Genomic DNA, 272,812 nt, shown 5'->3' with positions numbered 1-272,812 from the left:
GTTTCTGGAAATCTTAAAATGTCCTGTCTGATTTCTTGAATGGTCCCCAACTGTTCATTCAACAACGCATCCTTCAGCCTCCAAGTATTTTTGTGGTTTGGGTCATTTCTCTCATTGTTGATTTCTAGTTTTATTTCATTGTGGTCTGATAAGATGTAAGGAATTATCTTAGTTTTGTTGTTTGTTCTCTGCTTTGTTGAGGCTTGTTTACTTTGGGAGAAGGTTATGTGTGCTGCTGAGAAATATGTGTATTTCTTATCTGTTGGGGGAATATTCTGAATGTCTCCTAAGTTCAGCTCATTAATTTTGCTACAAAGTTTACTTTTCCTTCTAGAAAGATAACAACATCTGCTTGTTTATATTTTTAATTTGCTTGGTATATTGGTCAGGGTTCTCTAAAGGAACAGACTGATAGAATGAACGTGTGTGTGTGTGTGTGTGTGTGTGTGTGTGTGTGTGTGTGTAAATTATTAGAGTGGCTTCCACACTATGGTCTAAGTAGTTACATAAGAAACTGATAGTTCTTCAATCCATAGACTGGATGTCTCATCAATCCCAATTGCAGATGGAATCCCCAGGAAGTCCTAGAGAGCTGCTTAGTCTTCAATCTATGCTGGAATTCTGAAGAAGTAATACCAGCAAAGGAAAGCCTCAACAACAGGACAGATGAGCTTGCCAGTAAGAATGAGGGCAAGCAGGCAAAAAGCAAAAGCTTCCAACTTCCATTTCCTATTCTATGGGCCTATTCAGAAGATATGGCCCAGATTTAGGGTAGTCCTTCTGACCTCAAAAGGTCCAGATTTAGGGCAGGTGTTCCCACCTCTATTCAGAGAAACGCCTTGCATGTGTGCCCAGATTCTTGGGTTTTAGTTGATTCCAGATGTAGTTAAGTTGACAACCAAGATTAGCCATCACACTTGGTAGTTTGTTTTCCATCATTTGACATTGTGGATTTGGTTTCTTTGCTGGCTAAGTGTGTTTCTTGGAGATAATGTATAGTTGGTTCTTGCTTTTTAATCCAGTCCATCAGTCTGTATCTTTTTAGTGGTAAAATGGGGTCATTTATTGCTATGGAATAATCCTCTACACTGTGAAAATGTATTGCTCTCATTGTTAATGAAAAGCTCCTTGGCAGATAGCTAGGCAGAAAGAGATTGGGTGAGACAGCCTAAGACAGGAAGAATGCTGGGGTGGGAGTGGGAAGAAGGGCAGAGTCAGAGAGTTACTGGTGACACAGAGAAGCAAGACGGACATGCTGGACTGAGAAAAAGGTATCAGGCCATGTGGCAAGGCATAGTTAAGAAATATGGGTTAGCCAGGCGGTGGTGGTACACGCCTTTAATCCCAGCACTCGGGAGGCAGAGCCAAGTGGATCTCTGTGAGTTCAAGGCCAGCCTGGTCTACAGAGGAAGATCCAGGACAGGCACCAAAACTACACAGAGAAACCCTGTCTTGAAAAACCAAAAAAAAAAAAAAAAAAAAAAAAGAAAGAAAGAAAGAAAAAAAGAAAGAAAGAAAGAAATATGGGTTAATTTAAGTGTAAGAGTTAGCTAGTAACAAGCCTGAGATATCAACTGAGCATTTATAATTCATATCCAATCTCTAAGTCTGTTATTTAGAAACTGACAGGCAGGAAAGAAATGACCATGTACAATTTACATTTAAGGTTACTATAAGAAGGGACTTGGGCTGGAGAGATGGCTCAGCGGTTAAGAGCACTGGCAGTTCTTCCAGAGGTCCTGAGTTCAATTCCCAGCAACCACATGGTGGCTCACAACTATCTGTAATGAGATCTGGTGCCCTCTTCTGGCCTGCAAGCATACATGCAGGCAGAACACTGTATACATAATAAATAAAAAAATTTTAAAAAAAGAAGAGACTTGCTATTTTCTCTAAATTTGTGAGGTGATGTTCTTCTGTTTTGCTGGATTATTGATATTTCTTTTCTTCTCCCATGTATGCTCATGCATCACACGAAGACAGCTGTCTTCCATTCTTCCTGTGAGGTATTCCATTATAAACCTTCTTCAGTATCTGGCTTGGTTGTTGTGAATGGCCTTAATTTGTGTTTGTCTTGAAAGACCTTTATTTCTCCATCAATGTTGAAAGAGAGCTTTGCTGAATACAGAATTCTTGGGTCACAGTTTGCTTTCAGAGCTTGAAGTAACTCTTTTCATGTACTTCTGGCCTTTATGAAGGCAGATGAAAAGTCTGGGGTGATTCTGATCTTTCTGCCTTTGCCTGTGAGTTGTTGTCTTTTTTTTTTTAAAACTGTATTTTTCTTTTTTTTTTTTTTAAGATGTATTTATTATGTATACAGTGTTCTGTCTGCACATATCCCTGCAGGCCAGAAGAGGGCGCCAGATCTCATTACAGATGGTTGTGAGCCACCATGTGGTTGCTGGGAATTGAACTCAGGACCTTTGGAAGAGCAAGCAGTGCTCTTAACCTCTGAACCACCTCTCCCGCCTGAGTTGTCGTCTTTTTTCAAGCTGCTTTTACAATTATTTTTTCACTTGCATTTTTGACATCCTGACTGCTTTTTGATGTAAAGAGTTTCTTCTCTGTTTGTCTTTGGGGAGTTCTATACACCAATTTCTTTCTCTAATTTGAGGCCTTTCTATTTTCTTTCTTTTTTTTTTCTATAATTTCATTAGTTTTTCTTTTTTGGAAAAAAATTTTTTTGAAAAAAATCTTTTTTCTACTTAACTTCTTTATTGACTCTTTGGGAGTTTCACATCATGCACCCCACCTCCCGGTCCCCCCATATCCTCCCCTCATCCCTGCCACAATCCTACCACAAAAGAAAACAAAACACAGTAATCAAGAACATTAAAAAAAAAAACAACCCATAAAATTCCCTTTGCTTCTCCTTCTTTCCTCCCTCTCCATCACTCTTCCCTCATCCCAGTGGCATTGGAGGCCTTGGTATGCCATAGAGTATGACACTTTGTCCCATCAGCTTGACTGGCAAATGTTCATTGCAGTGAGTCACTGGTCTAGTTTAAGGCCTCTGGTTTCTGGTATATCATCCTCACTGGATCCTCACCAGAACTCCTCTGGGATATCCTGTGGCCTCCTGAGGCTTGGAGAGCTTGCCAGTATTGCTCTATAGAACCAGTCCCTTCACAAGTTCCAGCAGGTCCTAGATGGGGTAGATGCTAGGGTGGGTCAACCCAAGGCCCAGCTGTGTCATTCTGGACCACTGGGGCCATCCTTTTTGGACAAGGTGGTGGAGGCAGCTCCCCTACATGCCTGCCCTCAGGGTCAGTTCACCCTCCCTGTGGTGAGGGGAGGGGCCAGCTCTCCCGTGAGGTGTGGGCCAGCTCTCTTGCTGCAGGGTCTGGCAAGAGGCAAGGCCAGCTTTCTCAGGGCAGTGAAGGGTGGGGCTAGTTCAGCATGTCACTCTGATTTCATCTCCCATGGTTCCTAAGGCCTCCTGAGGTGACACAGGCCACAGACATCAACACAGACCCCAGCTGCAGCTGGACCACGGACCCAGACATGGCCATTGGCAGCAGCTTCAGCTCTGATGACATCCTGGCTATGGGTGGAAGGAATGGCCACTCAGGTGGGAATGGTTCTAGCAGACATACGGCCATCGGACACCACCAAGGCCTCAGGTTGCAGCCCCAGCCCTGGGCCTCTATGTGACCTTTGGTGGCAATATAGGGCCCGGACTTCAGCACAGACCCCAGCTGATGTAGGACCATGGACCCAACATGGTTCTCAACAACAGCTGAGTCTGGGTGTCACCACTGCCCCAGTGGCAGTATGGCTCTGAGACACCAACATGGGCCTCGATCTCAAGTGTCGGCATGGCCTTCGATGGTAAGAGGAGCATCGGACATCAGCACAGAGCCTGGCTGCAGTAGGGCCACAGACCCTGACATGGCCCTCAGCTGCAGTTTTTCCTCTGTAGTTTGCACTTTGACCCTCAATTTACAGTAATATGAATTCACTTTGGAGACTGTCTTCTCAAGATCTTGGGTACTTTCCTTAATTCTTACATTTGTTTGCCTTTTCTAGATAATCATTGGTTCTTTTCAAAAGCAAAACTCTGAGTTCTTCCTCAGACATTCAGGTAACTCTGTAGTTTTAGATTCTCTTTTATGGCAGCTGGTTATGGGTAATGGTTGTGTCATATTCTTTCTGTTCCCTTGCTGTGTTTCGTGAATCTGTTGGAGTAGGTTTGTTCTAACTTCCCTTTCCCCCAAGCCTATTGGGATATTTTGTTTTCTTTGTCTCTTTCTAGAGGAATACCTGCATGAAGCTCAGCTAGGGGGACTGGTGAAACCAACCTACCCTTCCCCAGTGTGGACATTTGTATTCACTGTAGTCATCAACACTGCAGTTGTCTAACTTCTGTCCTGCTAACCAGTATGAAGCGTGATCTGCTTGCCTTTTATTTGATAATTTTTCACACCACCACAGAAAGGAAAGGGAGATGAAAGGCTCTGAGAAAACAACCCTTAGCTGATTGGAAATCGCTTCCTTCTGCAGCCATAGGAAGGGAATCCTTTGTTCTTTTGGAGGAAAGCATTGCTAAACGTTATATTTCATATTGATGAATATATTCACCATCAAACTACTGTGGCCATCAATAAAATAATACACAAAATGGTACTTTTAACCTACCTAAAGGATAGCTGGATGCAGGTTGCACTGTTTGGGTCTGCCAAAACATATTGTTTCCATGTTTTATCCAAATGCACAAATTCATATGTGTTGTTTGGAAGCAGCTCAGAAGTACAGTGATTCTGTGAAGATCTAAGCTTCCCTGCCTTAAGTTCCCAGAAACTTCCCATACCTGTGCAACACACAGAAATGGAGGAGGAAATAGTCTAATGCACAAACAAGTCTAAATTAATGCTTCTCGAAGACACAGTGTTGTGGGGTATCTACCAGAGAAGACTGCTTGGACATGGGTTTAAGCCAATCAAAAACCTATATTGTCAGCCTGGGTGTTTGGGATCCCTTTGTAGCTCTGAGCCTTTCTCGGGTGACCTTTTAAAACCACATCCTGGGTGGACACACTTCAGCTAGCAAGAACAGTTAGCCAGAAGCAGAAGTACAGGAGCCAAAAAGCAAGGTTAGTCCATTTAGAACTTTCCCAGAACTATGGACTACGATGGATTAGATGGTGCTGGCTACATTCTGAGTTTTACGGCCTGAATGGTACTTCCATCACAGAGTCAGGTGAGCTGAGGTCTCAGAGCCTGTTACAATTCCTCAGGATGAACTTTGGTGGGATGGGACTTTGGTTTGTCATAGAAAACCTATGAAGGAGGAGTGGACATTGTTTATCCCATGTCTCCCCTAGGGATGTCAGGCCTGATCTGATGGTTAAGTACAGGGAGCCCTACTTGGGCCTCCTAGCAGATCTGGCCTATTCCTTCAAGAGAGAGACTTAGAAAAATGGAGGCATGTTTTGTGTCACGGTCCACAGCAGAATCCACGGTGTTTCCTTCTACCTAACTCTAGTATTAAACTGCCCATTTCAGTGTTGGAAACATTACAAGGCCAACATGGATTTACCAACCCCTGGCCTTCCTGTCCACTCAGGTCCAGTCCTTGTCATCAGAAAGATAAGGAACAGCCCCTGTGTAGGCCTGTGTCCTGGTGGCCTTCCTAGATTTTGGAATTCTGCCCAAAAAGCACACCCAGAAACAGCACCCCACAAGCTCCTCCTCCCTAACCCATTAGATCCCTGTCAAGCCCACTTTTGGTGGGTGACTGCAAATTGCCAGGCTACAAAGGGGCTTGGATGTTCCACCCTCCACAAGCCTTTGAGGCAGTGGTTGTCAACCTGTGGGTCATGATCCCTTTGGGGGATTGAACAACCTTTTCACAGGGGTCACATAAGATATCCTGCATATCAGATATTTATATTACAATTTGTTGGAGAACCCTGCATTTAGGGTTGCAGTTTACCATGTCCGGATAGCTCTCTGAGCTCGGCGCAATATGGAGGACTCCCTTTGCAGCAGGACTCCCTCTCTACATCATTTGGATAGTGTCTCTAGGCATGGGTGCCTGACTTATTTGGAAGCTGTCCCTGAGCTTGGATGCCTGACTTAAGTGTGACCTTTGACACAGTTCCCTGCAAATGCTCTCCCCCTGCCCCCCATATGAAAACTAGGTGTTGTGCTCCAGCTGTATGATAGGACCCTGCTGCCAAACACAAATTAGGTGATGCCCCAGCTGCTGTCCCCATCCTACATATTCCCCTCACCCTGAAATAAAGTTGAGCTGAAGCTGAGTCCCGGGAGCTGACTCCGTCACACTCACAGGCCACACGAAGCCCTGCAGGACACCTCTGCTCCCTCTGTCCTCGCAGACTGGTGGCCAATGGACCATGAGAAAAATGGAGACCCCACAATGATTCATAACAGTAGCAAAATTACAGTTATGAAATAGCAATGAAAATAATTTTATGGTTGGGATCACAACATGAGGAACTGCATTAAAAATTTAATGTTGCAACATTAAAAAAGTTGATATAAATATATATGTGTGTGTGTATATACTTCTGTAACTTCTGTTCCTCCAGAGAACACTATATTAGATTATACACCCTAATACACTGATCCTACTCAACCTCCCTCATGTTGGAATTACAGGCTTGAGCCACAACGCTAAGTCATTATTTATTTTCATTTATATATTTGATTGAGAGAGAGAGGGTCTCACTAACCGTGACCTAGAACTAGAACCTCCTGCTTCAGTCTCCTAGGTACGGATTACACACCAGCTACAACATCTCTGTGCTAGTCCTCTGCATATATGTTACGGTGTTAGCTTGGTGTTTTGTGGGACCCCCCTAACAGTGGGAGTGGGGCTGTCTCTCACTCTTTCACCTGCCCTTGGGACCCTTTTCTTCCTACTGGGTTGCCTCACCCAGCCTTGATATGAAGGTTTGTGACTAGTCTTCTTGTAACTTGTTATGCCATATGGATATGCCTGGGAGGCCTGCTCTTTTCTGAAGGAAAATGGAGGAATGGATCTACAGGAGAAGGGATGGGGATGGCATTAATAGCAGGAGTAGAAGGAGGGGAAACTGTGGTTGGGATATATGGAAAATTTTTAACTAAAAAAGAAAATGCCTTTAAAAACTTTTTTCCCATTTCATGTGTGGGTGTGTGTACATGAGTAGGAGTGGAGATGAGCATGGACAGCAAAGGCCAGCAGCACTGGATCCCTCTGGCTGGTGTTACAGCTGGTGAGCCACCTGATGTGGGTGCTGGAAGCTGACCTCAAATCCTCTGGAAGAACAGTCTGTGCTTTCAATCAGGGCCATTTCTCCAGCCCCAACATCTACTTAACAGACAGCAGAACACACTAAAATCCCAGAGAGCACTAGGCTCTGCCTCAGAAGGATTAGCTAGGGGCCCCACAAGTTGAGAAGAGGAAGAATGTCACGGGGGAGGAATGATGTCTCCCCCTACCAGTGAGGAGTCTAAGACTGGCACCTGCTTCTGTCCCACCTCCTTCTCCAGAACCTCCCAGATTGCTTGCCTAGATCTGACCCAAAGGCCAGATTAGAAAGACCCAGGGTAGAGCTGGTTTTCTGATGCTGTGTCCTGCACAGGCCTATCCTCAGTGCTTGTTGAGACAGCTGTGTGGGGGCCTGTGTGGACAAAGGATCGAAGTGGGAGGAGAGGGAAAAAATGATGAGTGAGATGGGGAGAGAACATGTTGGTGTGGCGATTCCAATGGGGAGGTAACCTCCAGACGGCCTGGGGTCAGGGCTGAGTGAGAGTCAGCTGATCTCCCTAGATCTGACACTCTAAGTCCCTCCTCAAAAATAATGCACAGTCACTGGGTGATCTGAGTCTTAGTAGAAGCCTTTTAATGATGTCTGTGAGTGGTTACAGCAAGGGAAGGGGAGAGATCAGCCCCTCCTCCTGGCAGGCCTGAGTTCTTGCCATTGAACCCTGGCCACGAAGGTACGTATTTCCATAGGCTGCAGTGTGACTGAGGTAGGATCCAACTTGGAAGGAGCAGGGTAGTGGATGGGACCTGGTGATCAGCAGAAGAGAACTCAGGCCTGGACACAGCCATACACACCCACCTCTCAACTCTGCCCCAGGGCCTCACATCCAGACCTTTAAACCACTTCCCTATACCTGAACACCAGATTCCCCAAATCCTCCAACTCCATAGTGTTCATATCCCAAAGGTGACAGACACCATCCTAGAATTAGACACTGACGGAGATCAACACATCCTTGGGTTAAAATTCCATACTCCAAACTCCAGGCGCATTGCTGGTTTGCTGAACTGCTCACTCTTAAGGCCCTGTCCTCAAGTTCTACATTGGCTCCTAGCCAACAACCCTCACACTCCACCCTCAGCTGCCAGGCCCAGGCAGGAATCCTGCCAGGTCTTCACCAGTATTTGTTATCCACTTCAGCCTGGAAGCCCTGGACAGGGGCTGGTTGGCTGCCAATGTGATCTCCATCAGGTGGGTGATAGTGAAGGCCTGGAACAGGTTCTGCAGGGAATAGATGGGTCCAGGTCAGCCCCAAAGCCCAGTTTTTGCCTGTCTCTCTCTCATCCTGTCTCCTTCTCAGCTCAACCCTCCTCACCTGCAAGTTCAAGGTTACAGGGGAGCTCAGGTTGCCTCGTGAATCTTCTTTCACAGCGAACTGGTGCTCCAAGCGTAACAGCACCATCTTTGGTCCCCAGCGGGCCAGTGTAAGCAGATGTACCTGCGGAGGTAGGTCCTGGCGAAGTCCCGAGAACTGCAGAAAGAAGGGCTAAGTCTAAGGGGATTGGTCGGAGCCTGGCTGGCAATCAGCACTGACTTGCAGGAAACGAAGCTGAATGGGAAGGGGCATTGATGAGGTTGAACTCAATACTGAAGCATATTGCTTACAACAGGGAGGAGCTCACTCCTAAGGGGTCAGACTTAAACTGAGGGTGAACTCAGTCCTCAAAAGAGGGGCTTAGAAGGCGTCATTTGGGATCTGCCTTTCTGCTCTTCTCGCTGTCCCTCACCTGCATCCTTGGTGCTGCCCTGGAGTAATAGGGACAGCCATCACCCTGAGCCAGCACCACCTGAGGGGACAGGACCTCCTTCTCCACAAGCAGACCAGCAGGCGGTGCCTTTCAGCTGCATCAGTAACAGAACTCAAAAGCACAAGGTGGCGCCCTCTCACAATTTTCCCGGTCCCTGAGTCCATGAGGGGCTCCAGGAGTCCACGCTCATCATCTACCAACAGCCTTCTGTGCACCTGCGAGGAGTGGCCAGGAAAGAGTGAGGAAATAGCAAGTGATCCCAGTTCAGAAACTGGGTACAGCCTTGCAGGAATTCCAACAGAAACTAAAGACCAAGATGGGAGTCTGCTGGTAGGGGACCCCAGCAGAAGTGAGGCCCAACTTTGTCCTGAGTCCAGGACAAAGAAAGTAAGTGCTTAACAAGAGGATCATCACAAGACAAGTCAAGGCCTGAGCAGGGACTGGATAAGAGGAGGGAAAGTGGAACTTAGAAATACAATTCCAAAGCCAGGCACAGTGATGCAGGCCTGTCATCCCAGCACAAGAAAGGGAGAAGTGGGAAGAGGATGAAACCAGGGCCACAGGCAGGACATGGGTACCAACAACAGCCTCCACACTTGGCTGGGTCTGGGTGGGCCTCATGGGAGAGACCCAGATTGGATGGGGCTCCCCTCTCACCATGAGCTCCAGTGAGCCATCCTTCAGACTGCTGCCCCCCTGGGAGCGGTCGGTCACCACGGTCAGCTGCATGTGCCCATCCTAGGTGTAAGGGTGACTGAACATGTGGGTCCCTGGTGAGAGCCCACCCTGCCCCAGGTATCTGGGAGGTGCTTCCATGTCTGAGGCAGTGGCAGGACAGGTACCGAGATGTAGATTCGAGTGTTGACAGGATAGTAATTTCCAGCTACCGGTTCAGTCTGATTTAATCTCCAAGTGGGTCGATGATCACGTCTGGGAAGAGGTGTGATATGAAGAGGTGTGATATGATCAGATTTGGAGTCCTGTTTCCTCTTCATTGTCCCACCCTCATATCATCACCAAATCCCCATGGCCCTGAAATCCAAAACACCACAGACTCTCCCATGATACCCTTCCCCACCTCCTCTTCAGGATTTCCCTGCCGTTGCTGTCCGTGTAGAACTGTCCATTCGTTTACATCAGGGGTGTTAAAGCGGCTGATGACCTCCTTCCCCAAGTTATCTCTGTGCTCAATGGAAAAGGACCCTTGTGAGTTTCCTATACGCCACTGTGTCTGCTCCCCACTCCAGAAAATATGCCACTTACCTCACTGGGATTGGTCCCACCGTCCACTCCAGCTCCAAGTGACACTGTCCTGGGTACAGGCAAACCACTTGAGAACACCAGGCTGAAAAATTCTGGTGTACCTCCTGCACCAAGGCTGTCTACAAGCACATTTGGAGGGCTGGTGTGAGCCACGTTCAAATCGCTAAGAATCCCCAAAAGGGTATCTCATTAATATCCACCTCACAGACTAACTCAGTATGATGTTCTCACTGCTTCTTTGGTTTTATTGTGTGGAAGATACATGTGGAGATCAAAGCATAACTTACAGGAACAGGTTCTCCCTTTCCACCATGTGGGTTTCAGGGACTGAACACAGGTAGGCTTGGTGGAAAGCACCTGTACCCTCTGAACCTTCTCACCAGCTCCACCCTCCCACCCCCACTCCCCACCTCTACCCCTTGCTGATGGAATCCAGAGACTGGCCATGGCCAGCTCACCTCTTTTTTTCGTTCTGACACAGAGTCTCAAGTACTTCAGGCTAACCTCAAACTCTGCAGGAGTCAAAACTGAAAACTGGCCCTGAACTCCCGATCCTGCTGCCTCTGTCTCCCCAGTGCTGGCATTACAGGTGTGTGTTACCACGCCCAACAGGCCACACAGCCCTTGACGGAATCCACATCTACCTGCTATCCACTATTGCCCCATCTTCCCTCCTTAGAACAGGATTCCAGCTTTGCATGTCTAGTCATCTGTGTGCTATCAGGACCTGTGTGGCCACAATCTGCCCCACGGAAAATGATCAAGGTAGTACGAACAGTGAATGACCCTTTCCCTCTCTCTGGCTCAAATACAGACGTGGTAGCCAGAGCCTGAGTGTCTGTTTGGACCATGAGGGGAAGTTGAACATTAAAGAAGTTTGAGGGACAAGAACCAGACAGAGAAATGTTGGCAAATGTGAGACCTCCACCTCCCTGGATGTCCAGCCAGACATTCTGTTAGAAGAATGTTTCTATTGTTGTTGTTGTTTTGAGATAGGGCCTCAGTATGCAGACCAGGCTGACCTCAAACTCACAGAGATCCACCTACTTCTGCCTCTCAGTGCTGGGATCAAAGGCATGCACCACCATGCATGCCCAGAAGGAAAGAACCTTTTTGTTTGTTTGTTTGTTTTGAGACAGGGTTTCCCTGTGTATCCCTTGCGATCCTTGGGCTCACTCTAGAGACCAGGCTGTCCTCAAATTTGGAGACCTGCCTGCCTCTGCCTCCCGAGCGCTGGGATTTAAGGTACGCGCCACCACCACCTGGCCTCTAAACCATATTTTAATATAGGTATGTAGAAATTTGCTTAAGGGGGAATCACATCAAATATGAGCCTAAGAAGCCTGCATCTACTCCTTTCTCACCCCAGAAGGAAACATCAGAAAATCATTAGGGGCCACTTGAGACTCTCAAGAAAAATTAAGAGTGAATTATCAAATATATACCCACATATAAATGTTTTTGCTGCAAACATGTTTTTGTTGCAAGCTTGTATGTGTGTGTCTGTGTGTGTGTGTGTGTGTGTGTGTGGAGAGAGAGAAATTCACATTACATAGCCTAGGCTGGCCTTGAACCTGCGACTCTCCTGCCTCAGCCACCCCTGTGCTCTTATCACAGCCCCTCCCTGTCATGGTGGTATGGAGCTAGAACTCAGGCCTTTACTCATATGCAAGTGATCTAAACTACATTCCAAGACATAAACTCACTTCATAGACCTTGGTGAACTCTAAGCAATTATATGCTGCCACCCCCTTCATCTCCAATTTCCAAAGCGAGGAATGGACGTGAACATGTTGACAGAGATCTTTATCAAAGCAGGTTTTCTCCATCAGCAGTGAAGCCTGGGTCTTTACTCCACATGTAAAGGAGAAGTAAAGCCAGGCATCGTGACTCACTTCCACAATCCTAGCACGCCAGAGGCTGAGACAAGATCAAGAGCTTTGAGGCCAGGCTGGGCTACACAGGAAAACCTTTCTTGGGGAGCAGAGAGATGGTTCAGCAGGTACAGATGCTTGCTGCCAAGCCGATGAACCACATTCTATCCTAGGGACCCATGTGGTAGACTCCCACAAATTGTCCTCTAACACATGTGCACACAGAAACACACACACACACACACACACACACACACACACACACACACACACACAAATAATAATAATATTTAAAATAATAATAAAATAAAGAAGATGAAATAGTTCCCACCAACACCCTACATGTGGCACATCCTGTTCCCACATTCCATATTCCCACCCCTACCCCTCAAACCCACTCATAGTTTCTGGCTACAGACCTTCACCTGATGGATCCGAGCCCAGCGGCTTACAGGCAGTGGTTTAGGATGGCTGGGTCTGAAGATGTAGGCACCAGAGGCCTGAGTGCTCTCCTCATCACCAGTGCTGGCATTGTACCTGGGACCAGAGTAAATGAGCATCAGGGAGGGGCCTCAGCTCTCACCCGCCCCAGCTCTGTGCACCAACCAGCCCTGACATAGCAGCCCTTCCTCACCAAAAGAAGCCTTGGCTCACAGGGAGTGAGAGGTTCTGTTCCGTGTTTTCAATCTTCATCAATAACCCCGTTTCAGAGTCAAATGTAGCCCGGATGTACTGGGTGAGGAAATGGAGCACACATGTGAACAAGGTTCTCCTCGGCAGCGAAAGCTCCAGCCCTCCCTGGAATCACTTCCTTCATCTCGTCCACTGTTGTGCCTGATCCAATAAGCAAACACTATTGTAACCACTGCGCCCGTCAACTTTAACCTCTGGCCACTTCTCTACACACCATGGTCCTCTAGGACTAACTCAGCCCTTTGCAGAGACCCTCAATTCTATACTGATCCAGTCTGTACACCCCATAGCAGCAGAGCCAACTATGGTAGCCTAAAGTGACCCCAGTCCTCACCTGCTCAAGAGCTTGACCAGTGTATCATCTGACCCATGAGCTGAATGCCAGAACCCATAAGGCTTTCAGTGACTCACAGAAATATTTTTATGTTGTAATAGTGATCATAGCTCAGTTGGCAGAGTGCTTGCCCTCGGCACCATATAAATATGACATGTGGTACATGCCTATAATCCAGGACTCAGGAGGTGGAGGCGGAAGATTAAAAGTTCAATGTCATTTTGAGCTATGTATCAAGTTCAGGGTCAGTCTGGGCTCTATGAAACCCTGTCCCCAAAAATTGAAGAACATTTCCATTTCCTTTAAAATCTAAAGAAAAGTTGAGTAGTAACAATGAACATGTCATAATGAGACTTGCATGGACATTACTTATCTTCACAGAAGTCTCATCCTATAACATTTTGTGTGGTATGTCTGCCTGTGTACATGTTTGTGTGTGTACATTCATGTGATGCATAGGAAGGCAAGGGGCTGAAGTTGGCTGGGTGTCAATGGTTCTCTACCATAATTTTTATTTTTTTAATCTTTTTCAATGATCTATTTATTTTTATTTTATGTGCACTGGTGTGAGGGTGTCAGATCCCCGGAACTGGAATTACAGACAGTTGTGAGCTGCCAGGTGGGTGCTGGGAACTGAACCCAGGTCCTCTGGAAGAGCAGCTGGTGCTCTCGACCACTGAGCCATCTCTCCAGCCCCTTTTATTTTTATTGTTTGAATGAGGTTTTCACTATGTGCCTCTGGCTAGCCTCAACTCACTACGTAGACTAGGCTGTTCACCTTGTTTTTTGAGACAGAGTTTCTCACTAAACCTGGAGTTCACCAACTCAACAACACTGGCTGGCCAGCAAGCCCCACCAATGCTAACTGTGCCCACAAAGTGTCAGGACTACAGACACACCGCACCACACCAAGGTCCACACCATCCTGATACAACTTTTAGTATGTTTTATGAAAGACGGAGCGCAAGAAGCAAATATGCCAGGTCTCAAATCAGCTTTTCTTTCTTTCACTTACCTGGGGGTTTTTTTTGTTTGGTTTGGTTTAGTTTTGGGTTTTTTCTTTGTTTTGTTTTGGTTTTGAGACAGGGTCTCACTATGTAGCTCTGGCTGTCCTAGAATTCACTCTGTAGACCAGATTGACCTTGAACTCACAGAGATCCACTTGCCTCTGCCTCTCAAGTGCTAAGATTAAAGGCATTAACCACTACACCTGGCCAGGGCATTCTTTTTAAGACTAATTATTATTATTTTTAATTATGTGTATAGGTGGGTGTGTGGACATGGTTGCAGATGCCTACAAGGCCAGAGGCATTGTGTCCCCCTAGACCTGGACTTACAGGCAGTTGGTTATGAGCTGCTACACTTGGGTACTGGGAACCAAACTTGGGTTCTCTGCAAGAACAGTGCATGCTCTTAACCTGCTGAGCCATTTCCCAGCTGTGCTGGGTACTTTTATGTCAACCTGACACAAACCTTGGGTCATCTGAGAAGAGGGAACCTCAATTGAGAAAATACCTCTATAAGATATAACAGCAAGCCTGTAGAACATTTTCTAAATTAGTGAATGATGGGACAAGGCCCAGCCCATGGTAGGTGGAGAAACTTCTGGGCTTGCGGTCCTGGATGCTATAAGAAAGCAGGCTGAGCAAGCCATGAAGAGCAAGCCAGTAAGCAGCACCCTCCATGGCCTCTGCATCAGCTCCTGCCTCCAGGTTCCTGCCCTGCTTGAGTTCCTGTCCTGACTTCCTTCAGTGATGGACTGTTACCTGGAAGTGTAAGCAAAATAAACCCTTTCCTCCCAACTGGATTTGGTCATGGTATTTCATCACAGCAGTAAAAACTCTAAGATACTAGCTCTTCATTTATAACTATTTCTGAGGTGCTGGGGATGGAGCCCAGGGCTTCACAGATGCTAGGCAAGTGTCTGTCACTGAGTCCAGTCTGAGCCTTCAGCTGTCTCCTTATCAAAGAAGCCTTCCTGAAGCATGATCCTAATTATCATAAAAACCTGGAGTCAGATATTGAGGGTGAAAGCTAAATTATCAGAGAAGCAGAGCAGCCAGCCACCACAAACTTCTTACCTCTGCAAATCCTCAGACTGAATGGGGGCAAGATGCTGTCTCCACCCACCTTATAATCCTGTCTCCACCCCTCTAGTGCTGGGATTAAAAACTTGCACCACCGATGCCTGGCTCTGTTTCTCTTTAGACTGGCTCAACCTCGTGAAGCCCAGGGTGGCCTTGAACTCCTGATCTTCCTGCTTCCTCCTCCCAAGTGCTAGAATTAAAGGTGTGCGCCAACACTGCCTGGCCTCTATGGTTAACTAGTGGCTAGCTCCACCCTCTGATCTCCAGGCAAGCTTTATTTGTCAGAACACAAACAAAATATCACACATCACCTTCCATGTCCCCTGAACACCTACCTGCCATGGGCCCTGACACAGCTATAGCAATCTCATGGTTACACTAGGTTTACACAGCTGCTCCAGAAAGGAAAGTGAGGCTCAAAGGGCACTTTCCTCACTAAAGAACACACAATCAGGAGAGACAAGTATAAACCAAAGACTGACCCAGAACCCAAGGACCCAGAATCCAAGCAGTTTTTATAACTCTTTAAATTTGTCACAGAGGCAAGAAAGGAGATTCAAATAGAGTCTCACCTCATTTTCAATGGCCAAGACATAGGACCTGGGTCTCCTGGGGCTGGCCTGAAGGCTCTGGGCCTGGGAGTTATGGACAGTCACCTTGACCACAGAGTAGATGCTGAAGCCCAGGGCAGGCACTGAGGCGGAGAACACCAGCTCCCATCGGCACTTCTTACTGTAGGAGCTGGGAAGCATCACCACCTTGAGTGAGAGAGGAAGCTAGTCAAGAGTCAAGAAGACACTTCTAAAGCCAGTCATGGGTGCAAGCATCAACCTCAGAGGGTAAGGAATAGACAGAAGAAGAAACCTAGGTGTGACTGGGAGAGGAAGAAGAGCATTTGCCTAGCACATTCTATACCTAGTTCACTGCAGAAGAAATAGGAAGGAAAGGGAGAAGAGGAAGGAGGGAAGAGAGAAGGGGAGGAGGGTGGAGGTATATACAGAGAGAGACTAGGAGTCTGGGAGGAAATAGGAAGCAGAGAGAGACAGGAGGGGGCTGAGAGGTTCAGGAAAGGAGACCTCCTGGAGTGAAGAGGCTGTCCATAAACAGAAAATCTGCTGAGGAAACAGTGAGGTGACCAAAACCCTCAGTCCTAACATCTAAGAGCTTAAGGCAGGAAGATCACAAGTTGGAGGCTAGCCTGGGCTACACAGTGAACGCCTGTTGGAAGGAAGAAAGAGGAGGGGGTCAGAAAGGGAGGGCAAATTCCAAGGGGGACATTTAGAAGGGCTGTCACTTGTGGGAGAGAGTTGTTCATGATGTAGAGACACACAGAAGAGGAAGAAACTCACGGAGATATTACAAGATCTGGGGGAAATGCATTGGGAAAGCAGGGGGTGGGGGGTGTTAGGGTTGGGGGGCTCTCATTGTGCAGACTCACATTACTGGGCACAGTCTTTCCATTAGGGTCCTCCACAAAGAAGATGCCTTCACTGACTGGCAGTCGGACCATCTGATGCACCTTCCGGCCCAGGGGGTTGTAAACAGTTACCTGGAACTATGGCAGGAAGGGCAGAGTCACAACAGGCCTCCAAACCCATCTAGTGGAGCATCTTCCCACACAGTCCTGGCCTTCCGGGACAAGCCATGCCCCTTGTGATGAACTATGCTGTCCCAGTTTCCCTGTACCCAAAATGGCCCTCCAAACATAATTTATATAAGCGCTCCATCCCCTTCACTGCAGGCTTCACCTTCTGGAGCCCTCTCTGTCCCACCTGCCTCCCAGCCCTACTCACTTGGTCAGAGTTCTGGCTGACTGGGCAGATGCTGATGTTGAGCTCGCGGCAGAATGAGAAGTTCTGTTTGTAGTAGCTGAGCCGCGCCAGAGCGTTGCTCACCAAAACCTGGTGAGGATCACCAAAAGACCTGCATCCAAGGTCTGCACCCCAGGAAGCCTGGTCGTGCCCTTACCAAGACCCAGTCTCTCCTACCTAGACCCAGCCCCATTTCCTGTAAGCTCCACCCCTTCTCTCCCAAGCACAAATCCCTCCTCCTCCCAAAACCCCACCCCTAAGAGTACTCTAGGGCCCGCCCATCACCCAGGATCATGCCCTTCTTAGTTCCTTCAAGGTCCTGCCCCTCACACCTCACAGGGTCTCCAGCCTGCTGCCAGCTGCCTTGCATAGTCATTTACAACATTCTGCCGTGCAGTACCAGTGACCGCATCGTGGTGCTGGAGCACAGCCATTGCCTCCTCTGCCAACAGAACATCAGTCGGATGCCATCTCCCACAGAACTCTGAGCCCCACAACCAAGTACACACACACAAAAGCTCGGGTGCAGGTTAACAGGGTTCTTAGGAGATTTAAGAATGGTCTGGAAGGCTGGAGCCATCGATGGCCCACTGGCTAAGAGCACTGACTGACCTTTCAAAGGACTGGGGTTTGACTCCCAATATCATATGTGTCTATATGTCTATAACTTCAGCTCTAGGGAATGTGACACTCCTTTAGGCCTACAAAGTCACCAGATATGCATGTGGTACACTAATACACATGCAGGAAAAACACATAAAAATAAATTTAAAAGAAAGAATCTCGAAGTCTAGGGATGTAGCTCAGCGCTCGGTGAAACAGTGCTGTCTGGCATTCAAGAGGTCCAGGGTTCGATCCCCAGCACCACCAAAAGTAAAGTGCCCTAGGGATGGTTTTGGTTTCTAGCTTCAACGCTTCTCTGTCACCCCACTCAATCCCACGGTCCACAGATGACACTCACTAAGGGGTGCACTGTCTCCTGTGCCATAGGGTCCCACGTTGGCTGCGGGACCGGCCAGTGCCTCCAGCTGGTTGCACACCTGAGGAGAAAGGGCTATATTAGGCAGCAGCTTCTCTGGGCCTCCTGGATCCCCACATGCTCACTCACCTGAAGGAAGTTGTAGCTGAGGCGCTCATAGCGTTTGAGGGCCGGTCTGCTAGAAAAATAGCCGGTCCAGAACATGTGGGGGCCGTCAGCATAAGGAAAGAAGTCATCTTCCTTCACAGACCTGCACAAGGGCATTGAGAGCAATCACAGCCCACGGAGCACGCCAACCCCGCCCCAAGCTCCCCAGTCCCCTGCCCCAAATACCAGGTTAGATTGGCCTTGTTCAGCTCCCAGAGGTAACACGTAGGGGTGGAGTAGAGAACATGGACCTTGCTCCCCTCTGCCTGCTGCTGGGGAAAGGCGTGTGTGAGCCTCAGGATCTGTACCTTCCCGGGCCCCACAGGCATCCAATAGGTTGAGTTCTCCACATTTTTTGTTGTTGTTCTTTTTATTTCTCTATTTAATGTTTATATTTAATGTTTATATTTAATGTTTTGCCTGCATGAGTGTCCATGCACCACCTGCCTGCCTGGTGCCCTTGAAAGTCTGAAATTCCCTGGGGCTGGAATTGCAGATGGCTGTGAGCCACTATATGGGTCCTCTGGAAGGGCAGCCAATGCTCTTAGCCTCTGAGCCATCTCTCCAGCCCCTAAACACCCTTTCTGAGTACAAAATGGTAGTCAAATGTGGGCATATGTCTTGGCCAAGACCAAACACTGTCCGTCACTCTTAAAAGATTTCAGGGATAATCCTATAATTTTACACAATTTTTCTTTTCTTTTTTATTTGTTTTGTTTGAGGCAATCTCCCCATGTTATCCAGCTGCCCTGGCTAACCTAGAATTTTTGAGTTCAAGTGACCCTCCTGCCTCAGCCTCCCTGGTAGCTAGGACAACAAGCATGGGCAGCTGCACCTAGCTGGTTTACAAAACTTTTTAAATAATTCCAACAGGGAATTATTTAAAACAGGGAGAGGTTGGGCGTGTGCAGCTCAGTTGGTACGGTGCTTGCCTAGCTCCTACAAAGCTGAGTTTAACCCCCAGGACACCTGTAACCCTAACCCTCCAGAGGTACAGGCCTAGCAAAAGTTCAAAGTCATTCTTAGCTACACAGCAAGCAGAGGCCAGCCTGGGCTGCAGGAGATCCTGTCTCAAAAACAATTAATTAATTAATTAATTAATTAATTAATTATGGGAAAATTAAGTATGCCATTATAGGTAGAAATCATGGTTTGTTGTTTTTTGTTTGTTTGTTTGTTTGTTTAGCACTGTCAGACTACCAAAAGATATATCCACTTGTCTCTGCTCCCAAGTGCTAAAATGAAAAGCATGCACCACCATGCCTGGATATAAAATAATATTTTTTTTTTTAATTTTAAGGGAATTGGAATTTCTGTCAGCTAACCTTAAACTAGAGATTACCTGGGATGCCCACAATAATCACAAGGGTCTTTAAAACTGGAAGAGGGAGCTAGAGTGTCAAGCCCTTGCCAAGCATATATGAAACTCATACATGAATCCCAACAGGAACAAGAGGAGGAGGAGGAGAAGGTAGAGGAAGAGGAGGAGCAGAAGAAGAAGGAAGAGGAAGAGGAGGAGGAGGAGAAGGAGGAGGAGGTGGGACTTTAACTCCAGCACTCAAGGGTACAGGCAGGTGGATCTCTGTGACTTCAAGACCAACCAGGGATATATAGTGAGATTCTTTCTGTCTCTTAACAGAGAAGGAGAAGTGGTTCAGTGGTTAAGGCCACCAGCTGCTGTTCCAGAGAACCCAAATTCAATTTCCAACAGCACACGGCAGCTTACAATTATCTGGAACTCCAGGTCAGGGAATCCAATGGCCTCTTCTGGACTCTGTACCAGACATGTACAAGGTACACAGATACATATGCACACAAAATACCATACACATAAAATAACTAAACTTTCTTAAAAGAAGAAAGAGGAGGAACAGGAAAAGGACCATGTAGAAGAGAAGTGGGCAGGGTTGGACAGGAAGAGGAGAAAAGAAAAACTAGGAACAGAGAAGCAGAAATAACGAGACTGATCATGGTGGCGTGCACCTTTAATCCCAGCACTTGGGAGGCAGAGGCAGGAAGGTTATCCTCAGGTGTACAATGAGTTTGAGGCCCAACCTAATCCACAGGAAAGTTTGTCTCAAAAAACCTAAAGTGGCTGGGAAATGACTCAGCAGGTAAGAACGCCTGCATATAAGTGCGATGGCCTGAGTTCAATCTGCAGAACTCACAGACAAAACTAGGAACAGCCACCTATGAGCCTGGACTCCAGCACTAGAGGCGGCCCAGATACGAGTACAGTACAGGTTGGCTGACTGCCAGCCTAGCTCCAGGTTCAATTCCCAGGGGATGAGACAGACACCAATAAAGCAGGACACTAAACATCTTCCTCTGGCTTCCAAGAACAAACACGGTCATGTGCACCTGCACACACACAATTTTACAAAACTAAAACTATGCTGAGTGGGTGGAGCATGCCTTTAGTCCCAGCACTCAAGAGCCAGAGGCAGGCAGATATCTGTGAGTTCGAGGCCAGCCTGGTGTACAGAGTGAGTTCCAGGACAGCCAGGGCTACACTGGAAAACTTGTCTCAAAGAAAAAGGAAAACTAAAGTTAAAGTAACTTTCTCTATTTTAGTTTTGTGTATGATTTTGTTTTTGAAACAGGGTCTGTGTGTGTGTGTATATCTGTGTGTGTGTGTGTGTGTGTGTGTGTGTGTGTGTGTCTGTGTGTCTGTGTGTGTGTGTGTGTGTGTCCCAAGCTGGCCTCCAACTCTAAGCAATCCTCAGTGGCCCTAGAACTGGGGTGTACCACTATGCCTGGCTCTTTTTCCTTTATCACTTGACTATTTCAGGCGTTTGATTATAGTGAAAGAAAGCTCGTTAACACACACACACAGAGGCACACTGACCTGCTTGTTGACCAGGCGGATAAGCTTGTCCATGTTCTTGAACCACATGTTGGCATTCTCATATTGGAAGTCTGAACCCATGGTCATCACAGTGTGGTTGGTTCGGTAATACTGTTGCTATAGGTGAGAAAGCAATCCTCAGGCCAGGGTGTCCTGGACTGTCCCTATACCTAAGTGTGCAAAAGAACACCTGGGGGCCTAGGGGTGTAGTTGAGTGTGAAAGTACTAGCCTAGCATGCTCAAGACCCCAGGTTGGATCCCCAGTACCAAAACAAAACAAAACCCACACTCAAGAATACATGGGGACTATGGCATGTAGAAGCAGAGGGAAACACAAAAATAACCAGTGAGGGGCTGGGGATGTGGCTCAGTCTGTAGAGTGTTGAATCTCCAGCACTGCAGAAATCAGACATGGTGGTGCACATCTATGTTCTCAGCACCCAGGAAATGGTGGCAGGAGGATCAGAAGCTCAAAGCCAGCCTCACCTACATAGCAAGTTCAAGGCCAGCTTGGGCTACAGGAGACCGTATCTGAAAATAACAACAAAAACAGCCAGTAGTTGTGAGGGACTCTAGGGTCCACTACTCAGATGAGGCTACAGGGCACTGAGCCATACTCTCTCATGCATCCTCCTCCTCTTCCTCCTCCTCCTCCTCTTCCTACTTCATGTTTATTTATGGAGTGAGAGACACATACTATGGTGTGCATGTTACAGCACCAGCTTGGAGACTGAAGAACAATGTACAGGAGTCACTTCCCTCCTTCCACCAAGTGGGTTCTGGAAATGAACTCAGGGTGTCAAGCTTGGCAGCAAGCACCTTTATCCACTGAGCAGTCACACTGCTCCACTTCTTCGGTTCATTTACTTGTTTTGTCTGGAGACAGGGTCTCCCCATGTAGTCCTAGGCTGGCTTCGAGCTCACAGAGATCTGACTACCTCTGCCTACCCCCAGTACTGGGATTAAGGTGTGCACCACCACAGCTGGCCCACATCTGGTTTTCTTTTTTAAATAAGGTGTGTGTGTGTGTGTGTGTGTGTGTGTGTGTGTGTGTGTGTGTGTGTTTACACATGTTTGTGAGGGATGCATTTGCCTCCACACACCTGCACAAATCAGAAGAGAGTGTCAGATGTCCCCCTACCCTTCTCCACCTACTCCTTTGAGGCAGAGTCTCTCCCTGAACCTGGAACTTGCATTTTCTTCGCTAGGGTGAAATTCAGAAGCCCCAGTGAGCCTTCTGTCTCTACACCCCTTGGAGCTAGGGCTCCAAATAACTCCCATACAGGAATTTGCAGTCAGGATGACTAGCTTATAATGTGGGTGCTGGGATCTGAACTCTGGTCCTCATAATTGAGCAGCAAGTGCTCTTAAGTGCAGAGCTATCTCTCCAGCTTCTTGTGTATCCTTCTAAGGAAGAATAAATCCCAAAGGGAAACCCCTTGAAGGCATTCCCTTGGGCTTTGGGAAAGGTTAGGTGCCTGTGCCTGCATGCTATGGCCCATGGTCTAGATACCTGTGTTACCTGTAAAGAGGCCAGCTGCAGGAAGTCACTGACCAAAGTATCTGCACTGTACTCAGGACTTTCAGGATCCTCCATTATGGGACGGTCTTCACATAGCACATCCCAGCACAGGTTCTTCGGAGGGTCGTAATTATTGGGGAGCACACCTTTAAACCAAATTGGACTCAGCACCCAGACCTGCCCTGGGGTCAGAGCCTGCCATGTCCTACCCAGAATAGAGTTCTGAATTAGAAAGGGCTAGTACCAAAAGAACACACAGAGCCCAGCTCAAAAAATTAATAAAAATTCTAGGGTAATCACAGCTTATCACAAAATCACACCTGGACCCTTCTAGCTTGATGTCTTGTGTGACTCCCCTACCCTCCCACATCCTCACCAGTAAAGAGGTCAGCAATTGGGGGCTTCAAGCTGGCACTGGTCCTCCACACCTCCTCCATCTTCAGTTTCTCCTTCCGAAGAAATTTATCTTGATAGTCAACGCGCCCAAGGAAGAAGCCATCAAAACCCATCTGGAGTGCAGAACAGGGGATGGAGTGAATGAGTGCAGTCCTTCTTGCCCAGTTGGGAAAGAGCACAGAGGAAGTGCTCAACTAAAACTAGGTTTTGCCAGGGCTGGAAAGATGACTTAGTGGTTAAGAGTTCTATCTGCTCTTCCAGAAGACCAGGGTTCAATACCACAGCATCTATATGGCAGCTCCCAACCATCCATTACTCTAGTTCCAGGAGATTCTACAACCCTCCAACCCTCCTCTGTAGGCACTGCACACACATGGTGCACAGACATGCATGCAGGCAAAACACTCATATATAAATACATGGCATGACAGGATCTCCATCTGAGGCCATGCTGACCTCAAGCTCACAGTCCTCCTGTGTAGGGCCCTGGTCTCCTCCCATATTGAGTAAAGCCGTTGCCTGCTTGCTGACCTTGACCAGATGTCCTCCCTATGCTAATTCCCTGCCGGTATCCACCCTCCTGAATGCTTTAGGGAAGTTCCTTGTTTGTGTATCCTGCATATTGGGCGTTAACAGCTTAGATGCAAGAATGTAGAACATTCAGTAGCAAACTTCTGCCCTCCGGGGATCCGCCATCGTGCTGTAAGCCTGTATTTAAGGTTTCCTCCCTCTTTCAATAAACGGCATTTGGCATTCCACATTCAGCTGAGGCAAATGACCCGCTGTCTCTTGTCCCTTATTTTTTAATCCACAGCCCCTCGCTCGGACATGGTGAATAGGTGGTGGTAGCGCAGGCGTTATCCCTACAAATGGAGGTTCCTACCGAGATCCGAGAAAGAAGGGACGAGCTGATGGACACCCGAAAGGTAAGGCTGGCCAGCAATTTAAAGAAAACTGAAAAGATGAGGGTGAATTGAAACGGGTGCAGCTAGCTCAGTCCGTTAACTGGACTGCTGAGGCAGGAGAGCACCGAAGTTAAGATAGGGCAAGACAGCTAAAGATTTTAAAAAGGAAATCTTCCCAATAGAAAAGAGGGAAGGAAAGGAAATTTTCTGTTAGAAAAGAGAAAATTTTAATCAAGAAAAAAGGATTTTCCTGGTAAAAAAGGGGAAAAATTTTTTGAAACTAGTCCTAAAGATTAGGGCCCTGTAGAGGAAGGATAAAGGAAAGAAAGAAGCCTCTTCCCAGTGGTAATGGAGGAAGAAAAGGCTCTTTCCAATTATAGAATTTTCAGGATAGCTAAAACTCTGAGCTCTTTCTGCCTGCCAGCACAGAGCGGCAGCATCTGAATTACAAAAAATCAACAGGTGGGCCTCATTGCTGCTGGATGAACAAGCAAGCAAGCCCTGAGCTTAAAGTTTTGTTGTCTGTTTGCTTAATTTTGGTTCAAATGTTTTTTATTTCTTTCCCTCAGAGTGGGAATAATTCAATATTTAGGATCCCTTCGTGGGAAATGTTTTTCTGTTTTTCCCTTATGGCGGGAATAACTCATTAGGTAGTCCCTTCACGGAAGTAAGAGAAAGTTTAAACGTGAGTGCACGTGTGCGGGGCAAGCACCCAGCATGGTGGCGAAGGTGTGTGTGAGATAGCCCGGAGCAGCAGACAGGAGGCTTAGCCACAAGGCCGATGAGGGGAACAGACTCAAGGGCGGGCAAGCAAGCAAAGGCCAGGAGAGGGTCTAGCACTAAAAGTTTAAACGGGCCTAACTTCTGGTGAAAAATAGTTTTGGTCAGGACATAGAATGCTAAGTCAATGCTGTATGAATAAAGGATGTTCTGTTCTTTTGATAGTCTTAATAAATGTTTGGATGAATGTTTGATTCTCATGGTAGGTAAACTAAAGGAACAGGATTCAAAATTTTGAACTATATATTAGGTGTGCTCCTGTCTGTTGATCATTACTGAAAATTTGGCTCTACTCTTTAAGTTGCTTTCTAGAAATTCTTGGTTTAATTCTATAGAAATATAACACCTGAAATGTATTGGGTTGTTAGCTTATTAAATAATGTTGCTAAGATAAACCCATAAATAATAATCTCTTACTGATAAAGAGGTTACAAAATTATTTTTCCAGTAAATAAAATACAAGTAAATTGTTTGGTCCACATTGTTAATATTTGGCAATTTACATTAATGTTACTTGGAATCTATAAAAAAAGATCCTATACTTACCTGGCAGGGGAGATACCATGATCACGAAGGTGGTTTTCCCAGGGCGAGGCTTATCCATTGCACTCCGGATATGCTGACCCCTGCGATTTCCCCAAATGCGGGAAACTCGACTGCATAATTTGTGGTAGTGGGGGACTGCATTCGCGCTCTCCCCTAAGAATAAATAAAAAAAAAAAAAAAAAAAAAAAAAAAAAGATCCTCTTTTTAAGATTTTATAAAAATACTCAGAAGTATTACCTAAAGTTACCTCTTAATCCTGTAGAGATAGTATTTAATGCTTTTATAATTGGTATATGTAAAAAGGACCATGAAAATAGAAGCTGGTGATAAAATTGCTCGATTAATATTGCTTTCATATTTTAATTGCAAAATGGCACCTATATGTAGAACTGGAGGCTTTGAAAGTATAGGAAAAAGGTGTTTTGACAAACAGTTATCAATGATAAACAGCCTAAATTAAAAATAAAATTATATGGGATTGAGATTAAAAGATTACTGGATTCTGGTGCTGGACATATCTATAACTTCACAAGAATCCTGAGATCCCAACTGGCCTCTACAAGAAGTCAGGAAAATGGCGGCTATTACAAGATCTTAGAGCTATAAATGCTTCTCATGGGAGCAACACAGCCTGGTTTGCCTGCCCCATGGCAATTCCTAAACATTGGCATTTAATTGTGATTGACTCATATGGATGATATTTTATTGGCTGCTAAAGATATAAAACTTGTTTTTGATGCCTTTTCTAAATTAAAAGAGGTTCTTAGCCTGGCTAATTTACAGATTGCCCCAGAAAAGGTACAGGTATCTTTTCCCTATCATTATTTAGGTCATGAATATTTTGTTTTTCTCATTCACCTACTGGAGCATTTTGACAAACAGGTTCTATTCTATGGGTTCATTCCCCAGCTTCTCCAGCAAAAAACATCACTCCTTATCCACAGGCTATTACTCAGATTATATTTAAGGGAATCAAGATCAATGTTCAAACTTTTGGTAAGGAGCCAGATATTGTGGTGACCCCATACACCCAGTCTCAAATAGTATGGTTGCAAGCTAATGATAATGATTGGACCTTATTGACATGCTCCATGCAGGGTCGGTTTGATACTCACTACCCCTCCAATGATGTGTGTCATTTTTTTTTAAATTGCATCCTGTTATATTTCCCAAGATAGTACAGATGACTCCTATTCCTCAGGCCCGTGTAGTATTTACTGATGGCACTTCACGTGGTTTTGCTGTGGTGGTTTCTGGTAACATAGTAAAGAGAATAAAAGTCCAGGGCACTTCTGCCCAAATGGCAGAGGTACAGGCGCTGTTGCTTGCTTTACAGATGTTTTCTGATGAGAGTGTAAATATTTATACTGATAGTCAATATGTGGCACATGCCATTATGCCTTTGGAGACAACAGCCTACATACCATCCATTTCTTCCATTCATGAATATTTATTGCAAGTGCAAGGACTTATATGGTCCCGCTCACATAACCTTTATGTGGGCCATATTAGAGCTCACACTCAATTGCCTGGACCTCTAAGTGAAGGTAATCAGAGGGCTGATGCCATTACTCATATGGCTGTCACATTAGTTTGTTCTGCCTTTGATAAGGCTACTCAGTTGCATCGTTATCATCTTAATGCTGGATCTCTTCCTCATCATACAGGCATAACCCGGGAACAAGCCATCCAGATAGTTAAATCATGTCCTATTTGTGTTGAATTTTTACCTACTCCTCATTTGGGAGTTAATCCCCAAGGACTTTTACTTAATCATGTGTGACAAATGGACGTCACACACGTGCCTTCCTTTGGAAAATTACAATATGTCCATGTGTCTATTGATACATATTCTTCTCTAATTTTTGCTTCTGCTCATTCAGAGGAAAAGATTAAGGATGTAAACAATCATTGTCACGCCGGGCGGTGGTGGCACACGCCTTTAATCCCAGCACTCGGGAGGCAGAGCCAGGCGGATTTCTGTGAGTTCGAGGCCAGCCTGGTCTCCAAAGCGAGTTCCAGGAAAGGCGCAAAGCTACACAGAGAAACCCTGTCTTGAAAAACCAAAAAAAAAAAAAAAAAAGAATCATTGTCTTCATGCTTTTCCTTACATGGGAGTGCCAAAATGCATAAAGACTGATAATGGTCCTGCCTACAGCAGTACGGGATTTTCAAAATTCTGCCAAGACTTTTCTATTGTTAATAAGACTGGTATTCCTTGTAATCCTCAAGGACAGGCTATAGTAGAACACTGCCATCTTACCTTAAAAACATATATTGCTAAAGTAAAAAGGGGGGAGCTAGGGGCTCATCTCTCCTCTCCACATTCTATTCTTTCCCTTGTTTTATATATTTTAAATTTTTTATCGGTGGATTCTGCTGGAGTATCAGCTGCAGATAAGCACTGGAGGGCTCCTGTTGCGAATCATCCTCTGGTGCGATGGAAGGATCTTTCTACTGGCACTTAGAGGGGACCCGATCCGGTGTTGGTGTGGGCCCGGGGATCTGTTTGTGTCTTTTCGAAGGACAATGAAGTTCCTCTTTGGGTTCCTGAATGCTGTGTGCACCCTGTGGCTGCTGCTGAATCCCGACATGGCAGAGACCTATTGGGCCTTCGTAAAAAAACTCTCCCCTTCTGATGTCAATGGGGATTGAGAGCCCAATACTGCCAGCCTTGGCAAACATTATTGTAAGCCTAGGAACTGTAGCCATGTGGTTGGATTCTTCAGAAGGTAATGTATGGTAACTTTTTTCAAAAATGTTGAGAATGTGTCACACCTTGGAGATTAAGGATAACTCTGAAGGTCACTGACCTCCATTTATTATCAGTAGCATGCCAGCTAAGCCTTTTCACATTTTGCAACCCTCTTCAAGCTGGTGTAGTACCTACTTTTCAGGAATGGCTCTATGCAACATCTATTGGCCTCCTGAAATTCATCTAGCCTCTTTTGAAGACACCTTAAAATTTGTGAGCCTGAATGTAGCCATTTATGAGACCATTAGTTCTGCTCCTTGTTTGCTGTTTTTGTTTTTGTTTATGGTTCTTAGTTGTTCTTTTGCAGACCTGCCAGCCTAAGTAGTGCTGGGATCAAGAAAAATGGGCCTTGGTGGTTCGTGTTCCTGGAGCTGCGTACATGCCAGTGGACCGGGGCAGTTAGACACAGATGATGCTCACACGCTCCAGAAGACTCTGACATCGCTGTTGCCATTGTTGCTGTTATAACAGTGGTGGCCACTGCTGCTACTATTTCTGGGATGGCTATTTCATAATTAAGTTCTACAGCTAGCATAATGGAGACCCTACCCTGGCAGCATAAGTAGCTACCACAGTTAGTTAATCTTTTATTATATTGGGCATGATAAATTTAATTCTACATTTATACATTTTAATTGGCTTTGAAAGTTGTAAAAATTATTAAAACTCAAGTTCCATTTGCGTATGGGATACCACCTTACAAGGACTCCAATTTGCAGTAAGGCTCGTTTAAGAAGGGAATGGCTCAATCGCCTTTAGCCTCCTGGCTATGGGTGGGTTAGGACTACTGTTGGTCTTTTCTGGGTCGCACAGATTGCAAGCCCAGCGCCACTTTGAGATCTTTGGCAACAGTTTACTCTACAGCTCACGTGGTTGAGCCTGTATGATAATGAGTATTCAGAGACAGGTAATGCTTGGGGGGTGCTCACCAACCTAAAGACAGAGCACTTGCGGGGCCTGGGCAGGTGTCTCCATGACGGGTAAGGTGACCTGCTGACGTCCCACACAACCTAAGTCAGAAGCTCATTTTTTAGTAAAAAGGGGGGACCTGTAGGGCCCTGGTCTCCTCCCATATTGAGTAAAGCTGTTGCCTGCTTGCTGACCTTGACCAGATGTCCTCTCTATGCTAATTCCCTGCCGGTATCCACCCTCCTGAATGCTTTAGGGAAGTTCCTTGTTTGTGTATCCTGCATATTGGGCGTTAACAGCTTAGATGCAAGAATGTAGAACATTCAGTAGCAAACTTCTGCCCTCTGGGGATCCGCCATTGTGCTGTAAGCCTGTATTTAAGGTTTCCTCCCTCTTTCAATAAACGGCATTTGGCATTCCACATTCAGCTGAGGCAAATGACCCGCTGTCTCTTGTCCCTTATTTTTTAATCCACAGCCCCTCGCTCGGACATGGTGAATAGGTGGTGGTAGCGCAGGCGTTATCGCTACATTCCTGTACCAGCCCCCCAAGTGCTGACATTGCAGGCATGGGTCCCACAAAGCCTGGATGTGTTCTTCTAAGCTTGAGAAGGGTCAGCAAAGAAGAGGCAGCTTTAGAGGCAAACCCTCTTCCACCTCCCTGGTTATGTCAAGGCACAAAGGAGGCTTTTCCACTCTGCAGTCTGAGGTGAGAATAGGTCAGCACAGACATGAAGCTGGTTTTAAAGCAGGGTGGCGACACTGGTCACTGTTCAGTGGTGGCCTCAACCCTAGCAGGCTCAAGGGAAGGGACCAAACCAGCTGGAGAGAGGCAAAGCAGTTTAAACCTGTGGTGCCCTAGGACACAGACCACTCAACTCACAGGAGTCAAATTCACCCACGAGGTGGGGTCTCAGCAAGCCAGGTGGGGTCTAGTCCCCGAAATTGCTAGAGAAGGGCAGGGCTTGAGGAGCTAATTGAACAGTTGAAGTTAAGCTAAGGGGCAGGTCCAAAAGAAAATAGGGTGGCTGGCACCTGGGCAAACAGAGAGGCCTGTTCTCGAGAGTGGCCGAAAGGGTCAATATGCCAGGCTACACGTGGACGGCCATTGCTACCGAACGTGTCTTGCAGGAAGCGTAGCCCAAGTGTCATCTGGTCCACAATAGCACCATAGTGAGTGGCTCCCTCATCATTCATCACCCAGCCACCATTGACAAACTCCAGACGCCCTGTGCAAGGAATGCAAGGGGGGGAAGGGTATCTGTTAGGAACAGGGCCATCATGGGCAAGTCTAGGAAAACAGACAACACTGTTACTGAAGCTGGAGAGGAGGGGAGTTTCCAAGCCAGTCTGCTTAGATATGCATGACTGGCTTCCTGGGAAGCCACTGTAGATGGGGCCTTGTGAGATACAGGTCTCCACATGAAGAGAGATTCTAAGCAGATAGAACTATAGGTACAGTGTGAACACACTATGATATGACAAAAATCCCAGAGATGCTTGGTTGCCCAGGCCTTCCATTCCAGCATTAGGGAAGCATGAGAATTTCCACAAGTTCAAGGCCAGCCTGATGTACACATCAAGTTCCAGGCCAGGAAGGGCTATGTAATAAGACACTGTCCCAATAAATAATAGTAGTAAATAAATAAATAATCTCAGAGATCAAGCTGGACTGAGCTTCCTCCTTTCACTTCTTGAGGTATGCTCACCCTGGCGCACCAGTTTCCGTACGATATCCTGTTTTGCATTTGTCTGCTGCTTCCACCAACGGGAAAAGAAAGCCATCTCCACGTAGATGAAGCGTCGGGTGGGATCCTCCAGTAGAGAGGGGATTACCGAGTCTAGGATATACTGAACAGATGCATGCTGAATATCATTTAGGCCTGTGGACATGAAGGTCAGGCAGTGAGGGACCACTAGGAGACATACCTTGATACAAAAGTCCAGATGACTCATTGTTCTCACCTCAATGTCCAGGTCCCTGAAAAACTGAGAAAGGGCCCCCGACTCTGTACTCACTGCCATAATAGTACTGGTCCACTGTCTTCAGCCAGCCTACATCATCACGTGTATGAGGCAACAGGTGCACATTGAGCATGCCTGGCTTCACTGTGGGACATGTCTGCACAGAGACCCCAGAACATACACATTCCCTGTCAGTAACCGAGAGTTGAGAAGCCAGCAGGTTGAGGGCTCTAAGGTAGAATCTTTGCCTAGCATGTTCAAGACAGTAGTCTTGACGGCCACCATTACAAAGCAGGCAGGGAGGTGGTAAAAGCACAGGTCTTGAGTCTGGAGTGACAGAGAGAGAGGTCAAAGAGCATAATCTGTCCCAGGCTGCCTCAGGTAGGACACACAGAGTATTGTGCTCATAGACACAATTCCCACTTTGCACAAACCCCATAGAGCAGATTTCATAAAGTAACAACTTTAGTAGTAGCTGAGGTGAGCTAAGCATTCCAGACATCAGGCAACCAGCCTGAGATGTGGGGCAATATTAGCTCTAGTTGACAGACTGGCACACCACACCGAGGCATGGTGTAGAGAGGTGACTTGAACCCGGAGCCAGGAAGCTGAGAGGCCAAACTGGGACTCCAGGCAACCTGAAGGGAGATGAAGCTGGGGATGAGCGGCCCCGCTCACATAACTCTAGAAAGGGAAGAGGGGAAGCGCTTCCAGGTGATATAGTAGGATTTGCAAGGCAGGCTTTCCAGCAGAGCTGCCCCAAGCCGGCTTTGGGGAATGTACTGTCACCAAAAAGCGAGTCCATGCAAGTGGAACCATAGCAAGCACAACCTGTGCACAGCTTAGAGCCCTGTCTCAAGTGACTGCTCATCCGTCGCCACATTAATCACATTTAAGTGCATGCAAAGTCCTAGCACGCCAGCTGGAGTCACAGGAAGTGGATACAATCACATGCAGCCCTGTTCTCAGACGCACGCCAGACCTTTCCAGAGACCCAATGCACGCACTTAGACCACACCATCAGATCAGCAGCAGTCACCATAGATCAGTGCTACCCACACCTCTGCTTCAACTCTAGCCCAAGGACATTTCCGCCCTCAGGCCCCAGCTCACCTCGTAGCCTGCGGCCCAAGAGCCAGGTGTGGCCAATAACAACCAAAAGAGAAAGGAAACAGGCAGGCCAGGCGAACCGAGGGTGCAGGAGCCCATCCAGAGCCACCCAGCACTCCCGCCACCAGCACAGACACCAGAGGCCAGCCTTGGTACGCCCATAGTCCTGGCGGCCGCTTCCGCGGGCTTCCCTAGCCTAGCTAAGTACCCGCGAACGCTCCGCCCCCAGAACCCGAGCCAGCCAATCAGCGCGGAAGGGGGCAGGGCCTCGGCCATCTACAAACAGAGGCTGTGGAGTTTTGTACTGAGGAATTGGAGCACAGGGAAGGACTGGGTCTGAATCCCACACCTATTCCACTTAGGGCTCTTTTGGCTGAAGACTTTAGCTGTAAGGCTTTGATAATGAGTGTGAGCAAAGGATTCAACTTTTCCAGTAGACAGCAGTGTTTCCTAAGGAATGGAAAGCGTAGATGGGATTCTAGGATATCACACTCTCTTTAGGGATGGGTCCTGTAAGGGCCTAGCTTGGCTGGAAGCTGGAGTAGAAAACAGTTCTGGTTTGCCTTGTGGGGATTGGGACTTTAACAAACTGCCAGAGATGAGGCACGTAGCTGGGTCTGGACAGAAGCTGATCCTCTTATGAGCTGAAAGGGCCTTGTAGGGGAGGAAGAACCCTGAATCTTCCATACCCTTCCCAACCCCAACCAGTCTATTCACTAATCTGTTGCTCTAATAAGAAAACCCAGGGCCAGAGTTTGGTGTGTAGGTGTATAGGTGTAATCTCAGCATGCTGAAGGCTGGGGCACGAATATCGCCATCCTAGGATATATGATTGATTACCAGGCCTGCTAGAGCTTTATAGGAATACACAAATAAATAAAACCTAGAAATATAGCTCTACAGTATTGCACCTGTGTAAAATGTATAAAGCCCTGCATTTCATACCCAGCACCTCAAAATAAACAAGTAGGTTAATAAATAAACAAACAAACAAACAAACAAAAACGAAAACCAAAGCCAAGATTAGTCAGTTTGGCTGGGACAACAGTCATCCAAGTGTGGAAATAACTGTCTCACCCCTGATGTAAGACATGAGCCTTAAGAAATATGAACATTAACTCGTTAAAAAAAAAAATCTCAAGGGGGGGAGGGACACACAGGCCGGTCTTCACTGGGCAGAGCACCCCATGAACAAAAGAGAAGTGATACATGTCATCCAGAGTGGAAAATTTTTTATCAACTGGTTTCAACAAGAAAACAAGCGAATACTTAGAAACATGAACAGTGTTTCTCATAACAGTAGCCAGGGGAGGGAGATAAAAGGGAAGTCTGCGGGTTTACCCCTTTGTCAAAGCAGAAGCAGGACCCCAAGGAAAGGGCCATCCTCCCTCATTCAGCTGGGAGACCAGAGACAACACTCAGGTGAGTTTACAGACAGCAGCCAAGGGCAGGTTGGAGGCAGTCAAAGGCTAGGCCAGAGAGAAGGTGGACAGGAGTCCAGGATCCAAGCCTTCTAGTAGACATCACCACGGGGGCGTCATGGGCTGAGGATTCTGCAGATAGGACATCACCACGGCAGAGATTGAGAGCCTGAGACAGAAAAGAGGTGTCAGTCCTAGAGAGCAGGCATGGGACCCCATCCCCTTACTCAGGATCCTCACATGAAGCTACTCATCATCTGCTTAGTGTCCTCCGAGCTCCGGGAATTGGCAAAGCTGATAAAGGAACAGTAGACGGCAACCCAAGCACACCACTTCAGCTGAAGAAAGGTGGGTGGGAAGATTGGATCAGTGAGAAGTATGCCAGGAAGCCCCCACAACCCAGATCCTCAGATATCAGGTTCCACCTGCAGCTTGGACCTTGGCCCAGGAAGTACCAACCCTTCAGTACCAAGCCTACTCCAAGCTTCTGATCCCGATGTGTGTGTATCTTGTATCTCTGACCCCACCACATTCCCAAACGCTAAGGACCCTGCCCTTCTTCCAAGAGTCCTCTGTAAATTGCTTCAAAGTCAGGCCCTACCCTCAGACCCGCTCAGTTATGTGCTCATCAACTGCAATCCCAACTTCCCTAAATTGGAAACCTCACCATAGCTCGGCTCCCCGCTGACCTCAACCCCCTTCCCCACCTTCAGCACAGCCAGAGGACTCGCCTCTTTCTGAACCCGCCCCCAGGCCTCATTCTCAGGAGGAGCCACAGAAGCCTAGGGAAATTCAACCCCGCCCACCTTAAGCATGAGCCCGCACATGCTGAAGATCATGCCGAGAAGATTCATGTAGTCCGGAGTCGGGTCGTCCAAAGCTGGGTTGCACTCGCTCGGCGGAGGCTTATACCTGCGACATGTTCAAGGGTCAGAAGCGATCAAGTCCCACCTGGGCTGACAACTTGGCGTGGACCACGGCCACGACCAGAGACGCCTTGCCATGACTTGCTGGACTGCTCACCTCAGCACTTTGTTGGGTCTCCGTGGGTCGGACATATTGTTGGTGGACATAACGAACCAAAGACCACGCCGGACCTCTTTCACTGCTAGAACAGCAGCTTCCGTTGTGGGAATGAAGGGTGGCTTTTAAGAGTAACACGAGCAGTCTAGGGCTTTTGCTTCCGGGACTAGGACTGCTCTCAGCCAAAGAACCTTGGACCTTGGAGAATAAGAAAAGGCCAGAATAGCTCCTGGAAAGTAGGCAATGTGGAAAAAACTGAAAGGGACCTTTAGTATTTCTAACACTGTCATTAACGCGATGAAAATTTGAACACGGAAGTGCCAAGCAGGAAATAAATCCTGGGGGACAATAATAAGGTTACACCCGAGCAAAGGTTTTGAAACCCTGGAAGCAAGGCAGTCGATACAGACCTCAGCATTGCGGGTAGCGGACTAATACTTTTGAAATATGGCTTTTCCTGAGCCAAAACCGCGGGCCCCGGAGCTGCCGCAGAAACGGTTGAAGACGGTGGACTGCGGCCAGGGCGCGGTGCGAGCCGTGCGATTTAATGGTAAGCGTCCTCGTCTTCATCCCGGGCCTCCCGCCTCCTGAGGCCGGAGGTCCCCTAACCCCCACCTGCTCTTCCCCAGTGGATGGCAACTACTGTCTGACGTGTGGCAGCGATAAAACCCTAAAACTGTGGAACCCGTTGCGTGGGACGCTGCTGCGGACGTACAGTGGCCACGGCTACGAAGTGCTGGATGCAGCCGGGTGAGCCGGGGGCCAGGATGGGGTAAGGAGCGCAGAGGCTTGGATCATGCATTGATATTGACCTTCCCTTTCCTGCCCGCCAGCTCCTTTGACAACAGCCATCTCTGCTCTGGTGGTGGGGACAAAACGGTGGTGCTGTGGGATGTGGCAACTGGGCAGGTCGTGCGCAAATTTCGGGGCCACGCTGGAGTGAGTACAGTCCAGATGATTCTCATTAACGCGTGCATTATGGAGATCCATATTAGTGCGTAGGTGGTACGAGGAAGATCCTTCCATTGCAGTCTTCCGCCTGAGCCCATCTCTTACACCCAGGCAGTCACCAAGCACTGTCTTCCAGTTTCTCCAGAACCTTTCACCTTCCCTACCAGTAGTATGTGCTCTTGCTCTTAACTTGCACTAGGAGTCTCTCCTTTATCCCAATCTTCCAAAACTCCCCTCCTCTAAATTAGTAATTCCCGTTTCTCAGAAGGTGAACACAGTTCAATTTAACGAAGAGGCCACAATCATCCTGTCTGGTGAGTCTAAGGCCTGGACAGCGAGAAACTGGTTGGTGCTCAGAGACCCAAACCTGGCCTCACCTTCCTGTTGGCCTTACAGGTTCTATCGATTCCAGTATCCGATGCTGGGACTGCCGTTCTCGGAAGCCTGAGCCCGTGCAGACGCTAGATGAAGCCAGAGATGGCATATCCAGTGTAAAGGTGTCAGACGATGAGATCCTGGCAGGGTGAGTAGGTCCAGACGATTACTCCTGTCCTGGTTGGTACCACTGGAGAACATAGTGGCCATGGTTTGTTTTTTTGAGACAGGAACTTATGTAACCCAGGGTGGCCTTCAATTCCTAACCGTGCCTTTAGCTCCCAAGTGCTGAAATTTTAAGAGTGAACCATGACATTCATGGTGCACATCTTTAATCCCTGCACTGAGGAGGCAGAGGCATTTGGATCTCTGAGTTTGAGGCCAGCCTGGTCTACATAGTTGAGTTCTAGGATGCCCAAGGCTATGTAGGGAAACCTTGTCTTTAAAAAAAGAAAGAAGAACAAAGAAGAAAAGAAGAAGCAGCAGCAGCAGCAGCAGCACCACCACCACCACCACCACCACCACTATGCTGAACCCTAGCCTAGATCTCTTTTGTTTTTGACACAGGGACTCACTCTGTCCTGGAACTCACTATACAGAACAGGCTGGCCTTGTGCAATGCTCCCAGCTCTGCCTCCGGAGTGCTGCACCTCAAAGCCTGGCCCAGCTCAGATAATTAGGCAACATTTCATTCTGAAAGTCAAAATAAATATCCCAAAAAGCCGAGCACAGAGGTTAGTTTTGTTTTGCTTTTTAAGATTTATTTTTGTTAACTATGGGGGATGGAGAAATTGGTCAGTGGTTAAAAGTACTGGCTGCTCTTCCAAAGAAACCAAGGTTCAATTCCCAGCACCTATATGATGACTTAAAGTTGTCTTTAAGTTCAGTTCCAGAGATCTGATGACCCTTTCCTAGCCTCTGTAGGCACCAGGCATGCACATGGTACACAAACATACATGCAGGCAAAACACAAGTACACAGAAGACATTTGAAAAATAAATAGGGTATGTGTGTCTGCATGGGGGTGGGCAGAATATCAACAGAGGTCAAGGGTCCCCTAGAGCTGGAGTTACAGGTAGTTGTGAGCTACCTGATGTGCCCAGCTTTTGGGGGGTTTCTTTTGTTGCTGTTGTTGGTTTGGTTTGGTTTTTGATCTTTCAAGACAGGGTTTCTGTGTAGCCCTGGCTGCCCTGGAATTCACTCGGTAAACCAAGCTGACCTCTTGCCTCCCAAGTACTGGGATTAAAGGCGTGTACCACTACTGCCTGTTTTGTTTTTTAATTTTACTTAATATTGTGTGTGTGCAGGCATATGTGTAGAGATCAAAGGACAGAGTCAGTTCTCTCCTTTAGTATGTTGAGGCAGGTCTTTCTTGCTGTTTCTCCATGCTATATACTCCAGGCTAGCCGGCACTTAACTTTCCAAGAAATTCTTGTCTCCACCTCCCATTTCCCCAATAGGAGTGCTGGAATTTTAGATGCCTGCTCCTTCATACAGTTATTATGTGGGCTCCAGAGGTCAAACCTGGATCATCAGTCTTGCTCTGTCCCCTGATGAGCCGTCTCTCTGACCTAAAGATAGCACTTAATTTCAGTTTGGTGATAGGGACCTTTATTGTGGTTGACTCCATGTTGTGGCCCAGCTCAAGAACTTAGGCAAAGAAATGGCCTCCTGTGCCAGTCCACACTTTACACCTCTCCTTGGCCTACACCTGGTTGCCTTCTCTCATCTTCAGGTCCCTCTTTTGGTTTTTTTGTTTTTTGGGTTTTTTTTTTGTTTTTTTTTGTTTTTGTTTTTGTTTTTGTTTTTCCGAGACAGGGTTTCTCTGTGTAGCTTTGCGCCTTTCCTGGAACTCACTTGGTAGCCCAGGCTGGCCTCGAACTCACAGAGATCCGCCTGGCTCTGCCTCCCGAGTGCTGGGATTAAACAGGTCCCTCTTCTGATGTTGCCTACTTGGACCTCTCTGGATCTCCCTTGCTCAGCACAGGCTCCTCCCTCAATGGTAGCTGTGCAGGCTCTTCCACGGAAAGAGCTGCAGTTCCCAGTCCTGTCTCACAGGACAGTACTAAATGTACCACAGGGCTGGAAACATTGTTCAGTGGTTTAGAGCACTTGTTGCTCTTGCAGAGAACAGGGGGTTTAATTCCCAGTATCTACATAGTGGCTCACAATCATCTCTAACTCCAGTTCTAGGGAATCCAACATCCTCTTTTGGAGGTCCCCAGCCTCCCCAGGGAACCAGACACACACATGGTGCACATACATACATAATGCAGACAAAATAGTCATATATGAGATAAAAATAAATCCAAAAAATTAATAAAACTTTATATAAATAAATGCAACCATGAGCCAGACATGGTGGCACACGCCTTTAACCCTAGTGCTTGGGAGGCAGAGATGGAGATCTCTTGAGTTCCAGGCCAGTGTGTTCTACATACCAGCCAGGGCTTCATAGAGAGACCCTGTCTCAAAAAATTACTAAGTGCCAACTATGGTAAGCGTGGTAACACACACCTCCCCAGCATCGAAAAAGCAGGGCAGGGGACCAAGAGTTAAAAGCCAGCCTGTCTAGAGCTGGGCAGTGGTGGTACACACCTCTGACTTCAGCACTCAGGTGGAAGAGGCAGGCTGACCTCTGACACCAGCCTGGTCTACAGAGCAAATTCCAGGACAGCCAGGGCTGCACAGAGAAACCCTGTCTTAAAAAACTAAATAAATAGGGGCTGGAGAGATGGCTCAGCGGTTAAGAGCACTGACTGCTCTTCCAGAGGTCCTGAGTTCAATCCCAGCAACCACATGGTGGCTCACAACCATCTGTAATGAGATCTGGTGCCCTCTTAAACAAACAAGTCAATGAAAGTAGAAGTGTAACTCATCTGATGGCAGCAGGAACAAGACAGTAGCTTTAGGTGGCAGACACGATAGGGTTGTTGGCAGTGAGAGGCCGGGTGAGGTAACAACCTTGGTGGAGAAGAGCCACCCACTGGTGAGTTGGAGAGTGAACAGACCAGGGGAGAGAGGCTGAAGGGATGGCAGGAACAGCGTCCAAAGGGCTGCAGGAGGCATTTGAACATGTCTTTTTCGGAGAGCAGTGAAAAGCTGCATTTCTTTGAGGGAAAGACTGGCATGGAGTGGTTGTGCTCTGAAAGTTTCCTGGTGAGTCAGGTGTGAGAGTACACTGGTAATCCCAGCACATGAGAGGAGTCACATAGTAAAAGGAGACCAGCCAGGACTCCAGGAGATCCTGTCTCAAAAAAGGGTGGAAGCTGTTGGTGGGCTTGGGCGTTAAGGATTGGAGGTCACAGGCAAAACCCTCACAGATATAAGATGGTAGTGGTGCTGGGGGTGGGGAAGGAGTCACAGCCCGAGAACACCGCTGCTTTGGTATCTGTAGTAGGCTGCTTTCAGGGCCAACTAGGGAGAGCACATTTTAGGCTGCTCCAGTCCTCTATAAAATAGAATAGTACAGGTTCTATGCAAGCTATTGTTTTGGTTTGCTTGCTGTGCTAAGGATAGAACTCAGGGCCTTGGGTATGCTAACAGGCCAGCATGGTTTACAGAGCGAGTTCCAGGACATCCAGGACTATACAGAGAACCCTGTCTTGAAAGATAAATAAATAGATAGATAGATACATAGATACAGATAATAATAACCTTAAAATATATTCATGAGCTGGAGTTGGTCAAATGTGCAGATATAGAACCCAGAGACAGGGTTGACTATTGTGCCAGTCAGGATGTAAAGAGCTCTGGGGGTTTGGAAAAGAGGGCAATGGTCTTTGAGTGGGACCAAGGTGTCCCCTGGACCTGAGTCACAAAGCAGAAGAGCATCTTTTCCTTGCTCACTTTTCTAGATGACCAGGATTGCATAGGGACACAGGCTGCCCCTGGAGCAAAAGGTTGCAATGCTTTAGGCTGGATCTCCTCTTTCTTGCAGCTCTGTGGACGGCCGCGTGAGGCGCTATGACCTAAGGATGGGGCAGGTCTTCTCGGACTACGTGGGCAGTGAGTGTGGCCCCAGGCCCAGCGAGACAGTCAAGGCAGGTGATGAGGCAGGCAAGAGATTCACCTGCCTGCCTGCTGTGCTCTCTCCCAGGCCCCATCACCTGCACCTGCTTCAGCCGGGATGGGCAGTGCACGCTGATATCCAGCCTGGACTCAACTCTGAGGCTTCTAGATAAAGACACAGGGGAGCTGCTGGGCAAGTGAGTCTCCATAGTTGGCCTTTCCCCCTCACCCCACTTCTGAGGCTAGGAGGAACAAGCCCCCCTGATTCTACCCACCCCCACTGCTAGGTATGTTGGCCATAAGAACCAGAAGTACAAGCTGGACTGCTGCCTGAGTGAGCGTGACACACACGTGGTCAGCTGCTCTGAGGATGGGAAGGTGTTCTTCTGGGACCTGGTAGAGGTGAGTCTTCACCTTTCACTCCTTGCCAGGGCATCAGCTATGTGTTCACCTCAGCCACTCCTAGGTCTGAAAAGAGCAGTGGTGTTGGGTATTTGAGCTGGGACCTCTGGCGGGGGGTGGGGGGTGGGGGTGGGGGGGTGTAAGGGTAGGGGTAGGGGTGAATTCCTCCTGCCTCAGCCTCGAAAGCTGAAGGAGGAAGGAAGGAAGGAAAGCGGGAAGGGTATTTCAAGAAAGGACACAGCATATGCTAAAGGACTTGGAGAAGGTGGTGGCTAAAGCTGGTTCCGAGTCAGACAGGGCTGTAAATGCCAGACTGAGCTACTGAAACAAACCCGAGTGAGAGGAGCCAGTGCCAGCTACCAAGCCTGCATCACTGAGGAAATCTGATCTGCATGTAGGTTTCATATGGCTTTAACCCCCAGATCCTGACATGCCTCAGGTGAGAGACAGACCACTGGCTTAGTGAGGTCAGGGTTCTAGGGCCTCCAGGAAGGAGACATCAGTGCTGGAGCCTAGTCAGCAGAATTAAGCTTGGTAAGAGGATTGGGGAAACTAGGGGACCCTGGAGACCAGCTCTTGCTTTGGGAACTAAGGTAGCAGGAATGGTCTGTCAACTTCTGAGGCTCCTGACTAAATTCACCTTGAAGAGCACACGAAAGGATATTGCTGAGTACAAAGAACTAGGTTAGGAACTATAGTGTCGTAACTGTGGGCTGACAAGTAGTGCTCAGAATGTCAGAAACAGTGAAACTTGGAATGAGACGTGTCTGGAGCAGGTGCCTCTAGAGTCTAAAGACAGTGTCGGGGTCCCGAGAGCAGTGAAGGTTAGGCATGTAGTACATGCATGTAGTCCCGGCAACTGGGGAGGCTATGGAGGAAGACACTAATTCCAAGCCAGCCTGTAATCCCAACACTATATTGCAAATAAAGAAGGATTTGCTGAGCCAGGCAGTGGTGGCGCACACCTTTAATCCCAGCACTTGGGAAGCAGAGGCAGATGATCTCTGTGAGTTCAAGGCCAGCCTGGACTACAGAGCCCTTTGTAAAAAAGAGGGCGGTATAAGAAACTCCCAAGATTCTTAGCACCTGGAAGTAGAGCTCCAGAGGGGTGCAGTCTGGCCAGGTGATGTCTGTAGTGTCTTAGAAGCCGTTACGGGCCAGTAATGGAACAGTGTTAAACACTTGCCTAGCATGTAAGAGCCTGGAGTTCCATCCCTAGTACCCCCAAAAAGGAAACATTCAGGTGGGGTCACAAGGAAGACTGGGCCAGGGCCTTTTTTCTCTTTTTTTGTTTTGTTTTGTTTTTGTTTTTTTCGAGACAGGGTTTCTCTGTGTAGTTTTGGTGCCTGTCCTAGAGCTCACTCTATAGACCAGGCTGGCCTTGAACTCACAGAGATCCATCTGGCTCTGCCTCCGGAGTGCTGGGATTAAGGATGTTTGCCACCACTGCCTGGCTTGGCCAGGGCCTTTCTATGTCCAACGCTGGGAGTCTTTGGGCTGAGGGTGTGGCTCAGTGGCAAGATTTGCCTAACATTCTCAGCACCACCAAAAGAAGTCAGAAAAGAGGTGACTGAGGACTTCAGGCTGGATCTCAAGGAGACAGCCTGATCACTAGTAATTGCTCCCCACTATTCATTCCTTAGGGTGCCCTGGCACTGGCCCTGCCCGTGGGTTCTAGTGTGGTACAGTCACTGGCTTACCATCCCACGGAACCCTGCCTGCTGACAGCCATGGGGGGCAGCATCCAGTACTGGCGAGAAGAGACCTATGAGGCAGAGGGTGGGGCAAGCTGAGGCTTAGGGATCTGACACCAAGCTAAAGGACCCAGACCAACTCAGAAGACCCAACAAAGACCGTTTATTCTAGAGACGCTGCTGACTAAGGAGTGGGCGGGCCCAAGGAGGGGCTGGTGTGTAAAGTTAATAAATAAAGGCATGGCAAGAACCCCAGTCTTTACCAGTCTTCTAGTTTAGTCCTCATTCTTCTCAACTGTGAAGGCATCTGCCTTTTGGGCGAATGTCTTAGCCACCAGCAGGGGGAAGACCAGAGAAGCATCAGCATAGACCTGTAGAGAACCTGGGTGAGCGATGGGACCCACGGCCACAGCCCATGGACTCACCCTAGGCAGCAGCTTCTACCTTTACTGGCTGTGCATCCATCCGGATCTTGCCCCAAGAGACAGCCTCATCTGGCCGGGCTCCTGAGTCTGAACCATCAAACTCCTGGGCTGTGTTGATATAGACAGCGTAGTCAGCCCCATTCCGCTGTGGGCAGAGGAGAGCCTAGTCAGAAGCCATAGACAGATACCAGAGCCAAGGAACCTGGGGTATGACACAGTGGAAGGCCGTGAGAGCTTCTAGGAAGGGCCCATCAGTGCCTGAAGTTAGTGGGCAGGTGAGATGGTCCATGTTTCCAACACAACCACCTCTGGGTACAAGCTATCCCTCCATAAGCCAAAATGTACCACCTTCTAAGCACCCGTGTGACAAGTCAGTTAAACCACAGGCAAAGTGAGAATAGTGTATATAGGGCTGAAGAGACGGCTCTCCTGTCGGAGTATTTCATGCTCTGACAGAGGACCTGAATTCAATTCCCACATTCACGTCAAGTGGCTCACAATCATGTGTAACTCCAGCTCCAGATGATCCAATGTCCTCTTTTGGACTCTCATGGACACCTGTACTTCACTCACAAGTGCACACAGGCACACATATATACTCATAATTAAAAATAAAATTTTAAAGTGTATGAAATTACCTTCAAGCTATATGCCATTCACATTTAAATCCTGGACATGTTTTTCCTTCTAGGTTTCTGACCCAAAATGTGTATGTAAATCTAAAATTTTAAATATAAAACAACAAAACACCAATCCAATACACTGATGTTACCAAGCATTTTGGTTAAAGGACATTTGAGCCAGCTGTGCTGACACAGGCTTGTGGTTCCAGCTACTGGGCACGGCAAGGCAAGAAGATCCTTAATCCAAGGGAGTCAAGACCAGCCTGCGCAACAAAGAGGCCAGTCTCACATGAAAAAGGGTAGCTGAGCTATAGTCAACACCCTGTGCTCAGCAGTGGCTGCAACCAACCATCTGCAGAGCAAACCTCCTGTTCCCAGGGCCCCATCACTCGCACCCACAGCCAGCAGAGGCCTCTGCAAGCCCCCAGAGTCCTGTCCTCACTTTCTTCTTCTGTTCCACAGGCCCAGCTAGCTCTGCAGCCTAACCTCTGGGACTTCACTCCACTCCACACTGTTCCTTGGCTACTTCAGGTGCCTCGGGGCCTCTGTACTGGCTGTTCACTCACTGGGAAGGCTCTTCCCATAACATAACCATAAGGCCTGTGGGAGGAACCTCTTGAAAATGTCTGTGCAAGGTCACATTTCTCAGAAGCTTTTTCCAACACTCCCTTTATTCAACAGCATTCCTTTCACATTATAGCATTCCAGATTGGCCTTGAGCTATGTACAAGCCATCCTCCTGCCTCAGTCTCCCAAGTAGCTGGGACTATAGTCCCCTGCCTGACTGACATGACTTACTTATGTCCTTAGAGTCACTGCCACACAGCGTGCATGTCACTGCTGGCTGACCGCCTCACACCAACGTCACTCCAAAGAGGACAGAGATTCTGGCCCATCTAGTCCACTGTTGTAGTCCATGCCTAGCATGCCATGTCTGCAATGGAGACACTTGCCAGGGGCCACCCCACTCACCATAAGGTTAGCGTTGGCGATGTGGTGCTTGACCATACCTCCACCCAGGATGATCATGCCAGAGCGCTTGGCAAAAATGGCCTGCATGTTGATGAGTCTCAGGTCTGAGAGAGAGGGCTGAGGTCAGGCACTGGTCTCAGTGGGCCCTTCTCCCTCTTCTCCCAAGGTCTTAGCACCTCACCTTCAACAATGTCCAGAACTAAGCCTGGGTTTTTGTAGGAATGGAAGAAGATCATGTCACCCAGTGAGCCATCTGTGAGTGCAGGGCTCAGCACAGGAATGTGGTTCTGGTGTGGAGACAGGACCAGTTAGCAGCTACAGCTCATAGCCCAGAAAAACTCTGATTCCCAACCCAGTGATATCCCTCCCTCTCTACCTGAACAGGCTGCTTATTTCTCTTGTGGACATGAGGCTGATGAGAGGAGAACCATACACACCTCTAAGAAGGTGTCTGGCACACTGAGCTCATTATTTCCCAGACTCACACTCCACTGTCTCTGGGAGCATGATACCCTGGGTCAGGCCCCAAGGGGTTCTTAAGCACTACACCTAAGTGGTCCCAATAGTGTAGGGGCATAGCTAGGATATTAGAGCCCTTCATTCAACAGATAGATTGCCTAGCCTCTCTGTGTTTGACACTCCTCATCTAAGTCTAGGAAGACTAAGAATAATTATAGAGACTCCCAGGTGGCTGCAAAGACAAAACAAGTCAGCACATGCCAAAGCCTAAGAACGTCGTCCCCACCAACCCACCTTATGGGCCCAATAATACACAGACTCGGGGTTGTTAATCTCCTTGCCGAGCCGGGAGATCATCTTGGAAGGTGTCCACTTCACACCCTACAAGGAAGAGAACATCAGCATTAGCCTGTATGTCTTCTGACTCCAGCCACTGTGCAGGTCCTCCAGAACCCTTCCAGCCCTACCTCTGTGTTCTGCTCCAGCACCATCTGGTCCAAAATGGGCATGAGCCAGTCCTCAAACTTGCAGTAATTATCGTTCGGAACCAGCAGGTTCCCAATCCTGGAGATGGGAGGCTCCTGGGCATCAGTCACCAAGACTCTCAGCCCAGCTCCCCTGCCCCCACTGCTCAGGGCCCCACCTGTTGATCCCATTCTCTCGGAGCTCCTTCCCACTGAGGCTGAACTCGCCAAGATATGTGGGTGCCAGACACTTGATGAGGTCTTCTTCCACGCCTCCAGCAGTAGTCACCAGTACATCCACCTGTAATCACAGGCAACAACACTAACCCTCATTCTAAGCAGCACTCCTAACATCAGCCTGAGCTCATTTAGACCCAAAGCATGCAACAAAACTAACTCAAGCCTGTTCCTCTGCTTAAAGCAGACCCGTAGCCAGAAAAGGTGCACACTCCTGTGATCTCAGCATTCAGGAGGCTAAGGCATAAGGCATGTCCAAAAACAAAAATCCATCTCCTCACATCCTTTTCTAAAATTACTTTTTTTTTTTTTTTTTAAATGTGTACCGGTGTTTTGCCTACATCCCTGGAAATGGAGTTACAGACATTTGTAAGGCACCACATGGGTGCTGGGAACCAAACCCAGGTCTTCCACAAGAGCAACAAATACTCTTAACCTCTAAGCCTCTTCAGACCCCTCTTCATTTCTCTTAAATGAAGAGTGGCTTTACCATCCACTAGCCCAAGGAGGTGGAAGCCAGACGTAATGTGGACCCACCATGTTGTGCTGCACGAGATAGCGAATGGTCTCACGGATGCCCGAACTGATTAGGTTGGATGTGTAGCCTAAGAAAATGGTGCAGCCTGTGAGTGGGCGGCGGCTCTGCGTCAGGTCTTCGTGATGGTCTTCATCTGGTGCTAGCGGCTCCAGCTTCTTCTCAATCTGCGCATGAGGGCACAGGAAAGTCACACTGACTCCAAACCTCAGTCGAGGAACCCCAGACGGATTGGATTCCAGAGTCTGATTGTACTCAGGGATACAGGTCTACTTCAAAAACAAAGCACAACCCCTGTGCAGGTCCTAGCCTCCCTTTCCGGGTTCAGGTCTGTCACTTAGGATTTGTTCCCTTTTAGGAACCAACCACATAGCGTCTTCAAGTCTCCTTCCACTGGGAAAAGTGAACCCAGGGCTCTCCCGGCGTTAAGCTCCTCCTACAATGCCCTTCTAACCCCAAGCACCGCCGTCCCAGAACGCGAACTTACCAGGACTCCGCCCCGTCCAGACACTCACACGCGCATCTGCGCGGCGGTCCCGCCCTCCCGTCCCGCTCCTGGGCAGCCCTGCGCCTCACCATGGCGTTGACTTGCTGCACCGCGCGTCCAAAGTTGGTAGCCTGGAAGCCGGTGGTGCCGAAGGCCTCCAGAAGTGCATGGTAATCTACGCCGCGGTTGAAGTCGTACCCTTGAACCTGGGCGCTCTCGGGTGGCAGCGCCGAGCTGTGCTTGAGCACGGCGGCCAGCGCCGCGGCGGGCGCCGCCCCCTGCAGGGTCCCCTCCATGCGCCCGTGGCCGCTCTCAGATCGCAGCCACCTCGGTGCCTCAGGACCCGCTGAATCTCTCTCAGCGTGGTCGGCCCAGCCCAGGAAATGGGACTCGAGAGCTGGGGAGGGGGGAAGGGGAGAGGACCGGAAGTTATTAAGTCACATGACCCTGCATAAACCCTACAGTCCTGGTAGCGGCCATTTTACTCCTGTGTTCCGTACATTGGCTCCTATGAGCGAGATGATTGTTCCTAAGACGGAGCCTTTGGACAGCATTAGGACATCAGGCAAAATGAGTTAGTTGCAGCATCTTGTCAAGTGGAATAGTGATTCCTTTTTGTGCCTCCCAGAGTCTCCGCAAACTTCTTTGCCTCTTCTGACACTCCAGCCACAGTTGTCACCTCCCACTGGATCACGGGCCTCTTGTGGGAGGCAGGGATGACTGCCATCATTTACCCCAAGAAGCCACAGGAGCACTTATTAATTCTACAGTTTGTGTGGTCTACACTAAATAGTGCTCTCTGCTGGGCACTAAGATTCAGCAGTGAACAAGACCTCTGCCCTCCTGATGTCCATAGTCTGAACGATGAAACAGAAAACTGTGGTTAAGCCAGGCTCGGGGCACACACCAGACAGCAGTCAGGAGGTGCAGACACTAGCCGGCAGTCAGATGGAGGCAGAAGAATCTCAAGTTCCAGGCCAGCCTGAACTACAGAGTGAGACCCGTGCAGGCTAGGGAAATAACTGTCAGTAAAGCCCTTGCTTTGCAAGAGTGTGGGTTGGATGTTCAATTCCCAGAATTTAAAAAAAAGAAAAAAAGGGTGTGAGGGCGGCGCCAGTAATTCCAGCTCTGGAGAAGTAGAGACAAGCAGGTCCCTGGGGGTAGGGCTTGCAAGAGTGCTGAGTGGCCAGAGGCACATGGTAAAAGGAAAGAGCCTTAGACTCCCATAAATCATCTTCTGACCCCCACAAGCATGCCATGCATGCACATGCTCATACATGCACAAAATAAAAGGTCTGGGGACCAGGCAGATGTCTCCTGAGGAATGACATCTGAGGTTGTCCCCTGGCCTACACACACACATACACACACAAAGGTGGATGGAGGAGTTGGTAACCTTAGCTGAAGGAAAAAGTGACTGGAGAAAAATGCCAAACACATGGCATTTTGGCCAAGGCCAGAAGACCTAGATTTCAGAGACACTACTCCTCCAGAGACGCATAGATAGAGATTACCTGATATGCTAGGACTGCCCGATACCATGTGTGGCCGGAGAACTGCATACATGTGGGAGTGGCATGTAGAAGGGCAAAGTGGCTGGATTCCGAGGGGAGAGTCTGATGACCCTCACCCCCTTCTTCTGTGAGGGAACAGGTTCAATCTTGAGGGCTGATTGTAGGTAGCCAGAGCTGCTCTGATTAAGATGGGAATGGCTGTTATGATCAGATAGACACTCGGGGAAGGTGACATGCATGCAGAGAGAAGAGCGGCTGAGGACACAGCAGGCAGACGACCTCTGTGCTGGGGAGATCATAACTCACCGGGTAAAGGCCACTGTCAGGAGGCCTGGCTACCTGAGTTCAATCCCCAAGACCCACATGGTAGAAGGAGAAAACGGACTCCACATTCACCTCCCCTCCCCCCAACACACACAAAATAAATACTTTTGTGACAGTCTCACCATGTGATTCTTGTTAGGATTTGGTCCTTATTTACGTCCTTTAATTACGTCATCAGCCTTCGCGGGCTTCCTAGCCTAAAAAAGTGGTTGAGCCCTCTGTGGGCTCTCTCTCTCTGTCTGTTCCCTCTCCTTTCCGTTCCTTCCCCACGTCGGTCCCCCTCTCTCCCTCTCCCCCCATGTCTCTCTCTCTCTCTCTCTCTCTCTCTCTCTCTCTCTCTCTCTCTCTCTCTCTCTCTCTTTCTGTCTCCCCCCCCCCCAATAAAGCTCTAAAAAGGTAACCATGGCTATGATTCTTTTAATCAGCACGCTCTTCCACTGGCATGGCCGCCGCGGGCGGTGACCAACCACGAGGGGCAGCACCGCTGGCATAACCAACATTGGTGCCGTTCAGACTCGGATACACCACCAAACACCAAGGACCTGCTGACTGCTGCTGCTTGCCGCCTCTTCCCCCATCCAGCGAGACCGCGAGACCGCGAGCACACGCACGCGCGTCTCTCGCTGCCTCCGCTGGACCCCCACACCGCTACCGCCATGATTCTTCACCACAGTAAGTCCACGGTTCTCGCGGCGTAGTCCGAGTTATATTCTTTGCGACGGACACCCTGGGGGTTGTCCTCGAGTTGCACCAACAAGGGCACATTTTCGTTTCTGAAGAGAAAGTAAATGGTGTCTTGGTCTACCGGGTGGATCAAATGTGGTGCAGCTGCAGCCCTTCGCATCCCTTGACGAAGAGGATGGCGAACTTGAGCTGATTCATGGATCTCTCTCCACTCTTTGGGGACGCCCAAGATTGTAGTCTGATCCCGGTTTGTTATTTTAATATTTTATTTTTTCTCTCGGCTACAGCCATGGGACAAAAGGGCGGATACATTGGCGGATAGGGGCGGGCACTGGTAAACCTGGCCTCATAACAGCGTAAACCTGGCCACATAACAGAGTCGCGGGAACTCCTGCCAAAAACGGGCAAATAAGAGTTACTTTATCTCCAAGCTTTCTGCTAAAGCTCTAAACCCTTCTCCTTCCCCACTTTTGCGTCTCCACGTGCAACCTTTTTTGTCTGACCTCCGCCGGCGGTGGGCGGGCTCAAATGGGCGGGCTTAGGCGGCTTCTAACTCGCCCTAACTCACCTTAACTCCACCCACTCATTCTCAAACTGCCTTGAGAAGCACAGACAGGTCTGGAAGCGGCTAAGATCCATACAAATAAGTTTACAGTAGTCAGGATGGCTCAGCCAAAAATATTCAGCTTATAGCCTCAGACAAGTCTTCCGGAAAGTATCGGTTTATAGTCTGCCTCCTGGCAGATCTTCCAAAAGCTGTCCTTAAGCCATCGATCAGCAGGGGAAAAAAAAAAAAAAAAAAAAAAAAAAAATTCAGGACATAGAGTAAAATCCGTCTCTTGTTCCCCAGACCTCCCCGACTAAAACTTAAACATCTGGAGAGCAAGGCTCCTGACCCCACAGGCAAAAGAGTTATCTGTGGCATTTAAGGTGTGCCAGGGAAGAGATAAAGTCCGAAAACAAAATTGCCAAGTGCTGGCACTCACTGACTCCCAAAAGCTGTTGGGTCCCTGTTTTAAGTGAGGAAAAGGCCACAGGCTAGCGAATGCCCTGCCAGGCCATTGACAGCCTTGTTCAAAATGCCACCTAGAAAGACAAAGAGTCAGCTGACTGCCCCCAGGCACCAAGATGCATGAGAACATCAAGCTAAGACCTCCAGCAGACCTAGGCTTGGCTACAGACATGGCAGGGAACCCAGAACGCGGCAGGGAAGCGATCCAATTCTTTCCTTCTGGACACCAGAGTCACTGACTCAGTCCTGGGAGTTTTGGGATGCCACCTCTCCTTTATTGTCGGGTACAGAGGACAGCCTTACCACCTCACCAGATTTAATTACACTTTCAAAGTTACTTAATGAAAAAAGATTTCCACCTAAAATAAGAGCTCATTGTCTCACTCCAGATCCACTGCCTGTGTTTCTCATGTGCATACAGACAGGGCCCTGATCTTTGCCTTGTCCCTAATTCCAAAGGAGGAAAAAAAAAAAATTCTCATGCACCACAAGCTTTTCTCTTCCCAGTTCCCTGTTCTAACTCACTGTTCAGCTAATGTTACAAGACCACCACAGAACCGGAGTCCAGAGATCATCAAATAAGACTGTAACAGCTAAAAGGTATTTACACCCCCAGACCCAAAAGCGTCTGGGCGCTACAAAGACTTTAATGTAAACATCTATTACTATGAGATGCTTTTAACAATTGATCACCTGTCTCCTAGATGCTGAACCAGTAAAAGAAACAGGTGCTTTAAAATAATCTGTCTCTTATAAAGCTTAACATGTTTCAAAATCCATAGGGACAGGCCGGATCTACCTCAGATAAATGTCAACATAAAATAATAATGATTCTTTTATCTCTCTAAGTTTTTTTTCTGTGTCACCAGCATCTTGTCAAACAGAAAGTTCCCAGCCACAGCCAAGAGGGATACATGTCTCCAGAGCAAACGGATGACAGACAGCATCCCACAATGCCTGTCGACCTCGGAAGACTCCCCTTCTCCATTCCCCCCAGAGCCAACCAACGTCCAAAAGTCAGCTGGAAGCAGTTTTTGAGAGGAACAACGCCCCTAGTCCCATCTACCTGCTTTTTTTTATAATAAGGGAAAGTCTGGGATGTTAGGATTTGGTCCTTATTTACGTCCTTTAATTACGTCATCAGCCTTCGCCGGCTTCCTTCCCAGCCTAAAAAAGCGGTTGAGCCCTCTGTGGGCTCTCTCTCTGTCCCCTCTCCTTTGCGCTCCTTCCCCCCGTCGGTCCCCCTCTCTCCCTCTTCCCCCATGTGTCTCTCTCTCTCTCTCTCTCTCTCTCTCTCTGTCTTTCTGTCTCCCCCCCCCCCAATAAAGCTCTAAAAAGGTAACCATGGCTATGATTCTTTTAATCAGCACGCTCCTCCGCCGGCATGGCCGCTGCGGGCGGTGACCAACCACGAGGGGCAGCACCGCTGGCATAACCAATAATTCTGACTTGCCTGAGTGGCTGACAAATCCAACCACTTTGCCCTTCTACACGCCACTCCCTTCTCCTTACTATGTAAACCTGGCTGGCCTCAACTCAGAGATCAGCCTGCTTCTACCTCCTGAGTACTGGGATAATGAATGCAATTTTAAAATAATTTTTAAAAAGAAGTTGATGAAACAACAATCTCTAGAGAAACCAAAACCAGCACCTTGACCTCCAGCCACCTAGCCAACAAACAATTCCTGTGTCAGTCTGTGGCATTTGTTATAGCAGCTCAAGGCTAATACACTGCTGGATGGATGGATGGATGGATGGATGGATGGATGGATGAACAGACAGATGGATGAACAAAGGAACAAATAAACAACAGTGTCAGGGTAATACCTTCGGGATAAGGAGGAAGATGGTAAGAGGCTGGGTGCCGTGGGAGCATCTAGAGTCCCAGCTACTCAAGGGGATGAGGCAGGCAGACATTGTAGCCTAGGAGAGAAAGATGAGTCTAGATGACACATAGCCAGCCGCTCTCTGAATGATAATAATGGTGTTGATCATATAAGTAACAAAGGAAATTCCAAGAAGTAATCTGGCAGCAGCATCCTGTGGACTGTGCAAAGGATGAGTTTTACTGCAAGAGACTGCAGAGCAGGTGGAGAGCCGTTTCTGATTTTCTTGACCAGTCCTTCTGTGGCCCAGGATGCTCTCTAACTCCCGGCCCCAGTAAACAATCTTTCCACCTCAGCCTCTAGAGTAGCTTAGAATACACATGGTGCCAACCACCCCACCACCCCACCTCGATTGGTTTTGTTTGAGACAAAGTCTTACTGTGTAGCCCAGGCCAGCCTCCCGGGTGACAGGATCACAGGTGTGCACCACCAAGCCCAAAACAGCCAGGGCAAGGCAAAGAAAAGCTGGCAGATGACACAGAGGGGACTGACTGTACCGGTTCAGGCCAGTGGGTCAGGGTTGGGGAGGAAGACCAGTGGCATGAACAATAAGAGCAGGAACCAGACTGAGAACTTCACTTAAAGGCTGATAGGGCCAGGTGGTGGTGGCATACACCTTTAATCCCAGGAAGGCAGAGACAGGTGGATCTCTGAATTTGAGGTCAGCCTGGTCTACAAAGCAAGTTGCAGGACAGCCAGAGCTACACAGAAAAACCCTGTATCAAAAAAACGAAAAAAGCAAAAACAAACCAAAAGGCTGTTATGATGGTACCTGAGGCAGTTAGATATGGAGGCTCCTGAAGGAGAGGGATGGAGGCCTTGGAGATGGGTGCCCGAGCAGCTGGGATGCAGGTCTGGGGATGAACATGGTAAGAGGTACAACACACAAGAGTGATGTCAGGCTTGACGGCAAAGTCAGCCTGGGCTTCGAGAGACTCAAAACCCCATTAAAATAAAATGTTTAAAAATGGAGTTGGGAGCCAGCGGTGGTGGCGCACACCTTTAATCCCAGCACTCGGGAGGCAGAGCCAGGCGGATCTCTGTGAGTTCAAGGCCAGCCAGAGTGAGTTCCAGGAAAGGCGCAAAGCTACACAGAGAAACCTTGTCTCGAGAAAAAAAAAAAAAAGTGGAGTTGGGGAAGTTATTAAAAAGACAGTCTGGAGTTCAGGAGAGAGCCGAGCCAGGGTACACCCAGCCTGCAAAGGGTGGCAGAGGCAAGGAGGGAGGTCTGCTGGGGACAGTCCACAGATATCTAGCAAGTCAGAGTCCCACATCCTTCAGGCCTGCAGCCAAGCTGCCTAGTGCCCCAGGAGATCCAAGAAACATGTGACACCAAAGCAGCCACTGGGCCTCCTGGGGAACGGACCCCCTGTCTCAGCAGCTGCTGCTGTTGTTGCTGGTGACATTTCACTGGATCCTGGCTTCAAAGTCTCTGCAGGGACTGGAAAGGGGTGGGGGTTGGGGGATTGAAGTGTTGAGGCCAGTATTGAGAAGGGAGCCAGAGTGGGGTAGCTGAGGCTGGAGCAGGCATCCAAGCGTGTTCAGGAGTCTTCAGCTGAGGTATCTGAACGTGCGGGAACCAGGAATAGCCAGGGACCCAGAAGGAGTTGCAGAAGCCTGGAAGCTCAGGCTTGCACAGCCCTGCTCACCTTTTTTCCCAGATGTCCAGCAAGGTGGCCATTGGCAGTGACATTGGACAGGCCCGCCGGGCGGTAGAGCAACTGCGGATGGAGGCAGGCATCAACCGCATACAGGTGAGGGTCGGGACAGCCTTGGGGTGGGCACAGCTGGGCAAGGGGGTAGATGGACACCCAGAGGTGGCTGACTTGGTTGGTCTGCAGGTGTCCAAGGCAGCCACAGATTTGCTACAGTTCTGCACAGAGCAGGCCAAAAGCGACCCTTTCCTTGTGGGCATCCCAGCTGCCACCAACCCTTTCAAGGAAAAGAAGCCCTGTGCTATCCTATGAACCCATGATAATGCTACTGCCCCGTGACCCTGGATACCACAGGAAGAAGGGCCTCAATAAACATGATTGCTCCTGTGTTATAACTTGTGTGTGCTGAAGCGGGAGGCTGAGGGGTACCACAGCTTTTGGGGATCAGTGCACACCTGTCAGGCTTCCGTCTATGCCCATTTCCACAGTCATAGCCGCACACATCTGCGCACCTAGAGCCCTACGTGAAGAGACTTGCACTATGGCCCCCTGCCACAAGCCTACAGGGTGGTTGGGGCAGGTGTCTACTCCCTCCATATAGACCTACACTGGGAATTTGAGTCAGAGTCTACATGCCACATAGCCCACAAGCACCTCACTAAGTTACATCAGACTAAGTGTCCATGGTCCTTGAGTGCACACTGTGCAGCAGGCACCCCAGCCCTAGCATGCTACCCTTCCCACTCAGTCACATGTACAACCCCAAAAAGGCACAGACATGCGGTCACAGAAAGCTCACACTCCAGTTACCAACATTTGCACAGTAGGTCGTTTATTTCTCTTTCACTCTCCTGTGGGAGAGAGGCACCCAAATCCTGACAAAACAGGGATCATCCGGGCGTGGGGGTACACCTGTTATCCCAACACTTGGAGATTTAGGCAGGAGGATCAGGCTTCAAGACCTGCCTCAAAAACATAGTGGGTATGAGGCCAGTCTGGGTTACATGAGACCCTGTCTCAAGGAACAAAACAAAACAATCCAGGGGTGGAAGGTAGGGAATAGGCCCCTGGGTGGCTAAAACTAGAATGTCACCTCCACAGGCACGGGTGTGGGCCCAGCCCTAGGTCTTCCTGTGCCCCAGGCCTGTGGAGCAGGGCAGAAGCAGCACCAATAGCAGGAAGGTCCTCCAGAGCTGAGGCTTAGGTACAGCCTCAGCAGGCAGTATATACCAATACCCATCCACAGCCATGTCCAGCTGTTTAGGCCAGCAGCTTCCAGACCTCCAGTGACAGTCCACCGGAGGCAGCCACCACCACGTTACCCTCAGCGCAGATCTGCGGAGCAGTGACAAGGGATTTAGGGGATGGTGGGGGCTCTTGGTAGGCCAACAGGCTGTATGGGGCAGGACCTTACCCCATTCAACACATTGTGGTGGCTTCTGGTACAGATGGTCCTGGGTGGGTCTGTGGGCACGTGAACCTGAGAAGGGTAACGGGCAGAGGTCAGGATACGTGACCTGGCCAGTTGTGTGTGTGTGTGTGTGTGTGTGTGTGTGTGCCAGTGTTCTCACCCGAATGGTCTTGTCAGTAGATGTTGTGTACAGAGTCCCCAGCGAGTATTTGATCCCTGTGACCTGAGACTGGTGACCCACATCAAAGGACTAAGGGAGAAAGGATGGGTGACACTCAGGGAGAGTTCTCCCATGGTTAGCCCTCCACCCCCACGGAGTCACAGGGGAGGCACAGACAGGGGTCCTAGCAGACCCGGACGAGCTGGAAGCAACCATCTCGGTTAGCGAAGACGTGCAGCAGGCCCTGGTTGTCACCCGCCCAGAGCTGGGGCTCCTGGTAGGACATGCAGAGCAGATAGGAGTCCAGCTGTGGGAAGGACAAGGCACAGAGCAGCTCAGAAATGGCAAGCCGCATTGCAATCCCCCTCAGAGCCACTGGGAAGGGCAACCTACCTGCAGCCGCTGCAAGACGCTGTTGGCTCGGCGGTCAAACACCACCAGACTGTGGTCCTCACTGCCTGAGATGATGTGCCTATCATCTGCCAACACCGCTAGCACAGCGCTCGAGTGCAGCCTCCAGCTCTTCACCAGGGCCAAGCCAGCTGGAGTAGGATGATGGGCCAGGGGAAAAGGAGGATATCAGAGCCCTTCAGAGACTCAGGCCCACCTGAGGATCTGGGCCACCATCTCACCTGGAAAAACCTTCCACCTGCTCAGCTTCGCACCTGATCACTCCCCTCCCCTCAGCAGCCACCTGAATCGGGACCCACAGGCTTTTGTCCTTTCCTGGCCCCTGCCTCCATGCCACTGTCCCTTCCGACCCCATCAGTCCCTCCCAACACAGAGCCAAGCACTTCATTCCACCCAAGCCTAAGTCCATCTCAGGATCTCTTCAGTTTAGTGGAGTACGATGACTCAGTCATGGCTGGGGTGGGGATATAGCTCAGCAGCTAAGCAATAGCCTAGCAAGCACAAGGCCTTGGCTTCCATCCCAGGATGGGGGCAGGGGAGATTAATCATCAGTCAGGCCTCATGGTGCAGCCCTGTAATCCCAACTACTCAGGAACCTAGAAGCTGAGATAGGAGGATTAATATATTAGGTGGAGGCCAGCCTGAGCTATAGAGTGAGTTTGAGGCTAGTCTGGGCAAAGCAGTGAGATTCTATCTCAAGATGAACATAGTTCAGGGACAAAGCACTTGTCTAGCATGAAGGAGGCACTAGGTTCAGTCTCTGCAATGAGAACAGTGTATCACAGTGCAGTCAGATTTCTGTCACCCACCAATGTTCTTTGTTCGAATGACTCAGTGTTTGTTTTTTTCATTTTTGAGATTCCTTTTTTATCTTACATGTATACGGGTGTTTTGCCTACATGTGTCTGTCTGTGCATGGCATGCATACACGCCCAATGGAGGCCAGAAGAAGGCAATTAATCCTCTTAAACTGGAGTTTCAGGTGGTTGTGAGCAGTCATGTGGGTGCCTCCCAACCCAGCCCAGGTCCTCTGGAGGGACAGCCAGTGCTCTTAATTGCTGAGCCATCTCTCCAGCCCCTGCCCCCCACCCCAACCCCAGAGTTCTTTTCTGTTGTTGTTTTGTATTTCTTTTGTTTTGTTTTTGAGCCAGGGTCTCACTGTGTAGCCCTAGTTGGCCTGGAACTTACTATGTAGACCATGCTGGTCTTGAACTCACAGATATCTGCTTGCCTTGTAAGCACTACAATTAAAAGCTCACCTCTCGGATCATAGATGGTCACTTTCTTGTCATAGGTACCAGTCACCAGGATGTCAGGTTGGTAGGAGAGGCACAGCACTGCCGCCTTGCCCCTGGGGATACACGGCACACAAGGCTGGGGTGATGGCTTGGGCAGGGCCCTACCCACCCAGGCCCCCTGCCCGGGCCCCCTCACACTTGATCTCGCCAAACTGCTGTCCATCAGCTGCCATGTCCCACAGCTTCACAGTGCTGTCCCAAGAGCCGGAGCACACATGGTGGTCCTGTGCTGCTAGCGACCACACCCAGCCCTGTGGGAGCAGACACAAAAGACAACACACTTTAAGAGCTGTACAACAGCTCATGGCTTTCTCCTCCCCAAAGCCCAAGAAGAAGGCTGGACCTTCCTGCTTTTGCAGAGAAGGATCCAAGAGATGAACAGATTCACTCAAAGCCAAACAGCATTTCCCCCCTCATGCCCACTTCCACAAACACTTCAGTAATGAACATAATTCCCACTCTATGTAAACATCCTTCCCACAGACAACAAAAACAAAGGGTCAGAAGGAGGAGAAAACAACTAACGAACTCAACAAATCCCAGTGTGGGAGGTCAGGGTTCGGGTCTGCAAGCCTGTCAGAACCTGGGGACAAGAACACACATCCCCAGTGGTGTCTAGAGAGACCTCTCTCTCTCTCTCTCTCTCTCTCTCTCTCTCTCTCTCTCTCTCTCTCTCTCTCTCTCTCTCTCTCTCTCTCTCTCTCTTGTGCTAAGATAGAATCCAGAGCCTCAACACATTCTAGGCAAGTGCTGTATCACTGAGCTACACTCTAGCAGTTTTCAATAGCTTGTTTTTGTTCTTCTGCTCTTGAAAGAGTCTGACTACAGTCCAGGCTGGCCCAGAGCTCATTATGTAGCTCAGGTTTATTACAAGATATCCATGGAGTTTGCTTACAGGCTAAAGGAATACACAGGCTAGCTTCAAACTCAGAACAATCCTCTGCCTTTAGCTTCCTGACAGTGTTGATATTACAGGCATGAGCCATCACGGTCTAAGTCAAGGCCTTCAGAGGCCCACATTAATGGAGGTTTGAGGCCTCAAACAACTGGATTAACAATGCAGCCTCAGGGCTAGAAAGATGGCTCAACATTTCTGAGCTTTCAGAGGACCCAGGTTTGATTTCCAGCACCCACATGGCAGCTCACAACCACCTATAACTCTAGTTCCAAGGGACCCAATGCCCTCTCCTGGCCTCCATGGGCACCAGATGTACACTTGATGCACAGACTTACCTGCAGCTAAAACACCCACACACATAAATTTTTAATTAAAAAAAGAAAAGTGCAGCTTCTACTCCAGAACCTAACTAATCAAATGCCTTCCCTTTTCTATTTACAAAAATAGGGGAAAAAAGAAAAACAACCCAACCCAGTTCCTACCTTATCAGTTACTATGTATAGTGAGCTGGCATCTGGCCAACACATTCCCTGCCAAACCCTTTGAGAAGGGTACAGTAATATATGCTGTTTGATAAATGATGCAACTTGGGTACAGAGAGGTTGACTGTTCCCCCACCCAAGAACACATAGCCAGGACATTTGAACTCAGCCCTCAATCTGTTGGTCATGGGCACAGATCACCTTAAGGATGGGTAGAACTGTCATTTATCAGCCACTTCTCATGAAAGGATAGTCATACTGAAGGCTAGCTGATCCCCAATGGTGGCTTTATAACTGTTCTGCACTGGGCCTCTTGAGGTATACCTGACAACTTATTGAGCACCTATTGTGCACCAAAGACTGAATTTATGGCATATGCATATTAATACTTAACCCAGCTTCATCTTACCACCCACTGGACAGGGAAAACTGAACTCACCAAAAGTTACACCACCAGCAGGCATAGAGTCAAGTCTATGCAACTTGCCATCAAAACCCAACCCGAGCTACAGCGCCCTCCCAGCCTCTTTAATGCCCCCAGGATTGCTCACCTTGTGTGTGCTGTTGCCCTGGGTACCCAAGGCCTTCACCAGAACTCGGCTAGGCTCCTTTCCTAGATGTCGTAGGTTCCACAGGTTGACATTGCGATCTCGGGAACCTGACAGACACAGTGCCCCACCCTGGCAGGAGAGCATGGAGATGTTGAGGTTCCCCACCCTTCACCTCGCCTGGCCTCCCACCTAAGCCCCCTCACCTGCAGCAGCAACACTGCATCAATGGAAGCAAAGTGACCATCAGCCAGGCAGAAGTACTCAGTTCGCTGTCCATCCTCTGCCCAGCGGGCCAGATGCTGCTCCAGCTCGATGCAGGCGGCTGGCCAGTCAAAGTCCTCCTCTGTGGGGCACCATGAGCAGGATAGTCAGTGGGCATCAGCTGAGAGAGTCCAGCCCTGGCTGCCAGGGAGCCCAACCTTCACCAGACCTGCATAGAATGCCACCTGGATGCTATCCCCCACCCTAGGCAGGCACAGACTCTGGCCTTGCCTCAGACTATCTGACCACCCATCTCCCATGGAGGACTAGGAATACTTACCCAACTCTAAGAAACCTAAACTACACTTTCCAACCTTTATCCCACGACCAACCACAGGTGACAAGAGCCTCACCCTCAGTCCTCTTCAGGGCCTCAAGACTAAACCAACCCTTCTGGCCTTAGCCACCTAACCCAGACTCAGGCACACAGTTCTTTTTTTTTTTTTTTTTTTTTTCTAGACAGGGTTTCTCTGTGTAGTTTTGGTGCCTGTCCTGGATCTTACGCTGTAGACCAGGATGGCCTCAAACTCACAGAGATCTGCCTGGCTCTGCCTCCCGAGTGCTGGGATTAAAACTGTGCGCCACCACAGCCCAGCCGGGACACAGTTCTTAAACTTCTAACTATACACCAGGAAGCCACATCAAGACACAGAAGCCAAGGAGTGGAAAGTATGGCTTGGCAGTTGAGAACTTACCTAGGAAGCACAGGGCCCTGGGTATTCCTAATAGTTCCCCCTCCCTCCCAAGACAGATTCTAAACCCCAGGTCACCTATTCAATGGCTTGGATGAAGTTCAAGCACCAGCTTTTATCAAAGCTGTTTGGAAATCTGACTGGGGGTTGGAGGTCAACTCCCTAATCCGGAAGTCTGCACAATCAAACTCTTCCAGGTCAGAGGAATCAACCATTCAGCTTGCCATGTCTGTCTCAAGAGCCTAAGGACCCAGTAACATCAGGATCAACACTATCTCAAAGTTTGTGTTGAGGGTGTAACACGTGGTAAATAAAGCATTTGCCTAGCATACCCAAAGCTCTGAGTTCCATACATATAACCCTTTAAAAAAAGTTTAAGAAAGACAAAAACTCAAAATCATCAATTTCAAGTTTTCTTTTCCTCCACAAACCAATGAACTCAGGGGCAGAAGGAATAACACAACAGCTTTGCAAAGCTGACAGGCTAGCCCAGCACTTCTAAGGCCAAAGAAGGAGAATCGGGAACCTGTCTCAAAATAAAAAATAAAAAAGATGACAGGCTACACTCAGGTATCAACTTTTACTGGTATCAACGATCCCAACTTCTAAATCCCGACACTAGTTCAGGTTTGGGAATCTAGAGATTCAGAACCTCTGCTTCACCTATCCTGGGGGCTTTGTTAAGCCAGTTGCTGCTTGTGTCTCAGGCTGTATCCAGAGCCTGAGGATTCTTTGGACCCATTTTCACTCCAAGTACAATCCAAAAAGTCCTAGAGTTATCCCCATCAGGGCTAGGGCCTTAGTGCTAACAAAGCCCAAAACGGGGAATCTTTAAATTCTAAGTTTAGAGAGCCCAGGTTCAGAGCTCTGCCTGAGGAAGCCAAGACTTGTGGCAGATTAAAGATTAGGCAAGATCCGAAATTTCCTCCGCCTCCAGTCAGAGCTGGGACAGCCTTGAAGCCTGCACCAGAAGCTGTGCGCACCCTCAGACCAGGTACCTCTTTCTCCCATCCCAAGCCTGACCTGGGCAGGAGTTCCTGTTCCCCGGGGTGTGCGTACCTTCCACCACTGGGTAGGGTGCGCGTACGCGGCGCTGAGCGCGTAGCCTCCAGGTGACATGATCACGCACAAGGTCGTGCAGTGCTTGGCACACGCACGGCAGGACATGGAGCACGACCCGCGCATCCAGGTAGGCGCAGATCTCCAGCAGCAGCTCCGGGGGAAGGCTCAGCAGGCCCGGCAGGCGCACGGCTGGGACTCGAGAGGCAGCCTTTCGCTCAGGCGCGCCCAGGGAGGCGGGGAGCGTGGACTGCAGCGACGAACGCCGCGGGGTCAGGCTAGGTTTGGGTGGGGTAAGCACACGGGCTACGTAGGCCTCGGCCTGAGCGTCAGCGTCCGGGTCTGGCTCAGGGTCCGACTCATCGTCACAAGAGCGAGGATCCCCACACCGCCCTGAGGGGAGCTCCATGGCGACAGGGTGGGTGCGGCTGTCCCAGATTTGGCTACCACTGGGCCGCGTCCTGTTTCCTAGGCAGCGCGAGGTCATTTCCGGCGCTTTTTAGGTGACGTCAGAAACCACTGCAAGCGGGATACTAGCACGGAAACGGAAAGTCTAAATCGCAAGTGGGTCACTTCTTTTGGTTGTGCGACTGTCATCTCAAAGGAAGTCTTTTGTTGTTTTTAAGGATTTATTTTTACTTTTATGTGTTTGGGATCCCTTAAAGCTAGAGATACAGGGCGGCAACCGCCTGGTGTGGGTGCCGGAAACGCACCTTAGGTCTTCTGCAAGACCAAGTGCTTTTTCAGACATGGTCTCACCTTGTAACCCAGGATTGCCTCGAATTCAGTGATCCGTCTGCCTCTGATTCCCGAGTGCCACAGTTAAAGGCATGCACCACACCTTGCCGAAAGTGCTCTTAACCACTGGACCATCTACCACTCCAGCCCAGCCCCGGAGTTTATGCTTTGTATGCATTCGGAAGCCTGAGGTCGAAAGAGGAAGGGTGTCTTCTTCAACCTACATCTTAGTTTTTTGTTGTCGTGAATTTTATTGTGAGGTGTGTGCTTCTACATGCCACAGCATACATGTACTGGCCAGAGACCAACTCTGTGGAGTCAGTTCTCCTGCACCTTTAGGTGGGTCCTAGCGTGAATCAAACTTAGGTCACTAGGCAGCAAATGCCTTTACGTGCTGAGTCAATTCTCTTGCCCCCGTCATTTATCTTGAAACAGGTCTGTCACTGGTACCCATTTCAGCTAGGCTGGTTCAAAGAGTGAGCTTTAGGAATTCATCCATTTCTGCTCCTCAGCCCTGGAGTTAGATATGCTCTCCTGTCCCCAACATTTATGTGGGTGTTGGGAATCCTAACTTAGGTTTTCAACCGTGCCCAGCAAGCACTTCATCAATTAAGCTTCAAGAGATTAACTTTATTTTTGGGTTGATTGAAAATGGCCCAGGAACTCTGGCTCAGGTTGCCCCAAATAACATTAGATCAGACACAGATGTGAGCAATAAATGGTTATTAAGGACTAATGTATAATTTTGCATCTACAATGTACAGCTCCCCACAATCACAAATTCCTAATTGGTCATGTAGAACCTTAACACATAAGTGATTTTTTTCCCCCTTAGTTTTAAGGGTCTCATTTATGTAGCCCCATCTGGTCTCAAACTCACTATATAGACCAGGCTAGCTTCAAACTCAAGAGATTCACCTGCTTCTGACTTCCGGCATTAAAGGTGTAAGCCAACATAGCTGGCATAAAAGGCTTTTCTGAGAACTTCACACTGGTCTCGATTTACAACAATCCTGCTTCAGTCTTCCAAGTAGCTGAATTATAAGCGTGCATTGTCACATTCAGTTTTGCTTTGTTTTTCTTCCTTTTCTGGTTTTTCGAGACAAGGCTTCTCTGTACAACAGCCCTGGCTGTCCTGGAACTCACTCTGTAGACCAGGCTGGCCTTGACTCTCAGAGATCCACCTGCTTCTGCCTCCCGAGTGCTGGGATTAAAAGCAGGCCCCACCACCGCCCAGCCAGCTATTCTTATTTTAGTATCTCCAAGAATTTCTAGCCTGCCCAGTGACCCAAAGTTGTGTCTGTTGTAAGGCTTTGCAGTTAGGTTTAATGCATGGCAGCCCTTTACTGGGTTATTAATCACAGAGAACATCTAATCACCCTTTCACACTCACCTCCCCACACTACAAAGACGAAAACAGGTTTCCTTGGTCACTCAAATTTACTGGGAATTAAAGCCAGGGCTTTAGGTCTCTAGCTAAGCTAGCTACTAGCCCCTTTTTGAGACATGTCTCAATCAACCCAGGCTGATTTCAAACTTGATATCCTCCTGTCTCAATCAGGTAGCCCACCAGGACCAACTGAGTCCTGGAGAAAAAACCTCAGCTATCCTGCTCTATTGTTCTCTCCTCATTCCTCCCAGAGCCCATGGATTCTCCCACAACTACCCCCACAGCACTAGAGTCACATAGAAGAAGCCCACATCCACACCACTCTACCACCAAAACCAAGGACTAGGAAACCAGACACCAAGGGTTTCACAAGAAACTGACCTTTACTCAACAAAGTTCTACACAAGTGGAATCTCACGCCACCTAGGCGCCAGTCCCCAGCACAGCACAGTAACAGATGGATAGACCTGGGAGCCCACAAGGTAATGGTAATGAAAGACTCAGGGAAATGGGGGGGGGGGGGGACGGACGGACCTGCAGATCAAGGTCAGTCTGTGTCCGCAGCCCTGGGCAAAGAAGGTTAAGAAACTGAAACTTATTGTGCAAAAACCAACTAAAAAATAAATTAAAGAATTAAATAATTTCTTTTAAAAAATAATAAAATAAAATAAAAAAAGGGAAAATACAAGAGTTGGGCTCCCCTTTCCTGAAGTTAGCTGGAACCTCCACCTTGGGCAGAGGGAGACACAACTCCATCAGACAGTCAATCCATCAATACACCCCAAGATCCAGCAGAGGATGCTCCAAAGAAGTGGAATTACCAGAAAGCTAATGGTATTTTTCTTTAAAAAAAAAAAAGTTTTTTTCCCTACAAATGGCTTCCAGAGACCTGCTCAAGTTTGAGGCTAGAGGGGATTGGGACCACTAGCTGAGTTATGGAATGTGCACTAAGTGTCCCTGGGAATAGAGGTAGGGCCTGACCCTACTTGAGAGAAGACACATGGCCTGGATGGGTTAAGGTCCAGGTCCTCAGAGGGATGATGGAGCAGGCCTTAAGATGCAGAACTCCAGTCAAAGCCCAAAATATAATGGGCTCCCAAAGAAGTAGGAAGCAAGAAAGGGGATGGAAGAAAAAACGTTCAGGGATCTTGCAAGGCTGATTTCCACAGCCAATTTGGAAATAATCACACACACACCCTCCTCTCAGAAAGCCCCTCCCATTTTGATGGCATCCCCCATCAATTTCTTCAAGGATTTTTAGAGTCAGTGTACCAATCTGGTGTGTGTGGGGGAGGGTGTCTGAGTCCAGTGGACACTGTGATGAACATTAAGTCCCAAAAGGGACAAAGTTTGAGGCCCTGGTATATATACTCTGCGCCCCCAAGCCTTCAAAACTTGCTGGACCCAGTAAACCTTTGTCCTTTGTCCTCACCAATCACATGCTGTTGCCCTAGCTCTTGAGAAGGGAGTTCTCAGGAGCAGAGAGCTGGACTATCCTTGAAGCTGTTTCAAGAGAGATCCAGGAAATCATGCTGGCAGCTCTGGCTGCCCTTAGCTCTCTTAAGGAAAATTAGTCCCAGGCCTGTGCCTTTAAATACCTTTGGAGCACAGGAAAAGCGTCTAGGGTAGCCTCAAGCTAGTCCCCGCTGCTCCAATGGTCCCCCCACCCTGCTGCTGGCTGGGATGTGACAAAGATGGGGACACACTAGATGAGGCTGCCATGAAGCTGGCAGGAAGTGTATGGAGCAGGTCCAAAGTGTGCAAGTGCTGGGCAGCCCCAAAATGACTGCCCTCCTCCCTTGGCCCTGGGGGCCCAGCTGAGGTCCCCCAAACCTCCCAGCCCTCCCAATCACTGACAATTCCGGCAAAACAGCGGAAGCTTCTTATACTCTAGATGCAAAGTACACAGAAGGCCATAGGCATAATTTGGGGGTTCACTAATTCTACTGTCTCCATGCAGTCGAGGAAATGGTGGGGCGGCTGGCCCACCCTAGCTGGCTGTGGTGCCCGCACATGCGTGTGTCCACATGTGTACATGTGAGTGTATGCTTCTCTACAAGGAACCCCCCTCCCCACCTGTAATTCCCTTGCCTTATCTGACACCGGATTCGGAAGGCCTTAGGATTCCTCCCTCCCACATGGCTGGCCCAAATGGCTGCCTGAGATGACCCAGATTAGGGCCCAGAGAACTCTTGCCCACCAAGAAGTCCCACCCCCCTCCCTATTTGTAGGATGAGCATGGAGTCCCCACCCACCTGCCCACTCGTCAGGCCCGGTGGGGCAAGTGGACCAACAGATGGACAGATGCACAGACTACGTAGCATCTGGATTTAGGTCCCACTCACTCCTCCCTAACCCCCCTGGACCAGGGCACAGTGACTTCTGGAAGCAGCACATTCCCCAGCACACCCTCTGACGATGACGCAGACAGAAACCTGCAGGGGAGAAGGAGAGTCAGGGCCTTCGTCCTTTTCACTCTGACAGGCCTGAGCACTGGAAGCCCTGCTCACCTGGTGGTCTCCACGTTCACCTAGACCCCGTAGAAGGCTGCCAGCCTCTCCTTGAGCAGCGGTGGGAACTGCTCTGAGAATTGCTGCCAGTTCTCCTCCCCGACTTGGTCTTTGAAGCCATGGAGGATCTGCAGTGAGGCAGGGGTCAATGGGCTAGGGCAAGCCTCTGGCGTCTACTCCCCAGGACTCCCATGGGACCAGCAAGAGCCTCACCTTATAAAACATGTCCCGAAGGTCATCCTTCGGGCTCACCCAGGAGGCTACAGCATCGCAGAAGAAAATAAAGTCCTGAAACATGACGGATCCCATGTGAGGGGCCGTCCAAGCCAGCCCCCGCCCTGCCCTCTGAGCCCCGCTGCCCGGACCTGCACAACACCCCCAGGATTGACACCAATCATCATGCAGATGCCTCGGAAGGCAGAATCCTTCTCCTCGTTGTCCCGGATGTTCCTAAGGGACGTGCACCTGGCCATGGAGGAGGGCAGCAGGTCAGTGGATGCACTTGGGGCTGGGCAAGCACAGATGAAGGATGGATGGAGGGAACAGGGTGGGGGGGTGTCCGTGGGTAGAGGTCTCCCACATGCATCCATGGGGGTGGCGCTGGGGAGCACAGCTATCCTGCCCACCCCCAGCAGGCCCCACCCAGGCAGGCACACACCAAGGCCGGATGAACTGCTGCAGCATGGGTGCCACCTCCTGTGGGCACACGTAGCCCAGGCGGCCGATGGTGATGGCTGGAATGGCAGAGGGACTCGTCAGGCGACCTGCAACCCCGAGTGGCCCCGGGACGGTACGTGGCGGGGCCTCTGACAGGAGGCACCGAGCCCCGCCCCACAGGCCCCAACTGAACGACCCTGTGGCTAGCCTAGGCCTTTGAGTTTGGCCCATCCAGGTGTCCTCCCTGCCCAGCCTGGATCTCTTCCCATATATTCTAAAGCCAGGACTCTTTCTTGGGCTCCTCCCAGAATCCCATTTCAAGTACTGACACCCTTCCTAGAACTCTCCCCTCTCAGCCTAGGCCTGGTACTCACCTGTGTTTTCCAGTAGTGTCTTGGGTGTGTTGGGCCTGTTAATGATCTCCACCAGATTGTTGAGGACCATCTGCACATAGGGTTGCATCTCGGCCCCTAGGGACCAGCCATTCAGAGCCCTGCATGGCCCACTCCACCCACAAAGGCCAGCTGGGTATGGCTGACTTCAGTCCATGTCCCCAGTTCCATGCAGACGGGTGCACCACAAAACCTGAGTAAACAAAGAGCCTCCTCGGGATGCTCCCAGTGAAGTCCACAGACACAACAGACCCACCCAAAGGACTCTCTCAAATCACTACCCAGAAGGTGAGGAGGCCAAAGTCACCCAACTGATCCCACTGGGCCTTTCAGGAAGACAATTACATGAGATGGTCCAGCAGAAACAGACCATCTACTCCACCTTTTAATTATTTGATTTCACCTGTCAGGTAAATCAAAGCATGTTCTTGTCCCTGGCCAATCAGAGGCATTCCCTTAGGGTCCTTTGAGAATCAAGCTCTGGCCCCAGGATAGAAACAGACCAATGAAAAGGTAGTCTGCCACTTTCAGGGCACTCACCCATCTGCATGCAGATCTCCCCAATGGCCCAGGTGGCATTGTTACAGACAGAGATGAACTCTGGGTTCAGGTTGGTGCCCAGGATAGGCATGAACTCAGCTAATGGAAAGAGAAGAAGAGCAGAAAAAGAAAAGACTGAGCAGAAAGACCATTGAGGCCACGCTCCCAGAACTGGCTCGGCAGCCCATCAGACAGTACAAATACATCCCAGTCCAGTCATGGGCCTCCCAGGGCATGCCTCCATCACTGGAAGCCAGTCAGTACGGGAGCCATAGGATAGGGCAAAGAGGGTAGCCTACCGATACAGGGCTTGACGTGGATAAAGCAGGCTTTGGTAAGGTCTCCCAGAAGGGCAAAGGAGCTCTGCCGGACCTCAGGCATGGAATCCTGGAGTTGAGAGAGGTGGCAAAATGACAGGGCTCCCACTCCTTCCATCCAAGCCAGCTGAGGCGGCACAGTCCCTAGAGCACATCCCGACCACAAGCACAGGCTGAGGTGCAGGGCTGTCCCTTACTCTGTCAGCCGCCTCCCACTCTCCCATAGCCTGTCGCCAGGACCTTACAATGCTCCAGAACCCTGTTCCATCCTCAGCCCCCAAACCACAAAGTAACAGTTGTATATTTAATATAACACTCCTAAGTTTTCTTTGACAGGGTCTACTGCACAAACCAGGCTAGCTTCTGTCTGTGGCACGAGTGTACATGCGCATGGGGTCATCGTCCTCACTTGCCACCCAACTTTCTTTTCTAGGCATAATTTCTTTCTAAACCTAAGCTCACTAAAACTCAGCTAGTCAACCTGGCCAGAGAACCCCAGGGATCCTGTCTCTATTTTCCCAGTGCCGGGATCACAGAGACCTCTGGGTAACTGCACCCGTTATTTTTATCTTTAATTATGTGTATATTCTGGGGAAGAGTTGTACAGGTGTCCCTGGAAGGAGTCAGATTCCCCCAGAGCTGGAGTGGCAGGCAGTTGTCACTGTCAGCTACCTGATGTAGTGCTGGAACCAAACCTGGGCTCTCTGGAAGAGCAGCACCACATCAGCCCCTGCCCCCCTGGCAGCGGAGATCAATCGAGGCTCCTGTTCTTGTCTAACAGGCACTTTACTGATGAAGCCGCCTGCTCAGCCTGGACCTCAGTGCTGGGATTGAAGGCGTGTGCCCAAACTTTATTTTTGAGATCAACCTGTACTACATTTCCTGACAAGAATTATATTTATGTGTAAACAGAGTATGAGTGGATACCCGTGCATGGGAGGACAGGCAAAAACCAGGTGTGATTATTTTAGTGGTGGAGGTTGCTAGAGCCTTACACCATGTAGGCAAACGCTCTCCCACTGACTATCCCAGTTTTCCACTTTGTCTTTTGAGACAGGGTCTTTCATTGGCCTGGAGCTCTCTAATTGGAATACAGTGGCTAAGCAGCAAGCCCCAGGAATCTGCCTCTGTCTCCCCACAGCTGGGATTACAAGCACGTGCCACTAGACACAACTGTTTAAAAAACAAAACAAAACACAAAAACCAGTTTGTGGAGCTCATCATGTTTACAAGGTATGTTCTCAGCCTTAGAATTTGTATTTATTCAACCTTTGTGTGTATGTGTGAGTAGGTACAAGTGCCATGACAAACATATGGAAGTCAGAGGTGAACTTGTAGGAAGTGGCTCACTCTTTCATTCATGTGGGTCCTGGGGTTCTCTGGCCAGGTTGTCACAGACTTGGTGGTATGCATCCCTACCTGTTGAGCTATCTCAACAGCACAGAATGATTATTTGATTTTGGAGACAAGGTTTCACTATTTAGCCCTGACTGGCCTAAAATTCAGAGACCCACAAGGCTCTGATTCCTGAGTGCTGAATTTAAAGTCATGTAATAGTCATGTAATGACCAGTCTTAAAAAAACAAAAACATGTATTTATTTTCGTCTTAAGTGTATGATTAGTTTTGCCTGCATGTACATCTGTGCACCATGTGTGTGCTTAGTGTCCACACAGACTAGAAGAGGGCATGCAATCTCCTGGAGCTAGAGTTATGGATGGTTGTGATCTACCACGTGGGTGCTAGGAACCAAACCCAGGTCCTTTTCTTTGACATTCCCTGGGTATAATCAGGGTCCTGACTAGCCCCAGGGTCAACTGTAGCAGCTGCTATGTAAACCGTTATGGCCTAGAAAAAGTCTCCTTGGCCTGCTTAGGTGTGGCCTGACTTGGTGTATGTACTCACCTGCATACACTGGAAGAGCAATGTCATGATGTTACTTCGGGCTACCAGCTGTTCCACATGGCCACCCAGGCCCTCAGCCAAGCCACTAAGTAGGTCCAGTGCAACGATCATGAAGTCCTTGTCAGGGGCCTCGTATTGTTCAGGGTGTTGTGTGTACATCTGGATACACAGGGGGCAGGTGAGATGGATAGGCTATGGCCTGGGCAGCAGAGCAAGTGTGCAGGGGGCCCAGGGTGCTCACCATGGCCTGGGCCAGTGTCTTCTGCACCAGGGTAACACAGCGCTGGTAGACAGGCTCACAGTAGGGCAGGAAGCCACTCTGCAGGGCAGTGGCCACAGATGACAGACACTGGCAGATGAAAGGCAAAGGGTGAGCCCTGGCCAGGTGGAAGGACTCTGAGGGAGGACCTAAGCCCACTCACCTCCAGCAGGGGGAAGAGGTCCTTGTCTTCATCCTTGAGCTCATTCCACTTCTGGATCAGCGGAGGCATCAGCTTCTGAATGTATTCCTGGAAAAGGAGTGGCAGCCTACCTCAGTCAATGCTGTCCCATAAAGGAAGGCATCCAAGCTCCTGGCCATACTTCAAGATCTCTAAGCCCTTCTGATGCTTCTCATCTGTCTGTCCCTAGTACTTCCTTCCCTTCCTCCCACTCCCAGAAACCTGAGTAGGGCCTCCTGCTTCCCACAGGCCCTTGCACTCCCAGAGCACAGCACTGACCATCTTTCACACTAGACTAGAGGCAGAGTAAGGGCAAGGCTAATTAAAGTGCTTCAGCCTGCCTGTCAAGGTTGTGGTCATGTCCTGGCATGTGACACAGGGCAAAAACCAGATGCCGAGGGACACAAGGATAGGGCAGAGGGTCTCTAGAGTCTCACCGGCTGATTAAGGTGGTGGCCTACAGAGTCGGCCAAGGTGCCAATGGCATCATAGAGGATGAGCAGGTTCTTATGCTGGTATTTGCCAAAGGCAAAAACGAGAGTGTCAAGGATATAGCTGAGGTAGGGGACCAGCTCTGTGCATGCCTCCTCCTCCAAGGTAGCAAAGGCACTGGTGAATGAAGACAGAAAGGAAAGCTTAATGACTCCAGCAGATGGAGCTGACCCAGGCAGCTGGAGAGGATGGACATGGGATCAGCCAGTACGAATACGACAGAAATCAGTGTCTTGTCAGTAGTCACAGGCGTCATCACTTCCCAGGGTGAGGGGCCACTGTAAGGGACAGGGGTCAGGGGTCAAGGCTTACCTGCAGGCTGCCTCCTGCACCCTCTTGTTGCCATCCAGGATACGCTTGAGCAGCTCTGTCATCAGAGGCTTGAGGTGCATGTCAGGTGGTTGGCTGACTACCCAGTGGGCATAGCGGCTCAGCGTCCAGCAGGCAATAGAGCGGACCAGGGCCTTCTTGTCTGACAGGCACTGGATGAGGTGTGGGATCAGCTCAGGTAGATAGGGCACCATTCCCTGCATGCAGCCTGCAGTAACCCAGAGACAGGGGGGCTTAGAGAGAAGGCGGGGCTTAGGCATAGCCAAGCCAACATGATAGGTGGAAAAACTGAGGCTTGGAGGCATTAAAGAGCCCATGAAAGACAGGAGCAAGAGGAGACACAGCAGATGCAATGGAGCTGGGGGTGGTTCAATTTTTGGCTGGGTGGTAGCTCAAACCTATAATGTCACCACTTAGAACAAGGCAGGAGGCATGCCACAGTTCAAGGCTAGCATATCACAGAAAAAGCACCCCCCCACACAACCTTCAAAATGACACAGGACTAATCAAAACGTGCAGGGTTATTTAGATGGGTAGGAAATGCTTCTCAACCTGAAACCCGAGGTATTTGTGTTTTTCTTACTCCCTCCCCTCTCGCTTACTATTTTTGTGTAAGGAGTGTGTTGATGTGCAGGAACCCATGGAGGTCATAAGAGTGTAACTCCAGCAACTGGAGTTACAGAAAATTGTGAGGGGCTAGGTGGGTGCTAGGAATGAAACTCAGATCATTTGGAAGAGTATCAAGCACTCTTAACCACTGAACCCTCATTTTTTATCTTTATCATTATTGTGTAGTTAATTATTTACAGAGGTTTTGTTTGTTTTGCAAAACAATGCCTTTAATCCCAGCACTTGGGAGGCAGAGGCAGGTGGATCTCTGTGAGCTCAAGGCCAGCCTGGTCTACAGATCGAGTTCCAGGAGAGCCAGAGCTACAAAGAGAAACACTCTCTTAAAAAAAAACAAAAACAAAAAACCCACAAAAACAAACAACAACAAAAAAAACCCTTAGGCCTCACACACATTAGGCGCCCGCCCCGCCCCCTCTTCTTTTGCCCTGACCTTTCTGGAACTTGATGTGTAGACCAGCTGGCCTTGAGCTCAGAGATCTGCCTATCTCTAAGAACTGGGATTAAAGGCCTTTAGACACACCTCTTTATCACCTTGGGATCAACTTTCTAGCTCCCTCACGGGACTACAGAACACAGTACACCTAACAGGACTGTCTCAACATACACACAGGTGGTAAGGTGATACTCCCTGTACTCTGGAAGTTTAGGCAGGATGGCCACATGTTCAAGACTTGCGTGGCATGTATAAGAGATTGTGCTTCAGTCAGGTGTGGTTATATACACCTGTAATCCTGGCATTAGGAAGTCTGAGGCAGGATATCACAGCATAACAAGACGCTATCTCAAAAAACAAAAAATAACCATGCACATATGTTGCATAGTATCTGAGATGTGACAGTCACCTAGGAAGTAGAGGTCATGAAACCATTTCTGGATGGAACCTCGAGCTTTCTGAAATCCATACTAGTGTTGTACTGATAGACTATCCTACTCCAAACCCCAGGCCTCACTCACAGGTATAAAAAGCTCTCCAGATTGAAAGCTCTTACAGAGTTTAGGTGACAATTCTGGGTGGTGAGATGGTCACACGTGGCCAAAAATGGCCACAGTTCATACCCTATGTCTTGTGGAGGAAAAGCCCGAAAGCTACGCCAACTTCCAGCCACACTGTGGGTTGTTTCGGAGGTCTCCCTAGCTCGCCTGAACTCCCTGTGTAGACTGCATGGGCTCCCACTTGCAGTAGCCCTCCTCAGTTCTGTAACTCCAGGTGTACACACCACTGTGCTCTTTACACCATGTCAAATTTAAAGGAACTCCAAAACTAGACACTTCTTAATTCTGGTGGGCAGCCGAACAGCAAGAATGTACACCAGGGCATGAGGGAAGTGGTGTCAGCCTGTGGAGCTCAGTTTGCCCATGTCTGAAGCCTGGGCTTGGCCCTGGATATGTGGATGGAATTCCCCAAGGACAAGGGGTACCCCAGTGGGATGGGTACTGAGGAAGGACCTGAAGTGGGCACTACACCTGCTGTCCTATGCTTGAACCATCACAGAATCACCTGCTTGTGAGAACCAGGAAGAGGGCTGGTGTGCTGAGAATTTCCTGGCAAGGGGCAGGGGTGGTGGGTGGGATCAGGGTGTGTCTTTCAGGCCAAGGGGAAGACAGATAACAGAGCTCTTTGGAAAGAATGAGGAAACCAGGCAGTAGTGGCACACGCCTTTAATCCCAGGAGAGTCAGAAGCAGGCGGATCTCTGGGAGTTGGAGGGCCAGATAGGTCCACACTCAGAGAAACATTGTGCTGAAAACCAATGAATAACTAGATAAACTTTGAGAAAGTCAAGGGTGAGGAGCCCTGGCCTGTGTTGTGGTGCTGCATTCATCTCTGGCACTGCCCAGGTCAACCCAGGTAGACGCTCATCAAATGTTGCAGACTCACCCTCGGCAATGGCACCCAGCACCAGGATCCCTGACTCCTTGACCACCCACTCGGGGTGGAACAGGAGGCCCTTGAGGAGGGGAAGTAGATGGGGCAGCAGCTCCTCCCGGAAGACGTTAGCAAGGACATCCAGCGCAGCTGCTGAGCACTTCCCTGAAGGGGGACAATGGGACTCAGGCTCAGAGAGGCCTGTGGGGCAGGTATTCAGCCATAGGACTAAATGTCACCAATTCTTCACAAACTGCTCGGCACCAGCTTCTCACCCTCTCCCTGCAGAGGTGGCCTACAACCTACTCAGATTCCAGTCGGACAAAGCATCGTCATCATCATCATCCTCTGCATCCTCAGAGCCATCAGGCCGCTCAGCCTCGTGGGGCAGTGTCACTGTACGTGACTTGTGGAAGCGTGGCTTGATGTCCTGCTCGCTGTCAGGTACTGCCTCGTCCTCCTCCACGTCCCCCTAGGGACCAGCCGAGGAAGACTTCTCAGCACTGCCTGGAGACTCCAACCCAACACCCATGGTCTTGGCCACCCATAGCCAACTGTGGATACCCCAGCTGACCTTAAGCAGGATAATGTCAATTTCAGAGTACTTCATTCCATTCACGAGGATCGGGATCAACCTGTGGGGAGAGAGACTGTTGGGAAGAATGTAGGGACTCTAGCTGAGGTGCCCATCCTGAAGAGGAAGCAGGCGTGGGCAGGAGTGCTGAGCAAGGGACAGACTCTGCTCAACATACCCATCTTCCTGTGTCCTGTATCTGCTCATCCCCTTCAGGGAACTAACAACGTATTTCCAGCCACTATGATTAAGAGACGTAATCTTTCCCCCCACTCCTTTTCAAATAGGATCTATGTAGCCACTGGGACTAGAGAGAGATAGCTCAGTAGTTAAGATCATCAGTTGTTCTAACTCCAGCCCCAGGAATCAAATATTCTGGCCTTGTGGGCACTGTATACACAGATGCACAGACACATGCAGAACACCGATACACATTTAAAAAAAAAGGACATCATGAACTTTTTGCCTCAACCTTCAAACACTGTGACTACAAGTGTTTACAGCCACATCCAGCTGTTCCAACTATCACTTTTAGTGTTAAATACCACCAAATAGTTCTTGACCAAACCCAATAAATGCCAGAACCCTTGAAAATGCTGTACCACAGCATTACACAAAGCACAAACATCTGACCCAACATCCAGGCATTGCTGAGATGAAGCTGCTGGGCCCGAGGCAGGAAACGAGCAGGAAAAGCAGATACACACTGGAGTACTATAACCTTCGTCACAAAACTGACTTAACCATCCTGCCCCTCAACAAGGGTGTCTCAATCCTCCTCAAAATTCTCTGTCCCTCCAGCCACACCTCCTACTTGTTATCAATAACTGGAGATAGGCAAGTCGTCCAGACAGATCCAAGAAAAGGGCTCCACACAGCCCTAACACCAGCACTTAAGAGTCTGAGGGAGTCAGAACCCGAGTCCCAGGCCCATTTGTCTCGAAAACCCGAAAAGGTTTCTCTGTTTTTCTAATTAAAGTATCACTCAAGCATCTGAACTCCTAAACTGAAGAATGCCAGAGCCTGCCAGGTGGTAGTGGTGCATGCCTTTAATCCCAGCACAGAGGCAGGTGGATCTTTTGAGTTCAAGGCCAGCCTGGTCTACAGAGCGAGTTCCAAGACAGCCAGGGCTGTTAACACAGAGAACCCTGCCTCCAAAAACAAAAACAACAAGGAAGGTCATGCCTGAAGGGAAAGTCAGGACAGAGGAAGTGGACACCTTTCCTGTCCTGGGCACCTGGGCATGGCCAGGCTGAGGCCTTGATTTGCTGAAAGATTGTTTTCTCATCTTTCTGCCTCGTTAGTAGCTTTGTTTTGGTTTTGGTTTATTTGGTTTTTGTTATATAACCCGGACTGGCCTAGAACTCACTATGTAGCCCAGTCCAGCCTCAAAACTCTGTGGCAATCCCCCATCTGAGCCTCCCAAGTGATGGGTATGAGGCACCACACTTTGTTTCTGTCACCTAGTGTTTGAAGCCATTAAAAGCTACAATCCCATAAAAAATCAACGTACACAGGATTCAAAATAAACCGACATATACTATATGAGCTATGGTAAGCAAATGCAGTCAGGGGTAGAGGCTGTTGGCATGGGGCTAGAGCACTCACTGGACCAGATGGGAGGCCAGGACTTCCTTGCAGATGGGCTGCTCAGCCAGCGTCAGCCAGAACTCACAGGCCTCCAGGGCCACATTCTCGTCATGGTCCTGGGTCCTCTGCAGCATGTACTGGGGCAACGGGGAGAGGCTGAGACCCAGCCCAACTAAGAGGGGTCCCCCAACCCCCTCCTGCCACTCATCTGCCCTTAGTGCTGGCCATGCACACCTGGATGATGCTGTGCATGTGAGGGATGAGTCTATCAATTCGCACTTCCAAAAGCATCACTAGAGCGCGGCACACGTTCTTCCTCACCTCAGGGTCATCATCCACAGCCAAGGCAAACAGGTGCTGCGAGAAAGCTCAAGGTCAGCTGCCTGAGGCCCTCGGCTCTCCCTATGCACCCAAGCCCAGCGACCCACCTCGATGAAGGTATCGATGTTGTCCATCAGTGCCTGGGCCCGGTCCATGATGAACTGGTTCACACAGGCAATGGCATGGGACCTGGTAGTCAGTGAAGGCACGGATCACTTCTGAACTGCGCATGCCTACCAGCTCTAAGACCCCTGTGCCCGGGGAACTTCACATACCGGATCTTGGGGCTGCAGTGCTTGAAAAACTGCAGGAACTTAGGGATCATGATGTTCAGGGGCCTGTTGAGAGCATCACTATCCAAAAGCTCAGAAGAGTCTTCACAGATCTTCTGCAGGGCTCCAAAGGCTCCCTGAGCAGAGGCAGAGAGAGCTATTGAGTCCTACTCCAAAATCCAGCCCTGCGTGGGCCAGGCCACGGCCTGCTGTCACCCACCTCACAGGTGTTATAGTCCTCCGAGTTCAGCAGGTTGCACAGCTGGGGCAGCAGCTCGGGCCACATCTGCAGCTCACCCTTGGAAGCGATGGTGGTGATGAGAATGCCTGGGGCAGCCAGGGAAAGGAGGCTGCTCAGGCTGGGCAAGGGCCTAGTGCTCCCTCCAACCTCCCCACCAAGGAACAGGCTCACTGGCTCCCTCCTCTCCCTTTGGGGTGCTGGAGATAAAACGCAAGCCACATGAATGCCGAGTGAGCACCCTACTGTGGAGTGACAGACCCTCTTCGGCAGTAAGAGGGGACTCGGCACACATGCTTGGAGCTCACTGTGATCCACCCCAAACCACCACTCGTGGAACTGGAGGAAGGTGGAAGGTGAAGCTGCACAAGCCAAAGATCTGGAGGGCCACAAGCCAAGGGCGGAGAGTACATTGTCTTTCAATTATTTTTATTTCATACTTCCGAGGATTGAACCCAGGGCAAGCATTTTTGCTGTTGAGCTAAATACCCAACCCAGCTTTTTATTTTAACCTTCTGAGTTAAGGTCACAAGTTGCCAAGGCAAGACCTAAAACTGCAGGTCCTCTTGCCTCCACGCTTGAGTAACTGGTTACAGGCCTGTGCCCAGCTAGAGAGGAGCAATTTTAAAATGGTGACGTGTGCGCAAAGACCTGAGGGAAGTTAAAACAGATAAAGAGGAGGCGGCCTTCAGTCACCTGGGGTAAAAGTGTCTTGGCTAGAGTACGGCAAGCCTGGCGTAGTAACAGGACAAAGGCCAGAATGGGGGGAGAGAGGTTGTGGGCAGGAAGTGGGGTCAAGTAGTCACATCATGAAAGCTCTTTTATCTCAAGAAACAGCCTTACCGACTAGTAGAAATCCATGGATGGGGACTGGGGAGAGGGCTCAGTGGGTAAAAGTGCTTGCTGGGCAAGTATGAAGGACCTGAGTTCAGTTCCTGACCCCCAGGTAAAAAGCCAGGTGTGGCAGCACGAACTTGTTATCCCAGAAGTAATCAGTCGCAACAGGAGGGTCTCTGGGGCTTGCTGGCTACCAGCATAGCTCCAGATGCTTCTGAGTAAAAGAAGAGAATAGCTGATGCCCTCCTCTGGCCCGTCTATGTGGACAGGTGTGCACACCTGTCCACGTGCTCATGAGCATGCACACACACACAGAGCAACAGAACGCTTGTCTAAGGAAACAAATATACTGATGTTAACTAATGTTCACATTACAATAAACTGACTTAGAATAATGAAATCCACAGGTATTAAGCAAAAGGCTTCATCTGAGGCCTGAGGGCAACGGAGCTGCTAGGCAGGGTTGGAAATGGTGGCCAATGCACACACCACTCATCAACACAAGATGGCAGTGTTTCACAAGGGCAGAAGCTGCCACTGTCCACTCTCAAATGATGCCAATCCTAAATTTTTTTTAAAGATTTATTTATTTATTATGTATAGTGTTCTGCCTGCATGTATGCCTGCACGCCTAACCAGATCTCATTACAGATGGTTGTGAGCCACCATGTGGTTGCTGGGAATTGAACTCAGGACCTCTGGAAGAGCAGTCAGTGCTCTTAACCTCTGAGCCTTCTCTCCAGCCCCTCCCCGCTTTTTTTCCCCAAACCCTAAAATTGAAGTCTCTCTGCCATCCCATAATGGGACAGCCCCCATTCACGGTGTTGGCCACACCACAGCCTCTCTTGTACCACATGGATCTCAGCCTTCAATGGAAGGCTTTGGTCAGGCACTATAATAGAGATCTGTAATGCTAGCCCCTAGAAGGCTGAGGCAGAAGATTCCAAGTTTGAAGCCCTAGGCTGAGCAGCAAAACCCTGTTTCAAAAAAAAGTACCAGAGCCCTAAAGTTCTTCCAAAGTTTCTTCAAGTACAGATATCCTCAGAGATGCCAAAATCAAGTGTGTTACAGGAAGTGGCACAGTACTTGCATGGAACCTATGCACATCCTCCTGTAGATAACGGGAACACTACATCAACTGAGTTATGTCTCCAACCTCTCACAGACTTTAAATCACCTCTATGTAACTTAAAATTCCTGTAACAATGTCAATAATACAGTTATAAAAGTACACTGTAGGCCAGCGAGCTAGCTGTGCATGAAGGTGCTTGCCACCAAGCCCGACAACCTGACTTGGATATTCCTGGGACCCACATGGTAGGAGACAACAATTCTCCAAAGTTGTCCTCAGACCTCCACACAGGAATAGTGGCACTATACACCCCACACTACCCTACAGAAAACTATACTGCTAAGGCAAAAATGACAAGAAACAAAATCTGGACATGTATAGAGTTTGTAGATCTGGAATTCACTATGAAGATCAGGCTTGCCTTGAACTCAGAGACCCATCTGCTACTACCTCCCAAGTGTTAAAATTAAAGGCATGGGCCATCATACCTAGTCATTTTATTTACTTTTTTTTTTTTTTTTTTTTTTTGAGACAGGATCTCACCTACGGCTGGCCTAGAACTATTTAGACCAGGCTGGCCTCTAACTCCCAATGAGTGCTGATATTACAGGCATGTGCTACCACACCCAGCCTTTATTTTTTAAGGCTTCCCTTCCTGAGGTATAAATAAATAGCTGTCTTTTCCTTAAAATACTCTATAGAAGGGCCAGCAAGCTACCTTAGTGGTTGAAGGCACTTACTTGCAGCCACCCCTTATGGCCTAAGCCCACATAATAGAGAAAAACAACCTCCAAAGTTGTCCTCTAGTTTCTAGGCACAGCACACAAAAAGTAAAAATAAACCAATTTAGTTGACAGATTTCAAGAAAATAATGGCGAGAGAGAGATAGAGATAGAGAAAGAGAGAGAGAGAGAGAGAGAGAGAGAGAGAAAGAAAGAAAGAAAGAAAGAAAGAAAGTGGGAGCTGGGAAAATGACTCAGCAGGTAAAAACACCCACTCTCCAGGCCAGATGACCCAGACTTGCTCCCCAGAACCCACATGACCTGGATGCAGTGGTGTGCACCTGTAATCAGAGCCCACGTGACCTGGATGCAGCGGTGTGTGCCTGCAATCAGAGCCCACGTGACCTGGATGCAGTGGTGTGCATCTGCAATCAGAGCCCACATGACCTGGATGCAGTGGTGTGCATCTGTAATCAGAGCCCACATGACCTGGATGCAGTGGTGTGCATCTGTAATCAGAGCCCACGTGACCTGGATGCAGTGGTGTGCATCTGTAATCAGAGCCCCACATGACCTGGATGCAGTGGTGCACATCTGCAATCCCATCACTTCTACTCTGAGATGGGAGGAGATGGAAGGAGGACAGGAAGCTATTTTGCCAATAAGCCTGGAATACAATGTGCAGCAAAAACAAGAGACCCATCTCAATAATGTGGAAGGCGAGAACTGACTCGCCTTCAATGTTTTTCTCTGCCCTCCAGACTCAGGTATAGTACTGTGTGCTCTCCCTCACAGAAAATAACTAAAAATGTTAAAGCATTGCTAGGAAATCACCTATTAATCTTTGTAGTGAACAGCCTTCAGGGAGAATGGCCTGAGTAAATCTTAGTGCTCCTCAGGTGTTTCCTCCTGGACTCACAGCAAGCAGCCTCCATTAACTAATTCTCATGAATAGAAATCATTTGAGGGGCACTCCTAATGACTCCATGTGGACAGAGGAAGCAAGTATTACAACTGCTGAACCTCAGTCACAGAGTTTGAGACTACGTCACAAAATCGTGGACACTGAGTTACTGAGGCACTCAGGAGGCTGAAGCAGAAGGTTGGAAAGTTTGAGGCCAGCTTGGACTACCTTGTCTCAAAAAGAAAAAAAGGGGGGAAAAAAAGACTGACCTGCACTGCCTGGCTTGTTTCCAAGCTGTTACTTGCCAGGCAAGTCCCTTTATCATCTGTGCCTCAGTTTCCTCTCCAGTCAGATGGCAGTAGTTAACAGTGCTATCATCACAGAGGGTACTGGAGCATTCAATAAGCAATACCCTGAACACGTTGAATAGCTTCTTGGCCCAGAGCAAGCCCTTAGTGTGTCCCTGCTGACGACCCCCACAGCCCCCTCACCAATGGTGGCTCGGATGAGAGAGGAGGCATCGCCAATGTTGTTGAGACACTCCTGTTTGATGAAGTCAGCCACAGGAGGCGGGAAGCTCTGGTAATGCGCCTTCACATTATTCTTGAGGATGAGGCCACTGAGAGAGCGGGTAGGCTCATCTGTAGGAAAAGTGCTAAGGTCAGAGGGCTGTGGCAGTGAGTAGAAAAGCAAGATCTGCACAGCGAGAGGGACAGAGAACATACCTTCTGACTTGAGTCTGGTCAGGACAAAGATCAGATAGTTGTTGAAGTCGGGAAACTGGTTCAGCTGTTTAAGTTTCTGCCAAGCTGTTAAGGGACTTGGAAAGGCAGGTGTATTGGGGCACCCCTGTGATCCCAGAACTAGGGAAGCTGAGAGGCAAGATCTTGGCTCAAGAAAAAAAAAGAAAAAAGAAAAAAGGAAAAAAGAACTTGAGAGACAGTAACCTTTCCTAGGCAATATTCTCTCACTGCCACATTGCTCAAAATGTGAGTGACCAAAGCATTTAGGCAGCCAGCTCCTGGGATGTCACTGATCAGTCACTATCCCTATAGCACCAAAGGACCTTTTCAGGAGGACCAGGTTCACACATGGACTAGGGCACATGTCTGAGCTTCCTGCATCACCTTTATGTCCTTACAGAGCAGGAATGGGTTGGAAAAGACTGTCAGCTGCTACTCATCTCTGACTTCCGCACTCCAATAATGCCTGCTTTTCTCAGTCAGAATGGAAGGCTACCTGGGTGTGGTGCATGCCTATAATCCTAGCACCAGGGAGGCTGAGAAAGGAAGACCACTCCGAGTTCATGGCCAACCTGAGCTACATATTCTGTCAGAGACGCTGACTCAAAAAAGCAGTCCAGGGATACAGCTCAGGGGTAAAACACACGCCTAGCATGTGTAAGACCATACAGTCTCCGGCCCTGAGGCAGAGAGAGTGAATGGCTGAGACCCAGGGAGTAGGACTGGGATGCAGCTCAATGATAAAGCAAGTGGCCAGCATGCTCCAGGCCCTTATGTTCCATCGTCAGCTCTGCAGGAAAAGGTGGGGACTTGCCCTATTTTCAAGTGAGACAGGGTCTACAGAAGACCAGGCTGCCCTCAAACTCTGAGATTCACTTGCCTCTGCCTCTCAAATGTTGTGATTAAAGGTTTATGCCATCGTGGCCATTTCATTTAAAAATCTGAACTCATTATTCTAATTTGCTTCTCTGTTGGCTGTGATAAAACACTGACCAAGACCAAGGCAGGAAGTAAAGGGTTAGTTTTAGCTCATCATGGAGAGAAGTTCCAAAGCAGAAACCACTGTGCAATGCTGGTTACTGGCTCCTTCCAAGACTCACATTCAGCTACCTTTCTTATACAGCCCAGGGCCACCCACCCTGAGATAACATCCACAATGGGATGGACAGGGCTGGACCGGCAGGCCTGCCCACATCAATTATCAATCAAGAAACTGCCCCACATCCATTCCCACAGGCCATTCTGAAGGAGGCAAGTCTTCAAGGAAGGTTCCTCTTCATAGGTAGTATATCAAACTGACAACAAAACTAACCAGGATACTTATATATTTACACGAGCAACTAGGAAAAAAAAGTTTTCAACCACAAACACACATGGTGCAACTCCAGCGTCCCTCCCCATCTACCCTCATTCTGACAAGGCAGACTGGACTAAAATCTGAGATGGCTGGGCTTCTCACCCTGGTTCCTAGCTGAGGCTTTGCCAAAGCATTTTCCCTTTCTAAGCCTCCAGGTCCCCTCTGTAAAGAGAGTTAACAGCATTCACTTTAACAGTTACAGGATTAAGTGCTCAGTGAACATCAGGCATTCCCATCATTTTCTGCACCTCTGGAAATGGAACCCAGGGACATAAGCCTTTAATTCTCCGCTCATGTCATGTTCTCTCTTGCAGCAGAGTCTGGGGATCAAGAAGTAGTCCCTCCCTCTCTAGTCTTCAGGAGGTTCAGACATCAGCCCTGTTCCATCAGCCCCGGAAGGAAAGAAGGATACATCCTGCACAATGCGCTGAGTAGCTGTGTTGGGCGACTGCGAGTCTTTGAGAAGCTGCAAGACCTGCTGCAGGCCCTGCTCGTCTGGCTGCCAGTCCATGGCGCAAGGCGAACTGCAGGGGTAGGAGTCTGGGTCAGCGCTGGGTCGCCGGGGTTCTGTGTGAGACCCAAATTGAGTCCCCAAGGCAGAGGCGGATGCACGCAGATGCAAGCGCTCTCCGCGCACAAGCGGAGGCCTCGGATCCGCGCCTGTCCCTGTCCAAGTGCAGGGTCCACGCCAGCTAAGCCATCCTCGGCCACGCAGTCGCGGGCTCGGGGGTGAGAGTGGGGGGAATATAAAAGCGGGCCATCAGGACCGGTGGCGGGGGCGCGACGGATCCACAGCGAGCCTAACGTGGAACCCTCTTCCTAGGGCGGTCCATGCCGCCGCCGCCCCCGGTTACGGGCCCTACGGCTTCCGCCTCCCTCGAGGACGAGGGCCCCGCCCCAGCGGTCTTCCAGGTGAAGGCTCAGTCCACGAGGATTCCTTCCCCCAAAATCCAGCCTTCAAGCTCCGCTAGATCTTAGCCGCCTCCTAGGTTCCTGAGTTCCTCTAGGTCCCTTAAGCGCCTAGATCCTTCTCATCCCTGCTACCTCCTCTAAACCTGCCTTACAAGCTCAGCAGACGCATATGCCCCCCTTTCTGGTCTGGACGCGGTCAGTGACTCCCCTTAACCAGAATACAAGCAATGCCCGACCGCTCTCCAATGTCTCTTTGAACGAGAGCCAGTCAAAACCACTCAATCCGCGACCAAAGCCCCCAGAACCTGTGCCCGCTGCCAGCCCCAATCAGGTCTGGCCAAGCCTCTCTCGCTCTCACCCTCCGCCCAAGTCAGCAGTAATTCCTGATGACGGATCTCTGGCAGCCCCCCTAATCAAGTTACCTTTAGCCCCCGACCACTTGGTGTCGGAGACCCCCATCCGTCCAATCCCTGCAGCTTCCACTCAAGAGTCCCGCACAAACACTCACCCAGAGCGTTACCCTCAACGGATCCCATCATCGCCTCACAGTCAGACCCAGGAAAGCCCTCTGGGCTTAAGTCTGACGCCCCTCCCTATCAGGACCTAACAATCTCCCCCTGCCCAACTTTCAAGGCTGTCTCTCCCAATCAGACCCAACCAAACCCCGCTGAAACAGATCCACACACACCCGATCCTCGCGACGTCCCCCGACGATTTCCCCCAATCAGGGCCCCTCCAGCCCGACCCCAGCCGCCCCACTGGCCCGCATCTCGTGGCACCCAAACCTGCCGGGGCGCCGAGGCCCCACCCCCTGAGATCGGCTCAGCTCCCCCTCCCCCGCCCGGCCCGTTCTGCCGGCCACGCGAGCTGGCCCAACCCGGTTCCCCGCCTCTCAGCCGGGCGCGACCCCGACGCCTGGGCGGCGCGCGGCGCAGGCCCAGAACCCAGGGAGGTTCGAGGAGAGCTGAAGCCAAGGGACCCCGGCCAAGCGAGGCCCACCTACCAGGCCCCAGGAGGCAGCGACGGCGCCTAAGTGCTGCAGCTTCTCCAGAGGCTCGCGCGGAAGGAGGGAGCCAAAGCCTGGGAATAAAAAAATAAACGCGGCCGAAATGAATAGCTTCGGCTTCCGTAGGCCGTTCAAACTGGTCTAGCCAAGCCAATCGGAGGGCGCAGCAGTCACACGTGACCTGGCAGCGCGACCCCGGCCATGGTAGGTCACGTGACGGAATAAGTGCTGTCTCTAGGCCTCCCTCTAGCCGTTAGGTCCTCCCAGCATCTCGTTTTCTTTTTCTTACTGCGGCTTTCTTCTTCTTTTCTTTTTAAATGTGTAGCGGTATTTTACCTGAACCATATGTGAGTTGTGCCGTGGAAACCAGAAGAGGGCATTGGACCCTCCTGGAACTGTGGTTACAGATGGTTGTGAGCCGCCATATGGATGTTGAAATCAAACCCGGGTCTTCTGCGAGAGTAGCCAGTACTCTTAACCATTGGGCTATCCCTCCCGCCCTCCTGACTGCAGCTTGTTGCTGGAGCTAGAAATTTGCAAGTGCATGGGTGCTCCCGGTGTGTAAATTGGGCCTAGGAATCCCTCAACCACAGCTAACTTCGACCTTACTACACTCTCTAAGAATTAGACGGTTCTCAGCTCGGCGTGGCGACTCCTAAGACTGTAACCTCAGAACTTGGGGAGAGGGAGAGCGGAGACAGGGAGTAAGGCAACAGTATACCCACTGGTACCATGAAAGCCTGGGCTACAACCACGAAACCCTTTCATCAAAAACAAACCCCGTCTTGAAAAAAAGAAAGAAAATAAATAAAAACAAATTAAAATGGCTGTTTCTCTTCAGTTCCCCTAAACAGCATCCGATCCACACGCGAATAAAGAGCAGGACAAGAAGCCGCTTGGGGTGGATTTTATCCCTGAGACACGAACAACTCTCTGCTCTTTGTTATTGTTCAATACTGTAACGCTTTTACATAGAACTGAAAAAAACCTATAAGGCTATAACTTTTTAAATTTTATGTGGATGTTTTGCCTGCATGTGTGTCTAGTGGCGGTGAAAGACAAAAGAGAGTTGGATCTCCTGGAGCTAGAGCTACCAGACAGTTGTTGAGCTGCGCTGGCACTTGAACCCGGGTCCTGTGGAAGAGCAACAAATGCTCTTAACCGCTGAGTCAACTCTCCAACCCCTGGCTACAACTTTTTAAATAAAATCAGCTAGTAAGTTCGAACAGGAGACCTAATCCCTTCCCCTACCTGAAGATAAAAGTGAGATGAAGAGCCCTTGCCCAGAGAATTCAGGCAAGGGCAGGATCATGAATGCTTCTGCCAACTGAATCCAGTAGAGCACTGTTTTTCCTTTTCAACCGCAAAGCATGGTAGTCTAAATTGGAGACCCCGGTGCTTTCCTCTAACTTCCTGTCTTCCTCCCCTTAGTCCTGTCGCTGATAAGGGGCGCGCTCTCCTGACACTCGTCTCCATTTCAGTGGATATTTTACAATTTGCTCCATTAGAGATAATCCAAGTTAAATTTAGCCGACAGGTCGTAAATTAGTCTTTGAAAATTTGGCTTTTAGCACAGCACAAAACTGACCGTTCGTTGTCTTCACGCCCTGCCTAAACCAATATTTACTAAACCAACTAGGACTCTAATCCCAAAGGACAGCCGAGCCCTGTCCTAAATTTTATTGACTTTCAGGTGAGGGACAGGTCTAAGAATGCCTCAACTTGAAGGGAAACTTAGCACACGTCCCCATTAGCACAATCAGTCCCAGCAACGTTCACTCCATGAAAAGCAAGAATTGGAGTTTCTTTTACTCGGTTTTAGGCTCGGTTGAGAGAATCAAAGGAAAGCTCCCAAATAAACTAGCTTAAAAACTCTCAATATAAACAGAAACCCTCCTTAAACCTTAAAAGACACGTGTGGCAAGACGCACTACACATGCGCAGAGCTTTCTCGTCCCGCCACAACTCACACACATCCGTGACCCTTGAAACTACAAGTCCCAAGGTGCCGTGCGTTCAGGACGCCAAACACGATTTATTCTTAGTGGGGGGCTGGTCCCTCAGAGTTGGAAGGCTACAGGGAGGATGAATTCTTTTTCAGCTTTTTTTGGGGGGCCGGGGGGGGGCGATGTTTGATCAAACATGGGCATTGACTCCAAGTAGAAGCCATGTGGAGCAAATATGAAATACAGACCATTTAATACATTTTAAAAATGTGTGTTTGAATGGCTGTGACAACTTGCACAGCTGGTTCTCTCTGGTCCTAGGGACTGAACTCTGGTCTTCAGGCATTTGTGTATGCTCCTTGATCCACCCTGCATCTCACTGGTCCATTTATTAAATTGAAAATCTCTTTTCCTGAGGCAGGGTCTACCTGTTGCCCAAGCAGGCCTCCAACTTGCAGTCTTCTTGCCGTAGGCACAGACGATAGTGTGACCACTACAGGTTCAGTAGCAGGCTCCTTCCTTTCTCCACAGAGATTTGTATCAGGACAAGTGTCCTGGCTTCCCCCTCCCCACCCCCCCATTTTGATTTGGTGTCTTCCTGTATTGCCCAGGCTGATCTTAAACCATCCACCCACCTCAGCCTCCTGGATAATTACAATTGAGCACCACTATACTGAGCTCTCCTTTCCGTTTTTATCATTTATTCCCTGCCATGAGGTTTCCAAATAGTATTTTCCTAGGCAATTCTCACAGTGGCCCTATGCACTCAATATTGACTTGATTTCAACTAAAAGCATTTAGCTCCTGCCCAACTTTGAATCTGACTGGAGAACATAAACTCTGTTTACAGAAGTCTCTCTGCCTGAGTATCTCATCACAAACAGTTTTGGTTTTTAGAATGTGTAACTCGGCCAATCGGTGGTAGCGTACACTTTTAATCCCAGCACTCGGGAGGCAGAGGCAGGCGGATCTCTGTGAGTTCAAGACCAGCCTGGGCTACAAAGTGAGTTCCAGGACAGCCAAGGATGTTACACAGGGAAACCTTGTCTAGAAAAATTAAAAGAAAAAAGGAAAATAAGAATGAAAAAAAAAAAAGAATGTGTAACTCATGGTCTCTGGACTGGTCATCAGCATACATGACACTTTGGGTTCCATCTCAGTCATTCAAAAAGAGTGTCGGGGAAAGGTTGGAAAGAAAGATGGCTCAACAGATTAAGGCACTTGCCACCATGCCAGACAACCTGAGTTCCATCCCACATGGTGGAAAGAGAACTGACTTAAGGCAAGTCCACTGACTTCCACATGTGTGCCATAGTAGAAATATGCACACAAATAAGTGTAATTAAAAAAAAAAAGTTACAAGGGCTGGAAAGAAGCCTCACGTACTGCTCTTCCATAGGACCTAAGTTCAGTCCCTAGGACTTACAGTCAGGCAACAAGGAACCACTTCTAACAACAGCTCCAGAGGAACTAAACCTAGGTCCTCTGGCAAGAGCCAATGCTCACAACCAGTGTGCCATCTCTCCAGCTCCAGTCAAATTTTTAAACAAGGCCCCCAAGATGTAGAACAATGTTAGTGTGCCTGTCAGTATGCACTGGAAAATAGGTTCCATCCAGAACTGCAAAACAGCCTGTAAATATAAGCTAACTTCTCTCAGAGATGCAATGAAAGCAGTTTTAACCAGTTATAGCCAACTATACATGTATCTTCTTTTGCTTTTTGCAAGTGATGGGGATCATATATGTGGACACCATCTCAAATGCCAGGGAAATGCCTTGCATCACTAAGCTACACTCCAGCCCTGGGTCTTTACAATTTGAATTTAAAGATGCTTCCTAACTTTAAAAATAGACAAAAGCAAGCCAGGTGTGGGGCTGGCGGCAGTGGCACACTACCTTTAATCCCGTCACTCAGGAGGCAGGGGCAGGCGGCTGTCAGTTCAAGGCCAGCCTGGTGTGCAGAGTTGAGTTCCAGGACAGCCAAGAATACACACAGTAACCCTGTCTCTAACCTACCCCCCCAAAAAACAGGTATGTTGGTATACACCTTTAATCCCAGCTCTTGGCATGCAGTCTGGTGGATGTCCACTTCTCCGAGGCCAGTCTGGTCTACATAGTAAGTTCCAGGACAGCCAGGGCTACATAGAGAAAATTTGTCTCAAATGGCTAAAAATAGACAAAGACCTGAGCCATAGAAACGCTGAGTGATGGGCTAGAGAGATGGCTCAGTGGATAAGGGCACTTAGTGCTCTTCCATAAGACCAGAGTTCAGTTCCCAGTATTCCTGTCAGGTGGCTGACAACCGGCTCTAACTCCAGAGGATTCAACACCTCTATACATACATGGCAGATAGACATACAAACGAAAAAAATTAATTTTAAAAAGGATTAAGTGATTTATTTATATAGAATCATACCGCTAACAGGCACAAAAACAGGGAAAAAGAGGGCTGTGACTCATCCAAACTTGTACTTGAATTTCCTTTCACATCTCCTAGGTCACATACCTGGTTAGACTCTGTGACGGGAAGGGCCTGGATTTCAACTCGCTCTGCTTATTGACACACTCCAGAATAGAGGCCAAGCTGCTACAGTGGTGACCTACTTGTGTCTATATGTGCTTAAGATCCAACTGTTGCTGGCTTCCAAAGAGGCAGCCACACAGTTGACTACCATTAGTTTGTGTTTCCTCCCCTATTCACAACCCACCCACCAATTCCTCGGAAGACCTATGAACCCTGGAAGATCATACCTACTATTACCTCTGCCTGGAGCACTTTCAAGGACCTTCCACACTATCTTGCCACCTTTGGGATCTAGAGCAAATCTTCTCAAGCTGTCAACCCTGACCAACTTTATTTTTTGTATGTGGTTTTTGGAGAGAGTCTACATGAGACAAGGGTTACCCTAAACTCCTGATCCACCTGCCTCCACCTCCCAAGCACTGAGATCATGGCATGAGTCACCATGCCCACTCCTACATCATATGTGTTAACTGAGTGAATGAACATAGTGCCTTCAGATTGCTTTGTCAGAAAGGTCAGGGGCACCACCTTAACACTCCAGGATCAGAGCTATCTGTCCTTCCTCAGGTCCCATCAGAACTTGCTGTTGTACAACCTGTCTTTATAGTGTCTTGAGACCTCTACTGAGACACTTCCTCACCTCCCTCCCTCCAGACTTTGATCAAATGTCACCTAAGGAGGCTGGAAAGATGACTTAGCTGTTAAAGGCATTGATGCTCTCCCAGAGGACCCAGGCTGAATTCCTAGCAACTACATGACAGTTCACAACCAGCTGTAACTCTAGTTCCAGGGGATCTGCTGCTATCTTTGGTCTCCACAGGTACCAGGCATGCATGTGGTATACAGACATGCATAAAAGCAAAAAATAAAATTTTTTAAAAGTGGCATATGGGCTGGAGAGAATCTATCAACCATTAAAGGCTAGGCTCACAACCAAAAAATATAAAAAGAGGCCTAAAACAGACATCCCCTCCCCAACAAGCCTCTATCCTATCCTTGTTAGTAGTCACCACCCAAAAAGCCTCCCCGCTTTCTTCCCATCTGTCTCCTCTAAGGACAGGGAGAGTGTTGGCTGGTTGATGCTCTGATCCCCAGAGTCCAGAACAGCCTTGGCATATGGTGGTAAGTGCTTGGTCACTATCTGGGGAAGAAATAAAATAGCAGCTCTGAATTAACCAAATCGTAAGATTAGTGCACAGCACACAACGGGGTGCTGGAGACTGGACAGTGCCTTATGTGCACCAGACAAGCACACTCACACTTAAGTACAAGCCAAGTCACAGTAAACCGAGACTGTGAAGGACTTGGAAGGTAGTGCATGTCCATACCATGCTGCCAAGGGAGGAAACAAACCCATGCAGCACATAAGACCCTGTCTCAAAATAAAAACACAAACCAGACAGGACTCCAAGTGCCACAGTTACTAAAGAGGGAAGATGTCTTGAGGGTACATGACAGGCCGCATGGTCCCTGGCTACAGAACTTCCCTTCACCTCCTCACAATGGGTCCACTCCAGCACTGGTAGGTGTGGCAGCCACCAGTGGGGACAGTCTGAGCTGGGAGACCGCAAAGACGACACAGCAAGCACACAGCTCCAGCACTAAATCAGGTTCTTTACTTCTCAGAAGTGACTGCTAAAAGGAGAAGGACAGCAAGAGAGACAGACAGAGCCAGAGAAAGCGGTGGTGGGAAGAAAGGGGACAGTAAACCACTGGTCTAGTGAGTCTCAGGAGGCAAGTGCTCAAGGTAAAAAAAGAGTCCTGGAGAATGGTCTGCGGCCACGGGAAGCGCCTTGGTTTCCTTCTGTGTATCAGTCCTCCAGGAAGGCCGCTGCCATTACCGCCTTAAATAGTTATGTACATTGCAGAGAGTCCCAGGCAGTGAGCACCTGGGAGGGGGTCATTTCACCAGGGGTCGAGTTTTATCATCGTCACCGCACTGGTGGGCTTTGTACTTTTTCACTTCTGCCATGTACTTGGCCCATGCGTCACCTTTACTTGTTAATACCTGTGGGGTTGGAGGAGGGGAGGACTGGTTGGAAGACAGATGCCCGAGAAGCTGGGGACAAGAGTCAGGAACATCATGACAGCTCCCCCACCCCCAATGTCACACTAAAATGCAGAGCCAGGTTATCTGGGGACCTACCACCCTACCAGGCCCACCCATCCAAAGCCTGAGTCTGGAAGGAAAAGGCAGTTAAGGTGGCACCCCTAGCCAGCCCACTCACCTCATCCTCCGTCTTCTGCTTCTTGGCTACTATTCCTGTCTTGAGGGCTAGTTTGTTCCCGCCTCTGCGCTTGCCCACCTGGGTGAAGGGACAGAAGACTGCAAGGGTTACAGGAGCCGGGCCCGCCCTTGGCGGTGCTGAGGCCCACTACACCTTCCTATCGACGCCTCGCCCAGCTCCTCCAGCCGGCCGACCTGCGCAGCAATCAGAGAGGAGCACACTCGACTCAGCGCCTGCCCTGGGCTGCCATGCCCAGGCAGTCCTGGGCCCCAGGCTACCCTCCCAGGGGGCCAGAGGAGTGCTCACCTTACTGGGGACTGGCTCTGTCCTCACTCTTTCTGCCCAGGCCTCACCCTGTCCCGGCAGGGACCATATAGGTAACAATACCTTTATTGAGCATTACTACATACCAAGCCTTATATGCCACACAAAGGGTGCTGTGGTCATGTTATCTCCTCTCACATTCAGTTATGCTGTTTGAAAGTAATAACTACCCCATTTTAGAGAAAACACAAGTGTCTGGGAGGGGCAGGACAGGCTGTCAACAAGAGAGCAATACTCATGATCAGATGGTGCAAAGCCAGTCAGAGCATCCTGAATCACAAAGTATCCTTAATTCTCCTGTCCTGATCTGGCCTGGCTTTTTTAGGGGTGTAACTATAATGGCTACTCATGAACAAATGAAAATAATAGTAACACTACTGCTGCTCCCATTCCTGGAAAAAATTTCAACCTCTACTCTTGACTGTCACTTTCTACTTCCTCTAAGAACAGTCTTGCTCTGGATTTTCACCCTGGTATCCCATCTTCTCCCCTTAACTGGGGGGCCTCTAAGACAACATCCTGTGCTCACCCTTCAACTAGGCATCAGACACTGCTGGGACTACATCGCCCCACTCACCACTTTTTGTGAGATGCTGCAGATGGAATCTAGGATCAAGCACTCCAAGCATCTAACAGAGCTAAATCCCCACACCTCTTGTTTGTACTTTAAGCTGGGTCTCACAAAGTTGCTCAGGCTGGCTCTGAATTCATTCTGTACTTGAGGCCCTCCAGTCTCAGCTCCCACACAAACACACCCTTTTTGTGTGGTTTCTAAAAACAGGTTATTGCTACATAACCTTGGCTGAGTTCAAACTCTGCGACCCTCCTGTCTCAGCCTCTACAGTGCTAGGATCACATGTGTGTACCACCCTGTCTGGCTCATACACCCTTGTAAGAGGTAAGGAAACTTGAGCCTTACCCCAAACCACAGAGCTGGATCCAGGATTTGACCCACGATCTGCTATTCTCAAACCAATATTTCTTCCTCCCCACTACAGGGCCTCTAATGCAACGCCTGAGACAAAGCAAGCTCAAAACTAACAAAAATTATATGTCCAATTGATTTAACCTAGAGCTCAACCGGGTACTCTCGGCATTTTCAGCTAAATCATTCTTTGTTATCCCATGCACTGTAGGATATTGAACAGCATTCCTGTACCTACCCATAGATGTCACTAGCATCTCCTCTCAGAGTTTTAACAACCAAAATGTCTACAGACTTTACAAAATACATGAGGGTAAGGAGACTTGTCCCCAGTAGAGAACCACTGGTCTAGTTCTTTCTCTAAGAGTGTGTACTGACTTTTCTATGGGATACTCATATCAAAAGGAAAAATGATGTCAATTACTAGAACTACAGAAAATCAGAGTAGGCAACCCAGGCTCCAAACAAACAACGTTCTGTTCTGTCAAATTCACCACTGAATACCCATCACAAGGTAAGGTGCTCAATAAACGGACAACAGTTAAGTGATATAGAAAGAAATCGAATGATCTTCCTAAGGTCACAAAGTCAGTGACTTGCTTGTTGTTGTTGGTTGGTTGGTTTTGTTTAATTAGGACAGGCTCTCACTTTCGAATCCTCGGTCTTCTTGAATCCGGAGTGCTGGTATTGCAAGGCGTGTGTCACCACGCCCGGCTACGGTCCGTGGTGTGAGTCTAACGAATACAGCAGACTCGGAATTTGAATTTGTCCCCTCCTTTTCCCTCAAATTGTGTGTTTGGGTCCCCACTATTCAAAGTCAAAATCAAACAGGAATCCTAGCATCTAGGGTCCCCTATCCCCAGAGCGCTGCTTCCAATGCAATTTCCCGGTTCCCGGGTCCCGCGAGTAAGACCTGGGGCTTCCCACTACCGCCCAGAAACACCCCTCGTCCGGAATCCAGGTTCAACATTCTCAGCAAGCGACCGGGACCGTCCGGGCATCCCGGCTGAAGACTGCCTGGGACCAGGACACCCCTTCCCGGGCCCGACTCCCCCTGCCAATACGGGCCCCGGCGCCCGCCCCCACCCCCGCGGCTCCTTACGAAGCTGAGTGTGGGGCCTGGGCCGCCCTTCCTCTTCGGATTCCCTGGGCCCGCCGCGGCGGAGGCCGATGGGTCGGGTCGCTGCGGGCCCGGGGGTGGCTCCTCCTGCCGCTGCCGCTGCTCCTCCTCCATTTTCCGCTTGAACAGCTCCAGGAAGCTGCCGTCGTTGGCGAACAAGTTCACACCGCCGGACACCGGACTTGAGCCCGATACCTCGTCGTCCCCGCTCTCGGGTGACGTTCCTGGCCCCGACTCAGCCCATCGGCTCCTGCCGCCGCCCGCCGGGCCGGGCGCCTCCCGACCCGGAGGCTCCGCCCGTCTCCCTCGGGCAGCCATTTTGTCGCCAGGTGCCGCGCAAGGGACTTCGGGAAAGGCTCTCAGACCGCGCGCTTGGCGCGGGACTGGCTTCGTCTGAAGCACTGCATGCTGGGAAGAGAGGAGTGATCCCAGAAGCCAACGCAGAGTGGGCGGGGCTTGGGTGGGGCAAAGGTGCTCTGACCTGGCGACCAGTGGGTGGAGCCCAGAAGCCGGGTTCCTTTCCTTCTGTTCCTCGGATTTTCCTAATCCTGCCAGCACGAGTTCGTTAAACAGACAGAAGCACAGAACCATCGTCTGGAACCCGAGTTTCCTCTAAAGGTTGAGAGCACAGTCCCAGTCGACCACCAGAACTCTGTAATTGAAAAGATCTTGTTTGGGCCGGGCGGTGGTGGCGCACGCCTTTAATCCCAGCACTCGGGAGGCAGAGCCAGGCGGATCTCTGTGAGTTCGAGGCCAGCCTGGACTACCAAGTGAGTTCCAGGAAAGGCGCAAAGCTACACAGAGAAACCCTGTCTCGAAAAACCAAAAAAAAAAAAAAAAAAAAAAAAAGATCTTGTTTGGCGACTGCGTGCTCTATGAACTCTTGGGAACTTGGGTGGCCTCTAACTAGTTCTGGAAAGCATATCTATCTAACTTGATACCTCCTATTAGAAATGGAAGATTCTCTAGGTTGGACATCTATCTCGGAATTTAATCTCTTACCTTTAAATAAGGAAACTGCTGGCTACGTGCAGCTAGATGCCCTGTCTGAGAGTAGTATTTTAGAAGCTGAGCACTCAAATGAAGCTGAAGATAATTCTAGGCTGAGTCCTTCTCTAAGAGTTAATGTTCTGCGCTGAGTTCTGCACCAAGGGGACTAAGAACCCTTGTATTCCTTCCAGAGAACAGGGATTCAATTCAAACAGCGTTTGCTGAACTTGGAGCACACACGTGTACAAGGGGGGAGCACAACGCCAAGCGCAACCAGAGTTTCGGAAACTAAAGTTCTCTCTACAAGGACGACTGTTGCAGATATCATTCCTGCCCAGCATGGGTATTCCGAGCACAGAGGCAAAAGTCTGCATACCCTGCCACAAATGGAGTCTTTTTGCCTTTTATCGACCCTCAGCCAACTAACCAGTTCGTTCGTGATTGGTTTGCGGCAGGAGCCAGGTGGCTCACAACCAACTGAGTAAGTGGCGGACAAGAAGAGATGTTGAGGTACAAAATAGAAAGTAAGGAGGAAATGATCATCAGGAATCTGAGCCTATAGAATCGAGCCAAGAGACACCTCTGCTCTAACTTCAAAGAGCTTAGACGGGATGTTTGGCTGGTTGCTAAGGAGAGAGAGGTTGCCGCCTACAGGGACTTGAGCGTGACTAGTGGAAGTGAAACAAGCTACAGCCAATGAAAAGAGTACCGCAAGACTTAGGATCCAATCACTGGAAGGCAATGATGTGAGTCATACCAATATACTTACAAGACAGGGTCATTCTTAGAAAACTACAGACAAAAGTTCACCAAGGTGAGTCCTCGACGCATAAAACGGTGAAAATATAGCGTTTATTGTTCCTAAATGTCAATGCAGGAGTAGAATAAGTCAGGCTTCCCGCCTCCACAGGGATGTGGCAGATTCATTTCCCCTGTAGGTGTTTAGGACGTGGTGCGTCCCGCTCGATCACGTGACCCGGCTCCAAGATGGCGGCAGGGGTGGCCGGGTGGGGGGTTGAGGCAGAGGAGTTCGAGGATGCTCCTGATGTGGAGCCGCTAGAACCCACGCTTAGCAATATCATCGAGCAGCGCAGCCTTAAGTGGATCTTCGTCGGGGGCAAAGGTGGCGTGGGTAAGACCACCTGCAGGTAAGGAGGCTCTGGTGGGGCCAAGAAGACGGGTGGGATGTACCACCGGACGAAGGGGAGGACTGGGGCCGGCTTTTTCATCCCGAGCGGGGCAAAGCGAGCTGAGCGGGGCTCTTCGGGGTTGTACTCTCCGGAAGTTACTGCAGCTTGCCGAAGATACCTCCTGAATGCAAGCCTGGCGTCCTGAGTTGGATTATCCCTCTTTGGGTCTTGTGAATCCAGCGCGTGGTGTGTGCAGAGGAGCATTTAAATAATCGCAGTCGCCTGGACAGTACCCCCTAGGAAGTTGATAGTAGAGGGGACACTAATACAAGCTGTTATAGTATGACGAACCTTCCATTTGATGCCCAGCGCGGGAAGGAGTAGAAGGGAGTGTAAAAGGCACATGGTTAGAGTGCCTCAGTCCATTGAGAGGTGAAGTACGTGTTGTCCCTGAACGAGGGAGGGAGGAAGAGCAATCTGTGCTGGTTGGACAGCTGGACTGTGCCACTGCATACCAAAAAAGCAGGCACTCTAACAGGCCGAACCAGTCAACTAAACATTGCACACCAGTCCAATCCAAATGGAAGGATCAGGTGGTGATCTCTGCAGATGTTAAGGCATGCTCCCATACTTGCTCTTAAGGTCCCTCTGATCCAGGTCCCTGCGGCCCGACTTTGCATCTCCTGCTATAAACCCCACTACCAAGGCTGGCTCCTCACTCCTCGTCTTCCTTCCTTCCTTCCTATGTGCAGCTGCAGCCTGGCGGTCCAGCTGTCTAAAGGACGTGAGAGTGTTCTAATCATTTCCACAGACCCAGCCCACAACATCTCAGATGCTTTTGATCAGAAGTTCTCCAAGGTGCCTACCAAGGTCAAAGGCTATGACAACCTCTTTGCTATGGTAGGTAAAGCTGGAACTGGCTCTGGTTGAGGTTCCCTTTTTTGTTGGTGTTACTGTTGTTGTTTGTTTGTTTGTTTGGTGGTTGGTTTTTTGAGACAGAGTTTCTCCGTGTAGCTTTGGTACCTGTCCTGGATCTCACGCTGTAGACCAGGCTGGCCTTGAACTCACAGAGATACGCCTGGCTCTGCCTCCCAGGTGCTGAGATAAAAGGCGTACACTAGCACGGCCTGGCGTTTTGTTTTGTTTTGTTTTAATGACAGGTGTTTTACACAGAATGCACGCCTAATACCCATGCAGGCCAGAAGAGGGCATCAGATCCTCTGGAGTTACAGATGGTTATGAGCCACACCATCTGGGTGCTGGGAATCAAGCCCAAATGCTCAGGAAGAGCAGCCAGTGCTCTTAACCACTGAGCTCCAACCAGAAGGTCTTCTAGGGGCATACCTACCAGCAGCCACCAAGCCATTCATAGTCTACATACTCCTCTCTTTGGTGTCACCCTTTCCCTGCATACTCCCAGAGGGACGTATGGGAAGGACACCATTAAGGAACAGGAAGGTGACCAAATGGAGCTAAGCAAGCAAAGGGAAGGGAAGGAGTAGGAGGAAGAACTAACCAGAGGTAGGCACTGTGGGGTTTTGCTGGCCAAGCAAAAGCAGTTTGGCTTTGAGTCTAAGTTTGATAGAAGGCTTTTGGAGCTGGAAGGTTTCTCCAGTCCTGCCTGGCCCTGCAGTTGGGATGAATCTCTCCCTCCCGCGTCCCGCAACTGCTTGGTCCCAAGTAAACACACTGAGGCTTATATTATTTACAAACTGTATGACCTGTGGGTCAGACTTCTTGTTAGCTAGCTCTTATATCTTAAATTAACCCATATGTATTAAATTATGCATTGCTACATGGGTTCGTGGGTTACCAGTACTTTTACATCTTGCTTCTCCTGGTGGCAGCTCTCAGCTTCTTTTTCCAGACTCCTTCCTCTTTCCTGTCTCTCTCGGATTTCCTGCCTGCCTCTAAGCTGCCTTGCCATAGGCCAAGTCAGCTTATACAACATATATATATTCACAGCGTACAGAAAGACATCCCCAAGCAGGCTTTTTTTTTTTTTTTTTTTTTTTTTTTTTTTTAGAAAGCTATTCTTGGGCTGGAGAGATGGCTCAGAGGTTAAGAGCACTGCTTGCTCTTCCAAAGGTCCTGAGTTCAATTCCCAGCAACCACATGGTGGCTCACAACCATCTGTAATGAGTCTGGTGCCCTCTTCTGGCCTGCAGGGATACATGTATACAAATAAATAAATCTTTAAAAAAAAAAAAAAAAAAAAAAAAAAGAAAGCTATTCTTTTGAAGATTAACTTTATTTTTAGTTATATGTGCAGTGGGCCAGAGGTATCAGGTTCCCCTTGAGTTACCGGCAATTGTGAACTCCCACCCCTATGTGGGTACTGGAAATTGAATGAGGGTCCTCTAGAAAGCAGTACACACTCTTAACTGCTGAGCCATCTCTCTAGCCCCATACTCATGTTGTTGTTAGTGGTGGTGGTGGTGGTGGTGCTGCTGCTGCTGCTCCTGCTGCTGCTGCTGCTACTGCTTGAGATGAAGCCCAGGGTATCCAGCATGCTAGACCATTATTCAGTCTCATTCCCAGCTTTCAAGTTCATGCTTTGTAAAGGGCTGGGCATGATGACGCATACCTTTAATCCCAGCGCTAGAGAAGTAGAGGCAGGTGGATCACTATGAATTTGAGGCCAGCAGGGCTCCATAGTAGGACCCTATCTTTAAAAATATTATAGTGCCTGGCCCGGGGTGGTGGCACATGCCTTTAATCCCAGCACTGGGAGGCAGAGCCAGACGGATCTCTGTGAGTTCAAGGCCAGCCTGGGCTACAGAGCGAGTTCCAGGACAGCTAGGGTTACATAGACAAACCGTGCCTGGAAAAACAAACAAACAAAAAAAAAAAAAACAAAGAAATCCATGTCTGGCTGTCATATGGAAATTAGATTGCAAGTCAAGGGTGAAATCAGGAAGAGTAGCAAAAAGGCTGGGGGTTTACATACGTCACATCTTCATGTTTTCTGTGTGTGTGTGTGTGTGTGTGTGTGTGTGTGTGTGTGCATACACCCATGCCCATGTGCCATTATGGAGGTATCAGGACACCTCCAGGTACTGGGATACTGATGCTTGCTCTTCCCCCTTGTTTGAGACAGAGTCTCTCGCTTACAGCTGTATGCACAAGGCCAGGTGGCCAGAGAGTTGCCAGGGGTTCCCCACCTCTTATCTCAACAGAGCAGCCCTGGGATTATGGAGTCATGCTACCATGCCCACCTTTGCACGGGTTCTGGAGACCCAAATTTTGGTTCCCACACTTACACAAGTGCTTTATCCACTAGGCCATCCTTTTTTTTTTTTTTACACTTTTATGTGTGTGTTCGTGTGGCTGTGTGTGGCATGTGCTGCTTGCCTGCAGTGCTTGGAGAGGTATGAAGAAGACTTCAGATTCCTCTTGAACTAAAGATACAAGTAGTTGTGAAATGCCTGATGTGAGTGCTGGGAATCAAACCTACGTTCCCTGCAAGAACAGCTAGTACTCTTAACCACTAAGGCATCTCTTCAAGCCTCGTTATTCTGAGTTTTTTGTTTATTTGTTTGTTTTGAGACTGAGTCTCATGTAGTCTAGTGTGGCCTCAACCTTGTAGCCAAGGATAACCTTAAACTTATGATCCTCCTCGAAAGTATGGGGATGACAGGCATATGACATGGGCCTGACAAAAACTGATTGGTTTCACTTCATTTTTTTTTTTTTTCTTGTGCATTGATGTTATGTCTGCATGTACGTTTATGCACCAAGTGGATGTGGTGCCCTCGGGTCCAGAAGAGGGTGTTGGATCCCCTGGGACTGGATTTATACGTGGTGGTGAACCTCCATGTGGTTGCTGGGAATTGAACCTGGGCCCTCTAGAACAGCATCCAGGACTCTTAACTTCCTAGCCATCTCTCCAGTGCCTAAGATTGCTTGGTTTTGGTTTAATGAGGGTAATAGTAACTGTCATGATGAGAGCTGAGAAATGGGAACCTCACAGGAGAGAAACAGGGAGTTGTTGAGACAGAGTTTCAACTATACTGCCCAGGCTAGCCTTGAACTCCTGCTCAGTCTCTAGAGCAGCTGAGTCTGCAGGAACACAGCACCACACTTGGCTTTTGAAGGGCTTGTCTGAGAAAGATGGTGGTAGGGCATATTTGAATGTGACTGGAACTTGCCAGAGCAGAGAGAAATAATTTGGCGGGGATAGTTCTTGAAGGCTGAGCTCTGTCCAGCATACAGAGCCAGGACCTCGACTCTGCCAGGGATGCAAATCAAAAGGAAGTATGTGGCGCCTGGGGTTCTTCCCAGGGCAAATGAGGTGTTAAAACCAGCAGCATTTCATCTTTTCTTTCTTTAATTTTTATTTATCTATTGTGTATATTGTATACAGTGTTTTGCCTACATGCCAGAAGAGGGCACCAGATGTTATTACAGATGGTTGTGAGCCACCATGTGGTTGCTGGGAATTGAACTCAGGACCTCTGGAAGAGCAGTCAGTGCTCTTAACCTCTGAGCTATCTCTCCAGCCCCTACTTTCTTTCTTTAAAAAACTAAAAGAATCGGGGCTGGAGAGATAGCTCAGAGGTTAAGAGCACTGCTTGTTCTTCCAAAGGTCCTGAGTTCAATTCCCAGCAACCACATGGTGGCTCACAACCATCTGTAATGAGATCTGGTGCCCTCTTCTGGCCTGCAAGCATACATGCAGGCAGAACACTGTATACGTAATAAATAAATTAATTTAAAAAAAAAAAAAAAAAAAACTAAAAGAATCTGCCAGGCTTTGGTGGCACATGCCTTTAATCCCAGCACTCAGGAAGCAGAGGCAGGTGGATATCTGAGTTCAAGGTCAGCCTGGTCTACAGAGTTGGTTCCAGGACAGCCAAGGCTACACAAAGAAACCCTGTCTTGAAAAACCAAATAAATAAATAATAGAATTATATTCAAAGATGGCCCACATTAGAGGCATGATCTGAAAAATAGTTGGAGCTAGCTGTGGTTGTATATTGGGAAGGCAAATTTTGGGTGGCACACAGCTATGCAAATCCTGCAATGGGCATGGGTTTCAGTTTATCTTTGGGGCCTCCCCTAGTCCCAGTTTGCAATTTCTTACTTGATTGTGAAGGTTAAACTATTGATGGGACAGACCCAGGATCCTATGTGGTTGGAGCCCTACATGGGCTTCCTCTGGCCTGCACCTAGGAGTTGAGACCCCCTCTGGGAGTCGGTCATCGCAGCAGCCTGAGTCTGGTCCCCTTGGCCCCCAGGAGATAGACCCCAGCCTGGGCGTGGCAGAGCTCCCCGACGAGTTCTTCGAGGAGGACAACATGCTGAGCATGGGCAAGAAGATGATGCAGGAGGCCATGAGCGCCTTCCCTGGCATTGATGAGGCCATGAGCTATGCTGAGGTCATGAGGTAAGCCTGGGAGGGCTTGGAGGGCTGCCTGCCTCCCCTGGGAGGGCCTCTGGTGTGAGCCTGACCCTCATCTCCCCTCAGGCTGGTGAAAGGCATGAATTTCTCAGTGGTAGTGTTCGACACAGCACCCACCGGCCACACACTCAGACTCCTGAACTTCCCTACCATCGTGGAGCGAGGCCTGGGCCGCCTCATGCAGATCAAGAACCAGATCAGCCCCTTCATCTCACAGGCAGGTGCCACACACTCCTTCTGTTGGTGTCTTGCCGGTGCCATGTTCCGTGTGGCAGAGCAAGAAGCATGGTCCCCTGTCTCCCCCGCTGTCAAATGGACTGCCTCCCTCCAAATTTCACCCGCTATGTGACCTCAAGTCAATCTTTCACTTCTCTGGGTCTTCCTTTCCTTCTCTGTCAGCTGTAATGCTCATTCAACAGCACATACACTTAAAAAAAAAAAAATGGAAGGACCAAGAATGGTTCTGTGGATTGTCAATAGTATGACACTTGCCCCCACTCCCGTGTCTAGAGAGAGCATAGTCTTTCCTCCAGCCTCACTCAGATAGTAATGTCTGCTAGGTATCTACTTAGTGCTTAGCACCAGTCTGTAATAAAACACATGGCAGCTCACATAGCAAACAGCTCTTGGAGGTAAGGTGTGGAGATGGAAAAACTGAGAATTCAGGAGGTCAGATATCTTGGCTTGTTTGCTCACAAAGTGGGAGAACTAAAATTACACAGACCTACCCCATGAGTTGGCCCCAGGACCCACACCTTTCATGGAAATGCTGCAGTATTCAGCAAGCCCCTGATGGGCCCAGGAAGGTGACAAACCTGTCCCCTCATCCCCACAGATGTGCAACATGCTGGGCCTGGGGGACATGAATGCTGACCAGCTGGCCTCCAAGCTAGAAGAGACATTGCCTGTCATCCGATCTGTTAGTGAGCAGTTCAAGGACCCTGTGAGTTGTGATCCAGCAGGTGGTGAGAGGCTCATGAGGATAGCGAGATCCCTTCCTTACTCTTGTCTTGTGCCCCACAGGAACAGACGACCTTCATCTGTGTGTGCATCGCCGAATTCTTGTCCTTGTATGAGACAGAGCGGCTGATCCAGGAGCTAGCTAAGTGCAAGATCGACACCCACAACATCATCGTCAACCAGCTCGTCTTCCCTGACCCTGAAAAACCCTGCAAGATGTGTGAGGCTCGCCACAAGATCCAGGCCAAATACCTGGACCAGGTGTGTCCACCTGCCCAGCCCCAGCCCAGCCAAGAATCCTGTATCTTTTACTGTTATTATCTTTGAGGGCTGGGGCTGTAGCTCAGTAGAGAGAGACAGAGGGACAGAGGAAGGGAGGGAGGAAGGGAGGGACAGAGAGAGTTCATTTTGGTCTTGCTGTGGATAGTACTTGAGGCTTTTTACATGCTTAGCAATACTCTTCTGTAGAGCCATGCCCCCAGTCCTGTCTGACCTCTGTGCCTCCTGATGACCTACCCTCTTCCAACTCCTGGTCCTTCTGTGTCTAGAGGACTGAGGCTGGACTGGGAAGCATGACGTCTAGTCCAGTCCAGGACTTGCTAGCTCCACTCCCACATACTATATCAAGAGGCCTCTGCCCTAACCTGCCACCCCCTTGGAAACCCCTTCTGCCCTTAATCTCTGCTTTCTGCTCTCTAACCTGGTTACAGATGGAAGACCTGTATGAAGACTTTCACATTGTGAAGCTGCCACTGTTACCCCACGAGGTTCGGGGAGCCGATAAAGTCAACACCTTCTCTGCCCTGCTCCTGGAGCCCTACAAGCCCCCCAGCACCCAGTAGCGCCACTGCTCATCCCAGCTGCTGCCACTTCACAGCCTCCTCTTTCTCCGTGGGGCAGAATTTGCACAGAGTCCCCCACAGTACAGGGGGAGCCACTTAGGAGGTGGGAAGTTGGGAGGAGGTCTGTTCCCCCTGGTGGGGCCTGGGGAGGCTGCAATGCCCCCCACCTCTCCCTGCCTCACACTCCTCAATAAAATAATCTTAAACAGCTGTTTGTTAATGGAGGCGTGGGTGGGAAGCACCTATGGGCAGCCATATAGATCATACACTACACAGAAGTCTTTGTCTCCCTCTCACACACGGGTCCAGCCAGAGCACACCCAGGATGATACATGTTTGTGGTAACAGCTGTGGAAAGAGGCTATCTTGGGTAAAAGAGAAGCCTGGTCTTAAAGAGATCCTTTCTAGGGCTTCAAAACCTACAATGAAAGCATTTGCTCCCTTCCTTAAAAAACTCAAGCGTGTGCCAGGTGTGGAGACAGAGGCAGGTGGGATCTCTAAGTTCAAGGCCAGCCTGGTCTATAAAGGGACTTTGAGGACAGGCATGGTTGTTACACAGGTGAAACCCTGTCTCCAGAAACAAAAAAGAAGAAGTCAGAGTGTGGGAATCTTGAGGCCCCATGGCCAGCCTCAGGCTAGAGAACGGATTAAGCAGGCATTGAGCCCAACACCACCTGCTGTTTAGTTTGGGAATTTGTGAGCGCCCTGGGCAGAGGCTGGTCCTGCCAGACTGGGGATTAAGGATCTGCATGCATACCCCTAGTTCCTGCCTTCCTGGGATGCTTTCAGCCCCTCCTGGGGTGGGACTAATGAGGACTGGCGGGTTGGCAGAGGATGCTGGGGGTTCCCTTAAGGCTGGACCTGCTTTCAGAGAAGGCTTCCAGAAGCTCCCCCAGTACAGGCCTTCAGCTGTTCCGAGCTTTACTCCTATAGCCCTTAAATTGGGGACCTGAACTGTGGCACGAATTTTCACACGCCTTTGAACAAGTTACTCAGCAGACCCCTGTCCCCTGCCCTTCTCCCTGCACCCGCTGAACAACCACTATAATGGACACCTGAAAGACTGGGAATAAAACATGACTTCTGAGTGTTTTCCAAGTTCCAAGCCACAGCTGCTTGGTGTGAGGGGACAAAAAGGGGTGCTGGAAGACATACATGACTCAGAAATGTTCTCGGTACAACCAGAGTAGGCATGTCCGGGAATGCATGTAAGGGGAACCCATTCTCGCGCCTAGACTTGCCCTCCACTGGACTGGGTGTGCGCGAGCTGGTATGGGCACGTTGGAGTGACAGATGTAAACAAAAGGAAGCAGCCATAAGGAAGAAGGACCACAGACTCCCAGCCCATACTGCCTGGGTTCAGAACCTAGCCGCTGACTATCATCAGAGTCGTGGTTTGCCTTTGAGGCTGGTGGAAATAACAGGAACCATCTCAGACCTCAGTCAGAGTCATGTGCTAGTGCCGTGAGAGGGCATGTGAACCAGGCAACCTGCCCTCCCGACTATTCGGGGGTCGCGGGAACTGTGGGAATGTGTGTGTGTGCCGGGGGAGAAGGGATAAGCTGCAGGGAGCGCAAGGACACCTGCTAGGCAGTCAGGGCAGCCTGTCCAAGAACAGCCTGTCCAGTAGCCCGGCCTACAGCTGGCAGTGTCGCCCCAACAAGCTATCCTTGCTGGAGTTTATAGGCTGCTGGGCAGCTGGGCAGCGGAGACATAGGTCCAAGGGTGACCAGCCCGAGCTGGTTCCTAATTTACCCAGGTGGGGTAGACATCTGCCAGCCTGGGAACACTGTGTCCTGGCCAGATGGGCCTCCCAGTGGTGCTGCACTGGGTCATTCCCACTTGTGCTGCGAGGCAGGTGGATACCAAGGGACTCATGGGGACCTGCGAGTGCCCCTCCCAGGTCAGACCCCTGAGCCCCTGCCCCTCTCATGCCCGTGTATCTGGACATGCTTGAGGTTGGGGGTGGCAGTGGGAAGTGCTCTGTGTGCCAGGCTGGGAGTGGCTCTCCTGTTGGTGTGTCTCTGAAGACAGAACATCTGTCTTGAGTCAGTACCAAACATAGGGACAAAGATTTATGTCCCTGGTTGTGTGTTCAGGGCATTGTTGAGTATGAGACCTGAGTATATGTCTGGGTGTTTCTGTACCCAGCACATAAAGGAAGAAGCATTGAAACAAGGCCTTTTTTTTTTTTTCATTTTAGACAGAGTTTATAACTTAGATTGTCCTTGAATGTATACCCTCCAAAATGCAGGGATTGAGTACCACCATGCCTGCTTAAATACATTAATGTACAAATGCATTAATGTCACTGAGGATTTAGTTGATGAGATGTTAAGGAAAGGTCCCTGTTGTCATCCCCCTGCCATGCTAGGGATGGAACCCAGGGCTTCATAATTGCTTGGCAAGTCTTCTACCATTAAGCTACTCTTGCAAATTGACAATCGTTGGGAACCACCAAGGCCCTGCTCTGACCCTAGGACTGTATCCCACTGTGTTGAGGAAGATCTCCCCACAGTTCTCATGCGACTTTGGATGAGTCTTTGTTCAGAGGAAAGGGAGACTTCAGACTGAATATGAATGTCTGTGGCTGTGGATGGGAAGGCATGGGGGCATGTGTGCTCTCCTGAGTCTCTGTCATGTGATGAGAGCTTACAGGAAGGCAGGCCCCTGGCCGGCTACTTCTGCCCTCCTATAAGGCTGTTTGGAGCAGCTGGTGTGGGTTCATGAGCTGAGGACTGATTGCTTCCAGGTTTCACTTGCCTTACAGCCACTTGCTCCAGTGGAAGGAAGGGGGTGGGACTTGTGTGACTCTGAACATTTTGTGTGTGTGTGTGTGTGTGTGTGTGTGTGTGTGTGCGCACACACGCGCGCGCAGGTCAAAGGACAGCTTTGTGGAGTTGGTTCTCTTTATATGAGTTCCAGGGATTAAACTCATGCCATGTTTTTTGTTTGTTTTATTTTTTTATTTTGTTTGTTTTTGTTTTGTTTCTCGGAGGCAGGGTTTTATTGTATCGCCCCAGGAGTCCTGGAACTCATTCTGTAAACCAGGCTGGCCTTGAACTCACAGAGATCCGCCTGCCTCTGCCTCCCGAGTGCTGGAACTAAAGGCATGAACCACCACTGTCCAGCATTATTTTTAATACAAAATCCTACCATGTAGCAAACTGAGGCTTGCCCCAAATCACTATGTAGCCCAGGTTGGTGTCTTTATTTCCTCTTGGTGATCCTCCTGCCTCTGCCTCCCCCAAAAAATGATAGGATCATAGATATGCACCTTTATATTTTTTTGGAGGGGGGTCTGGAACTCTCTGTGTAGACCCGTCTATCAGGCTGGTCTCAAACTCACATATTCTGTCTGCCTCTGCCTCTCTAGTGCTTCCTTCCTTTTTTTTTTTTTTTTTACCCCCTCTACACAGGGTTTCTCTATATAGCCCTGGCTGTCCTGGAACTCACTCTGTGATGAAACTCTAGATCAGGCCAGCCTTGAACTTAGAGATCTGCCTGCCTCTGCCTCCCAAGTGCTGGGATTAAGGCATGTCCCAACACCACTGGGCTGTTTATATTTTATTGTGTGTTTTACCTGCATGCACATACATACACTCCATGAATAAATACCCAAGAAGGCTAATGAGAGCATAAGAAGCCTTGTAGCTGGAGTCACAGACAGTTGTAAGCAACAATGTAGGTGCTAGGTACCAAATTCTACAAGAGCAGTATGAGTTCTTAACTTCTGAGCCATATCTCCAGCCCTATTTTTTCAATTGCGGGTACATGTCTCTATGCCTGTGTGGTATAGAGTATGGGTGCCCTTGGATCCCCTGGGGCTGGAGTTACAGATGGTTGTGAGCCAACAGAGTGGGTGCTGGGAACAAACTTAACAAGAGCAGTATACACCCTTAAGCACTTCAGCCCCTCTATTGGCTTTTTGAGATTCAGTCTCACTCTATAGCCCAGGCTAGCCTGGAACTCATGACAGTCCTCCTGTCTCAGCTGCTGGCATACCTGGCAGATCCTGAAAGTCTGTGTGTGACAGTGTGAATTGCCATTGTGGTAAAGTCAAGCTGTGTTAGGGGAAGCTAAACGTGTGCTTGGGTCTACATCTTTGTGACAGCCGCTGAGCACAGGTAACTGAAAGGTGACCCAGTCTTGTTGGCTGTGTGTGTGTGTGTGTGTGTGTGTTCGCGCGCGCGCGTGTGTGTGTGTGTGTGTGTGTGTGTGCGTGTGTGTAGGAGGGAGCTTCTTCCTTCTTCTAGCTGTAGGTTCCTTCTCCCTACTAGGGAGCCAGACAAAGAGGAGCAAGGAAGTACAAGGCAGACCACACACACACACACACACACACACACACACACACACACACCCCACCCCACCCAACCCCACCCCCCTGCCCAGGAGACAAACTGGCAGACCTTCTCCAAACAAAGTTCTGAGGCTAGAGCTGAGCTAGAGAGGATAGACCTGGGAGGGGCTGCCCACGTCCACTCCCCAGCTCCCTTCCCGCACAGAGTCTGGCTTCAGCCTCACCCAAAATTGAAGCCACCCTCCCATTCAGTCTCTGTCCCTGCCTGTCCCTGTACTGCCACCCTCAACACAGGTGAGAAGGACCAGGCCTGGGAGAAAAAAGGGCCCTACAGTGGCAGGCTTTGGGCAGGACTCCTAGGGGACAGGGGGCAAGGCTAGGAGGAGCAGCAAGGAAGGAGCGGAGGCAGGAGAGAGCAGAGGGTCTGGGGTAGGCCCGGAAGGGTCAGAGCCGGAGGATTAAGCGTGGGTCGGAGGAGGCTGGTTCCTAGCGGAAGATAGGAAGGCTGTGGGACAGACTGGGGACCCGGAGCCTTAAAGACTGCATTCAGAGTAGTTCTGAATATGAGGGGGGATAGTAGCCCCAGACTAGGAGTCAGCTAGGGTAGACTGTAGGCTCAAGGCGGTGGAGAGAGGAAACCAAAGTTGGGAGGGTGGGCAATGAGCTGGGCGGGGTGGGGTGGGGTGTTGAAGCTCTGAGAATTTAGAAACTGAGGACTCGGGAAGTCAAGGCGGTTGAGCGTTGTACAGGTGAAGGGCTGGAGGGAGGGAACGTGGGAGACCATTCAAAAAGTGACAAGATTCATCCAGGGGCTTAGGAGGTGGGGGACCTAACTAAAAATCCAAAAGGCTTAGACCAACAGTCTAGGGGAGGAGAGAGCCAGACTGGGAGAAGGGAACTCGGGAGAGAACCAGGATCGGGGCGGGGGACGTGGTAACAGGACGCGGGTGGGGACCGCTCTAGTGCAGTGAACACAGAGCATGTCCGCTGGTACCTGCAACTGAAACTCCCAGGACCAGTCCCTCCCGGTCTTTCTCCCTTGGCTCACAGGTCAGGGCTCAGGCTAACCCCCTCTCCATTGACCACACTGGCCCGGCACAGCAATGACCGTCACCTACACAGCCCGAGTGGCGAATGCCCGCTTCGGCGGCTTCTCGCAGCTACTGCTGCTGTGGCGCGGAAGCATCTACAAGCTCCTGTGGCGAGAGCTGCTGTGTTTCCTGGGGCTCTACATGGCGCTGAGCGCCGCCTATCGGTGAGAAGGCCTGGGGTGGGGCCTGGGGGGTCTGCGCCCTGCGGAAGGGATTGGGAGTGGAGGAGAGACCTGTAGCCACTGCATTCCCTACCCCGCAGCTTCTTACTGGCAGAAGAGCAGAAGCGCTACTTTGAGAAGCTTGTCATGTATTGCGACCAGTACGCCAGCCTCATCCCGGTCTCTTTCGTGCTTGGTGAGGTTGCGTCCCGAGTGTCCCATTCCTACTTAAGGGAGAAATCTGTTTTTCATCCAGGCCTTTTGGAGACCCCCATTCCTACCCTCACTCAAATCTAACCTCCAGGGCTTCCCACTTCTGAATCCACACCTCGAAGATGCCCATATGACCCTACATCCTGAGACACTGGATATCACCTGGTTACGGTACACTCTGAGGTGCCCCCGTAGGAGCTCCACCTCACCCACAGACTTATTGGTAGTTGTGTTTGCATCAGATTACTATTCTCGCACACATCCTGAGAGCCTTCCCTCCAGGGACCAAATATGACTCCATTCAAATCCAGCCTGGCCCCTGGCCCACAGAAAGCTCATGTGACCCTCCCATCACATGGTTGGGATGAACAGCCTGCCCAGATCCCCCTCTTACATAGGGCCAAACTCTTTCTTTCTAGGTGTGTATTGTTTGTTGTTCTGAGACAGGGTCTCTCACTATGTAGCCTTGGCTGGCCTGAAACACCTTATGTAACTCAGGCTGAGGGAAAAACTCTTTCATAACCAGGGTTCGGGGACTACAATGACTGTTGCGGTAAATCTGTGTAGTTGTCCCTAGTGTTCGTTCATTCCACGTCCACACACTTTCATTCCACGTCCACCTTGTTTCCAATCCAGATATCCCAAGCCCAGTGATTCCCTGGGGTCAGAGAAACATGTTCCTTCATGCGCCTAACATGGGCCCTAGGATTCCACATCCATATTGGGATACAATCCCCCATCTCGGGGTACCCCAGCCTGCTCCAATCTCTTTGACTTCAAGGGCTGAATACCCACATTCTTAAGCCAAATGGCCCGTGTGGTCAGGGTGACCAGCCTTTTCCAGGTGCCTCTGATGGCACCTCTGTCATCCCAGTTCCACAGCTTGGGCTCGCAAACTCTTGGCCCCTGAATCCCTGCTCAGCTTCCATCTCCGGCTTGCCCTCAGGCTTCTACGTGACTCTGGTGGTGCATCGCTGGTGGAACCAGTACCTGTGCATGCCTCTGCCGGACGCACTCATGTGTGTGGTGGTCGGCACCGTGCATGGGCGCGACGATCGAGGCCGCCTCTACCGGCGCACGCTCATGCGCTACGCAGGGCTCTCCGCGGTGCTGATCCTGCGTTCGGTCAGCACAGCAGTCTTCAAGCGGTTCCCCACCATAGACCACGTGGTCGAGGCTGGTGAGTCTCTGGCCAGAGGATGGCAGGGTCAGACAGGAGAGCAGTGAGAGTAACCTCGGGTCACACCCCTCCAGGATTTATGACCCGCGAGGAGCGCAAGAAGTTCGAGAACTTGAACTCATCCTACAACAAATACTGGGTGCCCTGCGTGTGGTTCTCTAGCTTGGCGGCGCAGGCGCGGCGAGAGGGACGCATCCGCGACAACAGTGCCCTTAAGCTGCTGCTGGAGGTGGGCCTGAGAAGAAGTCATTCTTATAGAATAATAGAGAAATTGTGCACCTTGGCTGACCCTGCATCTCCCACAAGTCTGTATTCCAAACACCCTTACCAATGCACTTATTTCCACGGCGGCAGCCCTGTAGCGCGTGGTACCCCCACCCAGTTGTATACCACCACCAAATACTCGCCTAATTCCTAATATATGACCCTTCTCTATCTGAGTACTCATATGTAATCTCTACGTGAATTCAGTGTTCAACCCCTACATGACCAGCATCTGCCCATAGGAGCTGAATGTGTTTCGGAGCAAGTGTGGGATGCTGTTTCACTACGACTGGATTAGCATACCCCTCGTCTACACCCAGGTAACTTCTCCGTGCCTCCATTTACACTCAGCATAGGAATCTCTATTCCTCTTTTTTGATGTTGTTTTGTTTTGTTTTTCAAGACAGGGTTTCTTGTTTTTTGTTTTGTTTGTTTGTTTGTTTGTTTTGTTTTGTTTTTTGAGACAGGGTTTCTCTGTGTAGCTTTGCGCCTTTTCCTGGAACTCACTTGGTAGCCCAGGCTGGCCTCGAACTCACAGAGATCCGCCTGGCTCTGCCTCCCGAGTGCTGGGATTAAAGGCGTGCGCCACCACCGCCCGGCAAGACAGGGTTTCTTTGTGAAACAGTCCTGGCTGTTCTGGAACGAACTCTGTAGACTAGGCTAGCCTCGAACTCACAGAGATCCATCTGCCTCTGCCTCCGAGTCCTGGAATTAAAGGTGTGCACCACCACGGCCCGGCCTCCCTATTCCTCTTAAGGGAAAATGGAAGTCGGTCATAATGGCACACATCTGTACTCTCAGCATTCGGTAAGCTGAGGCAAGAGGACCCTGAGTTTGAAACCAGGCTAGGTTACATAGCGAGATCCTTTCTCAGTTGAAAAGAGTGTAGGGACTGAAAGCCAGCTAAAACTCAATCATCCTGAAGTTCATTGCTGGTCCTGATCTTTCCACGACTCTCTGAGGCACATGGGGTGGGGGGTCAGAAGTGATCTCGTTTCCGTTTGCCTGGCCCCCAGGTAGTGACGATCGCAGTGTACAGCTACTTCCTGGCTTGCCTCATCGGCCGTCAGTTCCTAGACCCCGCCCAGGGCTACAAAGACCACACCTTGGACCTGTGCATTCCCATCTTCACCTTACTGCAGTTCTTCTTCTATGCTGGCTGGCTTAAGGTGGGAGGGGTCGGGAGGTGTGTGGAACGGAAGAGTGGGGTATGAACGATTCTCCAAGCCCCACCTGCCTCTCTTCTCTGTACTCAGGTAGCAGAACAGCTCATCAACCCTTTCGGAGAGGACGACGACGACTTTGAGACCAACTTTCTTATTGACCGCAACTTCCAGGTCAGAGTCTCCTCCTGGCGACCTAGTTTTCTAAGTGGTCCCGGACTCACCGAGTCCTCCCCGTAAACACCCCTCTCCTCTCTCTTGGATCACGCGCCATGAGGGCTCCACCCACCCCACCCTGCGTCTCCACATCCTCAGGTGTCGATGCTAGCGGTGGACGAGATGTATGACGATTTGGCTATGCTGGAGAAAGATCTATACTGGGATGCGGCCGAGGCTCGCGCGCCCTACACCGCGGCCACCGCTTTCCTGCTGCAGCAGCCTTCCTTCCAGGGCTCCACCTTTGATATAGCGTGAGCTAGCGCGGTGGGCGGGGCTTAGGGCTCTGCTGGCCTAGGAGGGTCTATGGTCTGTGGGGTTAATCCGGGGACTCCAGTAACCAAGCTAGGCAATTTGGCCCAGGAATGTGGCATAAACCAGGAACCCCAGCACTCGGGAGGTGGAGCCAAGGGGATCAGGAGCTCTGCTACGTAGAGAGATCAAGTTCAGGGCTGTGACTGGGGTGGGAACAGGTCATCAGTTGGAGACTGGGGGCAGATCTAAAGACTTTCAGAGACAAGATGCGGCCACGGTTGAGGTTGTAGCGCCAGAGGATATGGCTAGGTCTTTCAGAGTGACACAAGGAGTCGGTGGTGACAGGTAAATCTCAGGCGCTTCGGATCCGCTTTGGGGATCAAGAAGAGGGTAGGGTCTAGTCTATCATGCAAGAGGTCTTAACCTCCATTTCAAACGTCGCTAAACAGTGATAGATAGATAGATAGATAGATAGACAGACAGACAGACAGACAGACCGACCGACCCGGATTTGATGGCACACATCTGTAGCCAGTCCCAGGACAGGGAAGACAGAGGCAAAGGTTCCTTCACCAAGTTTGAGGCCAGTCTGAACTGCATAGTGAATCTCAGGTCAGTTAGAGCTACATAGTGAGACTTTGTCAAAACAAACAACAGCAAACACACACACATACACACACACACACACACACACACACACACACAGAGAGACAGAGAGAGAGAGAGAAAGAGAGAGAGAGAGAGAGAGAGAGAGAGAGAGAGAGAGAGAGAGAGAGAAAGAACGCATTCCTTTTTTGGAACCTCTCCTGAGAATTCCTTTTCCTGAACCTACCCTCCCTCTACTGAAAAATAAAACAACAACAACTAAATAAATATCACAAAACTAGACAGGGAGTGGTGGCACACACCTTTAATCCCAGCGCTTGGGAGGTCTGCAGGCGGATCTCTGTGAGTTCGAGGCCAGCCTAATATACAAAGCGAGTTCCAGGTCAGCCAGAACTGCTGCACAGAGAAACCCTGTGTCTACAAAGTTAGTCCTAGGACAGCCAAGGCTACACAAACAAAGCCTGTGTCAACAAAACAAAACAAAAACACGGGAAAGCTAAAATAAATAAACTAATAAATAAATCAACGCAAAAGAGCGAGGCCTCAGTGCTGACCCCTTGTCCATCTGCAGGCTGGCTAAAGAGGACATGCAGTTCCAGCGGCTGGACGGCATGGACGGCCCTGTGGGAGAGGCTCACGGGGACTTTCTGCAGCGCCTCCTGCCGGCGGGTGCGGGCACTGTGGGTCCGCTGGGGCGGCGCCTGTCGCTGTTAAGGCGTAAGAACAGCTGCGTGTCAGAGGCGTCCACCGCGGCCAGCTGCGGATGTGCAGGCGCGGCGGAGAGCGGAGGCGTTGAGTGCGGTTGTGGAGAGCCATTGCTCGACCCCAGCCTGCGGGAGCCGGAGCTCGAGCCCCCCGCATGTCCTGAGCCGCCTGCCCCCGTCCCGGGGCCGACTGCTGAACCTTTCACCATCGTGCCCCTTCCAGGGCCCCGAGCGCCCGCACCGCCTTGGCTGCCCAGCCCTATTGGAGAGGAGGAAGAGAGTCCGGCCTGAGACCTGGGACCAGGACCCCTGTGGACACCCAATCCTGCACAGGGCATGCTGGCGACCACCAAGGTCTGCACAAGCCAGCTAGGCCTTCACCAAGGTGACCTGCCCGTTTTGACCGGCCGTGTCTCCCACCGGGGCTGATGGTGTTAGGGGTCCATACTCTCCCGGCTGCTGTTGCTTTTTTTTTTTTTTTTTTTTCCTACTCCCAGCTTCTTTAAGTGGCTTTGCTTCGCAAGCACCACCACCTGACGGGCGGCCTGGGTGGTTCCCTTCCAGTGGAACTGAGTGCCTACCTCATGAACTTGTGAGGACTAAAACAAAAATAAATGATGGCTTTGAAGCGGTTGGTTTACAGGTGTTCAATAAACGGTTAACATTGAAGTGGTGTCTCTAGCCAGATCATTTATAAGATTTGGAAAGGGGGCTGGAGAGATGGCCCAGTGGTTAAGAGCACTGACTGCTCTTCCAGAGGTCCTGAGTTCAATTCCCAGCAACCACATGGTGGCTCACAACCATCTGTAATGAGATCTGGTCCCTCTTCTGGCCTGCAGGGACACATGCAGGCAGAATACTGTATACATAATAAATAAATAAATCTTAAAAAAATAAATAAAATAATTTAAAAAAAAAAAAAAAAAAAAAAAAAAAAGAAGATTTGGAAAGTCCTCTGGGCTTTTTGTTTTGTTTTGATACAGGGTGTCACTGTGCAGCTGGCCTGTACCTCCTCACTAGGCTGTCTTGGAGCTCACGTTCACCTCCCTTGCCTACCTAGTGCTGGGCTTAAAGGCAGGTGACACCACACCTGGCCTTCCAAATTTCCTTTTTTTTTTTTTTTTTTTTTTTTTTGGTTTGTCGAGACAGGGTTTCTCTGTGTAGCTTTGCGCCTTTCCTGGATCTCGCTCTGTAGACCAGGCTGGCCTCGAACTCACAAAGATCCACTTGCCTCTGGGAGGTGCTGGGATTAAAGGCTTGTGCCACCACCGCCCGGCAGTACCTTTGGTTTGATTCACTGGTGAGAAAGAAATGCTGCCTGGTGTACATGAGAGCCCTCAGTATGAAAGACAAGCAGCGGGAACACTGAGTTACATCACCAGGCCCACTCCTCAGTACCTTAGCCACTGCTTCAAAGTAACCATTTCCCCCTTGCTCCAAGCACCTGCGCCCTCATACATTCTCTCCGCACTCCAAGTCCTGTGTGTATGGTGCCGGGGGATGCAACTCAGGCCCTCTTGCACACCAGCTAAGCCAGGCAACTGCTCTGCCCACTGTGCTACCCCAGTCCAGACATGCCAGGTTTGTGTGATTTAGTAATTATTTTTCTTGGTTTGACAATTATTTGATGTGTATGAGCATTTGCCTACATATAAGTCTGTGTACCACTTGCTTGCCTGGTTCCTCAGAGTCCAGAAGAGGATGTTGGATCTTCTGGAACTGGAGATATAAACAGTTGTGAGCAGCTATGTGGATGCTGGAACTCAAACTCAGGTTCTTCAGCCCTGAACTGCTGAGCCATCTCTCTGCCCCTTTTTTGTCTCTTCAAGATGGTGCCCACTATGTAGCTCTGGCTGTCCCAGAACTTACTACGTCTTGTGGGCTGCAAGAATGTTATAGAGATTCAGCTGTGTATTAAAGCGGTCCGTCAAATGGGAAGCCATTTATCACAGGAATATTTGGTGTTTTACAGCCTTAATATTCAGCTGTGCCTTGCTATGAAATTCTTGTGTGCCCATATATTACTAGACCACTTGGCAAACAGTTCAGCTTCTCAGACCTGCTGAACCTTTAGGTAACTAACTCCCTCACTGAGCCTAGGAACAAGCAGGCTATAGATGCATAGCTTTGCTTCTTGTGCAAAGGAAGCTCAGACCATCCCCTTCTTTCAGGCCTAGGGGCATGGCAGAGTGATTGACTGGGGACAATAGGACTTTTTGCATAACCAGGGGCAGTAAGGACTGGAGCAGAATTCCAGAGGCAGACAGAACGTGTACCCAGAGAGAGGAGAATACAGAGATTCTGTAGAGGGTAAGGCAGATCTCTGGTAGAGTTTATCAGGGCCAGGCGTAAGGAGTCAAGAAGAATAGATGGAGGACGAAGTAACAGAGGATGAAGGTGAGACAAAAAGCATAAGGGCTTAGTTATTACTAGGGCTGTGAGGGGACAGAAAAAGCAGGTACAGAGAGGAACTGAGACTCAGGATGGAACTGAGGCTATAGAGTTTTGTTATAAAGGAATAAAGTAAATGGACAAAGGAAGAACGTAAGTGTACATAGATCCCTTTCCCTCAGATACCCCACACCAGACGCAGTGTCTTCCCCAGGACTCTGGGAGGAATTTTCTCAGGGCTGGAACTAGGATGTAGACCAGACTGTCCTCAAACTGCTTCTGCCTCCTGAGTGCTAGGATTAAAGGCATGCACCCTGCACCCAGCTTCCCTGTTTTATTTCTTCAAGATTTATTTCTATTTTGTGTATGTGTTTGCCTGCATGTGTGTATGTACCACACGCATGCCTGGTGCCCCTGGAGACCAGAGGAGGGCATCAGATTCCCTGGAACTGCAATTACAGATGATGATGAGTGCCATATGGGTGCTGGGAATCAAACCTGGGTCCTCCACATGAATAGCAATGTAACTTTATATACATTGAATATATATATTGAAAATAGGTCCTAACCTTATTTTTTTTTCAAACATGTGTATGTGTGTGTGTGTGTGTGTGTGTATTTGTGCAAGGAGTTAGAAGTCAATTCTCTACCATTTGAGTCCCAGGAACCAAACCTGTGTCGGCATCAGGCCTAGTGGCAAGCTCCTTCATCCACTGACCCACCTCTCCACACTGACTTGTTTTTCTTTTGTACAGAGACTCATATAGCCCAGGCTGGCCTTAAACTCACTATACAGCCAAAGATGACCTTGAATTCTTGGTCTTGCCTCCACCTCCCAAGTGCAGGGCTTTTCTTTTCTTCCTTCCTTTCTTCCTTTCTTTCTTTTTCTTTCTTTCTTTTTCTTTTCTTGGTTTTTCCAGACAGGGTTTCTCTGCACAGCCCTGGCTGTTCTAGATCTCACTCTGTAGACCAGGCTGGCCTCAAACTCAGAAATCCACCTGCCTCTGCCTTCTGAGTGCTGGGATTAAAGTCATGTGCTACAACCTCCCGGCTACTTATTTTTTATTTTTTAAAGCTTGTTAGTCTTAGATGACCTTAAACTCAACAGCAATCCTACTACCTCAGCCTCCTCAGGGCTAGGACCACAGGCATGGACCACTACTTTCCAGGTCTTAACTGAATTACTCTTATATGCCATTGACTTTTGACATTTAGAAGTTTAGCAGGGACCCTTTCCACAAATCAGCTCCCAGTGGCTCCCCAATCTGGGCCACATGTGTCCTTCCAGGATATCAATCCCAAACCATACTCACTGGGATTCTTCTGCTGTGGGATAATGCTTTTGTACACTGATTTAATAAAACGCTGATTGGCCAGTAGCCAGGCAGGAAGTATAGGTGGGAAAAGAGACAAGGAGAAGCCGGGCGGTGGTGGCGCACGCCTTTAATCCCGGCACTCGGGAGGCAGAGCCAGGCGGATCTCTGTGAGTTTGAGGCCAGCCTGGGCTACCAAGTGAGTTCCAGGAAAGGCGCAAAGCTACACAGAGAAACCTTGTCTCGAAAAACCAAAAAAAAAAAAAAAAAAAAAAAAAAAAAGAGAGACAAGGAGAATTCTGGGAAGAGGAAGGCTGAGTCAGGAGACGCCAGCCTGCTGTCCAGGGAACAGCTTGTAATGGCAGACAGGTAAAGCCACGGAAAACATGGAGATATATAGATTAACAGAAATGGGCTGTTTAAGTGCAAGAACTAGTCAGTAGTAAGCCTGAGCTATTAGCCGAGCAGTTTTAATTAATATAAGCCTCTGTGTGTTTACTTGGGTCTGAGTGGCTGCAGACCAGGTGGGACACAGGAAAACTTTCGGCTATATTCTTCCTTCCTCTTAAGCACACCACCCAGCAGCAAACCTTAAAGGCTTTAACCTGACTCTCCAGGGTCACCCTGGCCAGAGCCAACATGTCACTTACATTAGTGACCTCTGTTGTGGGCTCATCCCTTCAGCCTTACCACCCCCTACACAGCCACCAGAGAGCACCTACAAACACCCAAGCATGTCACGTGCTTCCTCCCTTCAAGTCTTCTAGGGCTGTTACCTCACTTAGGACCAAAGCTAAAGCCCTCGCTCCTTCCTCACACCATTCCAGCCACACCAGCCTCTACCCACCAAGCAAGATCTCATCTCAGGGTTTGCATATGCTAGTCACCCTGTCTGGACTGCTCTTCCCCAGGGGTCTAGATGGCCTCACCCTAATCTCTGTCTGGTTATATGTTGCTGAAATGATGTTACCTTCTCTAGCCAGGACTACCTGCCTGGACTTATTTTTTTCTTTTCTTTTTTAAGATTTATATTTATTTATTTGGAGACAGGGTCTATTATGTGGCTCTGACTGTCCTGGAACTCAGAAAACCACCTGCCTCTGCCTCCCAAGCGCTGAGATTAAAAGCATTTACCACCATGCCTGGCTAGAAACTCACTGTTTTTGACTAGGTTGACTAGCCAGTGAGCTCTCAAGCTTGACCTGTCCCCCAACCCCTCAAAGTGGAGATACAGGCACATGCAGGCACCGTCGGGTGTTTTTGTGGTTGGTGGAAACCTAACTCAGCTCATGCTCAATTAGACACAGCAGTCTCTCCAGCTTCTTAAAACAAATGATAACAACAAAAACACCACAGGATTCACATCTGTCACTGTGTGTTACTGGTCACTCATACTTTAGTAAGAATGAAAAGCAGGAGCCGGGCAGTGTTGGCACAGGCCTTTAATCCCAGCACTCAGGAGGCAGAAGCAGGCAGATCTCTGTGAGTTCAAGGCCAACCTGGTCTACAGAGGGAGTTCCACGGTTACACAGAAAAACCCTATCTCAAAAACAAAACAAACAAAAACCCCACAAGAATGCAAGACAAGGATTGGAGAGATGGCTCTGTGGTTAAGAGCACTGGCTTCTCTTCCAGGGACCAGGGTTCAACTCCCACATCATGGCTCACAACCATCTGTAACTCTAGTTTCAGGGAATCTGATGCCCTCTTTTGGCCTCTGTGGGCACCAGGTACACACATAGTACACAAACATATACAAGGGAAAAACATTCATACCTGTAAAGAAAAAAAAAAAAATGTTAAAAAAAAAAAAAAGAAAAAGAATCCAAGACAAGACAAGGCTTTCTTAAAAGCAATGGCCTGTGACCCTAGCTGACATTTTATCCCTCACCATGATGTCCAGAGTCCATTCATGACAGATTTAAAGTCTTTATTCTTTTAAAATATAAAATCAGGCTTTTTCCAGGTAATACATGAGGCCCAGGAGAAGAATCAAGAAGAAGAATCACATTGTTAAAAAGAATAGGCCTACACCTGCTACCTGCCTCTCCCCTTCTTTCCCATTTAAGGAAGCAAAGGGCAGAGGCCATAGCCTCAATCAGGGTCAAGGCCCCAAGCTGGGTACCACATGAGCTGGAGGACTCCAGCAGGCAGCGGAAGTTGAGGTCTGTCAGTGCTTGTCAGTGGGGCGAAGGCTCAGAGAAGCCAGGCGTCCCAGGGGTCCTCGGCGTGCATTGGTGGCCAGTCTTTGCTGCGCCAGGAAGGACTGGGCGTGGGCAGGACCCTGCTCTTCCCCAGCCCGTTGCTCCAAGGCCATGCCCTAGAGAGGCGGTATGATTGACAGGGAGTAAGTGAGCCTACCTAAACCATGTGAGCCCGATCCACCAGCGATGGAGGCTGCCCACTCACCATGCTGTACCAAGCACTAATGAGCAGCTTTTCCTCCTGCTCCCGCTGACTCCGACTCTTCTCATAGTCCATCTGCCAGGGAAGCAAGAGTCAGGGGCTTGGGTGTGCTGAGGGCCCCATGGAGGGATGAGACTACCCACCTCCAGGTGCCGTATTCTCATGTCTCGCTCCCAGAGCTGTGACCTCAGGGTGTGGAGTTCCTGGGACACCCCAGGGGGTGGCTGCTGCTTGGGTTCCAGGGTCTGAATGACCTAAGGATTAGAAAAAAAAAAAATCACAAGAGAGTGAGCATGATTAGAATGATAGTGACTTTCTGTAGTCCTGGGGACTAGTTGAATTTAAGGTCTCACACATGCCAGGCAACACAGCTATATCACTAGCACTATTTTGTTTTGTTGTTTAAGACAGGGTCTCATTCAGATTAGGCCTCAAACTTAAGATCCTCTTTCCTCTAAGTCACGCTTGGATCTTTTTCTTTCCATCTATCTATCTATCTATCTATCCATCCATCCATCCATCTATCTATCTATCATCTATCTGAGACAAGGTCTCTGTATGCAGTCTGGCTGATCTTGAACTCATGGAGATTTACCTGCTTCTGCCTCCCTAGTGCTGGAATTAAAGGAGTATATATCACCATGCCTGACTCTTTATTTTCCATCCTGCCTAACCTTGCAGAATAGTTGGGAACACAGACAGACTTGAACTACTCAGGCCCCTTGCTTTGGCTTTATATTATATATTTACTTATGTTTTGGAATGCTAGGGACCGAACCCAGGGCCTCCTGCCTGCTAAGCAAGTACAGTCAGTGAGCCACATACCCAGCTCCCAGCTAGTAGATTATAGACAAGCACTCTATCACTTAACCACATTTCCAGAAACTCATTGGTAGATCTAAGACAGAAGTTCTACCACTGAGCTATGCCCCAAAGCTTCTCTGCAGACCCCTTGACACACGGAGTACAAGGGACAGACAGCCCTTGGCAGCAGCACCATGCAGAAGCCTATGATATATCAAGGTGTGGTGTGAAGGGTGTGAATGCTGAGGGCAGGGATGTACAACTGGCAGGAGATGTGAACTGATGGGAAGCACAGGAAGTAGGACCTGAGGCAGGAGGGGCCCGGGGGACACCGAGCATCCCTACCGTGCGTGCCTTATCCACATAGCGGCGGTAGCGTTCCTCCATGGCCTGCAAGTCTGCATCCTTCTTTTGCAGGCTGTCCTGCAGCTCCTCAATCCGACGAGCCGCTGCAGAACAAGGTCTCTAAGTTGCACGCTGCACTCTAGGATCCCTCTAGCCCTGGCTACTGCTGAACCCCACTTACTACTGCTGTCGGTGGGAGGCTCCAACTCCTCAATGTATTCGCGCTTCCTCTGAAGCTCCAGATCGGCCTCATGCAGCTTCTGCCTGTGGGCATGGAAGAAGTGGATAACCTTGGACTGGCATCCCTGCTTGTCTGTCCGTCTTTCCATCCATCCATCTGTGGTATTGGGGATATGACCCAGGGCCTTGTCCATGCTACACAAGTGCTCTACCATTGGGCCACACCCCAGCATCTCACTGAACTCTAGGCCGAATCTCTATAGCAGATACACACTCCAGCCCACTGGCTTCTCTTTTCTCCTAGTGGTGTCCCAGTAAGTCAGAAGCTTCATTATGGCCACTAAGACCTCCTTGCTCCATCTAATTATCTCCCCATCCCATGGTCCCCAAGTTGGTCTGGTCCGGTCCTCATCATCATCCATTCCTTCTTCCCTGGCCATCCTCTTCTACTTTCAATACCTCAGTTTCATTCTCCACCCAACAGCCAGGGTTGGTATTTTGTTTGGGGCTTTTTTTTTTTTTTTTTAAGGATTTATTATTTGTGTGTGTCTGTATGGATCTGAGTGTATACCACATGCGTCTGTGCCTGGGGAGGGAAAAGAGGGCATTGGACTCCCTGAAGCTGGAGTTACAGGTGATTGTGAGCCACCTGACATGAGGACAGAGATTCAAACTCAGTGCCTCTGGAAGACCAGCAAGTGGCCTTAACTACTGAGCTATCTCTCAAGCCCCAGGGCTATCTCTATTTTTTACTTCTTGTGGTACGAAGAATAGAACCCAAAAGCCTTGTGGATACAAGGCCAGTGCTCTACCACTAAGTCAGAGACATGGCCACTTGGCTGGGGGTTTGGCCCGTGTCAGAGTGGGCAGTCCCTGTGTGTGCCTTGACCATTTGCCCCTCCCTTGGCTTGAGATAGTCTCACATAACCCAGGATGGCCTTGAACTCCTGTCCTCCTCCTTTCTCTCCCGAGTGCTGGAATCACAAGCCCATACCACATCCCCTACTTTTTCTAAAAGAGATTCTGAGCCAGGCATAATGGTACATGCTATGAACACACAGAAGGGAGGTTGAGGCAGGAGGATTACAAGGCCTCGGCCAGTCTGGGCTACAGAGAGAACCTGTTTCATAATAAAACAAAGGAAAAGGTTAAGATCACTGCTGTTCCTGTAGAGGACCCAAGCATGGTTCCCAGCACCCACATGGTGGCTCACAACTGTCTTTTAACTCAAGTTCCAGGAGATGGGAGGCCTTCTTCTGAACACCGTGGCCATATGTGGTACACAGACAAATCACTCACACACATAAAATAAATAAAATTCAAGCAAACGAAAGATCATACTTGAGAGTTTACACCTGCAGCCTCAGCGCTTGGGAGGCAGAGGGCCAGGCGGACAGGAACTCAAGGCCAGCTTCAGTTATATGACATCCTGTCTCAAAGACTAAACTTGACCTAGCTGACTGGATCTCCTCACCCACAATTCTCCACACCTTCGCCCCGAGGGTTCCCACCCCAGGAGTGACGGCTCTCTGCACTTACAGATGATCCTCCAGCTTCCTCTTCAGCAGGGTGGGCTGGGGGAGAGAAGCAGGCAGGGAGTGAGGGATGGGGGACAGGTCTGAAAACCTGTGCGGGTAACGATGGGGTGCCTCCCTGGACCGTGGTACTCACAGTGGCCTTCATCGGGCATCGGGCAGCAGGGGTTTGGGGAGAAAGGAAGATTACTGGGGGGGCACTACGAGGGCCAGGCAGGGAGGAGGTGGGCACTCACGTCCTCAGCCTTGGCCCCCTGCTCCTGCAAGGCTTTCTGTAGATCTTCCACCTGGGCCCTCAGCTCAGACAGCTGCTGCTGATTCAGCCTGGTGGGGAAGGGTGCTCAGTACTTGCACTTGGTCGCGCCTGTAGATCTCCTTTCCAAACAAACTAGGGCTCTTACCGGTGCTGCGCCTCCAGCCCATGGCGTGCACGGTTGGCCTCCTCCAGGTGGCGCTGCAGCTCCTCCTGTCTCTCCCGGTCCGCGGCCTCCTGCTGGCACAGTCGCTTGTTCTCCAGCTGAAGCCGCAGGAGCGTCTCCCTGAGAACAGGTGAAACTCTGGGTCGAACGTTGCCTTGGGAAGAGCCCAGCCTGCCTTCGGGTAGGAGTACTGAAGACCCGGCTCCGGGGGCTCAGGCTCTGGGGGCTGACGTGGGCTGGCTGATGGAGGACTAGGGAGGGAAATCAAAGTGGGCGGCCTCCAAAGAGGTGCGCGGGTGGGGGTGGGAGGATTAGAACACTTGCATCCAGCTGTGGAAACAGTAAGAGCTAGGGTGGGGGTTACCAGAGCAGGGTAAATGGAACTGAACCTAGTAGGGGCTCCAGTGATACCAGGGCAGGAACCTGGGTCTCAGATCAAAGTAAGCAGAGCTAAGATGTAGGAATTTTGCATCTGAAGCGAAGCTATGTGGATTGGACTTAATTTGTGCACTGAAAAGTCTTTGAAAGAGAAGAGCCCGTGGCCAGAGCAGAAGCAGGAACACGGAAGCCTAAACCAGGCAACCAAGAGGAATGGTAGGCTTGCACTCTGAGAGTGGGGCTGAGGAAGAGCCTGGCCTGGATGGGTCCAGAGCCTTAAGAGGTCCCTGCATACCTGAGCTCTGCAGGTAGAATCTCTGCGGCTAAGTTTTCAAGGCCAGAAGGGGTAGGATCCAGCGAGAGGTCTGAAGAAAACAAGAAATCTTCAGGTTTCTGTGCACCCGCAGTCTCTATCCTGGGGTTCTCTTTTCAAGGGTCATCTTTGGGGGCTAAAGTACAGCCCCAGACCACCCCAACCCAGATCTGAAACTCACCAGCCTGCGTCAATCCCCTCGGCTGCAGCTGGGCACAGCGGAGCTCCTCATTGGCCTCCCTCAGGGAGTCTCTCTCCCTCAAAAGCCGCTACAGTGACAGGATGCAAGATGCCCGTTGGACCTCCTGGGAGATGGGCTATCCCAGGACACACGGGGCAGAGCCTGGCCTCACCTCCTTCTCCTTTGTCACCAGGTCACACTTTTCCTCTAGGTTCTGGCATTCAAACAGCCATTTCTCGGCCTTCATGGCCTCTTCCTGCCACTGGCCCTGCAACTCCTGCACCTGCAGAGAGGAGTGGGCTGGAGACTGGCAGATGGAAGCCACCGAGCCTGAGAGCCTGAGCTCCAGCCCTGGAACCCACAGGGTAGAAAGAGAAAACCACCTTCTGCAAGTTGTGTTCTGAACCCTGCTTGCACACTCACACACATACACAAACTCACACACGAAATAAATAAAATGTAACTTAAGAAAAGAAGGGAAATTAGACGCTGGAGAGATAGCTCAAGAGATAAGAGCACTGGCTTCTCTCTTCCAGAGGATAGGGGTTCGATTCCCAGCACACATGTGGTGGCTCACAACTGTCTGTAACTCTGGTCCAAGGGGATCTGATGCCTTCTTCTGGCCTCCATGAGCACCAGGCACACATGTGGTACATAGACACACATGCAGAGGAAACACCCATACACATAAACTGTTTGGGGTTTTATTGTGTTTGTTTTTTCAAGACAGGGTTTCTCTGTGTTGCAGCTCCGGCTGTCCTGGCTGGCCTCAAACTCAGAGATCCACCTGCCTCTGCCTCCCAAGGGCTAGGATTAAAGGTGTGCTCCACCACCAACTGGCTCTTATTTATTTATTTATAAATTTATAAGTAAATTTATGTGGCCGGGCAGTGGAGGCACATGCCTTTAATCCCAGTACTTGGGAGGCAGAGGCAGAGGAGTGCAGAAGACCCGGTAGAACTAGAAAAGGGGTGGAGCCAGAAGAGGGGTGGAGCCAGAAGAGGGGTGGAGCCAGAAGAGGGGTGGAGCCAGAAGGGACTTGGCGGTAATAAGAAGTCAGGAAGGTGCTCAAGAGAAGTAGTGGGGCTTACAAACCCAGCCAGGGAGGGGTGCGCCTAGAGGGCATGGCCTAGTAATACAAGGGGGACGGCTACAGAGCTGTGCTGGGAGTGGACTAGAGTGGCGGGTCCAGCCGTTATGGGGTGGCGCTCCCTGCCTTACCTGTCTGCGCTGGGTCTCGAGCTGGGCACGCAGGGATCCCGCCCGGCGCAGCTCCTCTTCCAGCTGCCGCGTGCGCTCCGCGTGGCCCGCATTGCTCTCCTCCAGCTGGCGCACCTGCCGTCTGAGCTCCCGGAGCTCACCCAGGCGGCGACGGCAGCTCTGCAAAGTGGCCTCCAGCTGCCTTGCCCGTTCGGAGGACTGCCTGAGAAAGGCATGGGGAGTGGAAATTTCAGAGGTCAGCTGTGATGTTGGGCAGGGAAGGGTTTCAGCCTGAGGGATTCTGGGTCAAGGTGAAGGTGTCAGCCAGGTCTGTAGTTCTAGTAGGGGTCATTAGGGTAACAGGTTATAAAGGAAAGGTTCTCCGAAGTGGAACTGCACAGACATCATCGAAGAACTATGAGATAACAGAGTGAGTGATAAGGACACTTTGGGGTCATGGGGAGCTTCGAGGAGTCTTCAGAAGCGAGGTGGGATGGTTCACTGGGTGTGTTAGCATTCTAAGAATATATACGGTTATAGGAGAGGTCTTTGGAGGTAAGGAAGGCACAGCAGGTTCACAGGGGCTGTGATGATACAGTCTTAGAGGACACTCTGGAACCCAGGGGCATGATGGGATCCAAATGGTGCAGTGGGGTCTGCAGAATACTAATGGAGGGGCTGTATTTGTGCTGTCGGGTGTTGGCTAATGACACTGTAAAACCAAGGGGGCTCCATGGATCCAGGAGGTCTCTCTGTAGTGGGCCTTAGTATAGCTGGAAGCACGGCCTCCTTTGGGCCATATGGCCCAAGGTCATGGGCGGAGCAAATACCACTACATCTTAGTGGCACTGTGTGGTTCAGGATAGCATGTTGGAGCCCAGGAGGTATGGTGTGTAAGTGCACTTAGCATTTGGGACTTGGAGGTGCCACAGCACTGGAGAGCATTCTGTGCCAACGCTGCAGGTGTGTGGTGGGCATTCAGGACCTGCTGCCTACCGAAGCTCGTCCATCTCATCCTTCAGCGCTTGTGCCTCCTGGGATAGGCTGCTCAGGGCTTGGTTCTGCTGTTGCAGTTCAGTGACCTCCCGCTCCAGCTCCATGCAGCGCAGCTGTTCATCTTCGCGGCTGCTCTCCAGCCTGGGGTGTCGGGAAAGACACATGAGGATGCCCTTTGGCCCCAGTGCCCTGCCCCCCCCCCCAGCTGACCATACCTGAAGTTCTCCTCTTGCAGCTGTTCCAGCTGTGACTGCAGGAGCAACAGCTTCTTAGCAGTGAGGCCTGGAGCACTCTCCACTTCCGAGCGGCCCACCCGCTCCCGTAGGGCAGCATTCTCTTGTGCCAGATTCTGCTTCTCCTCCGAAAGGAGCACAAGCTGTGGGCGGGGAAGACAGGTGAACTGGAGCATGAACCAGGTTTTATGTAGGTAGGTTTATGCACGAGGCCCTTTTCCCTCTGCCTCACCCTCCTCCGCCTCACCCACCTGCCGTTCTAGATCCAGGTAGTGTTGCTGAAGTTCATCACCCTCCTCTACCTCCTCACTCAGGAAATAGTATCTTCGGGACTGAGGAGATGGACAACAGGTGGGAGATGAAGGAAGGGCTTGGAGCTCCAGAAGGGAGGAAGTAGAAAAGCTGTGATTTCCAGGGGCTCTGGGGAGGGGTCAAGGAACCCCAAGATCTAAGAGTGGGCTGGGGTCCTAAGAGGATGGAAGAAGAGTAATTTTCTAACCCCTGAGATGGGGCAAGGCAAGAGGCTAAGACTGGAGAAACAGAGATGGTCGTTTAAGCTTGAGAATAACAAGCTCCTTATCAGATGCTCTCCTGTGATCCCAGCTACAAGGAGGCTGAGCCAGGAAGATCTAAAGTTCACCCTTGCTGCCTGGACAAGCCTTTCCACCTTAGCAGGCAGAGAATCAGGGGCAGGGCGGGGTCACGACCTTTAGCAAGTTCCTCTATCTTTACCTGTGTATCAAAGTTCCCATAAGTCTCCGGCGACAGGGAATCAGGAGTGTCTTTTGTCATGAGCTGCGGAAGGGGGCATTGTGATGAGCTAGGCTCTCTGATACAACTTTTAAGGCTTCTGCAAATCAGCCAAGGAATCTCTCCTGCCCCTCCCCAAGGCTAGTTTAGCCTCATGACTCCTGCGCAGAGGCTCCCTCCAATGCAGAAAAAGGTCAACACTTCTGAGGCTACAGGGTTCTGACTTACAGCCAACATACACAGATCTGGAACTTCTGACTTCTAGGCAGAGGACAGACCTTACCAGGCAGGGCAGGGGCTGTGCCCAGTTGCCCAACGTCCCCTCCCCTGACACTTCTGGATTGCCCCAAGGGATGCTCTCACCTACCTCCTGGATGGCTTCCATCACTACATGTTGAACAGATTCCTCCAGTGTCATAATTCTCTGGATATACTCTGGAGACGAAGATGGAGGCGAGAGGCTGAGACCAGACATGGGTTGGAGAGAAAAGAACATTTCCCCAGGTACCCTCTGGGGGCTCTCTCACTTCCTCCCCTCTGGCCCTTCTCATACCCTCTTTTTTCTCACAGCTGATAGCACAGCCCAGTACCAACTGAAGCAGTTTGCCAAGCTCTGCAGGATCTGAGAGTTCACCAATGAGGCTCACATCTGGAAGGTGCTGTTCTGATACAGGATGCCCCAGAACCTGAGAACACAGAGAGGAGGAGATGTCAGGACACAGACTGAACTGTCTCCCAACCCAGCCCCCTAAACCCCTTTGCAGTACTCACATCCTTTGAGTAGTCCATCAGGCTCTGTAAGATCTTCTCTAGTTTCCTGACCTGGTGAGGCCAAGGAGTTATCTACACATGGAGGTCTAGAGCAGTGCCCCCAAATCTGTCCTCACTCTCTCCCCCTTCAATTTCCTTTCCCTGCTTATCCTCTACTTGTTTGGTCCTGTTCTAAATATCCTTCTCTAGGGCTGACCTGCATGCCTGTACTCGGTGTTTACCTCACCATCTTTATTCACAAGTCCCAGAATCCAGTGGTTTCTCACTACCTGGCACTACTGTCATATCTTACTTGGATGCCTGTACCCACTGCTTCTCATCTCCCCCACCTTTGTGTGTGTGTATGTGTGTGTGTCACACACACACATGCACGCACGCATGCACGCACACACGCACGCGGGCACAGTGGGGTGGGGGTGGCAGGAGTTCTGGTGATCAAACCCAGGGCCTTAGGTATGGTAGACACGGGCTTTCCACGGGGCCACTCCCCTACCCTCCATAGCATCTCCTCAGCAGGGCTCTCGCACCGAGCCCTGCTCCTGCCCCTCACTGCTGGACTCCAGGCAAGCTGCTGCCCCACTGAGCTGCTTTCCCAGCCCTTCATCTCCTACTCTTGCTGCCTGCACCCCACTTCCCCCCAAGAAACTAGGGGAGCTTCTAAATGGCTGAGCCAGGTTGTCTTTCTTTTGCTAAAATCATTCCCTGTTTTTCCATAGTACTTAAAAATAGAATAGAAAGGCATAGTGGCCTCTGCCTTTAATCCCAGCACTTGGGAAGCAGAGGCAGGCGGATCTCTGAATCTGAGGCCAACCGACCTACAGAACAAGTTCTGGACAACCAGGGATACACAAAGAAACTCTGTCACAAAAAGCCAGAGAGAGAGAGAGAGAGAGAGAGAGAGAGAATCCATTCTGCCTCCCTGGCCTGCTAGGCCCTTGGTGATCTCCGGTCCTCCAGGTCTTGATCCATGCCTTTCTTCTGTCTTCTTCACTACTCCTCAGCTCATTCCCACTTCAGGGATCTGCAATCACTGCTCCCCAGGCGTGGAAAACCATTTCTCCAAGTCTCACAGGGAGATAAGCCCATCTCAAGAAAGCACCTACCCATCTCCTTTGTTTGTTTTTGTTTTTGGAGTTTCTCTCTGTGTATCTCTGGTTGACCTGGAATTCACTCTGTAGACCAGGCTGGCCTCCAACTCAGAGATCCCCCTGCCTCTGCCTTCTGAGTGCTGGGATCAAAGGCGTGTGCTGCAACGCCCCACTGTTGTTGCTGTTGTTTTTTAAGATTTATTTTATTTTATTTTTTGTTTATTTAGTTTTGGTTTTTCAAGACAGAGGTTCTCTGTGTAGTTTTGGTGCCTGTCCTGGAGCTCACTCTGTAGACCAGGCTGGCCTTGAGATCCACCTAGCTCTGCCTCCCGAGTGCTGGGATTAAGGGCATGTGCCACTGCCACCCGGCTTATTTTATTTTTTAAATTACTGTGCGTGCGTGCGTGCGTGCGTGCGTGCGTGCGTGCACCTGCAGAGGCCAGGAGTGTCAAGTCTCCTGGGGTTAGAGTTACAGGTGGTTCAGAACTGCCTAATATCCTAATATCTGTGCTGGGAATTGAACTCAGGTCCTCTAGAAGAACAGTATTCATAACCACTAAGCCATTCCTCCACCCAGTTTTGTTTTTTGAAACGGCATCTCTTGTGGCTCAGAATGACTTCTGGTTTGCTATGTAGCCACCAAGGTTGACCTTGAGTTCCTGATCCTCTTGCCACCTAAGTCCTGGGATCCCACGTATGCCACCTGGCCTGGCTACCACCCCCACTATACCCCTGATACTAGAGATGGAATCCAAGACCTTGTGTAGGGTAAGAAAATTCTCTATTGCTGAGCTACATTCCTGGCCCCCTTTTTAAAGTTTTGAGTCAGGATCTTATTAAATTGCCCAGGCTGATGGAGAATTTGCCATCCTCCATACCAAAATAGCTGGGATTATAGGCATTTGCCAACATACCTCTTGGAAGTTAACATTTGTTTGTGTATATGCTTTTTGCCCACATCACAAGAATGATGGCAAGTTTTTATCTTACTGTGGGTGCTCAATATAAAGAACAAAAATAGCTTGCTGATCACCAGACATCTGGACCTTTTCCTGGCAGGTCTGCCTGTCCATTATGCAGGACATGTGTCTAGCTGTCCCTTTACGATCACCTCATAAGTCCATTCTCTAGTTATTCCCTAGTCATGAGTCCACCTGTCACCTTCGACCTCCAGCTGGGACTTGGGTCCTCTGTGATGCCCTGGAGCCATGCGTCGTTGAACCAGGAAGGGTCTCTAGGGGCGGAAAGGTGGGATGAGCTGGCTGGGGAGCCCTTGGGGATCCTCCCACTCAGCCCCAACTCACATCTGATTCAGCACATGGGCTATGGCGAGTCCGCTGCTCAGGTCCTGGGGGCTGGCACAGGGAGGTGGAACTTGGAACGTCTGCAACTAAAGGGGGCCGGAAGGGGCAACAGGAAAATTCAAGATCTGGAACACTTCTTTTGCAGACTTCGCCCCAGGCATCAGACACTTTACAGGGTTGGGAGGGCACTAGCCTGCGGCTCCACTACATCAATTCTGCGGGGGCGTGGCTTCTACACACCTGGGCAGGAGGGGGCGTGGCCTCATTTCACCTAGCCGGACAAACCCTGCAAGTCTAAGTCAGGGCGTTACCAGAGTCACCTGGTCCCCACTGCTAGATAACATGTGACCAGGCCTGTGCCCCAGAAGGGCGGGGCCTCACCTGTTCTTGCCTCTCAGGCCTACCCACGTGACAGGGGCAGGTGGTCAGGTCAGAGTCCAACGGCCCAGCAAGCCTACGACCTATTCCTCCTTCCAGCACCAAGACAGAGGAGAGAGGACCACGACAGGGCAAGAAGAGAGGGCACACACCTGACCCAGCCCCGCCCCCCAGACCTACCCAGGTGAGCAGAGACCCGCATAGCTCGGCCTTGTCCACACTCATGGCTCCGGATCGAATTCGATCCGGGCCAAGGAGCCCCGGCGCGCAGCAGCAGCCTCCGGGTCCGCCACCAGCGAGCGCCCGAAGCCCAGACCTCCCGCTCGGCCTAGAGCGCCGCCCCGCTCCACCCCGCCCCCTAGGCAAGGCTCCGCCCCAGACACGTGATCTCTTCCAAACGCGAGCACTTGCCTCTCCCCCTGCCCCCCGCCCCCTCGCCATCTTGGGTACGGGACGCAGGCGGGCACACATTCTGCCGCTAGGTGTCGCTTTGACCCAGCCGTGCCGATGGGAGAGTGGTGGCCTCGGCTCCTCGTGGCCTCTCCTCTGGGTGGAGTGGTCCTCATGATCCTGCTAAGGCGGATCTGCGGCACCCGGTTTCAGGGGCACATTCATGTTCTTTCCTCAAAGCTGAAAGAAATCCTCCTGTGTAGCCGCGTTATGACCCGAGCCTTTCTTTATATGAGCGGAGAGATATTAATAAATGAGGCTTCCCCGGAGCAGTGACGCTGGATCCTTCAAGAAGGAACGGGTGTGGTCAGGAGCAGGAAGGGTCCAGCAGGCACATATCCTGAGTAGAGGATATACCCACTTGCCCAGCCTGGAGTCGCCTTCCCCTGAGCTCCCTGCTCCTTCCCGGCCGCCAGTGCTTCCAGCATCTTCTTGTCTGAAAATACTTGGCCAGGCCAAAGCTGCGAGTCTTCTGAAGCCCACCAGGGGGCGCGCAAACCGCAGGTAAACCTTCCGGGAAAAGGGTGCGTCCACCGGTTGAGCCAGCTTAGATGATCGCTGAGGCTCAAAAGAAAGAAATCAATTGCTAACAGTAGTCTCAAGACGTCATTTGTGGAGTGCTTACTATTTGCAGTCTTTACATTAAGCTATAGATAGATTCAGACAATTGAATGTCCTCCCCAATCCTAGGAATCAAGGGCTACTTTAATTCCCCGGTTTTTGTTTGTTTTCTTAATTTTAGAAACTTTGTTATTTTAAAAAATTGCAAATTCCACATTTTGTAGATGAGTAAAAAACGGCTACAAAGTACACGGGCTTTGACGCCGGGTAAAACCCCAGACCGCGCCCTTTGACCCCTGGGTCCACTGAAAGCCCCTCCCCCGCAGGCCAGGCGGGTGGGGTAATATCCTGTAATTAGAGGCTATTAGATGTACCCAGAGGGAGCAGCGCAGCCAGCTCGGCTTTAGGGCGGGCTCAGGGGGAGCCGGGGATGGGGGGGATGTTGAGCCCCCGGATTCAGCGTATTGAGCATCCAGCGACCCTGTCCCAGTGGGGTGAGCCCAGTGACATCAGCCTCCCGCCCTCAGTCTTACAAGAGAATTGTCATTCTACCTCAGACACTCGATTACAACCCACTCAAACTCTCAGCTGCACACACCAGAGAGCTTGGAGGCTGATTCACACTTCCACAACCCCTCATGTCTTGTTTTCCAGACTCCAGTCTCTGGGAACCTGTGCAGAGGGATAGAGAGGAACTTGCTTTAGGACTGGACTGGCTTCCCGTGGGCATGGGAGCTGCTGCTGGCTCCCCCATCCTACATCCACCAGAGGAGTTGATACCTCAAAACAGAAACAAAGCTATGCTATCCAACACACACACACACACACACCCCACAGCCAGGAGCCATGACTATTACAAGAATGTGTGGCTAACATCTGGGACACAAAAATTTGGAGTGAAGAGTTGCAGGGATTTTGAAGTTTAGAAGAAATCTGAGAATCCAGATATTTATGTATGGGAGGATGACTTACTATTTATTTATGTATTTGGCTTTTCTATTCATTTTTTATTTATTTTTTATTTTTTGGTTTTTTGAAACAGGGTTTCTCTGTGTAACAATTCTAGCTGCTCCAGAACTCACTCTGTAGACCAGGCTGACCTCAAACTCACAGTGATCCACCTGCCTCTGACTCCTGAGTGCTGGGATCAAAGGTGTGCACCATCACTGCCCTGTTGGGAGGGTGACTTAATTGTTCCAAAGTTGGTTTGATGTTATAGGCATCCTAGATGTTCAGGAAGTCAAGACTTAAATGAAGCTAGGGAGCAGAGGCCAGTGGATCTCTGAATTCGAGGCCAGCCTGGTCTACAGAGAGAATTCCAGGACATCCAGGGCTAAGCAGAGAAACCCTGTCTGGAAGAAACAAACTAATAATAATAATAATAATAATAATAATAATAATAATAATAAGTAAAATTTAAATATTTAAATGAAGATTAGAAGCTGAGTGGGATGGTGCCTACCTGTAATCCCAGCATTCTGGAGGCAGAGGCAAATGATTACTGTGTCAAGGTCCATATAAGGGCCACATAGAGAGCCCCTATCTCAAAATAAGTAAGTAAATACATAAACAAAAAAATAAACGAAGGTACTTCATTCTCTGTTAGGGAAGGAGCTATAACCTTTCTCTTGGGTCAGCAGGGAGTCCCACCTTTTACAGGGAAGAAAAGGAGGGCTGTGATGTCTGCAGCTGGGAAGCCTTGCTGTCTGTTTTTACAACCAAGGAGCCATGCTGTGGACATAAGTACCTTTAATTCTGTAAAAGGAGCCACAGCCTTTCCTTTGGGACTGACCTCATATTTAGAAGGATGGCAGCACATTTTAGATATGGTGAACCTCCAAGTTTGCAGAGGTCTGAAGGCCCCCCACTTGTAGGAACCAGGAGGCCCCGCTCTGCAAGTTTGGATCAGTAACCTCTAGCTGGTTTGGGGACCCCACCTCCTCCTCCTTGTTTTCAAGGACAGCTGGGCCCAGCCTGGGTTGTACTGCTGGGAAGTGAGTGACTCAACCTCTCCCCAAGGCCACAGCTGGACCCCAGCCCATCCCCTTCAGCCTGCACATCTGGACATTGATCCAGTCATCACAGCTGGGATGGAGACCCTGGCTTCTACAACCAGAGGACACCACTCCCTCCCCCTCCCCATTGGATATGGAAAACCCTTTGTGTGAATTCCATTTACCATTACCATGGGAACACTGACACAGTCTTTCTGCACTCAATTACTCCTGTTCTGCAGGAGCCTATCTTGCTCCCACCCCACCATTTTGTGTTCCTAAGTCAAGGGAAATGTGCTCATATCTGTGTAGGTGTGAGGTGGTGGGTTTATGATTGGGTTAGCCTCCACCTGTGCCTTGGGATCGTGGAGTTTGTACAACTGAGTATGTGTATGTGATTTGATGGCTGTCAGGAAGTTCAGGGCATCAATTTCCGCATAACACACAAGTTTAGAAGATGGGTGTTGGGGCTGGAGATGGCTCAGCAAGGTAACATCACTTGTTGCTCCTTCTAAGGACCCAGTTTGGTTCATGTGGCTCATAACCATCCATAACTTCAGTACCAGGAGATTTGACATACTTAGGCACATACTTGGTGCACATACATGCATAGGCCAACACTCATACTCATAAAAATTTTAAAAAGAAGATGGGCAGTGGTGGCGCACACCTTTAATCCCAGCACTCGGGAGGCAGAGGCTGGCAGACCTCTGTGAGTTCGAGGCCAGCCTGGGCTACAGAGTGAGATCCAGGACAGGCTCCAAAGCCCCACAGAGAAACCCTGTCTCAAAAATAAATAAATAAATAAATAAATAAATAAATAAATAAATAAATAAATAAATAAATAAATAAAATAAAATAAAATAAAAAATATTTTTAAAAAATCTAAAATAGAAACTTGAAAATTAAAAAAAGCTAGGAGTGAGTGGTGGGTGTACATGTAATATTTGCAAGTTCGAGGCAAGTTGGAGGTGAGTCTGGACTTTGTAAGACACTCATAAAACACACAGTAAACCCAGGTCAGCTTGGTGTAAGCCTTTTTAATCCAGCACTCAGAAGGAAGGAAGTAGGTATCTATGAGTTCAAGCCCAGCTGGTCTACATAGTAAGACCCTGTCTCAAAAACAACAAACCAAAGATTATAGTTAGCCAGCCTTGGTGGCTTAGACCTTTAATCCCAGCACAAGAAAGGCAAAGGCAGGTGGATTTCTGAGTTCAAGGCTAGACTGACCTCCTTAACAAGTTTCAGGACTACAGAGTGAGATCAGCCAGGGCTACAGAGTGAGACCCTGTCTCCAAACACACAAAAATTCAAGTTTAGGGGTACCAGGGAGCCTCATTCACACTCCCTTGTATTTCTCTGCATGGTCCAAACAGAGTCCACACCACTGTTCTGTTCGGACTCTGTCTTCCTGGTCTGCCAGCTACAGGCTTCTCAGTGTGAGGCTTCTTTTGGGTCTGTGTCTGTTATTCTTTGTGTGAGGACAGGTTGGTGCCTCGGGTTGGTGTTAGGATCTATGTCTGTAACCATATTCTACTGCTCTTCTTGCTCCACAAGTCAGTAGAATCCATGTTTCTGAGAAATGCCATTATTTTATTAGACACTCCACTTGTTTCCAACTCTTGTTTTTCTGTGAATAATGTGCCCTCATCATGAGTCCGGGCTTTAACAATCAAAGTATCTGTGTATGTCACCTGTGATAACTCGGTGATGACATGGCTGTCTCTACCATGTGTCTCAGCCATAATTTCCATGTGAGGGGTGCTTGTGGGACAGTCCAAATCCCAGATGACAGAGGCTGTTATACTTTGCCTCAATGGTGTGGCATATATAAACTTCTGTGTGTGCATATGGTTATGGCCGACGTGCTGAGAAACTGCTTCTAGGTGTAAGTCCCTGTGAGCCTGTGTGATTCTGTCCGTGTTCGCAGGGCTGCCTGAACAGGGGTTTCTGCTAGAGTGCAGCAGGTGTATCCTGTGTCCGTGTGACACTGTGGGTCAGAGTTCTGTGACCTTGTGTGTGGATGAGGGTGTCAGAGTCACATCACACAGCCAAGTCAGTGGAGGCAGCGACATGCGCACCACTGTCGCTATCCGCAACTCCCCCCCCCCCCCCGCCCCGGGGAGGACTCCACCCCGCACTGCGGGGGCGCGTGCGTCGTTCATGACGTGAGACACGACGGAGTTCACTGCGTGCGTGGAGCCCGACGCGGTTGTGCGTGCAAGTGCAAGCCGAGGGTGGGGTGGCTGTACGCGTGCGGGAGCGCGCGGGGGCCAGTGCTGCGGAACCAGAGACTTTGGAGCGCAGGTGAAACTCCGAGGGGACTGCCGTTAACCCCTTCCTGCCCGATCTGAAACTCGGGGCCCCAAGGCCGAACGAACGGGTGCTTCCCCAGCTCGCTGGGCGGGGCAGTCCCTGCTGGGAAGACCTTCCTCCGGAGAGCTGAGACAGCCCCCCCCCGTTGCCATGGAAACAGCTTCCTGGATCAGCCTGGCGCTAGCTTCCTCCCGCTCTACCCTTCCTCCCTCCGACCATGTGCTTCCCGCTCCTGATCTCTGCACCGCGGGGCTGGGGGTCAGCAGGGCCAGGGCGTGCGTGACTCAAATCAGCCCTGGGGTCTCCAGGCCGCACTCGACCTCACTCGCCTTGCTCTGCCTGGGTGACTCATGCCTCGCGGCTTTCCCTGTGTATGACTCAGATCCCTGAGGAGGGGACTTTGGGACCCCCACCCCCGGCATCCAGGACTAGGAATCAAATTCTGAAGACCTCGAGTGAGGGGGCTACCCCTCAGATGACTGGAGGCCAGGCTGGCGTCCCTTTTCATTGACCATTGCGAAATTCATTGGGGGCACTTCCCCCATCCCTGAATTAACAGAGCCTCCCCCGGCCTGGCTCCGGGAACCCGGTGCCCCCACCCACCAGCCCACAGGAAGTTTTGCCAGAGCCTATCGTGGCAATGAAACGGTTAAAATCGTTTTCTTATTCATTTCATCCAGGGGCTTTTTTGACTCAGAGCAAGCGGGTACCCCCTTGAAAGCTTGGCCTCACGGGGACTGGGGCTCCTTCTGCACCCCACAGACGCCTCGCATAGAGGGGGAAGGTGGCTGCTTAGCTGCCTGTGGGTCTTTGGAAGCAGTAGCTGCGTGCGGAGTTCGGTTCCGTTCAAATCCTGTCTCTTCCCTCACTTGTTTCCCCATTTGAAAATTATGTCCAGCTCGTTGAGTAGTTGTGCTGATTAGATGAATAATAGATGGGACGCTCCGAATTCAGAGCTAGGGAGGAGTGTCTCAGACCTGGGTGTCCAGGTGCCCAGCAGAAAACACCTACTCCATGCTCCACCCACGCACTCTTGAGGCCATGGGGTTCATTCTGTCCACCCCTGCCCCGGGCTGGCACCCAGGAAGTGAGAGGCGGGGCAGGAATGAGGCGGAACCTGTTGGTCTAGTCCCTTCCCCGCCCCCCACCCTCATTCTCATGCCCTGACAAGGACCCCCACACACACACACACACGATAAAGCCCCACCCCCGCCACCCTGGACGCCTGGGTCCTGACCTGCGGGTGGCCGGAAACAACGTCTCGGGAACATCCTGTGGCTGGCTAGCTGGACAGACAAGAGGGTCAGCCACTCCCAGGGCAGGGCAGACATAGGCTGGGGGCAGAATAAACATGGCCCAGGGTGGCCAGACTGCGGGGGAGGGGGGAGAAGTGGGGGTGCTCTGCAAGAATGTACACAAATACGCGGTCACCCTCAGCCAGTCCAGAGGAACAAACCTCTGTGACCCACTAAGACATCTAGTCAGGGACAGACGGGGAAAGCAGACATCCATCTGGTTAAGACACCCAGCAGTGGCCCATACAGTGATAGCCAAGTCAAAAACAAAGACTCTGGAGATGTATTCAGTGGTAGAGGGGAGAGAGAGAACACACAAAGGCAGGCACAGATCAAAAGCAGACGGGTTGGGGATGTGGCTCAGTGGTCTAGTAAGCATGAGTAGGAGGCAGTGAATTCAGTCCCCAGAACTTCACACAAAGCTCGCAGTCAGGATAGGTGTGACCCAGATAACACAGCTCTGCACACAGGCTGGATATCAGCACACACAAGTGCACATTTGTGGTTTGACATTCCCAGAAAGGACAGAAGCAAACGGAGAGCCTCTAGGCCACATGCACAAGTAATATTGTTACTCTACAGAAACGGGAGAGACAAACAGACTTCGACAGACAGATGGACAGAGGCCTCACAGTCACCTACATACCATTTCAGAGTGCCTCAGGCACCTACCTACCAACATAATTGTGGCACATACATTTGAAGATGAAGACTTACACACAGTCATCTTGAATTTTGCTTTTTATTTTTTTGAGACAGGGTCTCACTGTGTAGCCCTGGTTAGCCTGGAATTCAATTTGTAGACCCAGCTGAACTCACAGAGGTCTGTCTGCCTCTGACTTCTGAGTGCTGGGATTCAAGGCCTGTGCCACCATGTCCAGCTACAGTCCCTAACACAGGAGGGTACAGATAGACACATTCTCAAATGCAGTCTGGACAGACAATAATACCTAATGCAGAGGCTTGTTTCTACAAGCCACAGCCCAGCATCTATGAACACATGAGCATGGAGAACCCCGACAGAAGCTGGTGACACAGACTGCTCGTGAACCACACAGAGCTCATGCTCTCTCACGTACACATACAGCCAGCCAGACCACATCTTTCTCTCTCTCTCTCTCTCTCTCTCTCTCACACACACACACACACACACACACACACACCATACAGACCAACTAGGCTTCTCTTTCTCTCTCAGAGGTACATATAAACCACAAAAACAGACATGAAGTGTGCCTCCTCTTCTCCCTCCCGCCCCTGTCTGTGTTTGGAATGTATGTATAGCCATGGCTGGTCTATATGTGTGTGTGTGTGGTGGGGGTGAGCAGTTACAGGTTACACACATAAACCCAGAGACTAGCCATATACCACATGCAAACACAGATGCTTCATACATACAAACCAGATACAAATGTTAGCCATGTGTATGCCCAGAATTGAGCCATAGATCACCCATCTGATAGAACACACACACACACACACACACACACACACACACACCTCACCCTCACCCCATCCACACAAAGCAGAACTGAACTCTCACAAATAGGCCCACACCCCCTGCAGGGTTGGACCAACATGCAGACAGAAGCCCTGAGCAGGCCTCATGCACTCACACAGGCCCTAACAGGCCAACCACACTTGCACCCCCTCACACACCCTTTGCTGAGGTTCTGTGGGGCCCAGAGATCCTGGCACTTCCTCTCCCAACATCACCCCTACTTCCCGGCTGGTCTCCAGCTTCCCCTGCCAAGCGGGATCAGTTGTTTTCTACTGATATCTCTTTTAGAGGGGACACCGTGGAGCTCAGGCCCCCAAGTCTTTGGCAGCTGTGTGGGAAACTCCCTCTGGGCCCAGTTGAATCAGTGTGAGGATAGAGCTTATTTCCAAGAAACCCCAGCAACTTCCTGTCCAGATGAGGGGCAATGGACCCCTAAAACCGCAGAATAGGGGAAGGAGGTGGCTGGCCGTCTTCCAAGATGGAGACCTCTGGGACGGATTCTTAGCTTCTTCTGGCCCAGCCACCAGTCCACACCCAGGGGCAGGGACAAGGAGACTGGGTGCTGTGACTTGCGGGCTCCCGCCCCAGCCTGCCCACTGGCTGACTCACAGGCAGCCCCCAGCCCAGTTTCCTGGTGGCAACCCTGGCACCGGTCAGTGGGGCCAGGGAGGAGAACGGTCACCAAACTATTTATAAGAAGGAGAAGTCCCTGGTGCCAAGGCCAAAAGCCCCAGAGAGACTGTGGGTGGGTGGGGGTGAACTTCCTCCTTATCCTGAGTGGTAGCCCCTGGTCCAGGCCCTGGGGTATGGGGAAACCTGGGCCAGCCTGGTGCTGATCTGCAGCCCAGGCAGTGTGGGGGAGGGGGCTATGTCACACCCTCCACGATGGGCAGGCCTGGCGCCAGCAGGGCGACTTGAGGAGGTGGTGCCCAGGCCACAAGAGTGAGAATGGTAGGGGCCTGGAACCGGCTGTACCAGCTTAGCCAGCCCTGCCCTCCCTGGTCGGCCTCTTCCCCACCCGTTGCTCAAACGCCTATACAAAGAGTAGGAAGGAAGACCCCACTCTGGCATAGTTGCCATATTACCTTTCTGTGCCCAGCTCTACTTCTCCCACTGAGGAAAAACAGATAGACCCTTTGCAAAAAGTCCACCAGAGCTTTGTATGTTGCTGGTTCTCCATAAATGCCCACCTACAGCATAGCAGTGTTCAGGAGGCAGCCAGCTCTGATTCCATACAGACTGTATACCGATTCTAGTCCTTCTAGCTCTGAGACATTATTAAAGGCCCTTCATGTCCTGTGCCTCAGTTTCTCATATGTTAAATGGAAACTCATACAGCATGCAATTGCCTGGATCATTGGAAGGAGCCAATGACCTTTATGTAAGCCACTTTAGAACAGTGTCTGGTCCATGGTAAGAGCCAGATAAGTGTTAGCTATTAAAATAATAATTACTATTTCTCAGACAGTCTGTCTGCCTGTCTTAAGTATCTCCCAGTCTCCATGTCTACAGAAGACTAACCTGGCCCCATCTGTCTCTCTGGGTGTCTCCCCTTGTCCTGCCTCCTTGCCCCCAGCCACCCACTCTTGTCTTCCCTTTCGACCCTCTTTGGGTAGACCTGGCCTCTCTCCAGGACTTCCCTTTGGCCTAGCCAGCTTCAGCTGTGGCATGGGTGAGTCAGTGTGGCCTCCTGGCCAGTGGGACAGGCAGGTTGGCTTCCCAACATGTTGCCCTCCGTCCTGCCCTGCCCCCAAACGCTGCGGCCAGCACCCCCTCAGGCCAGGCCACATGTCAGCTGCAGTTATTAGCATGGGCAGGAGACACAGGCCTGGCAGCACGCCCGCAGACTCAGCGGCTTCTGGAATCTCCCTTGAGACTGTGGTGGGGGAGGGGAGCTGTTCAAGCAAGGGCAAGATGAGAGGGAGCACTTAAGGGTCACAAGGATCCTCCAAAGCCTGGGATGTCCCCAGCGCCTTCTTCTCCAATGCCCCTGCTCTGAAGGACGTCCCTCCCCCTTCACAGATGTTTCTCTTTGCTTCTCGATTTCCTCCGCTGTCCCACACCAGGTGAGCTGAGTCTACTACTTAACCCCTGTCCTTAAGCTTCTCTCTAAAGAAGCCTCCTATCTTACCAGAGACCGAGCCTGGGAAAAAGTAAGAGATGGGACTCACCCCTTTCTCTGGTGGCTCCCAGACTACTTGGAAGTTCCACGTGTCTAACTGGGAACCTTGCTACTTAAATGCCACCTTGCCCGTCCTGGAGAAGGGGCTGTGAGTTCTTCCATTTTCTCCCTTTGAGGTTTTCGCCCTCGGACTTGAGTGGAAAGAAGGTCCTCAGATGAGGGAGACGCCTTAGCAAGGGAGGTGACCTCCTTTTAGGTACTGTGTAGTGGAAGGTACCTCACTCACCCCCAAATGAAATCAAAGTAGGAAAGAAAAGTAACCAGACTTCAAAGATATGGGGTAGGGAAAGGGGACCCTAGACCTTCTGGCAGAAGGGAAGGGCACATACCCAGGGGAGGAGGCAGCCCTGTACCAGCCTGCCCAGGCGCCGGGGATGCCTTAAGGCATCATCCCGCCCCCTCCGCGCCCTGACGGGCCGGGGGCAAAGTCCGACCCAGGCCCGCGGGCAGGCGGGGACCTGCCAAGCTGGGTCCGAGCCGGCCGGGCGGGACAGGACTCAGCCCCAGAGCTGTTCCGCGGGGCTGGGCCAGGCCGCCGGGGGGCCCCCGGGGGTGGCGGTCGAGGCTGGTCCGGACTAGCCGTCCGGGGGCCCGGGCGCGCCCTGGGACCTGGCAGCTACCCTGGGTTCCTGGCTCCTTGCTCTCCGCCCCAAGACTGCACTGGTCCCACCTCTTCCTGTGCCCTAATATGGATGCTGGGGAGAAATTCAGGGGGTTGCCCCGCCCCCAATCCAGTTCGGCGGACTCCGGCCTGTTGCCTTGGTGATGAGGCCCCGCTCCCAGGCTGCATCCCCCTCCAGAGGGTCAATGGAACAGTCCTCGGGCTGCCAGGCTTAGTAGTCGCCGGAGGTTGCAGGCTGAACCATTATTAGATGAGGGGGAGCAGACAGTCGTTTGTAGCTGGGCTGTGGCTTCCTGGGGGTCGCTTGCCGGGGTTCCTCTTCCCAGGAGCAGAATTTGGCAGGGCCCAGGGCAGGGTGCACCGTCCTGTATGATCAGAATGACGAGACAGGGCCGGGCTCTTTCCCCCTCGGGGCTGTTGCCACACTTCCTGCCTCGGCTCTCTTTCCCTAGCCTGTTTCTAAGGAAGGGAGTGGGGTTGGGCGACCGCGCCCCAGCTATCCCGCCCCGTCGGCTCTCCAAGAGCTGACAGGGTATCGGGCGAGCCCAGGGTGACTAAGGGAGGGCTTTGGGCTTGGGGTACAGGGTATGCAGGTGCCCAGGGACCACCCACGAGGTACAGCCCCATTCGTCCAAGTCCCTTGTCTCTGGGATCCTCCGAGTCATCTTCTCAGGCAGATCTCAGTTACCCTACTGTCATCGCCCTTAAAGCTCAGAAGCTGTGCCCTGACCCTTCTAACTCTCCATCAGAATTCTGCAAGTAGCCACAGTGACCCCAACCTTTGGTAGACATGTTCCCATCCTCCACCTCTTCTACCACAGTGTACTGAGGACCCTTGCTCACCTTCTGCATATCTACATTGCCCTCCCCACAATCCCTTCCCACTTGTAGGAGAATCCTCAGACTCATCTATGTCCTCTAGGACCCCTACTTATTACTTACACTATATGTACCTGAGCTTCGCTGCCTTACTCCTTTCTCCCACCTGTGACAATTCTAGTCCTTCAAGCCCTTTGTACCTGGGACCTCCAGTTAATCCCTGGGTCAAATGTTAACAAATTCCTCCCGATTTGTCCCTACCCTGCTTGCTGGGGTCTTCTAGTGTATTGTCAGTTCTCAAGCTACAGGTACTCCGGGTCCCCCGAGACTTTTCCGGGTATATCCCGAGGCACCCCCTACCTCACCTGCTGTGTACCAAGCTCTCATATTCACCTAGGTGGACTCCCGCAGTCCTAACCCTGTGTGCCTCAGTCCCTCAACATCCCTTTGCTTGAATGGCTCCATCCCTGCAGCCCCTCCCCCTGCAGCCGCGCAGAGCCACCCGGCTCGTGGCCGCTGTTTACAAGGACACGCGCTTCCTGACAGTGACGCGAGCCGCCTCCTCCCCTTCCCCACGCTCTAGGAGGGGGCCGCGGGGGCCCGGCTCCGGTGTCGGCCAATCAGGGCGCACTTCCGCAGCTGACAAATTCAGTATAAAAGCTTGGGGCTGGGGCAGCGCGGTGGGGACCTTGAGGGTGGCCGGGCCGGCTTTGGATCCTGCTGGGAGCGGGTAACTGAAGGAAGCGACGCCGAGAAAGCGGGCGCACCACGGAGGGAGAGACGAGGTCCGGAAGCCCGGCAGCGCTTTTACGCACAGCTGCCAACTGGCCGCTGCCGACCGTCTCCAGTTGCCGAGGACGCGCGACCGGACACCGGGTCCCGCCGCAGCCGAGGACAGCCCGCCGCTCGCCGCAGCGAGGCCCAGGGCGGCCCTTCAGGGGGACCTCTCCCAGACCGCCCGGATGTGCACGAAAATGGAACAGCCTTTCTATCACGACGACTCATACACAGCGGCGGGATACGGTCGGACCCCTGGCAGTCTGTCTCTACACGACTACAAACTCCTGAAACCCACCTTGGCGCTCAACCTGGCGGATCCCTATCGGGGTCTCAAGGGCCCTGGGGCGCGCGGCCCAGGCCCAGAGGGCAGTGGGGCAGGCAGCTACTTTTCGGGTCAGGGATCAGACACAGGCGCGTCTCTGAAGCTCGCCTCCACGGAACTGGAGCGTTTGATCGTCCCCAACAGCAACGGCGTGATCACGACGACGCCCACGCCTCCGGGACAGTACTTTTACCCCCGTGGGGGTGGCAGCAGTGGAGGTACAGGAGGCGGCGTCACCGAGGAGCAGGAGGGCTTCGCGGACGGCTTTGTCAAAGCCCTGGACGACCTGCACAAGATGAACCACGTGACGCCCCCCAACGTGTCCCTGGGCGCCAGCGGGGGTCCCCAGGCCGGGCCAGGGGGCGTCTACGCTGGTCCAGAGCCGCCTCCCGTCTACACCAACCTCAGCAGTTATTCCCCAGCCTCTGCACCCTCTGGAGGCGCCGGGGCCGCTGTCGGGACTGGGAGCTCGTACCCGACGGCCACCATCAGCTACCTCCCACATGCACCACCCTTTGCGGGCGGCCACCCGGCGCAGCTGGGCTTGGGTCGCGGCGCCTCCGCCTTTAAAGAGGAACCGCAGACCGTGCCAGAGGCACGCAGCCGCGACGCCACGCCGCCGGTGTCCCCCATCAACATGGAAGACCAGGAGCGCATCAAAGTGGAGCGAAAGCGGCTGCGGAACAGGCTGGCGGCCACCAAGTGCCGGAAGCGGAAGCTGGAGCGCATCGCGCGCCTGGAGGACAAGGTGAAGACACTCAAGGCTGAGAACGCGGGGCTGTCGAGTACCGCGGGCCTCCTACGGGAGCAAGTGGCCCAGCTCAAGCAGAAGGTCATGACCCACGTCAGCAACGGCTGCCAGCTGCTGCTGGGGGTCAAAGGACACGCCTTCTGAGCGCCCCCCTCGCTCCGTACGGACACCCCCCGCCTGGAAGGCTGGGCGCTCGCCCCCCACTGGGGTGAGGGGGGCAGGCGACGGGCACCCGCCCCGAGGCCTGGGCGCCGCATACACACTGGACTCCGGCTCGCCCGCCTGCGCCCAGTCCTTCCACCCCGACGTTTACATGGCTCCCCTTCCAGCGTATTTTGTATGTTTTTTTTTTTTTTCTGGGAAGAGACCGAATTCATATTGAATATAATATATTTGTGTATTTAACAGGGAGGGAGAAGGGGGCTATCGCGGCGGAGCTGGCCCCGCCGCCTGGTACTCAGCCTGCCGGGACACTAGGGAGGGACCTCCGCCCCCTGCCCTCCCCCTCTGCACAGTACTGTGGAGAAGAAACACGCACTTCGTGTCTAGAGTCTATTTTGAGATGTGTTTGTGTGTGTGTTTGACTTTTTATTGAATCTATTTAAGTAAAAAAAAAAATGGTCTTTATTAATTTCTGTGGTCTTTTTCTTCCAAGCTGGGCGGGTGGCGGGAGGAGATCGGGCTGCCCCCAGCCCGTGGAGCTCGCTCCTTTCAGGTATCTTAGGGCCCAGTACAAGCACCCAGACCTCTCATCCCGAGTCCTGGCACCCGACGCTGGGCAGGGGGCAGCGGCCGGGAAGAAGCCGCCCGGGACAGAACGCGGAATGTGTAAGCCCCGCCCCGCTCGCTCGGCGCGCCGGGGCTTTCCCCGCTGACGCTGCGGAAGCGCTGCCCATATATGGGCCTATTCTGCTCAGTGACGTCAGCGCGGTCTCCGGGCAGATTCCGGGAATCCCCTCCCCCCGCTCTGCCGGGCAGGGCCGCGGCGCCGGGAAGGGGGCCGGGATTTTCCCGGGCAGGCGGCTCTCCGGGCGCGGAAAGCCCCAGGCCCGGGTCCAGGGCGCCCGCGGCGGGAGGGCTGCGCTCCCCTGCGCCCCGGGAGCCACCCGAGCGGCTTTCAACAGGCTGGCGCCGGAGCCCGGCCGCGCCCACGCCCCCTCCATCGGATCTGACCCCGGAGGAGCCTAACTGCGGCCTCGGTGTCTTTCGGACGCCGTCAGGGCAGCTCCCGCCAGGAAGGGCGGCGCCCGCCTGCCGGTGTCCCCTCCCGTACGCCAGGCCAGAAGCTGTGCTCTGCCAGGTCTGGTCCTGTCCGGGCAGTTGTTTGGGCCGCTGGGCGCCGCCACAGCCTCCGTGCCTGCCGGCCGCTCCCCAGCACCTAGACAAGTTCAAAGCTGCTGGTTGCTGGTGGGATCTCCCTGGCCTTGAAGCTGGAAGACCCCAGCGTGAAGAAGAACACCAAACTACTCGGGTGGAACCAAGGAATAATTAAGTAGTAGAGTGGCTGGCCCTCAAGCCAGTCTGGGCTACATAGCAAGGCGGATCTCTGAGTTCGAGGCCAGCCTGGTCTACAGAGTGAGTTCCAGGGCAGCCAGGGCTACACAGAGAAACCCTGTCTCATCCCCTACCTCCAACAAAACAAAACCAAACAAAACCGAAAAAGAACCTGACCCCAACCAAACAAAACCCTCAGAGACAGCTTGGACCACATTACAGATAGAGATAGAGATAGAGAGATAGGGAGGGAGAGAGGAGGAGGGGGGGAGAGAGAGAGAGAGAGAGAGAGAGAGAGAGAGAGAGGGAGAGAGAAAGCAAATAGGGGTAGGTGAGACGAGATGGATCAACTCATGCTTGCCGCCAAGCATGAGTACCTTAGTCTGATCCCTGGACCCAAGAAGAAGAAGCACTCACCTTTACATACCCGTGTGCATGCACACACATACGCTCACGCACACACACAAATACTTTTTAAAACAAGGAAAAAGAAAGAAGGGCTGGAGAGATGGCTCAGCAGTTGGGTCATGTACCACTGCTATTCCAGAGCATGTAAGTTTGCTCCTTTGCACCCGCCTTAGGTGGCTCACAAACCCCTGTAACACGAGCTCCAAGGGATGAAATGCCCTCTTCTGGCCTTCACGGGCACTGCACTCTCATACACACAAAACCACACATACACACATTTTTTTAGAAGTGAAAGTGCCCCCCAGTGGTGAGGCACGCCTTTAATACCAACACTCAGGAGGCAGAGGCAGGCAGATCTTTGTGAGTTCAAGGCCAGCCTGGTCTACAGAATAAGTTCCAGGACAGCCAGAGCTACACAAGGAAACCCTGTCTCAAAATACCAATAAAATAAAATAAAAATGAAAGCAAACATTTGAATATGGCGATGAGAACTAGGAAGAAGCTTATCAACTCCAAGTGTGCCTGCTGGGGCGGGGGGGGGGGGGGGGGGGGAGCAGACTGATCTACAGAATGCACTGTTAACTTTGCAACAGACTTGGGCATCGAAGGGGCCCTGAGCAAACAGCTTGGGGACAGAGGGAAGGACTGCACTGGATTGTTCTCGTGGCCAAAGCAAGAGGATCTGAAGAACCCCAAGAGTGCACCTGAAATGAGATGAACCACAGTAGGGAGGATGAGGTCAATGGAGGCCCAAGCAGGGGCTTTGAGGACACATTACATTCCAGGGAGTAGCTGAGTGTGTGGCTCTGTTGTAGAGTGTGCACACGGCATTCAAGAGGTCCTGGATTCCATCCCTAGCATGAGTGGAAAAAGAGGGGGGTAAATTCCAAGGGGGGCAGGCGATGGTGGCACACGCCTTTAATTCCAGCACTCAGGAGGCAGAGGCAGGCAGATCTCTGAGTTTGAGGCCAGCCTGGTCTAGAGCGAGTTCCAGAACAGCCAGGGCCACACAGAGAAACCCTGCCTTGAAAACAACAAAAAAATTCCAGAAGTGAATTGACAAATGCAGACACTCAGATATACGTGTAAAATCTCAGCTGAGGCTGAAGTATCATTTGAGAACATAACATAATAAACATAATAAAAACATAATAAAAACAACCAGATCATCCTTGTTTTGTGACATGAAAGTGGAACTCAGAACAGCAGCGACTGACGTACATACAGCTCAGTGGAATCTCTGAAACATCCGTCTCCCAGTCTACCCCTCCTCACCCCTTGACCTCAGGAAGCAAATACTCTTCCCAGCAATACCCACTGCTGGATCTCAGAACCTTGGCCTCACTCTCCGGCTCTAAATCTTACATGGAAATGGGTCAGAGCCTAGACTTCACATACTTGAACTGAATGGTGATCTGATTTTAGTTTTTATTACCATCCAATGAGGAGACCCAGTGACCACCACAGATGTTAGGTAGCATTTTTATGGCTGATGGCAAGATGTGGGCACTGGTCTACAGAGGCGGGTTCCAGGACAAGTAAACTGCCCACCACTGTTGTGATTGTTTGAGAAGATGTGTTGTTTTATGCCTGTGTATTTTCTGCCTACAAGCACGCATGTGCATGCCTGTGCTGGAGGACTAGAAGACAGGGTTGGAATGGAGTTAAGGAAGGTTGTAAACCACCATGTAGGTACTGGAAATGGAACCCGGGTTCTCTGCAAGAGCAGCAAGTGCTCTTAACTGCTAAACCATCTCTCCAGCCCTATTATTGGTTGTTGTTTTTTTTAAAGACAGGTTTCAATGTTTCTCCACTCTCAGGTCATGGAGTAACTGAGTACTAAGCAGTGAATGTGGTAATGCCTCCACCTTGTGGTGAGTAGGAGTAATTGCAGAGTCAGTTGCACAGGCTAGAGTGTGAAGATGGGCTTGTAGTCAACAGCTAAACAGCAGACCAACACAGCCTTCCACTGTCCCTAATACTTTATTGGTTTCCTATAGACCTGTGCCCAGCTGAGTGGGCTCAGTGCAGGGGTCACTATTCACCAGGTTCCGGGTGGGGAAGGAGAAAGCCTTGGCCCAGCTTCCAGCCCCTCCACAGAACGTGGAGGAAGATCTAGCCTTTTCTGGCCAGCACAGGACATCCAGGTGGGGGCGAGATCCAAGAATTCAGGCTCACTGATGTAAGCCATCTCAGTTGTGTTTGGAGAAGTATTCCTTGCTGTCATCCACATTGGGCTTGATGGTGTCACTGCCGGGCTTCCAGCCAGCAGGACAGACTAGAAAAACACAAAAGGGTGAACACGTGAGGCCCCGCTCCACCAGAGGTCAGGGACAAACCGGCCACGCAAGAGCCTAGGCTGCACAGAGACAGGCTGGCAGCTAAGGGCCAGGGTTCCAGGCTGCACGTGGCCAGAAGCCCTTGTCCAGACAGGTTTCCAGTTGACATTTTTCTGTTCTATTGTTCTGTTTGTCCTGCACTTTTTTTTCAGCCTTGACCCCATGGCAGCCCTGTCTCAGCTGACTACTGGGATCACAGATGTATATCACCACACTCAGCTGCTAATTCTTTCTTTTTATTATCTGCTGAAGTAATGGAGTTTGATCCCTGGACCTTTTGCAAACCACGCAGGTGTTCTACACCTAGCTGGAGCTCAGTTGTCTTTTTTTTTTTTTTTTTTTTTTTAAAGGGGACTCTGGCTGGTCTACAACTTTCTCCATAGATCAAGCTGGCCTCAAACGTGCACTGATCCTCCTTCCTCTGCTGCCCTACAGGCATGTGCCACCACACTTAGCCCTTTTATTTTAAAATAGTGTCTCACTCTGTAGCCCAAGCTGGCCTCCTGCTTCACCTCCAAAGTGCTGAGATTATAGGCCTATGTCTCCATGCCCCTCTCCTTCAACCTTCAACTCACTCACTCTATCAGCCTTACCCTTACTAAGCTTTGTACCTGGGTCAGTTGTCCCATCCATATGACGACGAGGTGCTATGATTGGACTGATGTACAGCTCAGTGAAAGAGCACTGTCTAGTATGTTTGAGGCTTTGATCACTAGTATGCATACACATCTGCACACAAATCCCAAATGCTCTTTTTTTTTGTTTTTGTTTTTCCGAGACAAGGTTTCTCTGTGTAGCTTTGGAGCCTTTCCTAGAACTCGCTCTGTAGCCCAGGCTGGTCTCGAACTCACAGAGATCCGCCTGCCTCTGCCTCCCGAGTGCTGGGATTAAAGGCGTGCCGTGCACCACCACCGTCCAGCTCTAAATAGTCTTATAACAAAAACCTGGTGCCAGATATTGGGGTAAATGCTGAAAGGTCAGAGGAAACAAGCCGTAGCCACTTCCCACCTCGCTGACTCAGTTGATTCTGTCTCCAGGAATCCTCAGACTGAATGAATGCTCCTGAGTCCTCACACACACGAACTCACGCACAAACAATTTTTTAAAGCAGGTATGGTATCTTGTGCCTTTAATGCCAGCACTGGGGAGGCAGAGGCAGGCAGATTTCTGAGTTTAAGGCCAGACTGGTTGACATAACTAGCTCCAGGCCAATATGAATACATACTGAGACCTTTTCTTAAATATATATATGGAGGGAGTAACTCTAACCCAGCTAAGATTAACTTGGGACACTTTTCAAATACCATTTTTTTTTTCTTTTTGAGGTAGGTGCTCATGCAGTTTAGGCTGGCCTTGAATTCACTAGGTAGCTAAAGATGACCCTGAAACTCTGATCTTTCTTCTTTAGCTTCCCAAGTGTTGGGATTACAGGTATATACCTCATGTCCAGTTTGAGTCTGTCACTGGTATTGAACTCAGGGCTTTGTGAATGCCAGGCAAGCACTCTACCAACTAAGTCAAATTCCCAGCTTGAAATCCTGTAGAAAAGCCTGTTAATGCACTATATACTTTTTTCTGTTTCTTTTACCTTTTTGTTTTTGTTTTGTTTAAGAAAAAGTCTCATTCTGTATCATAGGCTAGCTTCAATCCTGTCTCAGTCTTTCAAGCGTTAGGACGACAGGCATGACCTAGCACACCTAGCTCAAATGCCTTCTGTAGACCTCCACCAGCTCCCAACTCTTCACCTTCTTTTTTTTTTTTTTTTTTTTTTTTTTTTAAAGATTTATTTATTTATTATGTATACAGAAGAGGGTGCCAGATCTCATTACAGATGGTTGTGAGCCACCATGTGGGTGCTGGGAATTGAACTCAGGACCTCTGGAAGAGCAATCAGTGCTCTTAACCTCTGAGCCATCTCTCCAGCCCCCTCTTCACCTTCTTATACTATGTATACTAATCCCCGCCCCATCCTAGACACTCCTTGCAGGCAGAGAACTGGATTTTGTATGGGGCTTTAAAAAAAAATTATATATATGTTTGTTTTGCCTGTATACATGTTTATCTGTGCACTATGTGTGTGCTTGGTGCAGGAGGTGGCCAGAAGGGAGCATCAGATGCCCCGAGACTGAGTAATAGATGCCTATGAGCACATGGGTGCTGGGAATCCAACCCTGGTCCTCTGGAAAAGCAGTAAGTGCTCTCGCCATCCTTCAGCCCTTGTACGGGGCTTTAACATCCATCCACAAAGATGCTAAGGCAGACAGTTAATGTCTGCAAGCTGGGCAGAGAGCTGAGGAGGGCCTCCCCATTTGTGAATATTCACTTACCTTCCCCATGCTCATCTGTATACTGAAAGGCCTGGACTAGGCGGAGAGCCTCATCCACAGAGCGTCCCACCGGTAGGTCATTGACTGTGATCTGACGAAGGACACCCTTGGCATCGATGATAAAGAGGCCCCTGAAGACATGAGGATGTACAGTGAGAAACTTGGAGGCCCCCACTACCAGGGCCAGGAAGGAAACATACACACCCCCATTAGCCACAGTGGTCCCTTTAGCCCTTGAGATGGGACTCCTGGGGCTGGGCTGAGGTCCCAGCTGTACCTGTAGGCAATGCCCTCATCAGTTTTCAACACGCCATAACTCTGGGACAAGCTTCTAGTCACATCAGCAAGCAGGGGAATGTTCAGGGGGCCCAAGCCTCCCTCCTTCCGTGGGGTGTTGATCCTGAGGGTGAGAGAGACAGGTTGGGGCCTTAGGATGTCCAGCACAGCAGAATTCTCCCCCACGGGCCTCCAGTGTGATAAGGGCTGGAGTGGGGGTGCTGGAAGCAAGAGATAAAGATTTAAAACAAGGCTGGGAGCTCCACCCACCCCACCCTGGTGGAGGCAGCACAGCTGGGAAGAGAATGGCCCCAGATAGAGCTTCATCTTCAAGTAGCTTCACTTGTGCCTGGGGGCTGCAGTAACTTGCAGCAGAGAAGCACATTAGAGTTCTCATTAGCCAACAGCAGGGACAAACAGAGCTCAATGGGAGGGCACTTGCCTTGCAACAATGAGACCTTGAACTGACCCCTAGTTCTGAAAAAAAAAAAAAAAAAAAAAAAAGGAGGGGGGAGTTCCCACCATCATCTTGTTCTGCTATCAACCCATCACTTTTGAGAACTAGAGTTTCCCGTTTCATGAAATAGGGCAAGGCCGCCTGTCTCCTGAGAACTAAGCCACGAAACACCTGCAGTTTCCTGTACCTTCCAACTAGCTGCCAAACGCTAATGACTGTCATCACTGTAAGGGCTTGGGTGTCATCGTTTCCATTCTTTCTAAGATGAAGGAATGGAAGACACAGCTCAGCCCCTAGTTTGGGCTTTCCTGCATCCTCTCTGCACCCCTCCCCCGCGCGCCCGCGGAGCCCCATACCACGCCAGGTGGGTGAACTGAGAGTCCACAGACACTCCGAGCACCTCACAGCCCAGCTTTCGGAAGTCCTCAGCATGGTTGCTAAAAGCGATGATCTCCGTGGGGCACACGAAAGTGAAGTCCAGCGGGTAGAAAAAGAGGACCACGTACTTCCCTACGGAAGAGGAGAACGGAATTGAGAAGTTAAGTTCCAGCCCTTTCACATGTGGGACCTAGCCCCACCTGGTCCCCCCAGGCAGCTTCACCTCTGTAGTCGGAAAGCTTGACTTCCTTGAAGGCGCCGTCCACCACCGCGGTGGCCGTGAAGTCAGGAGCCGGCTTTCCGATGTGCGCGTTGCCAGAGGCCATGACTGAAAGCAGAGATCCACGCAAGGCTGGTCAGTGCAGCAAAAGACCCTTTGTCTGGCTCTCCCAAGGTCACTCTTGGGGCCGAGCCCAGACACTGGATCCGAGAGGTGGAAGCAGCAGCACTCATACTCACCGTCCCAGAACAAGGGCTGCAAGGCCTCAGGAAACCCGGCCCCTAAACAGGGCTCGAGTGATGGGGGTCACCACTGCCACCCGGGTTATCGAGTCAGCCCAAGCGCGGGGGAAGGGACGCGAGCCCTTAGTTTCAGAACGGGATGGCGAGGCCAAGAGCGAGGGGCTGTGAGCTCGACGATAAGGCCTGCAAGCCAGGGCTCTGGCATTTTTTCTCCACCCCCACCACCCCCACCACCCCCATCACCCGCAAGGACAAAGGCGGCCACCATAGAGTATGGAAAACAAAGACCGCCAGCAAAGAGGTCGTGATAGGGCCAGAACCACACCAATGGGACTGCTCCCATTCCTGTGCATCCTAGGTTTCCATACCTGCGTGGGCAAGAGCCGGACACGCGGACGACCAGACACGAGAAGACACAGGGAACAGAGATCTCAGAGCCAAGCGAGCCCTAGGCCCGGGAGCTTTTTATTCGCGGCCCAAACCACACGCAGCAGGGCAGGGGGAGGTGGGCGGGACAGCTCGCGGTCGGATCCACTGCGCCTGCAGAGGGGGAGCGCGCAGACGAGTTCACGCGCTTGCACAAGGGGTGGGGTGGGATGGGTTGCCCTTGCGGAGGCCGGGATTGTCTGTGCTGTGGGCTCCGCGCGGGCCTGGGTCCCCGGAGTGCGTTGAGGTCGGTTGGAGTCCGGGCATGGCCCGGAGCCGGCTGGCTCTGTTGCTGCCTCCTCTACTGCTCCTGGGTCTGGTGTCCCCTACTCAGATCAGCCCGGAGTACCAGTATTTTGGCCAGGAGGGCAAAGGCGACACCTGGGAGCTGCTGAGGCAGCAGCGAGAAAAGGGTAAATTAGCCGGTGGCGGGAGTGAAGTTTTAAAAAGGTCCCCCCAAAAGCCTTACTTGGCCAGCTGGCTACAAACAGACCCTCCTGGGCTGACTCTGCCCAGTTCAGCACAGGCCATGTCCTCGGGGACTGGCCACTTTTCTCTGAGTGTGTTGGTTTCTTATCTGTGAGTTGTTTTTGTTTTGTTTCGTTTCACTTTACTGAACTTTTTGCTCTGCAGCTTCTTTGGTCATCTGATAATTGTAATGGACACTTAGATTCAGCACTGTTCAGGAGATGGGCACTAGGAGACAAAAACAACCTATAAACTTAGTACTAGGAAGGGTGGAGACAGAGAAGGAAACTGGCCAGTCAGCTTGAGCAGTCAGCAAACCATGCAGTGAAGGTGGTGGTAACCAATATAGCCGGAATGACTAGCAGAGGCAAAATTGCAAAGATTGGGTGGCAGTGTCCCAGGAAGAGCGAACAAGTGCAGAGGCCAAAAGGCCTAAGCGGAGAATGGGGAGAGCTGGCTGCTGTTTGGTGGAGATCTGCTGAGGAAGGGTATGAGGCACCAGCCCTCATGAGTTCGTCTTACAGGAGGAAGTTCTGACAAGGGTTGGGTCGCACTAGTGGTTCACTTGGTGAAGCGCTGGCCCAGCATGCATGAAGTTCCTTCCCCAACACTGCATAATCCATGCACCGTGGCAGTCCACACCTGCAGTCTAGCATTTGAGAGCTGGAGTCAGGAGATCTGAAGTTTGAGTCATCTTTGGCTACCAAAGGAATTGGAAGCCAGCTTGGAGTACATGAGACTCTAGTTTTGTTTTGTTTTTTTAAAGAAAGGAGAAAAGAAAGGAAGGAAAAGAGTCCTGTAAAGGTGTAGGTTGGGGGTGATAGAGCACTTGACCAGAGTGTGTGAGGCCCTAGGTTAAATCTTATCTTTAGCTCTATACTGAAAAACAAAACAAAACAAAAAAACAACGTTGTAGCTGCTCCTGAGCATAAAAATTACTTTGTTGCTACAAGTTAGCGCAGCACCAGGGGCTTTAAGTACTTTCAATTACGTCATTTGTCTTACGTCTGTCAGCCCCTCCAGTCAGGCGGCAGTGGGCCTGCTGGGTAGTCCCTTAGGACAAGAGTCAACTTTGGATGTCAGGTGTGAAGGACAGAGAGTCCATACTCCCAGCTGAGCAGGCTGGCATGGATTGGAGGTGTCAGTTTGCAGCTGTGGGCTGCTCCTACGTGTGTGTCAGCTTGACAGGGGTGGATTGCTCTCCCTAGTCACCCCACACAGAGGCAGGAAAGTCCTCAGACAGCAGGTGTTCCTTATCTTTGTCCCTTCCTGGACAAGTCCCCTGTATGGGGGTTAATTTCCCCAACTGGGTTTTCATGTCCACTCTCCATCTCCAGTAGTGGAAGACTCAGTCCTAGGCCCGTGGGGAAAGTGGCGTTGTTTCTGCGATCTGGGCAAACAGGAACGCAGCCGTCAGGTGCTGGGCACAGCACCGGTCCCTGTGTTCATGGACCGGGAGAACCTGATACAGCTGAGGCCCTGCAGGCAACAGGACTGTTCATCTTGCAAACCGATGGACTGCGACTGGCAGGCCTGAGCAGAGGTGAGCAGTAGAGGAGGCACAGGAAAGCCAGTGAGGACTGGCTGGCAGACCCAGGGGAGGCCGGGAGGCAAGATGTGAGGTAGTGGCTGAGGTGAGTACTTGGGCCCAAAGTCTGAGGCTTTAGGCTGGTGGGGGAGCAGGCAGCTGACTTTGGACCCAGGAGCCTTTTTGAAAGCCAGGGAGAAAGCAGGAAATGTTGGTGGGAGTGAGCCCTGTTGGTGGTGCATACCTGTGACTCAGGTGCTCGTGACAGAGGCAGGAGGGTCAAGAGTTCAAGATCAGCCTTGGCTACATGGCAAGGTCAGGCCATTTCAGGCTACACGAAGCCCTGTCTTCAAAACAAAAGAAGAAAAGGAAAGGGCTGAAGAGAAGATGGTGGTGCGGAAGAGGCACACGATAGAGGAACTGGGACTCAGAGGATGGACCGGGACTTTGATGAGAAACAAGATTCCACACAAAAGGACAGAATCCCATTGATGAAGAGAACAGTAGAGGAGTGTGGTTGGAGTAGGAGATGTGGGGTTCCCAAGATATCGGAGAGCAGGAGAAGGGAGGAGGGATAGGAAAGGAAGCGAGAAAGAAGGCTGCATGGTGTGTGCAGACCCTCACTGGGAATCTGCTGGGGCCCGGATCTGTGATAGTGGTAGAGAAGGCATGGCTTCAATAAGATGGTATGATGGAGCAGGTCCTGGAGGAAGCAGGGTCTTTGAGAGCTGTTAACAGAGGGGTTTTGGGAAATCTGAGTCAGAAGGCCTGAGCCCTGTTGAATCTGGGACACTTAGTACTAGGAACATAGACTATGTGGAGAATGTGCAGTGTGTTGGCACTGGGGAGGCAGAGGCAGATGTATCCTCTGTAAGTTCAAGGCCAGCCAAGGAGTCACAGTGAATTGCTGGGGGGAAAATGTGTGGAGACCAAGATGTCAAACCTGGATGGCAGGTGGCAGACCAGGACCCAGTGAGACCAAGCCTCTGAGAGTGCAATGATATTTGATCTTTTGTTATTTTGTTTGTTTTTCAAGACAGGGTTTCTCTGTGTAGCCCTGGCTGTCCTGGAATTCAGGCTGTAGACCAGGCTGTCTCTGCCTCCTGAGTGCTGGGATTAAAGGCGTGCGCCACCACCGCCCGGCTGATATTTCATCTATTAAGTCTCAAAAAATGTCAGTTGAGTGTAGACTGGTAACCCCACTTATGAGTAGAAGGTCATCCTAGTGCACGTAGTAACTTCGAGGGAGGCAGTCCGGGCTTTATCAGAAATCGTCTCAAGCAAACAAACAAAAAACAGTCAACTGAACTGAACTGCATCTTAATTTTCTCTTTATTTCTCTTTACACACCAGCCACTGAGGGCCTGGCTCCGGCAGCAACAGAGCGGAGTTTGCAAAGTGACCCCGCCTACCCTGGACTACAAACCACGCCCTTAGCGGTAGCTCTCAAAGACTACAATTCCCAGAAGAGAGTACGGCAGGGGCGACAGCGTCGCGTGCGTAAACGACCACGCCGGCCGGTGCGTCGGGGGCGGGTCCTGCGCGCCGATTGGTCGGCACCGAGAGCGGCAACTGTACTCGCGGAAAACGCGCGCTGGGACCTGCGCCTGCAGTTTTATTTTCTACAGCTGTTGGCTGTCGCTGAGACGGCATGGATCTCAGCGAGCTGGAGAGGGACAATACGGGCCGCTGTCGCCTGAGCTCACCTGTACCTGCCGTGTGCCTCAAGGACCCGTGCGCCCTGGGCGTGGATGAAGCGGGCCGGGGCCCGGTGCTTGGTGCGCCCCCAGGGGTGTAGGTTGCAGGGGAATGGGAGTGGGGATTAAGCACGGTCTTGGGACCCGGGGGTGATAGCGGGATGTCCTTGGGCCGTGGTGGTGATGGAACAAGGCAGACGGCTTTTAGATGTTCACTGGTTGGAACCCTGCTCTCAGAAATCTGATTTCTCTCCCAAGGCCCCATGGTCTACGCCATCTGTTACTGCCCCCTGTCCCGCCTGTCAGATCTGGAGGCTCTGAAAGTGGCAGGTAAGCCTGGGCTGAATGTCTACACTCGGGGTTCTGGGGTCTGTGCAGGAGAGCAGGTGAGATGGAGGGGGAAGCAGGAACCGAAAGAACCAGCGAGCTGCTCCCCTTTTCTTTAACTTTCTTCGCAGACTCGAAGACCTTGACGGAGAACGAGCGGGAGAGGCTCTTTGCGAAAATGGAGGAGGACGGAGACTTTGTGGGTTGGGCTTTGGACATTCTGTCTCCAAACCTGATCTCTACCAGCATGCTTGGGCGGTGAGGGGCCCCTTCGTGGGCGGGTGGTGGGAAGCAACCAACACAGGTTGGCTGGGTTCTGCATCTGGGATGGTGTTGACTAAGCTCTGTCCCTAACCACAGGGTCAAGTACAACCTCAACTCCCTGTCCCATGATACAGCTGCGGGGCTGATACAGTATGCGCTGGATCAGGGTGTGAAAGTCACCCAGGTGAGCTGTTGGGTCACAACCCTTTGGTCACCTTCTGATTAAAGGGGCTTTAAAAAAATTGAAGCTGGGGATGTAGTTCAGTTGGTAGATTGTTTGCCTAGCGTGCATGAAGTCCTGGGCTTCCATCCCAGCATTGCATAAAGCCAGGGTAGTAGCACTTAGGATGTGGAGGCAAGAGGATCAAGACTTTAAGGCCACTCTTAGCTACAGAGTGAGTTGATGTCAGCCTGGACCACCTGGAACTGTGTTTGTTTGTTTGTTTGTTTGTTTGTTTGTTTTTTAAATAAGGCTGGACGTAGTGGAGGAAGAATTGTCACTCAGGGCATATATGGAGACCCTCCATATGACTCAGGGCATATATGGAGACCCTCCATGGCTTAGTTGGTAAATGCCTGTTGCAAAAGCGTGAGTATGAAGGCCATGGTGCATACCTTTCATCCCAGAACTCAGGAGGCAGAGACAGGCAGATCTCTTGAGTCCCAGGATAGCCATCCAAAGTGAGACCCTGTCTAAAACAAGTGTAAGGACCTTGCTTTGGGTCAGTAGCACCCAGTGTAAAGCCAGGCACAATGACACAAACCTGTCATCCCAATACTGGGATGAGGGAAGATCTTGTGGTCTTGCTGGCTAGCCAATCAAGATCTAGGTTTAGTGAGAGACTGCCTCAAAACAAATAAGTAAATAAATCAATTAAACAAATAAATAAAAAAATATGTACATATACATTCAGGTGGAAGCCAGATGTCACGGTCAGGGCTTTTCCTCAGTTGTTCAAAAGTCACCCTAGAGCCAGGCTACAGTAAACAGCTGGGCAGTGGTGGTGGCGCACACCTTTAGTCCCTGCACTCGGGAGGCAGAGGCAGGTGGATCTCTGTGAGTTCAAGGCTAGCCTGGTCTACAGAGGGAGTGCCAGGACAGCTAGGGCTACATAGAAAAACTCTGTGTGTGGGTGGGTGGGTGGGTGGGGGGAAATCGGGCTAGAGAGTCTAGAGCTTTGGCTGCTCTTCCAGAGGACCTGGGTTGGATTCCCAGCACCCACAGGGTGGCTCAGAACAGTCTAACTCCAGTTCCAGGGCATTCCATGACCTCTTCTGGCCTCCTCAAGCAGTACACCCATACACATAAAAATCTTTTATTTTTATTTTTAGTTTTTTTTTTTATTTTATGTGCATGTGTCAGGACCCCTGGAACTGGAGTCACAGACAGTTGTGAGCTGCCATATGGGTGCTGGGAATTGAACCCAGGTCCTTTGGAAGAGCAGCCAGTGCTCTTAACCACACTGAGCCATCTCTCCAGCCCCAACACATAAAAATTTTTAAAAGAAATTAAAGTACATGTTGGTTATTTAAAAAAAAAAAAAAAGATGAGTTAGGGGCTGTTGGGGTGGCTTAGTAAGGAGGCACTTGTGTGTCCGTCAGTCTTTCCTGAGTTTGGTCCTTCCACAGGGTAGGAGGAGAACTGGTTCCAAAGTGATTCTGTGACCTCCATGCACTGGTAGTTCATACCCTCCAACATAATGTCAAACAATTAATTTTAAGGGATGGAGAGATGACTCAGTGGTTAAGGGCATTGATTGTTCTTCCAGAGGACCTGAGTTCAATTCCCAGCACCCACATGGTGGCTCACAACCATCTGTAATGGGATCAGATTCCTTATTCTGGTGTATATATAAAATATATGAATAAATAAATCTTTTTTGTTGTTGTTGGTTTTTTTTGGTTTTTCGGGACAGGGTTTCTCTGTAGTTTTGGTGCCTTTCCTGGATCTCGCTTGTAGATCAGGCAGGCCAGAACTCACAGAGATTCACCTGTCTATGCCTCCCGAGTGCTGGGATTAAAGGTGTGCGCCACCACCGCCTGGCTATAAATCTTTAAAAAAAATTAATTTTAAAATATTTATTCATATATGGGTGTTTTGCCTACATGCATGTCTGTGCATTACATGAGTGCATGGTGCCCACAGAGGCCAGAAGAAGGTGTGGGATCCCCTGGAGCAGGAAACAGTTGTGAGCCACTATATGGGTGCTAGGAACTAAACCTAGGTCATCTGGAAGAGTGCTCTTAACTTCTGAGCCATTTCTCTAGCCCTATTAAAATAAAAAATAATAAAATAATATTTTTTTAAAATCAGTGGAATATGTCCTGGCTTTGTAGCTCATACCTTTAATCCCAGGAGGTTTTTGTTTGTTTTTTTTTTTTTTTTTTTTTTTTTTAAAGATTTATTTATTTATTATGTATACAGCATGTATGACCAGAAGAGGGAGCCAGATCTCATTAGGTGGCTGTGAGCCACCATGTGGTTGCTGGGAATTGAACTCAGGACCTCTGGAAGAGCAGTCAGTGCTCTTAACCTCTGAGCCATCTCTCCAGCCCTGTTTGTTTGTTTTTGAGAAAGGGTCTGACTATATATTTCTGGCTGGCCTTGAGCTTGCAGAGATCCACCTCCCTCTGCCTCCCTAGTGCTGGGACTAAAGGTATGTGCCACCACCCCGACTGTTTACTGTAGCCTGGCTATAGGGTGACTTTTGAAGAACAACTGAGGAAAAAGCCCTGACTATGACCTCTAGCTTCCACTTGAATGTACACGCACCCATCACCTGGCACACTGATGCACATACATACATTAATGCACATACATATACCAATGCACAAGCATACACCAATGCATATGCTTACACCAATATACATGCTTACACCAATGCACATATATACACCAATGCACATACATACACCAATGCACATGCTTACATTAATGCACATGCTTACATAAGATGGATGGTACTGTAAGGGTCAGCAGTAGAGGATATGCCTAGCAGGCTCAAGGACCTGAGTTACTCTCCAGCGTCAAGGTGACTCAGCAGATAACACGTGGCAATCTGAGTTCAATCCACATGATGGAGAACTTTCTTCTTCAGTGTCCTCTGACTTCCACAGCCTGGCATGTGTGTGTACACACACACATACTACAAAAAGTGAATAAGATTTCCTTCAGGGAAAGTTTAGTTGGCAAATTCTGTATTCGAACCAGATTTTATTTTGATTATTCCTGCCCTAAGTGTATGCCCCACGTCCCTCTCCTGCACCTCCAGTGGTCCAGAGTGGTCCCGCAGTCCCGCCCTATGTCATGGCGCACCCCACACCAGGGTCCCATCCATTTCTCACTGGTCTCTCCTTTAGCTGACCCTCTTTCCTCTGCTTTCCACAAAGCAGACAGTCCCAGTAAAATGTAATTTTTTTTTTAATTTAATGAACTTAAAAAGTTATTTTATGTGTATGGCTGTTTTGCATGCATGTATGTATGTATGAATATCACATGCATGGATGGTGCCCATAGAGATCAGAAGGCATCAGAACTCCTGCAATTGGAGTTACAGATAGTTTTGAGCCACTATGTGGGTTTTGGAACTGAACTCAGGTCCTCTGAGAGCAGCAAGTGCTCTTACCTGCTGAGCCCTCTCTCCAGCCCCTGTTTGTTTTTGAGGGGAATCACATACCACAGCCTGTCCAGCAACCTCACATGCAGCTATCCCTTGAACTCCTGATATCTGCCTCTGTCTTCCAAGTGCTGGGATGACAGGCCTCTGCCACCAAAGCTAGGAATGTGGTCCTGGGGCTGGAACATAGGCTTAGAGTATGCTAGGCAAACACTACCTACTGAGCCATATCCCCAGCTCAGATGCGAGGATTCTAGTGTAGGGGTTCGCTGCCTTGTCCTCAGCCCCTAGTATGACAGTGAGCACCAAGTGCTCAGCCTGTAGCATGATCAGAGAAAGCACAGCTTGTTGAGGCCAGTGGTTCTCAACCTGTGGGTCACAACACTCTGAGGGGTCATATCAGGTATCCTGCATATCAAATACTTACATTATGATTCATAACAGTAGCAAAGTTACAGTTACAAAGTAGCAGCAAAATAATTTTATAGTTAGGGTCACCACAGCATAAGGAACCGTAATAAAGGAAGGTTGAGGCCAATGTTTTGGCCAGTGCTGTGGGTGAACCGGAGAGAACTGTTTGCGTATTAAGAGGCAGGCAGTCTACCAGGGAGCTGTACTTAATTAACCCTGATAGAATAATTTTTTTAAAAATTGTGGGTCTGGAGAGATGGCTCAACAGTTAAGAGCACTTGCTTCTCTTATAGAAGATCTGTGTTCAATTCTCAGCACCCAGTTGACAGGTGGCTCAAAACTGTAACTCTGGTTCCAAGGAATCTAACACCCTCTTCTGGCCTCTGCAGGCACCAAGCATGCAAATGATACACAGACACACATGTAGACAAAATACCTATACATATATAATAAAAATATTTTAAATATATATTATGCAACATAGGTGTGGTGATATTGTGCTCCCCAATATATTATGCATCCTAATAAACTTATTTGGGGTCAGAGAACAGAATAGCCACAATATTAAACATAGTGGTTAGGCAGTGATAGCACATGCCTTTAATCCTAGCATTCCAGAGGCAGAGATACGCCTGGATCTCTGTGAGTTCAAAGCCACACTGGAAACAGCTAGGCATGGTAACAAGAGCCTTTAATCCCAGGAAGTGATGACAGGAAGCAGAAAAGGTGCATAAGGCGTGAGGATGAGAAACTAGAGCCTGATTAAGTTTTCAGGCTTTTGAGCAACAAAAATTCAGCTGAGAGACATCCAGTCTGAGGAAACAGGATCAGCTGAGGAATTGGCAAGTGAAGAAGCTGTGGCTTGTTCTGCTTCTCTGATCTTCCAGCGTTCACCCCAATACCCAGCCTAGATTTGTTTTTATTAACAAGACCTTCTAACAATTCGTGCTACACATAGGGAAGCACCTGCCTTTAATCTGAGGCAGGCAGATCTCTGAGTTTGAAGCTAGGCTATCCTGCATAATGAGGTGCAGACTAGCAGGGCTACAAAGTGAGACCCTGTCTCAAAAACAAATAACCCCAAACATTTGTTTGTGGTGTGTGCGTGAGTGCAGACACATGCATGGCATGGCATGCATGGGGAGTCAGGGTAGTTGCAGAGTCAGCTTTCTCTTGTTACCATGTAGGGACTGAGGCTCTGAGATCAGAATGGAGTGCAAGCACCTTGCCTGCTAAGCCGTTTCCTTGGCCCCCTGCATTTTTTTTTTTAAGATTTATTTATTTATTATATATACAGTGTTCTGCCTGCATGTGTGCCTGCAGGCCAGAAGAGGGCACCAGATCTCATTACAGATGGTTGTGAGCCACCATGTGGTTGCTGGGAATTGAACTCAGAATCTTTGGAAGAGCAGCCAGTGAGCCATCTCTCCAGCCCCGGCCCCCTGCATTTTATAGTAAGTAAGAAATCTGGGGCCTGGAGAGATGGCTCAGCAGTTAATGAGAACTGTTTGCTCCTCCAGAGGATCCAGCCTCAGTTTCCAGCACTGAATGGGGGCTTACAACTGTCTATGACTCCAGTTCCAGGGGATCAGACCTCTTCTGGCCTCTTTCAGGCACCAGGCACACACATGGTTCACAGACATATATGCAGACAAAATACTCATACACATAAGATTAATCAATATTGGGCTGGTAGCTTAGTGGTAGTGTTTGTGTAGTGTGTGTGAGACCCTGGGTTCAGTCCTTAGTAGAGTAGGAGACTACATGTTTCATAGTTCTTTATCCTGCTGTTTGTTAAATGGCTACATTTCTTCCCCATGTTTCTATCACCATGGCAGGTATTTGTGGACACTGTGGGCATGCCAGAGACGTACCAAGCTCGACTGCAGCAACGCTTTCCAGGGGTGGAGGTAACAGTCAAGGCCAAAGCAGACTCCCTGTTCCCCGTGGTCAGTGCTGCCAGCATCTTCGCCAAGGTTAGCGTGCTGCTGTCCAGGGCCCATTCCCAGCATCTCCCTTGTGTAGGGACAGGCAAGAGTCTCCTGAGGAAGGAGACACTAACCTACTGTCTTGCCTGCAGGTGGCTAGAGACCAGGCTGTAAAGAGCTGGCAGTTTGTGGAGCGTGTACAGGATCTGGACTCTGATTATGGCTCAGGCTATCCCAATGGTGAGCTGAGGGTGTTCTTGTCATTAAGGCCTTGCACTTGCTAGGCAAACTCTCTACCACTGAGCTAAATCCCCAACCCGTCATTGAGGTTTAAAAAGTCTTTTATAACACTCTGGAGGCAGAGGCATGAGGCTCTCTGTGAGTTTGAGGCCATCCTGGTCTACGTAGCAAGCTCCACAATAGCTAGGGCTATTTGGAGACCCTGTCTCAAAAGACAAAACAAAATTCTATTTTATATATATGGGTGTTTTGCCAGCATGTATGTCTGAGCACCGTGTGCATGTCTGGTGCCTGCAAAACACATGGTACACATATGTAAAATAAAAGGAGATATTTTCAAAAAACAAAATGAGGTCTAGAGAGATGGATCAGTGGCTAAGAGCACATGCTGCTCTTGCAGAGGACCAGAGTTCAGTTCCCAGCACCCACATAAAGCAGCTCACAACTGCCTGTAACTCCAGCTCCAGTGGAGCCAACGGCCTCCAGGGACACCTGCACTCATACACACAGAGACACACATATGCATACATTTTAAAATAAATATTTAAAAACGAGAAGAAAAAAAAATTAAAACAAGGCAATGGGGCTGGAGAGGTGGCTCAGAGGTTAAGAGCACTGACTGCTCTTCCAGAGGACCTGAGTTCAATTCTCAGCTACCACATGGTGGTTCACAACCATCTGTAATGAGATCTGGTGCCCTCTTCTGGCCTGCAGTCATACATGCTGTATATATAATAAATAAATAAATAAATAAATAAGTAAGTAAGTAAGTAAGTAAATAAATAAATAAATAAATAACCATCCATAATGAGATCTGGTGCCCTCTTCTGGCCTGCAGTCATACATGCTGTATACATAATAAATAAATAAATAAATAAATAAATAAATAAATAAATAAATAAGTAAGTAAGTAAGTAAGTAAATAAATAAATAACCATCCATAATGAGATCTGGTGCCCTCTTCTGGCCTGCAGTCATACATGCTGTATACATAATAAATAAATAAATAGATAGATAGATAGATAGATAGATAGATAGATAGATAGATAAATAGATAAATAGATAGATAAATAAATCTTAAAAAAAAAACAAAAATGAGGCAGTGGTGGTGGCGCACGCCTTTAATCCCAGCACTCAGGAGGCAGAGCCAGGCGGATCTCTGTGATTTCAAGGCCAGCCTGGGCTACAGAGAGAGTTCCAGGAAAAGCGCAAAGCTACACAGAGAAACCCTGTCTCGAAAAACCAAAAAAAAAAAAAAAAAAAAAAAAAAAGAGAGAGAAAAAACAAACGAAAGGCGTGTGGGCCACAGATTCATTTCATACTCTTTCCGTATTGAGACTTAAGTCTCCTTCATTGTAGAAAGGAATGTACGCACATACTTGCTCCCCAAACACACGTGGCCAGACTTGGGCTGATGTGAGGATTCAGCAACTTGAGGCTGGTTACACATCTCAGTGGTAGAATATGTGCCCGTCATGCACAAGACCCTGAGTTCCATCCCACCACAAAATTAAAAAAGGAAAAGAAAGGGTTAAGCTGGCATGATAGTTCTTCCTTATCATCGAAGCAGGAGTGGGAGGATCACAAGTTTGGGGCTAACCTGGACATTTGCCCCAAACAAAAAAATCAATTTGATGACTGTTATCCTTGTGGTTTAGGGAGTTGTCTAAGAAATACTTCCAAAACAGCACTAGTGAGACACAGAATGGGGCTTGGGGGACAGACCACACCTGCCTGTGCCAAGGACCTGGGACAGAAAGGCACTTAAGACACAGGGATGTCTTGGTGCTCAAAAAGCCAAAGACATATACTCTTAACCCCAGCACTCTGGAGGCAGAGGCAGGTGGATGGCCAGCCTGGTCTACATAGTGAAACTGTCTCAACAACAACAAAGTGAAGAAGCTGAGGATGAAGGTGGCATGTGGCTGTCGCCTACCACTCAGGTGCTGTCATCATTACTTCTCTCCCTCTAGACCCCAAGACGAAAGCCTGGCTGAGGAAACACGTGGACCCCGTGTTTGGCTTCCCCCAGTTTGTTCGGTTCAGCTGGAGCACAGCCCAGGCCATCTTGGAAAAGGAAGCCGAAGGTGTCACGTGGTTCGTGTCCCGAGCCTGTTGAGGAGGAAGAGGAGAGGGAGGGAGGCCATGGTGTGTCACCCAGTCCCATGGCAAGTGGCCAGTGTCGTTCCTTCCCCCACAGGGAGGACTCAGCAGCTGAGGAGGATCCTGAACGACCTGGAACGATCACCTCCTACTTCCTCAGCCAGGGCCCTCAGACCTGCCGCCCACAGGTCCCCCACAGATACTTCCAGGAGCGAGGCCTGGAGGCAGCCAACAGCCTCTAGAAAGCAAATGTGTGAACCTGCCACCTCTTACTCAGGAATTAAAGCTGTTCAGGAGAAGTCGATGGTGTGCTCTGTGGCCAAGGTCTGATAGGAGTGTCCCTATAGCAGCCACTAATTCATCTCAAACAGTAGGCCTCTCTAGATTGGTGCAGTCTGCTCATTTTTTTTAAAATGTCTCTGTGTAGCCCTAGTTTTCTGGAAGTCACCATGTAGACCAGACTATCCTTGAACTCACAGAGATCCACCTGCTTCTGCCTCTGGAGTGCTGGGATTAAAGGTGTGCCCTAACATGCTTGGTCCCATTTTAAAGTTTTTGTCTTGTTTTTCAAGACAAGATTTCTCTGTGTAGCCCAGGCTGCCCTGGAACTCAATTTGTAGACCAGGCTGCCTCAAACTCAGCGGTCTGCCTCTTGTCTCCTGAGTGATGGAATTAAAGGTGTTGCTAGGTAGTGGTGGTACATGCCTTTAATCCCAGCACTCGAGTGGATCTCTGAGTTACAGACCAATCTGGTCTACAGAGCGAGCTCCAGGACCCCCAGGGATACACAGAGAGACCCTATCGAGGGAAAAAAATATGTATGAGTTTTGCGTTTTTGTGTCTCTGCACCGCATGCAATGCTCAATGAAGCCAGAAGAGGGCACCAGATCACCTGCAACTGGAGTTAGATGGTTTGAGCCACCTTGTGGGTATTGGGAATCGGGTCCTCTGCAGGAGCATCAGCATGTTAACCGCAGAGCCATCTCTTTTCCGTTATCTTTTGTGCTGTTGTGGTGGCGCACGCCTTTAATCCCAGCATTTGGGAGTCAGGTAGGTGGATCTCTGCGTTCGAGGCCAGCCGGGTCTACATAGTTCCTGGTCAGTCAAGGCTACATAAAGGGACGCCGATTCAAAGCCAAAAATTATTTCATTACATTTATTATTTGTTTGTTTATTTATTTGGAGGAAAGGGACACGAGTGCCACCGCAAATGTGGAGGCCAGAGGACAACTTGCAGGAGCTGGTTCTTTTACTGTGTGAGTTCTGGGGATAGATGGAGATCATCAGAGTTGGCCTGCTGTGCCATTTTACTGGTCTCTGTCTCCTTCCCTTCCTCTCTCCTTCCTCTCCCCCTCTGAGATGACTACTTTTTGGCAGTTCTTCCCAACTACTTCCCCAGGCAGCAGCCACATCGTATAGCATGGTCTAGGCGGTCACTTTATTCTGGGGAAGAGAGCGGACTAAGCGAGAGTTGGGCCATTTCTAGGATAACGGGTAGAGAGGCCTGTCTAAGCAACCCCAGGGCATGGTTTGGGAGGGAGAGAGAGAGAGGGAGGGGTGTGTTTCTGGGTGGCTCCTGGCCCAAGGAAGGGACACAAACATCTACTCAGGGCTGTCGCCGCTGCCGCTGCCGCTGCCTGCAGCCTTCGAGATCCAGGCGCGAGAGCGGCGGGCGCGTGGAGAGGAGGAGATGGAGACGTTCAGACAGTGACGTGAGCCAGGAGCTGCCACCGGCAGTACGTGGCCCAGAACCGTGCGACACAGGTCTTCCGCGTTGGCGAAGGTCTAGGAGAAAGGGTGGGGTCAGGGTTCGAGAAGGTGGAGCCTGAGTCGCTGGGGGCGGGTCTTCTGTTCTGGGGCGTGGCCTGGGCAATGGGAGGGTCTGGGCGTTCCTTTGAGGGACTGGTGGTCTGGGGCCAGAGCCAGGGGCTGGGCGACAGGTGTCCTGGGCCTGCTGAGAACCCAAGCAAAGACAGTAACTTGGAAGGAGACTCTGGAATCAGTGGGCTCTTGGGACACTATCCACACACCCCACACCGAGGCTGGGACTGTGGAAGAGTGGAGCCTGAGCCTAGGGGTTAGGTAAATTGAGATGGGCTAAGATAAGGCTAAGCGCCCGGCTAGAGAGATGGTTCAGCCGGCAAGAGCATTGGCTGCTCTTACAGTGGACCCAGGTTAGATTCCTGGCACCCATGTACTAGTTCACAACCGTAATTCCAATTATAAGGGACTCCATACCCTGTACTGACCTCAAGGTACATAGGTGGTGCACATACAGGCAGGCAAAACACTCATTCAAGGAATAAAAATAAATCTTTAAAGAATAAAGATTAGCCGGGTGGTGGTGGTGGTGGTGGTGGTGGTGGTGGTGGTGGTGGTGCATGCCTTTAATCCCAGCACTCAGGAGGCAGAGCCAGGAGGATCTCTGTGAGTTCGAGGCCAGCCTGGTCTACAGAGCGAGATCCAGGAAAGGTGCAAAGCTACACAGAGAAACCCTGTCTCTTGAAAAAAACAAAAAGAATAAAGATTAGCCGAATGTGGTAACCTACATCTTTAAAGGCATTAGCACTGGAGAGACAGAGGCAGGCAGATCTCTAAGAGTTCAAGGTCAGCCTGGTCATGTAGAAAATCCTTATCTCAAAAAAGTAACTAGTTGAAATTAAAAGACATCAGGAACCTGGGTGTTGGGAGCATGTAGTAGCCCTGACCCTCTGTCCCTCACCTGCCCGTAGGTCCGGCAGCTGGCTTCTTCACAGTCTCTCTTCCCAGAGGGCTGCGGCCAGGTCCGGCCACAGGTAAGATCTGCTTCGCAGGTGGTGAACCTGGGTTTGTGAAAGGGAAGATGGGTTAGGGCTTTGAAGCCAGCTGGCTTCTAAAGACGACTGTCCTGCTCTCAGATGAAGACCTCATCCTTCAGGCCCCATTCCTTCAAAAACCCAACCCAACCTTTGCAGGGCTCCCTTCCCAGATTTATTTATGTATTTAGAGGCAGGATCTGAAGCTAGTCTAGAAGCTGTTTTGTGTCTGAGGATGACCTTGAACTCTTGACCCTCTTTCCTAAGTACTGGTACCACAGGCCAACAACACCACCACAGTGGTGTTGAAGAAGTCCACTCCTTTCTTCTTTAAAACTTTATTTTAATTAATTAATTTATTTTGGTTTCTTGAGGCAGGATTTCTCTGTGTAGCTCTGGCTGTCCTGGAACTAGCTCTGTAGACCAGGCTGGCCTCTAACTCACAGAGGTCCTCCTGCCTCTGCCTCCCCAACGCTGAGATTAAAGGTGTGTACCACCACCACCACCACCACCACCACCACCACCACCACCACCACCACCAGGCTTAAAATTATTTTTAAGTTACGTGTGTCCATCTTGTATGTGCAAAGTGCCAGGGGAGTTATAAAGAGGACATTAGACCCCCTGGAGCTGGAATTACAAGCAACTGTGAGCCTGACATGGATGCTGGGAACCGAACTCGGGTCCTCTGGAAAAGTAGTTAGCACTCTTAACCACTGAGCCCAGACAACCTATTTGTGACCAGCTCCTTGCGTTCCCACCTCTTTTAGCTCCTCTAAGAGTCGAAAGCTTGAACCTTTTGAAACGTCCTGTTCCACCAGAGCCATGTCTTCACGCTGTCTTGTCTTAACTAGTAGGCCACCCTCTTCTCATAGACCCACCCTGGCTCGGTAGGGGCGAACTAAGGCCCTGGTCCCGGTCCGCGGTACTGTAGGGCACGCCCCTGTCCCCGCCTCCCTTACCAAATCCGGCAGAGCTCCAGGCAGAGAGGCTGCACTCGGTGTACCCCCAGCAGCAGCGAGTGGAAGCGATTGCGGAGGGCACGTTGAAGGTGTCCCAGGAAGAATTCACATCTGGACGTGGGAGACACAGGGCAGGCGGGGCACAGTTCTCACGGGGAGTTACGAGTGTGACTGACCCAAGGCAAGCGCTAATAGGGCAGAGAACGGGTCAGGCTAGAGGGCGCAGTACTCACTCCGGGCTCGGCGTACCGCAGCTTTCTAGAAGGATCCCTGGGTTTGATGGCTCTGGTCCGTCTATATCTGAGGTACAACAAGGTTCTGGCAGGGGTGATGTCTGTGAACCAGGATCTTGGATCCTCAGGGAAGGCCGTGGAACTGAGGACGGAGGGTACCCTGACAAAAGGGATTTTATCAGCCATCCCAAAGAGAAAAACCTTAGAGATTTCTCTTGAGCTGAATGAAATGCATGGATCTGTAATCCCAGACACTTGAAGGCTAAAGCAGGGGGAATCTCAAATTTAAGACCAGACTAGGCAACTTAGAGGGATCCTGGCTGAAAATTAAACCAAAAAATAGGGCTTAGTGAAATAGCACTTGCCTAGCATATGGAAGGCACCTGGTTCAATTCCCATTACTGGAGACATTTTTCTGTGAAATGCAACTTTAAGTAGTAATAACCGAGCATCACCCATAATAATCAGGTTATATCTGTCTGTATTTCTAAGGGGTGGCACAGTGTTTATATGCTTAATTTCTACAACACTTGTATGTTAGGTCTGTGATTTCTCCTGTTTATTTTTATTTACTGGGGACTGGATCTAGGGCACTACCCATGTTAGGCACACATTCTGTGAGCTATATCTTCAGCACTATTTATTTTTAGAATTATGTTTAATTAACTTGTGTGTGTGACTGACTGCTCGTGTGCCACAGTGTGTGTGCAAGTGTGGTTCTCTCCCTTCAGTATGTGGGTTCCAGGGACCTGACTCAGGTTGCTGACTGAGTCCTCTCATCAGTCCTAATTATTTATTTTGAGACAGAGTTTCATGTAGTTCAGCCTGGCCTCCAACTCCCTATGTAGCTGAGGCTGGCCTTGAAATCCTAATCCCCCTACATCCACGTATGTTCGGGATTACAGGTGGGCCTGTAATCCTAACTCTACCCAGGTCAACTGACTTGCTCAAGGTCACAGAGCACCAAGGTGTGGATTTGGGACCGAGCAGAGAGCACTCAGAGAACAGCACTCTTCACCACTCTCATTGCTACACTAAGCCCCTCTTACAAGGAGGATGTGAGTGGGGTTTCTGGGTGTTAGGACCTAGATAGGAAGCTCACCTGCTAGGTGCAGCTGGCTTGTGCCCACATTGGCTGCCAGCCCAGCGTGTCCCCAGAGTCTAGCTTGCAGGGGGTGGCTCCCTCCACAGGCCACCAAGAAGATCCATGCCAGGATCAGTCGCAGGGCCCAGTCCAGGCTGCTGGGTTGAAAGTGGCCTTTGTGGGCCATGTCCACCTGAGACAAGAACCAGCTGATATGGAGGGATGAGGCATGACTATCCTTTTGGAGGCTCAGGTTGGCACTGGTGGGTGCACACCAGAAATCAATGCCAGGCAGCACAGAGCATGGGCAATGCTGGAGGAGGCCAGGGCTCTCCGAACTCTGGGGGGAGTCTCACCCAAGAGCCCCTCCCAGCAGACACATCCCTCCTATTCCTTCAGGCCCAAACACCGCCCCCAGCTTAAACCACACATGCCAACAATCTCTCGCCCTGTTTGCCCTCTGCTACTAACTTCCTTCAGAGTAACAGAACTACCTCAGCTCTTCCAGACCCTTTTCCAACCAGGACTTCCTCTCTCTCTTCAGCCCCGCCCCGCTTCTTGCTCACTCCTTTCACGGTCACCTTCTCTCGGTTCACAATCAGCTTAGGAGCTTCCACCCAGGGCTGGACCTTTAGCACCAAGCTGCACAGCGGCAGGGCTGGGGTTCTGCGACTAGGTACTACAAGCTTCTAGGCAGAGGAAGGCAAAGGTATGGGAGACAAGATTCCCGCCTCCCTTCTCCCTGTCACTCACCTGTTAGCAGGCTGGAGTATAGAAGCTGCGGAGACACCTCAGAACCACAGAACAAGGCTAGCAAATAGCGGCAACTTAAGGGGTGTGGTTTGGTTCGGGGGCGGGGCTTCCCGAAGCCCCGCCCCCACAGCCACAAAACAGGTGCTCTTGGGACTGGTGCATTTATATCCATAAGCTTGCTTTATGCTAAACTTGAGATCTAAGATCTGTCTGGCTGGCTGGCTGGCTCTCCCTCTCTCTCTCTGTGCGGTGTGTTCTATGATGGGTGGGTAATCCTACATCTGTGTCTCTTTTCTGGTTTGTGTGACAGGATGTCTCTTGGGTAGGTGGTTTCAGGTGTTTATTGGTGCATGCAACTGTGCCTTTCTCCAGTTATTGTAAATCTGTGTCCTTTAGCATTCTGTCCATTAATTCAATATTTATTATTATTATTATTATTATTATTATTATTATTATTTGATTTTTCAAGGCAAGGTTCTGTGTAGCTTTGGCTGTCCTGAAACTTCCTCTGTAGACCTTGAATTCACAGAGATCCACCTGCCTCTGTCTCCCAAGCGCTGGGATTAAAGGCGGGCACTACCACCACCTGGCCAAAGACATATACTAAACACACACTCTGAGGCGGCAGAGGCAGGGGGATCTCTGTGTTCAAGGTCAGCTTGGTCTACAGAGTGAGTTCTAGGACAGCCACGGCAGAATCTCTGCCTCAAAAACAAACAAATAAACAAAGCAGCTCTGTACTGTCTCCTGGGGGGTGCACTTATACAAGATACAACAATCTCAGTCTTCACAGAATTGACTCAACTCGGGATGGATAGTCAGGTGGGGGGGGACAGCGCTGGAGAAGGGAGAGCATGCACAACTTTCAAGCACCTGTATATGAGCTGTGTTGGAAGGAATATGTATCCATGTATTAGGTGGGAATTGTGCACCATTGAGCATCCCTGCATTTTGGAATTGTGTGTTTTGGGTGTTTGTATTTTTTTGAGTGTGCTTGCATTGATAAATGTCTGTGTGTTTGTGTTTCCTAAATATATGTTTGTATGATTGCAGAGTGTGAGGTTTTTTCAAAGATATCTTTTTTTTTTTAAAGATTTATTTATTTTATGTGTGAGTGCTCTATCTGCATGTATGTCTTTATGCCAGAAGAGGGCATCAGACCCCATGATAGATGGTTGTGAGTCACCATGTGGTTGATGAGAATTGAACTCAAGACCTCTGAAAGAGCAGCCAGTGCTCTTAGCTGCTGAGCCATCTCTCCAGCCTGAGTGTGTGTTTTTTATATATAGGTGTGTTTATATACATTGTGTGTGTGTGTGTGTGTGTGTGTGTGTGTGTATTTGCTGGATATTTGCAAATATCTATATATGTTGTGGGTGATTTACTTTGCTGATTATGTTTGTAGTTCTCTCTTTTATATTTTACTATTTTAAATTAGGTGTGTGTGTCTGTCTGTCTGTCCATACAGGTCTGTGGATATGAGTGCGGTTGCCCTGTGAGGTCAGAGTCCTCTGATCAGATCCCCTGGGGTTGGAGTTACAGGCAATTGTGAGCTGCTTGACGTGGGTGCTGGGAACTGAACTTGGGCTCTCTGCATGGTGGTATGTTCTCTTAACCACTGAGCAATCTCCCCGACCCCTTATGTGTGTTTTTGGAGAATGTGGGTCTTTATTTGAGGAGTATGTACACAGCATGCGTGAATACTTGTTTGTATCTTTGAGGAGTATGAATGTGTAAGGATATGCAGTGTTTGTGAATGTATTTGTAGAATACGTGTGTGCACAAAAGTGTATGTGCAGAGCACTGTTTCTGCTTGTACTCATATTTCATATGCATGTTTTTAGAACATATGCATGCATCCTCATAGAATATGTATACTACCATCAGAAATGTGTCTCCCTCCTATCTCAGGGTAAGACAGGCATTTTTAAGACTTACTTTAATTAATTTTAGTATGCATTGGGTTGGTATGTGTGCACTTTACTGTAGGTGCCTGGGGAGGTCAGATGCCTCTGGTCACCTAGAGCTGAGGGTACAAGCTATGATAAACTACTCAATGTAAGTGCTGGAAGCCAAATTCTGGTCCTCTGCAAGAGCATCAATTACTCTTTTTTTAATTTAAATTATTTTATGCATATAGGTGTTTTGGCTGCATGTGTCTGTGCATCTTGTTTGTTCCTGGTACCCACGAAGGCCAAAAGAAGCTATCACATTCCCTGGAATTGGAGTTATGAATAGTTGTAAGCCAGCACATGGGTAGGTGCTAGGAATTAAACCCAGGTCCTCTGGAAGAGCAGCCAGTGTGCTCTTAATGGGTAAGACATCTCTCCAGCTTGTTGTGGAGCTTAGTCTCTCTGGCCCCAAGGCAGGGATGTATTTTTGGTGCTTTTTAATTGCTGAACTCCCATATTACCAAATACTATTTTGCACTTGCACACAGAGCATGCTCAGTAAATGTTGAGTAAGGAAATTAATGAATTAATGCTTCTCCCCAGGAAGGATATCCCTATGTAGCTCAGGCTAGACTTGAACTCCAGCTTCTCTATCTTTCTGTGGGCAACAGTGACATCAAAGAGGCCCCAGGAGCTAAGTCTTACAGGATACAGCCCTTGTCTGGGCTAGCTCAAGGTGGTTGTGGGTCATATCTATCGTGTTTGTGGGTTTTGCCTCCCTCAAGACTCTGTGCAACACAGGGCCTCATCACCTTCAGGGTGTTCATATTTCAGCACCGTGGACAGGAGCAGGGGCCAGCACCAGGGACAGCTTTCCTAGTTGGGAACAAGGAAAAATACAAGCCGCGGACAGAGACAAATACAAGCAATAGACTCATTGAGATGCCTCGCTGGCCATAGGGACACAAAGGCGCAACATTAACCAGGCAACGGTTCAGACTCGAGGGTCAACCACCAAGAACACACTCGGACCCAGACCTCGTTGTCGCCTCCGTTGTCTGGCAGAGGTCACTTTAGTCTGGAGACCCTGCCCTCCAAGACCTCAGCTACAGGCTGCCACCCTAGGAAGGCTCTTCCCGCTCTGTCTAGGCTCACAGGATGTCCTCTCCAACGCTGGGAAGTATGGTCTAGTTTGGCCTCAGCTGAGTGAACTGGGGCGGAGTTAAGAATCGCTCTATCTGCCCCCTCCCCAGCTACCAGCTAATCGCTCTTATAAATATATCCTGACCTGGCCTGACTCCTTAATCCTGACCATGAGGCAAAGACTCTGGAGGGGCTACAGGACTTACTTAAGGGGCTCTGTCTTGTGGCAGGCAAATGAAGGCGGTCTGAGTGTATGTACACGTTTTTCTGAGGGGAAACTCCCATAAGGACCAGCCTCTTGCTTGAACACATGACTCTGGAAGAATGCATCTGTGGAGATCTGAGGGTGCCCTGGGGTGGAGGCAATTTCCCACAGAGAAGAGAATATGCCTTCGAGTGGTCCCATTGGGGGGGGGGGATTTTCTCTCCAGGATCCCCAAAGATGTCACCAGTGGGGTCTTTGAAGAAATGCCTCTTCAGGAAGGGGGAAATTGAGATGAAGGGTCACCTCTCAGACACTATTTCTATTAGGAGTGATTTTCAGGGTGAAGGGATAGCTCTTCATGGCAGATCACACCCTTGTGGGAATGTGTCTCCTGTGGGGGCCCGCTAGTCGCACCGGGAATTCGTCTGTTGAGAACAGCTCCCTTGGGGATCTTTCTTGGGTCGGCGGGTCTGTGGAAGAGAATGTCTTGATAGGGTCCCTCTCCAGCATGCCTCCCTTAGGGACATCTGCAGGCTCCACCCACCCAACCCTGCTCGCCCCCCAGCGCGGGCAGCGGTGGCCGAAACCGGGCTCCGGCTCCCAGACGCAGTGACGGCGCCGGGCTCGCCCCGCTTCGCTCCGCCCCCCGCCCCCCCCCCCCTCGCCGGCCGCCGCCGCGGTCCCCGAGGCTTCTCTCTTCTTCCCTCCTCCCTCCTCCCTCCTCCTGCTGCCGCCGCCTCCCTCCTCCCTCCCCCGGACCAAAGTCGCCGCCGCCATGGACGATTCGGGCCTGATCCGCCGCCGGAGGCTGCAGGTACGCCGCAGCCCGGGCTCCAAGGAGGGGATGGGGTCGGTGCCCTGGGGCGGGGCCGAGCAGGAGGCAGGAGAACTTGCGCCAGGGTCGGCCGTGGCGTCCCTTCCTCCTGCCGGAGGATGCTCTGGGCCAGGAGTGCAGTGGCCGCGCGTCCTGGCAGCAAGGACCCCGCCCCTCAGGCGTCGCCCCGGTATCCCGGAGGCTGCTGGAGGGGCTGCATCCTAGCGCGCCCCCTCGAGGACGGCCTGGGCGGCGTCTAGCCCCACCGCAGTCGGAGGCAGCGGGGCCCAGGTCCTTGCCAAGGCGCTTGGACAGTCCGGGGGTGAAGGTGCGGCGAGTAAAGTTATTGCCCCAGGGTTCGAGCCCCTCGGGGCTACCAGCGCCTCAGCAGCTGTAAACATGTTCGTTCGCCAGCCTCGCCCCTCACCACCCAGAGCCCTTCCGAGGCTTGCTACCCTGAGTCCTCCATTCACCTGTCTGGCCGCTAGGGCTCTTCCTAGTGCCCTAATTGGACAGGCACCTAGACAGCCTCCCCACTTTCCATTTCACCCCCTCCACTACAATACTCCCACCACACACACATACACACACCCGCCCGCGATCCCTAAGTCCAGCCCAGCTTGTGGGTGGGCGGGAGCGATTTTTAGCTCCTTGCAGTCTTCGAAGATGTTGGTCGCCAGGCTGCGCAGGCGCAGGAGGCGTGAGTCCACTGCACAGAGTGGGATACTGAGGGCTGTTGGAGTGAGGGAAGGCTGGAACAAATCCAGTCCTCAGGAGTTCCCACCCCCAAGGTAGGTAGGGATTTTGAGGCTGAGAGTGTCCTCTGAGATTTGGGTCTTGCCCTTCTGAGTTCATAAACTAACCTCACAGGGGAAATGATCAATGCTTCACGCCTAGGGCTACCTAGAAGCTGGTCCTTCTGAGCCTCCTTGGAGGTCAGCCCCTGCTTGTACTACAGAATTTAGATTAAATCAGTTATGATCTCAATCTCTTGTCCAATTGTAGGCTCCCTTAATGCACCATTTCCGAGATCAAGACCACGGAGAAATGACCAGTAGGGCAGGGGGGAAAATGATATTCAGACAGTAAGAAGGACATCCCAGGAGGCTGGCTGCTCCTGATTGGAAAGCTAATTTGCTTTCAAACAGGGTGTCAGAGCCTAGGCTCCTCGACGCCTTCCTCGCGTTCCCTCCTGCTCCCAGGGTAGATCAGGAGTGTGAGTCTTGAGTACGGGAGGGAGTTGCTGCAAAGCCAGAGTAAGTACTACAGTGGCTAAGCCGGTCCAAGCCACCCGCTCCTCGCTGAAGGATGGAAGTGGGCGGGGCCTGAACGGGGTGTGTCCCGGTCCTTCAAACAGGCGCCGAATCCCATTGGCTCAACGCCACGCGGGACTCTGTCTCTGACGCAAGACTCCGCCCCCAACCTCTATATTACCGCTCACCCACTCAGCTCAGGACATGCTATAGGCAGGGAATCTCTGCTCTCCAGAAGGCAGCCACCTCTCCCTTCTGAGCTAGCCGCTTTAATGCCTGGGTCCACTCACGCGCATCAGTTCCACCGCTAAGCAAATGTCCCACTATCCCCCAGCGCCAGAGTCGCCTGTGTGCAGTTAGGATCTTAAATAGGAAGAGCTGGTTGTTGGACTGTCCTGCCACAGCACCCTGCCGGGAGAAGCAGAATTGCTCTTCAGCTTGGATAGGGGGGTGGGAGGTGGCTTTTGACTTATATGACTCCAAGGATCTAAATTTCTCTTCTTTCTTTCTTTATTTTTTATTTTTTATTTTTTTAATGTGTTGACATAGCGTCTCACAGTGTGGCCCTGTCTGTCCTGGAACGAGACCAGGCTGATCTCAAAATCACAAAGATTCCCCTGCCTCTGCCTTCCGAATACAAGGAAGATGTAAATTTCTATGACTCTGGTTTGTCCCTTTTCTCCACTCTGGAATGTTTATGGTGAGCCTGAAGATGAGATCAATTCTGAGGACTTCTTTCAGTGGTATTTAAGGATTCTTTTCCTTTCCTTCCTTCCTTCCTTCCTTCCTTCCTTCCTTCCTTCCTTCCTTCCTTTCTTTCTTGTTTGTTTTTCAATACAGGGTTTCTCTGTGTAGTTTTGGTGCCTGTCCTGGATCTTGCTCTGTAGACCAGGCTGGCCTCGAACGCACAGAAATCCGCCTGGCTCTGCCTCCCAAGTGTTGGGATTAAAGCCGTGTGCCACCACCGCCTAGCTATTTAAGGATTCTTTAAGGCTTATCATGCCTGTTACAAACGTCTGGAGACCTTGGCCCCATGCCTGAAAAATCCAGGTCTTAGTTTTGATAGGTCCATTAAGGCTGCTTAGCTTGGTAAGCTAAAACCAATTCACCTCAAACCTGTCATTATAAAAGGGAAAATCTGGTGTGGATTTCTGGTCACTGTGGCTCCCCAGGGCAGGCTGCCCTTTGACCCTGCCCTGTCTGAATGCCCTTTGCACATGGAAGTGGTAGGATCCTCTGAGACATTTTCTGCTGTGTGGCATGTCTATTAATAACTCTTCTTTTTTTCTTATTAATACGGTATTTATTTGTCTTCTCTCGGTCAAATCCTGAGCCAAGCATTTTCCCCAGACTTCCTGGGGAGGTACAGGAAAAGGAACATACAGGGCAGACGGGACATGAAAGCTATGGGAGGTGGAAGTGGAGACAGCTGCTTCACATGGCGAAGTGGATGAGAAAGGCCACCATTAGGCAGAAGAGCCCCATGGCCTCTGAGAGGGCAAAGCCCAGAATCGCATAGGAGAAGAGCTGTTGCTTCAGAGAAGGGTTCCTGGCATAACCAATGATAAGGCTGCCCAAAAGAGTCCCAATCCCAGAGCCAGCCACCCCGACTGTAGCAGCCCCAACCCCAATGAACTTGGTGGCTGTGTCGCTGTCCCTAGATATGACGCTGGTTTGGAAGCTGCGACTAGGGATAAGTGAGGTCAGAGGTCGAGGGACTGCCAAGCTGCTGGGGCCCTCATCTGTCCACATCTGTGGTCGGTTCAACTGCACTGCAGAGAGCGGACGACTCAGCAGCTGAGAGGCTCCTGATCAGGAAGCAGGTAGAGATGAACTTGGAGCAGGCATACATTTTCAGGGGGAGGGGCCAAGGCAGGAGAGCTGCTCCCAGGGTAGAGGGGACAGAGAGGGTTAATAACTCTTCTTATGACTTACTACTTTAACATTTTTTAGTTTTACTTAAAAATTTTTATTCCTATTTTTTAAATTCATGTGTAAGGATGTTTTGCCTGACTGTGTGTCTGTGAACTACCAGTAGCCAGGAATCATGGAGGCCAGAAGAGGGCATTAAATCCTCTATAACTGAAATTTCAGACAGCTGTGAGCTGCCGCCATGTGGGTACTGGGAATCGAATCTGGGTCCTCTGCAAGAGCAAGTGCTCTAAACTGCTGATCTGTCTCTGCAGTTTGTATTTATTCACTTATTTATGTGTGTGTGTGTGTGTGTGTGTGTGTGTGTGTGTGTGAAAGTATATATGTGTATGTTTGTGAGCATGTGCCACAACTTTTAGGAGGAGATTCTTTCCTTTTACTGTGTGGGTCCTGCGGCTGGAACTTAGGTGACTAGGCTTGTTAGAAAATGCCCATAACAGCTGAGCATCTCTTCTGCCCTGGACTTACTACTTGCTGAGCATACGCCAAGTGCCAGGTACCACAGTAAAACAGTAAAACCTGCATCACCTCACAGACTTCTCTAGGAGACAGGGGTACTTGGGAAGGTCATTTGCCAAGGTCACAAAAGGCAAATCTGGGATTTTTTTTTTTTCTTCAAGACAGGGTTTCTCTGTGTAACAGCTCTGGCTGTCCTGGATCTCGCTCTGTAGACCAGGCTGGCCTCGAACTCACAGAGATCCGCCTGGCTCTGCCTCCTGAGCACTGGGATCAAAGGCGTGCACCGCCGCCGCCACCACCACCACCACCCCGGCAAATTTGGGATTTTAAAGCTAGGATTTTTATCTCTGAGAGACCATAGAAAGGATTAGGATTTATTTGTTTTTGTTGTTTTTGCACATGTATGTATGTGGAGTGCATGCACATGTACATGTGTTGTATGTGTGTGAACACACATGGGTGTTCACATGTGTGTTTAGGCTGGAGGTTGATTCCTGCTCTCTTCCTCCACTGGTCTCTTTAGTTACTGACCCCAAAGCTTGATAACATGGGCTAGCCTAGCAAGTCAGTTTGCCCCGGAGATCCCTTATCTCCACCCCGACCCCATCACTGGGATTGATGGAGACCCCTCATGCCCATCTAGCATTTGGGTACATTTTGGGGAGTAGAATTCTGGTTCTTTTTTTTTTTTTTTTTTTTCAAAGATTTTGTTTATTTTTATTTATTGAGATAGGGTGTCTCTATGTAGACCAGGCTGGCCTTGAATTCACAGAGATCTGCCTGTCTATACTTCCAGAGTGATGAGATTAAAATTGCACACCAGCATGCCCTGCAAGAAGTATTTTATTTTTAAAGAACTGTTTTAGTCACGCATATGTGTGTGGGTATTTGCACATGAATACCAGCGCCCACAGAGGTCGGAGGTATGAGATCCCTCTGGAGCTTGGGTCACAGGCAATTGTGAGCCACCTGTAGTGGGTGCTGGGAATTGAACTCAGGTCCTCAGGAAGAGCCGTATGTGCTCTTAACCACTGAGCATCTCTCCGGCCATGGAATTCTGGGTCTTAAACTCGTCATTAAGGTCCTTATCCACTGGGAAGTCTCACCAGCATCTTAACGTGCTTTTTTTCTCCTTCAAGTGAGTTCCAGGAAAGGCGCAAAGCTACACAGAGAAACCCTGTCTCGAAAAACCAAAAAAAAAAAAAAAAAAAAAAAAAAAAAAAAAAAGACCCGTTGAAGCAAGGCATGCTACCTCACCTGAGAAGTGGGGACAGTTCAGTGACAACGTAGGCTACGGGAGACCTTGTTTCAGAACAAATCTTTTGAAACCTTTTTTTTTTTTTTTTTAAAGATTTATTTATTTATTATGTATACAGCATATGTGACTGCATGCCAGAAGAGGGCACCAGATCTCATTACAGATGGTTGTGAGCCACCACGTGGTTGCTGGGAAATGAACTCAGGACCTCTGGAAGAGCAGTCAGTGCTCTTAACCTCTGAGCCATCTCTCCAGCCCCATCTTTTGAAACCTTTACCCAAATCTTTCCACCTGCATTACTACTCAGCCTGTGAAACGACACTGGGGGCAAGATGGTGGTTACTAATCCCATTGCGCTCATCTGAAAAGGGTTGAGACAATGTAACAACGTCTACCTTCTTTTCTTTTTTGTTTGGTTTGGTTTTGGTTTTGGTTTTTCCAAGACAGGGTGTTGTATTTGTTTTCTTTTCTTTTGTTTTTGTTTTTCGAGACAGGGTTTCTCTGTGTAGCTTTGCGCCTTTTCCTGGATCTCACTCTATAGACCAGGCTGGCCTCGAACTCACAGAGATCCGCCTGGCTCTGCCTCCCGAGTGCTGGGATTAAAGGCGTGTGCCACAGGGTGTTGTATTTTAAAAATGGCGCAGTGGCGGCCTTGGCGGGTGGAGCCAAGGGGCTCCTCGGATAGCGCTCACATGAAAAGTTTTATTATTAAGGGGAGAAGGGAAGAGAGGGAAAGAGAGAGAGAAAGAGGCAGGGGGAGGGGGGCACGGAGATGCGCCTGCCCTCCTGACAAGAGGAGAGAGAAGGGAGGGGGTTTCTCTCTTTTTTTGGGGGGTGGGTGGAATAAACACGATTTATTTGGAAGACAGCCCCTGACCACACAGGACAGTCTCAAGACAACTGTGCAGACAGCTTGTCAACTTTCTGACTTTCTTTATAGGGGGTCGGGCAGACTACTGCACCCAGGCATCCCGCAAAGTAAGGGGATTGCCTTAGGGGGTAACCTTTACCGGCTCAAAATTTCTTCTCACATTAGCAGTGAGGACTCCAGTGTCACCTCGAATCGTTATTTTCCTTACTCATAAGTTTAAGGCATGAGAGATTTTCTCTCTTTTTTTTTTTAAAGATTTATTTATTTATTATGTATACAGTGTTCTGTCTGCATATACACCTGCAGGCCAGAAGAGGGCACCAGATCTCATTACAGATGGTTGTGAGCCACCATGTGGTTGCTGGGAATTGAACTCAGGACCTCTGGAAGGACAGCCAGTGCTCTTAACCGCTGAGCCATCTACCCAGCCTGAGAGGTTTTCTCTTAAAGAGGGCTTTACATAAGATGTTGTTGTCAGGACTCTGGGTGGGTCCCCAAGGGGCAGATCTGAATGCTAACACAGGGTTTCTCTGCATACCCCTGACTGTCCTAGCACTCTCTCTGTAGACTAGGCTAGCCTCTGCTTCCCAAGTGCTGGGATAAAAGGTGTGCGCCAACACCACCTTGCCCTCCTTTTCATTTTTTTTTTAAAGATTTATTTATTTATTTTTTTATAATAAATCTTTTCAAAAAAATTTTTTTTTGTATTTTATGTATGAGTGCTCTGCATGTATACCTACATGCCAGAAGAGGGCATCAGATCCTATTATAGATGATTGTGAGCCATCATGTTGTACGTGGACTTTTCATGTCCCACCAGTTGGCTCCCACATAACCACACACAGAGACCTAATATTAATTATAAATGCTTGGCCAGTAGCTTAGGCTTGTTACTAACTAGCTCTTACAACTTAAATTAACCCATATTTCTTATCTAAGTTCTACCATGTGGCTCATAGCTTGTTACCTCATTTTCTACACATCCTTCTTGCTCTGTGTCTGGCTCCCCACTCCTGAGACTCCACCCTTCTTCTTCCCAGCATCCTCCTAGTCTGGCTCTCCCACCCAATCACTTCCTGCCCAGCTATAGGCCAGTCAGCTCTTTAATTAACCAATGAGAGTAATATATATTTGCAGTGTACAAAGACTGTGCCACCATGCCTTTATATATATATATATATATATAATATATGAAATATATTCAATTAAAGAACTTTTGGCTCCTCTCAAAGTCCCATTTACCATGCTACCCCAACTCTGTGAGCAGGCCTTGAGTGGGCAGAGCTGTTGGGATGTAAGAAGTCATTCATTTCTTTATTCATGCTTGAGACACTTAAGCTGCCTCTTATCTCCAGGTCTTCATCCTTGCAGTCTCCTATACGCTCTCTCTACAGGTCCTTCATGCCTGCTCCTTCCCTCCTTCCTTTTACAATTTCAGTGTGTGTGTGTGTGTGTGTGTGTGTGTGTGTGTGTGTGTGTGTGTGCTTGGTGGGTGCCTGTCATGAACATGTGGTACATGTGGAGGTAAGAGGACAACTTCTGTAAGTCATTCTCTCCTTCTACCATGTAGGTCCCCGGGACCAAACTCATGTTCTCAGACTCAGTAGCTCGACCCACTGACTCATCTTGCAAGCCACTTTTTCCTTTTTATTTTCTTTTTTGAGACAGGATCTCAGTATATAGCTTTGAACTCACTATGTAGCTAAGGATAATGTTGAACACTATTTTTATTTATGTGTATGTGTGTCTTGCCTGCATGTATGTCTGTGCACGATGTGTGTGCAGAGCCCACAGAGGCCAGAAGAGGGCATCAGATCCCCTGGAACTGCAGTTACCGACATTTGTATGCTGCCATGGGTGCTGGGAACTGAACCTGGGTCCTCTGCAAGAGCGACGAAGTGTTTTTAAGCACTGAGCCGTTCCTCCACTCCCTACTTCTGCAACACTCTTATTAATATCTGCGGGTTATTGTTTTTAAAGATGTTATCTATGATCTTGTTATGGAGTCCAGGACAGCTTTGATTGCGAGAACATCCTGCCTCAGCCTTCTGAGTAGTTGGAATAGCAAGCAAGTGCTTCTAAATGCATTTTTCCAAAGGCCAAGCATTCATTTTTCTTATTAACTGCCATGTTCCGGTGTCTAGCATTAAGACCTGTTCAAGAAATTTATTTATTTATTTACCTAAGACAGGATCTCACTGTATAGCTCTGGTTGACTGGAACTCATGTGTAGATGATGTGTAGATCAGTCTTGCCTCAAATGCAGAGAGATTCTCTTGCTTCTACTTCCTGCATGCTGGAATTAAAGGTGTGCATCTCCACCAGCAGCAAGAAATATTCCTGGGCGGCGGACCTTGCAGTTGTTTGTGTGTGTGACAGTGTGGGTGTAGAAGTGCACAGCTTTCTTTTGGAGTGGGTTCTCTCTTTCCACAGTGTGGGTCTTAGGAATCCACCTCAAGTGATCAAGCTTGCTGGCCACTGGGCCCTCAAGAAATATTTTTCATGGCTGAGAGTATAGCTCAACTGAGAGAGTACACAAAGGCCTGGGTTTGATACTCAGAACCATATAAACAGGGTGTGGAGGAGCATGCCTGTAATGCCAGTGCTGAGGAGGTGTAGCCGCAGGATCAGAAGATCAAGGTTATTCCTCAGCTACACAGTTCAAGACCAGCTTGGACCTGAGACCCTGTCCAGAACAAAGAACAATGTTTTACAAATACTGTCATGGTGGCTCACAGCTGTGATCTGAGCACGTGGGAGGTGAGGCACTGGGATCTCTGGTTGGAGAACAGCCTGGGTGAATTCCAAGCCATCCTGCGCTAGAGTGAGATTCTGTCTTGTCAGAAAGCAAACAAAACTTTATTGGCATGAACATGCTTGCAGATGTCCAGTTGGGTCTATTTCTTGTGCACTTGACCCTGTTTTGGTTCCGGGGAATCAGGAGAGGAATCAGGAAGGCAAGGGTGACATGGTGATGCTGATGACGCCCTTGCTCCTTAGGTGAGTGGAGCTGCATTGTGGGCAGTGGCTATATGTCCACGCTGACCTCCATCCCTTTACCCCTTTTTCTTCCAGAAGGATTTGCCCCTGCCCCGGAAAAGCAGCAGGTGAGCCTTGGGGGAAAGATGCCCGGGATGCTGCCCCAGGTAGGGGCACCAGGCGTGCACGCGGGCGGGGCCTCGCGCGGCGACACCCCGTAGCGCCCCCTCGCGACTGGCCGCAGCAGCAGGGCCCTCCCCTCCCCCGCCCTTCCCTGGCCGCCGCTGCGGCTCCAGCCTCCGCCCAGCGCACTCGCTCCCCGCGCTGTCGCTGCCGCACCTGCCACCATGTCGCCGCCGCCGGGTCATGTCTGACTCTCTCTGGACTGCGCTTTCCAATTTCTCGATGCCCTCCTTCCCTGGCGGCAGCATGTTCCGCCGCACCAAGAGGTAGACCCCCATCCCCAGACCCTGTCCTGGCCCACCCGGGGAAGCCGCCCCGCCGGCTGCTGCGGCAGGGCGGGGCCGGGATGCTGCTCTCTGTCCAGCTGCGCCAGAGGTGTCCCCGCTGTGCCCTCCTGCAGGGGATGGGGTTGAACGCGGGCGGTGCGGGCCGTGCTGCTGGAGACTGGAAAGGCCTGGGCTGGGGACAGGGGTCGTGCCGGCGGGGGGTTGCAGCGCCTTTGTTTGCAGACGCTGTGGGCTCAGGCGGCCCTGGTGGGGGTAGGGGGCCGCGGGGAGAGGGGGCTTGGCACCCTCAGAACAATAGCCGCAGCCTGGCCTCCCCCCCCCCCCGCCCCCATCCGCGTGCTCTTGGACAAGCTAATATGCTCAGTCACTGCGGCTGAGAGCGTAGGGGCTAGAGCTCCTTACTGGGGGCCCCTCTTTACAGCTGGTAGGCAGAGGGAAGGGGGGGCGTTATCACTGCACGGACCCTCCCAACTCGAACACAGGGTCACACTGAAAATAGTGACACGGCGTCACACAGAACATGACCACACACACACAACCCTAGTGTCTCCGGTACACTGGGAGGCACCACATATACTCAGCCACAGGTCAAAGCCATGGACAAATGGGGTCACCTCCTGTGTCACACACAGACACACACACATTGTGCATTTCTAGTAGAATGCCACATGCAAGACCACCCACCAAACACGATGCTCCCATCCAAGATATACAGATCTATTTTTAAAATGACACATCCATGCACCTAACACTATCACAACAGCTGTATCGCATTGACATCAGGATAAAGAGACACAGGGACTTCTGCAGAGGCAAGGACACACAGTCACATAGCACGTACCCGTCTGGTACATAGTTGCATGCTTGGATGTGACCAGCGTCACATACAGTGATGGGAACACAATGATGGACACACACAGCCAGTGTCTCTCATGCTGATAACCGCTAGTGATAACTGCACACTTGCAGCTGAAGTCACGCACCATGCGGGAGTGACAGTCATGTACAAGCTGTGCTTCTCACTGCACCACACATACAGAAAGATGTGTTGTCACACAGATCGCATACATGACATACCACTGTCGCTCAGTGTGGGTCTCATACAGTGGATGCCTCGTGTGTCTACATACCGTGAATGTTATGGGCATCTCAAGGACACAGACATTCAGGATCACTAATGGTGTCACCATGACTGTCAGGCCATAACTGACACAGACCTCACGGAGCTGCACACGAGTCACACTCTACCCTGGAAGTGTCACACACTGGCTGCATCGTGGAAGAGAAGTGAGGATCTGAAATGGAAGAGTGGCTTCATAGGCTCACACTCAAAGTCTGGGGCCTCCCTTGATGCCTTCTCTCCTTCCCTGGCAGTTGCCGCACCAGTAACCGGAAAAGCCTCATCCTGACGAGCACTTCGCCGACCCTGCCACGACCCCACTCCCCACTGCCAGGCCACTTAGGTGAGACAAAGATGCAGCCTGGGTACTTGTGGATTTAGACCGTAGGAGGCGGGGCCACAGCCGGACGTGGCCATCTCTGTATGGGCGTGGCCCCTAGATGGATGGCGTGGATGCGCCCGGTTTAGAGTTGGACAGGGTAGAGGCAGAAAGGAGGAGCCAGAGCTGAGGGGTGGAGCCATCTTAGAGGAGGCTGAATAGGCACCTAGGTGAGTTCAGTGACTCGAACGCCCCCCCCAAAAATTTGCAGAGGCGGGGCCACTGCAAAAGGGGCGTAGTCTACCATATATGCTCCGGCCTGCATCAGAAGGGTGAGCTGTCCCTAGCAACCTACTTTGGTGATCAGAAGACCCTAAAGCTCTCCTTTCTCTCGCAGGTAGCAGTCCCCTGGACAGCCCCCGCAACTTCTCTCCCAACACTCCCGCCCATTTCTCGTTTGCTTCCTCCCGAAGGTGAGTCCTTCCCCTGAGGGCCCCAGAACTCGGTGCGATCCTCCCCATCCACCGTCTGGGCCACCATCTGTTCTTGTCCTAATTGCACCCGAGTAGCCTCTGGGGACCAGTGGAAGGGCCTCAATGTCCTAGCTGGAAAAGCTACTAAAATTCAAGGAGGAGCTTTGAAAAAGGTGGAGCCAATCACGGCTCCAGAATGGAGAGGAGGGGACCTCCTTTGCAGTGGAGGGAAACTGCCAGTGCTCTGGGGCCCCAGGGTCGGCCTCCTCCTAGCCTTGTGCGCTTGGCCAAGCGTTTCCATAGCAACAGAACAGGGCTGTCAAGATGAGGTGCGCAAGCGCACACTGCACACAGCCCATCTAGGGCCTCAGTCCCTCCAGCGGCAGAGGGTGGCTAGGGCATTTTCTCAACCTTCCAAAAGGTAAGATGTTGCATTTGCCTCCCAGGTTCTCTCTCGGTGGATTTAAATGAATCTTCTTGGGGACCATAATGAAAAGTGGGGAGGGGCAGGGAGTTCCTGCTTTTTGTGGAGAGTCATTGGAATCTTTGCACCAGGAGTGGAAGTTGGGGTGATTTTTCTTTAGCTGTATTTATGGTTAGGAACCTGAAAGGAACAGTCACATGGGATGAAGACACCCCGTTTCTGTCCTTAGCATGATGAGACGGTGAGGCAGTAAAGAAAGAGGACAGGAGTCATTGCAAAGACTGATGAAAGCTGCAGGGGAAGATGGGGATAGAGAATGGCTTCCTGGAGGGGGAGGGGATCCCCTTTCAACAGTAGTAGAACTTAGCTGAAGGAAATGGGGAGCCAAGCATGACTCTGGGTTTGTTCTGTGTAGAAAGAGACCAGAGCCCACCCGATCAGAGTGCATGTTTATGGGACTGGCCATCTGAGTGCGAGTGTGGATGTGAGCAAGCATGAGTGACCTACACACACTTTGGAATGTGCATCTGTGTGTACTGTAGGTTTGTAGATGTGTGTTAAAGGAGGACACCCCCACCTCTGGATCTCTGAGCCATGTGCAGCCTGTGTGTGAGTGGGAATGTATGTGTGTGAGTGTCTGAGGGAGTTTGTGCCTGTGTGCATCAATGAATGGGTGTCAGTGGGACTGGATGAGTTTGTGGTCCTGTGTGAGTGGGAATGTATGTGAGTGTATGTCTGTGACACAATATCTATGTGAGGGAGTTCTGGCCTGTGTGCATCAATGGGTGTGGGCATCAGTGTGACTGGATGAGTGTGTAGCTGTGTGGGAGTTTGACTGTCTGACAGTGAATGAAAGTCTCGAATGTGTAGCTGCATGAAGAGAAAGCACAGAGTGTGTGAGTCAGGATGCAGCTCTATATGTGTCAGTGTGAGTCTTGGCTCTCTTGTGTGCACTTTTATGTCATGTCTGCTTGGGCATGTGAGTGTGCATTAGTGTGTGAGAATACAATGTGTGGGTTCATGTACCGGGCTATGAATACTCACAACTGCCTTTAATGAGGAGTAATGAGTGTGGGACTGAGAACTGGAATTTACCCTTTTCTTTTTAGTTTTTCTTTGTAGCCCTGGCTGTCCTGGAACTCTCTGTAGCTCAGGCTGGCCTTGAACTCACAGAGATCACCTGGCTCTGCCTCCTGAATGCCCGGCTGAGAGTTGGAATCCTTTCTTTCTTTCTTTCTTTCTTTCTTTCTTTCTTTCTTTCTTTCTTTCTTTTTAAAGGCAGGGTTTCTCTGTGTAGCCCTGGCTGTCCTGGAACTCACTCAGAAAACAGGTTGGCCTTGAGAGAGCTTGAATTTTTAAAAATATTTTAAAATTTCATTTTATTGTGTGTGTGTGTACACCACTTGAGTGCCTGGCGCCCTCTGAGGTCAGAAGAGGGCACCAGATCTCTTGGAACTGGAGTTATAGAAACATGGAGTCACTATGTAGATGCTGGGGACTGAACCCAGGTCCTCTCCAAGAGCAACAAGTACTCTTAACTACTGACCTATCCAGTTCCAACAGTCTGAATTTTTGTATGTGTTTTGTTTTGTTTAGGACAAGGTCTCATATAGCTTAGGGTGGCTACAACTTGCCCTGTAACCAAGGATGATATTGACCTCTTCCACGTAGAGTCTCCTTCATATCAAGCAGCTGTTTTTGCAGATGTTTGCCAGCACATCACACACACACACACCCCTTTTCTCGCAAATTTTTTTTTTGAGACAGGATCTTACTATTGTAGCCCTGTTTGGCCTAGAACTGGCTCTGTACACCAGCTGACCTTGAATTCACAGAGATCCCCCTGCCTCTGCCACCCAAGTGCTGAGATTAAAAGTGAGCACAACCATCACCAGTCCTGACTTTTTTTCTTTACATGTATTTCTTTATTTGTATATGTCGTACACGTGTGTGTATGTGTGCGAGAGTGTGTGGTGGAGCTCATGTGGAGGACAGAGGACAACTGTCAGGAGTCAGTCCACTCTTTCCACCTACCATGGGTTCCAGGAACGAAATTCAGGTCATCAGGCTTTCAAGGCTCATTTCCCTACTGAGTCATCTCACTGGCCCTCATTTTGTTTTTTTAATTTTTCAGATTTATATGTTTTGTATATGACTGCCTGTAGGTCTGTGCATCATGTGCACTACTGGTGCCTACAGGGTTCAGAGGATCAATTCCTGAGTCCCTGGAATTACAGTCACAGATGGTTGTGAGCCACCATGTATGTGCTGGGCACTGAACCTGGGGTCTTTGCAAGATCAACAAGTGCGTTTTGTTTTGTTTTCTTTTCTTTTGGGACAAGGTTTCTCTGTGTAGCCCTGGCTGTCCTGGAACTCACTCTGTAGTCCAGGCTGACCTCGAACTCACAGAGATCCTCCTGCCTCCACCTTCTGAGACTGAGGATCACAGTCATGTCCCAGTCCACCAGGTTCAGTCTGTGAACCCGACCAAACTAGGCACATGCACATGAGTGGTTGTAGCTACACTGTGAGAGGGATCCTGTGTGGACAAGACTATACAGGCCCAAGTCAGGGTATCACTGGATTGGTTAGAGGATGGGTTCTTTTTGTCTGAGAAGATGCCTGGGGGTCTTCTCTGAGAGATTTCTTGTGGGAGTTTCTTGGAGTTAGATTCTAGGGTTCTTGGGAATGATTTATTTGTGTTAGCTTCTTTGTATTGTATTGTTATCATTTCGGGTGTAAGAGATTGGACCCAAGGCCTTGCACATGCTAAGAGAGCTCTCTATGGCTGAGCCATACCCCTAGCTCCCTTTGGATGGGCTTTTCCAATCCCTCCTGTGTCCACTCTTTGTGTGTCTTTGTTTTGTTTTGTTTTTTTGAGACAGGGTTTCTCTGTGTAACAGCTGTAACTGTCCTGGAACTAGACCAGGCTGGCCTCAAACTCATAGAGATCTGCCCGCCTCTGCCTGGGATCAAAGTGCTGGGGGATTAAAGACTTGTGCCACCATGCTCTGCTGTGGGATGGCTTTTTTGAAGTGGTGATATTACCAAATAAGGAAGGTCATGAGGAAGTCCCAAGGAGAGGGATTCTTCCTCCAAGACCCTGGCACCTGGCTTAAAGATGCCATTGTTCCCGTTTTACTCTGCAAGCTGTAGGTATCTGAGGATCCCCATACCCCATATCCACGCTGGTCATGGCCAGTGGCTCCTCTCACTCCAGGAGTGAGGGGATCCCTGACAGAACTCTGAGCAACTTGGTTGGGTTCCAGGGCGGATGGACGCCGCTGGTCGCTTGCCTCGCTCCCTTCCTCTGGCTATGGCACCAACACACCCAGCTCAACTGTTTCAGTGAGTATGTGGAGGTGGATGGATGGGCGGGTAGGGACTGCAATGACTCCGTGAAGACCAGCAGTCCCGGATGGACTGAGAGGCTGGGTTCACTGCCCTTGATGAGTGTCCACTTGTCCATCCATTAGAGCTTTCCCCCAGGGCCTCATCTCTGCTCTCATTGCATTTCTACCCATTTCTTGTTACCCACGGTGACACAGTCTTGGGGAATTAAGGCACGTGCCCAAGTGCTTTAGCTGGCCAGAGCCAGGCCACCATGGCTTCTACCTAGAGCCCATTTGCTTGCACACTGGACACCTCAAAAATCTCTCTTTCAATGCCTTTCAGGGACACAGTTCTGATTCTCTATCCATCTACTGCTATGGTGATTAACAAGCATGGATACATGATCACATGGCATGCAAGGCTTCCTGGAAGAAGTGGTTGAAACCAAGACAAAGGATCAGTTTGAATGGGGAGGGATTGGGAGTGAGATGTTCAAGAGGTCAACAGCCTGGTCAGCTCCATAAGGCCTCAGAAAACATGAATCAGCTGCAAGTTGAAGCTAACTGTGTTATGCAGTTATACAGCTGATTGTGGTGGCATGGGCCTGTAATCCCAGCTGGAGAGTCTGAGATAGGAATGTCAGCAGGAGTTCAAGGCCAGCCTGAGCTACATGAGACCCTACTTCAATTCCTCACCACCACTACAGGGAGGTGGGGGGAGAAAAAGGAAAGAAACAAATCGCTGAGGAAATTAGCTGTATAGGTAGAGTTGTAGTCTTTCATGCCTGAGGCCCTGGGCTTGATCCCCAGGACCACGTAAGAAAGCATGAAGGAAGGAGGGAAGGAAAGAAAGCTAGCTATCCAGCCAAGACTTGGAGCCGAGCAAGTGATTCACAGAGGAATGACCCAAGCATGGAAAACAGCTAATGCCAAGGCTCTGGGGCAGAAGCACATCTGGCATGTTCAAGGATCAGCAGGACCAGTAGGATGGAAAGAGCAGGCAAAGTGGGGCAGGAGGAGACGATGGCACAGGATCGTGTGGTCTAGGGGAAGGCCTCGTGGATACACTGTAAAATAGGAGCCACGGATGCTTCTGCACGACAATATCCCCGTCCCCTTGGTATTTTGAGGCTGGCCTCAAACTCTGTCCTCTTAAGCGCTGGGATCACACAGGGTGAGTGCTGTGTTGCTCTCACGGCGGCTCTGACTCCCCGCGCTCTCTCTGCAGTCCTCCTGTTCCTCTCAGGAGCGCCTCCATCAACTACCCTACCAGCCCACGGTGGACGAGCTGCACTTCCTGTCCAAACATTTCGGCAGCACCGAGAGCATCACGGACGAGGATGGTGGCCGCCGCTCCCCCGCCGTGCGGCCCCGCTCTCGGAGCCTCAGGTATGCGAGCACCGAATCTCCTTTTTGAAGGGATGGGGTTTGGTGCATGACCAGAAACCTTCGGCCCTGGGAAAAGAAGAGTGAAGTGCGCGCCGGAGGTGGGGGACAGCAGGGAGGCAGGGTGCTGCACAGGAAAGACTTCTTTCCCTGCAGCCCCGGCCGCTCCCCCTCCTCCTACGACAACGAAATCGTGATGATGAACCACGTGTACAAGGAGCGGTTCCCGAAGGTGAGACCCCCACCCCCCACGACCACCCTTCGCTCGCTTGCGCACCTGGGCTCCGCGCGCCCCCTAGCGGTGGGCGCGCGCGGCGCAGGCTCCCGTGACCACAGCATGCTTGTACGGCTGCCCAGGCCACCGCGCAGATGGAAGAGAAGCTGCGGGACTTCGCCCGCGCCTACGAACCTGACAGCGTGCTGCCGCTAGCCGACGGCGTGCTCAGCTTCATCCACCACCAGATCATTGAACTGGCTCGAGACTGCCTTACCAAGTCCCGCGATGGGCTCATCACCACGGTCTACTTCTACGAACTGCAGGAAAACCTGGAGAAGCTGCTGCAGGACGTGAGTGTCAATCGCTTCAGGCCCCGCCCACGAGCCGGGCAGGCCCCGCCCGGTTCCTACACCAGTGAAACAGGAGACTGGGAGGTGGAAAACAAGGATATTGTGATTCCCACTCTAGGTCCGACGGAGGAGCTGGAATTTATCTCCTTAGCTGCCCTTCAGTTGTTTCAGCAACTATCACCTCCTCCGGTGGCCTCCTAGACCCTTCCCTCCCTTCCCCCTCACTGGGAATTGAACCCTGTGAACTAGTGACCTAGAACATTTGAGGCAAGTGCTCTATGACTGAGCTACATTTCCAGTCCTGTTTGCTTGTCTGTTTCCCTTTTTGTTCAAGATAGGGTACTGGGTAGTGCCGGTGAGCCTCCGACTTACCATGTAGCCAAGGATGGCCTTGAACTCCAGAACCTCCAGCTTCCTCCTATTGAGTGCTGGGATTACAGTCTTATGCCACCACTTCCAGTTTATGAGATGCTGGGATGAAACCCAGGCCTCTGCACGCCAGGAGAGCACGCTATCAACTAAGCTACATCCCTAGTTCATACTAAGTTGCCCATAACTGGCCTTCAAATCACTGTATAACCCAAGCAGGCCTTGAATTTGACATTTTCCTGTCTCAGCTTCCTGAACAGCTGGAGTCACGGGCCTGTGTGTGATTTCTAACTCTGCACACACAACACATTCTATGTATTTGCTTGTCTTCCTTCTTGGTTTTCCTACTCCAGTGTCAGCCCTGCAGTTGGGCACAGGGCTGTCTTGTTCAGAGTCCCCGGTGTCTTGTGTGGCGCCTAGTTCACAGCAGGTGCTCAACAAATACTGCATACACGTCTCTGGGGGCGTGGCTCATTGTCAGGGGGTTTGCCTAATGTGTGTCAGCCCCAGGTTCCGTCCATAGCAACACACGCACACACACACACACATGCACGCACACACGCGCGCGTGCGCACACATGCACACACGCACATACACAGGCACAGACACACACATGCACACATGCACATACACACACACACACACACACACACAGGCACAGACACACACACACGCACACACACACACACGCACACACAGACACACGCACACACACAGACACACACACGCACACACGCACACACGTCATTGGATGAGCCTGCTGTGGCAGCACACACTTGTCGTTCCAGCATTAGGGAAGCTTAGGCAAGAACATCCCCAGTTCCAGGCCAGCGTGGCCTACACAGTAGACCTTGCCTGTGAATGAATGAGTGAATTAATTAATGAATTAAGTGGATGTATGAATAACAGTAAACAAGATAATGTCCCGTCCAAGTTAAGGATTGTGGTGAGCACTTCCTGTGTGCTGGGGCACAGGTGGACAGAAAACAAGTATCCTTGCCTTCCTGGGGTAGAAATACTAGTGCAGGAATCATGGAAACAGGTCAGGGATCATGAGAGCGGCTGACATTTAGGACTAAGAAGGAAACAAAACAGTGACTGGGTGCCTTATCAAGAGTCCTCAGGAGGGCTCTCTGGGGACATGACATAGAAATTGGGACAAGAATAATAAGTAGACAGCATCTGTGGAAAGAACCAGAAGGAGTGTGCCCTGAGCAGAGGAAACAGTAAGCTTTGTGTTCGATCTCTTTTCAGTGCTCACTCTGAGCTTTATTAATGCCATTTAACTTCTGTGCCCAGAAGAAGTAGACAAGGGTGATTTGCTCACTCTTTTCTTTTTAATTTTTTTAATTTTATTTGTTTTGTTTTTAAAGATTCATTGTGAATTTTATGTGTTTTTTATATTTATTTATTTTTTTATTTATTTTAGAAATAAAATTTATTTTATAAAGAGACAGGCATTCTCTGTGTAGCTTTGCGCCTTTCCTGAATCTTGCTCAGTAGACCAGGCTGGCCTCGAACTCACAGAAATCCACCTGGCTCTGCCTCCCGAGTGCTGGGACTAAAGGTGTGAGCCACCACCGCCCGGCATTTATTTATTTAATTATTTATTTGTTTGTTTGTTTGTTTGTTTATATGTATACAGTGTTCTGTCTGCATGTATGACTGCAGGCCAGAAGAGGGCGCCAGATCTCATTACAGATGGTTGTGAGCCACCATGTGGTTGCTGGGAATTGAACTCAGGACCTCTGGAAGAGCAGTCAGTGCTCTTAACCACTGAGCCATCTCTCCAGCCCCCATTTGTGTATTTCATGTGTATGGGTGTTTTGCCTGCATGTGTGTCCGTGCATGAGTATGTGCACTGTCCAGAGAAGCCAGAATCCCCTTGAACTGGAATTACAGAAGTTGTTGAACCACAGGGGTACAAGGTATTAACCCTGGCACCTCTGCACGAGTAGCCACTGCTGCCCTTAACTGCGGGGCCATCTCCAGTCCCTCATTTTCATTTTAAGTTTTATTTATTATTTGTATGGGGGGACAGAGTGGACACCTTTGGGAGTTACTTCCCTCTTTCCACCGTGGGTTCTGGGAATTAAACTCCGGTTGTAAGGCTTGTGTGGGAAGTGCTTTAACCTACTGAGCTCGCTCCCTGACTGACACCCCTACCCAGTGCGTGCGTGTGTGTGTGTGTGTGTGTGTGTGTGTGTGTGTGTGTGTGTAGGATAAAGCCCAGGTAAGCAGGCGCTCCTCTGTCACTGAACCACACCTGTAGCTCCAAGATGTGTGCGCCACTCACTTTAATAAACACAGCCTTGGAGGAATGGTAGAGCTGGTGGTCCCCTCGAGCCCACAGTAGGCAACATCCTACTCACAAAAGATGTCCTCGGGTCCCCACATGTGAACCATGACACACACATTCCTACACCCATGCACACCATACATGCACAATAATAAATAAACATTACTTTGGACAGGGTCTCACTTGCTATGTAGAGAGAGCTGGGCTTACACCCACAGTTCTCTTCTGTAAATGCGACAGTGGTGACATTGCCTGGAGAGCCTGGTCTGGGAAAGAGGCCTGGCCGACAGATGACTTGGAAACCCGATCCTTCCTTTCCTCCACTCCAGGCCTATGAACGCTCTGAGAGCTTGGAGGTGGCCTTCGTCACTCAGCTGGTGAAGAAGCTGCTCATAATCATCTCTCGCCCTGCAAGGCTTCTGGAGTGCCTGGTGAGGGGCTACTCGAGAGGGATGGGGATGGGGTGGCCCTCAGTGGGTACAGCAAGCTAAGCCCATCCCTGCCCCAGGAATTCAACCCAGAAGAGTTCTACCACCTGCTGGAGGCCGCTGAAGGACACGCCAAGGAGGGCCACCTGGTCAAAACTGATATCCCCCGCTACATCATCCGACAGCTGGGCCTCACCCGGGACCCCTTTCCAGGTGTGTGAGGGGCCTGAGGGGGTGGGCTGACCAGCCGGGCAGCCCACTCACACCCACCTCATTCCAGATGTGGTACGCCTGGAGGAGCAGGACAGCGGGGGTTCCAACACTCCTGAGCAAGACGACACATCCGAGGTGAGCTGCTGCCAGGCTTAGTTTCACACTCTGAGCCTCAGTTTCCCCATGTGTACAACAGTTTTTTCTCCATGAGCTTCATGTCAGTGTGAGTGTTGTGACACAGTGCTCTACTGCTGAGCGACAACCTCAGACTTCTTGTTATTTTAGCATTAATTTATCATTATTATTTGTGTGTGTGTGTGCGTGCATCTATGTGTGGGTGCACGTGGGTGTGGGTGTCCAGGGAGGCCAGAAGAGGGCATCAGATCCCCTGGAGCTGGAGTTATAGGCAGTTGTGAGCCACGTGGCCTGGGTGCCAAGAGCCAACTCGGGTCCTCTGGAGAGCAGCAAGCACTTTGATTAGCTGAGCCACCCTTTCAGGTCGTGTGTGTGTGTGTGTGTGTGTGTGTGTGTGTGTGTGTGTGTGTATGTATGCATGTGTGTGTGTATGTGTGTGTGTATGCGTGTGTGTGTGTGTGTGTGTGTATGCGTGTGTGTGTGTGTGTGTATGTGTGTGTGTGGTATGTATGTATGTGTATGTGTGTGTATATGTATGTGTGTATGTGTGTGAATGTGTGTGTATATGTGTGTATGCATGTGTGTGTATGTATGTGTATGTGTGTGTATATGTATGTGTGTATGTGTGTATGCGTGTGTGTGTGTATGTGTGTATGTATGTGTATGTGTGTGTGAATGCGTGTGTGTGTGTGTGTGTGTATGCGTGTGTGTGTGTGTGTGTATGCGTGTGTGTATGTATGTGTGTGTGTGTGTGTACCAGTGGAAACTAGAGATGCTCTCTGGTGTCTTCCTTAGCCAGCCCCCACTTTGTTCTTTGAAATAAGGTGCCGTCTCATTGAACCTAAAGCTCACCAATTCTCTAGGCTGGCTCTCCAGTGAGCTCCACACATCTCTGTCTCCACCCTGCCCAGTGTTGGAAGTGAAGGATACACTGTGCTGGGGTCACACTCAGGAACCATTTCCAACTTCCACCACTGCACGGGAGCTGAACTCTTACCCTCACATTGAGTGGTGGGCATTTTACAGACTTGAGCTGTCGCCTCAGAACCAAGACCTCAAATTTAAAAATAAAATCCTACTACGTAGCCCAGGCTGGCCTGGTTATACTGTTCCTCAGTCTCCCAGGTGCTGGAATGTGACATCCCCCCCTCCACCCCCCGGAGCTGAGGACCGAACCCAGGGCCTTTCTCTTGCTAGGCAAGCGCTTTGCCTCTGAGTTAAATCCCCAACCCCGTGACACCTTTTTTTTAGTTCTCCCTTTTAAAAAAATTCAGGTTAGCTGGGTGGTGATGGAGCACGCCTTTAATCCCAGTACTCAGGAGGCAGAGGCAGGAGGATCTATTTGAGTTCGAGGCCAGCCTGGTCTACAAAGCAAGTTCCAGGACAGTCAGGGCTGTTACACAGAGAAACCCTGTCTCAATAAACAAAAAAAAAAAAGAAAGAAAGAAAGAAACAAAACAAATCAAAAAAAGAAAAAAAAATGAGGGTAGGCATCGTGGCACATGCCTTTAATGCCAGCACTTGGGAGGTAGAGGCAGGTGGGTTTGAGAATTAGAGGCTGGCCTAGTCCACATAGTGATTTCCAGGACAGCCAGGACTTGTAGAGAGAGACCCTGTCTCAAACAAACAAAGCCCCCAAATTAAAAATAAATAAATAAGTAAAACGATTGAAATGTGGGGGCTGGCATCTAGAGAGATAACTTAAAGGCTGAGAGCAGAACATTTGGGGCTCAGTGGTTGAGAGCACCGGCTGCTCTTCCAGAGGACCCAGGTTCAAGTCTCAGCACCCACATGGCGGCAGCTCAGACCTGTCTGTAACTCCAGTTCCAGAGCTTCTGGCACTCTCATGTAGACATACATGCAGGTGAAACACCAGTGAACACAAAATAAAGTAAACTATATATTTTTTAAAAAGCAGATAGCCTGGCGGTGGTGGCGCACACCTTTAATCCCAGCACTTGGGAGGCAGAGGCAGGCGGATCTCTGTGAGTTCGAGGCCAGCCTGGGCTACAGAGTGAGTTCCAGGAAAGGCGACAAAGTTACAGAGAAACCGTGTCAAAAAAAAAAAAAAAAAAAAAAAAAAAAAAAAAAAAAAAAAAAAAAAAAAACCACAAACAAACAAACAAAAAACAAAATTTAAAAAAAAGCGGAATACCTATTGCTCTTGCAGAGGAACTGAGTTCAATTTTCAACACTTACATTCGATGGCTCAAAACCATCTGTAACTCACGTATAAAAAACGAATCTTTATAAATATTGAGATGGGTTCTTGCTATGTTGCCCAGGCTGACCTCAAACTCCTGGGCTCAAGGGAATCTTCTGCCTCAGTTTCCCTAGTATTTGGGACGACAGATGTTTGTAAAATAGCAGAAGTCACCATCTGAGCACTTTTTGGGTTTTATGTTCTTGATTTTGGCTGTGCTAGGGGTCACTTGGCCTCTAGCATGCGTACACAACTGTACAGCTGTAAGTCTAACTGTACACAACTGTACAGCTGTAAGTCTAACTGTACACAACTGTACAGCTGTAAGTCTAACTGTACACAACTGTACAGTCTAACGAGCTATGGCCTCTCTCTCAACCTCGAACTCACTGAGTGCCACTCAGCCCCCTCCCTCGGATCTGGCACTGGCTTAGCTCCCTCTCTGGATTTGCTCATTCCTCCCCCTCTTTTTTTTTGAGACAACGTCTCCTCTGTAACTAGGAGTAACTTGAACTTCGTCTGTAGCCTTCAGCTTCTGACCTCCTGTCTCAGCTTCCCAAGTGATGAGGTCACAGGTGTGAGCCCCACGCCTGGCGGCCCCTTTTCTCTTTTAAAGATTTTATTGTTTTAGTTATTTACCAGGAGGGGGATTCATGGCACAGCATGCATGTGGAGGTCAGAGGACACGTTTTGGGAGTTGGTTTTCTTCTCTCATATGGGTCCTGGAGATTGAACTCAGGTAGTTAGACTTGGTGGCAAGCCCCTTAATCCATTGAGCCGTCTTTCCAGATCCCAACTTCTGGGAACATTTTATATATGTTCATGCTACTTGTAGGTTTTCAGCCTTTCCTAATGGTAGAGTTAGGAATTCATCACCAGAGGCGGTTTAGATTCAAGTGGCAGCTTAGTTGCTTTCTCACTGTGCAAACTGGATAAAGGACTTATTCATCCCCCTGTTCCTCAGTTTCCCCATGTGTAATGGTGGTGATGACCATAGTCTTGCACTTTCTTCTGCAGGGTCGCAGCAGCACCTCAAAGGCCAAGAAACCGCCTGGAGAGAATGACTTTGACACTATCAAGCTCATAAGCAATGGTGCCTACGGGTGAGCCACCCGGGGCTCTGGCGGGGGAGGGTGGCGGAGGCCGGGTGTCTCGGAGGTGATGGCCGGTCCTCGCTCTCTTCCCCCGCAGGGCCGTCTACCTGGTGCGGCATCGGGATACACGGCAGCGCTTCGCCATGAAGAAGATCAACAAACAGAACTTGATCCTCCGCAACCAGATCCAGCAGGCATTCGTGGAGCGCGACATCCTGACGTTCGCAGAGAACCCTTTTGTGGTCGGCATGTTCTGCTCCTTCGAGACCCGGCGCCACCTTTGCATGGTCATGGAGTATGTGGAAGGTGTGGCCACTTTGGAGTACTGCTGCGCCAGCCGGTGCTGCTGGGCCACCCACTTGACCCAGGGTCACCTCTTAGATCACATGCTTGTTTTCCTGTTTGCCATCCTGTCATGTCCTTGATCTGTCTGCCCATTATGCCCATCATCACGATCTCATTATGTATCCTTCTGAGTGCTGGACCCCCTCAATTTGTATTCTATACCCATCTTTTTATCGATTCATTTGTTTTCACACCCATTCAACACCCATTAATTGGGGCACCTGCTTTTTTGCTTTTAAGACTTTATTTATTTATTATGTATACAGTGTTCTGCCTGCATGTATCCCTGCACCCAGAAGAGGGCACCAGATCTCATTACAGATGGTTATGAGCCACCATGTGGTTGTTGGGAATTGAACTCAGGACCTCTGGAAGAGCAGTCAGTGCTCTTAACCTCTGAGCCACCTCTCCAGCCCTGGAACATCCATTTATTTACATGCTTTTCCTTCCCTCTGGTCATCTATTCATCATTCATCCAATTCTCCTCCTTTCTTCTTTCCTTCCTCCCTCCCTCCCTGCCTGTCTGTCTGTCTGTCTTGTCTTTCTGAGATAGTCTTCAGTGCAGCTGAAGCTGGCCTGGAACTCCCAGGTCCCACCCCTTCCTCAGCCTCCAAGTAGCTGGGCCTAAGGGTGTGCAGTCACACCCATGCACCCTTTCACTTCCCATTTGTTAGTTCCTCTACAACTCTTACTTTTTGGGGGGTGCTGGGGATAGAATCCAGGAACTCTACTGCTGAGCCGCACCCCTAACCCCTCATTGGAGGATTCTAGGCAATGGCCCTCCCTCTGAATCATGTCCCCAGCCCTTCACAGGTAGAGGTAGTTCCAGGCCAGCTTCAGTTATGATTTAGTTAATAATAAATATTATTATAAATAAAATATCATAAGTAAAGTTAATTACAATATCAACTAAAGCTCATACTTTACATTATTATTCATACTTTATATTTTACATTTATTCTCCATCTTTATGTATTTCTGAGCAATATGTAAAGTTTGAACCCAGGATTTGTGTGTACTTGGTTTCAGGCCCAGGCATTTCATCAATCTTTTTCTATATTATGTAGCATTCACGTGACAGGAACGTCTATGCCACCTTTAGGAGTGGCTCTATCCAGGTGCTCTTACTAAGCCACTGACCATCGCCTAGCTCTGCTTTCCATGTGCACGTTCCTTCCTGATATACAGATTCCATGCTCTGTCCAATGTTCGTGCAGAAGAGCATAAACCTGCTGCGTGTTGACCTAGGGGCCCTGCCCTGACTGACATCCACCCCTGGAGGAAAAAGGGAGGATGGGCATCAGGCAGACTAAAATGCTGATTTTGGAGCTGATTTTGGATGTGGTTCAGCAAAAAGCACCTGTCTAGAATCCACCCGTGAGGGGCTGCGAGTGTGGATCAGTAGAGGAGTTACTGCTGAGCACACATGAGGCCCTGTGTTCCGCCTACAGCACTACTAAATAACATGGGGATTCCACTCTTCCTGGGTGGAGGCCAGGAGCCCACATTTTAAAAGCCCTGGCCCTCAAGGTTCAGTTGTCGAGAGGTCGAGTCATGCTTTCTTTGATTCTAAACAAAACTCACAATCATCAACTTCCGGTTTGAACAGACCTGTCTCTGAGTCAGAGTCCTTATGTAGAAAGTGGGCTGGACGGTTCACAGTAGCTGAGTTACGGAACCAGCCTTGGTGTTGAGCAACAGAGGAATAAAGGAAATGTGGTGTGTGTACACTATGGAATTTTTCAGCCATAATGAAGAGAATCAAGTCTTGTCATTTGCATTAAAATGGGTACAGATGGAGACCTTCACATTGAGTCTCAGAAAGAAGAGAGAGAGAGAGAGAGAGAGAGAGAGAGAGAGAGAGAGAGAGAGAAAGTGGGCTGGTCATACCGATTTCAGAGGATGATTAATAACATGAGGTAAGACTAGGAGAGTGCAACTCTTCCCAAGACTTGCTCCAGCCCTAGACCTTAGTTTTCCCCTTCTGCAAAATGGGTACAATGGAAGTAGAGAAAGGTGCGTGCTGTGTGCTTGGCTTTGGGTGGCCCCCTCTTTACTTGAACCCCTTCCCTGACTCTCAGGTGGTGACTGTGCCACTCTCCTGAAGAACATTGGAGCACTTCCCGTGGAGATGGCTCGAATGTATTTTGCAGAAACTGTTCTGGCCCTTGAGTACTTACACAATTACGGCATCGTGCACCGTGACCTTAAACCAGACAAGTGAGCCTTGACCTTTATCACCCGCCCCTGCTCTGTTCCTTGGAAGACCCAGGGCCAAGGGCAAGGACCTCACTTTTGAAACCTTCTGATGCCCTCTGCCTGCAGCCTCCTCATCACTTCCATGGGCCACATCAAACTCACGGATTTTGGCCTCTCCAAGATGGGACTCATGAGCCTCACAACCAACTTATATGAAGGTCACATCGAGAAGGACGCCCGGGAGTTCCTGGACAAACAGGTGTGTGGCGGGCATGGGGGTCATCCTGGGTGGAGTGACCTGGAAGGACCTCAGGGATCCAGGGCCTGGTGGGGGGCACAGCTCTCCCTTGAGGCCCCTTCTGTGGCCAGGGCACAGGCTGACCGCCTGCCCCCAGGTGTGTGGGACCCCAGAGTACATCGCACCCGAGGTCATCCTGCGCCAGGGCTACGGCAAGCCAGTGGACTGGTGGGCTATGGGGATCATTCTCTACGAGTTCCTGGTGGGCTGTGTGCCTTTCTTCGGGGATACTCCAGAAGAGCTCTTTGGACAGGTCATCAGCGGTATGTGCCTCCTAGGTGGGCAGGTGGGAATATAAAAAGCTGGGCTTCCTGGGGTGACTGCTCAGCTTCACTTTGCTTTGCAGATGACATACTGTGGCCTGAAGGGGATGAGGCCCTGCCAACAGATGCCCAGCTTCTAATATCTAGCCTCTTGCAGACCAACCCCCTGGTCCGGCTTGGGGCAGGTAAGAGAATTTTGCACAGACAGCCGATGCTGGGAAGCAACACTGTTCTAGCTTGTGCTAAGGCCTGGGGCTGAAGATGACCTGAAGGGCTGGGTGGGTGGGCAGACTGTCAGGTGTCTCTCTGGTCTTCTGCCCGCAGGTGGGGCTTTTGAAGTGAAGCAGCACAGTTTCTTCCGAGACCTAGACTGGACAGGGCTGCTGCGGCAGAAGGCAGAGTTCATTCCCCACCTAGAGTCAGAAGACGACACCAGCTACTTTGACAGTGAGTTGGGGGTAGAGACACATGCCTGATCTGAGGAGAGTGGGATCCAAAGAGAGGTCCTAGAGTGAGGGCTGGGACAGAGCCTGACTGAAGCTGCTCAGGCCTGGGGATGCAGGGCTGTCCTCCCAGCTACTAAGAACACTTTCTGTGCCACGAAAAGAGTTTAGGGGTTCTATTCTCAGCACCCACATGGCAGCTCACAACCACCTGTAACTCCAGACCTAGGGGATGCAGCACCCATTTCTGAACATTGTGGACACCAGGCATAAAGTGGCTCAGAGACATGCATGCAGGCAAAACAGCCATACACATTAAAACAAACCAAATATAACAAAAAGTTGGAACGATGGTTCAAGGGTTAAGAGCCCTTGCTGCTCTTGTGGAGGACAAAGGTTCTGTTTCCAACACTCATGCCGGAGGGAGGGAATGGGGGAGAGCAGGAGACGCTCAAAAACATCAGTAACTGCAGATCCAGGGGATCTGATGCCTCTAGCTTCCCCAGGAACCTATACCCAAGCTAAGTGTGCTCACGTACACACACACACACACACACACACACACACACACACTTTTTTTTTTTTTTTATGAAAAGAAGAAAAACAAAAAGGAAAGTAAGAAGATGGCTAGGGACACAGCTTAGGGGTAGAGTGTTTGTTTGCCTTGCATGGGAGAGAACCTGTGCTCAATCCCCAGTAATGCAAAAAAAGAGACAAGACCCAAATTGCCTTCCAGGCGTGGCCTCGTGGGATTTGGCGCAGTCCGCCTTAGGAGCAGTGCCTGTGCTAAGAACTGGGGAATGGCTTTGGTAGGGCACAGGGGTAGATCCTCAACGTGGGGGAGTTTTCAGTTTGGGCCTGGGCTTTGCCTAGATGGCAGGGCTCGGACCAAGAAGGAGGCAAGACCTGTAGTAGCCTGAAGTGGAGGCAGGGTGCAGGGTGCTGTAAACGTGGATCTGGTAGTTTGGCCTCCCCCAGGCTCGGGGAGAGCCAGAGATTCGGAGAATGGGGCGCGGGCGGGGGTGGGGCGGGGAGCGGCGGGGAGGGGTCTGGGGGCGGAACCGGGAGCACATTGGAGGGGGCGTGTCCCTGACATAGTCTGGCTGGGCTCTGAGGAGGCGGCGGTTCTCCAGCCCGCTCGGACAGGTATCACCATGTGAACTCCTACGACGAGGATGACACCACCGAGGAGGAGCCCGTGGAGATCCGCCAATTCTCCTCCTGCTCTCCGCGCTTCAGCAAGGTGCGCCGAGCCGGGCTGGGCTGGAAGGCCTGTGGACCACAGGGTCCCAGGCACCCGAGGTCTCAGTTTGGAAAGTTACAGAAGGGGTGGGAACTAGAGAGTTGAGAAGCCTTGCTGGGGAGGCGGGTTGCGGGGGGGGGGGGCTCTATGGAGCAGACCTTTGGCACTGGCCTTGCCTGAGGGTGTGGATGACCGTGGGAGCAGGGTAAAGCTGTGCAAGGTCTTACCAGTACTGAGCAACTGGAAGGATGTCTGGCTCAGCCTGGTGCCCGACAGACAGGAGTTGGGGAAGGTAGAGAGCACAGTGGTCAGGGAGCTGGACCGAGCGGGTCTGGAACAAGGCAGGCTTGACTTTGTATGAAGGTTCTGGAGAGCAGAACACAGGGAATTGGAGAACTGAGCAGGCGTGCCCACGGAGGACAGAGCGCGGTCTGTGTGCGCTGGTTGCAGAAAACTGATTGGCTGTCACGCGAAGGCTACTCAGCATCTCCTACTCCGCTCTTAGGTGTACAGCAGTATGGAGCAGCTGTCGCAGCACGAGCCCAAGACCCCGGTATCCGCATCAGGGGCCAGCAAGCGGGACCCAAGCGCCAAGGGCCCGGAGGAGAAGGTGGCCGGCAAGCGAGAGGGACTGGGTGGCCTGACTCTGCGTGAGAAGACCTGGAGAGGGGGCTCCCCAGAGATGTAAGCAGGACTACAGAAGGGCTCGAGGGCGGGGCCGAATGGGAGTGTCCATTCTGATCTGGCCTCCTCTGTGCAGTAAGCGCTTCTCAGCCTCTGAAGCCAGTTTCCTGGAGGGGGAGGCCAGTCCCCCGCTGGGAGCGCGCAGACGTTTCTCGGCCCTGCTGGAGCCCAGCCGCTTCAGTGCCCCCCAGGAGGACGAAGATGAGGCCCGACTCCGCAGGCCCCCTCGGCCCAGCTCTGATCCCCCTAGCTCATTGGATACACGCCTCCCCAAAGAGGCAGCTCAAGGGGAGGGCACTCCTACTCCCGGAGATCCCGAGGCCAGTGAGTGCCTTCTCTAGCTGTTTTTCCCAGTTTCTCGGGGATGATCTATTGAGCATCCACTTAATGTACATGGTACAGTGTAGGCAAGATCCCACGCACTATTAACGCACCTATCTGAGGGTATTACCAATGAGAATGCCTATCAGGGTCGGTGAGGCTCAGTGTGGGGCCTGGGGGTATGGCTTGAGACCCAGAATTTAGGCTACACAACAAAACTTGTAGTAGAAGTGGTAGTTTGGAGCTGGGTGATGGTGGTACACGCCTTTAATCCCAGCACACGGGAGGAAGAGACAGGCAGATCTCTGTGAGTTCGAGGCCAGCCTGGTCTACATAGTGGGTTCTAGAACAGGCAGGGTTACATACTGAGACTCTGTCTCAAAACAAACAAACAAATAAATAAATAAAAGCACTCACTACTCCAGGTTGGCATTCAGCCAAACAGAAGGGTGATGGTGCCATCCTGGGCCAGAGGCTGTACCACAGATTCTGTGGCCTGTTCTGTGAAGTTTAAGGAATAGGAATTGTGTGTGAAAAGTCCTTGACCTGACCGCTCTTACCCTCTATGGCAGCGGAGCGCTCACACCCAGGTGACCTGTGCCCACCCTCCAAGGACGGAGACCCATCAGGCCTTAGGGCCACCAATGACCTGGTTTTGCGAAGGGCAAGGCACCAGCAGCTTTCTGGGGATCTTGCTGTGGAGAAGCGACCTTCTAGAACTGGGGGCAAGGTTATCAAGTCAGCCTCAGCTACTGCCTTGTCGGTCATGATTCCTGCAGGTGACGCTGGCCCCGCCCACCAGGGAAGGGGCTCCCTGTAGTGTGGTGGGGCGGGTGTGCTTTCCCTGTCTGTGGCTGTTTGCTGTCAGGATGGAGGAATGGAGAACTGGCTATGGGGCTTGGACTTGGAAAGGGTCACAGCTCCTGGGATAGGAGCGTGAGGGCTGCCCTCATCTCTGACCATAGCTTTGTGTCTGCAGTGGACCCACATGGAGGCTCACCCCTTGCTAGTCCCATGTCCCCTCGATCGCTCTCCTCCAATCCATCCTCACGGGACTCCTCACCTAGCCGGGACTACTCACCAGCTGTCAGTGGACTCCGTTCCCCTATCACCATTCAACGCTCAGGCAAGAAATATGGGTTCACACTGCGCGCCATCCGCGTCTACATGGGCGACTCAGATGTCTACAGTGTCCACCATATTGTTTGGGTGAGTTTCGTGGGCTGGGGAATGGGCGGAAGGGAGCTTGGGGTGAAAGGCAGTGTAGTGAGACTTCTCTCTCACTCAGTTCTCTGGCCCCAGATTCTTTCTCTAAGCAACGGGGAATAATGACTATTTCATAAAGAGCCAATGCAAAAAATGTGGAGTTTTCTTTCTTTTCGACCCTCCAATCATGCCCCTGTGGGTTTTCCCACTTCCAGCACGTGGAGGAAGGAGGTCCAGCCCAAGAGGCAGGGCTCTGTGCTGGGGACCTCATCACCCACGTGAACGGTGAGCCAGTGCACGGTATGGTACACCCTGAGGTGGTGGAGCTGATCCTGAAGGTGAGCGTAAGGGAAGGGGCCTCGATGGGTGGAGGGTGGAACAGGACCCAGCAGCCTCTAACGGATGGCTTTACCTCCCTTCTCCCAGAGTGGCAACAAAGTAGCTGTGACCACCACACCCTTCGAAAACACCTCCATCCGCATTGGGCCAGCCAGGCGCAGCAGCTACAAGGCCAAAATGGCTCGTAGGAACAAGAGGCCTTCCGCTAAAGATGGCCAAGAGAGGTGGGCAGGACCATAAGTAGTTTATCCTCCTAACAATGGGTGGGATTAATGCAGAACAGAAGGGTAAGCAGTGGGAGGGAAGCAAAGACGGAGGACCAAACCCAGGCTGGGAAAGTGGGGGATCCAGGGAAGGATACTATTTAAAATAAAGCATGTGGGTTAGCCCTTGAGCAGGTTAGACCTGTTTCAACAGGACTTGGGAGGAGCTGGGATAAAAGATTACTACTGGCTGGGCAAGGGGGTGCATGCCTTTAATTCCAGCAGTCCCCAATCCCCAAGATTCAAAGACAGTGTGGTGGCAGAGACAGGCAGATCTCTGAGTTCAAGGCCAGCCTGGTCCATATAGTGAGTTCCAGGACAGCCAGGGCTATGTAGAGAGATGCTGTTTCAAAAAACAAAAATACTAGTTCCAGGACAGCTAGAGCTGTTACACAGACAAACCCTGTCTCAGGGGAAAAAAAAAAAAGGCTGAGCCACCTGGAATACAGTTAAGCAGACCATCTGGTGAGGGCACCCCTGTAATTCCAGCTCTTGGGAGGCTGAGGCAAGAGGATCTCTGGATGTTAAAGGTCAGTGTGGGCCCATACAGTAAGGGAAACAAAGAAACACAGTCGGACATATTTAGTGATGGAGGAGTGTTACTAAAAATGCATCCTTACTTATAGGATTTCCTTCGGTGAATATCAGAGTGAATTTACACAACTCACTTATGAGGTCACTAGGCCATATACTCATATAGGACTAACATAGTGTGGGTATTTGGAAATCGGTTCTATTATGAGCATGACTAATTTCTTCTCTCATACATCGGAAGAGCTAAGAGTGTTGCCAGGAGTGTTGATATGTATGTGCGTGTGCATACCACAGAGGTCTTCATACCACGGAGCCACTTCCCCAGATCCAAGAGAAAAGTTTGTTTATTTATTTAAAAATTTAAAAGATTTTATTTTAATTATGTGTAGGTTTGCGTCTGTGAATATGAGTGCAGCTGCCTGTGGAGGCCAGAACAGGGCATTGGGTAGATTTCCCTGGAGGCTGGAATCACAGGAATTATGAGCAGGCTGTCCAACAGAGGTGCTCGAGTCCTCTGCGAGGGCACTATATCCTCGTAACCACTGATCCATTGCTCCAACCCCAAGAGAACAGTTTTGTTTTAGATTTTTAAAACTTGTATTAGGGTTTTGATGGCTTCTATTCATGTGTACCACATGTGTACCTGGTGCGTAAGGAGGCCAGAAGAGAACGCCAGATTCCTCTGGAACTAGAGTTACAGGTGGTTGTTAGATGCCATGTGGGTGCTGGGAATCCAACCCTGGCCCTCTGAAAGACCAGCCACTGTTCTTAACTGCTGAGCCATCTCTCCAGCTCCAAAAAGAACAGTTTTGACAGCTCGCTGTAGTGGCACATGCCTTTATTCCCAGCTCTGCAGTTGGAAGCCAGCCCGGTATACATAGTGAGTTTCAGGACAGCCAGAGCTACAGAGTGACCCTGTCGGGGTGGAGGTGGGGGCAGTTTTGATCCCGGGGTTTGGTCAGGAGTGAGGGTTTGAGTGAAGGAAGCAAATTAATCCAGTAAGTGGGTTGAGTGCAAAGGAGCGTGACTAGATTGTGGGAGGGGCCGGAAGGGGCCCAGTTTGTTTGGACGGGATTTCTGGCTTGGATTCCACGTGGCCAGAAAACAGTAGGCATGACCATCCAGGATTGAGCCAAGGCTTCTGTTTTGATAGGTGGGTTGTAGGAAAAGGGGGTGCTGGAACGGGTGCATGGTTACTGGGCTGTCGTGCAGTCCAGAACGGGAAGACTCACAGTTCCGGAGTTAAGGAGAGGTGACCCTTCGGTATTTATCCCCCAGCAAGAAGCGAAGCTCCCTCTTCCGGAAGATTACGAAACAGTCAAACCTGCTGCACACTAGCAGATCGCTGTCCTCTCTGAACCGGTCCTTGTCGTCCAGCGACAGTCTTCCCGGTTCGCCCACGCACGGACTACCGGCACGCTCGCCCACGCATAGCTATCGCTCCACGCCTGACTCCGCCTACCTAGGTAGGTTCTGCGCCTGCGCGGGGTAGGGGACTAGGGCACGGTGGTGCTCAGAATGCTTGCACCTTCTCTGGCCTGCAGGCGCCTCGTCACAGAGTAGCTCCCCAGCTTCCAGCACGCCCAACTCCCCCGCGTCATCGGCTTCGCACCACATCCGGCCCAGCACTCTGCACGGGCTGTCACCGAAGCTACACCGTCAGTACCGCTCTGCACGCTGCAAATCGGCCGGCAACATCCCGCTGTCACCACTGGCGCACACGCCATCCCCGACGCAGGCGTCGCCACCGCCGCTGCCAGGCCACACTGTGGGCAGCTCGCACACCACACAGAGCTTCCCAGCCAAATTGCACTCGTCGCCTCCTGTTGTGCGCCCGCGCCCCAAGAGCGCAGAGCCACCGCGCTCGCCGCTACTCAAGCGCGTGCAGTCAGCGGAGAAGCTGGGGGCTTCGCTGGGCTCAGACAAGAAGGGTGCGCTGCGCAAACACAGCCTCGAAGTGGGCCACCCGGATTTCCGCAAGGACTTCCACGGTGAACTGGCGCTACATAGCCTTGCCGAGTCCGATGGCGAGACACCTCCCATCGAGGGTCCTGGGACGACCCGGCAGGTCCCTGTGCGACGCCTGGGCCGCCAGGAATCGCCCCTGAGCTTGGGCTCGGACCCTTTGCTACCTGAGGGTGCCCCGAGGCCAATGGTGTCAAGCAAGGAGGAGTCCCCGGGAGGTGCAGAGGCTTGCACCCCGCCTCGCGCGACAACCCCCGGGAGCCGGACCCTGGAGCGTGACTTGGGCTGCACGAGGCACCAAAGCGTGCAGACTGAGGATGGCCCAGGTGGGGTCGCCAGGGCTTTGGCCAAGGCGGCGCTAAGCCCAGTGCAGGAACATGAGACAGGCCGGCGCTGTAGCTCCGGTGAGGCAGGCACACCCCCGGTGCCCATCGTTGTAGAGCCTGCCCGGCCAGGGGTCAAGACCCAGACACCCCAGCCTCTGGGCACAGACTCCAAGGGATCGAAGGAACCTGTCACCCAGGTGCCTCTAGTGCCTGATGCGCCAAGGGGCCGAGAGCGCTGGGTGCTCGAGGAGGTGGAAGAGCGGACCACACTAAGCGGACCTCGCTCCAAGTCAGCTTCCCCCAAGCTCTCTCCCGACCCCCAGACTCCAACCCTAGTCCCAACCAAGAATGTGTCCCGCAGTGCAGTCCCTCCGGCCCCACCTGCTTCCCTTGCGGTCCCGGGCACCAAACATGAAGCAGCGTTGAACTCCCGGTGTCCTGCTGAAGCTGTGACTTCCACAGGCCTAACCAAAAGTGGAGCACCCAGCCCCGCACCTCTAGGCCCGTAGCGGGAGCAGGCCTTTGGTCCTGTATGATGTACAGGATGTACAGATGCCTGTATACATTTGTACACATATAAATAAAGTGCCCGTGCCGCCTGAGATTTCTGGGGCTCACATTTCCTCCCCAGACAGGGGATGATGACGGCTCCTGTGCTTGGTACAAGTGGGAAGTCAAGCTTCCTAAGTCCCATCCACTGCCAGTTCCTCACATGATAACAGCTTGGGGCAGACCTCTTAGGAAGAGGTGTCCCGACACTGTTCTGTCTTAGTGTCTGAAGAAAAAGGTAACTACTGGGTTCCTTTTATTGACAGCCTCTAGAGACATGTGATGTGACACCATGTTGCAGATCATTTGAAAGCCAGAGAGGTTAAGGCACTATTAAGGTCTCCAGTTAGGAAGGGGCTGAACTGGTATTCAGATTCATAGCCAGGGCAGAGGGTACTGTAGTTCAGCAGCTTGTGTAGCATGTGGCGGGCGCTGGGGTTCAACCCACCAACAAACCATCCCCCAAAACAAATTCAAGTCCAAGCTTGAGGAGGGGTTTCTCTGTGTAGTCCTGGTTATCCTGGAACTCATTTTGTAGACCAGGCTGGCCTCAAACTCAAGAGATCCTCCTGCCTCTGCCTCCCGAGTGCTGGGATTAAAGGTGAGCACCACATCACCCAGCCAGTCCCTGAGTCTTAGTTCTTGCTCTGCTGGGCTTTTGGTCAGCTGTCCTCGCTACAGGGTTTACAGGCCTTCACCAGGGACTGGAAGGCCTTCCAGAAGGCAGGCAGCCGGGTACACAGTGTGCCTCCACCTCGGTGCATCTCCCCCAGGTTCCGATTCATGTCACCCACACAGGCCCAGGGCCCTTGAGGGGCCACACACCATTTGGAGTGGTCCTCTGTAGCACTGAAAGTTGGTGCAGACGGGCCAGGAAAGCCTGTCTGAGCCACATCAAGAACCTCATGGGTCCCGGAGCAGTTGGAAGACAGGGTGCCTTGAGAATTTGGCCAGAACTGGACCTGTAGGTTGGTGTCGAGGGCTGCTGCCAACCAGCCCGAGTACAAGTCTGCAGAGGAAAGGAGAGCAAGGGGAGGGTCACTGCGGGTTCCTCGGGCCAGTTTCCTCCAGGAGCTCACTGTCTATTTTTGGAATGATGTGAACCTAACAGCCCTTATCAATATGTCAGGTCACATCTGCAATCCTAACACTCAGAAAGTTGGAACAAGAGGATCTCAGATGGAGTCTAGCCTGCAAGGTACAATGAGACCTTACCTCAAAACAAAAAAATAGGCTGGGCGTGGTGGCCCAAGCCTTTAAAATCAGAACTCAGGAGGTAGAGACAGGTGGATCTCTGTGAGTTCCAGACCAATCAGATACACATTGAGACCCTGTCTCAAAAAAAAAAAAATTGTCCTTATCAAACGATTTCACAGCCCTCTAAGGGAAGCATCAATATCCTAATGTTTCAGATGAGCAGACAGGCTCAGGTCATATCATACTGCACATCCAGAAACCAATATTTGGATCTAGGTCTGCTGGCTGATCTTGAACTGTTATCTTAGCCTACATAGTGCTGGGATTAGATATGTACTGTCTGCCCAGCCGGCCTGTTGGCTGTTAGCTACTCATGGCTGTTACTGTAATATGAATCCCAAAGACATCTGTGTTCTAACTGTGGCTTGCCCTCAGGCTTGGGGATATTAGGGACCTCCCTCAACACCAGGACTCACCATCTCCAAATTTTCCAGATTTGGCAAAGCTCCAGAAGGAGGCCCCGGCTTGTGAAGTGAGTACTACACTGTTATTCCAGGGCTCATGGAGGACATGGTGGCCCTTGATCACCTCCTGGAGGTCAGGTAATTTCTGGGCAAAGATGCCTTCCAGCTTGTGGTCATAGACCAGAGGGTAGGTATAGGTTAGCTGCCTGCCTGGAAGTCAAGGTGAGGAAAAATGTGAGACTGGTCATTCCAAGCAGTTTGAGACGTATACCACCTCAACGATTCTACTCACCAATCTTGAGAAACTGGGTGAAGGGAAAAGACACGCAGAGTAGGGTCTGGCCATAGGTTCGAGCATTAGGAGGCCAGCTGTATGCACCAGAGGATGCTGGGGGTGGGAAGCGTGGCACACTGTGGATCAGCCAGAAGCCCCCTTCTTGGTCGAGGAGCAGAACACCTGAACCAGAAGAGGGAGGTCAGAGAAGCTGATGAAAGTAGCCACTCAGGCCAGCCCATCTGCAACCAGGTGCGCGGTCTAAGGTGGCAGAAAACTGAGGCCAAGGGTTGATGGGGCAGATCCCCCACCCTTCATGCAGGTCAAAGGTTGGTTTGGGTAAATTTACAAGAAATTCGGGGCAGCTCCACGACCACCAGTCCAAGCCTCACCCTTTGTATGCCCACGGCTGGAAGAGTCCCAAGCTGAGCTGGATTTAGGAGGCTGGTCGTTGTAGAGTAGAAAGGCCAGCTGGGAGAATGCAGAGAGGCGACATAACTATCCTCCCTTCCCCGTGAGCCCCGCCACAGTGACCCAGCCCGGGTTTCCACAGCACCCAGTCACCTGGCTAGAGTTGTCTCGGTACAACGGCAGCAGGCTGCGGCCCACGGCTCCCTCTGAACTGTTGATGGACCCCACACCGTCGCGCCAACCCTCGGAGCTCTGGTCCATGTATTTATACTTCAAACCCTCCCATGAACTATCCCCAGACCCGCTGTGAGCTGGCAGCTTGTATACCACGAACCTGGAGGTCAGGGAAGACAGGAGGGGGGGGGGGGATCTGAGCCGAAAAGCGCTTCCACCCCAGTGCCCGCGCCGGTGCCCACGCAGCCGTAGGGGGCAGTCCGGCAGCTACTCGCTCACCAGTCCACCGGCCGCCCGGAGTCTCCATAGCAGCTCAGGGCTTCGGCAGGGACCCACAGCAGCGCGGCCAGCAGCAGCGAGCTCGGCGCTGCCATGAGGCGACCGCGACGGAATCTGTGCAAAGACCCAGGATGGCCGGGTCACGAGGCCCAGACTCACTTCCCCTTAAAGTCTGCTGAGACCGGCCTGGGTCGGGGCTTTCAGGGCGAGGCCCGCGAGGCCCCGCGAGCGCCGGAGGCGGGGCTTCCTTTGGTGCGGTCCCTCCCGCGGACCCCGCCCCTCCAGCGCCCACCCCGCCCTCCTGCTTCTGGCGACTCAGCTCGGGATAGGCTCCACCCACGGACACGCCCCGCCCTTAGGCACGGGCTGTCAGATGATTCTTTAAAGCTCTCCAATTTCTGAAAATAATTTCCCCCATTTCCGCTCTACAACTCAGGCACATTTTGGGGGGTAGGTATCTTTGCCTGTATGTATGTTTGTGTATCATTTGCGTGCCTGGGCAGACCCAACTCTTTTTTTCCCTTTCTCTTTTTGTTTATATATATATATATATATTTTTTTTTTCGAGACAGGGTTTCTCTGTGTAGCTTTGCGCCTTTCCTGGAACTCACTTGGTAGTCCAGGCTGGCCTCGAACTCACAGAGATCCGCCTGGCTCTGCCTCCCGAGTGCTGGGATTAAAGGCGTGCGCCACCACCGCCCGGCACTATATTTTGTTTTTTGAGACAGGATCTCACTATGAACGCATAGGGATCTGCCTCCCTTCTGCCTCTACTTCCTCTACTTCTGGAAAGTTTGTTTTAAATGCATGCACCAATCACCCTTGTCCTTTTTTTTGTTTGTTTGTTTTTTGTTTTTTGTTTTTTTGAGACAGGGTTTCTCTGTGCAGCTTTGCACCTTTCCTGGAACTCACTCTGTAGCCCAGGCTGGCCTCGAACTCACAAAGATCTGCCTGCCTCTGCCTCCCGAGTGCTGGGATTAAAGGCTTTTTTTTTTCCCTCTGACAGTTTTCTGATTCCTTCTCTGACCTTTTAACACTGTGGTTGACCCTTGAACTCCTGATCTTCCTGCCTCAAATCACAGAGATGCTCGACCACATTGTATATATGTGTAAGTGTGTGGGCACATAACAGGGCACACAAGTGGAGGACAATCTGTGGGAGTTCCCCCTTCTGCCGTATGGGATTTGGGGATCAAGCTTGACATCAGGCACCTTTACAGGCTGAGTCATCTTATTGGCTCTCCTTTTTTTTGAGGCAGGTCTCATTGTAGCTCAGGCTGGCCTGGAACGCTCAACTCTTGTTCAGCCTCCTGAGTGAGTATTGGAATTATAAATATGAACTATCCTTCCAGCTTTTTAAATTTCATTTATGTATATCTGTGCATGCCCTCGTGAGCTTATGTATACCATATGCAGGCTGGGCAGATGCCCATAGGTGTTAGATCCCTGGCGCTGGAGTTACAGGTAGTCGAAAGCACTATTTGGGTGCTGGACCTGAATTCAGGGCCTCTGGAAGAGCAGCAGGTGCTTGTAACCACTGAGCCATCTCTCTAGTCACCACCCCTGCTTGTGCTTTTGGTTTTTGACAGGCTTTCACTCTGTGGCCCAGACTAACCTCTAACTTACCATCCTCCTGTCTCAGCCTCCCAAGTGCTGGGATTCCCAGTGTGAATGGGCCACCACAGGCAGCTGGGTCATCCCTGCTTGCTTAGGCACATTGCTTTCTGCGTCCTCTGTCCATTCTGCAAGTTTTCTTGTCTCCCTGTGACACTGACCAAGAGTCACTTGGGGCTGTGGTGAGGCAGGAATCTGGGGACTGCTGAGCACTCTGCCACACACAGATTGGCTGTGTCACTCAGGACTTACCACCTGATCCTCCTGCTTCCACCTCCCAAATTTTGGGATTACCAGCCTGTAGCACCATAGCCCTGGCTGGTCTGGAACTCCCTATGTAGACCAGGCTGGCCTCCAGCTCAAGAAATCCATCTGCCTCCCGAATGCTGGTACTAATGACCTAGACCTGCTTCCCACTCTCCTCCCTCCCCGACACACCTTTTTTAAAGACAGAGTCTCTATATTATGTAGCTCTGACTGGCCTCAAATTCAGAGATTCACCTGGCTCTGCCTCCCAACTACTGAGATTAAAAGGCGCGTTACCACCATGTTCAGCCTTTTGTTGTTTTTACTTTTTGAGCCATAAATAAATAAATAAATAAATAAATAAATAAATAAATAAATAAATAAATACAAACACTTGGGAGGCAGAGGCAAGTGGATCTCTGAGTTCGAGGCCAACCTGGTCTACAGAGCTAGTTCCAGGACAGTCAGACTACACAGAGAAACCCTGTCTCAGAGAGAGAGACAGAGACAGAGAGAGACACACACAGAGGTGAAGAAACTGTCTAAATTGCCCAGGATGAACTTGTTCTGTACAGGCATGTCTTGAACTTGGAATACTCCTGCTCCAGCCTTCTAAATAGCTAGGATTACAGGCCTGAACTACCTCTATGACCTGCTTTGGCTGGGGCTTCTTAAGAGGAAGTAGACAGGCATGGGCACCCACACCTTTAAAACCAGCACTCAGGAGGCAGAGGCAGGATGACAGGACAATCTCTATGAGTTTGACGCCAACCTGGTCTACAGAGTTTCAGGCCAACCAGGGCACATAGTAAGATCCTATCTTTTTTGAGCCTGTCCTAGAACTCACTCTGTAGACCAGGCTGGCCTCAAACTCACAGAGATCCACCTGGCTCTGCCTCCTGAGTGCTGGGACTAAAGGTGTGCGCCACTACGCCCAGCAAGATCCTATCTTAACCGGGCGGTGGTGGCGCACGCCTTTAATCCCAGCACTTGGGAGGCGGAGGCAGGCGGATCTCTGTGAGTTCGAGGCCAGCCTGGTCTCCAAAGCGAGGCACAAAACTACTCAGAGAAACCCTGTCTTGAAAAACCAAAAAAAAAAAAAAAAAAAAAAAAAAGATCCTATCTTAAGGGAAAAATACAGGGGGATGGGGTGGGGAAGAGGCAGATGGCAGTTGTGAATGTTGACAACAGGTGACAGGATTGTGTAGATTGATCTTGATAGAAGAGAAGGTCTACAAAGTTTGCACTGTGGGGGGGTGTCATCAGAAATGAATGAGTTTTAGGAGATTTAGGAGGTGAGTGTGTGAACAGATAAGTGTATCACCTACTGGGGGATCAATGCTCCTCCTAATTCCCAGCCCCATATTACAGTGAGGCCGACACTGGTTTTATATGGGAGAATTTTATAGTACCCATGACAATCCCAGCTGATAGTGTGAAGGCCCCTTCTAGACCCTGGGAAGTCTCACCCCACTCCACCTCCAAGGCTCAGGGTCACTCCCGCACACGTCTAAGGGTCCATCTGAGTTGATTTATTTGGTAGTCTGTCTTGCTGGATCTGTAGGGCGATGTTTTTGTGTGGCTCCCTGAGGAAGTGGGAGGATCCTGTTAAGGGCTCCTTTGGGTCAGTTCTTGATCTGGGTAGGTCTGTAGGGCTATATGTCCAAAAATGGCCCATCCTTTGGAAGACAATCCTTGGATCCACTCTTATTTCATTCCCAGTCCCTGTGCAGGATCGGAGCTCAGAGGTGGCGCTTCATGTGCAAAGCAAGGTGGTCAGAGCGCGAAAAAGCACGTGGGCAGAGTCCGCAGCAGAAGGGTCGCTGGCCAGTGTGTTTCCGGTAGTGGCGCGTCAGCTCGTCAGAGCGAGCAAACCTCCAGCCGCAGCCATCCCAGGAGCAGGCATAAGGTTTCTCTCCTGAAGGACAGGGAGTTGTGAGTACCACCGTACAAATCGTCCAGTTCCAATTTCCACACTTGGTGAGGTAGAGCCAGGCCTTAGGTGACTTATCTAGCTCGCGCAGTTGAAGAAGGGCACACAGTTCTGCCCTCTGTGACCCTGACCCTTTTCTGTACCTGCGGCTGCAGTCCTGCGGTTTTCTCATTTCCGGTCTCCTATCCCACTTCCTAAGTTCTAGTTCTCTGCCAGAGACCTTATGTGGCTGCACCGTCGTGCTTTGTTCTCAGCGTTCCAGCTGCCCCACGCACTGCAGAGCCTCCTGCTCGTGCCCAGTCTTGCCGCTGAACTTGTCCAAGCCCTCAAGTTTCCCCCCCGGTGTCCAACGCCCTGTCTCTGGTGATTCTCCTTTCCCCTTTCTACACCTGGTGTGTGCCCTGCCGCGCTCGGGAGGCCCACAACTGTCTTCCACTCCTGTTACGACCCGGTTTCTCTTCCTGTCCCCTGTCTCCCAGCATTTCCTCCTTTTTTTCTGGCCCGCTTTATGTCTGGGACCTCCATCAGTTGCCCGTGAAAATGATTCTACCTCCAGATCCCAGACGCTTCTAACCAGAGCATCCTGTGAAAACTGGCTATACCCTGAGTTCTGGCATTCCAAGCTAGTACCCTCCTCGGGAGTCGCCCCTCTAGTTCCTTCCCTCTTGCTAATCTCATCCTGCTTTCTGCTCGTCAGCCCATCTCTAACCCAGGTCATACACATCAGCTTCTAATCCTGAAGCCCCTGAAATATTCTCCAGGTCCTCTGTCTACACCTATCTATCTATCTATCTATCTATCTATCTATCTATCTATCTATCATCTATCTGTTTGTTGTTGAGAAAGGCTACGTAGCCCTGGCTGCTGGAATTCCCTATAATAGACCAGGTTAGTCTACAAGTGACTGATACCCACATGCCTCTGCCTCCTGAGTGCTGGGATTCGCCCGGCCCCATTTGGGTCTAGAATTGCCCCTATAGACTTTAGCCAGTGTCTCAGGGGCCCACTGCAGGCCCCTAGCTCTAGCGTCACTTTTAGCCACGCCTCTGACACCCTCTGACCACCCCCTCTTCGCTCGCTTCCGGCTCCCGGGTCGGCCCCCACCCGCTCGGCTCCGCCCTTACCTGTGTGCGTGCGCAGGTGCGCCTTCAGATGCGAGCTCTTGGTGTAGCTCTTTCCGCAGCCCGGGTGCCCGCAGGTGTGTGCCGCTTGCCTCTTTCGTGCCAAAACTCTCCGGCTGCGCTTGGGCGGTGCGGCTCCCGGGGACAAGCCTGCGTCTCCCGCGAGCGCTGTGGCCCCCAGTTCTGTGCCCACCGCACCGGGTCCCAGACAATTCAGGAAGGAAGGGGGCGCGGCGGGGCCGGCAGACGGCGCCGTGAGCCCGCGAAAGAGCTGAAAATGCCCTTGGTACTGCGGCGCGGGGTACAGGGTGGGGTACCCTGACAGCAGCCCATAGGGGGCGCTGGGGGCCGCGGGCACCGCGAGCCCAGCCCGCGGGAAGAAACCGCCGGCGGAGCCCGCTCGCGAATCAGAGAATGCTGGCTGCACCTTGAGCGCGGATCCCGGGGCCAGGTCAGGGGCCACGAAGGGCTCAGGGGCTGGGGTTCGCGGGGCGGAGTGCGCCCAGCCCGAGTGCTCTTCAGAGCCTAAAGACCCGGCCACCAACCCAGAGCCACCTGCATAGACGCCCAGGGCCTCGGGCGGCGCGTACTGTGCCACCGGGCTCCCACTGGGCACCAGAGCACAGGTTCGGGGAGTGGCTGGCAGCTCGGGACCTGGGAAGTTGGTAAGGAAAAGATCCGGATCCCAGGCACAGGTCACATCCCGCTCATCGTCCTCGTCCTGTCCGAGAGGGGCCTGCGATTTCACACTCACGTGAAGGGATGGCCCCATGAGATCCGGGGGACCCGGGCCCAAATCCTGCGTCTCGTCAGGGTGCCACCACTGCGGGAGGGAGCGCACTGCTTGAATGGTAGGCACCCGGTACCTGGGCCTGATGCAGGCCCGGCTGGAAACACCATTGGGGCAGGTTGGTTCGAGGGGTTTGCGTGCCTATCACTTCCCCGACACTGTTCCCCTAACCCCCTTCTCAGCTCCAGACAAGCCCATTAGGTCTGGCTAGAGATAGATAAGACACTTACCACGAAGAGCATTCAGGATGGGGGAAGGGGTTGCAGAGTTCAGAACCGGAGGCAAAGGGGCAGCCTTGGCTCTGACTCCCCTAGCCCTTCTCTGCCTTTTCACATCTCCCAACAAGATTAAATCTCAAAGCCTGGAAATCCCAGGACACTGCTATCTGGGACTTTGTCTCTCTGAGCCTACACTCTTGAGGCATTGAGCTCAGAACTCAGCTTCCAATTACAGAAATGGGCCTCATCTTGATCTCAGACCCCTAGAACAGCACCCTAGCCAGGCTCAGGCACCTCCTCCCCGCCAAAAAAAAAAAAAAAAACCCTCAAGCAGAGGAGGATACTAAAGTAAGAGGGAAGCCCGACCCCCAAGCACTATGCCCTAGGTCACAGCAAGACCACCTGCTCCCCATTGGCCCTACCTTGAGGAAGTCCTCTTGGGGGTCCAGGAGCTGGCCCAGGGTGGTCAGTGTACTGATGGAGGGTAAGGCAGTCTCAGCTGCGGCCATGGCTGGCTGGTGTCCACCCTGGGCCTCAGGCCTCTTCTCCCTCTTCTGCCTCATGGGCTATGAGCCTTGGAGGGCTCCTTGGAGGGCTCCTGTCTGCCCTGGTCTGATTGGCTGTCTTCCCTGATAAGAAAGGCAGCAAGGCAGAGTGGTGGTGGTGGTGATGTGTGTGTCACTTTCAAGGGAACAGACCTCACCTTGGCCTTTTTGGGAACTGGTCCCTGAAAACCAATCCTGTATGTAAACTAAGTCAGAAGTCAAAGTGTAGGGCTCCAAAGTTTTGGGGTTCAGGTGAACAGTAAGGGCCTGATTTCCACTCACCCTCCAGAGAAATGAGAGGCCTCCCTGGTCTGGTCTCAGCTCTCTCCTTGGGAAGCTGTGCACCAGGAAGGACAGATTTCTTGGGAAAGATCTTTGGGACCCTTTGACCCGCATCTGGGACACTACACCCCTTTGCCCTCCCCAACAAACAGCACCAGCGGTGCTAATGGCGGGACTTGGCACAGGCTCTCTCTCAGGCATTATCAGACAAACCAGATGTTTTCCAGTGCTATCAGGTAGGGGGCCCAGAGCAGCCATAGCTCTATCCCCCTAGAGCAGAAGGCTGGGGGTTGGGGCCACACATTATCTTGGCTTTGAATTGCTTGAGTTGTGTTGTAGTCTGAGCCATTTAGCAAGAGGGGGCCCCTCAAATCTGTCCACCCTTGGACACTGAGGACCCCCACTGGATGCTCTATGGAGCTGAAGGGAATGATTATAAACCCTGCAGTGTGGTGGGGTCCTCTGAGTGGGATAGAACCATTAGGTGAAGCCACAGTCAGTATGCCACTCAAGAGACCTGGATCCTGACTGGGCCCAGCTGCTGCTTGGTTTATGGCCCCCATGGTAGAGGGCCAGCAATTCTCATACCTCCATTCTTATATGGTCACACATACACCATCATGCTTGGTATCCCCAAGGGACATCAGATCCACTAGGAAATGGCATCTAGCTAGGCATGGTAGTGCATGCCTTTAATTCCAGCACTCGGGAATCAGAGGCAGGCTGACCTCTGTGAGTTTGAGGCCAGCCTGGTCTACAGAGCTAGTTCTAAAACAGCCCAGGCTACACAAAGAAACCCTGTCTCAAAAATCCAATAATAATAATAATAATAATAAAATAAATGAAAACACACATGTGCACTGAGTCCACACACACATCCATTTATATACTTTAGTAATACTGGTTTTTTGTTTTGTTTGTCCTGGAACTCACTCTGTAGCCCAGGCTGGCCTTGAACTCACAGAGATCCATCTGCCTCTACCTCCTGAGTGCTGGGATTAAAGGCATGCGCCACCACTCTCTGCTAATACTGTTTTTTTGAGATAGGCCTCCATGTCCCAGGGCCTCTCTGTTGTAGCACACTCTACTTGGTGCGCAACATCTATTATCAACCTCAGGCTTGGAGCTTGTGACCTTCCTACACAGAGGGAGGAAATTCCAGACTGGAGTAAGTACTTGTTGACTTCTCAGGAAGCATTCATGTAACAAGCTCACTGTGTAGGCAGGCTAGCCTAGAATTTGTAAACCTGCCAGAGCCTCCTTAAGTAGGTAAGAGCCACCACATCCTGCTTTCCCATACACCTGTAAGTCATCTGCAGATTAATTACAACACCCAACACATTGTAAGTGTTAGATAAATGGCTGTTCTGTTGGTCTTGGCTTTGTCTAACAGTTGATGGTGCGGTCAGGTGAGCCTGCAGACAGAATTCATAATGACAGTGACTGTTGGGAAGGCATCACACAGCTATGCAGTCCTACTTATAGTCTGGCCACACCAAGCAGACTCATGCCAATTCTCAAATGGTGTCACTACAATTATTAAGTTTATTAAATTATTAAAGTCACATAACCCCATCAAACACAGAGACAGTCTCAGACACAAAAATAAACATGAAGGTTTCAGATATGGCTCAGTTAATAGAATGGTTGCTGCCTGTGGAATATTCTTTTATACTGTGTGAATATATGTTGATGTGATTGGTTAAATAAAGAGAATGCTGGGGAAAAGGGTGGAGTCTGGAGTCGCCAGCAGACACAGAGAAGCAAAATGGACATGCCATACTGAGAAAAGGTACCAAGCCGTGTAGCAAAGCATAGATAAGAAATATGGGTTAACATAAATGTAAGAGTTAGCTAGTAACAAGCTATTGGCCAAGCATTTATAGTTATACAGGCTTACCTCTGTGTGTTTATTTGGGAGCTGCTGGCTGCACAGAAACTCCACCTACACCTGATAACAATGAAGCCTTGGGTATCTTCAGTACTGAATAAATTGAGCATCCTAACACAGGAGATGGCTGCAGGAGGGTCAAAAGTTCAAGGTCAACCTCAGCTACATAATGAGTTCAAGGCTAGCCTGAAATATATGAGACTTTCTCAAAAACAAACAAAAACACAGCCATTCCACCCCTAGATCTATCTCCCAGAGAATCAATAACAAGTACTGTTTAGCCACCAAGAGAAAGAGATGTCTGAATGTCCATGGACAGGTAAATGGTAGACAAGAACACTCCCTGTACTCAAGGAGTAGTATCCAGTAATAAAAAAGAATGAAGTGTTGATGCATATGACAGGGACCTGGGAATGTGGTACAGCTGGTAAAGTGCTTGCTGGTCATAAAAACCTAAATTCAGGCTGGCAGTGGTGGCGCATACCTTTAATCCCAGCACTCAGGAGGCAGAGGCAGGCAGATTTCTGTGAGTTCGAGGCCAGCCTGGGCTACAGAGAAGTTCAGATCCCTAGCACCCACATGAAAGCCAGGTGTCACCAGTGTTAGGGAGCTGGAGACAGGAGGATCCCTGGAGCTCACTGGACAGCCAGTCTAGTCAATCAGTGAGCTCCAGTGTCAGACTCTGTAGCCTTAAGTCCAACCTGGTCCTTTGACCCCTCAGCTGCTTCACAGCATACAGAAAGACATCCCCCAGCAAGCCTTGTCAGCTGGCCATGGGGGCATACACCTTTAGCCTTTAATCCTAGCACACAGGAGACAGAGGGAGGTGGATCTCTGAGTTGAAGGCAAGCATGGTTTACAGAGTTAGTTCCAGGACAGGCTCCAAAGCTTCACAAGGAAACCCTGTCTCAAAATATCAAAAACAAAACAAAACAAAACACTGAGCCTTGTCCTGCAAATGGCACTCAAGCTCGGTGCCGTGATGGTCCTGGTTTCCTGCTTCAGTTCTTCTGGCATTAATAAGGATAGGGGATTTGGGTAACCTCTTTATAAAACAAAACAAAACAACAACAACAAAACAAACAAAAACGTGCTCAGTACTGCCAGATACATAGTAACAGAATACAAACTTACAATTAATAATGTAGACAAGAAACAACCATCAAGAGGGCTGGAGGCAAGCCTGGCATGGTGGCATGGTGGCAAATGCCTTTAATCCATGTATTTGGGAGGTGGACACAGGCAGGTCTGTGAGTTCCAGCCTGGGCTAAAGAGGGAGTTCCAGGATAGCCAGGGCTACATAGAGAAACTCTGGGCAGTGGGAAAGCAGGGAGGCTGGAGGCCTCTGAGGCTAAGAACACTTGCCATGGCAACACCCAGATCCAGGAAAGTCATAAGCTGACACCACCCAGGGATGAAGAAGTACCTAACATCCCAAACATTCCAACCATTAGATAGGGTGGCCAAATATCCCTGAGTCTAGCACACATCTATTTTTGTTTTACAGATACCCCTAGACAAATGTCATCCAATCAGGGTCCCGAATCCTGGAAATCTCCTCACCCCAACCTCTGCTATAATAAAAACACCATCTTTCCTGGCCTCTGGGCTCTCTGATCTCACCTCTGCATTGGACAGACAGAGGGACCAAACTCAGAGCTTGAAAATAAAGGCTCTTTGATTTTACATATGCAAAAAAAAAAAAACAAGAAAAAACAAGAAAAAAAAATTGCGCTTTAGCAGATGATTGGAAGCATCCATCCACATGGGGGCGCAAACTATCTGTAACTGCAGTTCCAGGGGATACAACCTTCTGGTTTCAGCAAGCAACAGGCACACACAACATGTGCACATACATACATGCAAGCAAAACACTCACACACATACATCTTTCTTTTTCCTTTTTCTTTTTTTGTTGTTTTGTTTTTGTTATTCAAGACAAGGTTTCTCTGTGTAGCCTTGGCTGTCCTGGAACTCGCTGTGTCTACCAGGCTGGCCTCTTCCACCACACCCCTCTACCTCCACACACAGCTATAAAGAACTCTTTTAAGAAATGTTTTAAACTTCATAGACTGCGCTGAGATTGCAGTTCACTGGTAGGATGGCTGCTACACCTGTTCAAGGTGCTGAGTTTTATTTCCAAGATGGAAGGAAGGGAGGGAGGAAGGAGGAAAGGTGTCACAAATACTTCCATTCACAGAGAGTTTACATCTGTAGACAGCCACTCACAGTCAACAGAGACATAGAAACAGTCACAACTCAGTACTGCCAGAGAAGACTCCTTGGACATGGGTTTAAACCAATAGGAAGTCTTTATTAGCAGGGTTTCAGGATCCCACTGTAGCCCTGAGCCTTTCTCAGGGTGAGCTTCTAAACACAAAAACCATATCCTGGGTTGACGTATTTCAGTTAACAAAAACAGGAGCCAAAAAACAAGGTTAGTTCATTCAGAGAAGAACTGTGCACTTTGATGGATTGGGTCTTTGTTTTTATTTTTGGCAGGTGGTGTTGTCTATGTGCTGGGTTTATGTTCTGTCTAAGTGCCTGAATGGTACTTCCATCATGGAGTCAATTGTGCTAAGGACTGAGGGACTGCTACAGGTTGAGGCTGTAAACCAATGCAGAAGTGTCTGTTTAATGTTTGGGAGGCCTTGAAGTTCGATACACAGTACTGGTAGAAAAAAGAGGGCCACTGAAATAGCTTAGCAGGTAAAGATACTTCCTACCAAGCCTGACAGGCTGGGTCCAGTCCTTGGGAGCCTTATAGTGGAAAGAATGAACTGACTCCTCTGACTTCCCCAGGAGTGGCTTGGTATGCAAAAGTGTGTATGCACACAGAGTGAACAAATACAATTCTCTTTTCTTTTTTTGGAAAGGGAACCATTGGGTGGGGGGCGGTGCTGGAAAGTTGGCTCTGGTGGTTAAGAGCACTTGCTACTATTGCAGAGGACCCAGGTTCAGTTTCTCATATTTACATGGTGGCCACAAGTATTTGTAACTAGTTCAGGAGTCTGATCCCCTTTTCACATCTGCCCTGGCACCAGTCACACACATGGTGCACCTACATGCATACAGGCAAAACATGCATACACATAAAATAGATCTAAAAGATTAAAACAGGGAAATCGTTGACTTGAGGTTGCCTTGGTCACCCCAGCACTCTACAGTCATTCAGATGCGATCAGACGCGGAAGCTATTTGCTGCATATTGCACAGACATTCACAGGCACACTATAGGATACAAAGGCATGGGCTGGAGATGTAGTTTAGAGAGAATAAAGGTTGCCTAGCATTTGAAAACCCTAGGTTTCACCCCCAGTATCCACCCCAAACAAGAAAGATGGAGAGACGGCTCCTTGGTTAAGAGTACTGGCTGCTCTTGCAGAGGACCTGGCTTCAGTTCCCAGCACCCACATGGCAGCTGACAACTCTCTGTCACTCCATTTCCAGGGGACCTGACATAGTACATGTACATACATGAAGAAAGGAGGGAATGAAACAGGAGAAAATTGTTGCGGATCTTGTGGCATAGGCCTGTAATCCTAGCTACTCAGGAAGTTGAGGCTAGAGAATCAAAAATTTGAGGCCAACATGGCTACAAAGTAAATTCAAGTTGGTCAGAGCAATTTAGTGAGACTGATACAGTCTAGGAGTCTAGAGGGGTTCGTTTTCCCTGACAGGTAAAGAATTAAAAGGCAGGGAAAACACTGAGGGCAATTGTAGCATGAATTGCTAAACGGTCTTATTAATAAAAACCCAGAGCCAGATATGGGGGTGTGTGGTGGTATTTTATGTTTTTAAATAAAGTTGCCTGGGGTCAGAGCTATTAGAGCCATAGCAAGTGCGTGGCAGTGGTGGTGTACGCCTTTAAGGACCTGGAGGGCGGTACATACAGGCAGTGACGAGGCAGTCACATGATTGGGTTTACAACCAATCAGAAGCCAGAACAGAGAGACAATGGAGACAGACACACAGGAAGGAGGGCTCCTCTTTCGGAGAGCTCTCTTGGCTGAGGAGGATCCCTGAATCAGAAAGGGTGAGGCTCTTGGCTCCGACCTCTTGGCTTTCTTCTCTGAATCGGCTCTGTGTTTTCTGTTTGATAAAACCGTTGGCTACATCTACACTGAATTACATCTACATATGGCGCCCAACGTGACAAGAATCCGTTAAAAACCGTTTAACTGCTAAGCTGGATTCACACCTCGGACACTAGGTGGCTGTTTTGAAATTCCCTCGGATTTGTACTGTTCTACGAGGACTTGGTTATCCAATATTTTAAAGGAAACTATTTAAAGAGAAATTTTTTTCCACATTTAAAAAAAAAAAAAGAGAATGGGTTTTCTGTGTTCATTAGAAGAAAATTGGGCTTTGTTTGCAATTTTTTAGACAGTCTAACAATGGAAAAGTTATATGAGAAGATTAATGTTGATAGAATTATGCATTTTATTACTATATTTATTCTTATTTTACTATTTAAGAAGATAGTCAATTTAAGTGCCAGGGTGACAGCTTTAGAAAAACTTGATACACTTGTAAAAACTCAGACAGAAGAAACTAACAGTGAAGCTGCTTCAAGATTGGATCATAGGGTTACAGAAAGAAAGCCTGTTTTCACACAGTCACCCTTAGTTTGTCCAGTAACCGTACAGCAGTTGCCTAATCAAATGACTACACAAAATATTTGGGCTCCAATCGAAATGTTAGATTTACGAAGGTTTAAGGAGGCAATAGTATCTTATGGCATGCATTCCCCATATGTAAAGCAAATGTTAAACTCTTGGTCAACATATAATAGGATTGTACCACAGGATCTTTTCTACTTTGTCTTGGCAAGGATAGGCAGTCCTTTCTTTTGTGTCCTGTTCATCCATTTTGGACAACATCCTGTCAGCAGTTGATGTGAGGGCGCTTTCTTGCCCAGTGGCTAACTTGTGTCCCAAAGAAAGCAAACTCCATATGAATTTTCTTCAATGCCCATCATTTTCTCTGAAGTAGATTGGTTCTGCCAGGAGCAGACATGTCTCATAGTCATAAAAAAAAAAAAAACTATGTTATTAAAACATCTTAAATGCCATATTCTGTAGATCTCTGAAGGGTTTGAAGATGACCTGTCTATCTAAAATATATCTCTGCTTTTCCTGAAAATATACCTAATATGACTATAAGTTCCATTACTAACTTTCATTTCTTTTTTCTTTTTTTTCTTTTTTTAGCTGAGGATCAAACCCAGGGCCTTGCGCTTGCTAGGCAAGCACTCTACCACTGAGCTAAATCCCCAAACCTCCTTTCATTTCTTTATATCCTAATAAGTTGGTAATAATAATTTTCAAGGGTTAGCAAATTGCATTACATTGTTAAGTGAACTGTATAGGTACAATACCTTGAGCAAGATCAGAAATATATGTACAATATATTCTAACAAAGTCAATCTCAAATTGGTATCAATATACTAATTTGTATACAATATACAAAATCCAATCCAATGTAAAATATTTAAAACTAGTAGTTGCCTTTTAAAAGTAGATTCAATAATCTACCTTTTTGTCTATACCATATATATATATCCTCTCTTTTTTCTTTTCAGAGTAGATTCAATAATCTACCCTTTATTCTATCATCTCTATATCTTTTTTATCAGAGTAGATTAAATAATCTACCTCTTATCTATATCCTCTTTTTTCTTTTTCTTTTCCTTTTTTTCAAACAACCTTAAATATAATCTTTCTTTAACTTTTTTACTGACCATTAACAATAAAAACTTGTAACCAACTATCCTAAACAATGACAATTATCCAAAACCCATTGAAAAACCAAAAAGTCTTGGGAATGTGGGCGTTGTGTTCTTTTTTTTTTTTTGGTTTTTTGAGACAGGGTTTCTCTGTGTAGCTTTGTGCCTCTCCTGGAACTCACTCTGTAGCCCAGGCCGGCCTCGAACTCACAGAGATCCGCCTGGCTCTGCCTCCCGAGTGCTGGGATTAAAGGCGTGCGCCACCTCCGCCCGGCTTAGACTGATTCTTCTACTTGGTTCAGAAATTATGCAGAGGAATCCCTCCTTAGGGCTCTAAACTTTAGCAACTGACTGAAATCTAAGCAAAGGTTTCCTATTCTGTGTTTTTCCAGCCAGTTTCTAATTCCATCGCTAAAGACAACCAGGGAGCCTTCTCAGAAAACAAGCCTGTCTCAAGTTCCGCTCTGTCCCACACTAAGGCTTTCCTTTAGATGGAACAAAGTCTGAGTAATACAGCACGTGTTTCTGAAACGACCCAGCTTCCGGAATCCTCCTCAGGATCCACTAAGACCAGCCAAGTTAGCGAAGCCAACAGTCCTCCACTACCCTCCTCGGCATCCCTCCCACCACGCCCTTCGGTAACCTTGGTTACAGTCACGCCCTCCTCCGGAGCTGCCCAATCATAAAGGTCTGGTGTCACCGGACAGGGTTGGCCTAGCTTGAATCTCACCTAGGTCATTGGCTTTAAGCATCTGAACGGAAACGGAAGCGGACTCATTTCTTTTAAAGATGGGTTTCCCCAAGTGCAGAAAGCGTGAGTGGGGAAATCGCGGCCGGGTCTTCCGGGGGCGGGGACTCACCTGCCAGAGCAGGAGCGGTGAACCAGCCGGCTTCCAGCTGCAGGGCAGACCGAGCGCCCAGGTCCCCAGGTCCCCTGGCTGTCATGGTGCAGCTGAGATTCTAGGCGACCCCCAGGCGAGGCGCCGACCCACCACGGCGGCACCGGGTGCATGCCAGTTGTCCGACTAGGATGCAGCCCATACCTGCGAGGAGCCTCAACCACAGCGCGACCCGAGGACGCAGCGCCAGCAGCTGGTCATTTTTCTCTGTAGAGAGCCAGAAGAGAAAACAATCAAAGAAGAGACAGTGCCAAAATCTCGGTTTGGTTTGTTTTCTTGGCTTTCGTAAGCTAATTTGTTTATGAAAATGCCCAGCGTGTGTAATCTGAATAACTGGAGGCGATGGATCCGACCCCTGGTCATACTTTCTTATGTAGTTAGCATGCTGATCTTTGTTACCTTGTGTGTTTGGAAGTTTGACCAAAAAGAAAAAGGTGAGAGAGTCCAGCACCTCTACCCTTTCTTAGTCTGTTTGACAGAATCCCTTTGTCAGCCTTTAATGCTTGGGGGTCAGAAAAAGAGTCCAGCACCTCTACCTTTCTTAGTCTGTTTGACAGAATCCCTTTGTCAGCCTTTAATGCTTGGGGGTCAGAAAAAGAGTCCAGCACCTCTACCCTTTCTTAGTCTGTTTGACAGAATCCCTTTGTCAGCCTTTAATGCTTGGGGGTCAGAAAAACATTTCATCTCTGAACACTTTGCCGCTACAAGTGGAGGTGGGACCGGGTGGAGAAAAATAGATCTTCACACCCAAAGCTCTTTTGAGAAAGAGATTTGGGAAGGAGGAGTCCAGGAGAGTGACTGCCTCCGCCAGAGTGGAGATAACGGCCACCAACTGACCAGGCAGGACAGTTTATATAGGGTCTCTTGGGGACGGGGGGAGTCACCCAGGGATTGGTCAGTTTTGTGGGCTAGGATCAGACATGGCCCAGATTTCAGAGCCAAACTGTGTTTCTTTCACTGGCCTTTTTTTTCAAACACTAATTCTAAGGCCAGGGCACATTTCTTTCACTGACTCTGATTCTAGGGACCAAGAGTGTTTCTTTGGTACTGGTTTCAGAGTCAGGGCATATTTCCTTGTTTCTGGGTTTGGGGATAAAGTGTTCATTTCTCTGGTTCAGTTCCCAGACCCAGGCTGTGTTTCTTTCCCTGGTTCTGAGCTCCAGGGTCAGGGTGGGTTTCTTTAGCCAGCCCCTTTTCCCTACAGGATTGCCACGAGATTCACATCCTTTTGAGAGCAGACTGTACAAGATATCAGAAAAACAAAAAACTCCTTCAGTTGAGTTAACCACACAGATTTATTTTCTACCTTGTTAAGAGTTTATTAGGAACCCTGTCTTTAACTGGTGCCACCTTTAATCTCAGCACTGAAGAGGTAGAGGGAAGCAGATCTCTGTGAGTTTGAGGCTAGCCTGGTCTACATAGAGAGACCAAGACTCAAACACACACAAAAAACAAACACACACAAAAAACATTTGATGTCAAAATATGAAACATAAACTACCTGGGACACTGCCCCCTAAAAAATCCAAAATATCAATTTATAAAAGAAAGCCATGTTTAAAAAAAAAGAGTTTAACTTTTTACTAGCCTTTGAGCTAGAATTTATAAATTCATTATTTATGAAATTATGCTTTATTTCCTTGCTGCTTAGAAACTGGGTTAGCATATAACTTAATACTTATGGTAAAATTTACGTGCGGAGTGGGGGTGTCTGGGTCTTCAGATACCTACCTGCAATTTACAGGAAAAGATGACCTTTAGTGAATAATTATCAGTCAAGTTTTCCAAAATTAGGCCTTTTTTTTTTTAACTTGATGATTATTCTCTAGCTTAATGGTTCTCAGTTTATAATTTCTTTAAGTTAAAAGGAATAATCATGGGCTGGAGAGATGGCTCAGAGGTTAAGAGCACTGGCTGCTCTTCCAAAGGTTCTGAGTTCAATTCTCAGCAACCACATGGTGGCTCACAACCAACTGTAATGAGATCTGGTGCCCTCCTCTGAAATGCAGGCATATATCCAGCCAGAACACTGTATACATTAAAAAAAAAACCAACTCTAATGAGATCTGGTGCCCTCCTCTGGAATGCAGGCATATATCCAGCCAGAACACTGTATACATTAAAAAAAAAAAAAGGAATAATCATATCATACATATCTAGAAAAATGTTTCTCTGTTAGTGACCAAAGTCAAGTAATTTTCCATAGATTTGCTGAAGTAAACAGACTCTAAATTTTAAGTGTTGCTACCACTACACCTTAAGAACGTGTTCAGGGCTGGAGAGCACTCAGTGGAGCATTCAGTGTTAACAGCACTTGATACTCTTGCAGAGGTTTAGTGAAATCTAGTTCCAGAGTATCCAGTGCCCTTTTCTGGTCACCAAGGGCATTGCATGCACATTGTGCACAGTATACATGCAGGTAAAACATTCATATGCATAAAATAAGTCTCTAAAGGGTACATATTAAGATACGGGTTTACTTGGTCAGTCATAAAGTTGATTTTTGCCATTTTTAAGGGTATGTGAGATGGTTGGTGTCTACGATGAAGGGAAATTTGGTGTCTCCAGTGCAAGGACTTACTTGGTTATAATAAATTATTTGTCACAACTAGTAAGTAAATCATCATTCTTCTTGATTGTACTAAATTTGTTTCTGTTGCTAAATATTATCAGAGACTATTTCTTGAGAAAAAAATTACCTTTTACTTTGTACATGGAACTTGAAACAGCTTTAATGTATACTTTTATACAATATAGAAGTACAGTAATATGTTCATGAATGATTTGGTGACTTACATGCAGAGCTGTTTGCTCTTGTGACCACACAGCCTTGTGGGGATAAGCATGGTGTGCCTTCTAAATAAACAAAACATAATGCAATCGGCCTATTCAGTGAGAGGAAAAAGTCTAATTGGCATGAGAGAATAGAGTTTAAATAAAAACAGAAGAGTTCACCAGGCAGTGGTGGCACACACCTTTAATCGCAGCACTTGGGAGGCAGAGGCAGGCAGATCTCTGAGTTTGAGGCCAGCCTGGTCTACAAAGTGAGTTCTAGGACAGCCAGGGCTATACAGAGAAACCTTGTCTCAAAACACGAAAGAAATAAAAAGAAAGAAAGAAAGAAAGAAAGAAAGAGAAAGAAAGAGAAAAAAAGAGAGAGAGGGAAGAAGGGAGGAAGGAGGGAGAGAGAGAGAGAGAGAGAGAGAGAGAGAAAGAGAGAGAGGAGAAAGAAAAACGAGAAAGAGGGAGAGAGGGAAGGAAGTAAGTAAGTTTATAACGGAAATAAATGAGGTCTGTCTCCAGAGCTTTCTCTCATGTTCATCTCCATGACCAGCAGTCTTTTTTCTGGGAATGTACTCTAAAGAAATGGTAGAAGTGTTTTTGCCTTCTGGGATGTAATGCCCATTATAAGAAAGGACTGGAAACACTCTAAACCCGGTGGACATAGTTTGGTCTTCCCATTGGCATTTAGACAGATACTAAAAGTAAACCTGTGGTGGTATTTTACTTGTACTGAAATGTGATTTTAATTGTATGTTAATAAATAAAGTTGCCTGGGGGTCAGAGCTATTAGAGCCATAGCAAGTGTGTGGCGGTGGTGGCACACGCCTTTAAGGACCTGGAGGGCGGTACATACAGGCAGTGACAAGGCAGTCACGTGTTTAGGTTTACAACCAATGAGAAGGCAGAACAGCTAGACTATTTAAAGACATACACACAGGAAGTAGGCCCCTTTTTTTCGGAGAGCTCTCTTGGCTGAAGCAGGATCGCTGAAGCAGGAAGGGTAAGGCTCTTAGTTCTGACCTCTTGGCTTTCTTCTCTGAATCAGCTCTGTGTTTCTTATTTAATAAGATGGTTGGTTACATCTACATAAACCTTATGAAACATACACAAAAGTTAGCTACTTTCAGTTGAAAAAGATATTGGGGAACAAAATTTTATTTTAGTTCATGACAGATATTACAAAATTGGGTTATGACTGTGGAATGTGTCTGGAGTGTTTGCCTATCACACAGCCCTGGGTCAGATCCCAGCATGAGGGTCACAGTTCCTATGTACAGAGAAATGGCTCAGTGCTAAGAGTCTGTTTGTTTTTTTTTTTTTTTTTAAATTTATTTATTTATTGTATATACAGCATGTATGACCGCAGGTCAGAAGAGGGCATCAGATCTTATTACAGGTGGTTGTGAGCCCCCATGTGGTTGCTGGGAATTGAACTCAGGACCTCTGAAAGAGCAGCCAGTGCTCTTAACCTCTGAGCCATCTCTCCAGCCCCCGTCTGTTTGTTTTTAATGGTACTTGAGCTAGAACCCAGGGCCCGGGAGTGTGTGACATGCACCCTGGGTGGCCCTGCTCCAGTGCAAGGGTCTGAACTTGGTTCTTCCTTTACTGCTCTCAGATCCTGAAGTATTTTAAATGAGCATAAAGTATCTCCTGGTCTTAATGGGGAAAGTAAGCTTCCAGAAATGCTTCTTGCTGTTGAAATGCTGGTTGGTTATTATAACTGACTCTAAAGATGTGGGCACTTATTTTAAGAAGTAAGGCCAGCTGGACTTACACACTGCTCTCAAGGAAATTGGTTTGTGTGATACAGATTTCATGATCACAGTTATATTGAAACTGTGCCTATTTAATGTGTTGCCTTATAAACTGTGTGTGTTGTGTAAATGTTACACGAGAGACTAGCTAATAATGAAGTTTTTATAAAAGTGGTGGTAATTTGTGTTGCCTTTTTTTTGACTGAAGGAAACCTTCCGTTCATGTCATTTGTTTATTGCTTTGAGTTCCAGCACGTGAACACTTAGAAACATATTCAGGAAAAATGTTACATACCTCTCTTGAGAAATCTCACATACATGCATCTTCAGCAACATATTAAAAGCACTAAAACGTCAGCTGATTAGCTCTAAGCTCTGCCGGGAACATTACTGTAGACTCTGGTTTTGGCTTTAACGAATGGTTCTGTCACTGTCTTCCTACTGCAGAATGTTGAATGTTGCTTTTGTTTCTAGTTTGCCATGTACTGCCTCCTGCTGTTTTACAAAGAGCTAAAGGAAGAGCTCAGCCCTATACAACCCGTTGGCAAATTTCTTTGTGTCAAACTCGTAGTCTTTCCCTCATTCTTGTAAGTACTGCTTGCTCTTAAATATTCTCTCTCTCTCTCTCTCTCTCTCTCTCTCTCTCTCTCTCTCTCTCTCTTTTCTTTTTCTTTTTTCTTTTTGGTTTTTCGAAACAGAGTTTCTCTGTGTAGCTTTGCGCCTTTCCTGGAACTCACTTTGTAGACCAGGCTGTCGTGGAACTCACAGAGATCCACCTGCCTCTGCCTCCCGAGTGCTGGGACTAAAGGCGTGCTCCACCACCGCCCAGCTAAATATTCTCATTTTATAAATGCCAATAAAACTGTTGGTTAAGGGAGTTTTTTAAATAATGTGAATACAATAATGTGAATACAATGCCAGGCTCAGTGGTGCCTGTCTGTAATCCCAGCTCTTGGAAGACTGAGGCAGGACTACCAATCAAGGCCAACCTGAACTAGGAAGATGCCTTTGGGGCTGGAGAGAGGCTCAGCAGTTAAGAGAGTGTGCTGCATATCCAGAGGACCGCAGTTTGGTCCCCAGCACCCATGTCTGGCGGCTCACAACCTCATGTAACTCTAGCTCCAAGGGGTCTGAAGTCCTCCTCTGGCCTCTGTGAGCATATGCACATACTTGCAGTCAGACACACACAAGGACATCTTTTTAAAAAGCCATCCCGTCAGCTTTTGTAAGATTTACAAAAACAGGGATGGTGAGATGGCTCAGTGGTTAAGAGCACTGGCTATTCTTCTAGAGGACCCAGGTTCAATTCCCAGCACTGACATGGCAGTTACAACTGGTTGTAACTAATTCCAGGGAATCTGACACCTTCACACCAATGCACATAAAATAAAGTTTAAAAAAAAAATTTACAAAAACAGGCCTAGAGAGATGGCTCAGCAGATAAGAGCACTTGCTACTCTTGCTGAGGACCCAACACTAACAAGATTAGTGGCTCACAACCTTCTGTAACTTCAGATCCAGGTGGTTCTAATGCCCTCTTCTAGTATCTGCAGATACTGCACATGCATCATATACATACATGCAGGCAAAATGCATACACATTAAAATATTTTTAAAATTATATAAAAAAATAATCTTAGTGGTACATACCTGTAATCCCAGTATTCAGGGCGAGGCAAGAGAATCTCACATTGTGAGTTTGAGGACAGCCTGCTCTATAAAGCAAGTTGTGGAGCAGCCTATGCCACATTGTGTTATCTTGTATCTGAACAATCAAAGAAGTAGTCAGATGGCCACTGTGACATTTAAAAGATGAAGATAATTTGAGATAGCCTAAATATCTTGATGCTGGGTGTGGTGGTGTGTACCTTTAATCCCAGCACTCCCCAGGGAGGCAGAAGCAGGTGACTCTCTATGAGTTCAAGGCTAGCAGGGTCTACATAGCAAGTTTGAGGCCAGTCAGCTACATAGTGAGACCCTGTCTCAAAATGAATAAATTACTTAAAATCTGTCATAACTAAAACAGTATCAATTTAGGAGAAAATAATGACAGGGAAATGTTTATCAGTGAGTGTCCTTTAAAACACAAGGTAGGGCTGGAGATCCATCAGAGTGTCTGCCTGGTGTATCCACTGCCCTACTGTCTGTCCTCAATGTCACAAAGCCAACAGCAAACTAGTCATGGTGTTAGGACAGGATAGGTACTAAGAGTTATAGAAACAGTCAGATCCAGTTTAGCAATTCAGTAAGGGCAAAGGAGAAGGAATTCATGAAATTGCACTGCCAGAAGTAATCATTAGCAGTTGAAGGTGTACATCATATGCTATAGAGACTTCTGGGACTCGATGGTATTATAATGCAGATATGCTGTCGGCTGGCAGACTAGCTCTCTGGGGAAAGGCACTTGCTATGCATGCCTAGTGAACTTAGTTTAATCCGCAGGACCCCTGTATAGGTGGAAGTAGAGAACCAACTCCACAAAGCTGATCTCTGGCACCCTGACACACAAATCATAAGAAGTAAGCCTTAAAAAGGGAGAAAAAACAAAATTAATAGTGCCAGTGAAATGGATCAGCAGGAAAAGATGCTTGCCATCACCAACCTGACAGTTGGAGTTCCATCAAAGAGCCCACGAGGTAGATGGAAAGAAATGACTCCTGCAGGCTGTCCTCTGACCTCCACACACACAACATGTTACATGTGTGCACACACACACAGCCAGCAATAAATATTTTTTTTATCATAGTCATTATCCAGGCATGGTGGCACATACCTTTAATCTCAGCATTTGGGAGGCAGAGGCTGCCAGATCTCTGAGTTCAAGCACAGGTTGGTCAGCATAACAAGTCCTAGAACAACGAGGGTTCCATTGGTAGACCCTGTATCTAAATGAATGAATGATAAAATAAAATCCTAGTAGTGAATACACATGTAAAAAAAAAATACACTCGAATATTAGGCTTTTATTTACAAGCTGTTAGAATCTAATTTTTTTTAAACATTAATTTATTATGTATACAGTGTTCTGTTTGCATATATCCCTGCAGGCCAGAAGAGGGCGCCAGATCTCATTACAGATGGTTGTGAGCCACCATGTGGTTTCTGGGAATTGAACTCAGGACCTCTGGAAGAGCAGTCAGTGCTCTTAACCTCTGAGCCATCTCTCCAGCCCTGGAATCTAATTATTTCTACATGGTTTCAAAGCAAAAAAGATATATGAACCAAATGATAAAGTTCTGAGAATACATAATGAAATTCATCTTATGAAACTAATAGAATAAATTTGTAATGCAGGGTGAGTATATTTCATATAAGCAGATCTTGTTTGGGAATATGCCCTGAAGGCAGAACAGTGGAGAGTCCTGGGGTACATTGAGGCCTTTACTGTTTTTAGACAGCCTGGTCTACAGAGCAAGATCCAAGACAGGCACCAAAACTATACAAAGAAATCCTGTCTCAAAAAACCAAAAGAAAAAAGAAAAAAAAAGTTTTCCTGAAGTCCCGGAACATAATGAACACACAGGTCTGCTTTCCTCATCCTCACAAGATGCAGTTTCTGCAGGTTCAAAGCCATCCTCCCCGATGGGCCGATATCTGGTCTTTGAACACAAGATTACTTCACAGAATGCAGCTGTTGCCTCCAAGCTCTGTGAAGACATTGTGATTGATGTCCCAGAAGAGCAGGAACCTCCTGATACAGGCTAACATCAAGACTTGGAAGACACAGTTGCTTCATAGGATACACTTTCTGAGGCCAAGCTGTCTGAAGATGTCATTATTGATATCCCAGAAGGGCAGAAGGAGCTGCCTAACCAGTCAAAGGATTCTTAAAGCTGCCACAATCCTCTTTGTGTGTAGGCTCAAGATCTGGACAGTTCAAAATGTTGGAAAAATTCAAAGATAGGCCAAAACCAGATATAAATACTATACATAATATACACATATGTATAATACTAATACGCACATGTTAGTATATACATATTTGTGTATGTTTTATATATCACAAATAACATTTACATTTCCTATGCTTTGGCTTTTTTAAACTGTTAAGGTATCATATTCAAACAGTAGGTAACAACTTCAGCTGAACACTTGCATTTCTCAGGAGGATGGACATTTGAAAAAAAATCAGTGCTTCTTATCACTGCATGAATGTAATGCTCTGGACTGAAAATGTAAATATAAAATTAAGGTTAATTTAATCATAATCATAATTATGTGCCATATAGTTTACATAACTATACTTTAATTACCTGCATTTCAATAAATGCAATACCATTTTCTGAAACTCTTACATAGCTTCCTCTTTTCCTCTTTTCTTTTGTCTTTTTTTTTTTTTTTTTTTTTTTTGAGACAGGGTTTCTTTGTATGTCCTTGGCTGTCCTGGAACTCCCTCTGTAGACCAGGCTGGCCTTGACTCACAGAGACCAGCCTGCCTGTGCCATCTGAATGCTGGGATTAAAAGCATGCACCACCACCATCCTGGCTGTGTTTTACTCTTTAAACATAAATTATTTATTTATTTATTTATTTGGGTTTTTATTTATTTATTTATTGGTTTTTCAATAGAGGGTTTCTCTGTTTAGTTTTGGTGCCTGTCCTGGATCTCACTCTGTAGACCAGGCTGGCCCTGAACTCAGAGATCTGCCTGGCTCTGCCTCCCAAGTGCTGAGATTAAAGGCGTGTGCCACTACCTCCCAGCCAAGCCTATTCTTAAATTGACTGATCTTGACTGTTCTAGCAAGATAGCTGGTCATATGACTAACTGCTATTTCTGCTTTTGTAATCAAACTTGCTTACTCTGCTAACAAAGATGACTAGGGCAACTATAAGATATATATGTTAAAATTAGAGCCTGACTACATGTAGACAGAATATATGTAATCTTGTGGTTTTTGCCTTTATAAACTTCGGGCTGATGTGGCTAGGGGCTGCATCTTGGGGAGTGCTCTTGGGCACCAGTAACTAAATAAAAAGCCTCTGTTTATTAAAGTTTGTTTAGGGTCATGGTGAACCTCTGAGCAACCCTAGAACCATAACAGAGGCCCTGTGTCAAAGGGGCCTGCTTAAGATTGTTCAGCAGTACGGCACTTGTCACAAACCTAAACACCTGCGGATCCCAGGAGAGAAACAACTCCTGAAAGTTGCCCTTCACCTCCTGCACATGGGGAGCTGTGGCATGCACTAGGTACTTTGTAAGTGTGTGTTTGCTCTCTCCCTCCCCCCCCCCCTCTCTCTCTCACACACACACACACACACACAAACACACTGGGCAATTGTGTGTTTTCACTGGGCAACTCTCTCTCACTGGGCTCTCCTGTAAGTGTTCTCTTCCACACACACACAATAAATAGATAAGTGTAATTAAAACTTGCACTCAAATGAGGGCACACACATACACTGGAGGGGGGGGAACATGATACACTTGTAAAGATAACTACCACAGGAGCTCACACACACACAGCTCTAAAAGGGAACATAGCCAATTATGTCACCAGATAGAAATATGACCCCACAAAACATGTTACAGGAAAGACCACACGACAAAGTTGCGGCCCGCAGACACTAAAGACTGAGGAGGATCAGAAGAATCTATTACTTGTGGGCCCTGAGGAGAAAAAACACCCTGGGTTTGAGCAATTGCACGTGGGTTTCTACAATATTTATAGTTGTCGCATTATTGCTAAACCATCTTCATTGGCGGCTTAAACTACTAAGAGCCAATAAGGGGCCGATGTAAGTTTATAAAGGGAAATCCCTCTCTATGGTCAGTCAAGCACCTTTTAGAAGCAAATACTGGATCAATAGTTAGACCATTCTCCTTTCGAAGGACTATAGTAAGGCGGCTGTTTTGACGGGATAACCAGTTACCATTTCTCAGGAGAGGTTTACAGTTACATTTTTCTTTTTTTCTATTCTTGTCTTACTCTGTTCAAAACAGAGCATATTCCAATAGAAATAATAATATTCAAGACACCAGTTACAACATAGTCTAGATTATTCTACACAAACATCTAGCAAGCAGGAAAACCGCACACATACAAGCAGCATTCACAGAAATGCAGTTACTCTGGCACACGAGATCACGCCCACTCACAGAGTACACACAAACAAGTTGGATAGACCGGCGGACGGCATTGGCTGAGATCACCCACTAGCCGCCCACCTTTCTCTCCTTGCGCACACCATTTGCGGATTTCTCAAGGTCTGGGCCCTGAGACTTCCTTATTGAACTTTGGGATCCCGCCCCTCAAGCCCTTGGCAACTGGCTAACCTGGGGTGGGCGGAGCATAAATACAGTTGGCCAATTGGGCTTGTGCACTCGTTTTCCGCCCCTTCCTTGTTTGGATTCTTAAAGGGATTACGTGCCTAGGCAGGGAAGAGCCCGCTTCCAAAGCCAGGCTGCTACCTTGGCCCTTTTAAAAGGCAGAGCCACGGAGGAGGGGGGGGTGTTCTGGGCGGAACCAAGAAGGAACCAATGAGCAACCCCTATCAGGCAGAGGTCAAGTGTGCAGGTCCTGATCACAGCCTGCAGGCACCAGGTAAGCAGGGGACTGGGAGGGAGAAAGCTGGGCTCCGCTGACGCCCGGCTTTTCCAGGTGGCGTTCGCTGCGACGCTCGCCGGCTATATACATGGCTTTGAGAGGAGTCTCCGCGCGGCTACTGAGCCGCAGGCCCGGCCTGCACTTCCCATGTGTCCCGCGTACGTGGAGCTCGGCGGCGGCACACACCGGTCAGTGCGGGTGGGGGTGGGGGAGGCCCGGGATGGGGTCGGCAGGGAGACACAAGGACACTTTCTCAGTGTGTCTTTCTCATCCTGTGTTTGCAGAGAAGACACAGAGTCGATCGGCCAAATGTAAGATCCACCTTCCCACCTACCCCCGGTCCAGCTGTTGTCTTGACCCTTGGTGGTCTCTGTCTGTGATTGCAAGGACTGCTTTGAAGGGAGGCTGGGTTGTGCCCAGGGTCAGAAGCGCTAAGGTATTTGTTTCTACTGGGCTAGAGAAGGGTTGTGTTTGTCGGACTGTTTTGAAGCCAGGATTCACCTGGAGCGATATGGGGAGAAAGGGTGCAGCTTAGAAATCCAGAAGAGGCGGCGGGGTCTGGCTGATTCGAATCCCACGCCCCACCCAGCCTCTCGTCCTGGGTTTGACTGGAGGGACCCACTGGTGCTGGAGGAGCAGCTGACCGCCGATGAGAAACTCATCAGGGATACCTTCCGCAACTACTGCCAGGAGAGGCTTATGCCTCGAATTCTGCTGGCCAATCGAAATGAAGGTGCCCTGGTGTCGGGTGGGCACCCTGGGCTCCTCAACCACACAGGATCTGCACCAGCTTCAGTGCACACACCCCAGCTCTGTCCCTAGAGTCAGGGACTCCATCAAGCTGAGACAGGGCCTGACTCTGACACCCATCTCTGCAGTTTTTCACCGGGACATCGTGCATGAGATGGGGGAGCTGGGCGTGCTGGGACCCACCATCAAAGGTAAGGACATTTCTGTGTATGCTCTGCAGTCCTTACTCCCAACATCTTGAAAAGCCACCACTTTCTCTCCGTAAAATGGGCAGTCAAAAGTCCCAGCGAGGGCAGCCCCAGGCCCACTTCCAGAAGGGCCCCATTATAGTCCCTCCTCAGTCCCTGGTCCCAGCTGGGCTGAACTTTGGTTGTCTTTGATCTACCTGATCCTCTTCTACACCAGGGTATGGCTGTGCTGGAGTGTCATCAGTGGCCTATGGTCTCCTGACCCGAGAGCTGGAGAGGGTGGACAGCGGCTACAGGTCAATGATGAGTGTTCAGTCCTCCCTCGTCATGCACCCTATCTACACCTATGGGAGCGAGCAGCAGCGACAGAAGTATCTGCCCCGGCTGGGTAAGCAGCCGCTGCCTGGTAGAGGGAAGTCAAACTGTAGTCTGGAATGCAGATCCCAGTGTCCCCATAGCCTGCCTTATTTCCTACAGACCACTTGCCAGGCTCTAGGGCTCCGTTGCCAGCCTTGATCCCGTGCCGTCTGTCAGCCTTCTCCTCCCCTCCCCTTTGACTTCACCCCTGGCCACCATCATCTCCTCTTAGATTTGTTTTCTGGGCTCCTCATCCCAGTCCAAAGTTGAAAGTCTTAACTGCTAACCAGGTCCATGAAGCCCATAAGCAGGCCGCTGAGACCTTTCCTCTACTTCTCTGGCCACTAACATTTTATTTGTAGATAGGGTCTCACTATATAGCCCTGTTTGGCTTGCAGCTTTGTAGACCAGGCTGGCCTCAAACTCAGGTCTACCTTTGGCCCCCTGAGGGAAAGAGAAGAGCTAGGATTAAAGGCCATGCACGACCATGCTCATCCCTCTGGCCACTCTTCCTCTGATTGCTCATCTACTAGGGATTCTCCAAATAACCACCTTGGTGATTACTCTTCCTCATACCCTCCTTCAGGCTGGGTGTGGTGGCACAGGCCTCTAATCCCAGCACTCCAGAGGCAGAGGCAGGTAGACCTCTGTTAGTTCTGGGTCAGCCAGGGCTACATACTGAGACCTTCTAAAAAACAAAAGAAACAGAGAAAAAAAACCAAACTTCATGCCCTCCTTCAGCTAAACCTTAGTGCCCTCCAAGACATTTTTGCCAACCCCTTCCTTCCTGACCTCCTTCACATTATGCCATTGTGATTATGGCCTGGACCATTTCCTCAGCTCACAGAGCGCAATGATGGCAGTGTTATCTGCCTTGGTTACAGACCTGGCTCAGTGGTGAAGATAATTTATCAGATGAGTGAGACTGGTAGCCTTATGATCCTGTCTTGTGCTTGCAGCCAAGGGTGAACTTCTGGGCTGCTTTGGGCTTACAGAGCCCAACCATGGGAGTGACCCAGGTGGCATGGAGACCAGAGCTTGCCACAATCCATCAAACCAGAGCTACACTCTCAATGGGACCAAGACCTGGTGAGGGGCCCAGGTGGTGGTGGATGAGAAGGTGTGTGAGGGATATCAGCCAGATCCCTCCATAACTTTCTGGCCCCCAGGATCACCAACTCGCCCGTGGCTGACCTGTTTGTAGTGTGGGCTCGGTGTGAGGATAACTGTATACGGGGCTTTCTGCTGGAGAAAGGAATGCGGGGCCTCTCAGCCCCTAGGATTGAGGGAAAGTTCTCCTTGCGGGCCTCATCTACTGGTATGATCATCATGGACAATGTGGAGGTGCCCGAGGAGAATGTGCTCCCTAATGTGTCCAGCCTGGCGGTATGTGGTAGACACCTTGGGAACTGGTGGGGGTCACCTGCTGGCTCATCTTTCTCACCTTCTCAAAGGGAGAGCTAACATACATGGTCCTTGTGCTTGTGGAGCATTGTGGAGTCTGTGATGCTCCCTGTTCATGGATGGGCTAATTGTTCCTTTTGGGTTACCCCCTTGCACATTGGCTCTGCCCAAGATGCATATGGCCCTGAACCAATTTCTACTCTGCTTATATGAGCAGCTTCCTGTCTCCTGCCAGCTTGTTGCATCGGAGCACTGAGGTCAGGCCCCATGCTATATACAGGACTGCATGCACAGAGTGGAGAGGCACTGAACAAGGCTTGCTGCACCCAAGTTTTGGTGTGCGCACCCTATGTGATTTAAATGCAGATCCCCTTGTCTGGGGCATTTGGGAGATAGATTTTCTTGCTTCACAGTTGGTTCTTCCCAGGCCTTCAGCTGACTGAGACCTCTTGTCAATCCTATAGGGTCCTTTTGGCTGCCTTAACACTGCCCGATATGGCATCACATGGGGTGTGTTGGGAGCTGCTGAGTTCTGTTTGCACACAGCCCGGCAATACGCCCTGGACAGGTGTGTGGGGCTGCTGTTAACACATGATGGGTGTGGAGGGTCTTGGAGTTCACCTTGTACTCCAACAGTGTCTTCCACAGGAACCACCAAGTTTAAGTTCTATGAGATGGCTTGGGACATCCTGAGCAGTTAAATGTTGAGCTTCCCATGAACTGGGAAGCCTCTTGAACTACAGACCCTTACCTGACCTTGCTTGTTCTAGGATCCAGTTTGGCGTCCCCTTGGCCAGGAACCAGCTGGTTCAGAAGAAACTGGCGGACATGCTCACCGAGATCACACTGGGCCTCCATGCGTGTTTGCAGCTTGGCCGTTTAAAGGATCAGGACAAGTAGGGATTACATATACACTGTGATTGAGTCCTGGGCCCTTTCTGAGGCCCTTCCCAGATGGTGGCCCCAGGGACACAAGCTTCTTTCCCTCTGTTTTTATGGGCAGATCGGGGACAGCCTTACTGGGTGGACATGTGCTCCATCTGCTGGGTGCGGTCAGGGCATGAGACCCAGTGTTTATAACATATGTGCCACTCCCAGGGCTACCCCAGAAATGGTCTCCCTGCTGAAGAGAAACAACTGTGGGAAAGCCCTGGACATTGCCCGCCAGGCACGAGACATCCTAGGAGGAAATGGGATTTCTGATGAGTACCATGTGATCCGGCATGCTATGAATCTGGAGGCAGTGAACACTTACGAAGGTCAGTGCTGGACCCTGGGCTTGGGGAGGAGGGTGTCACAGTGGTCTGGGTAGGGAGATAGCAGTAAGGAACCAGGATAGCACAGCTAAGTCTTCCAGCTGTCACCAGGTGATTATCAAGCCCTACCCCTCTGTCCCTCACCTGGTGTTAGTTGTTCAGAGGTTGTGAACTGAACAGAGGTTATAAATAAATTTATAAGGGAGTGCACTGTATGACTTCAGAGGTTCTGATGAGCAGACCATGTGAGAGACTCCTGGCCCTTGTTCTCATTGTGGGATGGGACATGGAGGAAGACACAGTTCCAAGAGAGAGGCATGGTTCTTGGTGGGTAGGTGGGTGTGAAGAAGAGAACAGGGCACAGTAATTATATCACTACTTCATGTTCAGAGGGGAAAAAAAGCTGTTAGTAGACTGTAAGAGTCACAGGGCATGTACCCATGGCTTAGGACAAACTTGGAAAAAGACATGAAAAGAGCTGGAGAGATAGCTCAGTGGTTAAGAGCACTGGCTGTTCTTCCAGAGGTCCTGAGTTCAATTCCCAGCAACCACGTGATGGCTCCCAACCATCTGGTGCCCTCTTCTGGCGTGCAGGGACACATGTAGGCAGAACACTGTATACATGATAAATAAATCTTTAAAAAAAAAAAAAAAAAAAAGACATGAAAAATGATATTGAAAGAAACAAAAAGGAGGGCTGTAGGAATGGTTCAGTGGGCACAACAGTTGCCATAAAAGCTTGAGAACCTGAGTTTAAGTCTAGAGCCCTTATAAACCAGCACAGTAGCCTGTGACTGTAACCCATGTGAAACTGAGGCATGAATCCCTGGTGGAAGTTCTCAGACCAGCCAGCCTGGGTACACACTGGGGAACAACAAAAATCCCATCTCAAATAAGGCCCAAGACCTGAGTTGTCTGCTGGCCTCCAAATGTGTCATTGCATGTACACCTACACTTGCACATTTTTCACCAATATTTAAAAGGGGGCAGTACAATCCAGTGTGATCCATGCATGAGGACACTAGCTTCATGGGCAGAGAGGCTTATGGACAGAAAAAGCAGAATGTATGGGATACCTTCCTTGCCTCTCTCAATGACTGAGGTTTTGAACCAAGGGAAAGTCACACAGTCTTCAATGTTTATCTCAGGCTACAGGAAGAAACATTCCAGAAACAGGGAGAGGGAGAGGTGGGTAAGATCCTAAAATGTGAGCATGATTTGAGACGGGTCAGCCGTGGGCTTTGGAAGTAAATGGAATCATTTAACTGTAAAAAGGAAACTGCTGTCCCTAAAGGTGGGGTGGAACAAAGGACCATCCGTGTTTCCGCGTAGATGATCAGTCTTCCCGGTTCTGGAAGAAAGCAGGCCAGGGTAGAAATCAAACATTTAATCAACTGTAGGTGTGGGTTGGGTGAATTTGCTAAAGCTGGGCCTATGGCAGGGGCTAACCCTGTCACACTTTGGTAGTTAGCACAAAGATCATTGCATATGGTGGCATTTGTGTTAAGTTACAGGACTGTTTTAAAAAAAAAAAAACCCTCAGCATGTCTGAGTGGGCTCTGTGCCTTCTTCCTGGTGACTGTCGTTGAGACGGGAGCTTCTCAGCAGCAGTCAGCACTCACCGTCTTTGTAGCTCTGTTCTTCTGACGTGGGGACCTAGGGCAGCACGAGGCATGAAGACTTCAAACCAGTTCTAACATTCATCTCACACAGGTACACACGACATTCACGCTCTGATCCTCGGGAGAGCAATTACTGGGATTCAGGCATTCACAGTTGGCAAATGAACCCACTTCAGCAGAGGGCCCTTCAACAGAGAAATTGCTTGGCTAGATCCTGGCAGCACTGTGCATTGCTCCAAGTCTGCTCAAGAAGTGGTGGACGGACCCAGTTTTTATGGTGGAAAGTGAGACACTGATGTGAGACTATGGAAATTTCTTTCTGGAAGATGTTCAGATATGCTCTATACAAAAAAGATGCAATTCTCTGTAGGCCCTCGGCCCTTTTAAAATGAGATCAGACTCCCATCTAGTTTTAAGCTTCTTCTGAGGAGGAGCGAGATACAACAGGGAGAGACACAGAAGCCAGTGAATGAAGTGGAGCAGACTTTGTGAGAAGGTGCTCTGGAGTTTACAGTGTGCCTTCCTTCCTGCCTCCATCCCAGGGGCAGTACCTTCTGTGTTCAACACTGAGCAGATAAAAGAGGACAATAAAGAGCCTGTGCCTCACTCCTTGGGGTTGGTCTGGGTTTACTGGTAACCAGAGAGGTAGTTTGGGGAGTCTCTCACAGGAGGGATGAACATGCCTGGGATTGTGCCTTTCTGGAATAGTCAGACTTGGAGCTAGACAGTCTCTGACTGGCAGGGGGCACTCTGCCCTTTCCTTCATGATGTAGCTAACTACACAATGATAACATGGACACCAGTTTGGTTTCTCAGTCCAAACCATGTGACTTGGGACCCCCAGCAAGGTAGCAGAGCATCAAGCGCTTTTGCAAGGACTGTAACCCTGTGGCCTAGGACTGTCAGTGTAGGGCTTAGTAACAGCCCTGTTTCCTAAAGTTGGGGTGGCTATCAGTGGCAGAGCACTTGTCTGGCATGTGCCCTGGATTTCATTCCCAGCAATGCAGGGGAAAAGGAGAAGTCTGGTTCCTGTTCATATTTACTCTCAACTGAGTCGTTCCAGGTCTTTCCTCACAGGACACACCCCCAAACTCTTACCTCAGACTGGACACATAGGTCCTTGTATACAGTTTCCACAGTATGGCAGACTTGTTTTAGCTCCATTTCCAGAAGGCTGATCTTTGCCATCTTCTGAGTGAATTCTTGGAGCCTTTCCTGAATGATCTTGCTGTGGTGGCTGTACACCTGGTACATCCTCTCCTCCAATTTTTCTGTCAGATCCGTGACCTTTCAGAGAGTAACAAAGAATTGTACTGAGTGCAGATAAAATTTGGTTTTTGTGGGGTTTTTGTTGTTGTTTTTGAGACATGGTCCTGCCAAGTACCCGGACTGGTCTTGAACTCATCAATCTTCCTGTCTTAGCCTCCTTAGTGTTGGGACTATATGCACACAGGTACACACCACTATTCCCAGTTCTTTTGTTTCAGATGGTCAGTCCCATGTAGTCAGGACTGGCCTTGAACTTGGAGTTGAGGCTGGTTTTAAACTCCTGACCCTAGTGCTTCTACCTTCGAAGTGCTGGGAATTATAAGTATGTGCCACAATGCCTAGCTTCTTTTGTTTTCTTTAAACAAGATACAAATGTATAAACAAGATACAAATGTATGTTCGGTTGTTCTTCATCTTAAATCTAGGAATGATTAAAAATCAACAGGAAAAGTAAAATCTGTAGGAAATCAGGTGTAGTGGTACACACCTGTTATCCCAGCCCTTGGGTGTAGAAGCAGGAAGATCTCCTGGGGCTATACCTTGAGTTCCAGGTCATCTAGAAAATTTAACTACCTATACCAGGATGGCCTTGAATGCAGAGATTTGCCTGCCTCTTCTTCCTAAGTACTGAGATTTTAAGGTAGAGCTACCATATCTGGTTTACCACTTAAAAAATTGTGTGCGTGTGTGTAAGTGAGTATCAAACCAATAGCTGTTTTCAGGTTAGGCAAATGCTCTACCATTAAGCAACACACTCATCCAAACTCATTCATTTCTGAGCCTTAGTTTTCTCTAACCTATAGAGAATGGCCCAATCTACTAAGTGTTCTAGAGTAAAATGAGAACCATGTGCAAAGCGCCTCGCAGGGTCTCTGGAACTTAACAGATGTCAGACCATAGGTTCTTCCTTCCCACTGAGGGATTCTGTCACCTTCATCTTGAGGCTGTCCCTGAAGTTAGTCATAAGTGCATGGTCCTTCTGCCTGCTCTCATTGATATTTTCAATCAGCTCCTGGGCTTTCTTCTTCAGGATTTCAATGCTGGAGTCCAGAGAGGAGAAGGGTCCTGGCAGCTGGTAGTTGGCACTAAAGTGGAGATACAAGGGTTAAACTCTGACTTCTGAAAGTGCTGAAATTAGCATTATGTTCTCCAAAAGGTGGCTGACCTGAGCTGGAGCTCAGTGGTAGAATATGTGCTTACCACAATCAGGTAGCATACACACACACACACACACACACACGAGGCCAGGGAGAATGTGATCTAATTAAGCCGTATGGCATGAGTGAGGAAGGTGTGGATTGCACCTTTGTGGGTGGCACTCGAAAATTTTTCTATTTCATTCATACCTTGAGATATGAGGCAGCCTCCCAGCCCTTGTATAACCTGGTTGAACCAAGGTATAAGCCTAACGTGCTTGCAGCTCCAGAACACAGTCTGTGCAGTGCAAAGCCACTACTCGTATCTTTGCATACCCACTGGCTTCTTGGAAGTGAGCACTACGGTAGTTTGAATTAGAACCAACCCCCCCTGGGGGGGTGCTTATATGTTGAATACTTGGTCCCCAGTTGGTGGAACTATTTGGGAAGGTTTAGGAAGTGTAGCCTTGGAGAAGTGTGCCATTGGGGTTTGAGGTTTCAAAACACTGGCACCATTCCCAGTAAACCCTCTCTGCTTCCTGTTTGTGGATGGAGATGTGAACTCACAGCTGCTGCTTCAGCAACATGCCTGCCTGCCACCGTCTATAACCTCAAAGGATCTACACTACTGTGTGCTTGTCATGTAAGATCAGAAGCCTCAGAGAACTGTGTCTTGGCAGTTGTCCATAACCCATTTTGTTGTTGGTTTTGAGACACTATCTCATTCTTTAGCCCAGGCTGGTTTCAAACTCAAGGCAACATTCCTGTCTCAACCTTTCAAGTGCTGAGATTATAGACATGAGTTTTATAGACATAATTTCTGCTAGGGAGTATTATTTTAAGGTGTGTTACTTTTGTTTATGTTGCATTTGTTTAACTCTGTGAAGCTGTGATACTTTGCCTGCCTAAAACACCTTGATGGGCTAATAAAGAGCTGAATGGCCAATGGCAAGGCAGGAGAAAGGATAGGCAGGGCTGGCAAGCAGAGAGAAGAAATAGAAGGAGAAATCTTGGAGGAGAAAAGAAGTAGCCAGAGAAGGAGGAGGACTTAAAGGGCCAGCCACCCAGCTACATTGCAAGCCACTGAATAAGAGTAAGATTTACAGAAGTAAGAGAACAGGAAAAGCCTAGAGGCAAAAGATAGATGGGGCTAATTTAAAGTTAAAGAAAGCTGGCAAGAAACAAGCCAAGCTAAGGCTGGGCATTTATAATGAAGAATAAGCCTCCATGAGTCATTTATGTGGGAGCTGGGTGGTGGGCCCCCTAAAAGAGTAAAAACAACGTTTTGACATACCAGCGTGGGGCTAGAGTAAAAGAGAAACCAACACCAAATTTCCAAGAGTCTGTTTTCTAATTCCACCATGTGAATCCTAGGGATCAGGTCCTCAGGCTCAGAGGCAATGAGCCATATCACTCACTGACTCTGCTGTCTTCTAACTCCTGATGTTCCCATCTATACTTTCAGGCCTTTCCAGCTGTCTTCCACAGTTCAGGCTACCTTTCTTCAAGGGCATCCTTTCTTACTTAAGTCCTGGATCCTCTAGAACAGTGGTTCTCAACCTGTGGGTTGCAACCCCTTTGCAGGTTGAATGACCCTTTCACAGTGGTTGCCCAAGACCATCAGAAAACATCGATATTTATATTATGATTCACAACATAACAAAATTACAATTATGAAGTAGCAATGAAAATAATTTTATGGTTAGGAGTTACCACAACATGAGAAACTGTATTAAAGGGTCACAGCATTAGGAACCACTGCTCTAGAAAGAACTCCTGGCTGGCCTTAGTACACACATCACTTACAGTGTTACTGTCTTAGTCTATGACTCAGCTAATTGTAGACTCCAGGAGGGCTGGGACCTTGTAGAAGTCATCTTCTCTATCTCCATGTGCAGCCAATAAATGATTTTTGTTTGTTTGTTTGTTTGCTTTTCGACACAGGGTTTCATTGTGTAGCCCTAGCTATCCTGGAACTCACTTGGTAGTCCAGGCTGTCCTTGACCTCACAAAGATCCACCTGCCTCTGCCTCCGGAGTGCTGGGATTAAAGGCATGCGCCACCACTGCCCAGCCAAAATTAATGATTTTTAAACTGGGTGTGGTGGAACATTTGATCCTAGTACTTGAGAGAAAAAGGCAGGTGGATCTCTCCAAATTCAAGGGCAGGCTGATCTATATAGAGAACCTGTCTCAAAACAAAAAAATTTAATGATCCTTGAGGGCTTTCATTACCACCCATACTTTGGTTACCCCAAAATTTATTCCCAGCCTAGGACCCTCTTCTGTTCTCCCACGAAAGTGTCTCCTTCCAGATCTCCCAGCAGCAAGGCTATCCCAAAGACATTCAAGCTCCATCTTTGCCCACCAATTAGCATCTCCCTTCTTTCCCCTACACAAGAAGATCCCACCCTCCCTCCTCTTAAATGATACATAAGGCCACCCTGATCCCCATACTAGAAACTTGTCAGTCTAGAGTTGGGTTTCTCTGGCCCTCCATGTCCTATCTAGACATCTTCTAATTTCTACCTTTCAACCCTCCCCCTCCCCATGTATTATCCTTTGCAGCTTTACGGTTTTCATTTCTCAGTAGGACCATTGTGACCTTCCAAACCAAAATCTGATCTCCTAATCCTGTGTGAACAGCTTAAGAAAGACCTCCGGGGCCACACAGTCAAATATAAATTCCTTGTTTAGCAGACAAGGCTTTCCAGGGCTTGGGCCTGCTGCACCCTTTTCAGCCATACTGTTCTGTTTTCTATGTGGGGGTAGGCCCCAGGCTCTGTACATGCTTGGTAAATGCTCTATCACTGAGCCATACCCTCTGCCCTAGCAATCTGACCCTTTAACAAAAAATTTCTCCAAACCCACTAGCCTTTACCCCAACCACTTTCTCTTTCTTTCTTCTTCTTTTTTTTTTTTTTCAAGATAGGGTTTCTCTGTGTAGCTTTGGACCTTGTAGCCCAGGCTGGCCTCGAACTCACAGAGATCCGCCTGGCTCTGCCTCCCGAATGCTGGGATTAAAGGCGTGCGCCGCCGCCGCCGCCGCCGCCGCCGCCGCCGCCGCCGCCGCCGCCGCCGCCGCCGCCGCCGCCGCCGCCGCCGCCGCCGCCACCACCGCCCGGCTCCACTTTCCCTTTCTGCCTCTGCCAAAGCAAGACCTAGGCTTCCCCTCCTGTTCTGGGTCATGACTCTGCTTTAGATTATGCTTTTTGTGCTCAGGGTAGGAACGACAGTTCTCTTGTGTGCTTTTCAGCACTTCAAAGGCTTCACTAGGTGCTGAATTCCCGAGTGTTCTGCTGACAGAGCTACTCTAAGATCTCTCATGCCTTCTTACACCCGGCTTGCCTTGTCTCACCTTCTGCTGGACCAGCTCAAGTTTCAGGATTTCAAAATTAGACTCAATCTTGCCAGGTCTTTCTTTTTGTGTAATTCTCTGCAACTTGACTGAACTTCTAATGGCTCTAAGACGCTTTACTCCAATACTCAAGAGGTGAGGTGGAAAAAAAATCACTTGAATTCAACTAATTCAAATTTTGTGGGACAAAAGTCTGCATTGGATGTCTACTGAGAGCATCTTTTTATTTTTCCAAACCCAAACCCTTCTTTTATAGATTTCAGCTTTTCCATTTCATTTTCTTATATTCAGCAGCTGCATATTAATCAAGATGCTAATGAATCATTGGTTTCCCTGGGTCTGCACTCACCAATTAGCTTTAATAAACAAAATGTGTGGTGTCCTCTCTGCAGGCTTCCTCAGTTCCTGGGCTGACTTCTGTGGCAGAACCCTGGCCTGAGGCCAGGGATGGAAAAGAGCCCATTACAGTTGCGAGGTGTGCTTGGCCTGCGTGGGGCTTGGGATGGGGGGCCTGTAAGCATATCGATGCACCCATCTATTATATCTGTCCTTCTAAGAAGCCCCTAATCAGTTCCAAGAATCAGAAGAGTTCCCAAGCTGGCAGGGGGCCCAGGAAATGGGTCTAAGCAAAGAGACCATCTGTTCGCTCCAGGTAAAGCTATGATTGGCAGGCGTATGAGCCAGAGCTACCCACTGATGGGGTCTTCTTTCCATGGCCTCTCACAGATAACACAAGTAAATAAGCTACCAGCCACTTATGACCATCTTAGGGGGCAGTCCCAGGAGAGGGACCCACAGAATCTGGCACTCAGGCAAAATGATGTTTTGCTGAAGTACTGCCAGGAAGGGAATGGTTCGAGTGGAAGCTGATGCGCCAGTTCCCTACCTACCTCCCCTCCAGAAATGTGTTAATATTTCAATCATGTTGCTGAATGTTGGCTGCTGAGTCCATTAACTGGTCCTTGTGATGATTTTTTTTCATCCATCTGGTCTTTGGCTCCTGTAGAAGTCCTTCAAGTCTGTACATGCTTTCTCTGCCTGTGCCTCTTCACCACAAAGGTTCTGGTCTAAGTGTACTATTTGAAGTACATTTATCAAATGAATGATTCATTCATATCTGCCTGTTTTCTAGTTCCTGACTAATAGCACAGGTCTAGGAAGCATTCTACACTGTGGTCTGCTTTCCAGTTGAGAAATGAGGGAGAAAAAGGAAAGTTGGTTTTGTCTGGATTGTCTGGCTCTGGCCTCAAGTGAGCTCATTCGGTCCACAACTGTCATCACAACAGCCACTCCCACAGCATCCTAGCAGTCCCTTGTATCATACCACTTTGAGTTCTAGCTCAGAAATCCCAGCTGGGATTTCTCACTTTGGCTGTACATAATCATGAAAATGTCCTCTGCTCCCTCACACATCTTTTAAAAAAAGGGGGGGGGGATGTAAAATGGAACTTAAGCTCTTGCCTCTGTTCTAGAAGTCAGCACCTGTGGGAAACCATGCCAAGCAGATAGCAGGGATGTCCTGGTAAGCACTGAGCTACTACTGGCTCTCTGGGGGATGGGGAAAAACCCTGATTTGTAGTTTGCCAAATGCCACTGTGCAAATATTCCCACTACAGCAAATATAAAGCTTCCAACATAAACTTGCCAACTTGGGAAGGAATATATAGAATCAGCTCTTGCAAGCCAGTAGGAGCCAGCTCCAGTATACCATAGATGGGGACAATCTCCTTCCTCCTGCCTGTTCCCTAAGGGCTTTTTCCCAACCTCTCCTGCTAAATGGCATCCCAAACAGAACCCCTAACCTGATCCAAGTCCACTCACACTTCCTTCAAACCATTCTCTATTTAGTAGCCAGGGCCTTTCTTGAGACAGTCTCACTTGTAGCCTCAGCTGTCCTGAAACTCACCACGTAGACCAGGCTGGCATTGAACTCAGAGATCCGCCTGCCTCTGCCTCCCAAGTGCTGGGATTAAAGATGTGCACCACACCCAACCAGCATCTTTTTATAACAGGATCCTGAGTAAGTCACTTCTCTGGCCCAGCAGTTCACACTAAATATATTCACCTTTCTTCTAGTACCTATTAAGATAGCTAAATCTGTGGATACACACCTTCTGTAAAATGGTGCAACATTTGCACAGAACCTACACATATCCTTCTGTTGCAAGCCAGGAGTGGTGGTGCACAGGAGGTAGGAGTTGCAGCATCAGTTCAGGACAATTTCAGCTATGTATCAAGCTCAAGGCTAACCTGGACTACATGAGAGACTTCCAAAAGAACAAAAGAAGCCTAACACTGGGCCAGTGAGATGACCTCATAGGTAAAGGCCACTACTAATCAAGCCTGGAGACCTGAGTTCAATCCCAGGAAGCCAGACAAAGATGGAAGGAGAGAAATGTGCTAAATCTGTTGGGTGGCCTGGCAATTTGGAACCTGAATATACAGGAGACTATATATACTACATCCCCACAAAAACTTGTATTTGGATGTTCATAGTACTATTACATATAATAGTCAAACTACTTGTCTTTTGATAAAAGACAAAATATGACAGACTCATAATATGTAATTTTATTCAGTCAGACTGAAGTTCTGATAAAGGCTATGGTATAAATGACATGCCAAGTGAAGAATGCTAGACACAAAGGAGCAAATGGCATATGATTACATGCACATGAAATGTCCACAATAGACAAATGTACGGAGACAGAAAGCAGACTAGTAGTTATAGGGGATGGGAAAGAGGCAGGTAGGTATGAGGTTTCTTTTTGGAATGATAAAAATGTTTTTCAAGTTGACTAGTGGTGGTTGTATGGCTCTATGATTATACTAAAAACTATTAAATCACACACTTCCACAGGTGAGTTACATGGCATGTCACAGAATGAGCATCCTTAATTCTAAATTCCAAAATTCAGGCCAGGCATGGTAGTGAATACCTTTAATCCCAGCACTGAGGAGGAAGAGGCAGGCTGATCTGAGTTCAAGACAAGTCTGATCTGCACAGTGAGTTCTAGGTTGCCAGGTTACATATTGCGACTTTGCCTTAACAAAATAAATAACCTCCAAATCTAAAGGTTCATGATGCTCAGAAAGTTTCAGATAAACAGGATGGCACATGCCTATAATCCTAGCACTTGGGAGGTTGACTCAGAAGAACCTTGAGTTCTAGGACAATTCTAGGACAGAGCTGAGCTGTACAGTAAGACCCTGCATGAAAAAACAAGGGCTGGGTGTGGAAAGTGGATAAAGTCCTGAATAAATATGTAATGTTGATGTGAACACAAAGTGTCCATAACTTCAAGTCTTCAGAATCCTAGAGATGGCAAAACCTTCCCATGGTCTATGTTCAGATGTTGACGTGTCTGTACAAAGTATGGACTACAGTTGTTTTTTTTCCCTCCTGAATGTTTACAGCCTGAGACCTCCCCTACAGAGACCCACTACTGAAATTAGCTGAACTTGCCTCCTCATTCAACTGTATACAATAAATCTACCTCAATTGGTTAAAATATATACATATAAATTTTTCACAGCTGCTGATGGTATACCTCCATCAGAGCACACAGCCCACCCAACCCTAGCTTTTCTGTACATGTGCCTGTCCTTACTTCATTTCTTTGTCACACCAGTCAGGGTCAAGTTCAAAGTGCTGCAGTTTCAGCAACTGGAAATGTACACTCAGTGACAGGGTGCTCATTTACCATGCATAAGACACTGGGTTCCTTCCCCAGTACAGCAAAAGGCAAGAAAGTAAACAAATGTAAGATCCCAAATCAGAATATAGGAGAAAATCTAAGCGACTTTGGTTTTGGGGTTTTTTGATAGTCTCACTATATAGGCTATGCTGGCCTTAAACTCAGGGAGATTCACCAGCCTCTGCCTTCAGCTGGAATTAAAGACAAGTGCCACCACACCTGGCTGTTGGTGTATTATTTTTTGGTTTTGTTTGTTTGTTTTGAGACAGGGTTTCTCTGTATACCCCTAGCTGTCCTGGAACTCACTTTGTAGACCAGGCTGGCCTCGAACTCAAGAGATCAACATGCCTCTGCCTCCTGAGTATTGGAATCAAAAGCATGTACCATTATGCCCAGCTTTTTGGGAAAGGCTGTTAATGTCTTAAATAAAACAAACACACACACACACACACACACACACACACACACAAAAGAGCTGAGAAATTGGACCTCATTGAAATTAAAAACTTAAAACCAGGTATAATTTGTAGCTGTTTTATTCATAACTGTTAAAACTTAGAAGCAACCAAGATGTCCTTAAAAAATGAAATGGACATATATCAGGGCATATCCACACAAAGGACATTATGAAGCACTAAAAACAAATGAGTTGTGATGCCACCAAAAGACAATGAGCTATCACAACGTCATACTGCTGAGTCCCAAGGAACCAGAAGTGCTGGCTTGGTTGCTCTTGCATGTCCATCATCTAGACCCTGAATAAATATTTGATGAATAAAGTGCAAGGGAAAAACATTTTTTAATTCACCCTCGACACCTGCTTTCTTTCACTCCAGAATCTCATCCATTATCAATTTTTCAGATCTATCTTCTTAACTATTTTCAGCACCTGACATCTCACCACTTCCCTAACACCACAGACCAAGCTATACTCATCTTGCACTTGAATTATTCCCATTGCCGCCTCCCTCCTGTCCTCCTTCATGTCACAGCAGCTAGGGGGAGCCTTTGTCTACCTTCTTTCAAAGAACAAACTTCTATAAAGGGCTAGACAGTTAAAAAAAAAATTCTTTTGAGACAGTCTCATGATGTAGCCCTGACTAGCTTGGAACTCAGAGAGACCATCAGCCTTTGCCTCCCCAAAACTTCTTAATATAAAGTAGCCAAATGGTGTCAGTCCTCCCATTCTTAAACCTCTGAGAGGCATCTAAAGTCTGACTGTAAAGCCAGGGATGGCACTCAGTCGGTAGAGTGCTTGCTTAGCATGCACAAAACCCAGAGTTCAACCCCAAGCACTGTATAAACCAGGTGTGGCAGTACAAGCTATAATCCTAGTAGTTGGGAGATGGAGGGCAGGAGGATCAGAAATTCAATTCAAGGTCATCCCAGCTACATGGCCAGTTTGAGGCCAGCCTGGGATATGTAAGACCCCACTGAAGGAAAGCAAAAAGGGTGAGGAGAGGTCTAATTGTGTCTCTTACTATCTCCCTCTTAACCTTTACTGTCCAATAATCTCTACAGCCTGTACACCAGCAGTTCCTCTGCCTGGAGCAGGGTCTTCCTTCTAATGATTTATTCTTCATCTCCAGGAACTCTGCTATGACCTTGAAGGTAAATCAGTCACCATTATTGTGTCCTCATATTTTTTCCTTATACCATGTAGCATCTGGACTGCTACCTAGTGGGCTCTCCATACCCATAGGCTCTCATCCATGGATTCAAATCACAAGTCAAGGGCTGGAGAGATGGCTCAGAGGTTAAGAGCACTGACTGCTCTTCCAGAGGTCCTGAGTTCAATTCCCAGCAACCACATGGTGGCTCACAACCATTTGTAATGAGATCTGGCACCCTCTTCTGTATACATAATAAATAAATAAATTAAAAAAAAAAAAAGAAAACAAATCACAAGTCAAATTTAGAACAGGTGCTGGGGATGTGGCACTTGCTTGCATTTTGAAAAAAAAATTTATTTAAATTGTTATTGAGAATAGTGTGCATAACCAGTGTGTGGTGGTGCATGCCTTTAATCCCAGCATTTCGGAGGCAGAGGCAGGTGGATCTCTTTGAGTCCAAGGACAACCTGGTCTATATATTGAGTTCCAGGCCAGTCCAGCCTACATAATGAGACTCTGCTTTGAGAGAGGGAGCTGGAGAGGTGGCTCAGTAGTTAAGAGCATATGTTGCTCTTGCAGAGGACCTTCATTAACAGCACCCACACGGTGGTTTACAACCATCCATAACTTCAGTTCCAGAGGACCTGATAGCCTCTTCTGACCTGCATAAGCACTAGGCTTGCACACAGTGTACATACACACATTCAGGTAAAACATTCACACACATAAAATAAATCATAAACAAACTGATGTCTACACAAGCAGGCCCACCCATGACACGGTTCAGGAAACAGGCATTTTGCTGCTAAGCCTGAAGACCAGAGTTCTATCCCAGAACCACATGGTCCAACAGGTTCTGACTTCCACATGTCCACCCCTTTCACACACACACACACACACACACAAAATGTTTAAAAAAACAAACGGTACAAGAGAAGACGAGTCTGAACACGAGGATGTTATGCAGTGTCAGACAGGGACTTGAGCATCTGTAGATGTGGCTTCGGGAGAGGGGGAATCCTGAAACTAAACCCCGTGGCTATGGAAAGGATGACAACGTTCCTAGCTCCCAGGGCCGTTCTGGGCACGCAGACCTTGTGGAAGGAACCGCGTGAACAGAAACGGGCCGGGAGTCGGGAGAGCCGCGGGACCCGTCCCCCTCACCTGGCCGCCGCTGCGCTAGCCTCTCCCTCGTGGTTCTCGTTCTGATGGTGCTCCCCGCTCTCCACAGTCGCCTGGGGTCCCTGGTCCTTTAACTCCACGGGAGGCACGTCCACCTGCGAGCACAGCCAGCTCTGGAGGGCGGCGTGGGGGGCGCGTCCACCTGAGTGTGTGGCACCCTCGGAAGGGACGCTAGCTGGGACCTCCGGGCGCACGCCTCTATCCCCTCCCCAGCCCTCGGGAGGCTGAGGCGGGCGGCCGCCTGAGTTCGAGGCCGGCCTGGTCTACGCGGTGAGTGGCCTTCGCCCGGCTCCTGGGGCGCACCGTACCCCTCACAGCCTTGTCCGTCAGGCCCCAGCGGTTCCCTGTCAGCACGTCTCGCCCCGCCTGGCAGGAGGCGGCCCCAAAGGTGAGGAACAGCCCCGGGGCAGGTCTGTGGGGTAAGTCCCGGATCCCGCCCGCCCTCTGCCCCGCCCGCCGCCCGCAGAAGGGAAAACAGCGCCTCACGTACTCCCTGGCGCTCCATTTCGTCTTCTCCCGCCGCGGCGCTCCCGCCCTCTGCGCGCGCCCCGCCCCCTGCGCGCGCCCCGCCCCGTGCACGTGCTGAAGCGCGCCCTGGCCCCGCCCCCAAAGCTTTGCGCAAGGACCAGCGGGCGGTTAGGCGCAGCAACCGCTCGGTGTCCGTCTAAGGTCGTGGGGCGCATGTGCGGGACTCAGATTACAGGGAGTCTGACCAGTTCTTAGGGAGTTTCGGCCCTCTGCTAGACAACTTTTTTTTTCAAATTGTTTTGAAACAGGCTCCCACTATGTCCTGGCCTAGGACTCTTTGTAAACCAGGCTGGCCCTGAACTCACAGATATCGGCGTGCCTCTGCCTCCAGAGTGCTAGAATTAAAGGCAGACACCCTCACGGCTAGTGATAGCCTGAAATATTTATTTATTCATTTATTTATTTTGTGTTTTCGAGACAGGGTTTCTCTGTGTAACAACCCTAGCTGTCCTGGATCTCTCTCTGTAGCCCAGGCTGGCCTCAAACTCGAGATCCATCTGCCTCTGCCTCCTGAGTGCTGGGATTAAAGGTGTGTGCCACCACTGCCTGGCTCTCTACATTTCAAATAAACTCACGCTGGTCTGGAACTCAATATGCATCTCGGCATGCCTATAACCCCAGTGTTTGGGGCTGAGGTAGGAGGATCTCCAGCTTCAGGCCAACTTGGACAAAATGGGCAGGACCCAGACTCAAAAAAAAAAATCCAATCTAAAACACTGAGGCTAGGAACAGTTACCATGCCTGTGGTCCACACTATTTGGATAACTGAAGCAAAATTTCTCAGGCCTAGGAGTTGGGGCCAGTCTAGGCAACACAAAAGCCCTGTCTCAAAAAAGGGCTAAACCTGAGGATATAGTTCAGTTAGAGCATTTGTCTAGCATACACACCCTGGGTTTGATTACCAGCACAACCCACACAAATGAGTAATATATTGGAATGGATGTGTGTGCAAAGGCCCTGAGACCAGCTCAGGATCAGCAGCAGCCCTAGAGAGGCTCTCTGGCAGGACAGCAGGGACCTAAGAGAGGCCATGGACAGGATACCACAACAGGGGCAAAGGCCCTAGGGATATCTGTCACATTGTCCACATAAGGGAGGCATGCAGGAAGGTCCCAATCACATAGTATACCTTCTGAGCCAAGGTGTCATCATTACACACTAAACTAGGACATATCTTGACACCTACATTCTGTGGAAAATGACTATGAATCTGGATTTTCACCAGCTAGACCATGGAAGAACTGGCACTCTTATTTATTTTTGGGAGATTCAAGTTTCTCTGTGTAGCCCTGGCTGTCCTGGAACTGGCTCTGTATATCAGTCTGGCCTCAGAGATCCACCTGCCTGTGTCTCCCAAGTACTACCACACTGTTTGAAAAACTGGTAGTCTCAAAACACATTCCTATTTATGACTGCTGTGATAGAAATCTAAAACAACATTGTTGTAAAAATTGCAAGGATTCTAAAATTTATTGATAGGAGGCAATGAACTTCAGTGTTGCCAGGCAGTGGTGGTGCACACCTTCAATCTAGAGCTTGGGAGGCTGAGGCAGGAGGATCTCAGTGAGTTCGAGGCCAGCCTGGTTTACTGGGCTAGTTTCAGGACAGCCAAGGCTACACAAAGAAACCCTATCTTGAAGAAAGAAATAAAAAAATTCTAAGCGTGGTGATATTCATCTATAATCTCAGTATTTGGGAGGCTGAGGCTGAAGAATCTCAAATTTGAGGCTAGCCTGGGCTATAGTGATAACCTATGTAGACCAGGCTGGCTTTGAACTCACAGAGATCTGCCTGCTTCTGCCTCCTGAGTGCTAGGATTAAAGTCGTGTGCCACCACCACATAGCCTAAAAAAATTATTTAGCAAATAAAGACATATATGCAGACAAAACAACCATAAACATAAAAAAATCAGCCCTAGAAAAGCAAATTCAAGTGCAGGTGCCCAAAGCTTTATGCAACTTCTTCCTCAAAGTTCATGAGTCTTCTCTTTTTTTAACACAGACTAAGTATGTGGCCCAGGCTGGCCTTGAACTCATGATGCTCCACTTCAGCTGCTCCAATGCCGGGAGATTTCATCATAGGGGAATTAAGAGCAGCTTCTCACCCCACACCCTTGCTCCTACCAAGCATGGGAATGCTGGCTTTTAGGCCATCACCTACTAAATGTTCCTTTCCCCAAGAGGAGTTTCAGTTCTACTCACTTAGAGGAGAGGACTGGGTACCAGTTAGTGATTAGTGGATGATAGATAGGGGTGAGGGGCTGGCTCAGTTAAGTGCCTGCTGTGTAAGTTCGAGTTCAGTCAGGATTGTCTTCCACATGTACTTGAACAGATAGACACACATCCATTAAAAATAAATGTTGAGTGAAGCCACGAACCGGCATGGGCTGCCTGGGACCTCCTAGGATCCCAGACCATGGAGGATCTGAAGCCGTGACTCCCCCCAAAAAAGCACACTCAGGAACCACCGCCCAGTTTCCTCCAATGGAAGGGGAGCACTACATGGAACTGGGAGTGAGGGAAGGCCCACAAATCACCTATGAAATGAACAACAAGGAAGGATCCTAAGGAAAGGCACCACATGAGGGAAGTGCCCACTTTATTAGACAAGAGCCGACCCGCAGGGCCCTAACCCACCCTTAGAGGCATACTACATGCACCACTAGAGACCAGCACAAGAAACCTGCTTCCTGTACTCAGGACCCTGCCCCTGGGTGGGTGAGGCAGAGGGAGTGCACTGGCCTCACAGAGGCCTCATAAATGTTAGAGGTCACCACTGAGGGATGCATAGGGACAGCACAGGGCTCTCTAGGGCAACCTGTATTATACGGCCTCCTGTGTCTGTAGAGACCTGGGCTCAATGTCCAGGCGGCACACAGGGCTGTCATATACCATCTGCAGGTTCACCCTGTGGCCCACCAGCTCTCGGATGTTATTGATGCCATATTTGATCATTGTTGGCCTGAGAGAAGGAACAGAATTTAACACTAAGTCAGATTAGGCTATCTTTTGCTTCTCAGAGGCACCCATCTTTTTCAGAATGAATGCTCAAGTCTTCCCCATGGTGAACAAGATGTTGTACTATCGGCCCAGTTACTTCCAAGCCCGTCTTACCTCCCATTCTCACCTCTGTTCGCACACCCCATGCTTAGTCTAGCCTCAGAGACTTTGCCCTGGCTGGGCCTTGTGCCTGGTACACCCTGCTAGAAACCGTCACTGCCTTCTTCCTGATCACCTAGTCTCCTAAGTCCTGCTCTACCCTCTCTACAGCACTTCCTGCCCATCAACATTCCGGCCTTCGAATTTCCTTAGTGGCCATGTTAGTTGTCCTTCCTTCTCCGCTAGGATCAGGCTGCACGGTATTGGGGAAATACGCTATCCTGTTCACAGCTCAGGGCCAGGCACAAGACTGGGCATTCTTACTAAAGAATTGTCAAGAGGCATGAACAAATGAATGACAGGGTTATCCCAAGTTCTGGCCTGGGCACTCACCGCTCCAGGGAGAGACCCCAAGCAATAACAGACACATTCTCAGGGAGTCCCATGGGCAGGAGCATCTCAGGGCGGAAGACCCCAGAGTTGCCGACTTCTACCCACTTCTTTAGACCTGTGGGGACAAAGGGGAGGCTAGAACATGCATGTGGGTGATACTGCCCACAGAGAATTGGAAGATGGGGTAGGAGCTTAGCAAAGAGGGTTACCCAGGCCAAATGTGAGGGCCCCTCAGACATCCCTCTGTATCCAGTTTCCCATCCCTGACCTTGGTGGTAGCTGAACACTTCCATGCTGGGCTCTGTGTAGGGGTTGTAGGCTGGTTTGAAGCGCAACTGGGTGATTCCTGTAGGGGTTAGGCAAGGCAAGCGGATGACCTTAGGCCCCTCTCTCAGGAACCCTAATACTGCGTGCCTGGAGTGGCTTGCCTGCTCACCCAGCTTAGAGAAGAACTCCCTCAGCACACCCATGAGGTGGCCCAGGGTCAGCCCATGGTCAGCTATCACACCCTCAATCTGGTGGAACTCAGCCAGGTGTGTGGCGTCCAGTGTCTCATTCCGGAACACACGATCAATGGAGAAGTACTTAGCTGGTGTGAAGGGCTTCTGGGGAGGAGAGGTGACAAGCAGGTCAGGCCCGGCCCTGGCACAGGTCAGAAGATCTATAGGACAGTACCAACCACGCACCCTGCCCAGGCCAAGTTGTACCTTCTGGGCTAAGCTGTAGAGGATGCGGGCACTGGCTGATGTGGTGTGTGTACGAAGCAGGTTTTTCCGGGCCTCTTCTAGCTTCCAGGTATACTTGTAACTTCAAAAGAAAAAGCAAGAAGTCTGCCCTGTGGTCCTTGAACCCCAGCCTCCTGCCCCTCCCCAGCCTGAACCCTGCTTCTGCCTCACCCCTGTGAGCCATAGCCGCCCTGGGAGTGGGTCCGTTTCACCCGCTGGACATAATCCATTGGTAGCTGCAGGGCCTCAGCGGGATCTAGGCAGGACAGTCATGTGGTCAGTCAGCCCCTGTGCCCCAGCACTCGGAGGTGCCTGGCACTCCTCAGTTGATGGCACCCCCTCTTCACCCAGAGCCCACTCACCCACACTTTCCTCTTCACTGTGTGAAAGCCCAAGCTTCCCTCTAGCCCTGACCCGTGACCTCCTGCTCTGGTCTCCTCTCAGTCCTACTTGACCATGCCCTGCAGGCACAGGGTCACCAACTGACATTTCAGCCTCAGAACCTTTGCACTGGCCACAGCTCCAGTTCCAGCTGTCACAGACTTCTCTCCCTTACTTCCTTGTCTTTGCTTAAGACTTTTTTGGGGGAGAGGGGGTGGTGGTTCTGAAACAGAGTTTCTCTGTGTAACAGCCCTGGCTGTACTGGAACTTGCTCTGTAGACCAGGCTAGCTCGAACTCAAGAGACCTGCCTGCTTCTGCCTCCCGAGTGCTGGGATTAAAGGTGTGTGCCACCACTGCCCAGCTAAGACTTTAAAAACAAAACAAAACAAAAAAAAAAACTGGAACTGACTATAGCTCTGGTGGGCCTGGAACTTGCTTTGTAGACTAGGCTAGCCTGGAACTCAGAGATCCACCTGCCTCTGCCTCAAGAATGCTGGGATTAAAGGAGCGTGCCACCACACCCAGCCTTGTTTAAGACTGAAATGACACATGTCCTCCCTAGCCCCACAGGCACACACTAGCATCTCCAGTAGTTTTTAACCCACTACACAGATTCCTAGTCCGGAAGTAGATCTCCCTAGGGGCAGGGACTTTTGTCCTACTCAGGGCTGACTCATTGCCATTCAGGAGGGTCTTCCCTCCGGTTTGACAAGTGCTCTAACACTAAGATGTACCCCCAGAAGCAAATAAGCAAAACAATGTTTTCTCCTTTTTTGGGGAAATGAACATAGAATACACACACACACACACACACACACACACACACACACACACACACCCTGCCCCAGAGTCTTGAGTACTGGTGACAGGTAAGAGCTATCACACCCAGCTCAAGCATGTGAATTCTTTAGGAATGTTAACAACATAGTTTTGGTGCTTGAGTAAGTCTTTAGCAGGTATCAGCTGTGTTGCCCTAAGCAAGTGATAGTCTTTCTGTGCCTCAGTTTCCTCAACTGTAAAAGAGGGGCTAACAGTACCACTTCCTGTAGTTGGAAGGTTTACAATAATGGAGTAGAAGATGAGTTTTGGGTACCATGACAACAGCAACATCATTGCTACTAAACTGGCAATGGGCACCTAGGGAGCTCACCTGTTCACCTCATACGGGAGAAGACCACCACTGTGAGAAGTCACTTACTTCTGAGGGATTAAGGACAGTGAAACAGAACACTAAAGGGGCTGGCCTGTGACCAGTGACAGAGAACGTGCTAGCATTCAGGAGACCCTGGGTTCCATCCCTAGCGGCAGCACCAGCACACACACACAGAGGAGACAAGTAACGAGTCTTGGTGGCCCACACTTGTGTTCCCATCATGCTGGAGGCCGAGATCAGTCATGGCTACAGTGGGACCCTGTCTCAAACAAAACAATCCAAACTAGTAAGGCAAGATGGTCTTAGCACTTCAGAAGCTGAGGCAGGAGGACTGACATGAATTCAAAGTGAGCCTGGGTTACAGCAGAAGACTATCTCTGAGAAAAACAACAATAACAACTGAGAGAGGGAGAGGGAGAGGGAGAGGGGGGGGGAGAGAGAGGGAGAGGGAAAGGGAGAGGGAGAGGGAGAGGGAGAGAGGGAGAGAGGGAGAGGAAGAGGGAGAGGGAGAGGGAGAGAGGGAGAGGGAGAGGGAGAGGGAGAGAGGGAGAGAGGGAGAGAGGGAGAGAGGGAGAGGGAGAAAGAGAGAGAAATATTTCTAGAACATGCTTCTATTTAAAGATTTATTTTTATTTTTCGATTATGTATATGCCTGTGTGTCTGTGTGTAAGGTGTATGCACATGAGTTTGGGTTCCCGAGGAGCCCAGAAGGCATCAGATTCCTTGGAGCTGGAGTTGGAGGCTGTTGTGAACATCCAACATTGATGCTGGGAACTAAACTTGGTCCTCTGCAAGGGCTCTTAACTGCTAAGCTTTTTCTCCAGTTCACATACATGCCTCAGTTTAGTGAAAAGGATTCTGACCCCAAATAAACCCTTGGAAATTTACATGATGGTGACAGAGGGGAAGTGACAGATTCAAGGTGGCTTTTGGGTATTTATTTATTTATGCCATGCTAGGGACAAATAGAACCCAGGTTCCCATATGTACTAAGTAAGTACTAAACTGATGAGCCACACCCTAGCCCGTAAGTGGCATTAAAAATCTGGTACATGCTAGGCATGGTGGCCCATGTCATTAGTCCAGACACTCGGGAGACAGAAGCAGGTGGATCTTTGTGAGTCTGAAGCCAGCCTGACTTACATAGTGAGTTCCAGACAGTCAGTGAGGTTCTGAATAAAATAAAGATCTCCATGCATTGCGGCATATGCCTTTAAGCCCAGCCTTAGCAAGGCAGAGGAGGGAACCCCTGTGAGCTCCAGGCCAGCCTCACCTCCATGAGCTCCAGGCCATCAAAGGCTACACAGTGAAACTCTCTCTTAAAAAAAAAAAAATTGAAATTAAACAACTCTAGGTGGCTAGCACAGGCACAACACAGACAAAGGTCCCACAGCAGGCCGCAGCCTGGCATGCTCAAAAAGCATAGACTAGGCACAATGGAGAGAAATCACTGGGGGATGGGACAGGCCTTGCTGACTACAATGAGGCCAGACCTCATTTTATGAAATCAGACACCCCTTCCCTAAAGCTTCCCCAGACCTGAGACCTTTGCTACCTACCACCTTGGCCAGGCTCCCAGGCTCCCCACCTTTCAGGAAGAATGTGTCATGTTGGTCACGTGCTGGGTGCTGCTGAGGTTGGAAAAGTGCATCAAAATTCCAGAAGGAGCTCTCAATGAAGTTGTCCGTGGGCATCTCAGTGAACCTGCAGGAGACATGGACTGACTGCCCTGCCTGTACTGGTAGCTGCCACACCCCATCCCAGGCCCTCTGCTCACCCCATCTCCAGGAAGATCTGCCGGAACTGGGAGCGGACCTTGAGCAATGGGTGCAGGTGGCCACTGTCTGGGAGCACACCTCGGGCAGAGAAGTTATAGGGCTTGAAGGGCCGGTCCCTCCAGGAGCCACTGTGGGAATTCAGGGTACAAAGACCTGAGGAGGGCTGCCCCACCCTCCCCCACAGCCTCTACCCTCTCCTTACCCTACCTGGAGATCATCTCTGGGCTCAGCTCTGCCTCCTGCTTGGACACACTTGTGCTGAAGGCCTTGCCCTTGCTCACCCAGTACGTTTTCAGGATCCTGTGAATAGAGGAAGAGAAGGGACTTTGCTGTCAGCTCGAGAGGCCTCCCTTGATCGGCCACTGGGTGCTAATCCCAGAACTAGCCATCAAGTCCCCCTGGTTTTAGGTGGTTTGTTGTTTTAAGGGACTTCATGTATCCCAGACTGACCTGGAATTCGCTACACAGTCAGGAATGACCTTAGGCTCCTGCTTCCACCTCCTATCTGCTGGAATTACAGGCCTATGTTGCACCGGGGTTATGTGGTGCTAAGGGTCAAACTTAGGACTCAGTGCATACTAATACTATCAACCAATCCACATCCCCAGAACCTGCTCTACTTACCTACCTCTGTGTTTTCTAGAGGGTCACGTGACAGGATAAAGCCTGAGAGGAAAGGCTTTAGACATTGTATTCCAGGGTGTGTCCTTATTTGCTTTGCTTTTTTTTTCCTTAAACAGTGTCATTATGGAGCTCTGGCTGGCTTGGAACTCCTATGTAGACCAGGCTGGCCTTAAACTCACAGAGATCCACTTGTCTCTGCTCCCTGTGCTGGGATTAAAGGCATGTATCACCATGTCCAGCTGTTTCTTTGTGGTGGTAGACATCAACCCCCGTGCCTTGGGCATGTCAGGCAAGTATCCTACAACTGAGCTACATGCCCAGTTTTGTTTTTATTTTGTGTATTGCATATGTCTGTATGTTTGTGTGAATGTATATTGTGTGTGGGTGCCTGTGGAGGCCAGAAGGTATCCTATCCCTGGAGCCAGAGTTCTGAACATGGGTCCTGGAGCTAGCGTGACAGGCAGTTGTGAGCTGCCCAACATGGGAACTAGAAACCTAACCCAGGTCCTCTAGAAGGACAGAGTGCTCTTACCCACCGAGCCATCTCTCCAGTCCCTCCAGCTTTTTAAGTTTTTAAAAATCATTATTACATTCACTTATCTCCGTGTGTGCTTGTGTGTGTGCAGGTATGCACATACTGCAGCTCATGTGTAGAGGTCAGAAAACAACTTCGAGAAGTCTCTGTCCTTCTACCATGTGGGTCCTAGGGACGGAACTCAGTTACCAGGTGTGGTAGTGTGAAAGTAACTGGCCCCCATAATCTCATAGGCAGTGGCACTATTAGGAGGTGTGGCTTCGTTGGAATGGGCTTGGCTTTGTTGGAGAAAGTGTGTCACTGTGGGGGTGGGCTTTGAAGTTTCCTATGCTCAGGACACCACCCAGTGTCTCAGCTGACATCCTGTTGCCTACAAGATGTACAACTCTCAGCTACTACTCCAGCACCACATCTGCCTGCACACCACATGCTCTCCATATGATGATAATGGACTGAACCTCTGAAACTGTAATGAGCCACCCCAATTAATGTTTTCTTCATAAGAGTTACTGAGGTCATGATGTCTCTTCACAGCCACAGACACCTAAGACCCCAGGCCTGGTGACAGCATCTTTGGCCACTGAGCTATTCTGCTGACCCTCTTTTGTCTCTTTTTTTTTGATTGGGTGTTTTATGTTGCCCAGGCTGGCCTTAAATGCCTCATCTTCCTTCATTCCTTCTGCTTTGTCTATTGTCCTGAAACCATCATTGGAAATGTTCTTATGGGGCCACTACCCATCTACCTGTTCATGCATTTATTCACTGTTTAACACTAGGAATCTAATTTGTACCAGGGTCCATTCAAGTAGTGATGCATACAGATGGGCATGATGATATTAGGAAAGCACTGCGAGTTTATCTTAGGTCAGGATCTGTTACTTCACAGCCCTCTGAGAAGGCATTTTATGCATAAGGAAGCTGAGCTGAGGAAAGGCAAAAGAGTTGGCCAAGTTGTAAACTTCAGCTAACGAAGTGTGGAGCCTGGACTTCCATCGGGTAGTCCTACAATCCCAGGCTTTAAAAGTTCTACGAGGCAGGGTTCACTGTATACGCCAGGCTGGCCTGGAACTCTCCTGTCTCAGCTGCACAAGCATGCAACACCAAATCTAACTCAGTGTGGCCTGTCGTGAGTGACACATGAGCAGGAATTGAATGGGCTGGCTGCCTGGAAGGGATACACGAAGCCATTTCTCAGCAGCAGGTGCAGCAAGAGCACAAAGCCCTGAGGGCTGCCTGAGCCCAGCACACGTACTCAAGACCCTGCAGAGGGCTAGGTCCATGCCTCTAATCCCAGCACTGGGGACGCAGAGACCAGCCGATCTCGGCAAATCCCAGGTTAGCCTGAACTATAGTGAACATCAGGCTAGCCAGGACTACATAGAATGACCCTGTCTCAAAACCAAGGAACCAAAGAACAACAGTAACAAAACCCTGTATAAATGGGGTCTGGTGAAAAAGCAGCAACAGGATACCGGCTAGGCAGCTCCCTTCCTTTGTCCTCACAGGTAAGGGGCGTGGCTATGGCAGTCACTCACACTTCAGTCAACAGCTTCCTCTTCCGGAGCTCATTCCTTTCCTTCTCAGCCAGCTTCTCAGCCTGGCGTGCCTGGACCAGCTGCAACCGCCTCTGTACTTCGTCCTCTATACTGTCCACCTGGCAGAGGACAGAGGGAATGAGGGCTGGTGTCTGTCCCACTTGCTCTTCTATCTGCCTCCAGCCAGCCTGGCCATTTGCCTACAGGACTCACCACTTGGAAGACCCGGGGCCCGTCGGCCGCGCTCTTGTCCACTCGGATCCACTTGTTGGACATGGCCTTGCTGAAGCCCACCTTGCCACTGGGCAGCCGCTAGGGAAGTGGGACTGTGGTGAGTGCTCTATACCAGGGCCACCTGCATCCCATCCCCTCCCTGGACCCGAGCCCTGGACCCTACCATGAGCTCACTCTGCACCAGGCCCTCGAGAGGGATGCTTCTAAACACACGGGCCTCATGGCTGCCCTCCCGGGCAATCTCCTCACCCTCAGCAGTCAGCTCCCAGCACTTGGTGGAACGAAGCTCAGCCTCAATGACCTGCAAGGAAACGAGCAGCACGTACATATGTGGGGTTCTAAGCCATCACCACCTGACAGCATCGGCTGGAGAGTCAGGGACAGCCTGAGGGCTGGGGAGATGCCTCAGCAGTCAAGAGCATGCTGACTGCTCTTATACCACACAGGGTGGCTTACAGCCACCTCTAACTCTAGTGCCAGGGGATCCGACTCCTCCAGCTTCCTGGAGCATTGGCATTTATCTGTACATATGCATATGTACACACACACACACACACACACACACACACACACACATAAATAAAATAAATCAAGGCCATTCGTGATGGAGTACACCTTTAATTGAAGTACTAGGGAGACAGAGGTAGGTGGATCCCTATGAGTTCAAAACCAGCCTGGTCCACATATCATGTTCTAGGCCAGTCAGAGACAAAATGAGACTCTACTTAAAAAATAAATAAATTACGCTGGGTGGTAGCACACGCCTTTAATCCCAGCTGGGGGAGGGGGGTGCAGAGGCAGGTGATCTCTGAGTTTGAGGCCAGCCTGGTCTACAGAGTGAGTTCCAGGACAGCCAGGGCTACACAGAGAAACCCTGTCTTGAAAAAACAAAATAATAGTAATAATAATAAATCAATTTAAATTCAAAGGGCAGCTTCAAAGCTATGTTACATGTCAACTCAACTTTACTATTTTCCATAGGGTGGGGGAAGAGAGAGGAGAGATTAGAGGACAGAGGGACAGAAGGAGAGAGGGAAAGAGGGGAGAGAGAGAGAGAGAGAGAGAGAGAGAGAGAGAGAGAGAGAGAGTATGCTAGCTCTGTTTCCATTCAGGATCTTGCTTTGCCATACATCCCAGGAAGGATTCAAGCCCCTGAACCCATGCAGTCTACCTGCCTCATTTCCCCAGTGTTAGGACTATAGGCACATACTAATGTCCCTAGCTGAAACAATTCTTTTCTTTTTCAGATTTATTCACCCAGCCATTCATTTTCCTTTTCATAATTTATTTAATTTTATTTTATGTGCATTGGTGTGAAGGTGTCAGATCTTCTAGAACAGGAGCTACAGACAGCTGTGAGCTACCCTGTGGGTACTGGGAATTGAACCCAGGTCCTCTGGAAGAGCCTCCAGTGCTCCTAACCCCTGAGCCATCTCTTTAGCCTCCAGCCATTCATTTTTTTAATTTATGTGTATGTGTGTATTCCTGCATGAGTTTATGTACTGCTGTGGGATAACCCCTCTGTATGCTGTGAATATGTTTTATTGCCATTCGTTAATAAAGAAGCTGGCCGGGCAGTAGTGGTGCACACCTTTAATCTCAGCACTTGGGAGGCAGAGATAGGCGGATCTCTGTGAGTTCGGGGCCAGCCTGGTCTACACAGTGAGGTCCAGGACAGACTCCAAAGCTACACAATGAAACCCTGTCTCATATAAATGAATAAAATAAAATAAAGACGCTACTTTGGCCTATAGCAAGGCACAATAGAGCCAGGCAGGAAATCCAAGCAGAGATACAGGGAGAAGAAGGGTGAAGTTGGGGACAAACACCAGCCAGCCACCAGAGGAGCAAGATGTATTAGAACACAGGTAAAGCCACAAGACACATGGCAAACCATAGATTAATAGAAATGGGTTAATTTAAGTTGTAAGAGCTAGTTAATGATAAGCCTGAGTAACAGGCCAGTTTGTAATTAATATTAAGCCTCTGAGTGATTATTTTAAAAGCAGCTGTGGGACCAGGCGGGACAGAAAGCCTCCATTTTACAACGTACACCACCTGTAAACAGGTGCCTACAGAGGCCAGAGGGCTTCAGATCCCTTGGAGCTGGAATTAAAGGTGGTTTCTAGTTACTTGTGGGTGCTAGGACCCAAACCTAGATAGATGCTATGGAAGAGCAGCCAGTGCTCTTAACCTCTGAATCATCTTTCCAGCCCTGCAGACCTGTAGACAAATTCCTTTTATTTATTTATTTTTTTCTTTTTTGTTTTGGAAACCAAGTTTGTCTGTATAGCCCTGGCTGTCCTGGAACTCACTATGTAGACCAGGCATGCCTCAAACTCAAGAGATCCACGTTCCTCTGCCTCCTAGTGCTGGGATTGAAGGAACGGCCCCCACCCACCCACCCACCATTACCCCAGAGCAGACAAATTCTTCTTAAGTGCGAGGAATCAAACATCTGGGCATGCTAGACTAGCACTCTGCCACTGAGACACATCTCAAGCCTTTGTTTTTCTTTTGTGTGTGTGTGTGTGTGTGTGTGTGTACAGTGTATAAACACATGTGTCCACACAGGTACACAAGTGCTTGGCGGCCAGAGGAAGCCATTCAGGTGTCCTGCTCTGTCACTCTCCGCCTTACTCTCTTGAGAGGATCCCTCAAAGAAACTGGGGCTCACCATTTTTCATCTACGCTGGTACAAGCACATCAACAATCCTCCTGTCTCCCTGTGACTCAACAGCTGGGGTAGCAGAGGCTCACACTCAGCTTTCACGTGAGTGCTGTGGACCTGAATTCAGGTCTAGTGCCAAGTGCTCTTCCTCAGAGCCATCCCCCCAATCCTTTGGTATGCTAAGAGCACTTCTCTTTATATTTTACAGAAGGGTTTGAAACATATGGCCTTTCTATAATATATCAAAGTACCCAACTCTAATTCCTGAACAGATACATTAACTTGTTTAGAATTTAAAAGCTTAATGGCAAGGATCAGGGGAGGAAAAGAATATCTAAGTTTATTTTACATAATCGGCTGAAAAGTAAAACCAAGAAGGTCAACAGAAGTTAGTGAGGTTTCATCTGCCCTGAAGGAGGTGGTGTTGGGTTTGGAGGTCACGGGGCCATCACTGGTCTCCAGCCAGACAGGATGCTACCCCTCTCAATGAGATATCCAGGTCTTTAAAGATACATAAAAACAGTTGCAAAATTGAAGCATGCCCTTTTTTCCAGTTTCTGGGTAGTCAGTTCTTTCAAGAATGTATCCACACAAGTGTAGAAGTGCAGCTTGTGAGGCCACGCTTTCCTAGGGAGAACTCATCCAGTCAATGGGGGTGTCTGCTACTGTGGTGAATACTCACCTCTGCTGCCACTGTAGGGGCAGCAGACTCGCCTTCTCCAGGTTAACGAGCTTCTTAGCCTCCTTAATTTCCTTCTGTAACTTGTACAATGCACTGCCATCTTCCTCCTTCAGCCCCTTAAGACACTCACCCTGACCTCCGACCCCGACATCAAACATGAACAGATGTTTTTCTGTTTTTTCCCCTTTTCCCTTCCACTTCTTATGGTTTTCATTTATTTATTTACTTATTTTGAGGTAGGTTTCACTATGCCTCCTGGATAGCCCATTCTTGAACTCAGAGATCTACCTGCCTCTGCTTAAGAATACTGAGGTGAGCCGGGCGGTGGTGGCGCACGCCTTTAATCCCAGCACTCGGGAGGCAGAGCCAGGCGGATCTCTGTGAGTTCGAGGCCAGCCTGGACTACCAAGTGAGTTCCAGGAAAGGCGCAAAGCTACACAGAGAAACCCTGTCTCGAAAAACCAAAAAAAAAAAAAAAAAAAAAAAAAAAAGTTATTCGTGTGTGTGTGTGTGTGTGTGTGTGTGTGTAGTCAGGGGACAGCTTTTAATTTTTGCCTTCCACCTTGTTGAGGGAGGGTCTCGCTCTCTTTTGGGGGGGTTGTTTTTCGAGACTGGGTTTCTCTGTTTACCCCTGGCTGTTTTGGAACTCGCTCTGTAGACCAGGCTGGCCTCGAATTCAGAGATTCACCTGCCTCTGCCTCCTGAGTGCTGCCTGATGAAGGAGGGTCTCTTATTCTTTGCTGCGCTGCTAGGCCAAGAGCTTCCTGGCAATTCTCCTGTCTCTGCCTTGCTTCTTAACAAGGTGATGGGATTGCAGGTGTGCAAGGACTGAACTCAGGCTGTCAGGCTAACATGGCAAGAGCCTTCACCCACTGAGCAGTACTCCTGGCCCTACACTGTGACCTTGACCTGGACTCCACACTGAGAACACTGGAACTATAGTATGTACAACTAGTGACACCGAGGTGAGTGTCATTTACCTACACTAAACATCATCTGTCCTATGTCAAGACCTAAAAATGATGTCATTATCCTAAGATTACGGCAAGGATTACAAAACAAAACTGAGACCAGAGTACAAAACTTGTGCTCAACAAATAAACAGCCCAGAACCTGGCCTCATGGATCTTGCTTCCTGAGTGGTCCACAAACCTCTCCTTTCATCACAGTCCATTTGCCAATGCTGGAAGGATGGGCTTCCTCTCTGTCCCTGCCTTGCCCTGACTCTCCAGTCACCTGCCTCCCACACTAGACACCATGCCCTCCAGCCTGGCCATATGCCCGCCTCAGTTCTCAGCACCCCACCCCAGCTCTCAGTTTTGGCTGGCAGTCCTTCACAAAGATAATACACAGAATACAATCTGGCTGGCTACAGCTCCTAGTGTGGTCCTCCACAATTCTTGTGAGGTAAAGACATACAAAGCAGGCTGTGCACGGTGGTAAAACCTGTAATCTCAGCTGTCTGAGAACCTAAGGTAAGAAAATGGAAAGCTCAGGGCCAGAATGTTCTATATACACAGTGAGTTCAAGGCCAGCCTGGATGAGTGAGAGCCTGTTTCAAAATGAAAATAAAAAGTATCCCAGCAATGAGAGGCAGAGGCAGGTAGATCTTTGTGAGTTTAAGGCTAGCCTGATCTACATAGCAGGTGTCAGGATAGCCAGGGCCATGTAAAGAGACCCTGTCTGAAAAACAAACAAAAATAAAAACCCACACAAAAAAAATTTTTTTAAAAATTAGAGAAAGTAAAAAGTAGGCCGGAGAAGTGCTTCAGTGGTTAAGAGCAATAGCTCTTGCAGAGGAACCAGGTTCAATTCCCAGCACCTACATGAAGGCTCACAACCATTTGTAACTTAAGTGCCACGGGAATCCAACACCCTCTTCTGCCTCCTCCTCATCAAGAAGGCACACATATAAACACAAATAATTGTTTTTTGTTTTTTGGTTGTTTTTTTTTTAAAGGGGGGGAGCGGGGAGAGCTAAGTGTTAAAGGCATAGCCTTTAATCCCAGCCCTCTGGAAGCAAGTAGATCTCTGTAAGTAGGAGGCCAGCCTGGTCCACAGAGCAATTTCCATCACAGACTGCAGCTATATTTCAGTGGTTCGGCTCTTGCCTAGTGCACAAGGAGGCCCTCATATGGAGATGAATGGGAATGAGGGAACCTAAAGTCCATGCAAGTCTGCCCTGACGGTCACTCCGGCCTGTAATCCCGATACCAACGCCCTGCCATTGATGTCTTGAGTGCCATTGTTTTCCTCTACCGGACCTGACCCAGTTATTAACTCCACCAGATCCCGGCTCTCTATCCCCTAGCACGAGGTCAACGTCACAGCTGGAACTGAAGTTATGGATGGTTGTGAACCACCGTGTGGATTCTGGGAATTGAACCGTGGTCCTCTGCAAGAGGACTTAAGGGCTGAGCTATCTTTCCAGTCCCCAACTCTGCTGGTGTTAACTATCCCTTTAAAATGTCAAAGGGAACACAACTCTCACATCGTTCAGGTCATTTGCGCCTCCCCATTGGATTGCAACCCCTTTCGGGGCAGCTGTCTCCTCTCTATGCGTGCCATGCTTTCGCCTTAATAGGCATTGGTCGCTTGAGGAACATAAATCGCTCAGACTTCCCACCTGCTCACCCGACAGTGCACTTACATGCAACTTCCCTTAAGCAGCCATAATGGGCTACAGGGGTAAAAGCGACGCGGGCCAGCGGCACGCGCCGAGCTCACCTCACCCAGAGCCTGCAGGCTCTTCACCGCGCCCACCACCACCTGGTGCTCCACGCCCAGCTGAGCAGCCAACTCCGCGCTGTCCAGGCCGCCATCAGCCGCCTCCAGCCGCCTCAGCAACAGCTCCAACACAGGATTGTCGGCCATGGCGGCTCCCGGTAGGGTAGGAGCGTGCAGGCCGCCGGACAGACAGGGGAACCGGAAGCGGAACCGCGATAGCGCGTGAGTCGCCATGTTTAATGTGGCACAGTGCAATTGGGGGGGAGGGTGTCCGTCGCCATCTGAAGTGTGGCAGTTAAGCCTCAACCGAGCCTAAGGGATTCAGGATGCTTTATGTAGTTTCGCCCCAGCGGCCTTTAGTTAACTAGTGAGGTAAATTTGATGACTTGAAGGTCAAAAGTAGTTTCCTTTGGTTTTTATGTTTGTTTTTTATCTTGAGACAGGAATTATCTAGTGGAGGCTAACCTTGAACTCATCTCCTTGCTACATCTCCCAAGTGCTAGGATTACAGAGAAACACTATAAGGCCTGAATGAAAGTAATTCTATGGATTCCGCCTCAACCCCTTTAATTCCCATGTAGCCACCACCAGCAGGCTCAGATCACTGCCAGCTTTCTAGGATTCTCTCTTGCCTGAAGCTCATGGCTATTCTGTTTTGTGCAGTTTTTAGATTCATTCACTTTATCTTACGTGTTTCACCAGGACCTACGTCTGTCACCACATGTGTTCATGGTGCCCTCAGAGGTCAGAAGAGGTCATCAGATCCCCTGGAACTGAAGTTGTGGATGGTTGTGAACCACCGTGTGGATTCTGGGAATTGAACCGTGGTCCTCTGCAAGAGGACTTAATGGCTGAGCTATCTTTCCAGTCCCCAACTCTGCTGATGTTAACTATCCCTTTAAAATGTCAAAGGAAATCTGGGTAGAGACCATACCCATTTAGGGAAGAGAGATTCACCTAGGAACAGTTAC

At 49.7% G+C, this 272,812-nt stretch overlaps 22 protein-coding genes, 1 long non-coding RNA gene, 4 other non-coding genes and 1 pseudogene across 43 annotated transcripts; 10 read left to right on the top strand and 18 right to left on the bottom strand.

Moving 5' to 3' along the window:
* Positions 1-7,829: 7,829 nt before the first annotated feature.
* Man2b1 (mannosidase alpha class 2B member 1) lies at positions 7,830-32,136 on the bottom strand. Its single transcript, XM_059264473.1, is given in 26 exon segments — positions 7,830-8,022; positions 8,395-8,497; positions 8,592-8,747; positions 9,004-9,102; positions 9,105-9,239; positions 9,682-9,762; positions 9,867-9,954; positions 10,103-10,161; positions 10,163-10,205; positions 10,288-10,406; positions 12,581-12,698; positions 12,796-12,893; positions 15,848-16,033; positions 16,714-16,830; positions 17,069-17,176; positions 17,419-17,528; positions 18,048-18,126; positions 18,195-18,315; positions 18,399-18,481; positions 21,061-21,177; positions 22,583-22,728; positions 22,959-23,091; positions 29,908-30,101; positions 30,582-30,755; positions 30,892-30,994; positions 31,951-32,136. Coding segments are annotated over 26 exon segments (3,057 nt in total). The 5' UTR covers positions 32,110-32,136; the 3' UTR covers positions 7,830-7,894.
* LOC131912157 (U1 spliceosomal RNA) lies at positions 25,202-25,365 on the top strand. The gene has a single exon (XR_009379563.1). It is a non-coding gene; the product is annotated as a U1 spliceosomal RNA (small nuclear RNA).
* A 1,028-nt stretch (positions 32,137-33,164) lies between the features above and the next one.
* Positions 33,165-34,561, bottom strand: Wdr83os (WD repeat domain 83 opposite strand). Its single transcript, XM_059264470.1, has 4 exons — positions 34,392-34,561; positions 34,175-34,280; positions 33,609-33,706; positions 33,165-33,537 (listed from the first exon to the last, which is right to left on the bottom strand). The coding sequence occupies exons 1-4, from the start codon at positions 34,439-34,441 to the stop codon at positions 33,471-33,473; spliced, it is 321 nt and encodes a 106-aa protein (XP_059120453.1). The 5' UTR covers positions 34,442-34,561; the 3' UTR covers positions 33,165-33,470.
* Positions 34,562-34,597: 36 nt separating this feature from the next.
* Wdr83 (WD repeat domain 83) lies at positions 34,598-42,089 on the top strand. The gene is made up of 9 exons (XM_059264458.1): positions 34,598-34,941; positions 35,021-35,141; positions 35,225-35,330; positions 35,608-35,656; positions 35,739-35,865; positions 39,658-39,725; positions 39,817-39,925; positions 40,016-40,130; positions 41,774-42,089. Exons 1-9 carry the CDS (start codon positions 34,839-34,841, stop codon positions 41,921-41,923), a joined length of 948 nt encoding a protein of 315 aa, XP_059120441.1. The 5' UTR covers positions 34,598-34,838; the 3' UTR covers positions 41,924-42,089.
* Positions 41,965-46,428, bottom strand: Dhps (deoxyhypusine synthase). 3 transcript variants are annotated; one of them, XM_059264450.1, is made up of 9 exons: positions 46,116-46,427; positions 45,542-45,706; positions 44,947-45,068; positions 44,771-44,867; positions 44,598-44,684; positions 44,026-44,131; positions 43,845-43,948; positions 42,269-42,394; positions 41,965-42,195 (listed from the first exon to the last, which is right to left on the bottom strand). In XM_059264450.1, the coding sequence occupies exons 1-9, from the start codon at positions 46,320-46,322 to the stop codon at positions 42,100-42,102; spliced, it is 1,110 nt and encodes a 369-aa protein (XP_059120433.1). In that variant the 5' UTR covers positions 46,323-46,427; the 3' UTR covers positions 41,965-42,099. The 3 variants fall into 3 exon arrangements, with proteins under 3 accessions (XP_059120433.1, XP_059120436.1, XP_059120434.1); XM_059264451.1 differs by lacking the exon at positions 41,965-42,195 and having other exon boundaries at positions 42,349-42,451; positions 46,116-46,428; XM_059264453.1 differs by lacking the exons at positions 43,845-43,948; positions 44,026-44,131 and having other exon boundaries at positions 46,116-46,428.
* Positions 46,429-53,107: 6,679 nt separating this feature from the next.
* Gng14 (G protein subunit gamma 14) lies at positions 53,108-53,413 on the top strand. Its single transcript, XM_059264471.1, has 2 exons — positions 53,108-53,200; positions 53,288-53,413. The coding sequence occupies exons 1-2, from the start codon at positions 53,108-53,110 to the stop codon at positions 53,411-53,413; spliced, it is 219 nt and encodes a 72-aa protein (XP_059120454.1).
* A 503-nt stretch (positions 53,414-53,916) lies between these two features.
* Positions 53,917-60,825, bottom strand: Fbxw9 (F-box and WD repeat domain containing 9). Of its 2 annotated transcripts, XM_059264444.1 has the most exons (10): positions 60,325-60,822; positions 58,516-58,655; positions 58,313-58,441; positions 56,520-56,632; positions 56,343-56,434; positions 55,066-55,214; positions 54,866-54,979; positions 54,673-54,762; positions 54,516-54,581; positions 53,917-54,436 (listed from the first exon to the last, which is right to left on the bottom strand). In XM_059264444.1, the coding sequence occupies exons 1-10, from the start codon at positions 60,809-60,811 to the stop codon at positions 54,362-54,364; spliced, it is 1,455 nt and encodes a 484-aa protein (XP_059120427.1). In that variant the 5' UTR covers positions 60,812-60,822; the 3' UTR covers positions 53,917-54,361. The 2 variants fall into 2 exon arrangements, with proteins under 2 accessions (XP_059120427.1, XP_059120428.1); XM_059264445.1 differs by lacking the exon at positions 54,673-54,762 and having other exon boundaries at positions 60,325-60,825.
* Positions 60,826-63,302: 2,477 nt separating this feature from the next.
* On the bottom strand, positions 63,303-83,205 carry Tnpo2 (transportin 2). Of its 8 annotated transcripts, none has more exons than XM_059264437.1 (25): positions 83,075-83,205; positions 81,572-81,726; positions 79,785-79,860; positions 79,551-79,700; positions 75,507-75,613; positions 75,290-75,423; positions 75,122-75,203; positions 74,928-75,050; positions 74,712-74,830; positions 73,104-73,164; positions 72,836-73,001; positions 72,542-72,694; positions 70,017-70,242; positions 69,650-69,821; positions 69,195-69,281; positions 69,014-69,121; positions 68,773-68,931; positions 66,851-66,938; positions 66,552-66,650; positions 65,994-66,089; positions 65,621-65,726; positions 65,328-65,427; positions 65,176-65,250; positions 64,963-65,090; positions 63,303-64,887 (listed from the first exon to the last, which is right to left on the bottom strand). In XM_059264437.1, exons 2-24 carry the CDS (start codon positions 81,668-81,670, stop codon positions 64,983-64,985), a joined length of 2,694 nt encoding a protein of 897 aa, XP_059120420.1. In that variant the 5' UTR covers positions 81,671-81,726; positions 83,075-83,205; the 3' UTR covers positions 63,303-64,887; positions 64,963-64,982. The 8 variants fall into 8 exon arrangements, with proteins under 8 accessions (XP_059120420.1, XP_059120421.1, XP_059120417.1 ...); XM_059264438.1 differs by having other exon boundaries at positions 65,621-65,696; XM_059264434.1 differs by having other exon boundaries at positions 81,572-81,683; positions 83,075-83,189.
* LOC131912155 (small nucleolar RNA ZL2) lies at positions 66,733-66,806 on the bottom strand. The gene has a single exon (XR_009379561.1). It is a non-coding gene; the product is annotated as a small nucleolar RNA ZL2 (small nucleolar RNA).
* Positions 69,900-69,969, bottom strand: LOC131912145 (small nucleolar RNA SNORD41). The gene has a single exon (XR_009379551.1). It is a non-coding gene; the product is annotated as a small nucleolar RNA SNORD41 (small nucleolar RNA).
* A 5,936-nt stretch (positions 83,206-89,141) lies between the features above and the next one.
* Trir (telomerase RNA component interacting RNase) lies at positions 89,142-93,810 on the bottom strand. 2 transcript variants are annotated; one of them, XM_059264461.1, is made up of 4 exons: positions 93,511-93,802; positions 92,127-92,796; positions 89,776-89,853; positions 89,142-89,555 (listed from the first exon to the last, which is right to left on the bottom strand). In XM_059264461.1, exons 2-4 carry the CDS (start codon positions 92,733-92,735, stop codon positions 89,448-89,450), a joined length of 795 nt encoding a protein of 264 aa, XP_059120444.1. In that variant the 5' UTR covers positions 92,736-92,796; positions 93,511-93,802; the 3' UTR covers positions 89,142-89,447. The 2 variants fall into 2 exon arrangements, with proteins under 2 accessions (XP_059120444.1, XP_059120445.1); XM_059264462.1 differs by lacking the exons at positions 89,142-89,555; positions 89,776-89,853 and adding an exon at positions 89,860-89,969 and having other exon boundaries at positions 93,511-93,810.
* Positions 93,107-101,678, top strand: Get3 (guided entry of tail-anchored proteins factor 3, ATPase). Of its 2 annotated transcripts, none has more exons than XM_059264456.1 (7): positions 93,107-93,948; positions 95,017-95,164; positions 99,505-99,653; positions 99,735-99,885; positions 100,504-100,611; positions 100,692-100,889; positions 101,339-101,678. In XM_059264456.1, exons 2-7 carry the CDS (start codon positions 95,162-95,164, stop codon positions 101,468-101,470), a joined length of 741 nt encoding a protein of 246 aa, XP_059120439.1. In that variant the 5' UTR covers positions 93,107-93,948; positions 95,017-95,161; the 3' UTR covers positions 101,471-101,678. The 2 variants fall into 2 exon arrangements, with proteins under 2 accessions (XP_059120439.1, XP_059120438.1); XM_059264455.1 differs by lacking the exon at positions 93,107-93,948 and adding an exon at positions 94,090-94,282.
* A 5,195-nt stretch (positions 101,679-106,873) lies between these two features.
* Best2 (bestrophin 2) lies at positions 106,874-112,053 on the top strand. Its single transcript, XM_059264446.1, has 9 exons — positions 106,874-107,025; positions 107,124-107,218; positions 108,182-108,415; positions 108,490-108,644; positions 108,922-108,999; positions 109,696-109,848; positions 109,936-110,016; positions 110,158-110,312; positions 111,491-112,053. The coding sequence occupies exons 1-9, from the start codon at positions 106,874-106,876 to the stop codon at positions 111,912-111,914; spliced, it is 1,527 nt and encodes a 508-aa protein (XP_059120429.1). The 3' UTR covers positions 111,915-112,053.
* A 5,187-nt stretch (positions 112,054-117,240) lies between these two features.
* Hook2 (hook microtubule tethering protein 2) lies at positions 117,241-128,931 on the bottom strand. Of its 2 annotated transcripts, XM_059264441.1 has the most exons (22): positions 128,789-128,931; positions 128,231-128,316; positions 128,088-128,160; positions 125,839-125,889; positions 125,621-125,753; positions 125,435-125,502; positions 125,050-125,112; positions 124,569-124,649; positions 124,300-124,460; positions 124,085-124,225; positions 123,110-123,311; positions 122,061-122,171; positions 121,889-121,976; positions 121,690-121,759; positions 120,999-121,136; positions 120,834-120,921; positions 120,602-120,636; positions 119,064-119,146; positions 118,883-118,986; positions 117,877-117,987; positions 117,737-117,808; positions 117,241-117,647 (listed from the first exon to the last, which is right to left on the bottom strand). In XM_059264441.1, exons 1-22 carry the CDS (start codon positions 128,831-128,833, stop codon positions 117,498-117,500), a joined length of 2,154 nt encoding a protein of 717 aa, XP_059120424.1. In that variant the 5' UTR covers positions 128,834-128,931; the 3' UTR covers positions 117,241-117,497. The 2 variants fall into 2 exon arrangements, with proteins under 2 accessions (XP_059120424.1, XP_059120425.1); XM_059264442.1 differs by lacking the exons at positions 125,621-125,753; positions 125,839-125,889 and having other exon boundaries at positions 128,789-128,810.
* An 11,248-nt stretch (positions 128,932-140,179) lies between these two features.
* On the top strand, positions 140,180-142,813 carry Junb (JunB proto-oncogene, AP-1 transcription factor subunit). The gene has a single exon (XM_059264457.1). It carries the CDS (start codon positions 141,311-141,313, stop codon positions 142,343-142,345), a length of 1,035 nt encoding a protein of 344 aa, XP_059120440.1. The 5' UTR covers positions 140,180-141,310; the 3' UTR covers positions 142,346-142,813.
* Positions 142,814-146,067: 3,254 nt separating this feature from the next.
* On the bottom strand, positions 146,068-150,842 carry Prdx2 (peroxiredoxin 2). The gene is made up of 6 exons (XM_059264464.1): positions 150,711-150,842; positions 150,104-150,208; positions 149,859-150,012; positions 149,047-149,169; positions 148,770-148,900; positions 146,068-146,381 (listed from the first exon to the last, which is right to left on the bottom strand). Exons 2-6 carry the CDS (start codon positions 150,204-150,206, stop codon positions 146,296-146,298), a joined length of 597 nt encoding a protein of 198 aa, XP_059120447.1. The 5' UTR covers positions 150,207-150,208; positions 150,711-150,842; the 3' UTR covers positions 146,068-146,295.
* Positions 150,843-150,957: 115 nt separating this feature from the next.
* On the top strand, positions 150,958-154,230 carry Thsd8 (thrombospondin type 1 domain containing 8). The gene is made up of 3 exons (XM_059264469.1): positions 150,958-151,181; positions 152,574-152,779; positions 154,118-154,230. Exons 1-2 carry the CDS (start codon positions 151,034-151,036, stop codon positions 152,771-152,773), a joined length of 348 nt encoding a protein of 115 aa, XP_059120452.1. The 5' UTR covers positions 150,958-151,033; the 3' UTR covers positions 152,774-152,779; positions 154,118-154,230.
* Positions 154,231-154,413: 183 nt separating this feature from the next.
* Positions 154,414-163,611, top strand: Rnaseh2a (ribonuclease H2 subunit A). Its single transcript, XM_059264459.1, has 8 exons — positions 154,414-154,542; positions 154,720-154,791; positions 154,920-155,046; positions 155,149-155,236; positions 160,919-161,056; positions 161,161-161,248; positions 163,222-163,345; positions 163,449-163,611. Exons 1-8 carry the CDS (start codon positions 154,416-154,418, stop codon positions 163,591-163,593), a joined length of 909 nt encoding a protein of 302 aa, XP_059120442.1. The 5' UTR covers positions 154,414-154,415; the 3' UTR covers positions 163,594-163,611.
* Positions 163,612-164,599: 988 nt separating this feature from the next.
* Positions 164,600-168,764, bottom strand: Rtbdn (retbindin). Its single transcript, XM_059264472.1, has 5 exons — positions 168,444-168,764; positions 167,342-167,501; positions 167,109-167,219; positions 166,074-166,173; positions 164,600-165,136 (listed from the first exon to the last, which is right to left on the bottom strand). The coding sequence occupies exons 1-5, from the start codon at positions 168,610-168,612 to the stop codon at positions 164,954-164,956; spliced, it is 723 nt and encodes a 240-aa protein (XP_059120455.1). The 5' UTR covers positions 168,613-168,764; the 3' UTR covers positions 164,600-164,953.
* A 7,129-nt stretch (positions 168,765-175,893) lies between these two features.
* On the bottom strand, positions 175,894-176,337 carry LOC131911991 (ATP synthase F(0) complex subunit C2, mitochondrial-like; annotated as a pseudogene).
* A 2,742-nt stretch (positions 176,338-179,079) lies between these two features.
* On the bottom strand, positions 179,080-179,230 carry LOC131912173 (U12 minor spliceosomal RNA). The gene has a single exon (XR_009379570.1). It is a non-coding gene; the product is annotated as a U12 minor spliceosomal RNA (small nuclear RNA).
* Positions 179,231-182,350: 3,120 nt separating this feature from the next.
* Mast1 (microtubule associated serine/threonine kinase 1) lies at positions 182,351-207,847 on the top strand. The gene is made up of 26 exons (XM_059264431.1): positions 182,351-182,433; positions 183,829-183,917; positions 184,291-184,366; positions 188,060-188,138; positions 189,351-189,511; positions 189,665-189,740; positions 189,866-190,075; positions 193,073-193,174; positions 193,252-193,384; positions 193,452-193,519; positions 196,740-196,825; positions 196,914-197,122; positions 199,243-199,381; positions 199,487-199,619; positions 199,756-199,921; positions 200,005-200,106; positions 200,246-200,368; positions 201,498-201,607; positions 202,113-202,291; positions 202,368-202,615; positions 203,185-203,391; positions 203,592-203,821; positions 204,034-204,156; positions 204,245-204,381; positions 206,233-206,420; positions 206,499-207,847. The coding sequence occupies exons 1-26, from the start codon at positions 182,351-182,353 to the stop codon at positions 207,752-207,754; spliced, it is 4,713 nt and encodes a 1,570-aa protein (XP_059120414.1). The 3' UTR covers positions 207,755-207,847.
* A 186-nt stretch (positions 207,848-208,033) lies between these two features.
* Dnase2 (deoxyribonuclease 2, lysosomal) lies at positions 208,034-210,810 on the bottom strand. The gene is made up of 6 exons (XM_059264454.1): positions 210,594-210,810; positions 210,294-210,474; positions 210,122-210,200; positions 209,748-209,912; positions 209,468-209,665; positions 208,034-208,803 (listed from the first exon to the last, which is right to left on the bottom strand). Exons 1-6 carry the CDS (start codon positions 210,686-210,688, stop codon positions 208,457-208,459), a joined length of 1,065 nt encoding a protein of 354 aa, XP_059120437.1. The 5' UTR covers positions 210,689-210,810; the 3' UTR covers positions 208,034-208,456.
* Positions 210,811-213,884: 3,074 nt separating this feature from the next.
* Positions 213,885-217,533, bottom strand: Klf1 (KLF transcription factor 1). Its single transcript, XM_059264474.1, has 3 exons — positions 216,938-217,533; positions 215,511-216,330; positions 213,885-214,371 (listed from the first exon to the last, which is right to left on the bottom strand). Exons 1-3 carry the CDS (start codon positions 217,076-217,078, stop codon positions 214,196-214,198), a joined length of 1,137 nt encoding a protein of 378 aa, XP_059120457.1. The 5' UTR covers positions 217,079-217,533; the 3' UTR covers positions 213,885-214,195.
* A 6,380-nt stretch (positions 217,534-223,913) lies between these two features.
* Positions 223,914-226,380, bottom strand: LOC131912001 (uncharacterized). The gene is made up of 2 exons (XR_009379492.1): positions 225,822-226,380; positions 223,914-224,254 (listed from the first exon to the last, which is right to left on the bottom strand). It is a non-coding gene; the product is annotated as an uncharacterized LOC131912001 (long non-coding RNA).
* Gcdh (glutaryl-CoA dehydrogenase) lies at positions 225,504-243,126 on the top strand. Of its 3 annotated transcripts, none has more exons than XM_059264448.1 (12): positions 225,504-225,775; positions 236,998-237,131; positions 237,228-237,254; positions 237,533-237,676; positions 237,822-237,884; positions 238,099-238,269; positions 239,198-239,327; positions 239,408-239,624; positions 240,107-240,210; positions 240,413-240,538; positions 240,741-240,901; positions 242,612-243,126. In XM_059264448.1, exons 2-12 carry the CDS (start codon positions 237,032-237,034, stop codon positions 242,683-242,685), a joined length of 1,317 nt encoding a protein of 438 aa, XP_059120431.1. In that variant the 5' UTR covers positions 225,504-225,775; positions 236,998-237,031; the 3' UTR covers positions 242,686-243,126. The 3 variants fall into 3 exon arrangements, 2 of the variants coding, with proteins under 2 accessions (XP_059120431.1, XP_059120430.1); XM_059264447.1 differs by having other exon boundaries at positions 225,504-226,294; XR_009379489.1 differs by lacking the exon at positions 240,107-240,210 and having other exon boundaries at positions 225,504-226,294.
* On the bottom strand, positions 242,015-255,365 carry Syce2 (synaptonemal complex central element protein 2). 2 transcript variants are annotated; one of them, XM_059264466.1, is made up of 5 exons: positions 255,266-255,365; positions 254,758-254,870; positions 244,721-244,874; positions 243,619-243,807; positions 242,015-242,249 (listed from the first exon to the last, which is right to left on the bottom strand). In XM_059264466.1, the coding sequence occupies exons 1-5, from the start codon at positions 255,278-255,280 to the stop codon at positions 242,235-242,237; spliced, it is 486 nt and encodes a 161-aa protein (XP_059120449.1). In that variant the 5' UTR covers positions 255,281-255,365; the 3' UTR covers positions 242,015-242,234. The 2 variants fall into 2 exon arrangements, with proteins under 2 accessions (XP_059120449.1, XP_059120448.1); XM_059264465.1 differs by lacking the exon at positions 242,015-242,249 and adding an exon at positions 242,271-242,554.
* A 2,500-nt stretch (positions 255,366-257,865) lies between these two features.
* Farsa (phenylalanyl-tRNA synthetase subunit alpha) lies at positions 257,866-272,040 on the bottom strand. Its single transcript, XM_059264430.1, has 13 exons — positions 271,842-272,040; positions 265,925-266,062; positions 265,741-265,839; positions 265,528-265,646; positions 263,041-263,133; positions 262,833-262,961; positions 262,644-262,759; positions 259,692-259,776; positions 259,503-259,602; positions 259,232-259,400; positions 259,064-259,141; positions 258,796-258,910; positions 257,866-258,265 (listed from the first exon to the last, which is right to left on the bottom strand). The coding sequence occupies exons 1-13, from the start codon at positions 271,986-271,988 to the stop codon at positions 258,127-258,129; spliced, it is 1,527 nt and encodes a 508-aa protein (XP_059120413.1). The 5' UTR covers positions 271,989-272,040; the 3' UTR covers positions 257,866-258,126.
* Between the last annotated feature and the right edge of the window lie 772 nt (positions 272,041-272,812).

The sequence above is a fragment of the Peromyscus eremicus genome, chromosome 5 (assembly GCF_949786415.1).
Source record: "Peromyscus eremicus chromosome 5, PerEre_H2_v1, whole genome shotgun sequence".
NCBI lineage: Eukaryota > Metazoa > Chordata > Mammalia > Rodentia > Cricetidae > Peromyscus > Peromyscus eremicus.
The sequence above is the reverse complement of the archived record's forward strand: the minus strand, read 5'-3'. Positions and strand labels throughout refer to the sequence as shown.

Bases quoted from the DNA above. Each gene is read 5' to 3' on its own strand.
- Wdr83os (XM_059264470.1), bottom strand. From the start codon at position 34,441: ATGTCCACCAACAATATGTCCGACCCACGGAGACCCAACAAAGTGCTG. The intron at 34,281-34,391 runs GTGAGCAGTCCA...AACATGTCGCAG, and splicing joins AGACCCAACAAAGTGCTGAG to GTATAAGCCTCCGCCGAGCG. The intron at 33,707-34,174 runs GTGGGCGGGGTT...ACCTTTCTTCAG, and splicing joins TGTGCGGGCTCATGCTTAAG to CTGAAGTGGTGTGCTTGGGT.
- Wdr83 (XM_059264458.1), top strand. From the start codon at position 34,839: ATGGCTTTTCCTGAGCCAAAACCGCGGGCCCCGGAGCTGCCGCAGAAA. The intron at 34,942-35,020 runs GTAAGCGTCCTC...GCTCTTCCCCAG, and splicing joins GCGAGCCGTGCGATTTAATG to TGGATGGCAACTACTGTCTG. The intron at 40,131-41,773 runs GTGAGTCTTCAC...TTCATTCCTTAG, and splicing joins TCTTCTGGGACCTGGTAGAG to GGTGCCCTGGCACTGGCCCT.
- Dhps (XM_059264450.1), bottom strand. From the start codon at position 46,322: ATGGAGGGGACCCTGCAGGGGGCGGCGCCCGCCGCGGCGCTGGCCGCC. The intron at 45,069-45,541 runs GTGGGTCCACAT...CTGTGATTACAG, and splicing joins ATCTCGTGCAGCACAACATG to GTGGATGTACTGGTGACTAC. The intron at 43,949-44,025 runs GTGAGGTGCTAA...CCTCTCTCTCAG, and splicing joins AGTTCTGGACATTGTTGAAG to ACCTGAGACTCATCAACATG.
- Gng14 (XM_059264471.1), top strand. From the start codon at position 53,108: ATGTCCAGCAAGGTGGCCATTGGCAGTGACATTGGACAGGCCCGCCGG. The intron at 53,201-53,287 runs GTGAGGGTCGGG...GTTGGTCTGCAG, and splicing joins CAGGCATCAACCGCATACAG to GTGTCCAAGGCAGCCACAGA.
- Fbxw9 (XM_059264444.1), bottom strand. From the start codon at position 60,811: ATGACCTCGCGCTGCCTAGGAAACAGGACGCGGCCCAGTGGTAGCCAA. The intron at 55,215-56,342 runs GTGAGCTTTTAA...ATCCTACTCCAG, and splicing joins GACCATCTATGATCCGAGAG to CTGGCTTGGCCCTGGTGAAG. The intron at 54,437-54,515 runs GTAAGGTCCTGC...ACTGCTCCGCAG, and splicing joins ACCACAATGTGTTGAATGGG to ATCTGCGCTGAGGGTAACGT.
- Tnpo2 (XM_059264440.1), bottom strand. From the start codon at position 81,670: ATGGACTGGCAGCCAGACGAGCAGGGCCTGCAGCAGGTCTTGCAGCTT. The intron at 72,695-72,835 runs GTAGGTTGTAGG...GTCCCCCTTCAG, and splicing joins TTTGTCCGACTGGAATCTGA to GGAAGTGCTCAGCAGCTGCG. The intron at 65,091-65,175 runs GTGAGGCTCTTG...GCCTCACTGCAG, and splicing joins TTCGGGACATGTTTTATAAG to ATCCTCCATGGCTTCAAAGA.
- Trir (XM_059264461.1), bottom strand. From the start codon at position 92,735: ATGGTTCTGTGCTTCTGTCTGTTTAACGAACTCGTGCTGGCAGGATTA. The intron at 89,854-92,126 runs GTAAGGAGCCGC...CCCTTCACCCAG, and splicing joins CAGGCCCCACACTCAGCTTC to GTGGGCAAGCGCAGAGGCGG. The intron at 89,556-89,775 runs GTGAGTGGGCTG...CCAACCCCACAG, and splicing joins AGCAGAAGACGGAGGATGAG to GTATTAACAAGTAAAGGTGA.
- Get3 (XM_059264455.1), top strand. From the start codon at position 94,122: ATGGCGGCAGGGGTGGCCGGGTGGGGGGTTGAGGCAGAGGAGTTCGAG. The intron at 100,612-100,691 runs GTGAGTTGTGAT...TGTGCCCCACAG, and splicing joins GTGAGCAGTTCAAGGACCCT to GAACAGACGACCTTCATCTG. The intron at 100,890-101,338 runs GTGTGTCCACCT...ACCTGGTTACAG, and splicing joins AGGCCAAATACCTGGACCAG to ATGGAAGACCTGTATGAAGA.
- Best2 (XM_059264446.1), top strand. From the start codon at position 106,874: ATGACCGTCACCTACACAGCCCGAGTGGCGAATGCCCGCTTCGGCGGC. The intron at 108,645-108,921 runs GTGGGCCTGAGA...ATCTGCCCATAG, and splicing joins CCCTTAAGCTGCTGCTGGAG to GAGCTGAATGTGTTTCGGAG. The intron at 110,017-110,157 runs GTCAGAGTCTCC...CCACATCCTCAG, and splicing joins TTATTGACCGCAACTTCCAG to GTGTCGATGCTAGCGGTGGA.
- Hook2 (XM_059264441.1), bottom strand. From the start codon at position 128,833: ATGAGTGTGGACAAGGCCGAGCTATGCGGGTCTCTGCTCACCTGG. The intron at 124,461-124,568 runs GTGGGTGAGGCG...CCCCGCCCACAG, and splicing joins ACCTGGATCTAGAACGGCAG to CTTGTGCTCCTTTCGGAGGA. The intron at 118,987-119,063 runs GTAAGTGGGGTT...CTTGTTCTGCAG, and splicing joins GCCTCCCACCGACAGCAGTA to CGGCTCGTCGGATTGAGGAG.
- Junb (XM_059264457.1), top strand. From the start codon at position 141,311: ATGTGCACGAAAATGGAACAGCCTTTCTATCACGACGACTCATACACA.
- Prdx2 (XM_059264464.1), bottom strand. From the start codon at position 150,206: ATGGCCTCTGGCAACGCGCACATCGGAAAGCCGGCTCCTGACTTCACG. The intron at 150,013-150,103 runs GTGAAGCTGCCT...CCTCTTCCGTAG, and splicing joins CAAGCTTTCCGACTACAGAG to GGAAGTACGTGGTCCTCTTT. The intron at 148,901-149,046 runs GTACAGCTGGGA...TCATGTCTTCAG, and splicing joins GATGAGGGCATTGCCTACAG to GGGCCTCTTTATCATCGATG.
- Thsd8 (XM_059264469.1), top strand. From the start codon at position 151,034: ATGGCCCGGAGCCGGCTGGCTCTGTTGCTGCCTCCTCTACTGCTCCTG. The intron at 151,182-152,573 runs GTAAATTAGCCG...CTCCATCTCCAG, and splicing joins GAGGCAGCAGCGAGAAAAGG to TAGTGGAAGACTCAGTCCTA.
- Rnaseh2a (XM_059264459.1), top strand. From the start codon at position 154,416: ATGGATCTCAGCGAGCTGGAGAGGGACAATACGGGCCGCTGTCGCCTG. The intron at 154,543-154,719 runs GTGCGCCCCCAG...TTCTCTCCCAAG, and splicing joins GGGCCGGGGCCCGGTGCTTG to GCCCCATGGTCTACGCCATC. The intron at 161,057-161,160 runs GTTAGCGTGCTG...TCTTGCCTGCAG, and splicing joins CTGCCAGCATCTTCGCCAAG to GTGGCTAGAGACCAGGCTGT.
- Rtbdn (XM_059264472.1), bottom strand. From the start codon at position 168,612: ATGGCCCACAAAGGCCACTTTCAACCCAGCAGCCTGGACTGGGCCCTG. The intron at 167,220-167,341 runs GTGAGTACTGCG...TCCCACGTCCAG, and splicing joins TGCGGTACGCCGAGCCCGGA to ATGTGAATTCTTCCTGGGAC. The intron at 165,137-166,073 runs GTGAGGGACAGA...CCTTTCTCCTAG, and splicing joins GCTGCCGGACCTACGGGCAG to ACCTTCGCCAACGCGGAAGA.
- Mast1 (XM_059264431.1), top strand. From the start codon at position 182,351: ATGTCTGACTCTCTCTGGACTGCGCTTTCCAATTTCTCGATGCCCTCC. The intron at 190,076-193,072 runs GTGAGTGTCAAT...CCTCCACTCCAG, and splicing joins TGGAGAAGCTGCTGCAGGAC to GCCTATGAACGCTCTGAGAG. The intron at 193,520-196,739 runs GTGAGCTGCTGC...TTTCTTCTGCAG, and splicing joins AGCAAGACGACACATCCGAG to GGTCGCAGCAGCACCTCAAA.
- Dnase2 (XM_059264454.1), bottom strand. From the start codon at position 210,688: ATGGCAGCGCCGAGCTCGCTGCTGCTGGCCGCGCTGCTGTGGGTCCCT. The intron at 209,666-209,747 runs GTGAGTAGAATC...CTTGACTTCCAG, and splicing joins CACCCAGTTTCTCAAGATTG to GCAGGCAGCTAACCTATACC. The intron at 208,804-209,467 runs GTGAGTCCTGGT...TTTCCTCTGCAG, and splicing joins ATCTGGAAAATTTGGAGATG to ACTTGTACTCGGGCTGGTTG.
- Klf1 (XM_059264474.1), bottom strand. From the start codon at position 217,078: ATGAGGCAGAAGAGGGAGAAGAGGCCTGAGGCCCAGGGTGGACACCAG. The intron at 216,331-216,937 runs GTAGGGCCAATG...TCCCTCCCGCAG, and splicing joins CCCAAGAGGACTTCCTCAAG to TGGTGGCACCCTGACGAGAC. The intron at 214,372-215,510 runs GTAAGGGCGGAG...CCTGTCCTTCAG, and splicing joins GCACCTGCGCACGCACACAG to GAGAGAAACCTTATGCCTGC.
- Gcdh (XM_059264448.1), top strand. From the start codon at position 237,032: ATGGCTTTGAGAGGAGTCTCCGCGCGGCTACTGAGCCGCAGGCCCGGC. The intron at 237,132-237,227 runs GTCAGTGCGGGT...CTGTGTTTGCAG, and splicing joins CTCGGCGGCGGCACACACCG to AGAAGACACAGAGTCGATCG. The intron at 237,885-238,098 runs GTAAGGACATTT...CTTCTACACCAG, and splicing joins GCTGGGACCCACCATCAAAG to GGTATGGCTGTGCTGGAGTG.
- Syce2 (XM_059264465.1), bottom strand. The intron at 244,875-254,757 runs GTGAGGGGGACG...TCTCCACTTTAG, and splicing joins GCTAGCGCAGCGGCGGCCAG to TGCCAACTACCAGCTGCCAG. The intron at 243,808-244,720 runs GTGACAGAATCC...ACTCTCTGAAAG, and splicing joins GGGACAGCCTCAAGATGAAG to GTCACGGATCTGACAGAAAA.
- Farsa (XM_059264430.1), bottom strand. From the start codon at position 271,988: ATGGCCGACAATCCTGTGTTGGAGCTGTTGCTGAGGCGGCTGGAGGCG. The intron at 263,134-265,527 runs GTGAGTGACTGC...CTCTATTCACAG, and splicing joins AGGAAGCTGTTGACTGAAGT to GATCCTGAAAACGTACTGGG. The intron at 259,142-259,231 runs GTGAGCAGGCAA...TAACCCCTACAG, and splicing joins GGAGTTCTTCTCTAAGCTGG to GAATCACCCAGTTGCGCTTC.